Source organism: Phyllopteryx taeniolatus, chromosome 21 (genome assembly GCF_024500385.1).
Source record: "Phyllopteryx taeniolatus isolate TA_2022b chromosome 21, UOR_Ptae_1.2, whole genome shotgun sequence".
NCBI classification, from domain to species: domain Eukaryota; kingdom Metazoa; phylum Chordata; class Actinopteri; order Syngnathiformes; family Syngnathidae; genus Phyllopteryx; species Phyllopteryx taeniolatus.
In genome coordinates, this window is record NC_084522.1 from 16,559,276 (window position 1) to 16,837,222 (window position 277,947).

The 277,947-nt window shown below is 44.2% G+C and overlaps 6 protein-coding genes across 8 annotated transcripts; 5 read left to right on the top strand and 1 right to left on the bottom strand.

The window, feature by feature from the left end:
* The first annotated feature begins 9,397 nt into the window (after positions 1 to 9,397).
* Positions 9,398 to 26,588, top strand: ngly1 (N-glycanase 1). Its single transcript, XM_061760861.1, has 12 exons — positions 9,398 to 9,586; positions 10,105 to 10,219; positions 10,354 to 10,548; positions 13,175 to 13,337; positions 15,073 to 15,292; positions 15,367 to 15,488; positions 18,868 to 19,013; positions 21,315 to 21,425; positions 21,517 to 21,702; positions 22,135 to 22,320; positions 25,892 to 26,069; positions 26,150 to 26,588. Exons 1-12 carry the CDS (start codon positions 9,486 to 9,488, stop codon positions 26,323 to 26,325), a joined length of 1,899 nt encoding a protein of 632 aa, XP_061616845.1. The 5' UTR covers positions 9,398 to 9,485; the 3' UTR covers positions 26,326 to 26,588.
* A 268-nt stretch (positions 26,589 to 26,856) lies between these two features.
* Positions 26,857 to 142,813, top strand: top2b (DNA topoisomerase II beta). Of its 2 annotated transcripts, XM_061760859.1 has the most exons (36): positions 26,857 to 27,370; positions 28,406 to 28,570; positions 40,266 to 40,356; positions 51,415 to 51,478; positions 51,627 to 51,772; positions 60,084 to 60,181; positions 60,293 to 60,505; positions 60,636 to 60,809; positions 66,459 to 66,560; positions 66,662 to 66,799; positions 66,907 to 67,045; positions 70,186 to 70,343; positions 70,886 to 71,011; positions 71,107 to 71,217; positions 72,509 to 72,614; positions 72,685 to 72,794; positions 75,399 to 75,491; positions 78,547 to 78,661; positions 84,846 to 84,967; positions 85,671 to 85,819; positions 101,380 to 101,611; positions 109,816 to 109,950; positions 110,428 to 110,628; positions 110,731 to 110,926; positions 110,994 to 111,085; positions 116,311 to 116,466; positions 121,669 to 121,752; positions 123,223 to 123,417; positions 125,861 to 125,987; positions 126,171 to 126,329; positions 129,921 to 130,125; positions 130,324 to 130,406; positions 135,280 to 135,375; positions 137,374 to 137,505; positions 137,839 to 137,927; positions 142,410 to 142,813. In XM_061760859.1, exons 1-36 carry the CDS (start codon positions 27,326 to 27,328, stop codon positions 142,551 to 142,553), a joined length of 4,791 nt encoding a protein of 1,596 aa, XP_061616843.1. In that variant the 5' UTR covers positions 26,857 to 27,325; the 3' UTR covers positions 142,554 to 142,813. The 2 variants fall into 2 exon arrangements, with proteins under 2 accessions (XP_061616843.1, XP_061616844.1); XM_061760860.1 differs by lacking the exons at positions 26,857 to 27,370; positions 40,266 to 40,356 and having other exon boundaries at positions 28,452 to 28,570.
* A 9,638-nt stretch (positions 142,814 to 152,451) lies between these two features.
* Positions 152,452 to 174,989, top strand: sf3a3 (splicing factor 3a, subunit 3). Its single transcript, XM_061760162.1, has 17 exons — positions 152,452 to 152,676; positions 152,788 to 152,835; positions 157,657 to 157,709; positions 160,825 to 160,930; positions 161,010 to 161,082; positions 161,708 to 161,799; positions 161,884 to 161,966; positions 162,113 to 162,251; positions 162,344 to 162,412; positions 162,499 to 162,566; positions 164,375 to 164,482; positions 165,458 to 165,527; positions 165,634 to 165,798; positions 169,727 to 169,837; positions 171,543 to 171,633; positions 174,625 to 174,680; positions 174,757 to 174,989. The coding sequence occupies exons 1-17, from the start codon at positions 152,581 to 152,583 to the stop codon at positions 174,832 to 174,834; spliced, it is 1,506 nt and encodes a 501-aa protein (XP_061616146.1). The 5' UTR covers positions 152,452 to 152,580; the 3' UTR covers positions 174,835 to 174,989.
* A 3,062-nt stretch (positions 174,990 to 178,051) lies between these two features.
* On the top strand, positions 178,052 to 185,132 carry rpl15 (ribosomal protein L15). The gene is made up of 4 exons (XM_061760287.1): positions 178,052 to 178,166; positions 178,689 to 178,870; positions 180,091 to 180,227; positions 184,775 to 185,132. The coding sequence occupies exons 2-4, from the start codon at positions 178,699 to 178,701 to the stop codon at positions 185,078 to 185,080; spliced, it is 615 nt and encodes a 204-aa protein (XP_061616271.1). The 5' UTR covers positions 178,052 to 178,166; positions 178,689 to 178,698; the 3' UTR covers positions 185,081 to 185,132.
* A 9,719-nt stretch (positions 185,133 to 194,851) lies between these two features.
* Positions 194,852 to 197,170, top strand: LOC133471490 (uncharacterized). The gene is made up of 6 exons (XM_061761059.1): positions 194,852 to 195,346; positions 195,425 to 195,640; positions 195,728 to 195,999; positions 196,072 to 196,325; positions 196,404 to 196,649; positions 196,732 to 197,170. The coding sequence occupies exons 3-6, from the start codon at positions 195,832 to 195,834 to the stop codon at positions 197,168 to 197,170; spliced, it is 1,107 nt and encodes a 368-aa protein (XP_061617043.1). The 5' UTR covers positions 194,852 to 195,346; positions 195,425 to 195,640; positions 195,728 to 195,831.
* A 16,302-nt stretch (positions 197,171 to 213,472) lies between these two features.
* Positions 213,473 to 259,051, bottom strand: thrb (thyroid hormone receptor beta). Of its 2 annotated transcripts, none has more exons than XM_061760871.1 (9): positions 258,956 to 259,051; positions 258,434 to 258,782; positions 255,547 to 255,647; positions 255,300 to 255,447; positions 254,533 to 254,738; positions 247,555 to 247,641; positions 242,425 to 242,571; positions 233,971 to 234,229; positions 213,473 to 214,687 (listed from the first exon to the last, which is right to left on the bottom strand). In XM_061760871.1, exons 2-9 carry the CDS (start codon positions 258,768 to 258,770, stop codon positions 214,446 to 214,448), a joined length of 1,527 nt encoding a protein of 508 aa, XP_061616855.1. In that variant the 5' UTR covers positions 258,771 to 258,782; positions 258,956 to 259,051; the 3' UTR covers positions 213,473 to 214,445. The 2 variants fall into 2 exon arrangements, with proteins under 2 accessions (XP_061616855.1, XP_061616854.1); XM_061760870.1 differs by having other exon boundaries at positions 258,434 to 258,822; positions 258,956 to 259,042.
* Between the last annotated feature and the right edge of the window lie 18,896 nt (positions 259,052 to 277,947).

Here is a 277,947-nt window from a genome sequence, read left to right on the forward strand (position 1 = left end):
CGCGGGTGTACTGGAGCCTATCCCGGCTGACTCTGGGCGAGAGGCTGTAAACCATGAACTGGTCGCCAGTTGTGTTGTTTCGTTCGCGAACGTTTCGTTCAGAATGAATCCTTTTAGTGAACGAACTGAAGTGAATCCATTTATGAAATGATTCGTTCTTTTGGCTTGGCCGCCGCCCGCCGCTGTGAGGTAAGCAAGTCGGCTGGGGGCGGAAATGGAACTGCTCAAGCGTTCTGTCACTCACTTGTGAATCTTCGGCGAATGACCAAAAAGCAGCCAGCGTGCGGGTGGGGCCGGGACTTCATTCGACGTACTGCCATGTGATTTGCGATTCAATCAATTCGGCAAATGACCAATGAGCAGCCAGCATCAGGCTGCGCCATGCAGGCGGGGGAGGTAGTGATTCGTCTAGTGAACTGGTGTACTGAGGAACTGAAGAGTGATTCGTTCGTTGAACTTATCGTTCGCGATCCGTTAGACATGAGTGACTTGTTCGTTGAACGTCTTCGTTTGTGATCCGCTAAGGAGCGATGTACTCGTACGATGAGTGATTCGTTTGCGCAAGAAACGACGTACTACGCAGTGAACGTACTCATGAGTGATTTTAACCGCAAGTCCTGACGTCCTCGCGGGGATCGCTTTCACTAGCAGCCGTTTCTTCAAGCTAACGGCTAATGTTGAGTCAGTCAAGCACATGAAAACAAGCACACATTACATTTAAAATAAATGTAAATTAATAATAAATGTATATACGTACACATACATACCATTCCCTCTGTGTCTCTAATGCGATTAATAAAGCTTTTTATTTCATTGTAATAATAATAATAATAATAATAATACATTAAACTTATATAGCGCTTGTCAAGACACTCAAAGACGCTTTCCACTAATCAGATGATAGTAACAGTCAGGTGTGTGAGCAGGTAGCCCGGGTGGCGGGGGCTGGTGTCAGGGATGCTGTCCACCGCGGTGGAATGCAGAAAAGTCACGTCGGCAGGCGAGAGCCTCGCTGGACGTCAGGGGACACGGAAGGATGTTCGGTAGCTGAGCTCGCTGCACGCATGTTCACGAGTCACAAGCGAAGCCAGGTGTTCGAGAGCTTGCTGAGAGAGAGATCGGTAGGTGAGAACGTAGTTAGTTTGTTTAGTTTTTATCTCCCCGCCTTTCCTAGTTTACAATACGTGACAACAACAACGCATAGTCCTTCAGCGAACGTGACTGTCAGGGATGGATCATTAACTGTGAATGAGAAAGCACTTGAATGATTTTGTGAAAAAGAACTGAGCGATTCGGTGAACGAATCTTTTGAATGAATCTTTTTAAAGAACTGATTCGAATGATTCAGTACACTCAAAATAACTGCCGTGCCCATCAGTAGTCGCCAGCAACTGGAAGCAGCAGGGCGTGTTCTACCGGGATACAGCAGCCAATCATAGTAATATTGGAGCAGGGTGTGTCCTGCCAGGAAAATGCATGTGGGAATCGGTCACATGGTTTGAAAATGGTTTCAGCTTTTGTTCATTTGTTTTGTTCATTTGTTTTCTGAAATGTAAAAGTGTTTTGGTTTTTGCTAATTTGTTTTCTGTAATGTAAAAGTGTCTCGGGTTTTATGAATTTGTTTTCCAAAATGTAAATTTGATTGGTGTTTTGTTCATTTGTTTTCAGAAATGTAAAAGTATTTTGGTTTTTGTTCATTTGTTTTCTGAAATGGCGGCACGGTGTCCGACTGGTTATCGCATCTGCCTCACAGTTCTGAGGACCGGGGTTCAAATCCCCGGCCCCGCCTGTGTGGAGTTTGCATGTTCTCCCCGTGCCTGCGTGACTTTTCTGCGGGCACTCCGGTTTCCCCGCACATCCCAAAAACATGCATGGTAGGTTAATTGACAACTCTAAATTGTTCATAGGTGTGAATGTGAGTGCGAATGGTTGTTTGTTTCTACCTGCCCTGCAAATGGCTGGCAACCAGTTCAGGGTGTACCTCGTCTCCTGCCCGATGATAGCTGGGATAGGCTCCAGCACTACCGCGACCCGAGTGAGGATAAGCGGCTCAGAAAATGGATGGACGGATGGATGTTTTCTGAAATGTAAAAGTGTCTCACAATTTGTTATATTGCTTTGCACTTCCCAGCCCCCATAGAGTTGGGTAGAGTAGCCAAATAATGTACTCAAGTAAAAGTAAAAAGTCGAGACATGTAGTCTCTTCAGCGTGTCCAGGGTCGTCCCCGGCGTCTCCTCCTGGTGGGACGTGCCCGGAACACCTCACCAGGGAGGTGTCCATGAGGGATCCTAAACAGATGCCCGAGCCACCTTGATGAAACCAACAGAACCACATCATCTGCAAAAAGCAGAGATGCAGTACCGAGGCCACCAAACCAGACCCCCTCCACGCCTCGGCTGTGTCTAGAAATTCTGTCCATAAAAATAATGAACAGAATCGGTGATAAAGGGCAGCCTTGGTGGAGTCCAACCCTCACCGGAAACGAATCTGACTTACCTTGCGGCCACAGCTCCGGTCGGCCGCCTCGGCAATGGAGGCGCGGAACATGGTCCATTCTGACTCAATGTCCCCCGCCTCCACTGAGACGTGGGTGAAGTTCTGCCAGAGGTGGGAGTTGAAACTCCTTCTGACAGGGGATTCTGCCAGACGTTGCCAGCAGACCCTCCCCCTAACCCTAACCCTCACAATACGTTTGGGCCTGTCAGGTCGGACCAGCATCTTCCCTTCCCCCACCATCGGAGCCAACTCACCACCAGGTGATGATCAGTTGACTGCTCCGCCCCTCTCTTCACCCGAGTGTCCAAGACACGACCACAAAATCGATCATCGAACTGCGACCTAGGGTGTCCTAGTGCCAAGTGCATGTGTGGACACCCTTATGCTTGAACATGGTGTCCGTTATGAAGAATCCATGACGAGCACAGAAGTCCAATAACAGAACACCACTCGGGTTCTGATCGTGGGGGCCGTTCCCCCCAATCACGCCCTTCCAGGTCTCACTGTCATTGCCCACGGGAGCATTGAAGTCCCCAGCAGAATGATGGAGTCCCCAGCCGGAGCGCTCTCCAGCACCCCCTCTAAGCCTTGAAATTCTTAAAGACCACTGATATAAACCATAACTCCTCAAAATGGTGGGGCGTGCATACGCAGTGGTTGCTCTCTGTCCCAAACAAACTGTGTTTTCGTGTTTTTCGTCTAATACGTCAGAGTGATTTAGTTCGTCCTCGTCATGTCTACATGTTCCAAGACGCAGATACAGTCGTAAGCTTCTGCTCGACATCGGCAGAACTACAACTACTTTTAGTAGTTAAAGTAGGAGCTACAGAACTGCGGTCTGCGGGTGCCTACAACAGCTGCGGCCCCCACTCCTCCATCGCGCCCAGAGTGGCGGCCCCACAAATGGCAAAGGAGGAAGCAGAAACGGGACAAGCGCGGAGGTAGCCGAGCTCGGCTTGCAGCTAAGCCACACAAGCTTAGCTTAGCTTAGCTTCCCTCCATCGTGTTAGCCAACGTACGCTCTCTGGACAACAAGCTGGATTACATTCGAATACTCCACTCTACCTGTAAAACAGTGGGATAGTGCTGTGTTTATGTGTTTGTGGAAACATGTCTTAACAGCAGTGTTCCAGACGCCGCCATTCAGCTCGACCGGCTACCATGCTACCGAGTGGCAGAACTGTCGCGGGAGGTAAGACTCGCGGTGACGGACTCTGTGTTTACATCAATGTTACCTGGTGCCGGGACGCTATCTCGGTCAGCCGTTTTGTTTACCGGGAGAATTCACTGCCGTACTACTTGTGGCTGTCTATATTCCTCCAAACTCCAGCAATAACAGGAGTAAAGTGCTAAATGAGCTAAATATCTAAATATCAGTGAACAGCTTATAATTTTCTCACTAATCACATCTGGGCACATATACATATCAAAGGGTTCCTGGGGGACTGGTATGGGATCGGGAGGGTGTGGGTGTTGGACCGGGTTTCAGCATGTCTGTGCTCTTTCCCGGTCCGTGCACCCTGCCCCTCCACCCTGCCTGCCCCCTGGATTTTAATTGCATCACACACACTTCCCACGTTTTATTGCACCACATACGCCCATTTCTTGGGGGCCGTGGGTGGGGCAGGGGGTTGGATGCGGGGGTGGCATTGGGTCCCTACGTCCCTCACTGGGTAGTCAGTTGTCGGGGCGCCTAGGTGGGGCCGGCGGACCGCCCTGGGTCCCTCGGGTGGACCCTTGGGCCCGATCCCACCCCTCGATTGATATGGTGGGGTCCTCAGCCTCCACAGTGCGGGCAAAGCAATTACAGGACACTTCTGTCAGTCTTTGTGCATGTAAAACGGTGTCAATTCACTTGCATGTATACGCAGGCACACACCCCTGGGACTCTTTCACTGCGTGTGGGGCCACGCACTTATTGCGACAAATAACTCATGAATATGCAAATCGCTTGTGTATCCCCTCATTTATACTCTCGTCCTGTTGGCTTTTATAATTTACATATTTAATCCCACCACACTTGAGTTGTACAGCTGGGTTCACGACCCTTGTCCTGCATGCTTCTTCTCCTGACCTTGCCCTGTCCTTCCCTCACAGGGTGTAGCACTACAGCCCCATGCAAAACACATATTTAATGTTTCATTGTTGTAGATAATGTAATGATTTACTTCACTCATCCTGTTTCCAATTAGTGCTTTGTCTTTTGTCTTTGTTTCTCTCTCCCCTCTAGAAACTTTGTTCTGTTCGACTGATCGACTCTGATTCTCAATAAACCTCAATTATAATACTAAGAAACCACAGCGGAAGCTTAAAAACTCCACTGTGACACAGTTAAACTGTTCCGGCATAAAAGGGATACAGATTTTCCATTCTGCTTGACCTAACAGCCGAACAGGACAAAAAAAAAAAAGGGAACGGCTGACGGCCTACCCAGAGGCTTTCCTCATCCTAGCTGGGCACTTCAAAATTGCTGACCCCAAGGCTGTGTTTGCAAATCTCTACTCAAACACGGACTTTCCAACACAGGGAACTAACACTCTGGACAATGTCTTTACCCCGCTGAGAGGGGCCTACAAGGCCATTCCCCTCCCTCACCTCGGTGCCTCAGACAATCTCACTGTTATGCTAATGCCAGCTTTCAGACCACTGGTTAAAGTCTCCCAACCAGTTAGGATACAGGTACAAGTGTGGCCAGAAGGGTCCCTTGATACACTTCAAGACTGTTTCACCTCCACAGACTGGTGGACCATGGTCAAACAGGCTGCCATCTGCAACTCCATCACAAACCCTCAGGAGTACACAGAGACTGTTACTGCCAGCATCAGCAAGTGCATGGATGATGGCACCACCACTAAGTCCATCACTGTCTGTGCTAATCAGAAGCCACGGCTGTCGGGGGAGTTGTACAGACTACTGAAGGTCCGCAACATGGTTTTGAGATCTGGCGATGAGGAGGGCCTGAAGACAGCTAGGGCCAATTTGTCCCGTGGCATCTGGGAGGCCAAGAGGGAGTTCTCCAGGAAGATTGTCCACCGCTTCAGTGACAGCTGTGACACCAGGAGTCTGGCGTGGTATTCAGACTATTACAGACTAGAAACCCTCACCACAGACCTGCGACAGCTCCACCTCCCTGCAAAATGAGCTATATGACTTCTTTGCTCACTTTTTGGCACAGAACAACACCCCTGCACACAAGACTCCACCCCCTCCTGGTGACCAAGAGCTGGCACTGACCCGGGACAGCGTGAAAAGATCTCTCGACGGGATCAACACACAAAAAGCCCCGGGCGCAGATAACATACCTGGTCGTGTTCTGATGGACTGTGCAGCTGAACTCACAGATGTCTTCACAGACATCTTTAACACCTCCTTGAGTCAGGTCTCCCTCCTCCCCCAATGACTACCGTCCGGTAGTCCTCATTCCCATCCTGATGAAGTGCTTCAAGTGGGTGGTCATGCATCACATCAAGTCCTCCCACCCCCCTCCAGCTCCAACCTCTCCATCAAGTTTGCAGATGACACACCTGTGGTGGATCTCATCAGCAACGGGGATGAGACAGGAGTGAGGTGAGCCGCCTGGCCGGGTGGTGCACGGACAACAATCTCTCCCTAAATGTGGAGGAAAAAAAAGGAGATTGTTGTGGACTTCAGGAGAGCGCACTCCCAGCATGCTCCCCTCAACATTAACGGTGCTGCGGTGGAGAGAGTGTGCAGCAACAAGTGTACATCACCGAGGACCTCTCCTGAACCAGCAACAGATCATCACTGGCCAAGAAAGCTCACCAGCATCTCTACTTTCTGCGCAAGCTGAGAAGAACCAGAGACCTGACCCCCATTATGTGCTCGTTGTACAGAGGGACCATAGAGAGCATCTTGACCAACTGCATCACTGAGTCTTGTGGCATTCTGCGGCAAGACTCTCCACCACATAGTGAGGGGAGCTGAGAAGATCATCGGAACCTCTCGTCCCTCCCTGCAGGACATTTACAGCCCTCGCCTCGCCCGTAGAGCCCTTCGCGTAGCGGGGGATGCCACCCATCCATCACACAGCCTCTTCAGTCTGCTGCCATCAGGGAGGAAACTGCGGAGTCTGCGGGCAAGAATCTGAACTTTCTGCCCACTCTGCCCCCTCTATCTCTTCTGTCCTCTGCCCACCTGAACTCTGACGCCCCACACCACCAACGTGCACACACACACACACACACACACACACCAGACTCAGGGTTGCACTAGCCACTTTAGCAGCAATGGCGTTTTGTCATCTAATTTATATGTCTTATTTGCCTTGGTTCTCTGACCTTTCACCTGATCTTTGATATTTGCACATTCAATTAACCCTTTTTATACTGTATATACCACAGTTTTCTTTTCTTTTTATGTTGTTATTAGTACACTCGCCTGACTTTGGTGCGGGCAGCGTGGGTTCAGTTCCCACTCAGTAGGTCCCGCGACCCTAACCCGGAAAATGGATGGATGGATGTTGTTATTATTTGCACTATTTGTAGCACCGCGGGCCCTTGAGTACCGTAATTTCAATCCTCTGTTTGTATTACGCATATTGAAGAATTGACAATAAAAGTACCTTGTACCTTGTAACATGTGCACTTTTATTTCATCAACAATTAATTGATTTGTTCATGCATTTAACATTTTAGAAGGAAAATGTGAAATTTGTTGCCACAGCTGGTAAAGTGAACTTGTTTTTAAAATATACTGTATCGTGTGGGGTATAATGTTAAATGTTTCGACTTTATGGTGGGAAGTCACAGCCTTTCATTAATATTTGTATCAATAGGAAGATTTCTTTTGAAATAATACTGCAAGTGATAATTGGTCCAATACATAATTCCATAAATCAATCGAATTATCGATATCAATCAAGTAAAGCTTTATTTGTAAGCGCTTCTCGTACAAAGAAATGCAACCCAAAGCGCATTACATGGATTAAAATATGAAATCAAAACAAACCCGCCCACTGCTCGTCCACAGGACACACACGCACACGGGTGAGGAAACGCTATATCTCAGGGAGCCGTCCACAGGCCACCAAGATGGAGCCCCCGGTGTAGCCATGAAGCAAGAGCCTGCACCTATGACGACTAGCAGGGATGTACCGGGCCCAAAATGTGTTTTGCGACGAAGCCCCGAATACTAACCACTGAGCGGTGACTCTGATTTTAGGTCTCATCGTTTTACTGTATACACTATTTGCATAATACAATTGCCCGCCCAGTACGGCAGCCTTATACACGGCATCTCCACCGGTTTGGTTATTGGTGCTTCCTGTCCCCTTCTCTTTCTTCTCTCCATACCATCACATCTTCCTCCTCGTTCTCCAAGACCAGCACCACCTCCTCACTGCCACCATGCGCTCACCCAGTCCCTCAATAACCCCTCTTCTAGTGACTTTCAGCCACGACGCTGATGCTGCTAATAATCATGATAACAATAATAAGCATAACAATAGTCATGTTCTTAATACACAAAGGCAATCCATGTAAGAAAATGCCATAAATCACGCATGGTCTTCATCGGTTGCACTACCGCCATGAAATCTTGCCGTATCTCGGGCAATCAAACACTGTCGGAGAGGCGCAACCAGAAAACATGCCACCGGATACACCCGTTACTATGGCGACGATAACAACAATGGATTGTATTGTGTCGGGGGGAAAAAAGAGGTCACCAGTGCTGGGTAGTGGGCTGTCCATTCAAGAAGAGCTTGAGGTACGGTCACAAACTTTTAATACAATACGACTCGCAGGCAGGCAACATAATGTTACGTAGCCTAGCAAGCTAGTGCTAGTATTAACGGCTGTACGTAAACAAGCCGGCATTCTATCAACTCCTGCTCTAAAGCTTCGGTAAACATTGGTTCGTGCGCGTGAATAAAAGCCGACAATAGCGACCAAGTATGTTGACAACGGCAAGCATGTGAGGCGACGCGCCGGTCACAATACACAATCCCATTGGTCGACGTCAAGGTACCCTGTCGGAAAGTTGTTGTTGATATCGCACTACACGGAAGATCTAAAAAATAATTCAACATGCTTGACTTTTCATTTTGGCGGCGTAAGGGCTATTGTAGGGCCAAATCGTTGGTCGTGGATTATGTCACTCCAAGAAGTTTTGTCGTTCCTGACAAAATATGATAGCTCATTGGGCCAGTATCGGGGCTAAAATCCTGTAGTCTGATCTAGGCACAAAGTGTAAATCACAAAGTCATGTCACAGAGACTTGATCATTTTCTGATGGTGAGCAACAACAAGAAACAATGTTGCTTGCAATACATAAGGACTAAAGCACTGAAAGGATCAGGTCAGCTTTGGTTCACGTCTGGAATGTGGGTAGGGGGGCAGCGACACTTGGCCAGGTTGACCTGGAACGGACAGGCCGTTCTGCTACGGACCCCAAAGAGGCACGACAACGGCCCACCGCAACTCACAGTGCAGCAGTGCAAGGCAACCCCTGAGGAAACGCTGGAAACTAAATATTACTCAAAGAATGTGCCCTGCGATTGGCTGGCGACCAGTGCAGGGTGTAGCCGCCTCTCGCCCGAAGATAGCTGGGATAGGCTCCAGCGCCCTGCGACCCTAACCAGGATGGAAAAGTCCATCATTTTGAATTGGCTTTTTGGGATGGGGAAAACGAGTTTCGGTTGCCAAAGGATATTTTAAATAAAAGCAAAATATCTATTGATGAATAAAGATCCTGAGTACATCTTTTTTTTTTCATTCAGAAAAGGTAATCTCAATACATCATAAATTACAATGGACTTCGTGGGAATTCTTTGTACTGTATGTAGGCCAAAAGTTTCGAGGGGATCTGAGCTCGCAAATGGAAAAAAAAAGAGAAAAAAGAAAAGAAAACAATGTATTTTGTCCGAGTGGGCTTGCCGTATTGCGACGTCATCATCAAACGCGGAGGCCACCGAAGGACCGAATCCAATTGCAACGACAACGAAAACACAAAGCCAAACCAGCTATAAATGGCTTTGACACCAGCGGTGACAGTATTATGCGAGAATTCAAACGAAGTCTTCTTTGACGTGTGCAAGTTGTTACTTTCATACGCCGACAACATTTTAAGGTACGGCCGTGAATCATGGTTTACTGTTGGGATGTAACATGTCCCAATTCGATTAGCAAGAGTACGTACGCCTTATTTAAGCCTGGGTTTCAACTGCATGGTTCAAGTGATATAATTCCGGTTTTTTTTTAATTTAAATTTTAATTTTTTTTGCTGTCAAGTGGCACAATCGGCACCATATGCGTCATGGCGGTGTAAACAGAAACAAGCGTCCTCAGCTCGGAATCAGGCCTCTGCTGCCAAATGTGGATAGGGTGCAATAAAAACCGTCCTAATCCTGCGTCTGCTAAACAAAACTACCCCATTTAAAAAAAATAAAAAAATAAGAATAATAACACAAGCGAAAACATACCCAAATTTAACTCGGTTGGCAAGAGTCAGCCCAGGTTAGCTAAACAATCTTTAATCTTTATGGACAATTTAATACTCAAATATGTTTATGCTCATTGGAAGGGGTAGAATCAGAACTTGTGCCCAAAAGTGTGTATAAAAGTATCAAATCTAATCTTTCTCACCAGGGATCCAAATGTGGGAAAATACAGATCAATCCGTGTAGGCAATCCTACTTTTTCGAGCAAGCTGTTGCCAATCAACGGTGCTGTGGAATGCCTCTTCGAGATGGGCTTTGAAGAGGTAAAGCCCATAGCGTTTAATTCAATGCCACCATTAAATATTTGAAACGTTAAGTTGATTTGATTTGATTTTTTTTTTTTTTTTTAAATCATCGATTCTGTTAGAATGACTTTTCAGATATTTTCCAATTCTAGGCTGACACACACTTGGTGTTTCCAAAGTCTGCATCATTGGACCAACTGAAGGTAATCAGGGAGTCCATAGCTGCTCAAAGAGACCAAAGATTGAACGGAGGGCAGCAAATTCACCTTTTGGCTGAGGCTCTTGCAGAAAGTCCAGCTTCATCAAGCCAAGCAGTCTCATCGCTTCCTGTACAACCTTCATCACTGGTAATATGTTAACACCTTCTGAAAGTGACAAGAATTGAAATAAATCAAATGGAAATACACTATTATATACTAAACTACAGCTGGGTGAGCGAGGAGATGGTAGGATAGGAAAATGGCCTCCCAGCAATTTGAGTAAAAGTTGTCCACTAAAGCCCCAACGGGTTCGGGGATTGCCGCCACGACAGGCACTAAACTACCTTACGGCCACAGCTCCGGTCGGCCGCCTCGGCAATAGAGGCGCGGAACAAAATTCAGTCACCTGGCCCTTTGTAAACAACAAAAATAATTACCCTCCTTGTTAAATCATGAATTCATTAAATGAATAAAACTGAAAAGTTTATCGTAAATTTCACTGATCACACCTACGCCGAATTACCTCCGGACATGTTCAATCAAGAAATCATCGAAACACAATCTGTCCTGACAAAATCAAGTCACGCAAAAGATCTTAAAAAGCTGCAACAAAATGAAACTAACCAAAGAAATTCCAGAAAAGTTCAGAAATAAAGTAATTGACATCTATCAGTCTGGAAAGGGTTACAAAAGCCATTTCTAGAGTTTTATGATTCTATCAAATCATAAGAAGAGCTGTTATCCTCACTTGGAGAAAACATGGAACAGTGGTGAACCTTACCCTAAGAGAGCAGAAAAGACTCATCCAGGGGGGCCACAAAAGAACTTTTGAAGTTCTGCCGGCCTCAATAGCCTTAAATTAGGTCAATGTTCATGACGCAACAAAAAGGAAGAGAGAGGGCAAAAATGGCATCCATGGCAGAGTTCCAAAATGAAAACCACTGCTGACCAAAAAGAACATAAAGGCTTGTCTTACTTTTGCAAAAAAAAAAAAACATTATTCCCAAGACTTTTGGGAGAGTATTATATGGACTGATGAGATGAAAGTGGAGTTTTTTGGAAGGCGTAAATGGCACACAGTATTTCAGAAAAAGAAATATACGCACACTCACACACACACACAAAATACAATTATTGGTACCCCTCTGTTAAAACCCACAGCGGTCACAGAGTAACCTGAATCTGACAAAAGTAATCATATATTTTATGAAAATTAGCCAATGAAAATAAGACATAGCTTTTGAATTGTGGTTCCACAGAACAAACAAACTCATGAAACAGGCCTGGACAGAAATGATGGTAAAATTAATATTTTGTTGCGTAACGTTTTGAGCGAATCACTGCAATCAAACAGTTTTTGTAACAATGAGACTTCTCCACCCCTCAGCAGCATTTTGGCCCACTCTGAAGCGTACTGGAGAAAACTTTGAAGGGTGCTTTCTGTTTCAGCTCCTTCCACTGATGTTCAATTGGATTCAGATCAGGGCTCAGAGAAGGCATTTCAGAATAGTCAACATGTCTCTTAGCCGTTATTGGTGTTTTTAGGTGTATGTTTTGGGTATTTATCCTGTTGCCAGACCCATGACCTGTGACTGAGACCAAACTTTTTTGACACTGGGCAGCACATTTCTCACTAGAATAGCTTGATAGTCTTGAGATTTTATTGTACCCTGCTCAGATTCAAGACGATTTGTGTCAGATGTAGCAAAGCAGCCCCTGAACATAACAGTTTCCCCCATGTTTCAAAGTAGGGACAGTGTTCTCTTTCTTGGTGTGTATGTAAAAACCTGAAACAAAAAGGGGGTTCTTGAGAGAACAACAATGCGGAAGCCGTAGCTGTATGAGAAAAACAAAAAACAAAACATTGCTGCATGTTTGAGGTTTGCTAAAGAGCACTTTGATGTTGCACAGCACTACTGGCAAAATGTTCTGTGAACAGATGAAACCAAAGTTGAATTGTTGAGGAGGAACCCACAATGTCGTGTGGAGGAAAAATTGTACAGCACACCAACATCAAAACCTTATCCCAACTTTGAAGCACAGTGGCGGGAGCATCATAGTATGCACATGCTTTACTGCCTCGGGGCCTGTACAGCTTGCGATCGTCAATGGAAACATACGTTCACAGGTTTATCAAGATACTTTTCAGAAGAACTTGAGGCCATCTGTCCACCAGATGTAGCTCAAAAGATGACAGGTGTTGCAACAGGACAATATCAAAAACACCAAAACAAATCAACAAGAGAATGGCTTCAGAAGAAGAAAATACATGTTCTTGGAGTGGCCCAGTCCTGCCATCAACCCTACTTAGATGCTGTGGCATTACCTCAAGAGAGCTATTCACACCAGACATCTCAGGAATCTTGCTGAGCATTTTGTTCAGAGGAATGGTCCAAAATTCATCCGCGCGATTGTTGTGCGCGTGTCATCTGCAACTTCAAGAAACTTTTGGTTGAAGGTTATTGCTGCCAAAGGAGAGTCAACCAGTTATTAAATCCACGGGTTCACTTAGTTTTTCCTTCCTGTCCTGTGAACGATTGATTACATGTTTATACCCTATACATATATGAAAACATATACCGGCAATTGTTTGTGTGGTATTAATTTAAGCAGACTTTATTCTTGTGATTTTGACAGATCAGACTATATTTTATAAACCAATTTATGCAGAAAATTAAGAAATTCCAAAGGGTCCACATACAGTACTTGAAATATAATGCGTAATGTTCCCTCTCCCTTATTGGAGCAATCGTGTTATGATTTGTCTTGGCAGGTGAGCAGCATGAACTTCTTTGTGACTCTTCAGTCTAACTTCAAACATGTGCTGCTATACGAGAAGCCTGAGCTACAGCAGAAAGCCAGAAGCTACATTCCTTACAAGCAACTGTCCTCTGCCGCTGAGAAGAAGATGAAGTTCGCTAAAGAGGCTGAGACAGGTACAAGTCACAATCAAAACTAAATATTTATGCATGTCAAGATACAGTGTGTACGGAAAGTATTCAGACACCCTTAAACCTTTCGCTCTGGAATATTCCAGCTATTTGCTAAAATCATTTAAGTTCTTTTTTCCCCTCATTAATGTCCACACAGCACCCCATATTGACAGAACAAAACGGAATTGTTGACATTTTTGCAGATTTGTTAAAAAAGAAAAACTGAAATATCACAGAGCCATAAGTATTCAGACCCTTTGCTCGGTATTTAGTAGAAGCACCCTTTTGAGCTAATACAGCAATGATGCAACAGGTTTTTCACACCTAGATTTTGGGGATCATCTGCCATTCCTCCTTGAAGATCCTCTCCAATTCTGTCAGGTTGGATGGTGAACGTTGGTGGACAGCCATTTTTAGGTCTCTGCAGAGATGCTCAATTGGGTTTAAGTCAGGGCTATGGCTGGGCCATTCAAGAACAGTCACAGAGTTGTTCTTAAGCCACACCTATGTTATTTTAGCTGTGTGCTTAGGGTCATTGTCTTGTTGGAAGGTGAACCTTCGGCCCAGTCTGAGGTCCTGAGCACTCTGGAAAAGGTTTTTGTCCAGGATATCCCTGTACTTGGCCGCATTCATCTTTCCTTCGATTTCAACCAGTCTCCCTGTCCCTGCAGCTGAAAAACACCCCCGCAGCATGATGCTGCCACCACCATGCTTCACTGTTGGGACTGTATTGGACGGGTAATGAGCAGTGCATGGTTTTCTCTCCAAATACCGCTTAGAATTAAGGCCAAAAAGTTCCATCTTGGTCTCTTTCGACCAGAGAATCTTATTTCTCACCATCTTGGAGTCCTTCAGGTGTTTTTTAGCAAACTCTCTGCGGGCTTTCATGTGTCTTGCACTGAGGAGAGGCTTCCGTCGGGCCACCAGTCGGGCCATAAAGCCCCGACTGGTGGAGGGCTGCAGTGATGATGGTTGACTTTCGAGAACTTTCTCCCATCTCCCGACTGCATCTCTGGAGCTTGGCCACAGTGATCTTTGGGTTCTTCTTTACCTCTCTCACCAAGGCTCTTCTCCGGAAATTGCTAAGTTTGGCCGGACAGCCAGCTCGAGGAAGGGTTCTGGTTGCCCCAAATGTCTTCCATTTAAGGATTATGGGGGCCAGTGTGCTCTTTGGAACCTTAAGTGCAGCAGAATTTTTTTTAACCTTCGCCAGATCTGGGCCACAATTCTGTCTCTGAGCTCTTCAGGCAGTTCCCTTGACCTCATGATTCTCATTTGCTCTGACATGCACTGTGAGCTGTAAGGTCACAGGTGTGTGGCTTTCCTCATCAAGTCCAATCCGTATAATCAAACACAGCTGGACTCCAATGAAGGTGTAGAACCATTTCAAGGATGGTCAGAAGAAAAGGGCAGCACCTGAGTTAAATATATGAGTGTCACAGCAAAGGGTCTGAATAATTATGACTGTGTGATATTTAAATGTTTCTTTTTTAATAAATCTGCAAACATTTCAACAATTCCGTTTGTTCCCTGTCAATAAGGGGTGCTGTGTGTACATTAATGAGGAAATATATATATTTTTAAATTACTTTAGCAAATGGCTGCATTATAACAGTGTTATGAAGAGAGAGTGAGAGAAATGTCAGGGTGTCTGAATACTTTCCGTACCCACTGTACATATCGCATAAATCTTTCTGGAATAATAGAAATTAATGGCCACGTTATGGCATTTTTGTAGAATGTAAACTAGGAAAAGAGGACTTCCTGGTGCTGGAGTTGCTCAGGTGGTTCAAATATGACTTCTTCTCCTGGGTCGACTGTTTACCCTGCAGCCGCTGTGGAGGCCCGACCCAGAACACTGGCTCACTCAGTCCTACCATTGATGAGCTACACTGGGGAGCCCAGCGAGTAGAGAAGCACTACTGTCAAAGTTGCCAGTCTTGCACCAGATTCCCTCGGTTTGTTCGGCTTCTTACTATGTATTATCCGTTTGATGACGTTTAACTTGAATTTCCTCTGTGTATAACGCAAGGTACAACAATCCCGAGAAGCTTCTCGACACCAGGAGAGGGCGCTGTGGGGAGTGGGCCAACTGTTTTACCCTGTGTTGCAGAGCTCTCAGCCTCGAAGCCAGGTACATCTGGGACAGCACAGGTATGGTCATTCGACACATTTCGATTTATTTCAACAAAACATGAAAAGTTTTTTGCCCCAAAATTGTGTCCCTGCTTGGTGATTAATACATTTTACTCTTGACATTCTGCAGGCTAATAAGACTCTTTTGACCCCACACACCCTGAAAAGATTGTGACTGAAAATCTTCCTCCTAAGATTTTGATTATTATTATATATTTTTAAAATGATTATTAAACAATCTGAATTGAACATATACATAGATCATTTTACCCTTGAAACTGTGTGAGTCCCAGGATGCACATGTCTGGAAACAATGAGTCCCAGCAACTTAGCATCACGGAGTACAGATACAGGTCCGGTTCTATTGCAGATGTTTAGTTGTTCAATTTCTACAATATTTTGCGGTATACATTGCTCTTGCTCTCTCTCAATATATTTTGTTGGAGCCCGCCACGATAGCAAATGTTTTTTAGGACGATATATTTTCCCAAAAGCTATCGCGATAGTATCGTTGTTGTTTTTTTTAATGCCACAGATATAACGACATTGTAGAGCGTAAGAATTCAAGTGCATTGTCCGCCACGGACGGACACTTAACTTTCAATTCTAACGAACATTGAACATTGGCATTCTAATGTAGAACAATAAATAAAATATCTTCAATAAATAAAGAAATATAAATAAATCAGACTCAAGCTCAAATATTAAACATTTGGCACAAAGGTATAAAGCATACGCTAGCTTAAAACATACGGTAGCATGCATGCACGCTAAAACAATGGTTTTAAAAAGGCAGTGGGAGCAAAACTGAGTTCGGCTGTAATTTATTAAAGTATTTTTTGATCATTCCTCATCCACAAATCCATCAAAGTCCTCATGTTCTGTATCCGAAATGGATTCATTGATCTTGAATTCTCTCACGGCTGCTCGATTCCCATGTTCCTCCGCGTAACTGACAGCTTGCAGTTTAAACTGTGCTTCGTAAGCGTGTGTCTTCATAGGTGCCATTTTCGGGGGTCCTTAGCCAAACCGATGTTGTTTTGCACAATGCACACCCGGCGCGATATACCTACTGGGGGCGTGGCTTTAGCGTCCTCCTTCACGCACCCTTCCGCCTTTTACGTCCGCATGCTGTCCTCAGCCACGTCCGCTTTTCCTCTATAGAAGCAGCGTGTCGACAGGAAATGCTCCCAGTCTGTCAAGCGGTCAAAAAAAAAAAAAAAAAAAAAAGGCAAGAGGAGCGCTCATCACACAACAACATTTATAGATGTTGGAACTTGGTGCACACCGTCCATTATGGAGAAAATCTGGAGACTTATTCTAAAGCTGATTTGAGAACGTTTTCAACGTTGGCAGTGCATATCAGAGGATAAACCAAGCAACAAAGTCTAAGGAATTGTCTGCAGACCTCAAGGGACTGGATTATGTCAAGGCACAAACCTGGGGAAGGATACAAAACATTTCAGCAGCATTGACGGACTGACTGTAAGCAGTTGAACCTCCTTCCACTCACCAACGCTCCTCACTGACCAGGCTGACTTAGTGAAAGTGCTCCTGCGCCGAGGAATGAGACAGTCACCTCTGACACGAGCCTCGAGTGACACGCTCAGAGCTGTTTCTTTGGCTGATGAACTCAGCCAGAGGAGCTGGAGCCAAATCATGCAGTACTTTAGAAATCTAATTGAAATCTGCAAATATGTGAAGACTGTACTTTTTTTTATATTGCACAGTGATGATAGTGCCTTGTTTTTTTTTTTTATCCATCACTTTAATTACTTGTTTGTACAAAACCTCCAATGGTTTTTTTTTGCATTCTGACCAGCCTGGGACCAACTGGTTATGCAATAGTTAAAGTGACTAAGAATCACTGAATGCGAGTACATTTTTGCGGCTTCAGTTGACATTTCATTTCGAATTGCACGAAAATTTGCGAGGTTTAATTTGATGTTTTTACACAATTAGTCAATATGGGCTTTAAAGGAAAGCTGTGAATCTATTATTAACCCAAGATATTTGTATTGGCTGACAATTTGCATTTTTTTCTCCGTTAACAAGTATGTCGGGGTCAGGTGATACAGTATTTTTTTTGTTTTAGTGAAATACATGCCTACAGTTTTAGAAACGTTTAGCTGTAGACAGCACTCCTGCAACCAAGTTGTGACACAGGACATCGTATGAGTGAGTTTAGCAGCAACAGTATCTTTGGAGCGACCATGAACAAAGAAAACTGTGTCGTCTGCATACATTACGCACTCTGCTTCAGAACAAGCAGTGGGCAAATCGTTGATATAAAGAATAAAGACTAAAGAAAAGGGGGCCTAATATGGATCCCTGAGGGACTCCAGAGGTTAGCCTAAGAGACTCAGATCTGCAGTTGTTAACTGATACAGATTGTGTTCGGTCATGCAGATATGATTCAATCCAGCTCACAGCTTTGCGAGAGAAGTTCAATTTTGAGAGCTTGGTAAGAAGAACAGAGTGATTTACTGTATCCAAAGCCTTCCTGAGGTCCAAGAACACCGCCCCTACAACTCCGCCCTTGTCGAGAGAAGATTTTATTTTCTCAATGAAGAGGCACGTAGCCATTTCAGTGGAATGCTTGGATCTGAAACCAAACTGCATGGCGTGGAGAGAGGGGGAGCTGCTGATTAAATAATGGACATCCCAGTTTTCTTCTTGGAGAGACTCTTGGAAATGTAGTTGTTCATGTTTTGGTATCCTATAGGATTCAGTGGTGGCCAAGGGTTTGAAGCGCTTTTTCTTTAATTTTCTTGTGACCATTATAAGGGTATAAGCTTTTCATAAAAATCTGCATTTGATGAGGGAGGCCTACAAATAACTACAAGAGTAAAAGACATTTGCTGTGACAAAGAAACAGTCAGTCCAAGAAATTCTAATCCATTCTCATTGAGTCCCATATTAATTTCGAGTTAGTAACGGTTTGGAACACCCTGCATTTCCGGTGCTTTAGTATTGCGGGGTTTGGCAGCCCCCCGGGAAGCCCCATAGACTAGTAGCATACGAAACACACATGGTTTTTTGTTCTTGCTGACTCTTGTGATAAACCCTGTGAAAAAAATGTCTTTGTCTGGCCAGATTATTTTGTAGAAATCTGATGAGTATTCAACAATTATGAGTATAAGAGTAGTGAAATGAATGGGCGAATCAGAGCTGTCCTATTATTTATTGATGAATCAATTAAAAGCAGTGGCCTTTTTCGTCGTTGGAGCCCCTGCGCCCAAAATGTCTGCACGTCCCTGTGTATCAACATCGTCAGCCCGTCAAGCATTCCTCCAATCATGTGACAAGAGATCCTCTCTCAACGCATTCCCGGTCTTATCACTCTCAAGTATAAATCTGTGCATTGAGGCTAAGGGTAGTCTGTCTCTTTTTCCAGATCATGTATGGACAGAGATTTACTCTGTCTCTCAGCGCCGGTGGCTGCACTGTGACTCATGTGAGAACATCTGTGATCAACCTTTCCTCTATGAGGTTGGCTGGGGGAAGAAACTCTCCTACGTTCTGGCTTTCTCCCAGGATGAGGTATATTGCGCTGTTGGAAAGTCAAAAAGTGATTGAGCCCAATTTAATTTACCCGACTGATGTTTTTCCATGAAGTGTCACGGTTTGTGCTTGAAATATTTGGTTGGAAGGTTTATTTCAAAGAAAAGAAGGTTTTGTTTAAGCCCGTCCTCTTCCTGTCAAACATTTTGGAATTGTTGGTTGCCTGTCAGAAGCAGAGAGCTGTGATTGAGTTTCTTGCTTTTGGGGGGGGAATAAATAAATGAATAAAGGCTAAAGCACACTCCAAGAGTGAGCGTCCTCGATCATCGGCGGGGAACAAGAGCCTGCTTGGAGTGACCTCCGTGACAAGCAAAGGAGCAGCAGACGATCAGTTCAGTGGTTCTTAACCTGGGTTTGATCGAAACCGCAGGGGTTCAACAGAGGACTCGACGCACACCGTGTGTGCGTGCGTGCGTGCACGCACGTATCCGTAGAAGCCTTTTTAGAGTTCATGCGTTCGTGTTCATGCCATTCAAAACGCAACGCTGCGTCAAGGTGGGACGTTTACCATTGCGGCGCTGCGCCTTGAGTTGAGTTTTTTTTTTTTTGTAAACACTCCTTTAAAAACATTTCAACGGTACAGTTGAGGTGAGTTGCATTGCTGTGGCGTCACACAGCGTATCCGATAATAAAAAAGAGCCCAACAAAATGTACTCTTACCTATAAAACCTTTTTGAGCATTGTTGAAATAACAAAGAAAAGGAACAGATTTTGTTGTGAACGAAGTTCATTCCTCTGACGAGAGTGGCACTTACCAAGGGGAGTGGCAACAGGAAAATTCACATTCACGTACAGTAAATTCTCATTGAATTATTATAATTTTTTTTTTTGTGACATTCAAATTTTGTTGGTTTTGTTCTTTTAACACAATGATTTTTGTGTGCAACTGATGCGTGGTTCATTTTGCGCATGACCTAGATGACTGAGAATCTACACAGACAATACAATACGGAAAGTATTCAGTGGCCTCCATAATCCTGAAATGGAAGACGTTTGTGACGATCAGAACCCTTCCTAGAGCTGGCCGTTTGGCCTAACTGAGCAACTGGGGGAGAAGAGCCTTGGTGAGAGAGGTAAAGAAGAAGCCGAAGATCACTGTGGCTGAGCTCCAGAGATGCAGTCGGGAGATGGGAGAAAGTTCTCGAAAGTCAACCACCATCACTGCAGCCCTCCTCCAGTCGGGGCTTTATGGCAGAGTGGCCCGACGGAAGCCTCTCCTCAGTGCAAGACACGTGAAGCCCGCTTGGAGTTTGCTAAAAAAAAACACCTGAAGGATTCCAAGATGGTGAGCAATAAGATTCTCTGGTCTTCTGAGACCAAGATAGAACTTTTTGGCCTTAATTCTAAGCGGTATCTGTGGAGAAAACCAGACACTGCTCAATACAGTCCCAACAGTGAAGCATGGTGGTGGCAGCATCATGCTGTGGGGGTGTTTTTCAGCTGCAGGGACAGGACGACTGGTTTCAATCGAAGGAAAAGATTAATTCGGCCAAGTACAGGGATATCCTGGACGAAAACCTTCTCCAGAGTGCTCAGAACCTCAGACTGGGCCGAAGGTTCACCTTCCAACAAGACAGTGAACCTAAGCACACAGCTAAAATAACGAAGGAGTGGCTTCAGAACAACTCCGTGACTCTTCTTGAACTGCCCAGCCAGAGCCCTGACCTAAACCCTATTGAGCTTCACCATCCAACCTGACAGAACTGCAGAGGTTCTGCAAGGAGGAATGGCAGAGGTGTGAAAAGGTTGTTGCATCATTCCCCAAAAGACTCATGGCTGTATCAGCTGAAAAGGGTCTGAATACTTATTTCAGTTTTTCTTTTTTCATAAATCTGCAAAACTTTAAACAATAAAAAAAAATCTGTCAATATGGGGTGCTGTGTGTACATTAATGAGGAAAAAAAAAAAGAACTTAAATGATTTTAGCAAATGCAATATAACGAAGAGTGAAAAATTTAAGGGGGTCTGAATACTATCCGTACCCACTGTATAAAACTGTTTTGAATTTAAAATAAACGCCCTTATATTTTTCAAATTCAGAAGGGTTCCGTGAACTCCAGATGAAACTGACCGGGTTCTGTACCTCGGACAAGGTTAAGAACCACTGCTGTAGTTGTTTGTCTGAATGTGCCCTGCAGTTTACTACCAACTCGTCCAGGGTGTAGAAGTCAGAAGTCAGTTTGGCACAGGCTCCATTACCCACTGCTGCAATGAGGATAAGTGGAATAGAACATAAGCGGCACAGAAATACTCCAAAAACTCTTTGGGTGTGTGTTGCAGGTTGTTGATGTGACATGGAGGTATTCCTGCAAACATCCAGAGGTTTTGTCAAGAAGGACTAGCGTTCAGGAGACCTGGTTGCTGCACACCATTATTAGACTCAATGCCTTGGTAGGTGTTTCCCTTTTCAACTATTCCTACGAGACCTAGTACTGCATTGATAGTAATGTAAAACTCCTTGAATCTGAATTCCATACCGCAGAGACAACAATCCCTGAGCGTCGACAGGAAACTAGAACTGTCAGAAAGGCTGCTTGTTGAACTTGTAGAGTTCATTTCCCCCAGGGTCCCAAAACAAGGCGAGCTGGGAGGACGCATCTCTGGCTCTCTGGGTTGGAGGACGGCAAGAGGAGAGATGGGAGATGCCAATTCAGGGACTGCTAAGCAGGTACTGTATAATAAAGCCTTATGTTAAAAAAACATTTTCATTACTCCAAGGGATTTTAGCAGTTAAATAGGAGATAATGTTCCATTCCCTTATTAGTGCCCATAGGTGGCATTAATATGCATTGCAATTTCGTTGACAACTGCCAAAAACTGAGGCTAAAGAAATCATCGTCGCAGTCCTCCAGGGATCAGAAGTGGCAATAATAAATATTTGGAAATGGTGGATTTTTCCATCCATCAATATTGTGTCAGAGGCTGGGCACACCCTGGAATGGTTGCCAGTCAGTGACAGAGCACATACAACCATTCACACTATAGGCAAGTTAAAGTTTCCGATTAACCTGAACATGCATGTTTTTGGAATGTGTGAGAAAGCCCACATATCCATCGTGACCACGTAGAGAGAATTTGGTATTTGTCTTCGTGTCCTCAGGTTGCAGGCTATGTGTTCACGCCCACTGATAAAGAGAGGAGAGACAAGCTAATTCATGTGTTATACAACACTACAAAAGACCAATACTGTCGAGTCTCCAATGACTTTGAAGTCATCCACTGCTGGGATCGATGTGTGTGGACTAAGAAGTCGGTCTTTAGGAAGGTGGAAAATGACTGGGATATGGTAAGTTTACTGCGTCGGGATCACTAAAGTTGTTTTTTTCCCATGAGGTAATTATTTTCCTGTGTTCTATTAAGAGTTACAAATTATTCTATATTCATGAAATTGTAATCTATCATAAATCTTTTTTCATGTTATTGCAGTATGGTAACAAAAGCACATTTAGCAGGCACAAACCTTTATTATCCATCCATTCATGCTTTTTCCATGCAGCTTGTTGTTATTAGGGACATGGGTGGGCTGGAGCCAATCGCATCTGACTTTGTGCGAGAGGCTGGGTAGACCCTGGACTGGTCGCCAGCAATTGCAGACCTATGACAATTAGTCTATAATACTGTACATGGCTTTGTCAAAAGGTTTTTACACTAAGTACCACCAGCATGACCAACCTTGAAATGCAGTAGGCTTAAGTGTTTTTTTTTAAAATGAGGCAGAGGCATTAGTCTGAAAATAATTGTTAGCCACTGTAAGGTTATGCACCTGCCTGACTGAGATACGAATTTAAGCGACATCCCATTCTTAATCGATAGGGTTTAATATGACATCGGTCAGTCCTCTTCAGTTATAACATCTTAAACTCTTCTGGGAAGGTTTTCCACAAGATTTAGGAGTGTGTTTATTTCTTGCGTTTATTTATGACCATGTTTCCAGAGGTGCATTTGTGAGTTTACACACTGTTGTTGGACGTGAAGGCCTGGCGTTCAGTCTCCGCTCTAATTCATCCCAAATTGTTCTATAGGGTTGAGTTCAGGATTGTGCAGGCTAGTCAAGTTCATCCACAGCAAACTCTCTCATCCATGTCTTTATGAAGCTTGATTTGTGCACCGATGCACAGTCATGTTGGAACAGGAAGCGGCCATCTCCAAACTGTTCCCACAAAGTTGGATGTCCAAAATATTAGCCGGTGAGCTCCAGTGAAAGGAACTCTGAATGCTTCAGCATACCAAGAGATTTTGCTCAGTCAAACAATTTGGGGATTAGCCCTTCCTGTTCCAATATGTCTGTGTACCAGTGCACAAAGCAATGTCTATAAAGACATTGGATGAGAGAATTTGGTATTGATGAACTTCACTGGCCTGCCCTCAACGCGATAGAACACCTTTGTGTTGATTTCAAGTGGACAAGCGAGCCAGGCCTTCTCGTCCAACATCGGTGTGATCTCACAAATAGGATCCTGGAAGAATTTAGCAAAAATTCCATGGAACTCACTCCTAAACCTTGTTGAAAGCCTTCACACAGGAGTTGAAGCTGTTACAGCTGCAAAGGGTAGACCAACATCATATTAAAGATTATGGATTTAGAATGGGATATCACTTAAAATAAGGCAGCTGAGCAACTACCTTTGGCAATATAATGTATATATAAAAAGAAAAATCATGACAAATATTTCACTCTGTGTGGAGTGCATCGCTATAATATGAGTTTCACTTTTGAATTGTACTCCCTACCTAATTAAGCTTTTGACACTTTTAATTTATTGAGATGTACCTGTATTGCACTGGATTAAGAACACAAATGTTTAAGCCACAATAACGTTCTGTAAAGTGTAAACATTTAATTCTTAGTGTACCACTACAGGGATCCCGTACCACACTTTAATAAGAAAAGTTTTAGACTGGAAATGCGCTGTAGGCTTAGGCTAAATCTGTTTACAGTGGCGGGAAAAAGTATTGGCCCCCTTCTCAAATTCTTATATTTTTTGCATAATTTAAGATCATCATATAAATAAATATCACATACATGGAAATCGGGGGGGGGGGGGGGGGGGGGGGTCGCAGTCACTGTCGTCATAGGCTGTTTCGTATTCCTTGAACGCTGGCAGCTAGCGGCACTTTTACGATGTTACAATGATCTAAATGTCGCTCGCTACTTTTATTTATCAATTATTCCTTATTCATCAACTATTTCGTACACGAGACTTATTTAGTTCGAGTTCACCAGTCAAACGACAAGAGAAAGTCACGACCTCGCACAACATCTTCTATTGGGCCCGGCTGATCGTCGTGCCTAAATGGCCACCATATTGGGAAGGTCGGCGTTACCTCGAAGGCAACGGCGCGCTACTCTTGTTTACATTTAGACGAACAAAAACAACAGGTTTCATGTACTGTAGTATATGTCTGGCGCTGTCTGCCCAAATGTGGATATTTCAGCTCACTTATAACTTGAGAAAACACAGTGCAGTAAATTGCAAATGCTTTTCTTTCTTTGTGCTATTCACTGTGTACTTTTTACCCTTACTCAAGTATTTTTTGGGCGGACTGCTTTTTACTTTTATTTGAGTCACGTTATTGTCAAGTATCATAACTCTTTCTTGAGTACAATATTTGGCGACCCAACTCTGGAGCGGACATCCTCTATTGCTACTCTCAAGCAACATTTTTGTAAATATTATATATTATATACATTTTGAAAATATTGTACTTAATATTTTCCTGGAAGATGCATTTGGGATTAGCCTTTGAAATGAGTAATTGTGAAACACTGATTTTAGTCAATTCTTTTTTTAGAATGAGAGTGCTTAAAGAGGAGGATGCTATTCATGTGGCCCAGCTTGAAGCAGGCGTTTTTTCTGCGTGAAGAAAATGTGTTGATTTTGCCTGATTGTACTCTTCGGAGTCTTCCAGTTTGCTTAATCTATGTTAAAATGTCATTTTTAATCTATGTTAAAATGTCATTTTCTGCGAGGAGTTAAGTAATTGACATCTATCAGTCAGGGAAGTGTTACAAAAGCCGTTTCTACAGCTTTAGGATTCCAGCGAACCAAAGGGTGAGGATATGGACAACTCAATTCTGCTCTTTTAGCAGAAAGTCCTGAAGGAGAACGTTCAGCCATCAGTTTGTGACCTCAAGCGGAAGCGCAATTGGGTTCTGCAACAGGATTATGATTCAAAACACTTCTACACGGCTTAAAAAACCCAAAATGAAGGCTTTGGAGTGGCCTAGTCTAGGTCCAGACTTGAATCCAAATGAAATGCAGTGGCATGACCTGAAAAATACCATTCATGCTTGAAAAGCCTTCATTTTTGCTGAATTCAAACAATTCTGCAAGGAAGACTTGGCCAAAATATCTCCGCAGAGATGTGAAAGACTCATTGCCAGTTCTTGATTTCAGTTGTGGCTGCTGAGGATGGCCCAACCAGTTCTTAGGTCTAGGGGGCCATTACTTTTTCAGACAGGGCCAGCTTACTTTCGAATAGGTTTGTTTTTCTCCCGAATAAATGAAATCATTGAAAAACAGCATTTTAGGTTCACTTGGGTTATATTTGTGTGTTGACATTGGTTTGATTTGAAACAAAGTGGGGAAACTGCAAAAATCTTAAGAATTTGAGAAGGGGGCCAATACGTTTTCACGGCACTGTTATCTGGGAGCAATTCCAACTGTACGATAATGGCAGCATTGGTTTGAACACTTTGCATACTGCACATTTATGATTATTGTTAACCATGATCACTCACCTGGTTGCGCTACCATTAAATAATGACTTTTTTTTCAACAAACAACTGTAACTGTTTTCTAACATCTACATATTAATTAGCTTTTTCTCAGCATTTGCACTATTTCTTCCTGCAGGTATATATTGCTCGAACTGAAGGCGCCTCTATAGGACAAATCAGCTGGAAATTTGACTTTGCGCCCGCAAAATTAAGTGTAAAGTCCGTATCAATCAGGGCCAGTAGCCAAACTTTCAAGTCCGGGGATGTCAGCTGGATCTTACAATCGAGCTTAATGACAACTAAGTTTTCCGGAGGTATGTAAGATGGATTCTTTGTTATATATTCCACTTGTGTGACGTGACTTGCTGATTTTCTGTTATATTGCAACCTTCAGATGGGGGAATGCAGTCATTCCAGTGTCTCAACGGCTCCTCTGCGTTCACTGTCACTGCGCAGCTCAGTGGTGGGGAAGGGACCACGTCATGGCAGCACTCTCAGATTTTCAGACAGAGTCTGAAGGAGACAGGAGAATGTCCATTTGAAATTCTCATTCACCTCCAAAACACATGATTTATGATGTTACCTTATTCAGCGATTACTCTTCAGCGGTATGTCTGTCTCCGATTTATTTAGTTTTTGTCGTGGTTGGGTTCATCTTATGGAGACTGGCACAACTTTGTCACTGTCCATTGTCAAATTACCTAATTGCATTTAAGTGCCAGAGATTGTCGCATCATTATATATGACATGATAGCATGGACATTTAACCCAAGCTGTGGAAGTTACCGTTGCCATAATCTTACTATATTGTAATAAATGTTGATTGTATGAGATACCGGCAAATGTGTGTTTAATCTTCCCCTCGTCACGTGCATTTGTTTCATTTAACTCTACCGTTTCTGTTTTTTTTTTTTTTTTTTTTTTTTTATAAAATAACCTAATTGAAAGGTTCACCTTGCGCGTCACTCGGCATCTTATTCTCACCCTTATTGCCGTCTAGCGTTGAAACAAACTAAAGAAACCCTTTTCTATTGGGCGAAATGTCGAGTTGGGTGAAAAAGAGCACACCTGATTGGTTGCCGTCTCTTCACGCTGATTGGTGGTAGTTTGGCAGATGGCGGAACCGGGCGGTCAATGGTGTATTTAGCAAATAATCGTTTTCATGTTTCCGATTTGGGAAATCTTTTAACTGTATTGTTTGGGCATTTTCCTTCGTGTATCATCGTTTTATATTTGCGTGCTTAGTTTTATTATCCGAACGGTAATCATATTCAATGTGTTTCGTCTTGTATAGTATTTATTGTTAGAAGAGTATCCTGGTTAGCATCTTTGTTGGAAGTTTAGGCCTCGCAAGGCTTGTTACTGGTTTGTCACAATAGCCGGGACACAATTTAGCATGTTTTGGATATTTTTCACGGTGATTTTTAACCTGGGTGAAAACAAAAATTAACATGGTAGTCGAGTCCGTTCCGATGACTTGTAACTATTGAGACGTGCGTGTTGTAATAGCGCTGTAATTGAAGACGTCTTCACGGGGCGGCATCATTCAATTCGAGGCTCACAAAGGAAGATGTCCTACGGCGCAGCGGGAAGCGGCGAGATGGCTGCTTGGATGGTAAATAAGCCGCCAGAAAATCATTTCTTGCTGATGAGAAGGAGACAGACGCGTGTCGTGATAGCAGTCGTTCGGCTTTCAGTCTCGTTTATGTGCGAGACAATAGTAGTCGTTTCTGTGCTGCAATTTAGACGGCTTAGCAGTGAAATACAATTTAGCCCGTCTATCCAGCAGTTCCCAAAATGTACACATATATCACCAGTCTCGAATTGAGAGTGGATTATTATTATTATGTTTTTTTTTTTAAATGCATGAAGTCAAACCACCTTCAACATGCGTGTCTTAGTGTTGGGGAGATTACTTTGGAAATGGAGTTGCTGACAATTACAAGTTAAAATGTAATAGTGTAGCTAGTGCAATGGCTTTCTCAAAGTAATCTAGCTATTTACATTGGATTACATTTTCAGTACTTTATTGAATTTTGAATGAATGCATCAGCAGGACCATCGGATGCTTCTTCCAAAAAAGTGTAGCGTAAACATAGCCATATTTGTTCTTTACACTACACAGGTAATTACTGGAATGTAATTACGAAATACAAACGTTTGTTGCATTACGTGTACAGTGTTTGGGAAAGTACCATACCATACACACCATGTTGACCTAATTTGTTCCGTTTCGACCAGTGGTTCTCTAACCTTTGACACCAAGTGCCACCGAAAAAAATTCTTGGCTCTCCAACTACCACCATCATGACCAACATTAAAATACAGTATCATAGTCCGTAGTAGGCCTTAGTGTTCATTAAAAGTGATGCAGAGGATTTATTCTTAAGAAGCATATTTTATACTATTGTAAGCCACAATATTATCCAAAGTGCTGTGCTTGAACATAGTAAAATAAGAAATAAAACAAATTAAAGATGAGGTGAAATTGTACATACTGTACATACTATGTACATAAAACCGTTATTAAAGATGAAATGCAAATGTACTAAAAAGTTAAATACAACTGAACTCGACTGAGCCAGTGATCACATTCTCTCGTAGCATTTGGCAGTCACGTGGCTGTCAATAAAGTTGTCGATCTTTGCAGGAGGCAGCAAATGGCAGGGGTGTTACTGGTAAGATGGAAGGGGTCAAGAAAGATAAGATGGGATCCAAGCTGTCTGTAGAAAGAGTCTACCAAAAAAAAACTCAGCTCGAACACATTCTTCTTCGACCTGACACGTACATTGGATCTGTGGAGCCCATCACTCAGGTAAGTCAAATTGAGAATGTACATTCATGCGTGAATAAAATATCCTTGCAAATACCTGTACATTCACCGTAATTTTCCCAAAATTATTTGGGCCTTAGTGGAAACTAAAAGATAAAAATACCCATGTATCAGCACTAGGGCCCGTCCGATAGGAATTTTTTTGATTGAATGAATCAATTAATTAATTGGAATTAAACTAATTATTTGTTTACAATTAATTATTAATTTCAAAATTATATAATGAATACAACAATTATTTTGGTCCCCTATTTCCATGCATTGTTGGAGGTGTACAATTCCAATGGAATCGGTCAGTTGGAACCAGTTTTCGATTCCCACCCCTCGTCAAACAGTTTGGGAATGACCTCTTCAATTTGGTATGGATAAACTTGACTGGCCTGCACATAGTCCTGCTCTCAACTGGATAGAACACCTTTGGGTTGATTTCGAGAGGACAGTGAGCCAGGCCTTCTCGTCCGACATCAGTTTGTGACCCTAAAATATGCTCCTGGAAAAATGGGCAAAAATTCCCGAAACCTTGTTGAAAGCCTTTCCACAAGACTTGAAGCTGTTCCAGCTGCAAAGGGTAGATCAACATCATATGAAACCATACGGATTTAGAATGGGATGCCACTTAAAATCATAAGTGAGTCAAGGCACGTGAGCGATTACTTTTAGCAAAAAAAATATATACAGTGGGTACGGAAAGTATTCAGACCCCCTTAAATTTTTCACTCTTTTTTTTTTTATTTTTATTTTTTTTATGTTGCAGCCATTTGCTAAAATCATCTTCAGGCAGTTCCTTTGACCTCATGATTCTCATTTGCTCTGTCATGCACTGTGAGCTGTAAGGTCTTCTACAGACAGGTGTGTGGCTTTCCTAACCAAGTCCAATCCGTATAATCAAACACAGCTGGACTCCAATGAAGGTGTAGAACCATCTCAATGATGATCAGACAAAATGGACAGCACCCGAGTTAAATATATGAGTGTCAAAGCAAAGGGTCTAAATACTTATGGATGTGTGATATTTCAGTTTTTCTTTTTTAATAAATCCGCAAAAATTTCAACAATTACATTTTTTTGCTGTCAATATGGGGTGCTGCGTGTACATTAATGAGGAAAAAAATTAACTTCAATGATTTTAGCAAATGGCTGCAATATACAAAAGAGTGACAAATGTAAGGGGGTCTGAAAGCTTTCCGTAACCACTGTATGTTAGGGCTCCACAATTAATATAATTGTAATCATGATCCCGATTTTGGCTGCCACGATTAAATGAGCCTTATCGTCTGCGATTTTTTTTTTTACGTTTAAAATCTGGGCACTGCTTCATATGAAGCACTTTCTCAACCAAGTCAGCCAGCCACCAGGGGGCGAATGCACGGTTAAGGCTTCGTCAAGCTTGTGTAAAGAACAAGCGAGCAAGGACAGCACGATTTGGAGCAAGTCGAAGTTCAAGTCAAGTATAATACAAAACCGAACAAAATATTGGACACCAGTGCCTTGTTGGGGTGGCACGGTGACGATTGGTTAGCACATCTGCCTCACAGTTCTGAGGACCCAGGTTCAAATCTGGTCTCGCCTGTGTGGAGTTTGCATGTTCTCCCCGTGCCTGCGTGGGTTTTCTCCGGGCACTCCGGTTTCCCTCCACATTCCAAAAACATGCATGGTTGGTTAACTGAAGACTCTAATTGTGACTGGACTGGTTGTTTATACAGTCCTCTCCAAAAGTATTGGAACGGCAAGGTCTTTTTGTTGTATATTGAAGACATTTCGGTTTCACATCAAAAGAGAACAATGCGACAATGGTTCAGAATTCCATCTTTTATTTCATGGTATTTACATCGAGATGTGTTAAACAACTCAGGACAGAGCACATTTTGTTTGAAATCGCCCACTGTTCAAGTGATCAAAAGTATTGGAACAGACGTTAAATTAACTTCAAATGTGAAAGACTGAACAAATGAATGCTCTTCTACCAGATGGCAGGAAGTAAATACAGTCATTAATGTATCCTCTTTTTGTGACATTTTTGTTTGTTGGTGTGCCGTGAGATTTTTCAATTGTAAAATATGTTCCTTGGCTCCGTAAAGGTTGGAAATCCCTGCTTTAGTCAGATCGTGTATTCTAACCATCCATCCATCCATCCATCCATTTTCTCTACCGCTTTATCCTCACAAGGGTTGCGGGCGTGCTGGAGCCGATCCCAGCTATCTTCGGGCGAGAGGCAGGGTACACCCTGAACTGGTCGCAAGCCAATCGCAGGGCAGTATTCTAATCACTCGGGTGAAACCGACATTACATGACAGAAATAATGGGTGCTAACTTACTGTAATTAAATTACTTTATTTTTTATGAAATTACTTCACCCACACCGAAACGTTAGAGCATGATTCGACAGAATGGCGACATGTTTACGTCCAACCGTTCGTGGTACCACGAGGTTGCTAGGCTACATAACATCGTATTCAAAGTACGTGAACATTCCTCAAGCAAGCCTTAAACGAACGTCCTCTCCTGTCCTGAGCACCGGTGACCACCAACACACATTTTCCCCCCTTTTGTCCTTATAATACAAAGTCGACACGCTCCACTCTTGTCGTCGCCACGGTAATGAGTGTATCCGGTTGCATTTGAGTTGACAAGATAAAGCCCAATGATCATAAAAAATGGGATGCGGTGGTATCGGAACACAAGATTTTATTGCAGTAGTCTTGTAGTCTGATCTTGGCATTACGTGTTGTCTGTAGACTTTTAAAAATGTTTTTATTTTATTTTTTAAAATTAAAATAACTTCATTGGCCGTCAGATATTTACAGTACTACGTCAAAAGACACGTGACAGGGCTAAAAATAAACTAGCTTTTGGATTCAAATATACTGTGCACGCGGCGACGTAGAGTTAATGTCTTTTGCGGAGCCGATAAATGATGTCATTGATCAGATGGGCAAATTATGACATTAAAACTGATCAGCCGATCAGCATAAAATGCTAAATATCGTCTGATACCGATCAGCCCGATCAAATCGGTGTAAAGTCTACTCTCACTTCTTGTTTGTTTGTGGGGGTTTCTCCCTTCAGTTTCCTCTTCAGGAGGTAAAATGCATGCTCTATTGGATTAAGGTCCGGTGATCGACTTGGCCAGTCGAAGATGAAGCTTCTCCCGATTAGTTTGGATGCATTTTTCTGTAAATTGCCAGACAAAATCATTTGGTAGACTTCCGAATTCATTCTGCTGCGACCATCATGAGTTATCATCATCAATAAAGACTAGTGCGCCCTCTCCAGAGGCAGCCATGCAAATCCAATCCATGACATTTCTTCCACCATGCTTCACAGATTAGCTTGTGAGTTTTGGATCATAAGCATATCCTTTCTTTCTCCATACTTTGGCCTTTCCATCACTTTGGTAGAGGGTTAATCAGTCCATAAAACTTTGTTCCAAAACCTTTGTGGGAGAAGCTTTATCATGCAACAAGACAATGACCCAAAACACACTGCCAACCTAACAAAGGGCTTCATCAGGGGGAAAAAGTGGAAGCTCTTAGACTGGACAGGTCAATCACTGGACCTTAACCCAACAGAGCATGCATTTTACCTCCTGAAGAGGAGACTGAAGTGAGAACCGCTCAGAATCAAACAAGAATTGAAAGAGGCTGCAGTAAAGGCCTGGAAAAGCATTTCAAATGAAGAATGCAACGGTCTGGTGAAGTCAATGGGTCGCAGACTTGATGCAGTTATTGCAAGTAAAGGTTATGCCACCAATAATAATGTTATTCACTTTTAAGTTAAAACAATCATCTGTTCCAATACTTTTGCTCACTTGAAAAGTGGGTGGCTTCAAACGAAAGGTGCTCTGTCCTCAGTTGTTTAACACATCTAGATGTAAATACCATGAAATGAAAGCTGTTCTGTCTCATATTCATCTTTTGAGCTTAAACCCAAATCTCTTCAGGAAACAGGAAAAACAAAGGAATTGACCTTGACGTTCCAATACTTTTGGAGGGGACTGTGTGTGTGTGTGTGTGTGTGTGTGGGGGGGGGGGGGGGGGGGTACGGAAAGTATTCAGATCCCCTTAAATTTTTATATATTATTGTTATATTGAAGCCATTTGCTAAAATCATTTAATTACTTTTTTTCCCTCATTAATGTACACACAGCACCCCATATGGACAGGAAAAAACGGAATTGTTGAGATTTTTGCAGATTTATTGAAAAAGAAAAACTGAAATATCACACAGCTATAAGTATTCTGACCCTTTGCTGTGACACTCATATATATAACTCGGGTGCTGTCCATTTCTTCTGATCATCCTTGAGATGGTTCTACACCTTCATTGGAGTCCAGCTGTGTTTGATTATACTAATTGGGCTTGATTAGGAAAGCCACACACCTGTCTATATAAGACCTTACAGCTCACAGTGCATGTCAGAGCAAATGAGAATCATGAGGTCAAAGGAACTGCCTGAAGAGCTCAAAGACAGAATTGTGGCAAGGCACTGAACTGGCCAAGGTTACTAAAAAAATTCTGCTGCACTTAAGGATTCTAAGAGCACAGTGGCCTCCATAATCCTGAAATGGAAGACGTTTGGGACCACCAGAACTCTTCCTTGAGCTGGCCGTCCGGCCAAACTGAGCAACTGGGGGAGAAGAGCCTTGGTGAGAGAGGTAAAGAAGAACCCAAAGTTCTGTGGCTGAGCTCAAGAGATGCAGTCGGGAGATTGGAGAAAGTTCTAGAAAGTCAACCATCACTGCAGCCCTCCACCAGTCGGGGGTTTATGGCAGAGTGGCCCGACGGAAGCCTCTCCTCAGTGCAAGACACATAAAAGCCTGCATGGAGTTTGCTAAAAAAAAACACCTGAAGGACTCCAACAAGATGGTAAGAAATAAGATTCTCTGGTATGTTGAGAACAAGATATAACTTTTTGGCCTTAATTCTAAGCGGTATGTGTGGAGAAAACTGGGCACTGCTCATCACCTGTCCAATACAGTCCCAACAGTGAAGCATGGTGGTGGCAGCATCATGCTGCGAGGGTGTTTTTCAGCTGCAGGGACAGGACGACTGGTTGCAATCGAGGGAAAGATGAATGCGGCCAAGTACAGGGATATCCTGGACGAAAACCTTCTCCAGAGTACTCAGGACCTCCGGGTGGGCTGAAGGTTCACCTTCCAACAAGACATTGACCCAAAGCACACAGCTAAAATGACGAAGAAGTGGCTTCAGAAAAACTCCGTAACTGTTCTTGAATGGCCCAGCCTGAGCCCTGACTTAAATCCAATTGAGCATCTCTGGAGGGACCTGCAAATGGCTGTCCACCAACGTTCACCATCCAACCTGACAGAACTGGAGAGGATCTGCAAGGAGGAATGGCAGAGGATCCCCAAATCCAGGTGTGGAAAAAACTTGCTGCATCATTCCCAAACAGACTCATGGCTGTATTAGCTCATAAGGGTGCTTGTACTAAATACTGAGCAAAGGGTCTGAATACTTATGGCTGTGTAATATTTCAGTTTTTCTTTTTTAATAAATCTGCAAAAAATTCAGCAATTCCGTTTTTTTCATGTCAATATGGGGTGCTTTGTGTACATTGAGGGGGAAAAAAGAGCTTGAATGATTTTAGCAAATGGCTGCAATATAACAAAGAGTGAAAAATGTAAATTTAAAGGGGTCTGAATGCTTTCCTTAAGTGTGTGTGTGTCTTCTTTAAATTGGTGAAGTTTGGCAGTGAACCACGGATTATGCTTCTTGTTCTTGAACGTGCAAAATGTCTTTGTTGGTACACACACGTCTTCACATAAGCTGATCCAAGCGTCCAGTTGACGTTTCAGAGACACTCCAATATGTGCAGTCTAAACAGTCTTGAGTCTTTAGTTCCATCTTTGCTTCATTGGGCCATTTCTTCAATGTTTGCACCACAGGCTTCGCACATTTAAGTTTGTGCCTGTATGTTGGTATTAAGTGAATTAAACAGTGATCAGACGAGCCCAAAGCTGCATGGGGAACAGCAGTGCGAGTCCTTCAGCGTGGTATAGCAGTGGTCTGGAATGTTGTTTTCCCTGGTGGGACAGTCAATGTGCTGCTTGTATTTAGGGAGTTCTTGGTTGAGTTCTGCTTTGTTAAAGTCCCCAGGAATAATGAGGGGTGAATCTGGGTGCAAGGAAAGAGGTTAGCTCAGAAGAAGTGGGACACAGATGACTGAGGGGAGAAGAAATTATTACATAGAGATATGACGTAGGGCGAAGGTAGAGGTGGCAAAGGCTAAACAAGAAGCATATGATGACATGTATGCCAGGTTGGACACTAAAGAAGGAGAAAAAGATCTATATAGGTTGGCCAGATAGAGGGATAGAGATAGGAAGGATGTACAGCAGGTTAGGGTGATTTAAGATAGAGATGGAAATGTGTTGACTGGTGCCAGTAGTGTGCTGGATCGATGGAAAGAATACGTTGAGTTGTTGAATGATGAAAATGAGAGAGAAGGAAGAGTAGAATAGGCAAGTGTGGTGGACCAGGAAATAGCAATGATTAGTAAGGGAGAAGTTAGAAAGGCACTAAAGAGGATGGAAAGGCAGTTGGTCCTGATAACATACCCGTGGAGGTATGGAAGCATCTAGGAGAGGTGGCTGTGGAGTTTTTGATCAGCTTGTTCAACAGATTTCTAGCGGGTGAGAAGATGGCTGAGGATGACAGATGAGGTTAGACAGATGAGGTTAGACTGGAATCCCGATGGACCATGGTGTTCACTGATGACATTGTGAGCTGCAGTGAAATCAGGGAGCAGGTGGAGGAACAGTTAGAAAGGTGGAGGCGTGCACTGGAAAGGAGAGGAATGAAGAGTAGCTGAAGTAAGACAGAATATATGCATGAATGAGAGGGGTGGTGGGGGAAGAGTGAGGCTACAGGGAGAAGAGATAGCGAGGGTGGAGGACTTTAAATACTTTGAGTCAAGTCCAGAGCAATGGTGAATGTGGTAAGGAAGTGAAGAAACGGGTCCAAGGAGGTTGGAACGGGTGGGGGAAGGTGTCAGGTGTGTTATACGACAGAAGAGTCTCTGCTAGGATGAAGGGCAAAGTTTATAAAACAGTGGTGAGGCCACCCATGATGTACGGATTAGAGACAGTGGCACTGAAGAGACAACAGGAAGCAGAGCTGGAGGTGGCGGAAATGAAGATGTTAAGGTTCTCTCTAGGAGTGACCAGGTTGGATAGGATTAGAAATAAGATCATCAGAGGGACGGCCAAGGTTAGATGTTTTGGAGACAAAGTTAAAGAGAGCAGACTTCGATGGTTTGAGGATGGAGCTGCCAGGCAAGAGAGTTTGAGGAAGACCAAAGAGAAGTTTAATCAATGTAGTACGGGAAGACATGAGCGCAGTTGGTGTTAGAGAGGAGATTGCAGGAGATGGGCTTACATGGAAAAGGTGACATGACAAAAGGCTGTGGTGACTCCTAACGGGACAAGCCGAAAGGAAAAGAAGAAGAACAATGTGGGTGCTTTTCTTCAAGTTTGTTTACTTGGTCAGCCAGCATTTGCAGTGCGGCTTCTGTGTTAGCCTCGGGGCGTGGGGGATGTAAACACCGGCGAGTATGAATGTAGCAAAGTCACGCGGCGAGTAGATTGACTCCCAGTTCAAAAACAGCGACTCCAAGTCCGGGGTGCAGTCTGTGTTGAGCTCCGTGACATCAGTACATATTTTCCGTTGATAGAGAAGCATATTCCGCCACCTTTTGTTTTACCCGATAGCTCCGTGTCTGGTCCGCTCAGTGCATTAGGTAGCCAGGCATCAGTACGCCGCTGCCGGGGATGCGTTCAGGTTTCTGTGAAGCAGAGGACGGCAGAATGACCAAAGTCTTTACTGGTCTTTGTGAGTAGATGGAACTTGTCCATTTTGTTGGGTAGAGAGCGTACATTTGCAAGTTGAATCAACTGAAGCGGCGTTCAAAATCCTCGCTGTCGCAGCCTGACCAGGACGGCAACTCGCTTCCCCCTATTCCCAAAACATTGATTTGGGAATGTTGGCAGAAAAAGGATCTGGAGGGTACACCCCAGTGCTTGGCAAGTCTTCCCTCGTGTAAGTAAGTCGCGTATGATGAACAAAAATGACAAAAACAATACTAGAGAGCGCGTCACTGAGGCAAACACCTGTGTAGGTGTCATCGTTTGGGTTTACATACATGCAAATCAGTCGCGTTTCGGTGAAATTCGCTGTTTTGAACTCAAAATAGGCCATTTATGTGAATCGTATAGATCCGATGAGATTTTCCTTGGGGGCGGGGGGCTCGCTGTTGTCATAGGCTGTTTCATACTCCTTGAACGCTGGCAACTTCAACCCCAATTCAAATGAAGTTGGGACGTTGTGTTAAACATAAATAAAAACAGAATACAATGATTTGCTAATCATGTTCAACCTATATTTAATTGAATACACTACAAAGACAAGATATTTCATGTTCAAACGGATAAACTTGAGTGTTTTTAGCAAATAATCATTAATTTTGAATTTTATGGCTGCAAAAACGTTCCAAAAAAGCCGGGGCAGGGTCATGTTTACCACTGTGTTTCATCACCTTTTCTTTTAACAACATTCAATCTCCGTTGTCGTATTTTACGCTTCATAATGTGCCACACATTTTCAATGGGAGACAGGTCTGGACTGCAGGCAGGCCAGTCTAGTACCCGCACTCTTTTACTACGAAGCCACGCTGTTGTAACACGTGCAGAATGTGGTTTGGCATTGTCTTGCTGAAATAAGGAGGGGCGTCCATGAAAAAGACGTTGCTTGGATGGCAGCATTTTTCTCCAAAACCTGTATGTACCTTTCAGCATTAATGGTGCCTACACAGATGTGTAAGTTACCCATGCCATTGGTACTAACACAGCCCCATACCATCACAGATGCTGGCTTTTGAACTTTGGGTCCATAACAGTCCGGATGGTTCTTTTCCTCTTTGGCCCGCAGGTCACGACGAAAAACAATTTCGAAAAACAATTTGAAATGTGGACTCGTTGGACCACAGAACACTTTTCCACTTTGCATCAGTCCTTGAGCTAGATGAGCTCGAGCCTCGAGAAGCTGGCGGCATTTCTGGGTGTTGTTGATAAATGGCTTTTGCTTTGCACAGTAGAGTTTCAAGTTGCACTTCTGGATGTAGTGCTGAATTGCATTAACTGATATTGGTTTTGTGAAGTGTTCCTGAGCCCATACGGTGATATCCTTTACACATTGATGTCGGTTTTTGATGCAGTGCCGCCTGAGGGATCGAAGGTCACGGGCATTCAATTTTGGTTTTCGGCCTTGGCGCTTACATGCAGTGATTTCTCCAGATTCTCTGCACCTTTTGGTGATATTATGGACCATAGATGATGAAATCCCTAAATTCCTTGCAATTGTACGTTGGGGAACATTGTCCTTAAACTGTTCGAGTATTTTCTCACACACTTGTTCACAAAGAGGTGAACCTCGCCCCATCTTTGCTTATGACTGACTGAGCAATTCAGGGAAGCTCCTTTTCTACCCAATCATGGCACCCACCTGTTCCCAATGAGCCTGTTCACCTGTGGGATGTTCCAAACAGGTGTTGGATGAGCATTCCTCAACTTTCTCAGTCTTTTTTGCCACCTACCCCAGCTTTTTGGGAACATGTTGCAGCCATAAAATTCAAAGTTAATGAATATTTGCTAAAAACAATAAAGTTCATCAGTTTCAACATTAAATATCTTGTCTTTGTAGTGTGTTCAGTTAAATATAGGTTGAACATGATTTGCAAACCATTGTATTCTGTTTTTATTCATGTTGGACACAACGTCCCAACTTCATTGGAATTGGGGTTGTTGATCCATTCCACACATCCACACACAGATGTAATTTCTGAATATTACTCTGCGGCAGACTAATATGCGAGCGTATCGGCCCGAGGTTCCGCTTTGGATAAGTCACAGGACTTGACGAGATCAGAAAAAACACTTCCGCCGCTTCTGCTATAAAGAAGTAACAATATTTTTACTCCGTTACAGTGACCTAAATGTCGCTCGCTACTTTTATTTATCAATTATTGCTTATTATCTGCATTGGGCGCTGTTTGCTCCAATCCGATCTAAGCGCTAGTGATGTTTAAGTCAGGAGCATCATGTTAGTTCACCAATCAACCAACACAAGAACGTCACATGACCTCCCACAACATCTTCTATCGGGCTTCCCGGGCATAGGTATTAACACTAGATAAGCCAGCCAGTTTATCGTAATGCATACGTGGCCACCATGTTGGGAAGGTCGTCATTACCATGAAGGCAACGGCGCGCTACTCTTGTTTAAATTTAGGCGAACAAAAACAACAGCTTCCATGTCTTGTAGTATTTGTCTGGCACTGTCTGCCCAAACGTGGATAGGTGGTCAGCCCACTTATAACTTGAGAAAACACCTTGCACGAAATTGCAGATGTTTTGTTGTCGTTTTGGCTGTGCAGGGCACACACAGCAATATCAGAATTCGCACATTAACATTTGATTTTGTTATTTTTATTTTGTTTCTGTTCATGCTGTGGTTCAACAATTAGAAGTTACTCATGATTTACTCAGTACTTGAGTAATTATTTCACTGTGTACTTTTTACTTTTACGCAAGTCAATTTTTGGAGGACTACTTTTTACTTTTACTTGAGTTACATTATTGTCAAGTACAATGTTTGGCTACTCTACCCACGTCTGGAGCGGACATCCTCTATTGTTACTCTTACGTTTAAGCAAAATTTTTGCTCATCAGGTCAGACCGCGTTGTAATTGTTGGACTGGTCGTTTGTATTTTCGCGTTGAGGTGCTGCGGGTCGTGGCCCTGGTTGCGGTCCCAGCGGAACCCCGAAGCACACGTAACATCGGTGACAAGAGCTGATCCGCTAGTACATCTTGTATTAATTAGGAAACGCGCCGACAATTATCCAATTAGTTTAAGGATGTTAATGTTAAATGTATTAAGCGACGGAGCGATGTTAGGGATTATGTCAGAACACAGAATGAAGTAACTTCAAATTCAGAAATGGCCAATAAAAACAGAAAAATACTGTGCTTAAAATTTTCCTGGAAGATGCATTTGGGATTAGCCTTTGAAGTTGGTCATAGTGAAAAATGAAATGAAACAGACAATGATTTTACAGACAATTCTTTTCCGGAATGAGAGTGCTTAAAGAGGTGGATGGTATTCATGTGGCACAGCTTGAAGGAGGCAACAGGTGCAGGTGGAGATGGGACAAGAACAAAAAACCAAAGAACAGAGGCAAATTTAATTTTGTCCATCAACATGTACTTGAGCGGCATAAATCAATGTTTTTCTGCTTGAAGAAAATTGTGTATTTTGCCTGATTGTACTCTTCAGTCTTCCAGATTGCTTAATTCATGTTAAAATAAAGAATCCAAAATAATTCTCTGCGGGGGCCTGGGAGATACCCCCAGCCCCTCCTACAATGTTGTTGTTTTTTTGGTCAGCTTTTTCATACCTTTGGTGGCTTGCATGTCTGGGTTTAGGACTAATATCCACCAATAATATCAGTAAGGCCCCAATCAGCACCAACGGTGTCTTCCAATGACTGACAATCTTTTGCACACTTGACCATTTCAGTTTATTGTTGCAGATTTCAACAATGACCTACAGCTCTTTACAATGCATTTTATTCTTTTTTATACCCTTTCTTTCCCCCTCAGCTAATGTGGGTTTTTGATGAAGAGGTTGGAATGAACCAGAGGGAAATTACCTATGTACCCGGACTGTATAAAATTTTTGATGAGATTCTTGGTGAGTCAACAATTTCTTTTTATTATTATTATTGACATTATTTGGTTTAAAAATATTACATTTATTGCTCACCAGAGGGGAATTTCTCTATTTACTTTGCACTGTGATGTATTCTTTTTTTAACATGGATTTCACCAAAAATGAGCAGTTCACAAACAGGCATCCACAAAGTTCAGGAAGTAGACTAGTATCTCTTCAACAACCAAATCCCACATCTGTATTTTTATGCCAAGTCAAGTTTTACAGACTGAGCTACTGTCACTGTACAGTACTATTAACATTATGGCAAAAAAAAATGGATTACATATCTAAAGGGTTTTCTGTCACTGTATATAGTAGGGTTGCCAAGATTAGTCGACGAGTCACGACTACATCGACGATCGAAATCGTCAACAATTAATTTGCTAGTCGATGTTTATTTTTATGAAGCTTCAGTTTTCTCTCAAGTGGGTGAACCCTCCTGCTGCTCAGCGTCCTTTTGTCTCTATTATGGCCTGGACGCACATGCACAGTTAGAGGCTGACACGGGAGTGGATGTTCACTCCCGCTCCCTCCCACACCCACAGAGTTTGATCCCACTCTCTCCCAATTCCAAGTGTGGGTTTAAAAAAAAAAAAAAAAAAAAATCCCACTCACTCCCACAGAGATGGCTTCCTCTCCCTCCCAATCTCGAGTGTTCAAAAAAATCCCGGGTTTTTGAAAAAAAAAAAATCGATCCTGAGCCAAAATTTTCAAGAATCCCACTCCCTATACACCGCTCTGCCCTTTTTTCCCCTCCCCCAGTCATTCCTTTTCTTCCTCAGTATAAAATATGCAGTACATGTCTGCCTTAGTCACTGTATTAAATACATTACATTTCCGGAATGATGAAGAAACAAAACATATAAAGTTATTACAGAGTAGTGTTTCGTTCACGAACGTTTCGTTCAGAAGAACGAATCTTTTTAGTGAACGAACTGAATGAATCAGTTTCTGAACCGATTCGTTCTTTTAGCTTGGCTGCCGCCTGCCGCAGTGAGGCGAGCGAGTCGGCTGGGAGCGGAAACGGAACTGCTGAAGCGTTCTTTCACTCACTTCCGAATATTCGGCGAATGACCAACGAGCAGCCAGCGTGCAGACGGGGGCGGGACTTCATTAAACGTACTGCCATGTGATTTACGATTCGCCTGCATTGTCACTCACTTTGGCGAATCACCAATGAGCAGCCAGCGTTAGGCAGCCCCGTGCAGGCAGGGGAGGGACTTAATTGAACTGAATGTACTGGTGTACTGAAGTACTGAAGTGATTCGGTCAGTGAACTGGTGTACTGAAGAACTGAAGAGTGATTCGTTCAAGGGAGGAACTTGCGTGAACTGGTGTACTGCGATGTACTTGTACAATGAGTGGTTCGTTTGCACAAGGAACGCAGTGAACGTACTAATGAGTGATTTTCGTCCTCACGTCCTCGCGGGATAGCTTTCACCAGCAGCCGTTTCTTCAAGCTAACGGGTAATGTTGATTCAGTCAAGCACAAGCACACATTTAAAATAAATTCAAATTAATAATAAATGTACAGTATATACGAGACTTTACACCTATTTTATCGGGCTGATTAGTATCGGCCCATATTTAGCATTTTATGCTGATCGGCTGATCAGCATTAATGTCATAATTCGCCGATCCGATCAATGACGTCATTGATCGGCTCTGCAAAAGACATTTACTGCGCGTCGCCATCGTGCACAGTATATTTGAATCCAAAAGGTAGTTTGTTTTTAGCCTTGTCACGCGTCTTTTGACGAAGTATTGGAAATATCTGATGGCCAATAAAGTTATTAAAAAAAAAAAAACGGCGGCAGTGTGGAACAGACAACACGTAATGCCCGGTCAGACTACAAGACAAATTTGCTCTTTCACGATTGCACGATGTCAGACTAATGCAATAAAATCCTGTATTCCGATACCACCGCATCCGTTTTTTTTACGATCAATGGGCTTTATCTTGTCAACTCAAATGCGAACACGATACACTCGTTACCGTGGCGACGACGACAAGAGTGGAGCGTGTCGACTTTGTATTATAAGGACAAAAGGGGGGAAAATGTGTGTTGGTGGTCACCGGTGCTCAGGACAGGAGAGGACGTTCGTTTAAGGCTTGCTTGAGGAATGTTCACGTACTTTGAATACTTTCAACTCGCTGATCGGCCCCAAAAATCCTGGTCGTGTAAAGCCTAGTATAGACGTACACATACATATCATTCCCTTTGTCTCTAATGCGATTATTGAAGCTTTCAATTGAAGAATAATAATAATACATTCAACTTATATCGCGCTTCTCAAGACACTCAAAGACGCTTTCCGCTAATCAGATGACAATAACAGTATGGTGGAATGCAGAAAAGTCACGCCACCCGGCGAGAGCCTAGCTGGACGTCAGGGGACGCAGATGTACGCATGTTCACGAGTCACAACCGAAGCCAGGTGTTCGAGAGCTTTCCGAGAGAGAGATCGGTAGGTGATCATTTAGTTTCAGTTGTTTTTTTTGTTTTTTTTATAAATCTCCCCGCCTTTCCGAGTTTACAATATGTGACGACAACAACAACGCATAGTCCTTCGGTGAACGTGTTGAGTGAACGTGAACGTCAACGTCAGGGATGGATCATTAACTGAATGAGAAAGCACTTGAATGATTTTGTGAAAACGAACTAAACCATTCGTTGAACGAATCTTTTGAACAAATCTTTTTAAAGAACCGATTCGAATGTCATGGCACGGTGGTCGGTTAGCACATCTGCCTCACAGTTCTGAGGACTGGGGTTCAAAGCCCGGCCCCGGCTGTGTGGAGTTTGCATGTTCTTCCCGTGCCTGCGTGGGTTTTCTCCGGGCACTCCGGTTTCCCTCCCACATCCCAAAAACATGCGTGGTAGGTAGATTGAAGACTCTAAATTGCCCGTAGGTGTGAATGTGAGTGCGAATGGTTGTTTGCTGATATGTGCCCTGCGATTGTCTGGCAACCAGTTCAGGGTGTACCCCGCCTCCTGCCCGATGACAGCTGGGATAGGCTCCAGCATGCCCGCGACCCTAGTGAGGATCAGTGGTACAGAAAATGGATGGATGGATGATTTGAATGATTCAGTTCACTCAATAGAACTGCCGTGCTCCTCACTATTCCAGAGCTGCCAAATGTAACGGAAATTCCGTATTTTCCTCGGAAATCATGGAATCACTCTGATTCGGTACAGCCGTAACACCGAGCGTTCCTGTTATTCGGTGGGGATCCAGAGCCGGTATGGTGCTGTGTCCGGCCACCGTGACAAAAAGTCCATGAATGAACTGGATGGAAAAAAAGAGAGAGCAAAAAAGCTGCTTGAGGGGCATGGTATTTTATTACCCGCACATGGGCGGAAAGTTTTCTTTGCGTCCGGTCTCAAGGCATTACGTCACTAATCCTCGCTTCCGTGGTAGTGAATAAATAACAATTCTTACGATGCTTCTGATACGTATCGTTTCCGTTATCACGAAGGGAGGGCAAACAGTTGGTAGGAAAAGACGGAAGAGCATGATGCTAATTACTAAGCTATCGTGTCATGTCGTCTCAAAACACCAAAATAAATGGCCGGGTAATACAGTACACTGGCTGCAAGCGCGTTATAGCAGAGAGTAACCAAGTTTGCACAACAAAATAACAAGGCAGTTAATACGTGTCTGGAGATATACTGCCAATGTAAAATAATTCACGGCCTCACAAGACGCCCTCTGAAACGGAAATGAAGGAATACGTCACTGGAAACGGGCTCAGGTCAAAAGTATATTATTATTAAAATCAGTACTCATATATAATATAATATATTAGTAAATAAAATACAAGATTACCTTTATTAGTCCTACAATGTGGAAATTGCCATCATTTCAGTAGTAATACTGGACATAGGAAATATAAATATATATAATATAAATAGCGGCACGGTGGCCGACTGGTTAGAGCGTCAGCCTCACAGTTCTGAGGTGCGGGGTTCAATCCCCGTCCCCGCCTGTGTGGAGTTTGCATGTTCTCCCCGTGCCTGCGTGGGTTTTCTCCGGGCACTCCGGTTTCCTCCCACATCCCAAAAACATGCATTAATTGGAGACTCTAAATTGCCCGTAGGCATGACTGTGAGTGCGAATGGTTGTTAGTTTCTATGTGCCCTGCGATTGGCTGGCAACCAGTTCAGGGTGTACCCCGCCTCCTGCCCGATGACAGCTGGGATAGGCTCCAGCACGCCCGCGACCCTAGTGAGGAGAAGCGGCTCAGAAAATGGATGGATGGATAATATAAATAGCATGCAAGAAAAGACATGTACAGTACATTCACAAAATATAAATCTAAAATCTCAACGATAGTCCATGCATACTCTATTCAATTCAATCTATCAGCAATGTTGAGTGCGGAGTTTTAATTGCCTTTTGAGATCTGATTGAACTCATTCACTGCCATTGACGTAGACTTTCTTTTTATTTATTTAGTTATTTTTAATATAACCAAGATTGAAAACAGGATTGGGAAAGGCACATTATTTCAAAGACAGATATTTTTGATGATGGCACGTCGAAATCCCATATACTTTGATTCAGGCTGCAACTGCGTCCGCCATTACGAGGTTGATGCAATAAAAACATGAAAATAACAAATATTGAAGCCATCATTTTTTAACGATTACAAGTGTAAAGTCATGTTTATGTTGTACAATTGAACAGTATGCAGAATTATTTTTATCCTATTAGATAATATACTGCAATTACTGTCTCACTTCACGACAAGATTTTGTAAGTATGGAAATTCAGACAAATTGTTCCGCAAGTAAATTTCTGTGGGTTGGCAACTCTGTTATTAACAAAAGCTATATTAGTCCCTTAGTTTAGCAATGTAAAGATCAATGCTGAGAGGAAATCTTCAAATACTGATTTGATTAAAAATAAAATAATATGTAACTGCTTTATGGTTTCACACTGTCATGGTTCCCACTCCCGTCAACTCCCGCCATCATGGTTTCCACTCCATTCCCGGTGACTTTGTTTGAATTGTTCCTGCTCCCGCCCACTCCCAATGACCTTCACTCCCGCTCCTGCCCAATCTCGTGATTGATGTTGAAATTCACTCCCATCCCAGAGGAATCATGCGGGGGCCCGGTGGGAATCCCGCAAAATGTCAGCCTCTAATGCGCAGTAGTGGCTATCTGGGTCTTTCTGGTGACGCACATGCGCAGTAGTGGTCATCCGGATAAGCCGTGTAACGTACCCAGAAGAACTAACCGGTGTTAGCAACGGAGCTCGAAATTCGAGGTTATCATCATAGATACTGAAGAGCCTGACAGTGATGCGCGAGCATCTAAAATGGAAGCACAGGTGTCAAAATCAAGGCCTAGGGGCCAGATGTGGCCCGCCACATCATTTTAGGTGGCCTGCGAAAGCAAATCATATGCGTAGATTGAATGTTTTTTTTCCCAAAATACCAATATTGCAAATTGTCTTTACTTTTAATAGGCTCCCTTTTAAAATACATTAAATCATTGAACACATTTTTTTTTATTGGCTTCTGATTTCAAAACTCGTTTGTCTCATCAATTTGTTGTGTATATGTAATAATATGAGATGATTCTACTTTTATATAGCTTCACAGTCATAACAGCCGCCCGGAGGAAATCGTAACTATGATGTGATGACCCCTGCTGTAAACATTAACATTAGCTTCAGGTTAAGAATGATGAGAAGGATGATTTCATTAGCCTTAGCACACAGGTTACAGTCCCCTCCAAAATTTTGGAACGGCAAGGTCAATTGCTTTGTTTTTGTTGTACAGTGCCAGCAGAAAGTATTCACACTCCTTCACTTTTTCCACATTTTGATGTTACAGACTTATTCTAAAGCTGATTTCGGTACAGTTTTGTTTTTCCAAAAAATATACATAAAATATCCCATCATGACAAAAATATATTTTTAGACAGTGGTGCAAATGTATAAAAAATGTAAACATTTAAATATAATAGGTACATAAGAATTCACACCCTTGGCTTCATATTTTGTTGAAGCACCTTTGGCAGCAATTACAGTCTCAAGTGTTCTTGGGTATCTCTCTACGAGCTTGGCACACCTGTTTTGGGCCATTTTCTACCATTCTTCTCTGCAGATCATCTCAAGGTCAGTAAGGTTGGATGGGAAGCGTCGGCGCACCACCATTTTTAGGTCTTTCCAGAGATGTTCGATTGGATTCAAGTCCGGGCTGTGACTGGGCCACTCCAGGACATTCACGGGCTGCTCCTGAAGCCACTCCTTTGTTCTCTTGGCTGTGTGGTTTGGGTCATTGTCGTGTTGGAAGGTGAATCGACGCCCTAGTCTGAGTTCCAGAGCACTCTGGAGCACTCTGGCACCTGTGATCTTACCCTCTGGGAACACTGGAGCTCCGCTTTAATGATCATAGGGTTCTTGTTCACCTCTCTGACCAAGGCCGTTCTTCCCCGGTAACTCAGCTTGGTCGGATGGCCAAATTTAGGAAGGGTCCTGCTGGTTCCAAACTTCTTCCATTTCCAAATAATCGAGACCACAGTGCTTCTTGGGACCTTCAGTGCTGCTGAAATGATTTTGTATCCTTCCCCAGATTTCCGGTCTCGGAGGTCTGCAGACAATTCCTTAGACTTCATTGCTGTGTTTCTGCTCTGATATGCACTGCCAACTGTGGGACCTTATATAGACGTGTGTCTCATTCCAAATGATGTTCAATCAACTGAATTTGATTTGAGTCTGTAACGTGACAAAATGTGGAAAATATTTATATTATATTATATTTTATATATATATATATATATATATACACACACACGCACACACATACTGGCCGGCATGGTGGCTGCCTCACAGTTCTGGGGACCGGGGTTCAAAGCCCGGGCCCCGCCTGTGTGGAGTTTGCATGTTCTCCCCGTGCCTGGGTGGGTTTTCTCCGGGCACTCCGGTTTCCTCCCACATCCCAAAAACATGCATGGTAGGTTGATTGAGGACTCTAAATTGCCCGTAGGTGTGAATGTGAGTGTGAATGGTTGTTTGTTTTTATGTGCCCTGCGATCGGCTGGCGAACGGTTCTGGGTGTACCCCGCCTACCGCCCGAAGATAGCTGGGATAGGCTCCAGCAGCCTGTGGCCTTAGTGTGAATAAGCGGTAAATAAAATGGATGGATGGATGGTATATACAGTGCCCTCCAAAAGTATTGGAATTCCTCTGTTTTTGTTGTATACTGAATACATTTGGGTTTCAGAACAAAAGATGAATATCAGACAAAAGTTCAGAATTGCAGATTTTATTTCGTGGTATTTACATCTGGATGTGTTAAACAAGTCAGAAAAGAGCACCTTTTGTTTGAACCCACCCAGTTTTCAAGTGAGCAAAAATATTGGAACATGTGACTGCTGGGTGTTTCGAGTTGCTCAGGCCTTTTAGATTGATTGCGTAAACATTAGACAGTGCTTCTTTTTGGCTTTGGGTTTCACCTGTGAAAACTGCATTTGCTGGTTAGCGAACATGAATACCAAGCAAACCATTTGGAAGCTGAGAGAAGAGGGAAAATAGATCAGAGCTATTGCACAAACATTGGGCTATAGCCAATACAACAATTTGGAATGTCCTGAAAACGAAACTAATGGGGTACTGAGCAACACACACCGAACAGGTCGGCCAAGGGTATCAACAGCAGTTGATGACAGAAACATTGTGAGAGCTGTAAAGAAAACCCAAAGACAAGAGTCAGTGACATCACTCCCAACCTCCACAGGGTAGGGGTGAAGGTATCCCAATACACTGTTTGAAGAAGACTTTTAGAGAAGAAATATACAGGCCATACCACAAGATGCATACCACTCATCAGCAAAAAGAATCGGAAGGCCAGATTGCATATTGCAAAGAAGTACAGATATGAGCCACAAAAGATTTGGAACAAAGGTTTATGGACTGATGAGACCAAGATTAACCGCTACCAATGTGATGGAAAGGCCAAAGTATGGCGAAAGAAAGGATCTGCTTATCATCCAAAACACACAAGCTCATCTGTGAACCATGGTGGAGGTAATGTCATGGCATGGGCTTGCATGGATGCTTCTGGTCTAGTCTTTATTGATGATGTAACTCGTGATGGCAGCAGCAGAATTAATTCTGAAGTCTACAAAACGATTTTGTCTGGCAATTTACAGAAAAATACATCCGAACTAATCGGGAGAAACTTCATCATGCAACAAGACAATGACCCAAACCACACTGCCAACACGACAAAGGACTTCATCAGGGGGAAAAAGTGGAAGGTCTTAGACTGGCCAAGGCAGTCACCGGACCTTAACCCAACAGAGCATGCATTTTATGTGTTATTTACAACTAGATGTAAACACCATGAAATTAAAGCTGGAATTCTGAACTTTTGTCTTGCATTCATCTTTTGATCTGAAACCCAAATGTCTTCAGTATACAACAAAAACATAAGACTTGACCTTGCCGTTCCAATCCTTTTGTAAGAGACTGTGTTTGATATCACATTGTAACCCCACATATGAATAGAAGATCGATATGCTGCAGGAGGCAGTTCTCATCACTGGCAGTGTATGTATAATGAAAATAAATCAGAACTTGCTCATTTATCAACTGACTTTCGTGAGGTTTACTTTTTTGTCGAAGTCAAAGCATGTGCTATCAATACAGAATATTGAAAAAATAAATCCCCCAAAAATCTTGCCCGTGGAAGGTTATTCCCAGTTCCCTTGTTTTGATTTTATATGACTGTGCATTGTTCCATTTAAAAAAAAAAAGTGCACTAAACATTCACAGCTAAATATACTAAAGGCCAGCGTATCGCCTTTATTTCACCTTTTATTTAATTTATTATATACAGTGGCTGAAATATTTAACGTCACCATTTTTCTCACTAAATATATTTCCAAAGGTGCTGTTGACATTATATTTTCACCAGATGTTGGGAACAAACCAAGTAACACTTACATACAAAGAACGTAGAACAAATAAGTCAGAAATTAAGTTGTGAAATGACACAGGGAAAAAGTATTGAACAGATGAAAAAATAAAGGTGCAAAAAGGCATGGAAAGCCAAGACAACACCTAAAATCTATTAATAATCAAACAACAATCCAGAATATCCGCTGTTTCAGTCCTAATTGATGGCCTACATAAGGTCTCATTGCCAAGGTTTGAGTCAAGACACATCTCATGATGGGTAAGAGCAGAGAAGCTGTCTCAAGACCATCGCAAACTAATGGTTGCAAAACATAACGATGGCATTGGTTGCAGGCACATAGCTAAGGTTCTGAACGTTCCGGTGAGCCCGGTTGGGGCCATAATACGTAAGTGGAAAGCCAATCATACCACCATAAATTTGCCTCGATCAGGTGCTCCTCGACAGAGGAGTGCAAAGAATAATCAGAAGAGTTGTCGAAGAGCCAAGGACCGCCTCTGGAGTGCTTAAAAAAAACCTGGAATTTGCAGGTACCGTTGTCAGATAGAAAAAAGTGAGTAATGCACTCCGCCGCCATGGCCCTTATGCACGCAAGACCTTGTTGCTGGGAAAAAAAGCATGTCAAAGCTCTTTTAAAGTTTGCTGAACAATATTTGGACAAGCCAATTAAATACTGCGACAATATAGTCTGGTCTGATAAGAGCAAAATTGATCGCTTTGGATGCCATAATGCACACCACTTTTGGAGGAGAAATGGCACTGCACATTGATGTTCGGAGGTGGGAACATGACGGTGTGGGGCTGCTTTTCAACAAATGGTACTGGTAAACTTCACATTATTGAAGGAAGGATGAATGGGCAAATGTACATAGACATTCTTGACAAAAATCTGCTGCCGTCTACGAGGATGATGAAAATGAAATGAGGGTGGACATTCAGCAGGATATTAATCCAAAACATACTGCCAAGGAAACTCTCAATTGGTTTCAAAGAAAAAAAAATACAGCTGCTAGAATGGCCCAGCCAATCACTTGACTTGAATCCAATTGAAAATCTAAGGAAAGAACTGAAACTCAAGTTCCATAAAAGAAGCCCACGGAACCTGCAAGATTTGAAGATTGCTTGTGTGGAGGAATGGGCCAAAATCAGACCAGAGCCTATGCATGCAACTAGTTTCTCCATAAAGGAGGCGTCTTGAACCTGTCATTGCAAACAAAGGCTTTTGTACAAAGTATTAAATAAATACCAATTGGTGCGTTCAATACTTTTTCCCTGTGTCATTTCACATTATTGCATCCAACTTAATTTATGAGCGTATTTGTTCTACTTTCTTTGTATTTATGAGTTACTTGGGTTGTTCCCAACATCTGATAAAACTTACAAATGATCTTAATTGTCTTTTGCACATACCTTACACACTTCAAGCTGGTAGCTAGTGAAGGTTGTATAAGAGCAGCTGCTTGCTGATGTGATAAGATGCAATTTCCATATCGCTAGGGTCGGGCAGAATCCTTGTACCTCCCAAACTATCACCAAAAAATGGCATCATATGTTCAGCCAATAACATTGCGTCGTGAAAGAGACAAGCCATTTTCCAAACTTGAAAAAATATGGAATTGACCAAATTTGGACATAGGAGGTTTCGGCCTGATGCCAGTGATATGATCCGATTTGTGGACTAATCGCAAAAATAATCGGTGACTAATCGACTATCAAACTAATCATCATCACAGATTCTTGTAACCTGAATGATTGTTGAAAATGTATTTACAATTTGGTGTCTCTGGCAAAGCGACTGTCCATAGATATTTGCTCATAGCAAAGTGCGGTTAACAAGTCCGCATTTGTGATGCTCTGTATGTTTTTTTTATTTCAAATGATGCTACTCAAAATGATGCTCCATTAATGTGACTTATAATGCAGATTCATTTTGCAGATGTTGTCAGTCTAGGTAGCAGATCCAGTATTTCTTTTGAATTTGCTACTGTACTATGAGAACTCAGATCAAGAGGGTAGACATGTTTTCATCATATGTCAATCTGAGCAGAACCTGAATACTGAATACAATAAAATTGCATACCTTTTAAATTCTTCCAATACAGTCAATGCAGCAGATAACAAACAGAGGGACAAAAACATGAGTGCCATTAAGATCAACGTTGATCCGTAAGTACAGTGTTGCATACTGAATATGGATTTCTTTAAACGAATTGAGATGCTTGTTATGGAGAAGATTGTCTGAAAAGCATTTGCATATTTCATTATATTTTAACATGTTTTACTCATCAGTTTTCTTCGAATCCACTTCCACCAGGGAATCCAACACCATTTCTGTGTGGAACAATGGTAAAGGAATACCAGTGGTGGAGCACAAAGATGAGAAAATGTATGTCCCAGCTCTCATTTTTGGTCACTTGCTCACCTCCAGCAACTATGATGATGATGAAAAAAAGGTCACGGGTGAGTAGAGGCCATAGGTTACACTTGGCCAAGGGCACTCAATTCCATCCATCCATTTTCTACCGCTTATCCGAAGTCGGGTCGCGGGGGAAGTAGCTTTAGCAGAGACGCCCAGACTTCCCTCTCCCCAGCCCCTTCATCCAGCTCTTCCGGGGGGATCCCGAGGCGTTCCCAGGCCAGCCGAAGGTTGTAGTCTCTCAAGCGTGTCCTGGGTCGTCCCCGGGGTCTCCGCCCGATGGGACGTGCTCGGAACACCTCACCGGGGAGGCGTCAGGGAGGCGTCCGAATCAGATGCCCCAGCCACCTCATCTGGCTCCTCTCGATGTGGAGGAGCAGCGGCTCTACTCTGAGATCCTCCCAGATGACCGAGCTTCTCACCCTATCTCTCAGGGAGAGCCCGGACACCCTGCGGAGGAAACTCATTTCGGCCGCTCGTATCCGGGATCTTGTTCTTTCGGTCACGACCCACAGCTCGTGACCATAGGTGAGGGTAGGAACGTAGATCGACCGGTAAATCGAGAGCTTCGCCTTTCGGCTTAGCTCCTTCTTTACCACAACGGATTGATACAAAGTCCGCATCACTGCAGACGCTGCACCGATCCGCCTGTCGATCTCCCGTTCCATTCTTCCCTCGCTCGTGAACAAGACCCCAAGATACTTGAACTCCTCCACTTGCGGCAGGATCTCATCCCCGACCTGGAGAGGGCACGCCACCCTTTTCCGACTGAGGACTATGGTCTCAGATTTGGAGGTGCTGATTCTCATCCCAGCCGCTTCACACTCAGCTACGAACTGCTCCAGTGAGAGTTGGAGGTCACGGCATGATGAAGCCAACAGAACCACATCATCTGCAAAAAGCACAGATGCAATACTGAAACCACCAAACCGGACCCCTTCTACGCCTCGGCTGCGCTTAGAAATTCTGTCCATAAAAGTTATGAACAGAATCGGACTCTGCTCCCTCATGGGAAGGCGTGTTGGTGGAATTGAAGAATCGTATTCTCCCCACCGGCTCACAACGTCCCGAGTCGAGGTCAGCAGGGTCATGGTCCACTCGGGCTCTATGTCCCCAGCCTCCCTCGGAACATGAGCAAAGTCCTGTCGGAGGTGGGAGTTGAAACTCCTTCTGACAGGGGATTCCGCCAGACGTTCCCAGCAGACCCTCACAATACGTTTGGGCCTGCCACGTCGGACCGGCATCTTCCCCACCATCGGAGCCAACTCACCACCAGGTGGTGATCAGTTGACAGCTCCGCCCCTCTCTTCGCCAGAGTGTCCAAGACATGCGGCTGCAAGTCCAATGACACGACGACAAAGTCGATCATCGAACTGCGACCTAGGACTCTCTCTTATCTCTGGGGAGTGCACGTGTGGACACCCTTACGCTAGAACATGGTATTCGTTATGGACAAGCATGAGCACAGAAGTCCAATGACAGAACACCGCTCGGGTTCTGATCGGGGGGGGCGTTCCAGGTCTCACTGTCATTGCCCACGTGAGCATTGAAGTCCCCCAGCAGAACGATGGAGTCCCCAGCGGGAGCGCTCTCCAGCACCCCCTCTAAGGACTCAAAAAAGGGTGGGTACTCTGAACTGCTGTTTGGTGCATAGGCACAAACAACAGTCAGGACCCGTCCCCCCACCTTAAGGCGGAGGGAGGCTACACTCTCGTCCACCGGGGTGAACCCCAACGTACAGGCGCCGAGCCGGGGGGCAATAAGTATACCCACACCTGCTCGCCGCCTCGCACCGTGGGCATCTTCAGAGTGGAAGAGAGTCCAACCCCTCGAGAGAGGACTGGTACCAGAGCCCAAGCTGTGCGTGGAGGCGAGTCCGACTATATCTAGTCGGAACTTCTCGACCTCACACACCAGCTCAGGCTCCTTCCCTGCCAGAGAGGTGACGTTCCACGTCCCCAGAGCCAGCTTCTGTAGCCGGGGATCGGATCGCCAAGGTCCCCGCCTTCGGCCACCGCCCAGCTCGCACTTCACCCGACCCCTACGGCCCCACCCACAGGTGGTGAGCCCATGGGAAGGGGGACCCACCTTACCCTTTCGGGCTGTGCCCGCCCGGGCCCCATGGGTGCAGGCCTGGCCACCAGGCTTGCCCACCTCCAGGCCTGGCTCCAGAGTGTCACCCCGGTGACCCGCGTCCGTGCAAGGGAAACCTCAGTCCATTTTTTGTCGTCATCATAAGGGGTCTTTGAGCCGTGCTTTGTCTGGTCCCTCACCTCGGACCTGTTTGCCGTGGGTGACCCTGCCAGGGGCATAAAGCCCCAGACAACTTAGTTCCTAGGATCATTGGGACACACAACCACAACTCACATGCTGAGTGAGGCCGCGATGATGCGCAGCCAATCAGCTCACGGGATAAATCCACTCGTGCTCTCATTGGTCGATGTCGCGCCGGGAACCAATCACGCGCCTTGTATGAGTGCCCGTGGCATGTACAGTACAGTACAGGCATGTACAAAGCCTCTGAGTCAGCTCATCTCTTTGTTTGGCATGCAGGGAAACCTTCTCTCTCGTGCATCAACATGAAACAACGCGTCTTTCCGCAATATGGCTGCTGATATGGCTGTATTTTTTTCATTTTGATTTTTTGATGTTTTTTTTTTTTTTTTGCAATTGCAAATTAGTTGAATGGCCCGCAAAGGCAAATCACGCGTGTCAACTTCCATGATTCTTGTTAATATCCGCACCGAAATTTCAGTCATATATAATAAAGGATAATGTTGAGATACTGCAAGCATTTTTGTGTTACCAAACATGAGCAATAGTTGAAAAACCCATTACCCTTGATTTCGGATACCAAAACTAGTTCATAAATTTTGTGTGTCAATATGATGAGGCGATTCAAGATTTTTATTTTTTTCAAGATTTTTCACAGTCATGACGGCCCCCTGAGGGAAGCCATAACTACAATATGGCCCGCGACAAAAATGAGTTTGACACCCCCTGACTTAAAATAATACAACTCACAAGCACACACGTATGAATTGTAAGGATTAGCATGTTACACTCATTCCCACATTTTAATTTGATTTTTTGCGCGGTACTTAGATTTAAAGAAGTCTTGTTTGGGCTCTATCCTGAATCTGATCAGGCTTTTTGTTTCTTTTGGCGTCTCTGTGGAGAAAAAAACAACGTGTTCGATAGTCCTTGCTTATTACATTATGTAACATTATTTTGGCCTTCCAGTTGAATTGACTGGGAGGTCATTTTATTTCACACACCCTACACTCACGGTTTGATAATGACGTGCCTGCCATCAATCAACCAGAAATTTGAAATAAGCATAAATGTTTCAAAACACATGCATTCAACATGTAACATAAACACACATTGAGAGCAAAAATGAAGGTATTACTGCAAAAAGTAAAATTTGCAAGTCGTGATGAATTATGGAAACCATCATGATGCTAGTGAGTACTAAAAGTATTGGACCCTTCTCAAATTTGTATATTTTTGCAGTTTCCCCACTGGCAGCCGCAGCCGATGTCGTCGCTATGAGCGTCGTGGTGATGAGGAGGTCGGTGACCCTTGACCCGGACTTGGTAGCCTCGGGGGCGGGTCCGATGGCTTTGTAGATAGATGCAGTGGCATTCCCAGATGCATGGGTGTTACCCTCAGGGGTGGCTGCAGGTGGAAAGGAGGTGGAGGCATGAACCTCGGGCGCCCTTCCATCATAGGTGGGCCTGCAAACAGTGGCAGGCAGGGGTGCATCAGAGGTGGTAAATCCGCTGCTGTTTCTCGGTGCGTGAGCATCGGAGGTCGAGGAGGGAAGGTCCGTTCCCTTGCATCCGCGGGGTCGAACGTTGAACGACAGGCTGGGTGGTGAATCAACAGGAGAGGCAGGGGACCCTCACGCTGGGACCTCCACGGCTGGACCAGGGGCGCATGTAGTATTATTCTCGGGGTCGATGGCTGCGGCTCCTTGGCAGGTGCTCCCGCTGAGAGCGGGTTCCATATCTTTTGAGAGTCCTCCATTTGGCTCTAGGTGGAGGAAGACAAAGATCACCTAGCACATATATATATATTTTGTACACATACTGTCTTATGCCAAACAGGAAAAGTGGGCAGTAGGTTTTGAGGGCTAAATCAGCAATTGCTTTGTTTTCATTAGTGACTCACTTTTTGTGTCGAGAACAATACTGTATATTGGCCCCAAACCAGTCGGTCATGGAATACAAATGAGTTGTAGTGAGCAAGCATGCAGCTCCGTCATCATTCTCTATCCAATAATTGTATTGCATCGGGATGCGGTGTGTCTGTATTGTCAGGCCTTTATATATCTGATAACTTTGACGAGCCCGATGCAACCGGTTAGTTGCAACCCAAAAGACATGTACATGTAAAGGAAGTGATACCATAGGATATTCAGGGGAGTTGACTGAAACCCGCCCCCCTGGTAGGTATGTGGCTGATATGTCCAAGGAAGTGGGTCCAAATGGTAGTTCATTTAACGCTAACTGTAGTGTTTCGTTTTGCATTCTTTTATTTTTTCATTTTTTGGTTTTTCTTCTCGCTCGTCTAGGCCTATACCGACACTTGGCTGTTGGATTTCGGTCATTCATTAGGCGTTGCTACATCCACCTTTTCATACAGCTGACTCTCATCCAATTCGTACAGGCGGGTGGGTCGTCTTGTTGACAATATTACCGTATTTTCACGACCATAAGGACGCACTTAAAAGTCTTACATTTTCTCCAAAATGGATGGGCGCCTTATGTGTGCACCGAGTTCCAAAATCTGTAAATGTTGTTGTGTGACTTTAATGAGCGCTCTGCTGGACTGACTGGGAGCATTTCCTGCCGACACGCTGCTTATATCGAGGAAGGCGGATGTGACTGAGAACAGCATGCGGACGTCAAGGGGGAAGGGTTCGCGTCAAGGAGGACACTAAAGACACGCCCCCAGTACGTATATAGTTCCGGTATGTGCATCGGTTTGGCTAAGGACCCCCGAAAATGGCACCTACAAAGAGACATGTTTACGAAGCACAGTTTAAACTGCAAGCTATTATTAGTTACGCGGCAATCGAGCAGCCGCGAGAGAATTCAAGATCAACGAATCCATGGTTCGCAAGTGGAGGAAGCAGGAAAACGAGCTTCGCCAAGTCAAGAAGACGAAGCTGAGTTCCCGCGGAAACAAGGCGAGGTGGCCCGAGTTGGAAGATCGACTCGAGCAAAGAACAGCCCGGAGAAGCGTCTCTACAGTCACCATTCGACTGAGGGCAATAACGCAGAAGAAATGAAAATCGAACGTTTTCAAGGAGGTCCGTCTTGGTTTTATGAAACTGCGCCATTTATCCATCCGGGCAGGGAGTCTTTTGTTTTGTAGTGAGACTGGGGCCTCTTGCCCTGTAATTACAATCACCTGTCCGGTTATCATGACAGGTTCACACATTCCAGTCCAATTTAGTGCCAAATATGTTAGTATTTGATTATTACCTTCACATAACCCAAAAATGTCAGCTAAAGGTACACTTACAGACATCGTAGGAAGAAAAATGGTGTTTAATCAGAGTCAGCATTCCCCCGTCTGTCACTATATAGGCACATTGAATGGAAGATTCAGCTGTGGTATTGGTTACGACTACTGTCCTTTTTCTTTCGTCTCCAATGACGTCATATTCTGTAAATTGGACTCGTGGGTCTGCAAGTAAAGGGTTCCTTTTGTTCCAGGCCCAGCCTGGCTCTACCAATGGAGATCCTTTGGCCACACACATAGGGTGTATAGCTTGTCTGTCTGTCCCTGTTGAGTGGGGGTACAGTCACGCTCCATTTTCGGGAAGCTTGTATCTTTTGCTCCTGTTGAATCTGCTTCCGCTGGGTCGGGACCTGGAGTGTCTGCTCCAGCTGTGCCAGGCGTTGGAGCACCTGCTCCTGTTCCCTCTGCAGAGATGCTTGGAGGTTCATGGCCCGTTTCTCCTATGGGGATGGCAGGAGCTTCAGCTCCTCCCTGAGGAGTCTTTAGGGGAATCTTTTCCAACACTTCTCCCGTCTTGTTTCCCTTCTACGGCTTCATCTGAGTCACTTAGAGTCAGAGGGCTACCTGGACTAAACTGCGGGCCTAAGGAACCTCTGCTTGGTGAACTGTTTCTCACGTTCCTCTCCTCTCTTATCCTCTGGGATTTGCGCCTTGGCGGGACCTCACGCGTGGCGTTGCTAGTTCTTGGTTGACTGGTACTTCGAGACTTGGCTCTTCCCTGCGGGGTGGCGTCACCGCCCCTGGCCGCGTCTAATGCATGGCTGCAGTGGTTGAGGTGGAACCAAACAGCTTTACCTTTTACTTTAAGTAAATACCTCCCCCCGGCGCAATGGTCCGAACCGTGCGCATCAACAACAGGAATCCTGACAAGCGCTGTCACAATACTCCAAAACTAGAATGGGATTAATAGTTTGCCTGGAGGCGGCACATTTGGCGGCTTCATCAGCAACGTTGTTGCCACGAGCAACAAAAGAGTCCGTTTTCTGATGTCCTGGGCATTGAATGAAAAGCAAAAGCCGAGGGCAACTTGACAGCAACAAGTAACGAGCCCACGGCTTCCCCATGTACTACTGGGGTGCCGTCTGCCCTTTGTTGCCATATTTTGACCATGGATGTGACACACACTATAAGCATGAGCAGAGTCGGTATAGACATTCAATCTCTTGCCAACAGCCAATGCAATTATCTCAGCTAGCTGTGCTGAGCAAGGCTGAGGAATCTTTTCTGCTTGTACCTGAGGGTAAGTAGTATCATCCTTGAATTGCACCACAGCATATCCTGCATGATTTCCAGCTACAGTACGTCCCTGAAACAGGTGTCATCCCAAAAATATTTAAGGAGTGCAATAATTGGCTGCTTGTGTTGGTCATCTCTCAGTTTTAAAAAGATCGCTGTAGAGAGGATGCAAACCTGAGGCAAAACCATTCACGTAGCGGGATTAACTATATCGAAGCGCTGAATAGTTAATTCAGGTGCTGATAGGATTACCTCATAGCCTGTTTGAGTTAACACAAACCGCGGGCTTGTTAGTAGGGCATGAAGTTGGTGAGACCTGTACAGGATTACTGGCTTCCCCATTGCGACTGAAGAAGCTTTCTGAAATGCGTACACGGCAGCGGCTAGGCCCTGGTAGCAGGGTTAGGGTTAGTCCTGCATCGACATTGTCAAGCTTGGTGCGATAATAAGCCAGAGGTTACTTCCCTATTGGTGTATCCTGCATCAACACCGCACAAGCATGTCCTGATTTTTTTCTGCCACATACAACAAGAAAGGTTTCGACTAGTCCGGGTTGCCAAGCACTGGGGCTGTTGTAGGTCTCCTTTGAGAGCTAAAAGACTTTGTTTAGCATAGGCGTCCGACTGGAGAGGGTGGCTGAAGTGTCAGCTTGTCACGGCACGCGATGGGGCGACCTCGATCGCATAATCGCAAATCCAGGCCCTGCTAAATCCACCCATCCCCAGAAAGGTCAGCGTCTGGCTTCCAGACTGCAGTTGCGATATATTAGCAATTCCTTCTCGATGAGAGGATGCTATTTGACGCTTACGAGCACAGAGTCAATTTAGAGTCACCGATCAACCTACCGTGCATGTTTTTTGGGATGTGGGAGGAAACTGGAGTACCCAGAGAAAATATAAAATAAAAAAAAAATACATATATATATATAATACATATATAATTCATCGCAATATGCAAATTGGCCGACTGGTTAGCACATCTGCTTCACAGTTCTGAGGATCCGGAGTCAAATCCGACCTCGCCTGTGTGGAGTTTGCATGTTCTTCCCTTTGCCTGCATGGGTTTTCTCCGTGTACTCCCACATTCCAAAAACACGCATTGCAGGTTGATTGAAGACTCTAAATTGCCCGTGAGCGCAAATGTTTGTTTGTTTATGTGCCCTGTGATTGGCTGGCGACCAGTTCAGGGTGTACCCCGCCTATCGCCCAAAGATAGCTGGGATAGGCTCCAGCACGTCAGTGAGGATAAGCGGTTCGGAAAATGGATGGATGGACAGTAAAAAAGACGTTAATCTTTGTTATTAATGTGTGTTTATGTTACCAGTAGTATGTTGAATGTATGTTATGTTATGTATTTGTGCTTATTTGACATTTATGGTTGATTCGTGGCACTATGTCATTATCAAACGGTGAGTGTAGGGTGTGTGTAATGAAGCGACCTCCCATTCAATTCAGCCATTGCTTGATAATAGGAAATGATTCTTTCCTCTGATGTGAACACATTCAGCGCTCAATATTTGACATATTATGCATTTTATTTCATTTTAGTTATACATTTGATGTACTTTTCGCTGTCTGGTCCCAGGTGGGAGGAATGGCTATGGTGCCAAACTTTGCAATATTTTCAGTACCAAATTCTCTGTGGAAACTGCCTGCAAGGAGTACAGACACAGCTTCAAACAGGTGGGAAATTATCCCGCAAATACAAAAACGGTGATTTCAATGTTTCTGGATATTCAGCAAAACGTCTTATGTATAAGTGTTGTCTACATTGTTTCCATGTGCTGCACCCAGACTTGGCAGAACAACATGAGCAAGTCTTCAGAGCCCAAGATCAAGTTCTTCGATGGAGATGATTTCACCTGTGTGACTTTCCAGCCAGACCTGTCGAAGTTTAAGATGGAGAAACTGGATAAGGATACAGTTGCTCTTCTAACACGCAGAGCATATGATGTGGCCGGCTCTTGCAAAGGTGTCAAAGTCACGCTGAACGGGAAGAAATTACCTGTAAGTCATATTCAAATTGACCTGCACTTTCTATTTCTATTTCCTCTTCCTTTTTCCAGTTTATAGAAGCTGCGGATGTGTAGGTTACTCATGAACAAGTTCTAAATGTACCTGTCTTCACTCTTGCAAGGTTAATGGCTTCCGCAGCTATGTGGATCTGTATGTGAAAGACAAACTGGATGAGACTGGCGTAGCCCTGAAGGTGCTGCATGAGACCGTCAATGAACGATGGGAAGTGTGCCTCGCAATGAGCGAGAAAGGATTCCAACAAATCAGCTTTGTCAACAGCATCGCCACCACCAAGGTGTGTATAGCAATACTGTATTAGCATCGAAAACCGACGATGCAAACATACAACCCTCAACAAAGATTCACCAACGTAGCTGAGAAAAATCTACAACAAAAGATCTAATGCTTTGTAATTTAGCAGTCTTCCATAGCTAAAGTCAAAATTCAATTTTTGTCCTCATGAAACACATTGAAAAGCAAAACTGCGAATCACAGATTGCTCGCTGTGCTTGACGAATGCATGGGCGTGACGTGGCGACGACGTCATCGCCGAGAAGGTGGAAGTGAAGTGAAGGTTGCTTGCTGGCGCGGGAATGGCAAAGCCGGAATGATCAGAAAATTGCAAGAGCAAAAGACCGGAAATGTGACGTCACGTATGGTTGTAACTCGGCTTTACACGATCAGGATTTTTGGGGCCGATCACCGGTCAGCAAGTTTACAAAAAAAACGATAACCGATCACAAGATGGAGCGATGTGTCTATTTACATGACTTGTTCATTTGTTGTATATACTTGTGTACTGCATACTGTAGCCATCCATTTTCTGTGCAGCTTATCCTCACAAGGGTTGCGGGCGTGCTGGAGCCGTCCGTCCCAGCTCAAATTCTTCTCGAGCTATTTTAGACAAAAGTTAAAACGCCGATGACCCCTAGGGGCCATTCAAGGATTGGCCACTGACGTAAGTTTAGGTCAAATCAACATGACAGAAATAACTAACTTACTGTAATTAAATTACTTCATTGCAATTAAATTACTTTAATAAAATACTCTTAATGACATGCTTACTCTAACTTTCTCACTGCCGGCTATATGCACGGGTGTTGTCCAGAGTTTGAGTCCGTTTGACACTCCCCCGCATGTTCCTTCCTCCTCGTGTACATTCCTCACGTGCTCGATCAAATTTGTGTTGGAGCATTTAGATGATCGAGATAGCATTTGTTAAATTAAATTAGTTGTGCACAGACTGCAAATAACTTACGTGTTGTTTGTCTGAGACACCGCAAAATAGTCCCACACCGACGACGTGTTTTTTCACCCACAAGATTGAAAAAACCTTATTGGGCATCAGATAGTTACAGTACTGCGCAGCAAGACACGTGACAAGGCTAAAAATAAACTAGCGTTTGGATTCATACGCGACGAAGACGCGGAGTTAGATGTCTTGTGCGGACATCGATCGGATCGGCCACTTATGACATGAAAGCCGATCAGCATAAAATGCTAATTATCGGCTGATACCGATAACGCCGATCAGATCAATGTAAAGCCTAGTTGTAACACGAACCTTTCTCTCCGCCGAAGACGCCGATTATGACGGCTGAACCCCGGCTGAGCGCACTATATGTCGGGATATGCGCCCATATTACTCTACAGTGCAAAATGGTTGTTTTTTAGTTTTTTTTGTGGCCTAAAATTCCCAGTACAGTACAGAATTATTGTAAATAAATATAAAAAAGCTTCAAAATGATTGAAGGTTTTACATTTTATCCAAACTTACCATGCCGGTGTGCTTGGTCATGGTGACATTGTGGATGTTCAGTACTCATTTTAGATGACTTGCTTTCATGAGCCGCGAGGAATTAGTGTGCTTCCTAGTTCCAAACGGCTTGACGGGGGGAAAAAAAACTACCAAAAATAGCATGTTCCAGATTCCAAAGACTTGTTTTGTATTCGTCAGAGCCATGGCGCACTCTCTACAATAGACCAGTGATTCCCAACCAGTGTGCCGTGACACATTAGTGCGCCATGAGCGATCTTCAGGGGTGCCGTGGGAAATTTTAAAAATGTTTATTCAACTGCTCAAAAAATAATATATCTTTGTTCCTCTATTTATGCCAGTGAGGCATAGTGACAGACAGAACCAATGAATGGTCTTCTATTAGATGGCAGGAAGTAAATGCAGTCATTAATGTTTCCACTTTTGGTTTGTTGGTGTGCCGTGAGATTTTCCATTTGTAAAATATGTGCCTTCCCTCCATAAAGGTTGGAAAACACTGCAATAGACAATCGATAGAGCCATCATCACATGGCCGCCACATCAATGCCCCACATTCAACATGGCCGCCACGTAGGCACAGGACGATCGTCTTTTGGAATTGATTCTGGTCATATTGTATACTGTGTCTGTGACCCTGAACTCCATCAGTCCCATATTCTGCCTGCATTGGACCACAGCACCAGTAAACAACAGTGGCCAATTGTGGAACTAACAGACTTTGTCAACGGCATTTTAAGTGACGAATCGAAACTATTTTTGGACACATTGTTAAGTCACGACGGCCCGTTGTCATCCGATATCCGTTATATCGGGCTCGGTTTTATCGAGGTACCACTGTGTGCGTGTGTATATACAGACCCTTTAAAAAAAAAATTGGAATATCATGGAAAAGTTGATTTATTTCCATCATTCCATTCAGAAAGTATTATCGATTCAGGGCCCACAATTGAAACAATTTCCAGTATTTATTTGTTTATTTTTACATAATTTGGGCTTGCAGCTCATAAAACCCAGGAAAAAAAGAATTCAAAACATTTGAATACTGGGAAGAAATCACCATTTACTTCTCAGTTTTTGGAGAAAAAAATAAAGAAATGAGTCACATTAAATCAATCAAAATATGATACTTTCAAAACGACGCCTGTGGCATTGCCTGGGAGTTAGGGAAGCCCAGATTTGTTCCTGTCAGTTCTTTGTTTTTGGGACTGGTGCCCCTCATTTTCCTCTTTTTCCGCTGGCTAGTTTTCAGCTATTCTGGTTCCAATTCCGGTTCCTTATTTCGATTCCGGTTCCAAATGATTCCTGATTGTGATTGTTTTCGGGGGGCTGGGTGAAAAAAGTTTGCATAAGGGGTGTCCAAATTATGGCGGCTTCATTCTTTTTCTTAGCAGCCCACAGCATAGACCAAAATTAACATTTGACTCGAGGTTCTTTATAACCTTTCTCACTATCAAATGTATGAACTAAAAGGCAATGTGTGTGGCACTAACCCAATTGACTTAATATCCATTCATTCATGTTTCAGCTAAAACTTAAATATAGCATTGTTAAAATCCTTATTTGGGACTGTTTTATCACGTCAAATGGTTTATATGTGCAAACGTTGATTCCTTTCCTTACCCACCGATGAGACGCAAGGTTAGTGTTTGTGAGACTGTGAGACGTTTATGCGGATTTCATTGTGATGTAAAGTTGCTACGGTGACGTTTTAGCTCAATGTCGAACTTATTTTTCGGTCATCGGCTCTTACCTTGGTTTGAAGAATGTTGGCACAGACATTTTATTGTTTCACTCACCCAATTGACTGAGAGTTGACTTCACTGAAGCTTCGCGCGTAGTAGGCCGAAACTCGGAGTGAGTCCGACGCTACACATCGTGAAAGCCTCCTTTGCACAATATAATCTTATTGCAAATGTTGCACTGAGACGACTGGTCATTCATTTTAACAAAGTTAAGACGCACTTTTGTTCGACGCCGCCGTTGGGCACAAGCACGTCGTGCGCGTTCTCCTTCGTTGGTTTTTGTCCCTTCTTCGTCGGTTTGCGCCATTTCTTCTCGTCCGGAGGACTTGGCATCAAAAGTGGGAACCGAAATGTTCAAATTTTAACCATTACGGGAGAACCGGAACGTTAGCCCCGGTTCCAGTCGGTTCTCGAGTCTCGATGCCCAACCCTAACTATTATGGCATGGGCATCAACCCAGGTTTTGGTGCTTCTGGCAGTATGGGCAGGGGCCAGGTCCTGCTGGAAGATGAAATCTGCATCTCCAGACAGAGCCTCAGCAGAAGGACTCATGAAGTCCTCTAAAACATTCTGGTGGACTGTTGCTGTGACATTGGATTTGAGAAACCAGAGTATACCAACACCTTACTATGGAAACAAATAAACGTTTCCATTATATTACAATTTTGAGAAAAAAGGGTCTGTCGTGCAGAGGGAGGATGGCGAGACCAATGTAAAGAAGCTTGATAAGGATAACGGGATCAAGAATCTGTGCAATTGGCGCTGGCTGGAATTAAGTCGGAAATAAATACCTTCACGAAAAGTTCAACCTGGGAAGGCATGCTGAATCTTGTGGCATCCGAATGTGAAGTATGGATCCGGAGCAGCCGTGGCCCAATGGTTAAGATCATCACCTGCCACCGTGGGGACCTAGGTTCATCCCCCGGACTCACGGCTGTGGTGTCCTCGAGCAAGACACTGAGCAAGATACGCCGACATGCTCCCCGGGTGCTTCAGCTGCCCCCTGCTCCAGTGTGTTCCACTAACGTGTATGTGTTCACTGTGATGGTTAAATGCAGAGAACACATTTCGTGACAATCAAAGGTGATTCTTCTTCTTCTGGAGGGAGAACGCGCTTGGTCGATCACGTCAACGGAAAGAAGCACGCACATCTGGTTAAAACGAAGCAGTCCAATTATATTTCACAGCCCTGATAAAAACAATACACAACGTTTCTCTTACTGACTCAAAGGAATCGTGAAAGCCCATTGCGCTCTGTCCGGCCAGGTTAACAACAGTGTGCACGAAGTACACACTACACTACAGGTCTGACAGCAGTGTTAAAAGGCATGTTATGCAATGTGCGCAATAGTCGTTAATTGCAATAAAGTATCGTTGGCACACAGTCGCTGTACTCACATTATTGGACACAACATTGGGGACGAAGGTGGACTTTCACTGACTTTGTGCCGCTCGCTTCCCTCTTTCCTCTCCCTCCCCGGTGAGCAGATTAGACTAGCCGAGGCTAACGATGCACGGCTAACTGCTACGTTAATCCACAACTTGGCCAGCAGAACCGTCACTCAGGTCTGAAAATGAACACAAGCATGAAGGTCATGTTCAATCGTTACTGTCCACAAAAAGATATCAAAATGGAGGACTATGTCCTAGACGCTGTCCACAACTACATGGATTTAGGCCAATTTGTAACAATGGATGGAAATACAAGCACTGAAGTTGGCTTATCGACGGCTTAGTGTTATATTCAAGAACAATCTTCCCATTTGCTTGAGAAGAAAAGTTCTCGATCAATGTATTTTAGCAGTCCTCACTTACGGTAGTGAAACTTGGACTACAAATGCCAAAGTTATACAAAGACCAAAGGAACATAGAACGCCAAATGTTGGAAATAAGCATTCGCGACAAGAAAAGATGCAGTTGGATAAGACGGCAGACGCGTGTCCACCCCAGTCTGCCAATCCAGAGGTACTGTCCCCGATGTCCACGCGATGTTGCAGAGACGTGTGTCAACCCTGGACAGCCCCACAACATCCGGAGCCTCCGAGGCCTCTCCACCGAGGAGTTTTTTTTAACTACCTCAACCCCAGAGATAGGAGAGCCCCCCTCAGAGAACCCAGACTCTGCTTCCTCATGAGAAGGCGTGTCGGTGGAATTGAGGAAGTCTTCGAAGTATTCTCCCCACTGACTCACAACGTCCCGAGTCGAGGTCACTATACACAGTGTTGATGGTGCACTGCTTCCCCCTCCTGAGACGCCGGATGGTGGACCAGAATGTCCTCAAACTTAATACCTAACTGTAACGTTTACATACAATTTTGCATTCAAGCTGCCACTCACTTTTTGTCCTCCTGAACTTTTATGCCTCCTACCCCTTTATTATTTTGCAGATTGAAGGTTTTTGTAACTCTCAAGTGTTTTGTTCCAGGGAGGTAGACACGTTGACTACGTGGTGGATCAGATCGTGTCCAAACTTATTGAAGTGGTGAAGAAAAAAAACAAGGCAGGGGTGTCTGTCAAACCTTTTCAGGTGGAGTAATGCATGATTTGAACATAAGCATTTGAAAATTCGATTTCTCTCTCATGTTACTAACATGGAAAGGACATATCTTCGTCTCATTAACACTGCAGGTTAAGAACCACATTTGGGTTTTTGTGAATGCACTGATTGAGAATCCAAGCTTTGACTCCCAGACAAAAGAGAACATGACCCTACAGACAAAAAGCTTCGGTTCCAAATGCCTTCTGTCGGACAAGTTTATCAAGGCTGTAAGTGCAGTTATGAATTGCTTTCAGCTTCCTATGTAATTGCAGGTGCAAAAAAACCAAAAACCCAAAACACCGTTGAGTTGATATTGTGTCTTTGTCATCCGCAGGCAACAAATTGTGGGATTGTTGAGAGTATACTCAACTGGGTGAAGTTTAAAGCACAGACGCAGTTGAATAAAAAGTGCTCATCTGTGAAGCACAGCAAGATAAAGGGCATCCCCAAGTTAGATGATGCCAATGATGCTGGTGTGTTTTCACTGCAGAATTATTTCATGTGGTGGAATTGTTCCTTTTATAGGTGGAGCTTGCAGTTTTCAAACTATTAGGAAGATTTGAATGCAGCCTCATTCCACCTCGAGCCTTGTATAAAGAGAGTATGGCCAGCTGGGGTTGAGACTGTTTGCTTTGTGGTTGGTCAAAAGCCCCTCATGTGACCACAGGGCGCTTTGGAACCAACAACTGCGTGTCTCATTAGAAAGCAGTACACGATCGCTTGGTGAGCACGCACATGACGGGATGACGGGTGGGCCGGAAACCCAACAACTGCATTTTGTACCAGGTAAGATTTAGCAAGTTGGAGGTGACAAGACAAGGTGACAGGGGCGGCAAATTGGTGCATGTTTAGTTCAAAATTCTAGATCACGCCTATTTTGTAATTACTTTTTAAAATTGAACGTCAAGTGGTTCAAGTCCAATGAATAAACACGCCGTTATGGGAACTTCGACAACAGAGTTGGGGAAGAACTTTGAAGAATATTTGATATTCATTTTAGAGCTAATGCGCTGTTCAGCTGTTATATCCGCCCAAGATGGCTACTTTAGTCAGTCAGGGGGCTAATGAGAGTGCTTTTTTTTGTTTGTAGGTTGAGTCACTTGAATAGTTTAGTTGTTATGTGCTTTCATTAAGAGTAAAATGAGAAAGCGTACTTAGTCATTTTCAATTTGGAAAAAAAGCTGGAAAAATGTATTTGTTCCAAAACCCTTGACCAGTAGTGTACGATCTGTGAATAAGAGGGAATGTCAAAGGTTTGCTAGGAAACAAAAGAAAACGCACGACGAGGTGATAAGAATGGAATGTAAATGACAGCACATCTCGTAAAATTCCACTAACTCGCTCAGTAATTCATTCCTTATATGCAAAATAGAAACACAAATTTCACTCAACCCATTGACTCTTTAGAAAAAAGGCCCATCTTTTCATAAAAGTACACATATTGCAAATTCTTTTAATCTAAAGTATTGTACAAATAGTTTTTACTATTCTCGATGTACAAATACAATTTGACATTGTTTCAGATCCGGGGTGGGAAAACTACGGCCCGCGGGCCACATCAGGCCCATTGATCATTTCAATCCAGCCTGCCCAGAATTGCCCAAATCATATCAAAATAATGACTACATCCATTTGACCTTGTCTTGTAATGCCAAGTGGTTCCACCAGGGAGCGCACTAGGTACAGTGATACATTGACTTGACTTTAGCTGTTGTGTTTTTACTCTGCTACTGCTCTGAACCCTTCTTCAACCACGAGTGGGCCAAAGAAAAGAAAAGTCGACAGTGAGTGCAAAGTGTTTCATATAGAATGGACTACTAAATACATTTTCACTGAAGTCCAGTCAGGCTGTATGTCTAATTTGTTAGGAAACAGCGCCACGGGAGCTGCAGATGGAACTGATTGATCTCCAATGTGATACTGTCTTAAAAGAGAAGTTCAACTCTCAAACTGGATGAGTTTTATGCTTCATTAAGCGCAGACAGATTTCCAAAAATACTGGCAAAAAAAAGGCGATCAACAAAACAACACTCTTCCCATTCAAAGTAAATCTTCAGTACTAACACTGCAATTAATTTTTTATATGTAAGCATCTGGTCCTGGATTGGCCCGCCTGTCAAATATTAAAAGTCAATGTGGCCCCTGAGCCAACACGTTTGCCCACCCCTGTTCAATCCCTTATCCCTTCGGATTATGGGAAAGAATTATGCAGTAGCATGATACAAAGACATTTCTTTTCTATTACTTTTCATAATTTTGTTGTTGTTGTACATGAGTATTTGACGAGTTGTTTGTTTACGTAAGTGTATTTTTTCAAATTCAATTTTTTGTCATTTTGTGTGCAGACAGGAATGGTCCTCCCAACGTCATCAATCATTACCCTTCAATCTGAGCTTCTCACCACAGTGTCATGTGGATATCTTAACATCAAGGTTCACCCAAGACTGCCTGGAAAACCTCTTTGGATGTATCCGAATGAAGAATCCTGTCCCGGCAGCTCTTGATTTGAGACGGGCACTGAAGATTTGAGAAATGCCCCTCAAAAAGCAGGTACCAGGAGGAAGACCGCACTTTCCTTGCTGAATTTCTTCATCAGGATCCCATGTTCAGAGAGTCATCACAGCATTTCACCTGTTAGTCCCGTCATTGATGAGGATGCAGAGAACAACAGCCTACACAATGTCATAGTCGAGAAAATGAAGAATGTGTGTTCAAACTGTATCGGATGGTTGCAGGATCTACTGTTCGGAGGACTGCATGAAGCTGTTTGACAGGGCTCAGTTCCTCTCCAGGTCATCTCAAATGAAGTTGGGAAGCGAAAAATGCGTTACGAGCAAGCAGAAGCTCTCACGAAGGACATTAGCCTGCCTTGCTGTCACGGAATTAGGAACATTCTCCTTGCAAAATTCCTCACAGCAAGATTGCACTTGAGGTGAAGAAGCAAGCAAAGATACGCAAAGGACAAACTCACACAATCCAAGTCAACCGCTGAACTTGGCAGCAAGAGCATGTAAAAAAAAAATAAAATAAAAATAAATTGTATGTATTTTTGAAAACATGTCATAAATTGTTGTGAAGCAATACTTTTTTTTCGGGTGTTTGTGAGGGTTTGCTGTAAATGGTTGGAGAAAATGCATATTCTAAAATGTTCAAAACATCCCCAAAACATGCATGCTCTGTTGATTGAAGACTCTAAATTGCCCGTAGGTGCGAATGTGAGTGCGACTGGTCGTTTGTTTCCTGCGATTGGCTGGCGACCGGTTCAGCGTGTAGCCCACCTCTCGCAAAGAGTTAGCTGCGATAGGCTCTGGCAAAATAAGCGGTACGGAAATTGGAAGGCGGGATCACACCGCAAAATTCTTGTACACATGTGGCGCTTATCACTTAATAAAAAGTCTGTACGCTTGGACACCCGTCCAATGAAGACATTATTCTCAAATTTGTACACAAGGGGAAGCTATTTCAACCCAACATGGCACCTGTCGCTGAGTTGGCCATACTCTCTTCATATAGGAATCTGACTTCACGAACAACTTAACAACTAATCATAGTAAGCGCTAGTTCAGCAATGCATACATTGACAAGTCTTGTCTTTTTCCTACCCATGTTCAAGGGGGCAAACACTCCTCAGAGTGCACGCTCATCCTCACTGAGGGCGATTCAGCAAAATCTCTTGCTGTGTCTGGACTCGGAGTGATCGGGCGCGATCGCTATGGTGTGTTTCCGCTGAGAGGAAAGATCCTAAATGTACGCGAAGCAACCCACAAACAGGTATGCATTGGATTGAATCGAATTCACCTTCGATTCCTGTATGTTTGTACATGGAAAATGTGTGGAAGATAGCACTTAGTCCTGATGAGTGGAAAAAAGTGGAAACGTCGGAAGTGGAATTGCAAAACACTCCGATGGACATAAAATGAAAACAATTTCCCCCATTCCAAACAACTTCATGAGTTTACTACAGTGGACCCCCGCATATTCGCAAATTCACCTATTCACAGACTTGGTTTTATTTTAAGCTATCACCCATTATTTTCGGAAACCCCTGCTTTAAAACAAACATTTTTTTTTACCCAATTTCCTGCTTATTCGTTTGTAATCATAGGAGCGCGTCAATTGGAGATTTTCGTTTCGCCCCTTTTCCCCACAAATAGCGGGGGTCCACTGTATATACAAAATTCGAGAAAAAGTGGCACCGATATTGCATTTGTTATTTTCATGGACTAATGTGATGAGTCTGTTTTCATCATTTGCTCTTGCTTAATAAACATTTTGCATTTACAACGTATTGTTTGCCGCTGCTTTACCAACAGATCATGGAAAACGCTGAAATCAATAACATCATCAAAATTGTTGGGCTCCAATACAAGAAGAGTTATGAAGACCCGGAGTCCCTGAGGAGTCTGCGCTATGGCAAGATCATGATCATGACAGATCAGGTGGCCTACCGAATGGATGCGCTCTCTGCTGGTTCCGTTTCTAGTCTTCCATTCGCTTATATAGTTGGAGTTTTCCTGTTTCTTTTCTATCTTAGGATCAAGATGGCTCCCATATAAAAGGTCTGCTCATCAACTTCTTTCATCACAACTGGCCGTCCTTGTTGAAACACACATTCCTGGAGGAATTCATCACACCCATTGTCAAAGTAAGGCACATACTGGTAATATGTTCCATTGTTGTCTTAGGGACGCTGGAGAACTATGTAATTATATTCTACATTGGTACACGCTAATATTACAACGCTACTGTAGGACACTGTATTGAATAGATATTCGTATTCAGGACAAAGTAAGACCAAATCCCACACAAATGTTAAAATCACAGGCCGAAAGTCACAGGTAAACCAGGGGACTAAAATAATCATCCAACAAAATCAGTACAGTATAGAAACTTGACTCGAGACTTGACATTTCGAGACACTTTTCCTAGGACGTTAAGGGAAGACATTTTGGAGCTATTCAGTTGGACAAGTATCCTTTTTTTTTTTTTTTTTTTTTTTTCATACCACTTGTATGATCTGGCGGAGATGGGAGTAAGTATCGTATGTCTGTAAGTCTCAAGTCACTGCGGGGGAAAAAAATCAAGCCAATCAAGTCGAGTCGCCACTAAATTTCAAGCAAGTCATTTCTTGGAAGTCATACAATCTTGCTCCAGTCACAACATATATTGTGATCCTATTTAGTAGACCCACAAACCATCTGGCACCTTCTCGTCATGCCTGCAAACGTCACCGCACCTTTTGGAATGTTTTCTTTATTTTGGCGGTCTGGTTACTCTATCCGCCGCAAGGGCTACCGGAAGTGACGTTGCAATTGCCAAACACAGCGCGCTGCGCTCGATACGCAATGGCGAGCAACGTGTTGGAATACGTGGAGGAGGATTTCAGCATACAGGAGCGCCCAACTGAACTTGGCATCGTCAAAGCGTAACACGTTTGAGCCGATCGGACAGTGACGACGACGAGCAGCCAAGTCGAAAGCTGTACAACAGAAAAAGAAAGTATTATATGAGCGTGAGAGGCAGCTGTGGCGAAGAATGTTTCCTGAAGTCCACGATCATCTCTACAGCCTTGAGCGTGTTCAGCTCCAGATTGTGTGTCGGCCCCTCCGCTTCCTGTCGATATGCAGACTCGTCACCGTCTTTGATGAGGTTGATGACTGCGGTGTCGTCTGCCAACTTCAGAAGTTTGAGGTGCAGTCGTTCGTGTGGAGAGAGAAGAGCAGCGGAGAGAGGACACAACCTTGGGGCGCCCCAGCGCCTCGTTGTGTCGGTACATCCATCTCGCTTAACTCCTAAACGCACTACTATACCAACTGAGACGTCAGTTATCTTGAAAATCGAAAGATTCTGTTTCCCTTTGACAAAAAAGCTCTATTTTGCGATAATAAAATGGTCTATTGTTCCGTTTGCTGACGACTGGGTTGTATTTTCTCCAGGTCAGCAAGAACAAGCAAGAGCTGGCCTTTTACAGCATTCCAGAGTTTGGCGAGTGGAAGAAACAGACAGAAAACTATAAAACCTGGCATGTAAAGTACTACAAAGGTTTGTCATGGTTAAATTGATGGATTGATGATTATTATTTCCTTGGAAACATCATAAATGTATTTTCTAGGTTTGGGTACAAGTACAAGCAAAGAGGCAAAAGAATATTTTGCTGAAATGGAGAGGCATCGCATCATATTTAAATACAATGGTGCTGAGGATGACGCGGCCATCACTTTGGTGAGTTCAAGCTTTTCCCTTTTCTCGAGTAACTGGATTGAAAAAAAAAAATAGCTATGAGTGGCAGTTACTGTCGATGCCACGCAAGCAGAATGTGTTCACCCTCAGGTGGATAGGAGTTAGCGGTTAGCTCTCCTAGTCACTCTGTCACTCAAAAATCAATACACAAAACAGTGAAAGGTTGCCAGCCTTTTTCAAAATTATTATTTCATTTTCTTTGCACAAAATAGTTTTACAAAGCAGTTTAGAACTGGGATCCTTATCGTTATTACATGAACATGTCCTATTTAATTATTGAGAAGAAAACAATTTAAAATTTAGCAATGAATTATTGAAATAAACAAAACATTGTTCAGAATCAGAATCAGAATCATCTTTATTTGTCAAACTAATTTTTGTTGCGGGCCACATCATATTTACGGCTTCCCTCTGAGGGCCATTATGCCTGTGAACCTATATAAATATATAATCGACTCATATTATTACAACGCCAATTCCAATGAAGTTGGGACGTTGTGTTAAACAAATAAAACCAGAATACAATGATTTGCAAATCATGTTCAACCTAGATTTCATTGAATACACTACAAAGACAAGATATTTCATGTTCAAACGGATAAACTTGATTCTTTTTTTGGAAATAATCGTTAACTTAGAATTTTATGGCTGCAACACGTTCCCAAAAAGCTGGGACAGGTGGCATCAAAGACGGAGAAAGTTGAGGAACGCTCATCAAACACCTGTTTGGAACATCCCACAGGTGAACAGGTGGGTGCCATGATTGGGTAGAAAAGGAGCTTCCCTGAATCGCTCAGTCATTCACAAGCAAAGATGGGGCGAGGTTCACCTCTTTGTGAACAAGTGCGTGAGAAAATAGTCCAACAGTATAAGGACAATGTTCCTCAACGTACAATTGCAAGGAATTGAGGGATTTCATCATCTACGGTCCATAATATCATCAAAAGGTTCCGAGAATCTGGAGAAATCACTGCATGTAAGCGCCAAGGGCGAAAACCAACATTGAATGCCCGTGACCTTCGATCCCTCAGGCGGCACTGCATCAAAAACCGACATCAATGTGTAAAGGATATCACCGCATGGGCTCAGGAACACTTCAGAAAACCAATGTCAGTAAATACAGTTCGGCGCTCCGTAAGTGCAACTTGAAACTCTACTATGCAAAGCAAAAGCCATTTATACACAACACCCAGAAACACCGCCGGCTTCTCTGGGCCCGAGCTCATCTAAGATGGACCGATGCAAAGTGAAAAAGTGTTCTGTGGTCCACATTTCAAATTGTTTTTGTAAATTGTGGACGTCGTGACCTCCGGGCCAAAGTGGAAAAGAACCATCCAGACTGTTATTGACGCAAACTTCAAAAGCCAGCATCTGTGATGGTATGGGGCTGTGTTAGTGCCAATGGCATGGGTAACTTACACATATGTGAAGGCACAATTAATGCTGAAAGGACCATACAGGTTTTGGAGAAAAATGCTGCCATCCAAGCAACGTCTTTTTGATGGACGCCCCTGCTTATTTCAGCAAGACAATGCCAAACCACGTTCTGCATGTGTTACAGCAGCGTGTCTTCATAGTAAAAGAGTGCGAGTACTAGACTGGCCTGCCTGCAGTCCAGACCCGTCTCCCATTGAAAATGTGTGGCGCATTATGAAGTGTAAAATACGACAACGGAGACCCCGGACTGTTGAACGGCTGAAGCTGTACATCAAACAAGAATGGGAAAGAATTCCACCTACAAAGCTTCAACAATTAGTGTCCTCAGTTCCCAAACGTTTATTGAATGTTGTGAAGAGAAAAGGTGATGTAACACAGCGGTAAACATGACCCTGTCCCAGCTTTTTTGGAACGTGTTGCAGCCATAAAATTCTAAGTTCATGATTATTTGCTAAAAACAATCAAGTTGATCAGTTTCAATATGAAATATCTTGTCTTTGTCGTGTATTCAATTAAATATAGGTCGAACATGATTTGCAAATTATTGTATTCTGTTTGTATTTATGTTTAACACAACGTCCCAACTTCATTGGAATTGGGGTTGTACATATATACAACATATTGATGGAGAACTAGTCAGAAGCCAGTAAAAACTTCCTCGGCCAGGCTAGAGGGGACGAACACCGGCGTGAGGCTGGCTAGCGGGGATGGCCCAATCCAGTCAGTCATGGAAAAGTAAAAAAAAAAGGATTTGCTATGTACAGTCTTTTTTTTTTCTTTCCATCAATCCATTTTCTGAGCCGCTTCTCCTCACTAGGGTGGCGGGCGTGCTAGAGCCTATCCCAGCTATCATCGGGCAGGAGGCGGGGTACACCCTGAACTGGTAGCCAGCCAATCGCAGGGCACATAGAAACAAACAACCATTCGCTCTCACATTCACACCTACGGGCAATTTAGAGTCTCCAATTCATGCATGTTTTTGGGATGTGGGAGGAAACCGGAGTGCCCGGAGAAAACCCACGCAGGCACGGGGAGAACATGCAAACTCCACACAGGCGGGGCCGGGGATTGAACCCGGATCCTCAGAACTGTGAGGCTGACGCTCACATCCACAGAGAGAAAAAAAAGGATTTTTTTGTTTTGTTTCAGGCCTTCAGTAAGAAGAAAACAGATGATAGAAAGGAATGGTTGACCAACTTCATGGAGGACAGACGGCAAAGAAGAATGCATGGTCTCCCTGAGGTAGGCCACATTCAGATGAGCTGTGTGTTGCCTTTTTATAGTTCTATTTTAACCTGTCATTCAAGACTGAGCTGTGCAAGTGAGCGACAATGAGGCAAGTCATTGACCGCGATGCCACATTCACTCATGGTGCCAAATAGTTAAAAACAGTTAACAAACAACAAAGGCAAAAAGAGGGAAAATGAACACACACCAAGTCTATTGGTACTATTATAGGATAATTACCACTAACTACCAAGAACACAGCATTCTTACAACTATTTATAAAGCTGCTCGGCATACTGGGGATTCCGCCGATACTGCAGTATAATCATAATTCATTCATTCATTTTCCGTAGCGCTTATGCTCACTACGGTCGCGGGTGTGCTGGAGCCTATCCCAGCTGACTCTGGGCGAGAGGCAGGTTACACCCTGAACTGGTTGCCAGCCAATCGCTGGGCACATACAAACAAACAACCATTTGCACTGATATTCACACCTACGGACAACTTAAGAGTCTGTTTTGGGATGTGGGAGGAAACCGGAGAACCCGGAGAAAACCCGCACAGGCATGGGGAGAACATGCAAACTCCACATAGGCGAGGCCAGATTTGAACCCAGGTCCTCAGAACTGTGAGGCAGATGTGCTAACAGTGCCGCCTATAATAATAATGATAATCATTGTTATCCATCCATTTTCTTTCGCTTATCCGAAGTCCGGTTGCGGACAGCAAATTAAGCAGGGAAGCCCAGACTTCCCACTCTTCAGCCACTTCGTCCAGCTCTTCCAGGGGGATCCCGAGGTGTTCACATGCCATCTGGGAGAAATAGTCTCTTCAGCATGTCCTGGGTTATCCCCGGGGTCTCCTCCCAGCAATGCTCGAGCCACCTCATCTGACTGCTCTCAATGCGCAGGAGTAGCAGCTCTACTCTGAGCCCCTCCCGGATGACCGAGCTTCTCACCCTATGTCTCAGGGAGAGCCCAGACGCCCTGCGGAGGAAACTCATTTCGGCCGCTTGTATCCGGGATCTTGTTCACCCACAGCTCGTGACTATAAGTGAGGGTAGGAACGGAGATAGACTGGTAAATAGAGAGCTTTGCCTTTTGGCTTAGCGCCTTCTTCACCACAAGTCCGCATCACTGCAGACGCTGCACCTATCCGCCTCAGATTTGGAGGTGCTGATTTTCATCTCAACTGCTTCACACTTGGCTGCAAACCGCTCCAGTGAGAGTTGGAGATCACGGCTTGATAAAGCCAACAGAGCCACATCATCTGCAAAAAGCAGAGATGCAATACTGAGCCCACCAAACTGGACCCCCTGTATGCCTCGGCTGCACCTAGAAATTCTGTCCATAAAAGTTATGAACACAATTGGTAACAAGGGGCAGCCTTGGCGGAGTCCAACCCTCACTGGAAACTAATCCGACTCACTGTCTGCAATGCGGACAAAACTCTGACACCGGTCGTACAGGGACCGAACAGCCTGTATCAGGGCTTCGGTACCCCACATTCAGAATCAGAATGATCTTTATTTGCAAAGTATGTCCAAAAAACACACAAGGAATTTGTCTCCGGTAGTTGGAGCTGCTCTAGTACGACAACAGACAGTCAATTGACAGAGAACACTTTGGAGACAGAAAGACATTGACAAAAAACAGTCACTGAGCAATAAGGGGTTAATAGTTATCTGAAGCACCCCCCACAGGACTCCCTGAGGGACATGGTTGAATGCCTTCACATGTAGTCTTCAACACACATGTAGACTGGACTAGACAAGACTAGTGCACTGTTCCACGGCCAGGACGATAGAGAGAGAGCTAGATAGGAGAGCCCCCCTCAGAGATCCCTGACTCTTATTCCTCAAAGAGAAGGCATGTCGGTGGAATTGAGGAGGTCTTCGTAATATTGTCCCCACCAACCCACAACGAGTTCAGCAGCTCCCCCTCCCAACTATACACAGTGTTGACGGTGCACTGCTTCACCCTCCTGAGATGCCGGATGGTGCACCATAATTTCCTGGAAACCCCAGACAACTTAGCTCCTAGGATCATTGGCACACACGTACCCCTCTACCACGATAAGGTGATGGCTCAAGGAGGGGTAATTGTTGTTATTATTATTAATGTATTTTTGTATTGTTATTGTTGTAAATCGTAAGCATAGATTGAAGATACATTTCCTCATCAAGCTTCCTCCAACTGCATATCACGGGACAAATTTTTCCGGTGAGTGAGCAAACCTGTAGCTACTGGCTAGCGAGGCTACTAATGCTAGATTGACTAATAACTAAGCGAGGTAAGAAACACGGCTAAAGTAACGGAAAGGAAACTAAAGGCTGAATTAATCGCAGTCACAGCTGATGGATGGACGTTCTTTGGCGTTGTGTACAAGCGCCACACAGCCACTCGGATGTGTGGTAGAAATACTGGAGGCGGCTGTTGAAATCAATCAGAGTGGAAAATAAGCAAGTAAAACGTCCTCACCGTTGCTAATTCTATGCTATAGAAGTGGCTATACGTGAGATGCTTCGCGCACACTTTTAACCAGAGAGTGCTACGCGTACAGTGTAGCGACTCCTGGCCAGAGTAATAGAATTATAATTTTTTGTTTTTCTACTTTTGTAATTCATTTCTGGTTTACAGCACAGACTAGATGTCTCACAGACTTTTTACACGCAAAAAAAAATTGCAATCATGTAATTAAGTGTTCTTAATAAATAGTCCAGTTTTTGCCATCATCATCATCATCTCTTCCTTTGTTTTAAAAATAGACTCGTGTTACGTATTGAATCGTGATCTTGGTGTATCGTTACAGCCCAAGTTTTTATATAAAACTGTATTTTTTTTTTTTTTTTTTTTTTTAGTTTTACGAAACAGCAGTGTTTAGGAAAGGGGGAAAACTCAAAGCTCTTTAAAATGGCTCTTTTTAACATCCATTTATGGATGGGGAATATGGGGATGTTGCTCTGTGTTTAAAAAAACCCAAAACAATTATACTTTTGCCGTTTCGATCCGCATAACATTCAATATACTAGATTGTTTTGAGTGTTCAACTTGACACCTCTTCATTTCAGCAATACCTGTATGGAACGCAAGCCAGGCATCTATCCTACAATGACTTTATCAACAAGGAGCTGATTCTGTTCTCCAACTCTGATAATGAAAGATCCATCCCGTCGTTGGTTGATGGTTTGTATAATTTTATCTCTGTTTACTGGCCTTGGAAGTATGAATTAATTTCATCTTAATAATTTTATATTTCTCCATGTCAAGTTGATTAAAAAAAAAAGTGTTTTTTATCTTACACATGGGCAAGGGTAGGGGTGCATGGTATAAACAGTATACTCGGTAGGTGGTATAAATTTGATCAAAGGTAGAGATTTGGACTTTACTGAGACTTGTTGATGATGTCATCACATCTGTCTCAGTATAAAAATGGCTCAAGCCATTTATGATATGAATGTACTTTTTCAATTCTAGGTTCATTTTCTCAAGTGACGTAGCGGCAGTGACGTATTCATTCATTTCCGGTCCCTGTTATGGCTGTTTAGCGTCATATATTACAGTATTTTCCTCTATAAACGCGTACTAATTTGCCTGCTATGTTGCTCTTCAAAGGTGGCTAATCTCCACTATAATGCAGTTGCGGCCAGACCAATATGACAAGTGTACTGTACCACCCAGTCACTTATTTTGCGACTTCATCTGATAGCTTAGCGATTAGCATGGTTTCCCGTCTCTTTCCTCCTTCCTTTGTTATGACCATACTTGTCTACAAGTGTCGTTTATTCGCTGACATGGAGGCAATGACGAGCGACTTCGCGGCGCACGTTCCCCTCCACGGCGCAGCATCGTGCTGTATTTCGCCGCATTAGCTGTAAGCTCGTAGGTAGCTGGGGAGCATAATAGTATGCAACAAGCATTCCACAGCTAGTAGCCGCTAGCATGATGACGGAAAAGCCACGCGGTTTCCATAATTCATCGCAACACGCAAATTTGAATTATTACAGTAAAAAAATACGTTCTTTTTTAAATGTATGTTTATGTTACTAGTGGTTTATTGAAGGTATGCGTTATTTAACATTCATGCTTTTTTTTCACATTTATGGTTTATTTATGGCACTATGTCATTATCAAAACGTGAGTGGAGGCTGTGTGTAATAAAGTGACCTCCCAGTCAATTCAACTGGATGGTGCTTGTTAATAGTAAAAAATACGTTACTCTGATGTGTACACACTCGCACGCTGGCCTTCAGTGATCAATGTGAGATGTTATGCACGAGAACTGTTATTTTGTATTTTGTATGTTTTCGGTAGAAAAAGTCTTTTGGTCCGAAACTGAAAATGTACTTTCGGGCTATTTTCGACGGAAATTTCGGTGCATCGCCAATCGGTATACAGTACCAATCCGAAAGTATTCGCACTCCTTCACGTTTTCCACATTTTGCTGTTACAGACTTATTCAAGCTGATTTGAGTATAGTTTTCTCGAACAAAAATCTCCATAAAATATCCAATAATGACAAAGTAAAAACACATTTTCAGACATTTGTGTCAATTTATTAAAAAATGTAAACATTCCAACATAATAGGTATGTAAGTATTCACACCCTTCAAACTGAAGCTCAGGTGCATCTGATTTTCATTGATCATCCTTGAGCTGCTTCGACAACTTGAATGGGGTCCACCTGTGGTAAATTCAGTCGATTGAACATCATTTGGAATGGCACACACCTGTCTATACAAGGTCTCATAGTTGGCAGTGCATATCAGAGCAGAAACCAAGCAATGAAGTCTAAGGAATTGTCTGCAGACCTCCGAGACCAGATTGGGTCAAGGCACAAATCTGGGGAGAGATACAAAAGAATTTCAGCAGCATTGAAGGTCTCAAAAACCACTGTGGTCTCGAGTATTCGGAAATGGAAGAAGTTTGGAACCACCAGGACCCTTCCTCGATCTGGCTGTCCGATCAAGCTGAGTAACTGGGGAAGAAGGGCCTTGGTCAGAGAGGTGAACAAGAACCCTATGCTCACTAAGGCAGACCTCCAGTGTTTTCTTGCAGCGATAGGAGAACCATCCAGAAGGTCAACCATTGCTAACGCACTCCCGCCAAGCAAGCCTTTATGGTAGAGTGGCCAGATGGAAGCCACTTCTCACTAAGTGGCAGCATCATGCTGTGGGGCTGTTTTTCTGCTTCAGGAACTGGGCGACGAGTCCGCATAGATGGTAAGATGACAGCTGCCAAATATAGAGAAATTCTTCAAGAGAACCTGCTCCAGAGTGCTCTCGAACTCAGATTAGGGCGTCGATTCACCCTCCGACACGGCAATGACCCCAAGCACACAGCCAAGATAATAAAGAAGTGGCTTCAAGAGCAGCCTCTGAATGTCCTCGAGTGGCCCAGCCAGAGCCCGGACTTGAATCCAATCGAACATCTCTGGAACATCTCCATCCAACCTGACTGACCTTAAGAGGATCTGCAGAGATATTTGTCATTATGTCGATTTTTTAAAAAGAAAACTACACTCAAATCAGCTTTAGAAGAAGTCTGTAACAGCAAACTGTGGAAAAAGTGAAGGGGTGTGAATATTTTCTGGTGGCACTGTATAGTGTCATCAAATATATCAACGACACTGTTTTTGTTTGCGCCACAGAGTGCTGAATTTTAATGTAGAGTTTTGAGATCAGGACAATTAATTAAAATGACATGATATATTTGTTCTTTGTTGTTGTTCTTTTTATCAATTTAGATTTGCTCAACTATTATACAACCGTTATAATGAGGGATTCGATTCATACCGTGGTATGAATTTTACAGTTGGTCATATCGCCCAGCCCGAGGCCAGGGTCTGTGACATTAACGGTCGTCCGAGGCCACCACCTTCATATAGAAGCTGGACAAATTTCTAAGTCACCTAAAATTTTAGCCTGCCAAAAATGGCCCAAACTGGGTTTTTTTCAGTCGGTCTAAAATTATTTGATCACCAAAGCATCGTGTCCAAGACAGGATGTTGTGAAACCGCAACCGGCACTGCCTGACTGGATAAACGGGCATGAATTCGGGTTCGTCTCAAAACGAGACCCGGAGCTCACGCCGCTCGCCTCATGCATTAATCATTCACACGAGTGGCAGCGGCACCATGGAATGGCGGTGAGGAAAAAGGGCGACGACACAAAGTGAACTATATCGCCAGATTATTGCGTCCGAGAATGTGCAGAGAACAACTGTGTGCCAACGAGAACATTCGCCATCAAAAAAGTAACCGCACGACACCGTGATACTTTACGGCACAGATCCGGCCCACCACATCATTTTATGTGGCCCGCGAAAGCCAATCAGGATTACCCATTGTGTTCTAGTGTAATACCCATTGGGTTTTGTGCAAGCATTTTTTTTGTTACCAATTCCCCTTTGAAAAGAAATATAATAGTTGAAAAACATGTTTTTATAGGCTTCTGATTTCAAAACTGGCTATTCATCAATGTGTTGTGTATACTGTATGTAATTACAGTATATGAGGTAATCTTTCATTTATATGGGTTCACAGTAGTTGCGGCCCTGCGAGGGAAGTCATAACCACGGTGTGGCCCGTGACAAAAAGGAGTTTGACACCCCTGCTTTACGGCATTGCCAGAACACTTGGCACAATACTGTATACGGCAGGCGTGTGAGGCTGTTTGAATCATAGATATCGTAAGAATTATTGTGTATTATTTGTGTGTGGACCAGTATTTATATATTACAAGGATAGCCCCTCTGGATCCATCATCTCATTTTCAACACATTCGGATAATCACCGTTACACAAAATAATCATGAAAGGTAAATCAAAATCATAATGGACACATACATACACCTACGCACACAAACGCACACAATGCTGCCCTAATCTTAGCCTCCCACCAACCAGCCAATATTTAACAATATGCATGTACATATACAGCGGCTAAAAGAAGTATTTAACACGTCACCATTTTTCTCACTAAATATATTTCCAAAGGTGCTATTGACATGAATATTTCACCAGCTGTTGGGATCAACCCAAGTAATCCATACATACAAAGAAAGTAGAACAAATAAATTATGTGTAAAACTGTGAAATGACACAGGGAAAAAGTATTCAACACGTGAAGAAAGGAAGGTGCAAAAAGGCATGGAAAGCCAAGACAACGCCTAAAATCTATCAAAAATCAAACAGAAATCAAGCCCCTTGTCAGTGTAAATGAATATCAGCTGGTTTAGTCCTAACTGTTGGCCTACAAAAAGGTCTCATTGCCAAGGTGTGAGTCAAGACACAACTCATGATAGGTAAGAGCACAGAAGCTGTCTCAAGACCATCGCAAACTAATGGTTGCAAAACATAACAATGGCATTGGTTACAGGCGCATAGCTGAGCTTACAAACATTCCAGTGAGCGTGGCTGGGGCCATAATACGTAAGTGGAAAGCCAATCATACCACCATAAAAAAATAGCCTCGATTTGGTGGTACTCGCAAGATTTATGACAGAACAGTGCAAAGAAGAATCAGAAGAGTTCTCCAAGAGCCAAGGACCACCTGTGGAGAGAAACCCCAATTGCTGAAAAAAAGCATTTGTCAAAGCTTGTTTAAAGTTTGCTGAACAACAATTGGACAAGTCAGTTAAATACTGGGAGAATACAGTCTGGTCGGATGAGAACAAAATGGAACTTCTTTGGATGCCTGTCATGGTCTGTGTTTTGGTTTGGGTTGTGTTTAGTTTTCTTCCATGTTTTCCTGTGTTCAATGTTTGTCGTGTGCTCATTCGGTTGTCGTGTCCACCTGTTCTCGTCTACTTTGTGTCGACCAATCAGCTCTCTCCAGCCACTCGTGTCTTGTCCAGGTGTTCCTCGTTGTCTCGTCAATCTGTTTGGATTTAGTTCCCTGGTTTCTTTCAGTTCGTGTCGGTTCATTGTCGTTGTCACGTCTTTGCCATGTCCTTGTCGCCAGTTGTCTTTATCATGGTGGTATGTCATTGTCGGGTGTCTATTCCACGTCTTACTCACAGTTCATAGTTTGTTTCCAGTTTGAGATATTCAAGTGTTTCTTTGTTACTTTGGTTTGGTTGTTATCTGTTGTGGGACTTGGTTCAGTTTTGCTTTATCCAATATCCATGTTTTCCCTTTTTGAAGTTTAAATATGATTATTTTGAGACTCCCGCACTCCTGCCTTGCCTCCCTGCTTCCCTGCAATTGGGTCCACCATGTTCTTGCCTTGCGTTACTCTCCTTCGCCCTAACCACGTTCGTGACAGACGCCATAATCCACAGCACGTTTGGAGAAGAAATGGCACTGCGCATCACCCTAAAAACAACAATGAAGTTCGAAGGTGGGAACATGATTGTGTGGGGCTACTTTTTCAACAATCGGTACTGTTAAACTTCACATTATTGAAGGAAGGATGAATGGGCAAATGTACCGAGACATTCTTGACAAAAATCTGCTGCCATCTACGAGGATGATGAAAATGAAACGAGGGTGGACATTACAGCAGGATAATGATCCAAAACAGACTGCCAAGGAAAACTCTCAGTTGGTTTCAAAGAAAAAAAATAGAGCTGCTAGAATGGCCAAGCCAATCACCTGACTTGAATCCAATCAAAAATCTATGTAAAGAACTGAAACTCAAGGTCCATAAAATAAAATCAGAATCTTCAAGATTTGAAGACTGCTTGTGTGGAAGAATGGGCCCAAATCCCACCAGAGCAATGCATGCAACTAGTTTCTCCATAGAAGAGGCGTCTTGAAGCTGTCATTGCAAACAAAGGCTCTTGTACGAAGTATTAAATAAATACCAGTTGGTGTGTTCAGTACTTTTTCCCTGTGTCGTTTCACATTATTACATCCATCCATCCATCCATTTTAAGCCACCGCTTATCCTGGTTAGAGTCGCTGGAGCCTATCCCAGCTGACTTCGGGCGAAAGGCGGACTACAGCCTGAACTGGTCGCCAGTCAGTCGCAGGGCACGTACAGACACGGACAACCATTCGCACTCACATTCACACCGTCACTGAGTGGGAACTGAACCCACGCTGGCTGCACCAAAGTCAGCCGAGTGTACCACTACACCATCAGTGAGTGACCACATTATTACAAACAACTTCTTTTCTCATCTTATTTGTTCTACTTTCTTTGTATGTATGGGTTACTTGGGTTGTTCCCAACATCTGGTGAAATGTCAATACCACCTTTGGAAATATAGTGAATGAGAAAAATGGTGACGTGTTACATACTTATTTCAGCCGCTGTATATTAATAATTATCTTCATAATTTAGATTCACTATGTTGACACATTGACTCATTGTTTGTTTGTTGTCACTGACTAATCTGAATATATGCTGTTTGTGTTGTGGTAGGCTTGAAGCCTGGCCAGAGAAAAGTGCTTTTCACTTGCTTAAAGAGGAATGACAAGAGGGAGGTGAAAGTTGCACAGCTGGCTGGGTCAGTAGCAGAGATGTCTGCTTACCATCATGGAGAGGTACAGTTAATTTATGACCATAAATCATAAATAGCCATAGGAATCACAGGAATGAGAAAGGCATTGGGTCTCATTTGCTAATAAATGTGGAGAAATGTTATCATGCGAGTCACAAGAGATGGCTGATCCAAAACTTCTCATCGGAAAGCTTGCGAAGCAAAGAAGCCAACAGCATATAATAGTCATGTTCATCTTTTTTAATTCGTTCCCGAGGTAAATTTAAGAACGTGGCAGAAAACCGATACAAAAAAAAACAATGTAAAAGCTGGAAATGAGCAAACACTGTATTTTGTTGTCAATATACGTACATTGTAAGGAATAAATAAAGCACAGCCAAGAGGCATTTGTTGTTGATAAAATTCATTAAATTAGCGTTAGAAGCGAAATAAAAAATGCGCACGGTTAGTAAATGAGGCCCATTGTGAGCAAAGTTGTTTTCTTAATGCTATCCATTCTTTTGTCCAAATTAAAACCTATACCATAGTTTTTAATCTTTTTGTCATGCTCTTTGCGTGATACACGTCTCCCTTCTGTTTCAGTTACAGTGTCATAGAAGGAGGCTTTTTCTGTATTGTTGTAATGTAACCGGAAAGTGCTAATCAGAACAAATAAGGATAATAAATATATCGGATGTGATTGATTTGAGCTAAATTGTCATTTAGTTCTTGTACTAAGCATTCACCACACATTTTTTTCATTTTAGCAAGCGCTCATGATGACCATTGTCAACTTGGCTCAGAACTTTGTGGGAAGTAACAACGTCAACATCTTGCAGCCACTTGGTCAGTTTGGTACTCGCATCAATGGAGGCAAAGATGCTGCCAGCCCTCGTTATATCTTCACTATGCTTAGGTAAAGCTGTTAATTTAATTCATGCCAGTTGATGATATCGATGCTTATTCTTTGAAGCTGGGACAATATATATATATATATATATATATACACACACACACACACACACGCAGTGGTGCAAAAATGTGCCAGCCACCAATTGTGCCAGTTCTCCCACTTAAAAAGATGAGATAGGCCTGTAATTTTCATCATAGGCATGCCTCACCTGAGAGACGAAATGAGAACCAAAATCCAGAAAATCACATTGTTTGAGTTTGAAAGAATTTACTAGCAAATTATGGTGTAAAATAAGTATTTAGTCAATATAACAAAGTTCATGTTATTACTTTGTTATATACCCTTTGTTGGCAATGACACAGGTCAAACATTTTATGTCTGTCTTCACAAGGTTTTCACACACTGTTGCTGGTATTTTGGCCCATTCCTCCAAGCAGATCTCCTCGAGACAAGTGATGTTTTGGGGCTGTCACTGGGAAACACAGACTTTCAACTCCCTCCAAAGATTTTCTATGGGGTTGAGATCAGGAGACTGGATAGTTCCACTCCAGGACCTTGAAATGTTTCTTACAAAGCCACTCCTTCGTTGCCCGGGCAGTGTGTTTGGGATCATTGTCATGCTGAAAGACCCAGCCACGTTTCATCTTCAATGCCCTTGCTGATGGAAGGAGGTTTTCACTCAAAATCTCACGATACATGGCCCCAATCATTCTATCCTTTATACGGATCAGTCGTCCTGGTCCCTGTGCAGAAAAAGAGCCCCAAAGCATGATGGTTCCACCCCCATGCTTCACAGTAGGTATGGTGTTCTTTGGATGCAACTCAGCATTCTTTCTCCTCCAAACATGACAAGTTGAGTTTTTACCCAAAAGTTCTATTTTGGTTTCATCTGACCAGATGACATTCTCCCAATCCACTTCTGGTTCATCCAAATGGTCTCTAGCAAACTTCAGACGGGCCTGGACATGTACTGGCTTAAGCAGGGTGACACGTCTGACACTGCAGGATTTGAGTCCCTGGCGGCGTAGTGTGTTACTGATGGTAGCCTTTGTTACTTCCCAGCTCTCTCCAGGTCATTCACTAGGTCCCTCCGTGTGGTTCTGGGATTTTTGTTCTTGTGATCATTTTGACCCCACAAGGGGAGATCTTACATGGAGCCCCAGATCGAGGGAGATTATAAGTGTTATTGTATGTCTTCCATTTTCTAACAATTGCGCCCACAGTAGATTTCTTCACACCAAGCTGCTTACCTATTGCAAATTCAGTCTTCCCAGCCTGGTGCAGCTCTACAATTTTGTTTCTGGTGTCCTTTGACAGCTCTTTGGTCTTGGCCATAGAGGAATTCTGAGTGTAACTGTTTGAGGTTGTGGACAGATGTCTTTTATACTGATAACGAGTTTAAACAGGTGCCATTAATACAGGTAACAAGTGGAGGACAGAGGAGCCTCTTAAAGAATAAGTTACAGATCTGTGAGAGCCAGACATCTTGCTTGTTTGTAGGTGACCAAATACTTATTTTCCACCATAATTTGCTAATAAATTCTTTAAAAATCAGACAATGTGATTTTCTGGATTTTTTTTCTCATCTAGTCTCTCACAGGTGAGGTATACCTATGATGAAAATTACAGGCCTCTCATCTTTTTAAGTGGGAGAACTTCCACTATTGGTGGCTGATGAAATACTTTTTTTGCCCCACCGTGTGTGTATGTGTATGTATATATATATATATATATATATATATATATATATATATATACATACACACACACACACACATAGAGAGAGAGAGAGAGAGAGGCAGGCTTCATGTCCCTGGTGCGTCACCCATGGCGAACAGGACCTTGGTGAGGGACCAGACAAAGCACTGCTCCAAATAAATCCCTTTCCCGGACGCGGGTCAGCGGGGCCCCCCAATGGAGCCAGGCCTGGAGGTGGGGCTCAAAGGCGAGCCCCTGGTGGCCGGGGCTGCACCCACGGGGCTCGGCCGGGCACAGGCTGAGAGGGTAACATGGGTCCCCATTCCCGTGGGCTCACCACCTGTGGGAGGGCACATAGGGGTCGGTTGCAGTGTGAGCTGGGGGGTGGCCGAAGACGGGGACTTCGCGATCCAATCCCCGGCTACAGAAACTGGCTCTAGGGATGTTGAATGTCACCTCCCTGGCAGTGAAGGAGCCTGAACTGGGGTGAGGTCGAGAAGTTTCGACGAGATGTAGTCGGGCTCGCCTCCACACACGGCTTGGGCTCTGGTACCAGTTCTCTTGAGAGTGGTTGAACTCTCTTCCGCTGAGCAGGTGTGGGTATACTTATTGCCCCCCGGCTTGGCGCCTCTACATTGGGGTTCACCCCGGTGGACTAGTGGGTAGCCTCCCTCCGCCTTCGGGTGAGGGGACAGCTCCTGACTGTTGTTTGTGCCTATGCACCAAACAGCAGTTCAGAGTACCCACCCTTTTTGGAGTCCTTGGAAGCGGTGTTTGAGAGCGCTCCTGTTGGGGACTCCATCGTTCTGCGGGGGGACTTCAATGCTCACGTGGGCAATGACAGTGAGACCTGGAAGGGCGTGATTGGGAGGAACCCGAGTGGTGTTCTGTTATTGGACTTCTGTGCTCACCACGGATTGTCCATAACGAACACCATGTTCAAGCACAAGGTTGTCCACACGTGCACTTGGCACCAGGACACCCTAGGTCGCAGTTCGATGATCGACTTTGTGGTCGTGTCATCGGACTTGCAGCCGCATGTCTTGGACACTCGGGTGAAGAGAGGGTTGGAGCTGTCAACGCATCACCACCTGGTGGTGAGTTGTCTCCGATGGTGTAGGGAAGATGCCGGTCCGACCTGGCAGGCCCAAACGTATTGTAGGGTCTGCTGGGACCGTCTGGCAGAATGTTGTCAGATGTTTCAACTCCCACCTCCGGCAGAACTTCACCCACGTCTCGGGGGAGGCAGGGAACATTGAGTCCGAGTGGACAATGTTCCACGCGACCGCAGCTGTGGCTGTCAGGTAGTTGGTGCCTGTTGTGGCAGCAATCCCCGAACCCGTTGGTGGTGAGGGATGCTGTCAAGCTGAAGAAGGAGTCCTATCGGGCCTTTTTGGCCTGTGGGACTCCTGAGGCAGCTGATGGGTACCGGCTGGCCAAGCGGAATGCAGCTTTGGTGGTCGCTGAGACAAAAACTCTGATGCTGGAGGAGTTCGGTGAGGCCATGGAGAACGATTTCCGAACGGCTTCGAGAAAATTCTGGTCCACCAGCCGGCGTCTCAGGAGGGTGTAGTAGTGCACCATCAACACTCTGTATAGTGGGGATGGGGCGCTGCTGACCTCGACTCGGGACGTTGTGAGTCGGTGGGAAGAACACTTCGAAGACCTCCTCAATTCCACCGACACGCCTTCCCATGAGGGAGCAGAGTCTGGGTTCTCTGAGGCGGGCTCTCCTATCTCTGGGGTTGAGTTCACCAAGGTGGTTAAAAAGCTCCTCGGTGGCAAGGCCCAAGGGGTGGATGAGATTCGCCCGGAGTTCCTAAAGGCTCTGGATGTTGTGGGGCTGTCCTGTTTGACACAACTCTACAATATCGCGTGGACATCGGGGACAGTGCCCCTGGATTGGCAGACTGGGTTGGCTTTTTAAAAAGGGGGACCGGAGGGTCTGTTCCAACTACAGCGGGGATCACACCTCTCAGCCTCCCAGGTAAGGTCTATTCAGGGGTGCTGGAGAGGAGGGTTCGTCGGGGAGTCGAATCTCAGATTCAGGAGGAGCAGTGTGGTTTTCGTCCTGGCCATGGAACAGTGGACCAGCTCTACACCCTCAGCAGGGTCCTCGATGGTGCGTGGGAGTTTGTCCAACCACTCAACATGTGTTTTGTGGACTTGGAGAAGGCATTTGACCGTGTCCCTCGGGGAGTCCTGGGGTGCTTCAGGAGTATGGGATGCCGAACCCCCTGATTCGGGCTGTTAAGTCCCTGTACGACCAGTGTCAGAGTTTGGTCTGCATATCCGGCAGTAAGTCGGACTCGTTTCCGGTGAGGGTTGGACTCCGCCAAGGCTGCCATTTGTCACTGATTCTGTTCATAACTTTAATGGACAGAATTTCTAGGCGCAGCCGAGGCGTAGAGGGGGTCCGGTTTGGTGGCCTCAGTATTGCATCTTTGCTGTTTGCAGATGATGTGGTTCTGTTGGCTTCATCAAGCCGTGATCTCCAACTCTCACTGGAGCGTTTCGCAGCAGAGTGTGAAGCGGCTGGGATGAGATTAAGCAACTCCAAATCTGAGACCATGGTCCTCAGTCAGAAATTGGTGGAGTGCCCTCTTCGGGTCGGGGATGAGATCCTGACCCAGGTGGAGGAGTTCAAATAACTTGGTGTCTTGTTCACGAGTGAGAGAAGAATGGAACGGGAGATCGGCAGGCGGATCGGTGCAGCGTCTGCAGTGATGCGGACTTTGTATCGGTCCGTTGTGTTGAAGAAGGAGCTAAGCCGAAAGGCGAAGCTCTCTATTTACCGGTCGATCTACGTTCCTACCCTCACCTATGGTCACGAGCTGTGGGTCATGACCCAAAGAACAAGATCCCGGATACAAGCGGCCGAAATGAGTTTCTTCCGCAGGGTGTCCGGGCTCTCCCTTAGAGATAGGGTGAGAAGCTCGGTCATCTGGGAGGATCTCAGAGTAGAGCCGCTGCTCCTCCACATCGAGAGGAGCCAGTTGAGGTGGCTGGGGCATCTCTTTAGGATGCCTCCTGGACGCCTCCCTGGTGAGGTGTTCTGGTCACGTCCCACCGGAAGGAGACCCCGGGGATGACCCAGGACACGCTGGAGAGACTACGTCTCTCGGCTGACCTGGGAACGCCACGCCTCGGGATCCCCTCGGAAGAGCTGGATGAAGTGGGTGGTGAGAGCGAAGTCTGGGCGTCCCTGCTAAAGCTACTGTCCCCGCGACCCGACCTCGGATAAGCAGTAGAAAATGATGGATGGATTGATTATTTCAATAATTTTTTTGTGAATCAGAAAAATATATTTGCTGTTCTAGCTATACCAACGGCATATAGTGACAGGCAGAGCAATTAAATTAATGCTCTTCCATTGGATGTTAAAAGGAACAATAAAGCTTTGTCTGTGCCTGTTTCCATTCATACAACAGAATAGGTCATGGTTTCCTGCAAATATATCAGCTTTGTGGTCAATTAAACAACTTTGATATATTTTATGATATTTTTATTTGGTGTTTTACCATGAGGCACGGTGGACGACTGGTTAGCACATCTCCCTACCAGTTCTGAGGACCTGGCCTTGACTGTGGGGAGTTTACATGTTCTCCCCGTGCCTGCGTGGGTTTTCTCCACACACAAACTTGTATACCGTTACTGGTTTGTTTCAGCACTGTTAATTTTGTAGGAAATGTTCCCAAATGTATTTTTCCTACCGTACAATGTTGCTTGGGAGCCAAACTAATGCTAAAAACAAATGTTTATGGGACTAACTTAAGAGTTGTTGGGAAATCTAGTTTTGTATGTAAGATCACAACCAATCGAAAGCGCCTCAAAAGGTCATCGTGACTACATTACCCACAGTTCACCACAGGCTCAGGCACGTTGTGGGAGCCTTCGGAAATATCCTCCGAGCACCCCTTGCGACACCATTCCGAAACTCAGAGCACTGTTGGAATGTACACTGTCAGAGTAGCGTTGGGGCGCCCGCTTGAATTTCAGAACGCACCATATACGCACCGCTACAACCGTCTGCAGCACGTCTTGGCTTGCATTAGTGCTGTTAGCGTTACTGTTCGCTGCGTCGCCACATTCGTAAATGAGAAAAGAAATTAGTACCGAACAGAAACAGTCGAACCAAACCATTGTGACGGTTTTCAAAAACCGTTCCATCTGTTTTATATGTGTGTGTGTGCGCGTTAGTGTATACATAGTCGTGCTCAAAAAGGGGTGCCAATGTTTTTGAGCACGACCATAAAAATACATTGTGCTTTTTTTTTCTTGACTGTCTGACATGAAATCAGACGAAACTTTTCCTGTTTTAGTTCAATTAAGATCCATCCATCCATTTTCTGAGCCGCTTCTCCTCACTAGGGTCACGGGCGCGCTGGAGCCTATCCCAGCTGTCATCGGGCAGGAGGCGGGGCACACCCTGAACTGGTTGCCAGCCAATCGCAGGGCACATACAAACAAACAACCATTCACACTCACAGTCACACCTACGGGCAATTTAGAGTTGTCAATTAGCCTAGCATGCATGTTTTTGGGATGTGGGAGGAAACCGGAGTGCCCTGAGAAAACCCACGCAGGCACGGGGAGAACATGCAAACTCCACACAGGCGGGGCCGGGGATTGAACCCCGATCCTCAGAACTGTGCGGCAGACGCTCTAACCAGTCGGTCACCGTGCCGCCTCAATTAAGATTACTAAAATTATTTCTATTTAATAAATGACAGAATAGTGAGAGGATTTTTTTAGGCAAACGTTTATAATAAATAGTCATGTTAAAAAATTGTTTTTTACTGTATGTGTGCAGCTGAAATAAGCATTTAAAACGTAACCATTTTTCTCAAGTATTTTTCCAAAGGTGCTCTCGATATGAAAATTTCACCAGCTGTTGGGAACAACCCCAAGTAATCCATACATACAAAGAGAGTAGAACAAATAAGTTCACAAATGAAGTTCAGAATCAGAATTCAGATTCAGAATCATCTTTATTTACCAAGTATGTCAAAAACACAAGGAATTTGTCTCCGGTAGTTGGAGCCGCTCTAGTACGACAACAGACTGTCAATTGACAGAGAACACTTTTGACACATAAAGACATGGATAAAAACAGTGACTGAGCAATAAAGGGTCGCTAGTTATCTGGTAATGCCGCAACAATTATTATTATTATTTTTTTGACAATTGTGCAAAATGATGCTGAGTCCTCTAGCAATTAGACGAGTTTGAAATGACTAATAGAACAATAGTATCGTGCAGTGACTGTTGTGAAAATGGCGCAGAGACTTTATGCAATTTGAAGTGACTAGTAGTGTGATAATCTGGGACAATGTCAATTGTGCAAATGGTGCATATACTTCTCAAGCACGAGTGGCCAGTATTGGTCAAGTCCTCTAGGGTGGGTCGGGGGGTACCGACAACCTTTTCAGCAGTTTTGATTGTCTGTTTCAGTCAGAGTTTGTCCCTTTTTGTAGCAGCGTGTTCAGCTCCAGGTTGTGTTAGCCGCACCACAGCTTCAGCCGCTCCACTTCCTATCAATACGCAGACTCGTCACCGTCTTCGATGAGGCCGATGACTGTGGTGTCGTCTGCAAACTTCAGGAGTTTGACAGTCGGGTGCGTTGAGGTGCAGTCGTTTGTGTAGAGAGAGAAGAGCAGCTGAGAGAGGACACAACCTTGGGGCGCCCCAGTGCTGGTGGTGCGTGTAGATGAGGCATGTCCCCCGGCCTCACATGCTGTGTCCTGCCTGTCAGGAAGCGAGAAATCCCCTGGCAGATGGCAGGCGAGGCGCTGAGCTGTAGAAGCTTGGAGGAGAGGAGTTCGGGGATGATTGTGTCGAGCTGAAGTCCACGAACAGGATCCTCGCGCCGTCGAGGTGTTCTGGGATGAAGTGCAGTCCCATGTTGACTGTGTCATTCACAGACCTGTTTCCTTGGTAGGCAAACTGCAGGGGGTCCAGCAGGGGACCTGTGACGCTCTTGAGGTGGTCCAGCACGAGACCTTCAAAGGACTTCATGACCATAGATGTCAGGGTGACAGGGCTGGAGTCATTTATACCCAGGATTGCAGGTTTCTTGGGGACTGGGATGATGGTGGAGCGTTTGAAACAGGATGGTACTTCACACAGTTCCTGAGATCTATTGAAGATCTGTGTGAAGACTGAAGTGAGCTTGTCCGCGCAGACATTGAGGCAGGATGGGGACACAAGGTCTGGGCCTACCCGCTTTGTTGATCTTTTGCTGATTTAAGATGCGTCTCACCTCCTGTTCGTGGATGTTCAACGCAGGAGGGGGAGTCAGAGGTGTGATGGTGGTTGGTGGTGTGGCTGGGTGGGTGTGGGGTGTGAAAGTATCCTTTTCAAATCTGCAATAGGTGTTCAAGTCGTCAGCTAGTCCTTTATTGTTCTCAGCTTGGGGGGATGGTCACTTGTAATTTATTAGTGATTGTAATGCATGCCAGACTGATTTAGTCGTTAGTGGTAAACTGTTTTTCTAACTTTACTGCATAATTTCTCTTTGCCATGCTAATTGCTTTAGTCAATCTGTTTCTAGTGCAAATTTACAAGGCCCTATCCCCACTTCGATATGCGTCCTCTTTAGCCTGGCGAAGTTGCTTAAGTTTGGCAGTGACCCACGGCTTGTTGTTGTTGAACGTGCGAAATGACTTTGTTGGTACACAGGCCTCTTCACAGAAACTGAAATAGGATGTGACAGTGTTCGTATATTCATCCAGGCTGCCAGTTGAATTTTCAAAGTCTGTGCAGTCTAAACAGCTTTGAAGTTCCATCTTTGCTTCATTGGTCCGCTTCTTGACTATTTTCACCGTAGGTTTCGCGCATTTAAGTTTTTTCCTGTATGTTGGTATTCAGTGAATTAAGCAGTGATCAGACGAGCCCAGAGCTGCACCAGGTATAGCACGGTATGCATTATTTAGCGTAGTATAGCAGTGGTCTAAAATGTTATTTTCCTTGGTAGGACAGTCGATGTGCTGCTTGTATTTAGGAAGTTCGTGGTTGAGTTTAGCTTTGTTAAAGTCACCAAGAATAATGAGGCGTGAGTCTGGGTTCTTTGTTTCAATTTGGTTTACCTGGTCAGCGAGCGTTAGCAGTGTGGCGCACATGTTAGCTTGAGGAGGAATGTAAACACCGGCAAGGATGAAAGACGCAAACTCACGCGGCAAGCAAAATTACTTACAGTTCAAAAACAGCGACTCCAAGTGTGTGCTGACGTCGGTACACCATTTTTCGGTGATCAGAATCAGAATCAGAATCATCTTTATTTGCCAAGTATGTCCAAAACACACAAGGAATTTGTCTCCGGTAGTTGGAGCCGCTCTAGTACAACAGACATTCAATTTACAGAACACTTTGGAGACATAAAGACATTGACAAAAAACAATTGTGCAAAAAGACATAGATGCGTATCCCGCTGCCTTTTGTTTTTCCCCGATAACTCCGTGACGCGGTCTGCCCGGTGAAGTTGGAAGCCCAGAAGCATTACGGCGCCATCGGGGACGCGTTTACAAAGCCATGTCTCCGTTAAGCACAGGGCGGCGGAACGTCCAAAGTCTTTACTGGTCTTTGTCAGAAAATGACGCTTGTCCATTTTGTTGGGTAGGGAGCGTAGATTCGCGATGTGGATCGACGGGAGCACCATTCGAAATCCTCTCTTACTGAGCTTCACTTGGATGCCGGTGCGCTTCCCCCTTCGTCGCCATTGCCGCCATGCTCCGTACGCCGCGGCCGCCCCACCGGTGAGTAACTCGGAGAAAAAAAGTCCGGTGAAAGAAAGTCCGGGCTAGACTCCCTAATGTTTAGCCAATCATCCCTTGCGTAAATGAGTCGCGTAATGTCACCAAAGACAAAATAAAATCACAAAAACAGTCAATACTACAGAGCACGTACATGAGTCGACCGCACGGTTAGGCGCAATCTTGGATCTTGGAAGTTGTGTGTAAAAATGTGAAATGACACAGGGAAAAAGTATTGAACCCGGCAACTGGTATTTATTTAATACCTTGTACAATAGCCTTTGTTTGCAGTGACAGTTTCAAGACGCCTCCTGTATGGAGTAATTAGTCGCATGCTTTGCTCTGGTTTGATTTTGGCCCATTCCTCCACACAAGCAGTCTTCAAATCTTGAAGGTTCCGTGGGCTTCTCTTATGGACCTTGAGTTTCAGTTATTTCCGTAGATTTTCGATTGGATTCAAGTCATGGGATTGGCTGGGCCATTCTAGCAGCTGTATTTTTTTTCTTTGAATCCATTTGAGTTTCCTTGGCAGTATGTTCATGGATTATTATCCTGCTGAAATGTCCACCCTCGTTTCATTTTCATCATCCTCTTAGATGGCAGCAGATTTTTGTCAAGAATGTCTACTATGTACATTTGCCCATTCATCCTTCCTTCAATAATGTGAAGTTTACCAGTACCATTTGCTGAAAAGCAGCCCCACACCATCATGTTCCCACCTCTGAACTTCACTGTTGGTATGGTGTTTTTAGGGTGATGTGCAGTGCCATTTCTCCTCCAAAAGTGGTGTGGATTATGGCATCCAAACAGTTCAGTTTTGCTCTCATCCAACCAGACTATATTCTCCCAGTATTTAACTGGCTTGTCCAAATGTTGTTCAGCAAACTTTAAATGAGCTTTGACATGCATTTCTTTTTCAGCAATTGGGATCTTGCGTGGTGAGCGTGCATCCAGGCCATGGCGGCGGAGTGCTTTACTCTTATGTATTATGGCCCCAACTGTGCTTACTGGAACGTTCAGAAGCTTAGCTATGCGCCTGCAACCAATGCCATCATTATGTTTTGCAACAATTAGTTTGCGATGGTCTTGAGACAGCGCTCTGCTTTTACCCATCATGAGATGTGTCTTGACTCACACCTTGCAAACGAGACCTTTTTGTAGGCCATCAATTAGGACTGAACCAGCTGATATTCATTTGTACTGTCAAGGGGCTTGATTGCAGTTTGATTTTTGATCGATTTTAGTCGTTGTCTTGGCTTTCCATGCCTGTTTGCACACCCCTTTCTTCATGTGTTCAATACTTTTTCGCTGTGTCATTTCACATTTTTACACACAACTTAATTTCTGAGTTTATTTGTTCTACTTTCTTTGTATATATGGATTACTTGGGTTGTTCCCAACATCTGGTGAAAATTTCAGCTTAATACCACCTTTGGCGGTGTTAAGTACTTATTTCAGCCGCTGTGTGTGTCTGTGTATATATATATATATATATATATATATATATATATAAGGGAGATAACATTCAGAATGCCCGATATCGTAAAATTAAAAGTGCCTTGATATGGCCGGGCTATACGCAGCTGCGACTCGATCCCCAAATGCTGCCCGATTTCGGAAGCAAAGCAGGGTCGGTCCTGGTTTGTACTTGGATGGGAGACCGCCTCGGAATACCAGCTGCTCGGGTTGGACAGTGGGCCGATCACCTGCTGCTGTAAAAATTACTGAAACGGAAATTGTGGCCTGATGTGCCTCCTGGCATTGAGAGCTCTAACTAACTACCTGTACGCAGCCACACCACTTAGCCAGGCTGCTACAGCCAGACTACTGCACTCCACTTCCTCATTAAGACTATAAACGCACCCGATTGGACAGTGGGTACGTCCCAAAAAAATACACTGTTTCGCTGCCTGGCCCACATGTCCAAAAGGCTGCGTTGGAAGGGATGCAGAAACAACTCTGTGTGTTCATGTGTGTCTTTAGATCAGCTCATGAGGCTCCTGCCTCTTCTTCTGAGCTTTCTCTTCTCCAGCAGGAGCAAGCTCATTGCTAGCATTTTCCTCATCTGATAATTCCTGGCGGCACGGTGCCGACTGGTTAGAGCGTCTGCCTCACAGTTCTGAGGACCCGGGTTCAATCCCCGGCCCCGCCTGTGTGGAGTTTGCATGTTCTCCCCGTGCCTGCGTGGCTTTTCTCCGGGCACTCCGGTTTCCTCCCACATCCCAAAAACATGCATGCTAGGTTAATTGACAACTCTAAATTGCCCGTCGGTGTGAATGTGAGTGCGAATGGTTGTTTGTTTGTATGTGCCCTGCGATTGGCTGGCAACCAGTTCAGGGTGTGCCCCGCCTCCTGCCCGATGACAGCTGGGACAGGCTCCAGCGCGCCCGCGACCCTAGTGAGGAGAAGCGGAAAGTAAATGAATTGCTACTTTGAAAAGCTTCTCATGACACTTGAATTGATTCGCATTAAAGGATTTATTTGCCATTCATGTTATCAAAGGCAGAGTTTTATGGAAAGAAATAGAATATAGGTATTTTAATTTTGATGATACCTTTGCAATAAAAAAGGAATCGGCCTTTCTAAAAGTGACACTCTGATGAATATTGTTTACCTTTGTTCATATTTACAGATCTTTACAATTTGCATGATATCCAAAATAATTTGCATGATTTACATTTTTTGCATGATTACAATTTGCAGGATTTCCATGGTGAGTGGCAAATTGCAACAATTTTTTCCAAATGAAGAGATTTTGACCTCCTAGATTCAATATTTTTCTATTCCTAAAATGCTCAAGTGGCTTTCTTGTGTGTGTTTTGTTTGATTTAAGTGAAGAGAGAAACTTCTTTCACAAGAGGCACTAGTAACTGGAGTAACTAATGCAATTTTGGTAAGCCGCTTCATGAAAACCCAACATAGCTAGTTTTCGTGTCACATAAACAATGCAGAACTCCTTGACGGTTTTCTACCATCCAATTGGCGCGTTTCATTAGCTTCACAACCAATTGATTTTCAAAACATCAGCTTTTTGTCAACAAAATGCTCAATTATCATTGGTAAAAGAACCCTATCTGAATAATATTTGACTTCCATTTTCTCTTTTTCTAGCATTTGTGTTTTGCTGCAGTCTCCATTTAGAAAAGACAAGATAATGGGTAAAAGTTCAAACACCAGTAACTCGTTTGTGTTCAATTTACACCCGTTAATTTGCCTCCCAATCTCCGAGTGTCGTGGTATTGTGTCGTTTGAGAATGACTCGTTCAAATGAACAAATCGTTTGCGTGAACATATTCAATGGAATCTCTTCATGAACTTTTGTTACGGAAGGCAAACGCTTTTTTTAAAAAGCAAACGCAAAACGCTTGGTGCGCATATGCGCGGTGACGCAATTGAATTTATTCTGCATTTAATATGTGCACCTGTGCATGCAGACACATACACATACAACCCCAATTCCAATGAAGTTGCGACGTTGTGTTAAACATAAATAAAAACAGAATACAATGATTTGCAAATCATGTTCAACCGATATTTAATTGAATACACGACAAAGACAAGATATTTAATGTTCAACTTTATTGTTTTTAGCAAATAATCATGAACTTAGAATTTTATAGCTGCAACACGTTCCAAAAAAGCTGGGACAGGGTCATGTTTGCTACTGTGTTACATCACCTTTTCTTTTAACAACATTTAATAAATGTTTGGGAACTGAGGACACTAATTGTTGAAGCTTTGTAGGTGGAATTCTTTCCCATTCTTGCTTGATCTACAGCTTCAGCTGTCCAACAGTCCGGGGTCTCCGTTGTCATATTTTACGCCACACATTTTCAATGGGAGACAGGTCTGGACTGCAGGCAGGCCAGTCTAGTACCCGCACCCTTTTACTACGAAGCCACGCTGTTGTAACACGTGCAGAATGTGGTTTGGCGTTGTCTTGCTGAAATAAGCATGGGCGTCCATGAAAAAGACGTTGCTTGGATGGCAGCGTATGTTTCTCCAAAACCTGTATGTACAACATTAGTGGTGCCTTCACAAATGTGTAAGTTACCCATGCCATTGGCACCAACACAGCCTTTACTGACATTGGTTTTCTGAAGTGTTCCTGAGCCCATGCGGTGTTATCCTTTACACATTGATGTCGGTTTTTGATGCAGTGCCGCCTGAGGGATCGAAGGTCACGGGCATTCAATGTTTGTTTTCGGCCTTGCCACTTACATGCAGTGATTTTTCCAGATTCTCTGCACCTTTTGGTGATATTATGGACCGTAGATGATGAAATCCCTCAATTCCTTGCAATTGTTCGTTGAGGAACATTGTCCTTAAACTGTTGAACTATTTTCTCACACACTTGTTCACAAAGAGGTGAACCTCGCCCCATCTTTGCTTGTGAATGACTGAGCGATTCAGGGAAGCTCCTTTTCTACCCCATCATGGCAGCCACCTGTTCCCAATGAGCCTGTTCACCTGTGGGATGTTCCAAACAGGTGTTTGATGAGCATTCCTCAACTTTCTCAGTCTTTTTTGCCACCTGTCCCAGCTTTTTTGGAACCTGTTGCAGCCATACAATTCTAAGTTAATGATAATTTGCCATTATTTGTGTGTGTGTGTATACATATATATGTATATGTGTGTGTATATGACGACTGGTTAGAGCGTCTGCCTCACAGTTCTGAGGACCGGGGTTCAATCCCCGGCCCCGCCTGTGTGGAGTTTGCATGTTCTCCCCGTGCCTGCGTGGGTTTTTTTTCCCGGGCACTGCGGTTTCCTCCCACATCCCAAAAACATGCATGCTAGGTTAATGGATGACTCTAAATTGCCCATAGGTGTGACTGTGAGAGCGAATGGTTGTTTGTTTGTATGTGCCCTGCGATTGGCCGGCAACCAGTTCAGGGTGTACCCCGCCTCCTGCCCGATGACTGCTGGGACAGGCTCCAGCACCACCCGCGACCCCAGTGAGGAGAAGCGGCTCAGAAAATGGATGGATGGATAACTATTTCTGCTGCTACACGAGGAGCAGGCAGCTGCACATAAACACGTGCAAATGGCGGAAACACCCACAATAGGCAAGGAGAGAACGCGCGTCTTTCTGCAGCCGTGTTGATGAGACGTTCAGCTCTCTCCTGGCACATCACACTGGTGACCTGCTGGCCAGTAGCTGCATTGAGGGTGAGCTTCTTCTGTACCTCAAGGAGCCAGTGATCGACAGGCGGAAAGGGGACCCACTCCAGTGGTGGACGTGACAACTCTATCTTTGTTTTATTTGCTTTATAAAAATTTTCGGGAACTATTTATTTCAATTTGCAGTTAACTGTATAACAGATGCTGCTGACCCTGGGAACACTGGACTTTTTCTTTTTGAACTTTTAAACAAAATTACTATGATGATTATTATTATGAGTAGTAGTACTAGTATATCATTATTATGTAAATTGTTTTAATTGTATTGAGATTTTTGGAAAACTTTCGAGCACTATTTATTCGTTGAAAGTTTTCATTTAACTTTGTAAGACATTGCTGCTGAGCCGGGGCGCTCCCTGCACTTTTTGTTAGAATTTTAAAGCAAAGATGCCAACTATTTTGGAAGGTTAAAAAAAACCTGTTGCAAATTTGAAAAGCTGTTTCATAAATGTGCTTACAGTCATTGAAATGAAGTGTTGGAGATTTCAATATTTCAAATTTTGACGCCAATAGTTTTCTTTTTACCGCTGAATGAATATCGGCTCCAATCATCGGTTATCATCCCCCTTGATTACTAATAATTGGCATCAGTTTCGGCCCTGGAAGAAAATCAGTCTATCATTACAGAAAAGCAAAATTCATTTGCTCTTTTGTATCAAATACAAATATTGTTTCACATGATTCATTTTCTTCAGGAGATATTCCACAAACTTAAACTTAATGGGTGCCAATATTGGTGAGCACGACCGTATACATGTTTTAAGTGTACGTCAATAAAACAAAAACATTACAGTTATTGCTGTATGGAATGGAAAAGGTTACTATTTTGGGAACCCTAATCACAAAATGTGGTCTTCTACGATTTGTCTTTGTGTTAAGTAACTCCAAATGGATATTCAATGACTGATAACTTTGTCTCAATTCCAACAGTCCTCTTGCCAAGCTGTTATTTCCAGCAGTGGACTCCAACCTGCTGAAGTTCCTTTATGATGACAACCAAAAGGTGGAGCCGGAGTGGTACATTCCCATCATTCCGATGGTGCTTATAAACGGTGCAGAGGGCATTGGAACAGGTTGGGCATGTAAGATTCCCAACTACGACCCCCGAGAGATTGTCAACAACATCAGCCGGATGCTAAACCATCAAGACCCCCTAGCAATGGTAAACTGGTTAGAAAATTGAAATATTATTTGAATTGCACACTTTTAGGCGGCACGGTGACCAACTGGCTGGCGCATCTGCCTCACAGTTCTGAGGACCCAGGTTCAAATCTGGCCTCGCCTGTGTGGAGCTCGCATGTTCTCCCCGTGCCTGCGTGGGTTTTCTCCGGGGACTCTGGTTTCCTCCCACATCCCAAAAACCTGCATGCTAGGTTAATTGAAGACTCTAAATTGGCCGTAGGTGTGAATGTGAGTGCGAATGTTTGCTTGTTTAGATGTGCCCTGCGATTGGCTGGTGACCGGTTCAGGGTCTACCCCGCCTCTCGCCCAAAGATAGCCGGGATGGGCTCCGGCACACGGGTGACCCTAGTGAGGATAAGCGATATGGAAAATGGATGGCTGGACGGATTCACACTTTAAATTTCAAATACGTGATGAATTTGTGTCTGACAGTGAAGCATGTGGTTAGCATGTCAGCCTCACAACAAAGAGGTTCTTGGTTCGAATCCCAGCTCTGACCTTTATGTGTGGAGTTTCCTCTTATAGTCCAAAAGTGAAGTCAGGTTTATTTTTATAGCCCTCAATCAGAAGAGTTGACAAAGATCGATAACATCCCCTGATATGACCCCCAACCAGGCAAGGAAAAACTCAAACCCCCATTTAAGGAAAAAAGAAGAAACCTTGAGAAGGGACCACAGATGGAAGGATCCCCTCCGAAGATAACCAGGCTGCAATGGATGCTGACCAGGGTTTGAGCTGCTTATTTGCAACCTCACCAATGGCCGATTGAAAAACAGGATGTGGCGAAGCGAATATTTCCCACGTTAGCCACGCTGGCGAATCAAAATTGCCCACGTCAAAAGCCCTCCCTGATCAAAGTTCAAGTGAGCGCACTGTGTGCGAACGGCGTTATTGATTTAGTTTTTCCCCCGCTTCGTAAAATGCTTCTATCGTCTGTCCGGCCGCTGCTGGCAGTAACCAGCAGGCTCACACGAGAGGAGCAGCGCATCGGGGAAGACGACCCGAATTGAAGCATGCATATTACTGCGACGTATGTTTGAAGTGTGGTCAATGTGTCCTGCAATGCACGATAGTTCTCGGAGCTAGCTGCCTTCTTCATCAATGCACAAGCCGCTAATCACAGCGTGCTTGTCATGCTGAGCGGTGGCGGCACTGGCTTTAACCAGGGCTGTTACTATCATTTGGGGGCCCGCAGCAGACAGAGTCACCCCCCCCCCCCCCCCCCATTTGAAATCCGTTCCACACCCAAAATTAAATTATACCTATCTTTTTTTTATATCAGTGTCTGATTACAAATAAATATAGTGCAATATAGAAATACAGTGGGTACGGAAAGTATTCAGACCTCCAAGAATTTTTCACTCGTTATATTGCAGCCATTTGCTAAAATCATTTAAGTAATTTTTTTTCCCTCATTAATGTACACACAGCACCCCATATTGACAAAACAAAACGGAATTGTTAAACTTTTTGCAGATTTATTAAAAAAGAAACATTTAAATATCACACAGCCATAATTATTCAGACTCTTTGGTGTAACACTCATATATTTAACTCGGGTGCTGTCCATTTCTTCTGATCATCCTTGAGATGGATCTACACCGTCATTGGAGTCCAGTTGTGTTTGATAATACTGATTGGACTTGATGAGGAAAGCCACACACCTGTCTATATCAGACCTTACAGCTCACAGTGCATGTCAGAGCAAATGAGAATCATGAGGTCAAAGGAACTGCCTGAAGAGCTTAGAGACAGAATTGTGGCAAGGCACAGATCTGGCCAAGGTTACAAAAAAAATTGTGCTGCACTTAAGGTTCCTAAGAGCACAGTGGCCTCCATAATGCTGAAATGGAAGACGTTTGGGACGATCAGAACCCTTCCTCGAGCCGGCCGTCCGGCCAAACTGAGCAGTCGGGGGAGAAGAGCCTTGGTCAGAGAAGAACCCAAAGATCACTGTAGCTGAGCTCCAGAGATGCAGTCGGGAGATGGGAAAAAGTTCTAGAAAGTCAACCACCACTGCAGTCCTCCACCAGTCGGGGCTTTATGGCGGAGTGCGAGACACATGAAAGCCCACAGGGAGTTTGCTAAAAAACAAATAAATGCAGTGCATAATATTGCTTCTAAGGTTAGATTAGAGTGATTACAACGTACAGTAAAACCATTCATGAGACACTTGCTGTAGTTTGGCCTTTTTAAAAATGTGTTTTTATGTTTAATTTACAAAATTAATGAAGTCCTTATTTGCATATTTTGCTTCCCTTGTTGCTAAAATGCAAACTTCTCAAGTGGATTTAGAGATTTGTGAATGTTATTTCCCTTGAAGTAGTCCGCCGTGATGATGACGTCACTGTTAAAACATGGCGGCTCACGAGCAGAGGATTTCTCAGCGTGCATAGCGCCATTGTATAGTTGTGAACACATTCACTGCCATTGACGGCTTTAGAAGTCAAATATCCATGTTAACTCGGAAGGCTGGCAGTGAATGAGTTTTAAAATTCTCTTATGTCAGTTAGTCACCTGATCCCATAAATAGTTGTAATATGGTGAATTGGTTAGCTTTTATTTCATGGTATTTACATTGAGATGTGTTAAAAAGATGTCTGTCCCAATACCTTTGCTCGCTTGAAAAGTGGGTGGCTTCAAACAAAAGGTGCTCTGTCCTCGGTTGTTTAACACATCGAGCTGTAAATACAATGAAATATAAAAGCTGGAATTCTGAACTTTTGTCTCATATTCATCTTTTGATCTCAAACCCAAATGTCTTCTGTATACAACAAAAACAAATTGACCTTGCCGTTCCAATACTTTTGCTGTGAAAAATGATTGGCCTCCTTCTCAAATTCTTATATTGATGCATTGTTTCCCCACTTTAATGTTTAAGATCATCAAACAAATTTAAATATCAGACAAATATAACCCACGGGAACTTAAAATGCCATTTTTAAATGGTGATTTCATTTATTATGGGGAAAAATCCCTTTCCAAAAAGATTGAATATCATGGAAAAGTTTATTTACTGTATTTCCATAATTCCATTCAAAAACTTAAACTTTCATCGATGATAGATTCAGGCCCACAATTTAAACAATTTCAAGTACAACCCAATTCCAATGAAGTTGGGACGTTGTGTTAAAAATAAATAAAAACAGAATACAATGATTTGCAAATCATGTCCAACCTATATTAATTAAATACACTACAAAGACAACATATTGAACATTAAATATGTTGTCTTTGTAGTGATCAACTTTATTGTTTTTAGCAAATAATCATGAACTTGGAAATTTATGGCTGCATCACGTTCCAAAAAAGCTGGGACAGGGTCATGTTTACGACTGTGTTACATCACCTTTTCTTTGAGCAACATCCAATAAAAGTTTGGGAACTGAGGACACGAATTGTTGAAGCTTTGTAGGTGGAATTCTTTCCCATTCTTGCTTGATGTACAGCTTCAGCCGTTCAACAGTCCGGGGTCTCCGTTGCCGTATTTTACGCTTCATAATGCGCCACACATTTTCAATGGGAGACAGGTCTGGACTGCAGGCAGGCCAGTCTAGTACCCGCACTCTTTTACTACAAAGCCACGCTGTTGTAACACGTGCAGAATGTGGTTTGGCATTGTCTTGCTGAAATAAGCAGGGGGTTCCATGAAAAAGACGTTGCTTGGATGGCAGCATATGTTTCTTCAAAACCTGTCTGTACCTTTCAGCATTAATGGTGCCTTCACAGATGTGTAAGTTACCCATGCCATTGGCACTTAAACAGCCCCATACCATCACAGATGCTGGCTTTTGAACTTTGCGTCCACAACAGTCCGGATGGTTCTTTTCCTCCTTGGCCCAGAGGACACGACGTCCACAATTTCCAAAAACAATTTGAAATGTGGACTCGTCGGACCACAGAACACTTTTCCACTTTGCATCGGTCCATCTTAGATGAGCTCGGGCCCAGAGAAGCCGGCGGCGTTTCTGGGTGTTGTTGATAAATGGCTTTTGCTTTGCATAGTAGAGTTTCAAGTTGCACTTACGGATGTAGCGCTGAACTGTATTTACTGACATTGGTTTTCTGAAGTGTTCCTGAGCCCGTGTGGTGATATCCTTTACACATTGATGTCGTTTTTGATGCAGTGGGGATCAAAGGTTCAATGTTGGTTTTCGGCCTTGCCGCTTACATGCAGTGATTTCTCAGAATTCTCTGAACCTTTTGATGATATTATGGACCGTAGATGATGAAATCCATAAATTCCTTGCAATTGTACGTTGAGGAACATTGTCCTTAAATTGTTGGACTATTTTCTCACGCACTTGTTCACAAAGAGGTGAACCTCGCCCCATCTTTGCTTGTGAATGACTGAGCGATTCAGGGAAGCTCCTTTTCTACCCAATCATGGCACCCACCTGTTCACCTGTGGGATGTTCCAAACAGGTGTTTGATGAACATTCCTCAACTTTCTCACTTTTTTGCCACGTCCCAGCTTTTTTGGAACGTGTTGCAGCCATAAGTTCTCAGTTAATGATTATTTGCTAAAAACAATAAAGTTGATCAGTTTGAACATTAAATATCTTCTCTTTGTAGTGTATTCAATTAAATGTAGGTTGAACATGATTTGCAAATCATTGTAATCTGTTTTTATTTGTTTAACACAACGTCCCAACTTCATTGGAATTAGGGTTGTATTTATTTGTTCATTTTTACATAATTTGGGCTTCCAGCTCATAAAACCCACAAAATCAATAATTCAAAAAATTAGAATACTGTGGAGAAATCATTTACTTCTCAGTTTTTGGAGCAAAAAAAGAAAGAAATTATGGTCACATTAAATCAATGAAAATATCGCACTTTCCAAACGATATGTTAATCTTCAATACTACGTTGGGAATCCCTTTACTTTAATTACTGCCTCGATGCGCCGTGGCATTGCCTGGGAGTTATAGAAGCCCAGATTTCCTTGATGCTTGCTGTCAGTTCTTCCTTGTTTTGGGGTCTGGTGCCCCTCATTTTACTCTTGATATAATACCCCATCGATTCTCAATGGGGTTTAGAGCCGGTGAGTTGGCTGGCCAGTCAAGCACTGTGATGACATGGGCATCAAACCAGGTTTTGGTGCGTCTGGCAGTATGGGCAGAGGCCAGGTCCTGCTGGAAGATGAAATCTGCATCTCCATACAGATCCTCAGCAGAAGGAATCATGAAGTCCTCTAAAACATTCTGGAAGACTGTTGCGGTGACCTTGGATTTAAGAAAGCAGAGTTGACCAACACCTGCACTGGACATTGCACCCCAAATCGTGACTGACTATGGATATTTCACACTGGACCTCAAGCAGCCTGGGTTCTGTTCTTCACCCGTCTTCCTCCAAACCCTTGGACCTTGATTCCCGAGTTTAGGGCCACACTTTACTTTCATCGGAAAAGAAAGATGATATGATATCAGTCCTTCTTCTCCTTGGCCCAGTTGAGACGCTTCCTGCGTTGGCTCAGGATCAGAAGCGGCTTGACCCGAGGAAACCGACAGTTGTAGCCCATCTCCCGCATGGGTCTGAATATGGTGGTTTTTGAAGCTGTGACTCCCGCCACATTCCACTCTTTCTGGATCTCTGCTAGGTTCTTGAATCTTCTCTGTTCGATAATCCGCTGAAGCCCACCGTCATCTCTTTTGCCGGTGAATCTTCTCCTGCCACATTTTGTCCTTCCATTGCTCGGACACAGCACTCTGTGAACAGCCAGCCTCCTTAGCTACCAACGTTTGTGGCTTACCCGTCCTATGGAGGGTATCAACGATGGTCTTCTGGCCAGTTGTCAAGTCTGCAGTCTTCCCCATTTTGAACCCAACTGAGACAACTGAACCAAACTGAAGCAATTTCATGACATCTGGGGAAACCCGTGCAGGTGCTTTGAGTTTATTAGATGATTAGTGTGTGACACTCAGTTTAAAACATTTCTGGCCTGCAAAATCTGGGCTGATTTCTTCACAGTATTGTAATTTTTTGAATTCCTAATTTTGTGTGTTTTATGAGCTGGAAGCCTAAATTATGTAAAAATAAACAAATAAATACTTGAAATTGTTTAAATTGTGCGACCTGAATCTATAATCTATGGAAGTTTAACTTTTTGAACGGAATTATGGAAATAAATAAACTTTTCCATGATATTCAATTTTTTTGGAAAGGGTCTATATGTTTGTTTCATGAGCTTTAACATTGGGGTGGGGAAACTATGCAAAAATGTAAGAATTTGAGAAGGGGGCCAATACTTTTTCAGGGCACTGTATATTACCTGAAGAATATATAAGCTTTATTGTATTACTAAATATATTTTTGGTTATCAAGAAAACCATGAACATGGCTAGAGATCAGCTCTTAAACTGTCATGAGCTATTTTCCTTGTCATATTTATATTTGTCCAAACAAATGTACCTTTAGTTGTACCAGACATGAAAAATTAACATGAAACTGTAGAAACAAGATTGGTCAATAGCCCCCCCCCCCCTCTCCCCCATGACTATATTAATATGTTTATATTTATATATACTTATTTTACGCCGAGCTGATCGGTGTTATCGGTATCAGCCGATAATTAGCATTTTATGCTGATCGGCTTTCATGTCATAAGTCGCCGATCGATCGGCTCCGCACAAGACATTTAACTCCGCATCTTCGTCGCGTATGAATCCAAACGCTAGTTTATTTTTAGCCTTGTCACGTGTCTTGTTGCGCAGTACTGTAACTATCTGATGCCCAATAAAGTTTTTTCAATCTTGTGGGTGAAAAAACACGTCGTCGGTGTGGGACTATTTTGCGGTGTCTCAGACAAACAACACGCAAGTTATTTGCAGTCTGTGCACAACTGAAGTACGTCATGGGGAACGTCGTCTAAATTTGATCGTGCACCTGAGTAGCATGCAGCGTGGGGGGAAAAATAAAACATAAAAAGTCAAACGGACTCAAACACCCGTCCATATAGCTGGGACAGTGAGAAAGTTAGAGTACAGTATTTATTAAAGTAATTTATTTGCAATAAAGTAATTTAATTTCAGTAAGTTAGCACCCATTATTTCTGTCATGTTGTCATGTTGATTTGACCTAAACTTATGTGAGTGGCCAATCCTTGAATGGCCCCTAGGGGTCATCGGCGTTTTAACTTTTGTCTAAAATAGCTCGAGAAGAATTTGAGCTGGGACGGACGGCTCCAGCACGCTCGCAACCCTTGTGAGGATAAGCTGCACAGAAACTGGATGGCTACAGTATGCAGTACACAAGTATATACAACAAATGAACAAGTCATGTAAATAGACACATCGCTTCATGTTGTGATCGGATCGGTTATCGTTTTTTTTTTTTTTTAAGCCTAATACTTATACATGATATAAGCTTTCGTAAACAATACATTTGCACCCACTCAGTGGCTGATGTTGTTCATTGCGTACAGAGCCACGACACTCAAAACAGCGGACCTTTTTGCTCCACTTGGATATTAAGTGGTTTACCCTTTTGCAATCAGGGGGATTTGTATTTTTCTCCTTTTCCCAGATTTCCAGATTGGCCTGCTAATTGCGTGCTAAGAGGTCTATGAGCACCGCTAAGAGCGATTTGTAGCGAGTAGTTCAAAAGGATTCTTGCATCTTGTTTCTCCATGAGGAAACGTAATCTGGACTCTGCGGCACCTTGCCATTCGCTCGTCCCCGCCAGTCAGACATGCACGCATGCGCACACACACTTGAGACACAGAACCCTCCCTCCATATAAAGGCATTTCTCTAACTTGTCAGCAGACAGGCAGTCATTAGCTGACCGTCAGCTTTTTGTGTACTGCTTTTAAGACACAACTGGATCGCTGTCGCACGTTTGTTTGTTTTTTTGTTTTGTTTTACTTTACAAGACTTGAACCATGCTATTTTCTTTATGTCAAAATACCTTGGTTTGGTACTTGTATCGGTACTTGGTGCAATACTATGTTGCAATAATAAATAGATTTGTCCACTCACATGTTAAGAGTATTAAAAACTTGAAAAATGGCATTTTATTGTACATTTAGAACAGATACAAAATGTGTGATGAAATTGGGATTAATTGCCAGTTGACTATGAAAATGATGCAATTAATCATGATTAAAAAAATGTATTGTTTGACAGCCCTAATAATTCCACAACTTTCTTGGATTTATTAGCTTACCTTTGTTTCCTTATAGCTTCCCAGATATAAAAACTTTAAAGGGGTGATCCACGAACTGGGTCCGAACCAGTATCTGGTCAGCGGAGAGGTGTCAGTCCTTGACAAAAACACCATCGAGATCACAGAACTTCCCGTCCGAACATGGACACAGGTACACTTCAGCTACTTGTCCAATCCGTATAAGATACATTTCTAAAATGTCAGAAGAACTGTTGTATTGTATGACGTAGAAGAAGACTCTTCACTCTTAGAGGCAGCACTTGAACACCAAACGGACAAATGACACTTGTCAATGAATGTGCATGTGGCGCGTGCAGCTGACACTTTGTCAAACACCTCCTCGTCCCCAGTTGACCACGTTGCCTAACATGCATGTGCCGGTTATTAGAAGTCAAAGCTGATAAAAAGCATTACAGCTCATGCTATTATGCGCGATTCAAAGCACGAATCTTTAGGTATTATGTTTGGGAACTGGTGCAAGGACATTGGTCCTGTGAAGGTTCACATACTGCAGCAGTCACCATCACCACCCAACCACCACTCACAAACTTAAAACAAAATAAGTGGGATATAAAATGGAATGCGAACTGGTGCTGAGCATAATCACGGTCTCCGCGGTCATGTGCAGGCTTATAAGGAGTCTGTGCTGGAGCCGATGCTGCAGGGCACCGACAAAACACCATCACTCATCAGCGATTATAAGGAGTACCACACAGATTCGACCGTTAAGTTTGTGGTTCGCATGTCTGAGGAAAAACTAGCCCAGGCTGAGGCAGCTGGGCTCCACAAAGTCTTCAAACTTCAATCCAGCCTCACCTGCAACTCAATGGTAAACATTCATTCAACTTAAAATTGACTAGAGATCAGTTCTGATAGGAATTCAAGATGGTGTATAATCATAATTTTTTTTCCCCGTCTACTTTATTCTTAGGTTCTGTTTGACCACATGGGTTGTCTAAAGCGATATGATTCAGTCCAAGACATTCTAAGAGAATTCTTTGAGCTGCGCCTGCACTACTACAAACTTCGAAAGGACTGGTTAATTGGTAGCCTCGGAGCTGAAGCAGCTAAACTGTCCAATCAAGCGCGTTTTGTGCTGGAGAAGATCGAAGGAAAAATTTCAATTGGTAAGAGGTTTGAAAAGTTTTAAATCTTCAGTCTGAAGATTTTGTTCTTTATTTTGTGTCCAAACAGAGAACAAATCCAAGCGTGAGCTAATCCGCATGTTGGTCCAGAAAGGCTATGAGTCTGACCCTGTAGCTGCCTGGACTAAGGCTCAAGAAAAGGTACAGTTAACTGCATCAAAGCTGTGCTTTTATGAAACATTCATGTGGTGACATCAGGCTATGAGGCCAAATATCGATGTTTTGTGTCTCTGTAAATATACAGCAGCTGAAATATGTAACAACTCACCATTTTTCTCATTAAATATATTTCCAAAGGGGCTATTGACATGAAAATTTGACCAGATGTTGGGAACAACCCAAGTAATCCATACATACAAAGAAAGTAGAACAAATAAGATGAGAAATTAAGTTCTATGTAATAATGTGAAATGACACATCGAAAAAGTATTGAACACGCCCACTGGTATTTATTTAATACTTTGTTTGCAATAACAGCTTCAAGATGCCTCCTGTATGGAGAAACTAGTAGCATATATTGCTCTGGTGTGAATCAATGTCCCCCACCTCCCCTGGAACATGGGTGAAGTTCTGCCAGAGGTCCGAGTTGAAACTCCTTCTGACGGGGGATTCTGCCAGACGTTCCCAGCAGACCCTCACAATACGTTTGAGCCTGTCAGGTCAGACCAGCATCTTCCCCCACTGTCGGAGCCAACTCACCACCAAGTGGTGATCAGTTGACAGCTCCGCCCCTCTCTTCACCCGCCTGTCCAAGACATCCAGCCGCAAGTCCGATGACACGACCACAAAGTCCATCATCAAACATCGACCTCGGGTGTCCCACGTGTGGACACCCTTATGCTTGAACATGGTGTTCGTTATGGACAATCCGTGAGCACAGAAGTCCAATAACAGAACACCACTCGGGTTCTGATCGGAGGGCGGGGGCGTTCCTCCCAATCACGCCCTTCCAGGTCTAACTGTCATTGCCCACATGTGCATTGAAGTCCCCCAGCAGACCGATGGAGTCCCCAGCGGGAGCGCTCTCCAGCACCCCCTCCAAGGACTCCAAAAAGGGTGGGTACTCTGAACTGCTGTTTGGTACATAGGCACAAACAACAGTCGGGACCCGTCCCCTCACCCGAAGGACCCTCTCGTCCACCGAGGTGAACCCCAATAAACAGGCACAATAAATATACCTACACCTGCTCGGCGCCTCTCACCGTCGGCAACTCCAGAGTGGAAGAGGACTGGTAGCAGAGCCCAAGCCGTGTGTGGAGGCGAGCACGACTATATCTAGTCGGAACTTCTCAACCTCACACACCAACTCGGGCTCCTTCCCTGCCAGAGAGGTGACATTCCACGTCCCATGAGCCAGCTTCTGTAGCCGGGGATCGGATCGCCAAGGTCCCCGCCTTCGGTCACCGCCAAGCTCACACTGCACCCGACCCCTATGGCCCCTTCCACAGGTGGTGAGCCCATGGGAAGGGGGACCCACGTTCCCCTTTTGGGCTGTGCCTGGCCGGGCCCCATAGGTGCAGGTCCAGCCACCAGGCACTCGCTTTCCAGCCATACCTTCAGGGTCCAATTTTCAAGGAAATAAAATGTTATCTTCCGTAATTCTTTGTCGGGAGTACAACAGGTCTGTTTGGATTCTGAGCTGACAGCCGACATCCAGAGCTCCGGCAGCCAACCCCGTCCTAATTCTCGGGCTCGAGGCAGTACTCGTCCGTTGGTCCTGAATGCTCAATCACCCGGGGTCCCCCTGGCTATCAATCCGAGGATATAACATCTGACACCACTTTTGTGTTGGAAATCCTTCTTTTGAAGAATAATTAAGGAAACAATCTTGTCGTTATGATTTTTTTGAATACAAAAAGCTAATTACATGATACAAACAAAAAGACAGAGGGAGAAAGAACAAAAATTAAGAGGGAGAGGGGAGGAGATGGCTGGCTGTCCTCAAGATCTTTGCAAGCCCCCACACTCTCTCTGAACCCGAAACCCGAAAAGAAAAAAAAAGATTATAAGGAAAGTCCTTCAGTCAGATACAGTAAATTTCCATAATCAGGACATTTCCACCAGCTACCCAGCCAGCTGTTGTACCCCGCTTGGGAATGTCCTTGGATAAGAAAAACACAGGCTTGCTGCTTTTAGACATCTCAGAGAAGTTAAACCAGAGTTATGGAACAATAAATACATTTTCAAGGAAATGCCTTCAACCTTATAAATGTTAATATATGTAATCTTGCCAACTCAATAGGAATTTGGAATGACAGATGGTGGTAGACTTAGCAAAAAGGTTGGAAATGGCTGGAGTGAACACTTTATTTCCAGAAGAGACAGGAACATAGGGTGACCTACAAGAACGGCGGTAGAAGCACGCAGGTGGATTACATCTTGTTCAGACGATATAATCAGAAGGAGATTACTGACTGTAAATTAGTGGTAGGGGAGGGTGGCTAGACAGCTTAGGATGGTGGTGTGACAGATGACTGGTAGCGGGGAGGAAGATTAAGAAGACAAAGACAGAGCAGAGATCCATGTGGTGGAATCTGAGCAAGGAAGATTGTTGTTTGGCTTTTCGAGAAGAAGTGAGACAGGCTTTTGGTGGACAGGAGGAGCTTCCAGAAGACTGGGCCACTGCAGCCAAGGTGATTAGAGAGACAGGCAGGAGAGTACTTGTTCTATCTTCTGCTTGGAAGGAGACTTGGTGGTGGAACCTCAAAGTACAGGGAATAATACAAGAGGTTAGTTCAGAAGAAGTGGGACACTGAGAGACAAGAATACATGGAGATGCAACATAGGGTAAAGGTAGAGGTGGCAAAGGCCAAACAAGAGGCATGTAATGACATGTATGCCAGGTTGGACACTAAAGAAGGAGAAAAGGATCTATACAGGCTGGCCAGACAGAAGGATAGAGATGGGAAGGATGTGCAGCAGTTTAGAGATAGATATGTGTTGACTGGTGGCAGTAGTGTGCTGGATGGATGGAAAGAATACTTTGAGGAGTTGATGAATGAGGAAAATGAGAGAGAAGAGTAGTCGCGCCTTGCAATTGTGGTGGACCAGGAAGCAGCAATGATTAAGAAGGGGGAAGTTAGTAAGGCACGAAAGAGGATGAAAAATGGAAAGGCAGTTGGTCCTCATGACATACTTGCAGAGGAATGGAAGCATCTCGGAGAGGGGGCTGTGGGTGAGAGGATGCCTGAGGAATGGAGAAAAAGTGTGCTGGTGCCCATTTTTAAGAACAATTATGTGCATAGATGTGGGAACTATAGCGGAATGAAGTTGATGAGCCACATAATGAAATTATGGAAAAGAGTCGTGGAGGCTAGATTTAGGACAGTAGTGAGTATTTGCAAGCAACAGTATGGTTTCATGCCTACAAAGAGTACCAATATGCATTATTTGCCTTGAAGGTGTTGATGGAGAAGGACAAGGAACTTAAGAAGAAGCTACATTGTGTCTTTGTAGTTCTAGAGAAAGCCTTTGACAGAGTACCCAGAGAAGAACTGTGGTATTGCAGGCAGAAGTCTGGAGTGCCAGAGAAGTATGTTGGAATAGTACAGGACATGTACGAGCCGAAGTAAGACAGAATATATGTGCATAAATGAGAGCGGTGGAGGAGGACGAGTGAGGCTACAGGGAGAAGATATCGTAAATACTTGGGGTCAACAGTCCAGAGCAATGGTGAGTGTAGTAAGGAAGTGAAGAATCCGGTCTAAGCAGGTTGGAACGGTTGGAGGAAGGTGTCAGGTGTGTTATGTGACAGAAGAGTCTCTGCTAGAATGAAGCGCAAAGTTTATAAGACAGTGGTGAGGCCAGCCATGATGTACGGATTAGAGACAGTGGCACTGAAGAGACAACAGGAAGCAGAGTTGGAGGTGGCAGCAATGAAGATGTGAGATTCTCTCGGAAGAGTGAGCAGGTTGGATAAAATTAGAAATGAGCTCATCAGAGGGACAGCCGAGGTTCGATGTTTTGGAGACAAAGTTAGAGAGAGCAGACTTCGATGGTTTGGACACGTCCAGAGGAGAGAGAGTGAGTATATTGGTAGGATGATGAGGTTGGCGATGCCAGACTAGAGGAGGAGAGCTAGAGGAAGACCAAAGAGAAGGTTGATCGATGTCGTGAGGGAAGACATGAGGGTGTTCAAGAGGAGGTGTATGTATGTATGTATGTCTGTGTCTCCATTTTCTGAGCCGCTTCTCCTCACTAGGGTCTCGGCCGTGCTGGAGCCTATCCCAGCTGTCTTCGGGCGAGAGGAGGGGTACAACCTGAACTGGTCACCAACCAATCGCAGGGCATATATAAACAAACAACCAGCCGCACTCACATTGACACCTACGGGCAATTTAGAGTCTTCAATCAACCTATATATATATATATATAGATATATATATATATATATATATTTATTTTTTTCAAAGAGTACTAGGATTTCTTATAATTCATGTCAAGTCTGCTACCTTAACTTACCTTTGAAACACACCGTATATTTTGCAGCCTGGACCGTCTCCATTTGCTCAAACTTTCTCTTCTCTGTCACGTGTGTGTGATACTGAGAGCATTTTGGATTAAGGCCGATGCCGATATGCACCAAAATGCCAAATATCGGTCCCGATAATAATAATAATATACATCACTCAAAAATGAGCAACACTCCGTTTATTAATTTGAAGAAGTTCCACCATCATCCAAGTGATTATGTGCAAAGAATGAAAATGTGAGCACAGTCAGTACAGCGTATCACTCACTGCACACCACACGTAGCATTAGCAGTTAGCCACTGCTAGCGGTGAGGCCACCAGACCAAAGCAGCAGTCAATGGTGTCATCATTATTCAGGTGGGATAAAGTGGCAGAACTAGTTAATCTGTATTATTGTTAAAGAAGATGGACATTTGAAAATAGCAATAATAGAAGCAACCAACAATAGTATCATAGCTGGAGGATGATAGTGTTTACAATCCAAGGTGTCTTCATTATCCCAGATGGGGCAGTTTGTTTATTTTGTGTCTTGTCCCTCCAAAAATACTCAGGACTTCAAACTATATTTTTCTACTTTCATTGCGCTGTTGAGTGAAAATTGTTAACAAAAGGCGTTCATAAAATGTTGAACTACTCTCTAGCTTTTTTATTTTTCAGTGCAGATGGTTTAAAACCGGCCACTTAAAAAAAAAGTTCATTTAAAAAAAAAAATCGAGAACGGACGATATGAAAAAAAAATAGTTGTGATCTTTTCTTTTTTTTTTCCTTTTTGCCAGATCGCCCAGCTCTAGTTGAGAATCTTTTGCCTCCTCACGAGTTGATTCGATTACGATTTGAAAAGAAAAACTTTACATTGGATTTTTTTCTTCTAAGGATTTTTTTTGTCTCTCACAGGCTAAAGAAGAAGACGACGACGATGGAAATGAGAGCGACAGCTCATTGCTCTCTGGTACTTCGTCTGGCCCAAATTTTAATTACATCCTCAACATGTCTCTTTGGTGCTTGACGAAAGAGAAGGTGGAGGAGCTCCTGAAACAAAGAGACCAGAAGGTTTGGTGAAGCACATTTCTTTTTCTCTTCTGCACACTGATCATCATTATTAGTCTTAATTTTATGAATGCAGCCCTCCGGGAGGGCACAAGCCAGTGCAAACTATAGGCCGGTCCCAAGCCCAGATACTGTAAATGCATTGAGTTGCATCAAAGCAAGCAAGCGGCCAAACAAATACAGTATGAGCGTTCATCCAAAGGATTCATAGAGAACGGGATCACCGGACTGGATTAACAACAACCGTCATCGCTGCTGTTAACCTGTTAGCCTGTGGTAACTCAGCTAATGTGGGTCAAAGATGATGGAGCGGTGGAAAGCGATTCATCGGCCTGAAAAGAACAGAGAAGCACAGAGCCTAAAACTGAAAGTAGGGACTTTGAATGTTGGGACTATGACAGGGAAAACTAGGGAGTTGGTTAACATGATGATCAGGAGGAAGAGAGAGTAGCACAGCTGTCAAATGCTACGGAATGTCCGTATATAAGAAGCTGCTTGGGGGCACGAGTTTTTATGACGCCCCCTGAGAATATTTTGAAGAAAAAGAGTGACGTTCAGTGTTGTGGGATCAATCGAAGAATAAAGTTGGTGAGCCATACAAAGTTATGAGAAAGATTAGTGGAGGCTAGACTGAGGACAGAAGGGAGTATTGATGAGCAACAGTATGGGTTCATACGATGGGTGGGGGATATATCGAATATACTCGATAGATTGCGGGTTGTTGCACGTGAGATGTATAAAATGACTATATCGTGACTATCGAGTTCCAAATCCTCACATCATGTTTTCTGCTTTCACACTCTGCTGGTGCGCCTCTCATAGTAAGCAGCACACTCCAGAAAACCCACCCATCCAGAAAGCTCCTACGTGCGTGCATGTTTTTGTATCATCTTAATACCGAGAATATTTAATTTTCATGTTCCCATGGGCTCACCACCTGTAGGAGGGGCCATAGGGGTCGGGTGCAGTGTGAAGTGGGCGGTGGCCGAAGGCGGGGACCTTGGGAATCCAATCTCCGGCTACAGAATCTGGCTCTAGGGATGTGGAATGTCCCCTCTCTGGCAGGGAAGGATCCCGAGCTGGTGTGTGAGGTCAAGAAGTTCCGACTAGATATAGTCGGATTCGCCTCCACACACAGCTTGGGCTCTGGTCCCAGTCCTCTCGGGAGGGGTTGGACTCTCTTCCACTCTGGAGTTGCCCACGGTGAGAGGCAGGTGTCGGTATACTTATTGCCCCCCCCCCCCCCCCCCCCCCATCTGTACATTGGGGTTCACCCTGGTGGAAAGAGTGGGTAGCCTCCCTCTGCCTTCGGGTGGGGGGACAGGTCCTGAATGTTGTTTGTGATTTTGACTGTCCCACGGTAATGTTCTTGAAAACATTTTAAAAATTCAGACAAATTTGAACAAATTGGCAGCTCTGCAACAGGAAGTAAAGCTGGAGGTGGCGGAATTGACCATGTTTAGGTTGTTTTTATAAATGACCAAGTTGGATAGAGTTAGAAATGGGTTTTTTTTCACCCTTGCCTGGAATTGTTTTTTTTTTTTTCCTTTTTCAGAACGTTACCCCCCCTTTATCAGCTGAAAACCCCACCTACTCATGATTTTCTATGACATGGTAAAAAAGTACATCCATCCATCCATCTATTTTCTACCGCTTATCCGAGGTCGGGTCGCAGGGGCAGTAGCTTTAGCAGGGACGACCAGACTTCCCTCTCCCCAGCCACTTCATCCATCTCTTCCGGGGGGATCCCGAGACGTTCCCAGGCCAGCCAGAGGATGTAGTCTCTCCAGTGTGTCCTGGGTCGTCCCCGGGGTCTCCTCCCGGTGGGACGTGCCCGGAACACCTCACCAGGGAGGCGTCTGGGAGGCATTCGAATCAGATGCCCCAGCCACCTCATCTGGCTCCTCTCGATATGAAGGAGCAGCGGCTCTACTCTGAGATCCTCCCGGATGACCAAGCTTCTCACCCTATCTCTAAGGGAGAGCCCGGACACCCTGCGGAGGAAACTCATTCCGGCCGCTTGTATCCGGGATCTCGTTCTTTCGGTCACGACCCACAGCTCGTGACCATAGGTGAGGGTAGGAACCTAGATCGACCGGTAAATCGAGAGCTTCGCCTTTTGGCTAAGCTCCTTCTTTACCACAACGGATCGATACAAAGTCCGCATCACTGCAGACGCTGCACCGATCCGCCTGTCAATCTCCCGTTTCATTCTTCCCTCACTCGTGAACAAGACCCCAAGATACTTGAACTCCTCCATTTGGGGCAGGATCTCATCCCCGACCTGGAGAGGGCACGCCAGCCTTTTCCGACTGAGGACCACGGTCTCAGATTTGGAGGTGCTGATTCTCATCCCAGCCGCTTCACACTCAGCTGCAAACTGCTCCAGTGAGAGTTGGAGGTCACGGCTAGATGAAGCCAACAGAACCACATCATCTGCAAAAAGCAGAGATGCAATACTGAGTCCACCAAACCGGACCCCCTCTACGCCTTAGCTGCATGTAGAAATTCTGTCCATAAAAGTTATGAACAGAATCGGTGACAAAGGGCAGCCTTGGCAGAGTCCAACCCTCGCTGGAAACGTGTCCGACTTACTGCCAGATATGACCAAACTCTGACTCCGGTCATACAGGGACCGAACAGCCCGTATCAGGGGGTTCGGTACCCCATACTGCCGAAGCACCCCCCACAGGAGCCCCCGAGGGACACGGTCGAACGCCTTCTCCAAGTCCACAAAACACATGTAGACTGGTTGGGCGAACTCCCGTGCACCCTCGAGGACCCTGCCAAGGGTGTAGAGCTGGTCCGCTGTTCCACGGCCTGGACAAAAACCACACTGCTCCTCCTGAATCTGAGATTCAACTTCCCGACGGACGCTCCTCTCCAGCACCCCTGAATAGACCTTACCAGGGAGGCTGAGGAGTGTGATCCCCCTGTAGTTGGAACACACCCTCCGGTCCCCCTTCTTAAAAAGGGGGACCACCACCCCAGTCTGCCAATCCAGAGGCACTGTCCCCGATGTCCACGCGATGTTGCAGAGGCGTGTCAACCAGGACAGCCCTACAACATCCAGAGCCTTGAGGATCTCTTCCGAATCTCTTCCATCCCCGGGGCCTTGCCACCGAGGAGCTTTTTAAAAAGGCCCGATAGGACTCCTTCTTCAGCTTGGTGGCCTCCACCAACGGGTTCGGGGATTGCCACCTTACGGCCACAGCTCCGGTCGGCCGCCTCAGCAATGGAGGCGGGGAACATGGTCCACTCGGACCCCGCCTCCCCCGCAACATGAGCAAAGTTCTGTTGGAGGTGGGAGTTTAAACTCTTTCTGACAGGGGATTCTGCCAGACGTTCCCAGCAGACCCTCACAATACGTTTGGGCCTACCACGTCGGACCGGCATCTTCCCCCACCATCGGAGCCAACTCACCACCAGGTGGTGATCAGTTGACAGCTCCGCCCCTCTCTTTACCCGTGTGTCCAAGACATGCGGCCCCAAGTCCGATGACACGACCACAAAGTCGATCATCGAACTGCGACCTAGGGTGTCCTGGTGCCAAGTGCACGTGTGGACACCCTTATGCTTGAACATGGTGTTCGTTATGGACTATCCGTGATGAGCACAGAAGTCCAACAACAGAACACCGCTCGGATTCTGATCGGGGTGGAGGGGGGGCGTTCCTCCCAATCACGCCCTTCCAGGTCTCACTGTCATTGCCCACGTGAGCCATTGAAGTCCCCCAGCAGAACGATGGAGTCCCCAGCGGGAGCGCTCTCCAGCACCCCCTCCAAGGACTCCAAAAAGGGTGGGTACTCTGAACTGCTGTTTGATGCATAGGCACAAACAACATTCAGGATCCGTCCCCCCCAACCGAAGGCGGAGGGAGGCTACCCTCTCGTCCGCCGGGGTGAACCCCAACGTACAGGCGCCGAACCGGGGAGCAATAAGTCTACCCACACCTGCTCGGCGCCTCTCACCGTGGGCAACTCCAGAGTGGAAGAGAGTCCAACCCCTCTCGAGAGGACTGGTACATAAGGTGCACCGTATTATTGGGCGCAGGCATGGTAAAACATACGCTAGCTTAAAACATACGGTAGCAGGCATGGACGTGGAAAAACCATAAACGATATACAGTATTTTCCCAGAAACGATTACAACAAATGATAGTATCATTCATGTTTTTTTTTATTTGTAATGCCACTTACATAGAGTATATTAGAGCATAATTCAAGTAGGTACATACTTTTTAGAGCAATTCACTTTTAATTCTCAGGAATAGGAATATTGGCATTGAAGTAAAATCACTCACAAACTAAATTCCTCATGTAATTTGGTGCTGGCAACAGGCTAGTTAGCTCGATCGCGGCTTGTTGGATGCAGAGGGTGGAGGAATTTGCTCTGATTTTTGTAACACGCGACCGTGAGTACTAAAGTGGAGAGAGGAACTTGGCAACTTGACAACACAGCGCAAGCAAAGGGTACACAGGAAAGAGCTGTGGGATTTGCTGTTTTCTGTACTGTACAGTACTACATGGGGAAATTCACCAATCATTTACACTTCACTTCAAACTGACATTTTCCCAGGTGCGTTCAAAATCGCCGTTGTAAAAGTCTTACTCAAGAAAGCCAACTTATACAGTGATGCACTAACCAGCTCCAGACAAATAATCAAACGTCACATTCATTAGGAATGCTATCCTCCGCGAATAGCAGGGTTCAACTGTATATTGGTAGAAGGATGGTGAGGATGCAGGTGCCAGGCAAGAGAGTTAGAGGAAGACCTAAGAGAAGGTTGACAGATGGAGTCGGTCGGGCAAGACATGAGGGCAATTGGTGTTAGAGAGGAGGATGCGGAGGGTAGGCTTCGCCCCGGTACACACATAAACAGAAGTCGGCCTGTTTTTCTACCGATTTTGACCCTTGCTGACCAATCATGTCAAATGCCGGACAATCTTAAATTTTATAAGATTGTCCTTCGGGCTGATGTGTGTTAAGAGTGGACTCGTCTCGATTTTAGGGTCCCAAACAAGTTGGGGCCAACAATGACCAAAAGTCTTCATGTGTGTGGGGGGAGAGTCAACGTCCCCTGTCACGACGCGGTGTATTGTGACGTCGAACGGAATATTGCCAATCAAGAAGAACCCTGACTCAACAAAAGGGAAATAAAAACAATCAACAAACAATTATCAATCTATTCTTGCTCTTGTGCAGACAGGAGAGCTGCAGAATATCCAGGAGAAATCTTCAGAGGATCTGTGGAAGGAGGACTTGGCAGTTTTCATTGAGGAGTTAGATGTAAGTGTTTCTACAGAATCTATCTCGTTGTTTACCCCCGGCCAAATTACGGCTGCCTCCGAATGCAAGGTGCTGACAAAGCTCCTTTAAGCTCTTTTAGGTATGGATTTGTAAACAAGGAAAAGTTTGCTGCGGGAGGTTGGATGCAGTTGATACAAAAAAAAAAAAAATGAAGTGGTGAAAAAACTTGGTGCGTCCAGAAAATATTCACAGCGCCTCACTTTTTCACATTTTATGTTAAAGCCTTATTCCAAAATGTTCCCAATTCATTTTTTTCCCCTAAATATCCTACACATGACAGCACATAATGATGTGCAAAAATGTTTATTGAAATTTTTTGCAAGTAAAAATCAAAAACAAAACAAAGAAATCCCATGTACATCCAGTAAGTATTCACAGCCTTTGCCACGAAGCTCAAAATGGATCTCAGATGCATCATGTTTGCGCTGATCATCCTTGAGAGGTTCCTACAGCTTAACTGGAGTCCACCTGTAGTAAAGGATACAGAAAGATTTCTGCTGCTTTGAAGGTTCCTTTGAGCACATTAAGTTCCAAACCACCAGGACTCTTCCTAGAGCTGGCCGCCTGTCTAAACTGAGCAATCGGGGGAGAAGGGACTTAGTCAGGGAAGTGACTAAGAACTCGATGGTCACTCCGTCAGAGCTCCAACGGCCCTCTTTGGAGAGAGGAGAACCTTCCAGAAGGACAACCTTCTCTGCAGCACTCCAGCACAATCAGGCCAGTATGGTAGCGGAACCCACTCCTTAGTAAAAGGCACATGGCAGCCCGCCTGGAGTTTGCCAAAAGGCACCTGAAGGACTCTCAGACCATGAGAAAGAAAATTCTCCGGTCTGATGAGAATGTGAATTCCAGGCGTCGTGTTTGGAGGAAACGAGGCACCGCTCATCACCTGACCAATACCATCCCTGCAGTGAAGCATGGTGGTGGCAGCATCATGCTGTGGGGTTGTTTTTCAGCAGTAGGAACTGGGAGACAAGTCAGGATTGAGGGAAAGATGAATGCAGCAATATACAAAAAACCTGCTCCAGAGTGCTCAGGACTTCAGACTGGGGCGAAGGTTTACCTTCCAACATGACAACGACCCTAAGCACACAGCCAAGACAAACAACTCTGTGAATGTCCTTGAGTGGCCCAGCCAGAGCCTAGACTTGAATCCAATCGAACATCTCTGGAGAGATCTAAAAATGGCTGCGCACCGACGTTTTTTATTTTGAATACATCTGCAAAACAACACAACAACAAAAACTTGTTTCACGTTGTCATTATGGAGTGCTGTGTGTAGAATTTGGAGGGGGGGGGAAAAAAGGAATTTATTCCATTTTGGGGTGAAGCAAACCAAATTTAAAAAAATGTGGAAAACGTGAAACGCTGTGAATACTTTACGGATGCACTGTATGATAAAGAACACGATGCTGGTAAATAATGGCTGTTTTTGTTTTTTTCCATCAGAGTTTTGAGGCACTTGAGCGAGAAGAGCATAATTTAGGGAAAGTCATCAAACTCGTGAAAGGTAAAGTTGGTAAACCCAAAGCAAAGAAGCTGAATCTCGAGGAGACCATGCCGTCACCATTTGGCCGCAGGGTGGATCCTCCATCTCAGCCGCTGAAATCTGACGCATCCAAGAAATTGACTAAAAAGAAGAAGGTAAACGTGATTATTCAGAAGCCATATCACAGTTTTTTACGTATGAGAGGCTGTTGTCTATTATGTGAAAGATTGCACCCATGCCAGCTTAGAGTTTCATTCAAATAGGCCTACGGCAAATAAAAAGCCACCTTTCTCTCAAAAACACTCATTAACAGTATGCATCAAATAAATACAATAACACAAGCCTGTGTTTTTATCTTCAAATATTTCTCTGTTATATAAATATTCAAAATCCTTTTTTTTTTTTTTTTTTTTTTTTGCCAATTGTTGAAAGTAGCAAGTCTTAAGATATTTTATTTTTCCAAAACACGCAGCGCTGATAGATGTGGCTCCTTACGTGGTTATTGAAGAGTTACTTGACCTAGATGTTGTTTTTGTTATCTAGTTGTACTTAATAATGATACACTTCTTGATAAATGACTTAATCATTTCAGAATGTGAACATGTTCAAATTGTATGTTGATAACAGAACACATCATAAAGCTCATCATGTACAAAAGCTACGGAATCAACCATGATCACGAACCTCATCATCTACATACAGCTGTTCTTGATTACGTTTTGCAGATCTCTTGCACATCAAGAAGATGTGCAATGCTTTTACTCTTCCGTATGCAAAACGGTTCGGTTCCACTGCGTCGGTTCGGTCCGCATGTGTCCCTGTTCGGTTTGTAGTAGGGGTGGGCGCATTGATCTAAATATCGATACTATCGATACCAAGCTGAGTATTGGTATCGCATCGATACTAGCGTGATGTATTGTATTGTGCAATGGAAGGTACTTTTTTGTTGTGATGTTGACATTGCTATATTTATATTTTTGGTTACATTGCTGCTTTTTGGCTTACTGTGTTATTTTGACAAGTGACTTTTATTCTGAAACAATTGTGGTTGTAGAAGAATTATTTTATTATTCAATTGTTAACATTTTTTCTATTGTGGTTAAAAAAAAAACAATGAGTATTGCCTAAAAACCTAAAAACATTTTTGTCCAATGTTCTGTATTCATCGCACATGCTTTGACGTTGACCAAAAAGTAAACCTCATGAAATTCGGTTGAGACATGAACAAGTTCTAATTCAGTTCGAATGTACATGCATTGCCTTTGATAGGACACATTACCGTAGTTTTCCGGGTACGGCGCGGCTGACCAGGAAGACCGCTACTGTGCAAGCAGACAACAGGGCAATGGAGCGAGCATTGGCAGGTTTCAAGCACTTTTGAATGAAATGAAAATAAACGATCACGGCAACGAATAAATTAATTGTCAACAATTTGGAGCATCAACGTCGTTGTAACTAGGGTTGGGCATCGAGAATCAAGAACCGATTGGAACGTGGACTAAGATTCCGGTTCTCCCAGAATCGTTCAAATAAAAAAAAGTTCGGTTCCTAAAGTTTGCAGACCCCGAAGAAAAAAGTGGCGAAAACCAACAAAGAAGAATGCACACAAAGACATGCTTGTGCCCAACGGCCGCGGCAGACAAAAGTGTTTCTTAACTTTGTTAAAATAAATGACCAGTCACCTCAGTGCAACACTTGGATTAAGATTATTTTGCGCTTTTAGCGGTGGCGTGGGAAGTTATTTTTAGTGCCAAAATGCTGAGTTCTGCTGCGTATTCTTCAGAATTAAAGGCTACACACTTAAAATATCAAGTGAAGTTAAAACTTATATAAACCAAAATAACTATTTTAACAATGCTGATTTACCTTTTAGCTGAAGCAATAATTAATGAATATTAGGTCAATTGGGTTATTGCCTTTGAGTTCATTGGTTTGATATTGATACTGGTTGATAAAGAAGGCCGAGTCAAATGTTCATTTTAGTTTAAGCTGCAGGCTGCTAAGAAAATGGATGTTCGTAATTTGGACACCCGTTATTTCAACCATGCAATATTTTTTGACGCAGCCCCCTAAAAAGAATCGGGGGCGAGAATCGTTTGGAACCGGAATCGAAATGGAGAATCGGTACCGGAATCGCTCAAATTCAAACGATGCCCAACCCTAATTGTGACTCATCATGGCAGCCCTAGTTTTGACTAGTGCTTACATACGATATATTCTTGCTTTAACAATTTTGGGGTTGAATTCCTCTTTAAGAAGACAATGAATAAAACATGCACACATTCTGAATATTCCTGCAAAATAGCATAACAAAAAAAAACGACAGATATATTTAGACTTCTGTCGAGAAATCTGTAATCCTATGCGTTGCAGTGATGCTGTTTTTACAGAAGAGAGTCATGTGAAGTGCTTTGGTGTTATATAATGCGGTCTTTCCAACTATGTGTTTAGAGTTTACAACATTATTTCCCCCCACAGGCGTATTGATTGTTGAGTTCAACCAGGAATGTTTCATCTCTAATTGGGTTAACATGAGGTGAAAAACTGTGAGAGAAACAAGACCCTCAGCGGTGTTAAGACGCTGTGTTTTCGTGTCAGGTCGACTCAGACCCAGCTCTGAAGTTGGAGGGTGATGAGGATGGTTTGGGCCGAGATGCAGCAACAGGCGAAAGCCCTGTAGTCAAACCAAAGAATCCACGTGTAAAGAAGGACAAGAAAGAACCAGGTTAGAATTTGATACTGACTCTTGGTGCTTTGGCTGTGGCATCAAATAGATGTGCCCTGCGATGGCTGGAGACCAGTTCAAGGCCCGAAGATAGCCGGGATAGGCTCCAGCACGCCCACGACTCTAGCGAGGATACGCGATATGGGAAATGAATGAATGAATGACATTTGTTTGTTCATGCAGGCGTTCCCAGAGTGAGAAAAACACCAGGACCCAAAGGAACTCCTGTAAAGAAGGTGAAAAAAAGAAATCCCTGGTCTGAAGATGAGTCCAATTCAGACAGTGATCTGGAGAATAGTCAGCCTGTCATCCCTAGAGAGACCAAATCTCAAAGGGCATCAGGTATGGTTGACCATTCAAATGCCAGTCTGGTATGAATAACATAGCATTGTGTGTCTTGGGTGATCAGAGTGTGAGCATGAACAGGTTCCTACGCGAGCATGGGAGTATGGAATTTGATTTCATACATTTCCAGGTCAGGAAAAGTATGGAAAATGGAAACTATTGTATGGGAAAATATTCATGTTTCCAAGACTGTTACAACAGCCTAATCCATCTAAAAAGAAACGAATAGAAGCTTAAATTTTCACAAATATTTGTTTTTATTTATTACCAACCTTTTTTGCCATAAGGCGCACGGTGACCGACTGGTTAGCACATCTGCCACACAGTTCTGAGGACCCGGGTTCAAATCCGGCCTCGGCCGTGTGGACTTTGCATGTTCTCCCCTTGCCTGCGTGGGTTTTCTCCGGGTACTCCGGTTTCCTCCCACATCCCAAAAACATGCATGGTAGGTTAATTGAATACTTTCAATTGTCCATAGGTGTGAATGTGAGTTCACCAAGAGTTCTCCAGTCAGTCTTCGTCTTGTTCATTGTTGAGAAACACCTCTCAGCTATGGCATTGGAGAAGGGTATTACCCTGGGATAGTGCATGATAAGTTTCAGCTAGGGATAGGTTTCATCTTACATAACATGCAGTCGACTCTAAACGTCTTCAGGTTATTTGACAAAATGGCCCATCTCTTTCAAAATCTGTCTATTGATTTCACCCCATTCAGTCAATATCCCTGATAGCAAGATGTCCATGTCAGACTGAGACCTTCATTCATGGGCATTGTTTGAAGTTGTTGATGCGCCTCAGTAACTTCGGAATCGCAGTCTGGATCTAAAATAAAACCTTCAGTAGAACTGACTGGTGAAGAAGATCAGACTCAAATTCAAGTCTGGGAGCCAGATTGAACAGGCTTGCCATCAGGGCTGATATGCTTCATTATAGTTTCATGGAAATGTGTAGCTGCTTGCTTAATGGTACATGTCCAGCAACTTTGCACACTTCAAGACACCGGTATCTACAACCCCAATTCCAATGAAGTTGGGACGTTACATAAACATATGCTGCCATCCAAGCGACGTCTTTTTCATGGACGCACGCCCCTGCTTATTTCAGCAAGACGATGCCAAACCAAATTCTGCACGTCTTACAACAGCGTGGCTTCGTAGTAAAAGAGTGCGAGTACTAGACTGGCCAGCCTGCAGTCCAGACCTGTCTCCCATTGAAAATGTGTGGCGTATTATGAAGCGTAAAATACGACAACGGAGAAGCTGTACATCAAGCAAGAATGGGAAAGAATTCCACCTACAAAGCTTCAACAATTAGTGTCCTCGGTTCCCAAACGTTTATTGAATGTTGTTAAAAGAAAAGAAAAGGTGATGTAACACAGTGGTAAACATGACCCTGGGCCAGCATTTTAGGAACGTGTTGCAGCCATACAATTCTAAGTTGATGATTATTTGCTCAAAACAATAAAGATTATCAGTTTGAACGTGAAATATCTTGTCTTTGTAGTGTATTCAATGAAATATAGGTCGAACATGATTTGCAAATCATTGTTTTCTCTTTTTATTTATGTTTAACACAATGTCCCAACTTCATTGGAATTGGGGTTGTAAAATCTGACTGTCTTTTAACGTATCAGGCCAGGGGAGGTCCCTGTGTTTGCATCCCGTGCTCACTCACTGTCCTCAGAGACAGGGAGAGCAGCGGACTGCAGATGCGAGGAGTTGAATGGTTTCTTTGATACGTTAACTCTTCATTTTGACAATAAAGAGGTGTCATTGTAAGCTGAGGCTACTATATATTGTCCTTTTTCTGTGAAGAGGATGGCGTGTACCAGTGGTAAGGCTGCTCTTCAGCTAGCATTAGCACGCATTTCCTTGATCAGGATAGACATAATATCGATTGCTGTGGGCTAATTTCGAGGTCTGGACTTCCGAGTGACACAAGTTAAAATCAGAACATCGGGCAGTCCTACACCCGACCATATTCAAAAGTTCACAGGGGTGGATTGAAGCTGTCTGGCGGTAAGGTCGACGGGATATTCAGTTGTATGCGCTTTCAGATGCTGGTCGCTCGTTGCATGTTTCAGATCGCGTATTCGAATCTGTCAGTTCAAACCAACATGACAGAAATAATGGGTGCTAACTTACTGTAATTAAATGACTTTATTGTAATTCAATTACTTCACCCACACCGAAACTTTAGAGCATGATTCGACAGAGCGCCGGTGCACTCCGTCAGTGCTAGCAGTAGCTTGCTAGGCTACATAACGTTTTGTTGTCTGCTTGCGAGCCATATCCTATTCAAAGTACGTGAACATACCTCAAGCGAGCCTTAAACAAACGTCAGGAGTCGGCGCGATCCTCTCTTGTTGTCGTCGCCATGGTAACGAGTGTGTCCGGTCGCATTTGAGCTGACAAGACAAAGCCCAATGATCGTAAAAAACAGGATGCGGTGGCATATCGGAATACAAGATTTTATTGCAGTAGTCTGACATAGTGCCATTGTGAAAGAGCAAATTTGTCTTGTAGTCTGATCCGGGCATGACGTGCTGTCTGTCCCACACCGCCGACATGTTGTTTTTTAAAAATAACTTCATTGGCCGTCAGATATTTACAGTACTACGTCAAAAGACACGCGACAGGGCTAAAAAGAAACTTGCTTTTGGATTAAAATACACTGTGCACGACGCGGAGTAAATTGCGAATTATGACATTAAAGCCGATCACCATAAAACGCTAATTATCGGCCGATACCGATCAAGCCGATAAAACGGTGTGAAGTCTAATAATATGTCATGTTGAACCGTTGAATTGACGGGGAAGACACGATATTAGACACGACCTACAGTCACGGTTTGATAATGATATTGTGCCATAGTGCCATAAATTAACCATAAATGTGAAATAAGCATAAATATTCAATACCACATACGGTACATTCAACAAGATAGGTAATATTAAGGGGTAAAAAAGGGCTAATAATGATGATGCATTCAATGAACTGCATTCTACGATTTAGATGATTCGATGGCTACTGTCCACATATTTATGAATGAAATAAGTTTGATCCCAGCCCACATGTCGGCGGAGCTCGTGTATCGTCTGCTCGCTCTGTGAGGAGGCAGCAAGACCATGTTCTGGCATCGCAGTGGACACCGCGGTGTACGGACAGCGGATTTAAAATGGGACGTTTGCGCCGATGTGGGCGTCCACACAGTGGCTTCAATCCTCTCCAATCGAAGCAGGTCACAGCATACCATTTAAAAGCAGCTCAAATTGTCTCCCGTATGGCGAAAGAGGTTTCAGCCACTCGTGCGAGGCTGAAGCAACGAACCCTGGCGGAATTCCCGTATTCAATACAGAATGAGCTGGTGAAAAATGGCTGGCGATCGAAATGTGTCCGCAGACCTCATTGACTTAAAACCCCTCCCACACGGATTTCTCCGTGGCTTTCCGAGACTGATTTTGTTGGCTTCGTGGCTAAGAAACAGTCTGACGCAAACAAGGGTCATCAGCGTACAAACATATAAAACTTAAAAGAGTCCACAGCGATACTCATTTCTTTGACCCACACACTGCTTCTTTCTTTTAGCGTCCAAGCCAAAATACACGTTTGACTTCTCAGAGGAGGAAGATGAGAGGGATAACGAGGAAGAGGATAATGATGACGATGACGACCCTGTGGCCACGTTTAAAGACGAACCCAATGCATCCGAAATGAAGGGGCAAGACAGCGACCTCGATGATGACTTTGATTACGATGAAGACTCAAACTCTGCCCGCAACCAAAAGAGCATGTAATACGAACCATTTTTTGGACATTTACTAACCTAATTCTTAACTATTTGGTGTGCTTTGTAAGACCCCGATCATCTGCGGCCCCTTGTTGCTTATTTCCCTTCTTCCCCGTCACCTTACACGTCTGCAGTCAGAAACTACATATAAATCACAGACTTAATCATCATTTTGAATACATTTGTATTCTTCTTTTCTAGGTCTGGGCTTGTGGCGAAAAAGAAAGAGACAACCGCAATCTTCTCTGCTAAATCTGCCTTCTCAGAAAAGAGCAACGACAGCGGTGAGCGGCAACTTTGTACATCCAGTCGAAACCAGAAATTGACATACGCTATATTTTTTCCTCCTGAAAAGCCATATGAGTTATCAGAATTTAATGACATTCTACTAGTTAGCGTTCGTAGTGTCAGCTCGCGTTATTGTAGCTCTCGACGTAACACTATGAGGCTGATCAACTAGCTCGACCTTATTGAGTCGGTACACAACTCTGATGATGTCGTACTATATCCTTCCACCATAATATAGTGCCCAACAACACACCATCCTTTCTTTGTGTCAGGCCTGGTACACACAAGGACTTTTCAAATCTTAAAAAAGGTTTTTTTTTTAATCTGTGACAAACTCCACACATGAAGATAAACAATTTTTGAACACGTTCCTTATTTAAGATTGTCAGCCCCGAGCTGTTTCGGACCCTATGTCCTATTTCGCAATACCATTACCAATGATCTTTTTTTCCTAACTCGGCTAACAATCACTAAAATGAACATTTGACTCAGGGTTCTTTAGAACCTGTATCAATATCAAACCTATGAACTAAAAGGCATATTTGTGTGTAACTAACCCAATTGACAATATTCCTTAATTCACGTTTCAGCTAAAAGTTCAATATAGCATTGTTAAAATAGTTATTTGCGACTCTTTGGTTTTCGCCACTTTCTTCTTTAGGGTCGGTGGACTGTAGGCATCGAAACTGGGAACCCAGATTTTTTTTTTTATTTTAACGATTCCGGGAGAACCGGAATGTTAGTCCCAGTTCCAATCGATTCTCGATGCTTGATGCCCAACTCCAGTTTCGGGTGACGCCGTGAGAGAGAGAGGATTTGAATTAATAGCGACCCGCTGCAATATGATTGGCTGCCTGCTGCAACTTCATTGACTGCTTCTGCCAGATAGGACACGCTATTCTCAACAGCACCGTCGAATACATGAGCACCACATATGCACGACACAGGCTAGTACATCGTTGTGCCTGACCAATGGCCACCATGTACCTGTATTGACGCTGGCCCGCTTCTTATTCATTTTAAATGGCAAATGTCCACCTTCAAATCATCTGGACTACTAAATCACGTACAGCTTTTGTTTTTACAGACAACATTATCATTATCAATGTTTGCATCACGTGAACGACGAATTGGAGTATAAAGAAGCCTTAAGAACCTTCCATCCATCCATCCATTTTCTGGACCGCTTATCCTCACTAGGGTCACGGGCATGCTGGAGCCTATCCCAGCTATCTTCGGGCGAGAGGCGGGGTACACCCTGAACTGGTCACCAGCCAAAAACAAACAACCATTCGCACTCACATTCACACCTACGGGCAATTTAGAGTCATCCATTAACCTAGCATGCATGTTTTGGGGATGTGGGAGGAAACCGGAGTGCCCGGAGAAAACCCACGCAGGCACGGGGAGAACATGCAAACTCCACACAGGCGGGGCCGGGATTGGAACCCCGGTCCTCAGAACTGTGAGACGGATGTGCTAACCTGTGAGTTGTGAGTGACGCCACCCAGGACCCAGGGTGGTCCCCGCCCCAACCGAAGCGCCCCGACCGGTCCCCATACATGCAAATCACTCGCCTTTCGGCAAAATGTTGCGTTTTGAACTCCAAATAGGCAATTTACGTGAATCGTATAGATCCGATGAGTTTTTCCCGAGGGGGGTGGAGTTCGCCCTTGCCAGATAAGTCACAGGAGTTGACGAGACCAGAAAAAACACTTCCGCTGCTAACAAGTAACGGTGCTATTACTCCGTTACAATGATCTAAATGCCGCTCACTACTTTTATTTATCAATTATTGCTCATTTATCAACTATTTCGTGTGCGAGACTACGAGTTTGACTTCCGCATCGGGCGCTGTTTCTAATTAAGCGCTAGTGACGTTTAAGTCGAGTTCACCAATCAAACGACAAGAAAGTCACATGACCTCACACGTCGGCTTCTATTGGGCTTCCCTGGCCTACGTATTAAAACTAGATTAGCCAGCCCGGCTGATTGTCGTGCCTACGTGGCGGCCATTTTGGGAAGGTTGTCGTTCCCGTGAAGGCAACGGCGCACTACTCTTGTTTACATTTAGATAAACAAAAACAACAGCTTTCATGTATTGTACAACCCCAATTCCAATGAAGTTGGGACGTGTTAAACATAAATAAAAACAATACAATGCTTAAAATGAAAAAAATGATTTGCAAATCGTGTTCAACCTATATTGAATTGAATGCACTACAAAGACAAGATATTTACTGTTCAAACGGATAAACTTAATTGTTTTGAGCAAATAATCATTAACTTAGAATTTTATGGCTGCAACACGTTCCAAAAAAGGCTCAGTCAAGGATATCACCACATGGGCTCAGGAACATGACTGTTGAACAGCTGAAGCTGTACATCAAGCACGAATGGGAAAGAATTCCACCTACAAAGCTTCAACAATTGGTGTCCTCGGTTCCCCAACGTTTATTGGATGTTGCTAAAAGAAAAGGTGATGAAACACAGCGGTAAACATGACCCTGCACCGGCTTTTTGGGAACGTGTTGCAGCCATACAATTCTAAGTTCATGATTATTTGCTAATCAAGTTGATCAGTTTGAACATGAAATATCTTGTCTTTGTAGTGTATTCAATGAAATACAGGTTGAACACGATTTGCAAATCATTGTATTCTGTTTTTATTGATTTTTAACACAACGTCCCAACTTCATTGGAATTGGGGTTGTCGTATTTGTCTGCCACTGTCTGCCCAAACATGGATACTTCAGCCCATGTATAACTTGAGAGCTCGCCGTGCAGTAAATTACCAATGTTTTTGTTGTTTTTATTTTTGTATTGTTTGTGCTATTGGCTCAGTAATAGAGTAACTATTTCACTGTGTACTTTTTACTCTGACGAATTTTTTTGGAGGACTACTTTTTACCTACCCTAACCCTATTGTCAAGTAACAGTACTCTTACTAATGCACGACGACGGAGCGATGTTAGGGATTATGTCACAACGCAGAATGAACTAACTTCAAATTCGGAAATGGCCAATAAAAAATACAGAAAACTACCGTGCTTAAAGAGGAGGATGCTATTCATGTGGCACAGCTTGGAGGAGGCATCAGGTGCAGGTGGAGATGGGCCTTTGGTGTTTGCATGTCTTGAGTCCCAAAGGGAGGGGCACGGGTGCCGGACCCCCCCCCCCATTTTGAACAAGAAAATAACAGGTCAATTAAAATGCGTCTGGAGATATCAATGTGAAATCATCCACGGCCACACAAGGCGCCCTCTGAACCAGAAATGAATTAATACATCACTGGAGATGTCATCTGGGAAACGGGGTCAGGTTAAAAGTATATTTTTATTAATAATACATATTTGTAATATAACGTTTATTAGTCCCGCAATGGGGAAAATTTCATTTGAGTAGCAATAGTGGAGATAGGAAATATAAATGTATACTATAAATAGCATGCAAGAGAAGACATCTATACAAGTACATTCCCAAAATAGAAATCTATTGTTTTTTTCCATAAACTATGCAATTTAATCTATCAGAAATGTTTTTTGGTTTGTTTGCAAAATAGAGTGCTGAGTTTTAATTGACATTTGAGATCTGAATAATCTGATTTAACTCACTCACTGCCATTGATGTCGACTTTTTTTTTTTTTTTTTTTGAAATCAAAGTTGAAAACAGAATTGGTAAAGGCGAATTATTTCAAAGACATATTTTTATTTCAAAGATATGGCGCGTCAAAATCTCATACTTTGATTCAGGCTGCAACTGCGTCCACCGTTATAGGGTTGAGGCAATAAAACATTAAAATAACAAATATGGAAGCCATAATTTATGAATTATTACGATTATAGAGTAATGATGTGCAATTGAACAGTATGCAGAATTATTTTTATCCTGTAACATAATATACCATCATAACTGTCCCACCAAATTTTGAAAATATATTAATTTGGACAAACTGGTCTGGAAGTGAATTTCTGTAGGTTGGCAGCTCTGGCGAATTCATGAATAGAAAACTGAAAATAGGCACAGATTCGCACGAGTCATCATGTCAGAAAAAAGGGAAATGGGTGGCGCCAACTTTTATGAGAAAATGATTGTCCTAACTTCCAATTTCTCCTCTCAGTCGTGGCCAAAGAATTCAATAACCAAACTCAGATTCGGGTAAAACACACTGACATAAAGCATAAGTAGCCACATAAGGAAATGCCCAAGGGCAACATTGAGCACAAAAATGCAGTCAAATTAATTCTTGACACTATGATTATTGCATAAAAAAAGGAAAGGAAGTGAAAAGGTTTGGAATCATTTGATATTATTTAAAAAAAATAAAAAATAAATAAAGACAAAATCCTGACTTCAGCCTCGGAATTGAAAATACTTTCTGATTTCCATATCCCTCAGTGCCAGCAGACAAATCTTTTGTGTTTTTAGCAAAATTGCTAAATACATAATTGCTTAAACCCATGAGCTTGGGTTTAAGGGACATCGGGTAGCGTCCTGTTGTTCATGCGCGCCGACTGCTGACGGCGCGTTAAAAGGTAGCTCGGAAAATCGCGTCCCGGAAGATGCATGTCTGATGAGTGCTCTGTGTTGAACTGTCACCGGACTGCAATCACATTCTCAACAAGATTGCTGAGGCCTGGTACTTTATTTGGAGACTTTATATTGAATATAAAGACAGGACAGTAGCCCATATTATATTCCTAATATGTACATCAATTAGGACTCTTCAATCAAGCATATTTCGTCAAATGTCCTGATAAAAAGAGTAACAATATCTATTTTCCAGTACTAACCTAACATTCTCTCTTTGTCGAGGTTACAGTACGGAGACATGACACAATGGGTTAATGTCGTTTCTATGCTTTTAGACCGGTCGAAATCTGACAGTGACGATGACAACAACAGAGTTCTCTCCGCGTTTTCAAGCACCTCTGCGTTTGACAGCCCGCCACTAGCAAAGAAAGGTAATGCATTTATTTGTGGAAATAACTCTTGATTACAGTGTGAAAGCTAACGCAAAGCATCACTTTATTGTAGGAAATGTCGGGCGCACACAGTAAATTCAGTGCGACGCGGCTGAATGCAACTGAACTATTTGGTCGCACTGCAGCTCCTGTAGTTTTCCGCACATATGTTGATGGGCAATCCAAATGCCTGGTCATATCTCATGATTATGAAATGTATCACTCTTTGTCATTGGAGCCATTTGATAAAATCATTTAAGTTCAGTTTTTTTCCCCCCTCATGAATGTACACACAGCCGTATTTACAGTATAAAACAGAATTGTGGAAATGTTTGCAGTTTTGTTTTTTTTTCAATGAAATATCACATGGCCGTGAAGTATTTCGAATGAGAATCATGAGAAACTGCCCGGAGAGCTCAGAGACAGAGTTGTGGAAAGGCACAGATGTGGCCAAGTTTACAAAAGAATTTCTGTTGGACTCCATAATCCTGAAATGGAAGACATTTGGGGCAACCACGACTCACTTTCTCGAGCTGGCACTCCGGCCAAACTGAGCAGCAACCCGAGGGAAGAGCCTTGGTGAGAGTGGTAAAGACAAACCCAAACCCAGCCTGACATAACTGGAGAGGATCCTCAAATCCAGGTTTGAAAAACTCATTATTCCCAAGAAGACTCCATGGCTGTATTAGCTCAAAAAGGTGTTTCTCCTCAATACTGAGCAAAGGGTCTGAATATTTATAACCATGGGATATTTCAGTTTTTCTTTAATATGTAAAAAGATGCATAATTCTGTTTTTACTGTCAATATGCTGTGCTGTGTGTACGCTACTGAGGGGGGGGGGGGGGGGGAAGACAAATGTTGAAGCAAATGGCTGCAATATGAAAAACAAACAATTCAACCTTGTATCTTTTGAAGCCCCACATACAATATGGCTATGCGCAAATGGGTGGTGACTTGAGTCCGCTGGACAAACAATGACACCGAATCGGAATTTTCGGATTTGAACCACGATGAATCGAAGAATAACATACTACTTACTTTATGCTGCAATGCCACCACACAACATTTACTTCCAAAAATACTCAATATTTCACGATTTTTTCGCCTTTGTTTATCACCGACCCCATTTGGCATCGACCCTGTTGGAGCCCTCCACCGCTTCCACAGAAGTAGGCGTGTAGCAGCCCACATTGTAATAAAATGTCATAGGCCTGGAACGTATTAAATGGCCAATAACGTAATGAAAGTCCTGAACGTAATAACCTTTGGCCAATAACCTAATAATAAAATAAAAAGCCTATATTGGCTGGTTAGTATGTTATTTGCCTGGTAAAAATAATAAATCTTTGCAAATGTAAATAACTGAATTTATTTACATTCACTTTTTTTCATGTAACTTTTTATTTTTGGATATGAATGCGCCGTTATTACGTTAGGAGCCATTACACGTCTATCACCGTAATTTGCCCTTTTTAAAATGTAATAGGCCCATAACGTAGCAATGATAAAAGTCCTAAACCTGAGGCCTGAACATGGAGAGAGGGAGAGCGAGAGAGAAATCTCTTTGATGGGGTGGGTAAACCGGGTTGTCGTAATCCCGCAGACGCCCGCAGCGGCATATTTAACCTGGGTTGTCTGTGCCTGTGGGCGGAAACAAAGAATCATATTTACCATTTCAGTGTAAATTTATAGCTCTCTGAAATTTCTTTTTACTTGTTTTTGAAAATTGGAGTCGTCTGATTTTGCACTGAAATGACATGAAAGACCTTTGAAACACAAGTTTGATTCCCCCCCCCACATTAGCCTCTTACTTGCGTAATAGATGAATTCAAATGATTAGCTTTAACCTACAACCAGAATTTTCCACACAAAAAAAACTCATTTTACTCAATTCACAGAAAATTCCGATTTCTCCTGTTGCAATTTGAACTCTTCATGATTTTCATGAAATCAACTCTTCCTGAGAGTTCCTCCTCCATTCTTCCCTCTGTCCCTAGGGTCTAAGAAGCCATCTGATGCAGTTCCTAAACCAAGGAAGACACCCACACCAAAAGCAAAGAAACCGGATAAATCCATCTGGGACTCTGACTCCGACACTGGGTCCAAGAAAGTAGCTCTTAAAAGTACAGGTAAAGTCATTAATTGCAAATACAGGGGGTCCTCAGTTTATGACTGAGTTCAGTTTCTATGACACTACTGTAGCCTGATTTTTTTATTATTATTTTTTTTTATCTAAGTTGGAACATATCTTTTATCGGTAACTATGCTGTAGTAAAGTCCTAATTAGAGCATTTGTATGAAAAGAACTTCAAGGGCAGAAATATAAAATAGTTAACGAAAAAATCTGGAACACCGGAGGTAACGACAAAACGCCATCACCGACCAAGGACTCCCTGTATTATAATAAAAGTCACCATCGGAGCAACATTTTTGGGACTTGATTGTTCTTCAACTTTGTGCAGGTAAAGGCCGAGGAAGAAAGAGAATGGCATCTGGCTCTGAGGATGATGATTATAGTCCAATAAAGAAAATGGAAAAACTGGTAGGCAGGGTGAGTATCTGAATCGCTGATCAAATATGAGATTTAAATCATGTTTCTGAATCCCAGAATGGGGAAATTTGCATCGTTTCACAGCAGCAATAGCGGGTATAGGAAATCAAAATGTCGGGTCACGCTCCGGGACCCGTCGCAGTGTTAGCACGCAGCCCATCCTGACTGCAAGCCGAGGAGCCGTGGCTCTGAGCGAGTACAAATTGTGCGTCCAAGAAATATACTGAGGGTTAAAAGTAGAAACAAGGTAAAAAAGTGAAGGCTTCTTTATACTCGCCCGGACGTCACTGCGGCTGTCCCTCAGCGTAGTTTGCCTTGATACTCGAGCGCAACCCACGCGCGCTGTTTTGAAAGTGCGCTGCAGTTCTCCTCCAAGTCGGGGGTGTCGCCACGGCTGGTATTGGCGAGGACGCCACAGGGTGGAGTTTCCACTGCATTTTTTGGGCCATTTCCATTTCCGGCCATTTTTTGACTTTCCTTTCAGTAACAAGGAACAAAGCCACATCAACGGCGACCTTGACAGAACAAATCGACCGAGATGACCAGATGATACGTTGAATTATGCAAATAATAGAAAAGTAGGATGACTTTTCTATGAGACAGGGCTTTGCCACCATCGTGGAGCATTTCAGAAAGAGCACAAAAACAACAAATGCAACCCCAATTCCAATGAAGTTGGGACGTTGTGTTAAACATAAATAAAAACGAAATACAATGATTTGCAAATCATGTTCGACCTATATTTAATTGAATACACTACAAAGACAAGATATTTCATGTTCAAACTGATAAACTTTATTGTTTTTAGCAAATAATCATTCACCTTTTCTTTTAACAATATTCAATAACCCATCCTGGAAGCCGTCACCTAATTGTGGTGGAGGGGTTTGTGTGTCCCAATGATCCTAGCAGCTAAGTTGTCTGGGGCTTCACGCCCCTGGCAGGGTCACCCATGGCAAACGGGTCCGAGCTGAGGAACCAGACAAAGCACGGCTCAAACACTCCTGTGATGAAAAATATAAGTGGATCGAGGTTTCCCTTGCCAGGACGCGGGTGACCGGGGCCCCCCTCTGGATCCAGGCCTGGAGGTGGGGCTCGAAGGCGAGTGCTTGGTGGCCGGGCCTGCAACCATGGGGCCCGCCCGGGCACAGCCCGAAAGGGTAACATGGGTCCCCCTTCCCATGGGCTCACCAAGGCAGGGACCTTGGCGATCCGATTCCCGGCTACAGAAGCTGGATCTCGGGACGTGGAATGTCACCTCTCTGGCAGGGAAGGATCCCGAGCTGGTGTGCGAGGTCGAGAAATTCCGACGAGATATAGTCGGGCTCGCCTCCACACACACCTTGGGCTCTGGTACCAGTCCTCTCGAGAGGGGTTGGATTCTCTTCCACTCTGGAGTTGCCCACGATGAGAGGCGCCGAGCAGGTGTGGGTATACTTATTTCCCCCCGGCTCGGCGCCTGTACGTTGGGCTTCAACCCGGTGGAAGAGAGGGTAGCCTCGCTCCGCCTTCGGGTGGGGGGGACGGGTCCTGACTGTTGTTGGTGCCTATGGGCCAAACAGCAGTTCAGAGTACCCACCCTTTTTGGAATCCTTGGAGGGGGTGCCGGAGAGCGCTCCCGCTGGGGACTCCATCGGTCTGCTGGGGGACTTCAATGCACATGTGGGCAATGACCGTTAGACCTGGAAGGGTGTGATTGGGAGGAACGCCCCCGCCCTCCGATCAGAACCCGAGTGGTGTTCTGTTATTGGACTTCTGTGCTCACCACGGATTGTCCATAACGAACACCATGTTCAAGCATAAGGGTGTCCACATGGGACACCCGAGGTCGATGTTCGATGATGGCCTTTGTGGTCGTGTCATCGGACTTGAGGCTGCATGTCTTGGACAGGCGGGTGAAGCGAGGTGCGGAGCTGTCAAGCGATCACCACTTGGTGGTGCTTTGGCTCCGACAGTGGGGGAAGATGCTGGTCTGACCTGACAGGCCCAAACGGGGGACTTCAATGCTCACGTGGGCAATGACAGTGAGACCTGGAAGGGCGTGATTGGGAAGAATGGCCCCCCCGATCAGAACCCGAGCGGTGTTCTGTTATTTGACTTCTGTGCTTATCACGGATTGTCGCAGTTCGAGCAGACCATGTTCCGCGCCTCCATTGCTGACGCGGCCGACCGAAGCTGTGGCCGTAAGGTGGTCGGTGCCTGTCGTGGCGGCAATCCCCGAACCCGTTGGTGGACACCAACGGAATGCAGCTTTGGTGGTCGCTGAAGCAAAAACTCTGGTATGGGAGGAGTTTGTTGAGGCCATGGACAAAGACTTCCGGGCGGCTTCGAGGAAATTCTGGTCCACCATCCAGCATCTCAGGAGGGGGAAACAGTGCACCACCAACACTGTGTATAGTGGGGATGGGGCGCTGCTGACCTCAACTCGGGACGTTGTGAGTTGGTGGGGAGAATACTTCGAAGACCTCCTCAATTCCACCTACACGCCTTCCCGTGAGGAAGCAGAGACTGGGTTCTCTGAGGCGGGCTCTCCTATCTCTGGGTTTGAGGTCACCGAGGTGGTTAAAAAACTCCTGGGGGTGGATGAGATTCGCCAGGAGTTCCTCAAGGCTCTGGATGTTGTAGGGCTGTCCTGGTTGACACGCCTCTGCAACATCGCGTGGACATCGGGACAGTGCCTCTGGATTGGCAGACTGGGGTAGTGGTCCCCCTTTTTAAGAAGGGGTACCGGAGGGTCTGTTCCAACTACAGGGGGATCACAATCTTCAGCCTCCCTGGCAAGGTCTATTCAGGGGTGTTGGAGAGGAGGGTCCATCGGGAAATCAAATCTCAGATTCAGGAGGAGCAGTGAGGTTTTTGTCCTGGCCGTGGAACAGTGGACCAGCTCTACACCCTTGGCAGGGTCCTTGAGGGTGCATGGGAGTTCGCCCAACCAGTCTACATGTGTTTTGTGGACTTGGAGAAGGCGTTCGACCGTGTCCCTCGGGGAGTCCTGTGGGGGTGCTTCGGGAGTATGGGGTACCGAACCCCCTGATACGGGCTGTTCGGTCCCTGTACGACCGGGTTTAGAGTTTCGTCCGCATATCCGGCAGTAAGTCGGACTCGTTTCCAGTGAGGGTTGGACTCCGTCAAGGCTCCCCTTTGTTACCGATTCTGTTCATAACTTTTATGGACAGAATTTCCTAGCGCAGCCGAGGCGTAGAGGGGTGGCCTCAGTATTGCATCTTTGCTTTTTGCAGATGATGTGGTTCTGTTGGCTTCATCAAGCCGTGATCTCTCACTGGAGCGCTTCGCAGCCGAGTGTAAAGCGGCTGGGATGAGAATCAGCACCTCCAAATCTGAGACCATGGTCCTCAGTCGGAAAAGGGTGGTGTGCTCTCTGCAGGTCGGGGATGAGATCCTGCCCCAAGTGGAGGAGTTCAAGTATCTTGGGGTCTTGTTCACGAGTGAGGGAAGAATGGAACGGGAGATCGACAGGCGGATCGGTGCAGCGTCTGCAGTGATGTGGACTTTGTATCGGTCCATTGTGGTAAAGAAGGAGCTAAGCTGAAAGGTGAAGCTCTCAATTTACTGGTCGATCCACGTTCCTACCCTCACCTATGGTCACGAGCTGTGGTTCGTAATGAGTTTCCTCCGCAGGTTGTCCGGGCTCTCCCTTAGAGATAGGGTGAGAAGCTCGGTCATGCGGGAGGATCTCAGAGTAGAGCCGCTGCTCCTTCACATCCAGAGGAGCCAGATGAGGTGGCTGCAGCATCTGATTCGGATGCCTCCCGGACGCCTCCCTGGTGAGGTGTTCCGGGCACGTCCCAACGGGAGGAGACCCCGGGGACGACCCAGGACACGCTGGAGAGACTACATCTCTCGGCTGGCCTGGGAACGCCTCGGAAGAGCTGGATGAAGTGGCTGGGGAGAGGGAAGTCTGGGCGAGACAATGGGAGACAGGTCTGGACTGCAGGCAGGCCAGACCAGACTGTTGTAACACGTGCAGAATGTGGTTTGGCATTGTCTTGCTGAAATAAGCAGGGGCGTCCATGAAAAAGTATTCTGGTTTTACTTGTGTTTAAGACAACGTCCCAACTTCATTGGAATTGGGGTTGTAGGACTTTGGGCAATTTGCGCCTTTAAATAACCCAACATGCATGTTTTTCCAATGAGGAGTACCTCGAGAGAAAAAAAAGCACATGCAAACTGCACAGGAAGAATAGATACTATGTATTAGAATAAAGCTATTTATTGGATAGATCTTTATTAATAAAGGAAGCAAACTCATATTAGTAATGAATGTGACAAGGTTTCCCAAAAATGACATTGTGTCCAAATGCTGAATCTGGTTCGAAAGACCACTTCAACCTGTAACACAGACACAAACTGGTATTAAAAATGGTGATTCAAGTGCTTCCATGTGGGGTTCATAATTGCCAAATGTAAGTTTTGACAGATGAATGATTTCAGTTTTCTTTTCTTTCTTTTCTTTGGAAACAGAAGTCTCACAATCCTCCATCCGATGACGAGAATGACAGCAACAGCCACGGCGGCATGCAAGCTCAGTTCCGGCCGGGCCGTGCAAAGAAGGAGGTCAAGTACTTTTCGGAGTCAGACAACGATCAAGACGACATGTTCAACTAAATCCGCTTTTGACCATTTTCACTCCCCTTGTATGGAATTCTTTTACTCCCACAGACTTTATACATTAACTCTTTAAATTGTATTTTGTTAATTGTATTGTTTTCCATTTTTTTGATGTGTAGTTTGAAAATGTTTACAGGTTTCTTTATGTTCATTGATATGTTCCGTATTTGTCCAAGGCAGCTTTTAGAAGTTTAGAAAAGCTTTTAATTGTTAAAGGATAATGTAACTTTTTGAACAAGAGTAAACAATGAAATGTGTCACCTCTGCTACTTTTGAATTATTCAAGACTGAACAATGAAGTCATATATGAGCAGTATTTACTCATTCAAAATATATTATTACTTCTGGAGGTTTATTACCAGAAAATAGCTCAAGATAAAAAAAAATGTCACATATTTAACATTTGAACACCAACAAAACATATTGGCACTTGTTTCAAACAGTTTGAATGAATGTCAGCCTGACAAAAAAGTTGTAAAAGTGGGCTACGGGATGAATGTATCCGACACAACAGTAGTTCTTCATAACCTGGGTTAGGGCTTTCGACCCTTTTTCAGCTCACAGCAAATCTTAACTGTTGTGCTTACTGTTATGAACAGGGCCGGCAATAAGGGGGCACGGCTCCCCTGAAACAAACGCCGTGCCCCCCTCAAATCAAATCTGCACAATCGCGCATGCTTCCTCGAGTGTCCTCCGCTTTGTGCTGTGTGTCGGCTGTCTGATCCACTGTCTGCAGTGAGGCTGCAGATTTGGCCACAGACATTTTTTGTTGAAGGAACTATGTTCATCTTTAAAATTGAAGTGCATTCATCATTTTTGTGCGCATTTGTGTCATGATATTGTTTGAGGAGTCTAATGTAGGTGATTTGAGCCTGCTGTCGCTATGTGAAGTTCAGACTGAACGCGCTGCCGTTGGGCGATCATCAAGGTCGAGTCCGCCACCGGCTGTGGTGCAATTTGGAGTTTGAAAATAAGAGCAACAAACGGAGGTGCTCTGTTTGCTGCTTGAAAATTGCTGGCCTAACATCGTTTTGATAGAATAGAAAGCTTTTTTGTTTCACTATACAAAACTAGTGTACGTATTGGTCCTATTTTATGTGTGCTTTGCCTATTTGGACTTTTTTGTCCTTCTCTCTGAGAAAAACACACCCGCGCAGAGTATTTAACACGTCACCATTTTTCTCACTAAATATATTTCCAAAAGTGCTATTGACATGAACATTTCACCAGATGTTGGGAACAACCCAAGTAATCCATACAAACAAAGAAAGTAGAACAAATAAGTTATGTGTAAAACTGTGAAATGACACAGGGAAAAAGTATTCAACACATGAAGAAAGGAAGGTGCAAAAAGGCATGGAAAGCCAAGACAACGCCTAAAATCTATCAATAACAGCAATTCAGCCCCTTGTCAGTGTAAATGAATATCAGCTGGTTTAGTCCTAACTGTTGGCCTACAAAAAGGTCTCATTGCCGAGGTGTGAGTCAAGACACATCTCATGATGGGTAAGAGCAGAGTGCTGTCTCAAGACCATCGCAAACTAATGGTTGCAAAACATAACGATGGCATTGGTTACAGGCGCATAGCTAAGCTTACGAACGTTCCAGTGAGCATACATAAGTGGAACGGCAATCATACAACCATAAATTTGCCTCGATCAGATTTCTGACAGAGGAGCGCAAAGAATAATCAGAAGTCGTCCAAGAACCGAGGACCACCTGTGGGGAGCTGGAATTAACGGGTACTGTTGTCACAAGCAAAACGAGTAATGTAGTCCGCCGCCATGGCCTGTATGCACGCTCACCAAGCAAGACCCCATTGCTGAAAAAAAATTGCATGTCAAAGCTCGTTTAAACTTTGAACAACAACATATGGACAAGCCAGTTCAATACTAGGAGAATATAGTCTGGTCTGATGAGAGCAAAATGGAACTGTTTGGATGCCATAATGCACACCACGTTTTGAGGAGAGATGGCACTCCACCCTAAAAACACCATACCAACAGTGACATTCTGAGGAACATGATGGTGTAGGGCTGCTTTTCGGCATATAGTACTGGGAAACTTCACATTACTGAAGGAAGTATGAATGGGCAAATGTACTGAGACATTCTTGACAAGAATCTGCTGCCATCTACGAGGAGAATGCAAATGAAACAAGGGTGGACATTTCAGCAAGATAATGATCCAAAACATACTGCCAAGGAAAGTCTCAATTGGTTTCAAAGAAAAAAAAATAGACCTGCTAGAATGGCCCAGCCAATCACCTGACTTGAATCCAATCGAAAATCTATGGAAAGAACTGAAACTCAAGGTCCATAAAAGAAGCCCGTGGAACCTTCAAGATTGGAAGACTGCTTGTGTGGAGGAACGGGCCAAAATTACACCAGAGCAATGCATGCGACTAGTTTCTCCATGCAGGAGGCGAGTTGCAAACAAAGGCTTTAGTACAAAGTATTAACATACAATTAAATAACAGTGGCTGGAGGAGCAAAGCTTGTGATGCAGTGGCCGGAAGATCGTGTGTGTACACGGTACAAGATTGCAACTCTGTTTGGCTGTGTGCTTTCATGAAAAGTGAGGAGCTACACATGTATAAGTGCTCTTTTTACAATAACCAGTACCTATGTGTTAATATTAGTGCTTTACCAAACATTAACCCCCTCAAGCATAGGCGTAATTTACAGGGGGGAACACTGTAAATGACACTTGGCTGGCCCAATCAGGTTACTTAGAAACGTTTGGAACCACAGATTAAGATTAGCGGCGGCACCTTGGGTGACTGGTTAGCACATGTGCCTCACAGTTCTGAGGATCCGGGTTCAAATCCGGCTTCACAGTTATCCACTCACGATTACTCAATCACACGAGCTATTCACTCACACTCTCTCCGTCCACCTGACCGTTACCTGACTTGCTTCTCTTTAAAAAGAACTTATACATCTTGTCCCCCTGTCTTTTCCTTTCTCAACGGACCCTATGAAAATAAAAACGGGCCAGTTTTGTCACCCTCAGCATCACTTACAATTGCACAATGTTAACAAATCCCCACTACAAGCCTAACAAATGTCAGGGGATAAAGACCACTGTAGATGTACGTTCAATATTGAAACTTTCAGCTTCTCAGTGGTTCCCAACTGGTTTGGCCTCAGGACCCAAAATCTAACATAGTCATTAAGTCACAACTCAAATTTATTTCACAAAAATATAGCCCAGTAATACAGAAGCCTTTATGCACTATTGAGTTGTGATATATATATATATATATATATATATATATATATATATATATATATATATATGAAAACATGAATGTATGTACCTTTCAGTATTAATGGTTCCTTCACAGGTGTGTAATGAAGGAACCTTGTTTTTTATAATCATCTATTGCTTTCCAGGTTCCATGCGTGTTCGTTTTCGTGGAAGAACTACAATTATAACAACGTATTAAAAGTAAACCAATTTATTGCTGCTGCTGGGAATGTCTGGCAGAATCCCCTGTCAGAAGGAGTTTCAACTCCCACCTCAGGCAGAACTTCACCCACGTCTCGGGGGACATTGAGTCCGAGTGCGCCATTGCCGAAGGCGGCTGACCGGAGCTGTGGGCTCCATTGTCGTGGCGGCAATCCCACAACCCCTTGGGAGTGAGGTATACCGTCAAGCTGAAGAAGGAGTGCTATCGGGCCTTTTTGGTCTGTGGGACTCCTGAGCCAGCTAATGGGTACCGGCTGGCCAAGCGGAATGCAACTTTGATGGTTGCTGAGGCAAAAACTCGGATGTGGGAGGAGTTCGGTGAGGCCATGGAGAACGATTTTCGAATGGCTTCGAGGAAATTCTGGTCCACCATCAGGCGTCTCAGGAGGGGGAAGCAGTGCACCGTCAACACTGTATATTGTGAGGAAGGGGGACTGCTGACCTCGACTCGGGACGTTGTGAGGCGGTGGGGCGAATACTTCGAAGACCTCCTCAATTCCACCGACACTCCTTCCCATGAGGAAGTCGGGGTCTCTGAGGCGGGCTCCCCTATCTCTGGGGTTGAGGACACCGAGGTGGTTAAAAAGCTCCTCGGTGGCAAGGCCCCGGGGGTGGATGAGATTCCTAAGGGATCTGGATGTTGTGGGGCTGTCCTGGTTGACACGCCTCTGCAACATCGCGTTTCCATCGGGACACTGCCTCTGTATTGGCAGACTGGGCTGATGGTCCCCCTTTTTAAAAAAGGGGGACCAGAGGTTGTGTTCCAACTACAGGGGGATCACACTCCTCAGCCTCCCTTGTAAGGACTATTCAGGGGTGCTGGAGCGGAGGGTCTGTAAGGAACTCGAATCTCAGATTGGCTGTGGAACAGTGGACCAGTGCTACACCCTCGGCATGATCCTCGAGGGTGCATGGGAGTTCACCCAACCAGTCTACATAGGTTTTGTGGACTTGGAGAAGGCGTTCGACCATGTCTCTCGGGGAGTCCTGTGGGGGGTGCTTCGGGAGTATGGGGTACCGAACCCCCTGATACGGGCTGTTCGGTCCCTGTACGACCAGTTTTAGAGTTTGGTCCGCATTGCCGTCAGTAAGTCGGACTCGTTTCCGGTGAGAGTTGGACTCCGCCGAGGCTGCCCTTTGTCACCGATTCTGTTCATAACTTTTATGGACAGAAATTCTCGACGCAGCTGAGGCGTAGAGGGGGTCCGGTTTGGTGGCCTCAGTATTGCGTCTTTCCTTTTTGCAGATGATGTGGTTCTGTTGGCTTCATCAAGCCGTGATCTCCAACTCTCACTGGAGCAGTTCACAACAGAGTGTGAAGCGGCTGGCATGAGAATCAGCACCTCCAAATCTGAGACCATGGTCCTCAGTCAGAAAAGGGTGGACTGCCCTCTCCAGGTCGGGGATGGGATCCTGTCCCAAGTGGAGGAGTTCAAATATCTTGGGGTTTTGTTCATGAGTGAGGGAAGAATGTAACGGGAGATCGACAGGCGGATCGGTGCAGTGATGCGGACTTTGTATCGGTCCGTTGTGGTGAAGAAGGAGCTAAGCTGAAAGGTGAAGCTCTCTATTTACCAGTCGATTTATGTTCCTACTCTCACCTACGGTCACGAGCTGTGGGTCGTGACCGAGAGAACAAGATCCCGCATACAAGCGGCCGAAATGAGTTTCCTCCGCAGGGTGTCCGGGCTCTCCCTTAGAGATAGGGTGAGAAGCTCGGTCATCCGGGAGGGCCTCGGAGTAGAGCCGCTGCTCCTCCGCATTGAGAGGAGCCAGATGAGGTGGCTCGGGCATCTGTTTAGGATACCTCCTGGACGCCTCCCCGGTGAGGTGTTCCGGTTACGTCCCACCGGGAGGAGACCCCGGTGACGACCCAGGACACGCTGGAGAGACTACGTCTCTCGGCTTGCCTGGGAATACCTCGGGATCCCCTCGGAGGAGCTGGAGGAAATGGCAGGGGAGAAGCAAGGCTGGGCTTCCCTGCTAAAGCTACTGCCCCCGCGACCCGACCTTGGATAAGTGGAAGAAAATGGATGGATGACGTCGTTGAGAAATTTAAAAACAATTATTTACTCAATGTCATGAAGCATGGATGTTTATAATTACATTATACATATTTGTATTATTATTATTTTGTACGTCAGCCAATGAGTTTGCTGACTTGCTTTTATAAAACACCTATCCACTTGTGTATTTTTTTCAATGTCTATTGGCAAAAAAAAAAAAATAATGGTAGCTGCAAACAAATTTTCAATATGAACTCAATAATGTCAATAACATCATTGTGTTCATACTGAAATAGCATTTGACACAATCAAGTGTGGAAAACAACATTCATCATGTGGTGTCCGTTTTCCTAGATGCATTTGTGAAGGCGTTGATGGAAGTTGGCATGCATTCTCTCCAACATTGCTCTGTTGATTTGGGTGACTTCCTTTTTTTTCCAGTTACTCTGTAACAATTCTCCGGGCGAATCTCATCCACCCCCGGGGCCCTGCCACCGAGGAGCTTTTTAACTACCTCGGTGACCTCAAACCCAGAGAACCCACACTCTGCTTCTCCATGGGAAGGCGTGTCGGTGGAATTGAGGAGGTCTTCGAAGTATTCTCCCCATCGACTCACAACGTCCCGAGTCGAGGTCAGCAGCGCCCCATCCCCACTATACACAGTGTTGGTGGTGCACTGCTCCCCCCTCCTGAGACGCCGGATGGTGGACCAGAATTTCCTCGAAGCCATCCGGAAGTCTTTCTCCATGGCCTCACCGAACTCCTCCCATGCCCGGGTTTTCGCTTCAGCGACCACCAGAGCTGCATTCCGCTTGGCCACCCGGTACCCATCAGCTGCCTCAGGAGTCCCACAGGCCAAAAAGGCCCGATAGGACTCCTTCTTCAGCTTGACGGCATCCCTCACCGTTGGTGTCCACCAACGGGTTCGGGGATTGCCGCCACGACAGGCACCGACCACTATACGGCGACCGCTCCGGTCAGCCGCCTCAGCAATGGAGGCGCGGAACATGGTCCACTCGGACTCGATGTCCCCCGGCTCCCCCGGAACATGAGCAAAGTTCTGTCGGAGGTGGGAGTTGAAACTCCTTCTGACAGGGGATTCTGCCAGCAGACCCTCACAATACGTTTGGGCCTGCCACGTCGAACCGGCATCTTCCCCCACCATCGGAGCCAACTCACCACCAGGTGGTGATCAGTTGACCGCTCCACCCCTCTCTTCACCCGAGTGTCCAAGACATGCGGCCGCAAGTCCGATGACACGACCACAAAGTCGATCATTGAACTGCGACCTAGGGTGTCCTGGTGCCAAGTGCACGTGTGGACACCCTTATGCTTGAACATGGTGTTCGTTATGGACAATCCGTGACGAGCACAGAAGTCCAATAACAGAACACCGCTCAGGTTCTGATCGGGGGGGCCGTTCCTCCCAATCGCGTCCTTCCAGGTCTCACTGTCATTGCCCACGTGAGCATTGAAGTCCCCCAACAGAACAATGGAGTCCCCAGCGGGAGTGCTCTCCAGCACCCCCTCCAAGGACTCCAAAAAGGGTGGGTACTCCGAACTGCTGTTTGGTGCATAGGCACAAACAACAGTCAGGACCCGTCCCCCCACCCGAAGGCGGAGGGAGGCTACCCTCTCGTCCACCGGGGTGAACCCCAACGTACAGGCGCCGAGCCGGGGGGCAATAAGTATACCCACACCTGCTCGGCGCCTCTCACCATGGGCAACTCCAGAGTGGAAGAGAGTCCAACCCCTCTCGAGAGGACTGGTACCAGAGCCCAAGGTGTGTGTGGAGGCGAGTCCGACTATATCGAGTCGGAACTTCTCGACCTCACACACCAGCTCGGGCTCCTTCCCTGCCAGAGAGGTGACATTCCACGTCCCTAGAGCCAGCTTCTGTAGCCTGCTTGGCCAGCCGGTACCCAACAGCTGCCTCCCGAGTTCCACAGGCCAAAAAGGCCCGAAAAGAGTCCTTCAGCTTGACGGCATCTCTTACTGCTGGTGTCCACCAACGGGTTTGGGGACTGCCGCTACGACGGGCACAAACCACCTTACAGCCACAGCTCCGGTCGGCCACCTCAGCAATGGAGGTGTGGAACACGGTCCACTCAGACTAACTGTCCCCCGGTTAGGGTTAGGGTTACCAGGTTCTGATCGGGGTGTGGGTGGGCGTTCTTACCAATCACTCCCTTCCAGGTCTCACAGTCATTGCCACGTACAGACATCGAGCCATGGGGCAATCAGTATGCCCACACCTGCTTAGTGCCTTTCACCATGGGTCCAACCCCTCTAGAGAAGACTGGTACCATAGCCCAAGCTGTATGTTGAGGTCACCCCAATTATGTCCAGCTAACACAGCATCCGAACCCCTAGGCCCCTCCCACAGGTGGTGACCCCATGGGAAGTGGAACCCACGAGTCCTTTTCGGGCTATGCCCGGCCGGGTCCCATAGGTGCAGGCCTATTGAACCCCACCTCCAGGCCTGGCTCCAGAGGGGGACCCAGGTGACCCACATCCGAGTATGGGAAAACGTGGTTCAATAGTTTTTATTGTCATAGGGGGTCTTTTAGCTGTACTTTGTCTGGACCCTCACCTAGGACCTGTTTGCCATGGGTGACCCAGACAACTTAGCTCCTCGGATCATTGAGACACACACCTCTCTCCACCACGATAAGGTGACGCCTCGAGAAGGACTTCATCGTTCACGTGGGCAATTTTCAATTTTTATGAATAAATACAAAGTTTTGAAATAAATGAAATCGTGTTTATTCATCATGATTTCACTTCCAATCAAAATAATCATTTTTCCCATCATCACCTAGCTCTAGTGAAGCATTGTCTCCCCTTCACACTGCACAGGCGCACAAGAGCCGCGACGCAAACTCAAAGAAAAAAGGCAGATCATATAGCCAACAGCACTCACCAGTAATACATTTAAACATTTTCAGACAATCTGTATTCTCGACAGATCTCACTCATGGATTACTCATCCTGGAATCAGAAGCATAACACTGATCGGACCACCCCTAATTATACATAGTGTGCACAACATCAAGACACAAGATAAAGAATCGTTGGAATGGCAGTGCAAGGTAAATATTTGAATAATTTTGAAATTGATTATTCATTTGTGTAATTGCAATAACTTGATTTTAGTGAGGTTAGTACAGAGTCATTGCCAGGAATGCAACTGTACTAATCATTTCTTAAAGGGACTTAAGTCATACAGTATAAAGACACTAAATATGAAATAATCATGAAAACAACCCAAGCCAGTGACGCTGCTTCGTATAATGGCGTCTCGTCACAGCACACTCAGTGCTGTTTTTGTTTGTATTTGTGTGTATTGCCCCTTGGAAATGCTGCTCCATGTTGGGAAAACCCTCCATGAATTACGTAGGACTACCCTCCATCATGCATAGTCTAGTGCTATCAGTGGAGAAGTTAGTGTAGAGCCCTGTAAATGTTTCGTTTTATATTCATTCATTTGTATTCATTTATTTATTTCCTTAAGCGGTTGTATTTTATTCATTGAAATATTCTAATTTAGGTCCTGGGTTCAAATCCGGCCTACCTGTGTGGAGTTTGCATGGTCTCCCCGTGCCTGCGTGGCTTTTCTCCGGGTACTCCGGTTTCCTCCCACATTCCAAAAACATGCATTGTAGGTGGATTGAAGACTCTAAATTGTCCATTTAGTCTGTAAATGTAGGTCAGTGCATACTGGGTGTCTCTGACCACACACCACTGTGTGATAATAATATTAGTAATATCTGTAATGACCCTTTACGTTAAAGTAATTTGTGTTATTTCGGTACATATCAATTTGTAGTCTATTCTCTAACAAGGAGCTGAACAGCAAAATCCACAACATGTGTTTGATCCATGAATTGATCAATACATCTCGTGCTCTATTAGAATTGGCATTTGAACAGTCCTCTTCGTGATGCTGTGACCAACTCTGGGAGAGCTGAGTTTTTCATTATTATTATGATTCATCTGTTAAAGTAAATTAACAAAAGTTACCATTACCCAAAGTGTCTCGGGAGAATTGTACATATGCTCCTGCCTGGGCCCCAGCCCCTCTCCTCCTTCTTCTTCCAAAAACTGAACAGAGGTGTGTTGACTTTTTATATTCGCTGTTGCCTCCGTTCAGCTCATTTGTCAATAGTTGCATTATCGACTGTGTTAACAGAAACAAATCCAATAAATCCATCTGTTTTCTGAATTAATAATAATAATGTTTTTTTTGCAATGGGCACCTGATCATAATCATCCTTATCATCACAATCATTTTTACTCGGAGCTGCTAGTGGAAATCTTTATTCCTATTCTTAGTTGCCTTTGGCCCGATCACCCACCCCAGTCCGGTAGATGGCGATATTCCCCGTGAACGCTAGTTGCGTTTCAGCTCAAACAAAAACAAGAACAAGAACGCGGGGTCCGGACGTCGTGTGGCTGATGACCGCGTTTGTTGCCAAAACGTACCTAGTTTTGTGTGCCCTCTTGAACTTGTCTTGAGTGCGTTTTACGCGACTGTATGAAACATGGAGACTATTTTGGAGCAGCAACGTCGCTATCATGAAGAAAAGGAGAGGCTAATGGATGCTAAAACTAAAGAAGTATTACACAAGAAATCGACGGTGAGTTTGCCCTCGTTGTGCTACGATTAGCATTTTGGCTAACATGAAATCGGACACCCTAAAATTGACAATATGATGGTTGATTTTAATGCTACTGTATTCTCTCAACAGTTGCGGGAACAGATCAATTCTGATCACAGGACAAGATCTATGTTGGATGTAAGTTTATTTTCTTTGATTTAACCAGCTAAGACAATCGAGAATAGATTCTCTGTTGCAACGCCGCAACAAGGCAAAGTAGAAGCAAATACGAAAACATATTATACATATACAACAAACTGTACATGGGGATGTACACAAGCTTTTATTTCTTGGGTTTTAGTTTGTTTCTATAGCCATACAAATTTGCCGATGAACACCGTAAGAGTTACAATTTTATAACTTAACAAAATTAAAAGGTTCTGGTAGATGGCAAAAGATAAATGTTTTCAAATGCGTTATCGGTTTAACCATGCTATGAAAAGATGTATTTATGTCAGCATCCTTTATTTACAGTACATCATACAGCAACGTCCATTTCAGTTGACTTTTTTTCTAGCTTGCACGCGATGTCGTGCCATTAAACCTACAAAATGCATGTAAAACACTTATTTTATTTCTACTATTCAAAACAAAATTTCTAATATTGTGCTTTGTCTTCTTCGTCGTCGCCATCTTCTGCTATCTTGTCTATCCGTGGTTGGAAAATCAGCTTTTGATGCCATTAATGTTGCACTGCCGCCAGCTGGACAAAAGTGAGAATGAACAAAAAGAAGTCTGTGCAAGTTTGAACTCCATTAAAAAAAATTTAAAAAAAAATAAACATTTTTATAATAATAAAATAATACGGCAATCATAAATAATCAGACAAAATCTTTTCCACTCAAAATACACCACAGCGCCCTTCACATTAGCACTTCTCATACAGGAGGTGCAGGGTTCCATTCCCCACAGTTATTTAAAAGGTGAGCTGATTAGTAGATGAGAGAGATGCAAGGTTGAAGTCTGCAACTGCAGTTTTCTAACAGCTGGCAGCGCGTCCGTTGGCAAACAACATCATACAGAAAGATACCTGAAAGTTTTCTTGTGCCCCGGAGTAGTAGTCTATCTAAAACAACAAGCACGAATATTCTCCCCAATTAATGTCACGGCCAAAAACACTCCATAATGGGTCCACACTATGTACACTGAACATTGAAGGTCAGAGTACAGCCTGTCGGTGTTGTGTGCTGTTGTTCCGTCCTTGTGTATATGTTGTACGATTTAACGATGTGTGGCATTTGGTTGTACAAATGGTTCAGGCAGCGGCAAGAGGTATTTTTTTTGCTTTCCAAGTGAAAAAGGAATACTTGACCAGTGGATAGGCAAAGTCAATCGACAGGGGAAGAAACGTGGTCAGCTACGGGTGCCGAGCAAGCATTCCAAACTCTGTCCTGATCACTTCGAACCGCTGTGTTTTGAGAAAGACAACGCCGCGCACAATAATGACATCATCACTCGCAGTGTTCCCCCACAGGACCGGAATCTATTTGCGTTGGTGGGTATCTGGCGGCTGGCCGTGGTGTTAAAGTTAAACAAACACTTAACAAATATATTCTAATAAATGATTTCAATGAAAAAAATACAATTTGTTAAATAAATAAATAAATAGAAATTAATATAAAATATAAAATCAAACACTGACAGTGCTCTACACAAGGGCTGGGCGATTTAGATTAAATTTCATATAATGATATTCATGCCAGATGTCTCTAATGATACGATAACGATATTACAATGACTTAAATTAAAACTAAGATTTTTTGTTCTTTTTTTTTATTTTTTTTTTTAGAAAAGGCAAAATATCAATTCAAAAGAATGAGGAAAGTGCAATTTTTTAATTTGAACTAACTGACAGTCATCAACATTAACAAAGTCAGCAATAAATACGAAAGAATATGTGTAAAGTGCAGTTTTAAATTAGAACTTACTGACAGTCCTCAATATTGACAAAGTCAGCAGTAAATAAAAACAAAATAATTCAACTAACATTGTACTACAACTCTGCTTCAAAGATAATTTTATGCTATAACAGAAGTGTTGTGCGTGTGTGTTAACGGCATCAATGTGTGTGTGTTGTTCTGTACCAATTTACACATGCGTGTGTGGCTTGATGCATTTCGTAGCCTTACAGTGCTTCTAAAGATTCTTTGCCAGGAACACCAGTTTGTTTACCGTGTCTGGCTTTGGATAGGACCTCTCAGAACTAAAATTATTGTCTGATGTACTGGAAATTCTCTCTGATAGATATATTATATTATATATAGAGAGAGAGAGAGCGGATTTGCGAAAGTTGGTGAAAGAAGGTCCGGAGTCTCCCCTTCTGTAAGTGAGTCGTGTAATGTCTCCAAAGACGAACGGAAAAAAACAATACTAGAGAGCGCGTAACCGAGGCGACCACACTGGTAGGCGCCATCTTGGTATTATTTTGATGGTTGGGCAAAGGCTTACTTAATTGCAAGCTGGCGATAAACGGGAAATCTCCCAATGTGTCGTTCCCAGCTGAAGAAATTGGTGGGGTGGTTGCTTTGAATGGATTTTGTCACTTTGAGGTTTATGTTGTTGTCAATTTTTAATGCGAATTCATACACAATCAACATACCATCTCGTTGTTCATGTGATGGCCACGTTCATCTGGCTTGAATCCAAAATGTTCCCACATCGTCATGGTGGCATTAGGCTTCGGAACTAATTCCTTTATGCTTTCAACATTTGACGAAATTGTACAGCTACATGCTAGCCATCAGAAAACTTTGCTACAAGAACGCTAGCGCTCGTATTTTGTTTTGTACTTCCTCAAATGGCTGGGCGTACGGGTGCACCTTTTATTTATTTATTTTTAATGTTTATTTTTTTTGCTGTACCATAAAAAAATTACAGTGCATGTGGGATCAAATTAGTCGTACTCTAGAGCTCTGTGTACAAGTGCTACTCAATATATTGTTTGAGCATCGTCATCGTGATGTACATCTGCACAATAGTCACATCGCAGGTTCCGCTGCAATGTCGGTGTACTTAATATGCAGTGAATCAACTGCAATATTAAAAAAGACCAGGAGAGGGTCCTGTTTGGATATGCAAATCAGAATAGCGCTGATGTTACGGTAAATTATAACCCTTGAAACAACACTGGCAGCATATACTCATCTCCTTGTATGATAACTATGAATGAGGACGTGGGAAACAATGTACAGTGGGTACGGAAAGTATTCAGACCCCCTTAAATTTTTCACTCTTGTTATATTGCAGCCATTTGCTAAAATCATTTAAGTTAATTTTTGTCCCTCAATGTACACACAGCACCCCATATTGACAGAAAAAAACGGAATTGTTGAAATTTTGGCAGATTTATTAAAGAAAAACTGAAATATCACACAGTCATAAGTATTCAGTCCCTTTGCTCAGTATTTAGTAGAAACACCCTTTTGAGCTAATACAGCCATGAACCTTTTTCGGAATGATCCAACAAGTTTTTCCCACCTGGTTTTGGGGATCCTCCTTGCAGATCCTCTCCAGTTCTGTCAGTCTGGATGGTGAACATTGGTGGACAGCCATTTTCAGTAGGCTTTACGCAATCAGGATTTTGGGTTCGATCACCGATCAAGTTTAAAAAAACGATAACCGATATCCGATCCGATCGGAAGATGGAGCAATGTGTCTATTTACATGACTTGTTCATTTGTTGTATATACTTGTGTACTGTATACTGTATCCATCCATTTTCTGTACAGCTTATCCTCACAAGGGTTGAGGGCGTGCTGGAGCCGTCCCAGCTCAAATTATTCTCTAGCATTTTAGACAAAAGTTAAAACATCAATGACCTCTAGGGGGCATTCAAGGATTGACCCCTGACATAAGTTTAGGTCAAATCAACATTAGAACATACCAGAAATAACCAACTTTCTATAATTAAATTACTTTATTGTAATTAAATTACTTTTATAAATACTGTTAATGACATGCTTGCTCGAACTTTCTCACTGTCCCAGCTATATGGACGGGTGTTGTCCAGAGTTTGTCACACGACATGTTTTTTCACCCACAAGATTGAAAAAGCTCTTGGCCGTGAGATGGTTACAGTACTGCGCAGCAAGACACGTGACAAGGCTAAAAATAAACTAGCTTTTGGATTCATACACGACAAAGACGCGGAGTTAAGTCTTGTGCAAAGCCGATCGATTACATCATTGATCGGAGCGGCAAATTATGACAAGAAAGCCGATCGTAAAGTCTAATTTTCAGGTCTCTCAAGAGATGCTCAATTGGGTTTAAGTCAGGGCTCTGGCTGGGCCATTCCAGAACAGTCATGGAGTTGTTCTGAAGCTACTTATTCGTTATTTTAGCTGTGTGCTTAGGGTCATTGTCTTTTTTGAAGGTGAACCTTCGGCCCAGTCTGAGGTCCTTAGGAACCTTAAGTGCATCAAAAAAAAATTGTAACCTTGGCCAGATCTGTGCTTTGCCACAATTCTCTCAGCTCTTCAGGCAGTTCCTTTGACCTTGCTGCTCATTTGCTCTGACATACACTGTGAGCTGTAAGGTCTTATATAGACAGGTGTGTGGTTCTCTTAATCAAGTCCGATCAGTATAATCAATAATCAATAATCACAGCTGGACTCCAATGAAGGTGTAAAACTAGATAAGCCAGCCTGGCTGATTGTCGTGCCTACATGGCGGGCATTTTGGGAAGGTCGTCACTGTGAAGGCAATACATAAAAAAGATTCTCTGCGGGGCCCTGAGGGATCCCCCTCCAGTGTGTTTTTTTGTTTGTTTTTTTGGGGTTACCTTTTTCATGCCTTTGGTGTTTGCTTGTCTGGCTCAGATAAGAGAGGTGTTGTTTTTTACGTTAAAAGTATGATATGCTGTATTTTTCACGTCGCAGATTTGAAAAAAATCGCAATGTCATTTTTTCCCAATATTGTGCATCCCTACTGTGTACACTGACTGTTGTTTCTTTTTTGTAGAGATATATGGAAGTGAGTGCCAATCTCAGAGACTCCTATGAAGACAAAGATGGGTAAGGCCTTGTCTGTGGGCAGAAACTGGACTTAAATTATACATGATATAGGTCTGCACAATTAATTGAATTTTAATCGTGATCAATTTTGGCTGCCACGTTTAAATGAGTCTGATCGTCTGCGATGGTTTTATTTTTTTAATTTATTTAAAATGTGGGCACTGCTTGATTTGAAAAGTGCTTCATTTGCAGCAGTGCCTGCAACCTAGTCAGGCCGCCACCAGGGGGCGAATGCATGGTTAAAGCTTCATCAAGCTCCGGCACTGTCCTCCGGTGAGAACTTTAAAATAAAAGGTTACAATTGCATTAATGTCCAATGGCATGGATGTCCAGTATAGTAAATATATGAAGCTTTTATTTTGAAGTTGGCTCTCTCAGCACCTTGGCGGAGATGCGGTGTGTCACGGTAAGACACTATTAACGATCGTTGAAGCGCCTGCCTTGTGTGTCAAGTTTCGCTTACCCACGCACCTTTAGGGACTGTGGGAGTCCTGACTGGCTCTCCATTTAAAGGGTTATAGCTCCTCGTTGTGCCTGCGTATTACACAGTGGACCGTAAACGGCGACGGGAGCTTCCTTAAACCAGAGTCGGGGAAATTTTGCCGAGGTTCTCACAGCCATCTGTGAAGCGTCGGGCCCGCAACAGAGTAACCTTTTCAGATGTAGGATATATTGGTTTTGGATAAAAGCATAATTAATTTTGGACAAGAATACACCGGAAAGCGAGCCCCTGCGTTTACTTCTGGTTTATTTCGACGTACGTTTAACGTTACAATCAAACTATCTTTGTCTCGAATAGGGCACTACGTCTCTTTTTATGTGTGTAAATTTTAGGAAAAGCGAAGGCTGCTACATGACTGAAAATAAGAGTTCTCGAAAAAATGGAGGGATTTTACTACAAAATAAATTAATAATAATAATAATGGTAATAGAAATAAAAAAATAGGCATACATAAAGAAAAATAGGACAGAGTGTGTGGTTGGACTCAAAATGAGTGTGAAATGAGTTGAATCACAGTGAGGGGGAGTAAAGTTGGGACTCGTGTCAGCTCGCTAACTTTAACCCAGACTACTATGGACCAATTTGTACTTTCTAGTACTCACTGCGATGTTATACTCACGATCTTCAGATTGTTGGGTCTGGTCTTTCTCCGTTGTCTCAGGAGGAACAGAGGCAGGTTTAGTTGAGGGAGAAGATGCACAAAAAGTGAAAACAAAAGATGCAAAAAGAAAGTTGTTGTCCCGTTTTTTTACGGGGGGGTTTTAAACACCTCGGTGACCTCAACCCCAGAGATAGGAGAGCCCGCCTCAGAGAACACAGACTCTGCCACCTCATGGGAAGGCGTGTCGGTGGAATTGAGGAGGTCTTCGAAGTATTCTCCCCACTGACTCACAACGTCCTGAGTCGAGGTCAGCAGCGCCCCATCCCCACTACACATAGTGTTGATGGTGCACTGCTTCCCCCTCCTGAGACGCCGGATTGTGGACCAGAATTTCCTCGAAGCCGTCCGGAAGTCTTTCTCCATGGCCTCACTGAATTCCCCCATGCTTGAGTTTTTGCCTCAGTGACCACCAAAGCTACATTCTGCTTGGCCAGCCGGTACCCATCAGCTCCCTCGGGAGTCCCACAGGCCAAAAAGGCCCGATAGGACTCCTTCAGCTTGACGGCATCCTCACCGCTGTGTCCACCAACATTTTCAGATTGCCGCCACGACAGGCACCGCCAACCTTACATCCACAGCTCCAGTCGGCCGCCTCAGCAATGGAGGCGCGGACCATAGTCCACTCTGACTCAATGGCCCCCATGTCCCCTGGGACGTGGGTAAAGTTCTACCGGAGGTGGGAGTTGAAACTCCTTCTGACAGGGGATTCCGCCAGACGTTCCCAGCAGACCCTCACAATACGTTTGGGCCTGCCCCGTCAGACCGGCATCTTCCCCCACCCTCGGAGCCAACTCACCACCAGGTGGTGATCAGTTGACACACATCCGCCCCACTCTTTACCCGAGTGTCCAAGACATGCGGCCGCAAGTCCGATGACACGACCCCAAAGTCAATCGTCGAACTGCGACCTAGCGTGTCCTGGTGCCAAGTGCACGTGTGGACACGCTTATGCTTGAACATGGTGTTCGTTATGGACAATCCGTGACGAGCACAGAAGTCCAATAACAGAACACCGCTCGGGTTCTGATCGGGCCGTTCCTCCCAGTCACGCCCTTCCAGGTCTCACTGTCATTGCCCACGTGAGCATTGAATTCCCCCAGCAGAATGATGGAGTCCCCAGTGGGGGCGCTCTCCAACACCCCCTCCAAGGACTCCAAAAAGGGTGGGTACTCTGAACTGCTGTTTGGTGCATAGTAGGAACTTCTCGACCTCACACACCAGCTCGGGCTCCTTCCCTGCCAGAGATGTGACATTCCACGTCCCTAGAGCCAGCTTCTGTAGCCGGGGATCGGATTGCCAAGGTCCCTGCCTTCGGCCACCGCCCAGCTCGCACTGCACCTGACCCCTATGGCCCCTCCCACAGGTGGTGAGCCCATGGGAAGGGGGACCCACGTTACCCTTTCGGACTGTGCCTGGCCGGGCCCCATACATGTTTTAATATTGTATATAAATAAAGGGGCGGCACGGTGTTCAACTGGTTAGCACGTCTGCCTCACGGTTTTGAGGACACGGCTTCAAATCCGGCCTCGCCTGTGTGGAGTTTGCATGTTCTCCCCGTGCCTGCGTGGCTATTGTCCAGGTACTCCGGTTTCTTCCCACATCCCCAAAACATGCATGGTAGGGCAATTGAAGACTAAATTGCCCATCGGTGTGAATGTGAGTGGTTGTTTGTTTATATGTCCCCTGCGATTGGCTGGCGACCAGTTCAGGGTGTACCCAGCCTCTCGCCCAGAGTCAGCTGCGATAGGCTGCAGCACGGCCGCTACCCGAGTGAGAATAAGCGGTATGGAAAATGAAGGAATGAATGAATATAAATAAAGGGTAGTTACTGCTGCCTGGAAGCTGCTTATCACTGCAGCATTTTTGTTGTAATGTTCCGGTAAAATTACTACATATTATTTGAAATTGCTGAGTTCAATGTTCATGCCCCCTCTACCTCATATTTTTGACAGAATGAGGAGGGATGAGCTTGCTGCGATCTCAGGGCCCAATGAATTTACAGAGTTCTACAACAGACTTAAACAGATAAAGGAGTTTCACAGAAAGCACCCAAATGAAGTAAGTGATCACCAATTGGAGACTATCAATTTAATTTAAGGGCTTTTTCCACTATTTGCAATGGTTTGTATCTCTGTAGATTTCCATTCCAATGGCTTCCGAGTTTGAAGAGCTGATGAAAGCCAGAGACAACCCTAGTGACGAAGCTCAGAGTAAGTCTTGCCAATTGGATTGATTTAAAAGTGCATCCGAAATGTAATCGAACTTCTGTTAGTCATTGCAGTGGTTTAACAAACCTGAATTTCACAGACAAGCTGGGCGAGACTCTCCTCCACGCCCTACATGTTGAAAATCGTACTCGACTTATATACGTGGGTCGAAGTGTACGATTGAATTCCAGTTGATGAATAGAAATAAAAAATATGGGTTAACGGAGGGATACCAACAATTTTGTCCGTGTGTGTAATGTCCGGACACATTATGAGGGCTTGTGGGTTTCGAGGCTGGAAGACAACCTCATCTATGAAAGCTTGCGGTTGCAATTATTATTTTTTATTTGATATAATGATGAATATAGTAAATACAATTCCTGTGGCGCACAGGGGTTGCTGATTTTATATTTTTTTGTAACTGAGGGGGTGATAGCTTATCTGATGTAAAAGGAAATGTTTTGTAATGTTTTAAAGCGTTCACGTTTCTTTGAGTAATGTCATCCCACTATAATGCATACCAATAAATAGAATAATTTTGGTCATCATAATTGTAACTTAAAATGTTTGGGGAAAGCTGTTCTAGTTGAGTTTGTTTGTACACCTTAACAAAATTAAATTGCTACAGATCTCGTGGAATTCACGGATGAGGAAGGATATGGCCGCTACCTCGACCTCCATGACTGCTACCTGAAGTACATAAACCTGAAGGCAGCTGAGGTTCTTTCATTCAGCATAATTCACTATGCACTATTAAGCAAACTCATGGTTGTTATTAACTAGTATAGCCACCTCTCTCGACAGAAAACTGAGTACATCACTTACCTGTCATCATTCGACCAGCTGTTTGACATTCCCAAAGACAGAAAGAATGCAGAATACAAAAAGTAAGTATCATACTAAAACTCTGATCCTTAAAATGAAACTTATTTTCAATGCTTAATATATGTATCGGAAATGAACCCGTCGCTAAGCACCTAATTTTTTTAATTGGACATGCAAATGTGAAACATGTTTTGACGTCTCCATGCAGGTATTTGGAGATGCTGCTCGAGTACCTGCAGAACTACACAGACCGGGTCAAACCTCTACTTGACCAGAATGACCTCTATGATAAAGTACTGTCAGATTTTGAGAAAAAGTGGGAAAGCGGCGCATTTCCAGGCTGGCCTGTAGGTCCTCCTCGTTATTGGGTTAGCTTAGGTTCGGTTGTTTGTCGAATCTGACCAGTCATGGTTATTTTAATTGCATTTTTTGATCATAGAAAGAGACAAGTAGTGCATTAACACATGCTGGAGCTCACCTGGACCTTTCAGCCTTTTCATCTTGGGAGGTAAAAAAACAAAAACAAATACATTTAAACGTAATTTCAATGCAAGTCACATTTGATGGAAATGTAATTCTTTTTGTGTCACACAGGAGTTGGCTTCCTTAGGTCTGGACAGATTAAAGTCGGCTCTTCTGGCATTGGGACTTAAATGTGGAGGGTGAGCTTGCCTTTGACACATAACCCATTAATAACGTTTGCATTAATGTCTGCAAGGACCCGCTGCACTTTAGTTGACTACAGTGGAAACTCAGGTCACAGATCGTTCCGTGACCCTGTTTGTAACCCGGTGTGTTCACAAATAAAGGTAATATTTTCAATTGAAATAAATGGAAACGTTTTTTTTAAAACCTTTATTTAACCAAGAATAGGCATATTGATGTTCAGAATCTCTTGCTAGAGGTCGTGGCCAAGATTTGATATTTGTTGACAGAAACCCATTGAGTCATACATGCAAACCAGTCGTCTTTTGGCGAAATTCACCGTTTTGAACTCAAAATAGGCCATTTACGTGAATCGTATAGGTCCGATGAGTTTTTACTGGGGGGGGGGGGGGTCGCTGTCGTCATACGTTGTTTCGTACTCCTTGAACGCTGTCAGCTAACGGTACTTTTACTCCGTTACAATCATCTAAATGTCGCTCGCTACTTTTATTTATCAATTCTTGCTTATCAACTATTTCGTGTGCGAGACTGCGACTTCCGCATTGGGCACCGTTTGCGCCAATCTAATTTAAGCGCTGGTGACGTTTAAGTCTACTTCACCAATCAAACGACAAAAGAAAGTTGCATGACCTCACACGTCGTCTTCTATTGGGCTTCCCGGGCATAGGTATTAACACGAGATAAGCCAGCCCGGCTGATCGTCGTGCCTGAATGGCCACCATTTTGGGAAGGTCGTCGTTACCATGAAGGCAACGGCGCGCTACTCTTATTTACATTTTGACCAACAAAAACATGTATTGTAGTATTTGTCTGGCACTCTGCCCAAACGTGGATATTTCAGATCACTTATAACTGGAGAAAACACTGTGCAATAAGTTGTAAATGTTTTTTTTGTTTTGTTTGTGCAATTTACTCAGTACTTGAGTAATTATGTCACTATGTACTTTTTACTCTTAAGTATTTTTTGGAGGACTACTTTTTACTTGAGTCACATTATTGTCGAGTAACAATACTCCTACTTGAGTACGTTTGGCTACTCTTATCTACCTCTGGAGCGGACATCCTCTTACGTTTAAGCACCATTTTTGCTCATCAGATCAGGTAGTGTCGTATTTGTTGCACTGGTCTTTTGTATTTTCGCGTTGAGGTGCTGCGGGTCGTGGCTGTGGTTGTGGTCCCAGCGGAACCGCGCAGCACACATACTGTAACATCGGCGACAAGAGCTGATCCGCTAGTACATCTTGTATTAATGAGGAAACGCGGCTACAATTATCTAATTAGTTTACGGATGTTAATGTTAAATGTATTAAGCGATGGAGCGATGTTAGGGATTATGTCACAACACAGAATGAACTAACTTCCAATTCAGAAATGGCAAGTAATAACAGAAAAATATTGTACTTAATATTTTTCTGGAGGATGCATTTGGGATTAGCCGTTGAAGTTGGTAATTGTGAAAAGTGAAGTGAAAAAATGATTTTCGTCAATTCTTGTCCAGAATGAGAGTGCTTAAAGAGGAGGATGTTATTCATGTGGCAGGCATTAGGTGCAGGTGGAGAATTTTAGGAATTCTAATTGACCTAAAACAGGAGAAATTTAGTCTGACTTCATGTCAGACAGTCAAGAAAAAACGCGTAATGTCTATTTTTTACCATGTATGTATTGTAGTCCTGGGTAAAAATTCTTTTGATTACTACATTCAGTACTCCTCCTTGATAGCTACAACATAACTATGCGGTTATGTATTTCAAACTTTTGATCAACAAGTGTATGTATATTTTGTGTGTTTGTGTGTGTTGTACAGGACTCTTGAAGAGAGAGCTCAGAGACTCTTCAGCACCAAAGGCAAATCTTTGGAATTGCTGGATCCTTCTCTGTTTGCCAAAAATCCCAAAGCTAAAGGTCCTAAGAAGTATGTGTTGGTAAACTACAAATTGGGGGAGCTGGGATGGGGTGGCCTTTGCGCGTCAATGTTTACAGCACAGAAAAAAGCAGTTTAATTTGGATTTGAATAGAATATATATATTTTTTTTATATAATTATGCTAGTTAATACATTTAACAATCAATTAACATTAAATTAAAACAAACATCAAATAACATGGAATAAATGAAAACATTCCAATAAAATAACGGGGCCCTTCAGGGCTTAAGTCTGCGCTTGGCGGGGGACAAAGCAAAGGAGGCCTCTCGCCCAATCGATTGCAAAGCAAATCTTAGACAAGGCATAGGCTACGCCTTAGTCCCAGAAAGGACGCTGGGCCACGAGGTGCAATCAAAGTGTCTTTGCTCAATCTGTAAAGCAATTTTCATCAAGTTGCCTGTGTATATACATATATTGTTGTTGTTGTATTTTTTCCGGGCGATTAACATACTGTATGGCCCTTATTTAACCCAGTTCCATTCAGCGAAGCGGCATTTTGTGTGCATTTCTTCTGCATCCAAACTCGGCTTTTCTGTCACGTGGGCCAGGCAGCCAATCAGTGTATTTGTTTTGACACGCTCACATGGGTTACACGTCCAATCGCGTGTATGTCCTTGTGTGTATGTGTATGTCCTTTAATGAGGAAATGGAGTCCATTATCAGCCTAAGCGGCATGGCTATGTTTAGCTGACCCAAAACTACATTTTAAGGCACAATATTTTATACTGAGACAAGACTACAATGATATTAAGGCACTTTTAATACCGCAGTAGTGTGATATTGTCACATCGCTAATATGTACAGTCAGACATTATTAAATTAACTAAAAATGAATAACATTTACAATTTGTGGCATAAACCTTACTTTCTCTAACGGCATCAAGCCTACGACCCATTGACTTATACACACACAGTCAAATAATGAAAGTGCCTATAATTATGTTTTCATTCACCATACCTGCAGAGACACAGAGCGAAACAAGGAAATTGCCTTTCTGGAAGCTCAACTCTACGAGTATGTTGAAATCGTTGGTGTAAGTATTACAATGTTGCCAAATAATTCTTAGAATGAGTTTGACTTACCCAATTTTTGTGATAACTACGATAATAGTCAACAAGTTTGTTTATTTGCCTTTATAGGAGCAGAGACAGCTTACGCATGAGAATGTGCAGCGAAAGCAAGCCAGAACTGGGGAGGAACGTGAGGAAGAGGAGGAGGAGCAGCTGAGTGAGAGTGAAAGCGAAGATGAAGACAATGAGATAATCTACAACCCTAAGAATTTGCCGCTGGGCTGGGATGGCAAGGTAAAAATGTCACTCTCCGATACAAAAGGAAAGAAAATTGAAATTGTGAACAAACATAAGTGGGTTAAACTAAATTACATTAGAACAGTATTGTTGTTATTATTATATTATTAGAATAACAATTTCTCAAACTTTCCAACACCTGTCAAAAAAGGGATTTCAACGCTTGCTTAAATTTCCCAAGATAAATCCTATACCAATCCGCCTGCCGATCTCCCGTTCCATTCTTCCCTCACTCGTGAACAAGACCCCAAAATATTTGAACTCCTCCACTTGGGGCAGGATCTCATCCCCGACCTGGAGAGGACACACCACCCTTTTCCGACTGAGGACCGTGGTCTCAAATTTGGAGGGGCTGATTCTCATCCCAGCCGCTTCACACTCGGCAGCGAACTGCTCCAGGGAGAGTTCGAGATCATGGCTTGATGAAGCCAACAGAACCACATCATCTGCAAAAAGCAGAGATTGCAATACTGAGGCCACCAAACTCAATTGGTGGAATTGAGGAGGTCTTCGAAGTATTTTCCCCACTGACTCACAACGTCCCGAGTCGAGGTCAGCAGCGCCCCATCCCCACTATACACAGTGTTGATGGTGCACTGCTCCCCCCTCCTGAGACGCCGGATGGTGGACCAGAATTTCCTCGAAGCCATCCGGAAGTCTTTTTCCATGGCCTCACCGAACTCCTCCCATACCAGAGTTTTTGCTTCAGCGACCACCAAAGCTGCATTCCGCTTGGCCAGCCGGTACCCATCAGCTGCCTCAGGAGACTCCCAGGCCAAAAAGGCCCGATAGGACTCCTTCTTCAGCTTGACGGCATCAAACACCGTTGGTGTACAACAACTGGTTTGGGGATTGCCGCCACGACAGGCACCGACCACCTTACGGCCACAGCTCTGTTCGGCTGCCTCAGCAATGGAGGCGCGGAACATGGTCCACTCGGATTCTATGTTCCCCGCCTACCCCGGAACGTGAGCAAAGTTCTGTCGGAGGTGGTAGTTGAAACTCTTTCTGACAGGGGATTCTGCCAGACGTTCCCAGCAGACCCTCACAATACGTTTGGGCCTGCCACGTTGGACCGGCATCTTCCCCCACCATCGGAGCCAACTCACCACCAGGTAGTGATCGGTTGACAGCTCCGCCGGTCTCTTCACCCGAGTGTCCAAGACGTGGCCGCAAGTCCGATGACACAACCACAAAGTCAATCGTCGAACTGCGACCTAGGGTGTCCTGGTGCCAAGTGCATGTGTGGACACCCTTATGCTTGAACATGGTGTTCGTTATGAACAATCTGTGATGAGCACAGAAGTCCAATAACAGAACACTGCCCTGGGTTCTGATCGGGGTGGGGGGAGTGGCTTTCCTCCCAATCACGCCCTTTCAGGTCTCACTGTCATTGCCCACGTGAGCATTGAAGTCCCCAGCGGGAGCGCTCTCCAGCACCCCCTCCAAGGACTCCAAAAAGGGTGGGTACTCTGAACTGCTGTTTGGTGCATAGGCACAAACAACAGTCAGGCTACCCTCTCTTCCACCGGGTTGAACCCCAACGTACAGGCGCCGAGCCGGGGGGAAATAAGTATACCCACACCTGCTCGGCGCCTCTCACGGTGGGAAACTCCAGAGTGGAAAAGAGTCCAACCACTCTCGAGAGGACTGGTACCAGAGCCCAAGCCGTGTGTGGAGGCGAGTCCGACTATATCTCGTCGGAACTTCTCTACCTCACACACCACCTCGGGATCCTTCCCTGCCAGAGAGGTGACATTCCGCGTTCCTCGAGCTAGCTTCTGTAGCCGGTGATCGGATCGCCAAGGTCCCTGCCTTCGGCCACCGCCCAGTTCACACTGCACCCGACCCCTATGGCCCCTCCCACAGGTGGTGAGCCCATGGGAAAATGGTTATACATGTGCATGTCAATAAATTAGAATTAGAAAATGACATGTTTTTCTGTAGTTCAATTAAAAAACTCATACTAGATTCACGACACACAAACTATTTTATGATTTTATTTATTTTGATGATTTCATCTTACAGCTAACGAAAACCCACATTTCACCATCTCCAAGAAATTAGAATGTTACATTAGAAACAATCAAAAAGATTTTAATGTCGAAATGATGTTGGAATTGGCCTTCTGAAATGTATTTTCTTGTTGAATGCATTTGTATAATTTGAAATTATTTTTGTCTGCATAGATTGGTCATAAAATGTAGTCTGAGCTTCGTCTAATTCACAAGAATAAACAGTTTAACTTAGACTTTACACCGATCTGATCTGTATTGGCCGATAATTAGCATTTTATGCTGATCAACCGAACGGCCTTCATGTCATAATTCGCCGATCCGATCAATGACTTAATCGGTCGGCTCCGCAAAAGAGATTTACTCCTCGTCGCCATCGCGTATGAATCCAAAAGCAAATTTTTTTTCGTCGTTGGTGTGGCACTATATTGCGGTGTCTCAGACAAACAACACGTAAGTTATTTGCAGTCCGTGCACAACTGAAGTGCGTCGTGGGGAACGTCATCTAAATGCTGCAACACAACAAATTTGATCGGGCACCTGAAGAATGTACAGGAGGAGGAACCTGTCAAGTTCAAACAACGCAACACATTGCTCCATCTTGTGATCGGTTATCGTTTTTTTTAAATTTTAAAACAAACCAGGATGTTTGAGAAAAATGTTCTCTTAAATGTTAATCATGTTCTCTTAATGATTGCTCCAACATATTTACCAATAACAATCAAAGTAAACTGTGGGCATATAGAGAGAGGCAGTTTGTTTTTCCCGTAAGGAAGTGCAAGAAAGTGAGTCTGCCTTGTATTGAATTCCTTATTCCATATGTTGCAATAAAATTTTGGTTCAACAAAATACAGTGATGCCTCGAGATACGAGTTTAATTTGTTCCATGACCATGCTCTTATCTCAAAACACTCGTATCTCAAAAAAACATTTCTCTAAAATAAATGGAAATGCAATTAATCCCTTCCAGACCCCCAAAAGAAACATTTAAAAAAAAAAAAAAGACATCTAGCAGTAAATTGTAAAATAAAAAATATAAATAAATATATATTTTTTTAAAATACTAAAAAAAAATGGTTGAATGAGAGTGTAAAAATAAGCAAACACACACACTGAGGTTTTATATGCGTGCCTCTACCTTTAAATGCGTCGTCTCTCACGTGGCCTCTTCTCACAATTGTCTCAATCCCCGCCCTCTCTGTTCCTGTTCTGCAGGAAGCGTCTGTCATCAGCACTCCAAAAGCCTTTGTTTTGTCTTTTAATTTAAAAAAAAAAAAAAAAACAACTTGCACTCAATAGTACGGTATTGTGTACAAAAACATTAACATTTGCACCTCACATAACATTCATTCATTTTTTAATAATGTTATTCGTGGTGCCGATCGATCTGCTTTGAGTGACTCGTCCATATCAATGGCTTGTCTTCTCAAAGGACGTATCTCCGTAACTTCTTCCATGATCTTGTCCACAGCTTCAAATTGTTTTAAGTCCCTGGCTGGCGCTAATGTATTTTATTTTTGAGTAATGTTAACTGTTCCTGTGTGGCTGTGGTGTTTTCCATCATATCCTTGATGGAGGCTGTGCTTGTTTCAAATACATGTCAGTCTCTTTGTTTTATACAGTAGTTAGTTTTCAAGTAAACTCCAACTGATAGTGGCAATGTACATCTTGAAGCCTCTTTTTTAAAAATATTTACTAATTCAGCCAGAGTGCTGCTTGTTAAGTGAGTGGAGCATCCTGCTGCCACACACCACTCATTTCTCAAGTTTGGTCAAAGCAAAAACTGGGCCAATAGACGGCTCATATCTCGAAAACCACTGTATTATTTTACTTTCACATTACACTGAGAAATTTGTCAGATTTTGTGTGGTGAGTACATGAGTTTTGACTCTGCTTTCTTTTCCTTCCAGCCAATTCCATACTGGCTCTATAAACTCCATGGCCTGAATATCAACTACAACTGTGAAATCTGTGGAAACTACACCTACCGAGGACCCAAAGCCTTTCAGCGACACTTTGCGGTATTTTCTGTTCAAGCAAAGATTCATACATTTATACTTTCCAGTGGTTGTTGTACTTTAGGGAATTCCGCCCATGGTTTTCATCACAATCACTCCCAAATTTGTTCAATGTCTATCGTAAACAAATGGCAGGGCTCTACAGTAACTTTTGCACTAGTAGCACTGGTGCGACCAATTGGCACATGATTTGGTTGCATCATTTTTTGAGGAGGTAGAGCATGACCATGGGATACCATAGTTTGGTAGGAAGTAAAGATTGACAGTGACTTGAGATTAGGGCTGGGCGATGATATGATCGAGATCAAAGATCGTGATTAAAATTCTCGATTATCAGCTGTGGCCGTATTTCCTCGATCTAACGGGGCGGGAATGTGTGTAACAAAAGCCAATCAGTCGTTCTTGAAATTAGCAATAATGTTAACGGTATGTAGCTTCAATCGTACAATTGTAGCGGTGGTTTAAGCAAACGAGCGACAACGGGAACGTTTAATTGAATCGCGATTGTGGTGGGGGTGGATTTATTGGCTTTAAGCAGAGTTTAGCAAAACAATAGAAGAAAAAAACAAACCTTTAGATTAGTCCAAGCAATCGCGGCTGCCGGCGTTTTGAAAAATGAGCAAAAACAGAGGCGCGATGTTAAAACTAGCAGAAAGGCACTCTCAAACCAGCAAACACACTCTGTGGTGCGACAGACGCAAGTTGATTGTTTCCAAAGTAAAAATCATAGATTGGTCGACGTCTTAGCAAGCGCTCGTCAGTAGCTTGCTAGTGGTTAGGTGCCTAACGGCTAACTTCGAGAGGGGGTGGGAGGTTCTGTAATGACGCAGACGTCCATGAAGTGGCAGTCGAGCGCACAGACCATCCAAAGAAGAGTCACGTGGAATTTTCCCAGCAAAGATGGTTAACTACGGAAGTCTTTAAGTCTTAAGAAGGCGACCACATGGCGAGCCTCGTGGTACCACCCCCAAAGAATAAAAAAAAATGTTTGGGACCTGGGGTCCATAGTACTAGGGTGGTTGGTGGGTATTCACATTTCTTATTCCTTGACTCCGAGGGCCTGCTCCACCCCCACCCCCACCCCCACCCCCTTTCGGTTGTCGGACCACAGCCCCCCACTTGGGTCCCCGCCACCTTCCTCTCCCCTCTCCTTCGATAGGCTTGAATTGCTTGTGCAGGGACCACTAATAATACCACATGATGTATTAAGAAATTAACTCACAGGTTCTTACAGGTGTTCAGACACTATAAAAGCATCCCACCGTACCACTCGTCAGTAGCACTCCCTTGCTCATTTCCCACATCCTGTCCTTTTCTGTCCTCTCTTATCTTGTCCTATTGGTTAGTTGTTGCATGTCCTTGCCGGGTGTCCCCCTCATCCACAAATAAGAACACAATTTGACTTAGTAATGTTACTTGTTGTCAAATATCTAGACTGTCCAACTATTGTTCTGCTGTGGTTGCACCCCCTATTCCCCTTGTCCATTCTGTCCCTTGGTCTATCCCCTAAAACACCTTTTATGCCCAGCTGCATTTTCTGCATCTCCATTCTGCATGGCCATGCAGCTGAACAGGACAAGTTACAAAACAAAAAGAAAAAAACGTTTAGAATATTGTAAATAAGATGTGTAATTCATATACAATTTCTTTTTACTGTCTTAAAGAAGGCCTTCCCTCTTCAACAGATGTGTATTTCTGTTCTGGTTAGGAATGGAGGCATGCCCATGGTATGCGCTGTCTTGGAATCCCCAACACTGCCCACTTTGCCAATGTGACACAGATTGAGGATGCTGTCTCTTGTAAGTCTTATTTTCGAACATACTATGGATTTATTTTACACCTTTAACCCTTGTTACTTATTGTACTTGCACATTTTATTGTACATCAAATTTGTATATACAGTGCATCTAAAATTTATAGTGCTTCACTTTTCCCACATTTTATGCTGCAGCCTTATTTCACAATACTTTGTTCAATTAATTATAAATAACCCAAAATGACAGTGAAAGTTTTTTTCTACTTTTTGTTGAAAATCTATTAAAAAAGAAAAGAAAATTTATATATATATATACACACACACATACATGCATACACACACACACACATACATACATATACACATTTGGTCCCCCACGGTGGCAGGCGATGAGCTTAACCATTGGGCCACGGCTGCCAATTTCTTTAAGAGGCTCCTCTGTCCTCCACTCGTTACCTGTATTGGCAACTCTTGGATCTCATCCGTATAAAAGACACCTGTCCACAACCTCAAACAGTCACACTCCGAACTCCACTATGGCCGAGACCAAAGAGCTGTCAAATGACACCAGAAACAAAATTGTAGACCTGCACCAGGCTGGGAAGACTGAATCTGCAATAGGTAAGCAGCTTGGTGTAAAGAAATCAACTTCCATTATTAGAAAATGGAAGGTATACAATGATGGTCTCCCTCGAGCTGGGGCTCCATCAAGATCTCACCTCGTTCGGTCAAAAGGATCACAAGAACGGTGAGCAAAAATCCCTGAACCACATGGGGGGGACCTAGTAAATGACCTGCAGAGACCAAAGTAACAAAGGCTACCATCAGTAACACACTACACCGCCAGGGACTCAAATCCTGCTAGACGTGTCGCCTCTCTCAACCTTTTAAGGGGGAGAACTTCTACAATTGGTGGCTGACTAAATACTTTTTTGCCACACTGTACATAAATACACACACACAGTGGAACTTCGATAGAACAGACTAATAAGGGGCGCTGGGGTAGTCCGATATAGCCGATTGTCAGTTACATTTAAGCACTTTTTTTTGTTTTTTTGTTTTAGGCCATATGCACCCATATTACTGTACAGTACAAAATTGTTTTGTATTTTTTTTTTCCTGGCCTAAAACGCCCAATACAGTATCAGGTTTTTGGAAATGAACGTTAAATAACATATATATATTTTTTTTTGTTTGAAAGTTGTTTGATTGAGGACTCTAATTTGCCCGTAGGTGTCAATGTGAGTGCGAATGGTTGTTTGTTTCTATGTGCCCTGCGATTGGCTGGCGACCGGTTCAGGGTGTACCCTGCCTCCCGCCCGAAGATAGCTGGGATAGGCTCCAGCAGCCCGCGACCCGAGTGAGGATAAGCGGTAAAGAAAATGGATAGATGGATGGATGTTTGAAAGTTTCACATTCTATCCAAACTTACCATGGCGGTGTTTTTGGTCATGGTGACATTGTTGACATCCAGTCGTCATTATAGGCGAGTGGCTTTCATGAGGAATTCTGTGAGAAATTCGTGTGCGTCCTCGTTCTAAATTCATTGCCAAAGGCAAACGGCTTGTCGAGGGTAAAAAAAAAAAAAATTGGCATGTTCCAGACTCCAAAGACTTGTTTTGTAATCCTCATAGTTAACGCCGCAGCCTTGCCGCCCTCTCTCTGATTTATGTGCAATAGACAATAGATATAACCATCTTCACATGGCCGCCACGTCAATGGCCCACTTTCAACATGGCTGCCAGACAGGGACAGGAGGCACATCATTTGGAATTTGATCAAGTAATATTGTGTGTCTGTGACCCGGAAATACGTCAGTCCCATTCTCTGCCTGCATTGCGCCACAGCGCCAGTAAACAACGGCCAATTCTGGAACTAACAGACTTTGTCAGCGGCATTTTAAGTGACAAATGGAAACTGTTTTTGGAAACATTGTTTCGTCCTGGCGGTCCTCGTAAAATTGGGGTCCGTTTTATCGAGGTTCTGCTGTCTATGTTTGTGTGTGTGTGTGTGTGTATATAATAAAACTTTTGTAAAAGAGACTCATCATCTCAGAAGAAACATGCTTCTAATTTTCCTTACTGCAATCTTTTCACTCTTTTGGAAGTAACATCAACATCAGGGTTCGAAACAGTCTGTCTAGTACGACACACCGATATATGTACATCTCCACCATCTCAAAAACAGTCAAGTGACTGGCCATATGAAAAATAAAATAAGGAAATAAGATAAAAAATCTCCATGGGTATTGGCTGTTTTTAAAAAAATTATAATTAAGTGATACTAAAAATTATATAAGCAATTCCTAATGCCAAGACACCCATTCTGTACCCTACATGTGATTTCTTTTTTTTTTTTTTTATTGCAAAAATGTAACACAAACATTCATGTTGTCAGGAAACAAATTTGGTTTCAATTTTGTTATAAGGCTGTGACATAAAATGAAACACTGTGAATACTTTCTGGATAACCATGGTTAAAACGACTCCCGTAGTTTCTCGTGTATAATACGCTCTCAAGCATAATGAACACCCACAAAGTTGACCACCAAAATATAGGTAGGTAGTCTTGGTAGTCACGTGGGAGGCGGAAGATACCTCTGCAAAGCCGCAGTGTGAAAATTTATATTTTTAGTGTTTTTAGTATGTGTATAATACACACAATTGAGTTATAAAGATTTTCTTGGGAAATAATTGCGTATAAAACATGAGAAATTACAGTCGTACTTTATCACAAGACAATAGTTTGTGTAAAAAATCATTAGCTTAGCACAACCTCAGTTGACAGTTTGTAATGGCATATCATACCTCTTTTGGCATTTGTAGCTCATTTATTATGTCTGGTCATCATCCCTTTTCCTTTAAATTGAATTTTACCTTGTTTTTATTGATTTATTTATATTAACTACATATAGTACCAAGTTCTGAAATAAATGTCTACATAAAAAAAAAAAACTAAACATTTTAGTCACTGCAATTTTTTTGGATTGGTATCATCAGTAGGTTTGTGTTAACTTATTTTTGCCTAACACTAGTGTGGGCAAAACTGAAGTCCCAAAAGGCCTTAGAACGTTGGCAACCTGACACAGAGGTAAGAATGGAAAACATTTTGTAAAATATGTTGACTATCCAGCAGTGTTGAAATTTCCCAATTCTTTGTTTTTCAGGAAGAGTATGAGGACTCGAGTGGAAATGTAGTCAATAAAAAAACTTACGAGGATCTCAAGAGACAAGGGTTACTGTAGGTATCAAGGCTATTTTACCAAGGTATTAGTCAATTGTTGTTGTTTTTTTTTGTATCCTTTTGGATATGGACCCACTCTCCGTTCCCCATCTTTATTTTGTAATTTAGTAATTTTTGATCCTCAAAATAAAGATCATGTTTTGGCCACTCTAAAAAGTTATTTTTTTTTTCTCCAGTGTTTTGAGGTGATGTATTTCAATAGATGAATCTGCATGTCCTAAAATTCTGCTTTGTAAGTAGAATTCCACTCCGTTTGCTCAGGCCTATGTAAATAGCCAGTACAATATTCCAAGTATAATGGCAAGATTTGTTACTCGACACCATGCACGTCATTTCAAATGTGCATGTGCAGCACTGGGAGGCTGCGTAGCAGTAATCTACACATGCCTGTTCAAATGTCAGGTGTTTGTGATGTAAAAAATGAGATCAAGATAAATTATTTGAAAACTTTTTCCACCTCAATGTGACCCAGGAGCGATTCTAGGATTAGAAGTAGGGGTGCTAACAGTTTCTACACCGGAGCGCATCGATAGGGGGGGTATTTGGTCGGCGAGTAGGGGTGGGGTCGGTTGAGAGCCCTTTTTTTCGCACACACAAACACAATGTTAGGCTTTGTAAAACAGATATTGTATTTCAAGGCGGGCGCGCCCACACACACACACACACCATTAAGCGTTAAAAACAGAATGAAAGCATTTCATGTGGGCATTAATAATAAAAATGTAAAACACATGAAAAATACTTTTCACAATTCCGATATATAAAGTTCTGTCCCTGCTCATCTCTCTCGCTCTCTCTCTCTCTCTCTCTCTCTCTCTCATAAGAGAGATAAACCAATACATTGATCCAACTTACATCATTTTGGTCTCATTTTGTTTAACACCGTGTCCTAACTTCATTGGAATTGGGGTTGTAAATTATCAGACAAATATAACCAGTGACTTAAAATGTTTTAAAATGATTTCATTTATTAAGGAAAAAAAAACCTGTCCTGGTAATTACCCCTTTGTTAAATCATGAATTGTAGCTAATCACAATTTTTGGTTAATTTTCACTGATCACACCCAAACCTGATTACCTCCAGACTTGTTCAATTAAGAAATCACTGAAACAGAATTTGTCCTGACAAAATCAAGTCAGGCATAAGATCTAAAAAAGCTCCAACACAATGACATTATCCCCCCAAAAAATCCAGAGAGAAATACCCGGCGAGAAATAAAGTAATTGACATCTATCAGTCTGGAAAGGGTTACAAAAGCCATTTCTAGAGTTTTATGATTCTATCAAATCATAAGAAGAGCTGTTATCCTCACTTGGAGAAAACATGGAACAGTGGTGAACCTTCCCAGGAGTGGCCAGCCTACAAAGACGACCCCAAGAGAAAAGCAATGACTCATCCAGGAGGCCACAAAGGAACTCAGGACAACTTCGAAAGAACTGCAGGGTCTCCCTTGCCTCAGTTCAGGTCAGTGTTCATGACACAACAATAAGGAAGAGACAGGGGCAAAAATGGGACCCATAGCAGAGTTCCAAGGCAAAAACCACTGCTGACCCAAAAGAGCATAAAGGCTCGTCTTACTTTTGGGAAAAGAAAAAAAAACATCTGAATGATTCCCAAGACTTTTGGGAGAATATTATATTACCCCGCCTCCTGCTCGATGACAGCTGGGACAGGCTCCAGCACGCCCGCGACCCTAGTGAGGACAAGCGGCTCACAAAATGCATGCATAGTTCAAAGGGGAAAAGGATAGAACAAGGAGAAAAATAAATCTTTTGGGTGGGGGGGACTGAAAAGATGACAACAAAGGCCAATTTTAACCAAACAATTTATTCATAGATGTAGAGTCCTAAAATGTCAGCTATTGTTTTTAGTTTACAGGAAAGAAGCTGAGGATAAACTTTAGGATAAAGTTAAAACTGGTTAAAACCTAACAAGCCTAGATTGGAGATAATGATTATGAATGTTTTATTTTCTGATTAGAGCTGATTCTTTTTTTTCTTCTTCATAAAATATATAATATATGTGGGTGTTTATTTGATTTCGGGCAATTCTGATTTTCGTTTTTTTCAAAAATAAAATGTCATCTAAAACGATATATACCTACCTTACCTTAATTCTCATCTTTCGGTGACTCAGAATCTGTACATGTCCATATATAATTATTTAAGATTTTTTTATTTTATTTTGGTCTTTTTGTCACATACCCTCGAGAAATGTCATTACCGCCACAATGGCATATTGATTAAAAATTGATTAATCTTGTTTTTAGCTAACTGTGCTATGCTGGGAGAGTTATCTTAAATTGTTCTTTTAGCTAGCTAGTCCTGTACAACATTTTATAGGATTATCAGGTTTTTACACAAAAATCTTTAAACATATTATCACTACAAGTCGTTTGGTAATGACATGCAATAAATATATTATGTGACTTAAGGCTACAAATGAGGAAAAAGCTTACTCTTGCAGTTATCAAATTGTCTGACTTCTCTCTGCCCTAGCATGTGCTTTGAGTGACAACACAAAATGACACGGGGAAATAAAGAATCAGATTTTGAATAAACTTTATTGATATGAAAATAGTCAATGTGGCGGTAATGACAGCAACTTTAAGGGACGGACATATTTTAGTAAAAATAAAAAACCGAATTTGAAATGTTTTGTTTTTATGATGAGAAATCATTCTATTATATTTTAAGGAATTTATGGTTAAAAAGTTACACCATTTTAGCATTTTTTTCATAGAACGATATAGCTTAATATATATAAAACCTTGTGCTAGGGACAGGGTGAAAACTGTAAAATATCACCATAAAACCGCTCAAAAATGTCAAAATATACTAATATTAACATGAAATTTTAGACAACACTTAGAATTAGGCACACCCACTACTGGTTATTGAAAAAATAGATTTAAATATATTTTTCCTTCATATTTTACATCAAGGACACAAAAAGGCCCGTTAATGAAATGAACACCTATGTACTGTTCTGTACATATGCGGATGCTCAGTTCTTAAATTTCAAATATGGCAATGTTTATAGCATTTGTATGCGAGATTTTGATTAATAAAGATAAATAAAAAATACAAAACTGCTTTCCACATTGAGAATCTTAAAAAAAAACAAAAAAACTTTTGACAATCTTCTTGGGCTGCAGCAACAATCACAATTCAGAACGTTGATTACATTTTTATTTTATTTTTTGTACTGTCCACACTCCAGTTCGGTAGGTGGCGGTAATACACCAACAAAGGAAATGCGTCACTTCTCTCGCGTGTTGAAAATGCATGCTGGGTAATATTACACTCTCTTTCCGGCTGGTACGCCATCATGTAAGCCATGTTTCATGCCATTCTTAGGAATACCATCCATCTATATCTCATTTAATACGTGTGCATCCTTTTACTAATCGTGAGGCGTTGTGTATACAAAAGAATTGTGAGCCGGTGGTGCTGATTATTAGCCGACTTTATATGTGTTGATGCTATTTTTTTCGGCATATCAAGCGACGCTACGGGAAATAGCCGTTGGTCGTCCAATACTCAGTGGGTCAGATTCCATGTTCAATTGGATGTTGTAGAACTAAGAGCATTTAATTGGGCATTTTCCACTGCGCCGATCGGTCACGTGACCAACATCGCTACATATATACCGTTAAATCATTACGTGACGCGTCGGTCTGAAAATCGTGCCGGTCTCGGCTCCTGTGTACTACGTGAGAGGCTTCCATAGTTGAGGCAGTCATTTTGGGTGTAAAAAGTTCGGCAAATTGTGCGGGAAGGGAGAAAAGCTGTGGTTCCGCGCTTGACTGCATGGAGCTACTGTTCGTTATGAACTGGTTTTGTTGTTCACAGATAAAGCAACATGGGGGCATATCGGTATATGCAGGAGTTGTGGCGCAAGAAGCAGTCCGATGTGATGCGCTTTCTGCTTCGTGTGCGCTGCTGGCAGTACCGTCAACTGTCAAACCTTCACCGCGCACCAAGACCTACTAGACCTGATAAAGCCCGAAGGCTGGGATACAAGGCCAAACAAGGTGAATGAAATGATGTAACGTGTTCTCCGTGAAGTTCGGTTTGTGGTGCGATTACACTTAAGTAGGGCTGAACCATTGTAGGGGGAAAATTGAATTGCAATTTTCCTGGGAGATACGATTTCGAGCCACTGTTTTCTTCAAATCAGTGCGCTATTCATTATGTATAGTAACATTTACAAATTCATCAAAGCATCAAAAATGACTCTATCATGCAAGGATGCTAAAAAAGGCTGTTGAGGCAGCAAGCAAGAACGACCATATCAACTTGCAAATCATGCGAAATTCGCCGTTTAGTTCACCAATCAAACGACAAAAAGTCACGTGACCTCACAAAAACTGCTCCTCAAAGAAAAACAATTCGAGCCTTGTCAAAGATGTGTAATTTTGAGACCTATCATTATGTACATCTCAAAACTCAGCGCACTGTGGTGCAAAATAGTACAAATGAATGCAAAAAATATTGCGGCTATTGTAAATATTTAATTTTGACCTTAAAAGCTCCTCGTCCTGACTTACGTAGGCAGTAACCAATTCATTTCTAGTTTGCGGGCGTGTGCATTACCTGTTCTATTTTTTTGTCTAGGCACTTTTTCATTTATCTGACTGCTGTTCAGGTTGCTTTCTGCTGCAATGTGGTTAAAGCCACAGTCATGTTAAATATACTGTACACCTAAGCACTTTTTCTGGTGTTTCGCGACTGAACATTTCACATTAGCCTCCCGATTAGCATGCTATCGCTTCTTGCTCGTCGTGTCGCATGCTTGGCTGAATCTCGTCCACCTTTAGTGACAGCGGTGCATGTCACAAGTGTAACCTATTCGCCGCCACAGAAGCGAGGGTTGGTTCCTGAGAGTAGAGGATCCGCACCGCCACGCCAGCAAGTGCAGCTGTGGTGGACTTGCATGCAGCAAATTAGCTTAGCGCCACGCCTTGTAGCATTGCGAGCTCCCGGGTGGATGTATTATTATTTTTTTAACCAGCTCAGAGCTGATTGGTTTGCGTGACCTGTCCACGAGCAGCAGGCCATTTCTGATTGGCAAGCTTGGGGTATATAAGAGATACTATAGTTGACAAACGGGAGCGCTGAAGAAGAAAAAAACATGACTTCAAAGTATTTGTGGCTGTGGAATGGTGATTGCTTTAGTAACAATGTAACTGTTTAAACTTGCATATGATTTAGGCAATGCGCAATGTGACTTCTTTTTATTTGATTGAAACAGGTTATGTCATTTACCGTATCCGTGTGCGCCGTGGAGGTCGTAAACGCCCTGTGCCCAAGGGTGCCACCTATGGAAAACCAGTGCACCATGGTGTTAACCAGATCAAGTTTGCCCGCAGTTTGCAGTCAACCGCCGAGGTATGTCCCCGTAATTTTGCGCTGGCCCAGCTACCTACGACCGCCAGCTGAGGCAGCTAAATACTGTGCCGAGCTGTGGTATCAACACAGCGTAGGTTACTAATTGTCACCTCCATGGCAGTGAATAAGATGCACTTCTGAAAAGTATCTTAATCACAAAGGGAGGATGAGGAGTTAACAGGAGAAAGACGAAGATGCCATGCTAATTGCTAAGCTATAGTGATAGAAAGTCTCAAAACACAGCAATAAGCGATTGGGTGATACAGTAAACTTGACACATACGTCTGGCTGGAACCGTGTTATAGAATCAGAATCATCTTTATTTGCCAAGTATGTCCAAAAAACACACAAGGAATTTGTCTCCGGTAGTTGGAGCCGCTCCAGTACGACAACACATAAAGACATTGAGAAAAACACTGAGCAATAAAGGGTTACTAGTTATCTGGTAATGCCGGTACATTTTTTGTTTGTTTTTGACAATTGTGCAAAAAGATGTCGAGTCCTCTAGCACTTAGAGCAGTTCGAATGACTAATACTGCAATAGTCCGGTGCAATGACCATTGTGCAAAGGGCGCCGAGACTTCAGGAGAGTAGTACGATAGTCTGGAACAATGTTGATTGTGCAAATGTTACAGATACTCCTCAGTCAGTGTGCGAATGGCAGACAGTAACCAAGTTTGAAGAGCAAAAAAGCAGGCAAATTAATGTCTCGCTAGAGCAGAGGTGTCAAACACTTTGGTTGCAAGCCCCACACTGTAGTTATGGTTTCCTTCGGAGGGCCTCTATGAGACGGAATGCATATAAATGTATGATAACTAGGGTTGGGCACCGATTGGAACCGGGACTAACATTCTGGTACTCCCGGAATCGTTCAAATTAAAAACGTTTGGTACCCAGTTTTTAAGCCTACAGTCCACCGAGCCTGAAGTGGCAAAAACCAACGAAAAACGCGTAGAAGACGCGTAGAAGATTGTGGCCAATGGCGGCGGCGAACAAAAGGTTTTGAAAGAAATGACCAGTCGAGTCATTGCAACACTTGGAATAAGATTATATTGTGCAAGGGAGGCTTCCACGATGTGTAGAAGTCTGACATGCTCCCTCCTGCTCCAAGCACAGAACGTAAGTGAAGTCAAATTGAGCGAGTGAAACAATAAAATACGTCAATGCCAACATTGAAGCAGCTAACAGGTTAATCGGTTGCTTGGACTTTTGCACTGATGGTTTTAAGCGTTTATTTTAGTCTTCAAACCAACGTAAGGACCGATGACAAGAAAAAAAAGCTTCACATTGAGCTAAAACTTCACCAAATGTCAAACTGGCAACTTTCCATCACAATGAATTGCGACAAAATTCACATGAACACTAACCCTGTGCCTCATCGGTGGGCAGGTAAACGAATCAATTTCCATCCATTTTCTGAGCCCCCTTCTCCTCACAGGGGCCGCGGGGCGAATCAATTTCATTCCTTATTTTTCTTGTCGTCTCTGTTAACTTTTGTTTTAAAAATTCACCGGTGTTGTGTGACGTTAATTTTTGTGTCAAAATGCTTAGTTCTGGTGCGTACCCTTCAAAATAAAAGGCTACAAGTTTAAAACGGGAAGTCAAGTCAAACCTTGCACACACAAACCATTTGGCGTGATAACAGTCCGAAATAAGTATTTTAACAATGCTATATTTAACTTTTTGCTGAAACATAATATATTAAGTCAATTGAGTTATTTACACATGCATTGCCTTTTAGTTCTCAGGTTTAATACTGAAACTGGTTAGAAAGAACCCCGAAAAGAATGTTCATTTTAGTCTATGCTACGGACCGTTAAGAAAATTGATGTTCATAATTTGGACACCCTTTATTTAAACCATGCAAGCAATAATCGGAATCGACAATAGTTTTGAACCGGAATCGCTCAACTTCAAATGATGTCCAACCCTAATGATCGCCCTATATTATTACTATATCATTTCATGTACACAACAAATTGAGGCATACGTTTTGAAATCAGATGCCAGGAAAAAAAAACTATTCAATGCATTTTAAAAGGGGGCTTGGTGACAAAAAATGCTTCCAATATATCAGTTATTAAAAATGAAGACAATTTGCAATTTTGGTATTTTAGCAAAAAAGTGTTGCTCATGATTTGTTTTTGCAGGCCACAAAATAATGTGGTGGGTTGGATCTAGCCCCTGGGCTTTGAGTTTGACACCTATGGTCTGGAGAGAAAATCTTGTAATACATAACGCCAGACAGCCACACAAGGACCGGAACCCGGAAATTAATGATTACGTGAAGTGAAGTTTAAAAGTACATTTATTCAGCGCTGAAGACTGTGACCAAATTGGTCGCATGTGAGACATTTTGTCAGCTTGTGCGATTTAAATATTTCATCTTGTCGCACTTGCACAATGCATGTTTTAATGGTGGAAAGTCGCCCCCCCCCCCCCCCCCCCCCCCCCCCCCACACACACACACACACACACTGCAATTTCCTTAATAACTTCAGTAGAAAATAAACCAAGCTCAACAGAGCATAGAAGTATACTAGTGATGCACCGAAATGAAAAATTCTTGACCAAAACTGAAAACCAAACTGAGGGACCTAAAGCCAAAATTTGCATTGCAACACAAAGCGCTTTACATTAGAATATTCAAATAAATCAAACCCAGAATTATTCCTAAAACTATGCCAATTATTAGTAAAATTGCATTTATGGCTATGATTGCATCGCTGTCCACTTACAGAAATTCACTTCCAGAACAAGTCTGATTTTCCAAATGTTTAAAATTATGAACATTACTGCGGGACAGTCATTGCGGTGTATTACGTAATAGGATAAAAATAAATCTGCATACTGTTACATTTCATGACATAATCATTACTCTATAATTGTTAATTTTTGCTTCAATATTCTGAAGTATTTATTGCATGAACCTGGGATGTCTTATTTCCTGTATCACTATTGCTGCTGAAATGCTGCAACTGTTCCATTGTGGGATACTGCATTATTTTTGTACTAATTTGCGGTGCGATTGTCATTTTCAATCTCCACTATAACGCAGTTCCAGCAGACTGTGACAAGTGTACTATATTTGGTGTTTTGCGACTTGATGTGATAGCTGAGCAATTAGCATGGTGTTCCTGTCTCTCTCTCTCTCTCTCTCTCTCTCTCTCATCCTTATCCAAAATTCACGGTCCGGTTCGTATCTCGGTTTTGTGGTCATGGTTTTTGGTCTAGTTCAGTACACATTGACTCTTAAGAAAATCAATTATTCTTGTACACAGTGTTTAAAAAAAAAAAAAATAATAATAATTAAATGTACTGAAAGTATATTACCAGAATGATTAGTTTTTGTATTACATTATTTGATTATTCAGAACTATATATTTGCTGTTCTTTCTATGCCAGCGGCATATCGTGCCAGGCATAACTGCCCTTCCCTTGAATGGCAAAAGGTACAATAAAACTGTGTCCGCCTGTTGTTGCCATTCATATAACAGAATAGGCCATGGCTTCCTGCAAATATCTTATGTTCAATTAAACAACTTTGTTTTGATATTTTTGTCTGGTGGTTTACCGTGAGGTTTTCTCATGTAAAAGCTGCCTTAGCTTAACAAAGGTTGTAAAATCCTAGTATAAATCTCGTAAATAAAAGCTCTAGTTATTAAATAAGTCTTGTGTGACGGAGACGGACATATTTCATAATTCATATCAAATAGGGGAAGATGATGATCTTATCTAGCTAATGAAAATTATACGTGAATGAACTCTGCTCATGCATCAAGTTTATGAAGCTATGTCTCTTCATTCATGGGACATGGACACTATTCTCATCTTTTTGGCTCTGAACACCACCACAATGGATTTAAATTCAAATGAATATGTGCTTGAACTGCAGACTTTTAGCTTTAATTTGAGGGTATTTACATGACATTGTGTGATTAAAAACATTTGGCAAGATCCTTTGTACCTCAATTGTGTTGCCTCGTGACCACATGCAATCTATTTCAGCGGTTACCGTAAACTGAAATAATGATGGGCTCCGATTTCCAATGACGCGGTCAGATTGGGACAAGGCCACTAATAGCCAGTGTACTCTACTTTTCTGTCGGGGTGATCAGGTGACTTTTCACCATATCTGTACCAATTGTTGATTTGAAGAGTAAAGTGTTTTACAAAAATATTTATTATACAGGATATAGGCCACATTATTATTGATATATCTTGGTCTTGGTTTTTTAATCTCATAAAAACCTGGCAATCAAACAGACTTATATCCACTCTCACTGTGGTGTTTTCAGCTACGAGTGACTGGACTTGTTTCTCAAGATAGGAGCCGTTGTTTGGCCGATTAAAAAAAACAACTTTTTTTAATAATGTTCCTGTGATTAAGAAAACCAAAACTGTACCTAAAGATAATTAGTGCTGTTGTTCCCAAATCATGAGTGACATACAGATTTTGTCCGTCCAATAAATCATGGTCTGTGTATTTCTATTTGGTTTTTATTTGCGGTCCGAAAGGGTTTGTTAACCAACTTTTGCTTTTACAGGAGCGTGCTGGCCGTCACTGTGGCGGCCTTAGAGTGCTGAACTCCTACTGGGTTGGCGAGGACTCCACCTACAAGTTCTTTGAGGTGATTTTGATAGACCCCTTCCATAAGACTATCAGGCGCAACCCGGACACCCAATGGATCACAAAGGCTGTGCACAAGCACAGAGAGATGCGTGGCCTGACCTCTGCAGGAAAGAAGAGCCGTGGGCTGGGCAAGGGCCACAAGTTCCACCAGACCATTGGAGGTTCTCGTCGTGCAGCCTGGAAGAGGCGTAACACCCTGCAGCTGCACCGTTATCGTTAAGAGTTCATGTCTCTGAATCTTTCAAAAAAATAAAAAACACTTTCTATGGCAACATGCTCTCGCCTTTTTTTTTGTTCCTCAACAGGTGTTCGTATTATAAACACTGGCATTTTGCCTAAACCTGTTAAACATATTTGGCAAAATATGGAAAATTACTCCGGAATCTTGTCCAGAGTGATGGAATTAAACTGAACAGCCTATAAATGTAATGTATAACATCTGTAAGAGGGTTTGGATAAGCCGCATTGCATCATGTATTGGACATCTTTGGAACGGCTATTTCTATTTTTATTTTTTTTTTTAAACAACATTTGCAGTAAGTATGGTGAAAACCTGCGGGTAGCAGTTCCTCATAGTTGCAATGCAAAGGGGGGCAAAAATAGATATTTCTGCTTTCCTGGGGGGGTATTCCAGCAAGCAGGTTATGTGAAACTCGGACGTTGACCTTGAGATGAGGCAAAGCCTGATCATTCCGTTCTAAAGAGCTGGGCAAGAGCAATTCCGACTTGCTTACCGCGTTTGCCTGCTTGCTAGCAGGTTAGGTATGCTCTATTCTGAATTTCCTCCCACCTGACGCAAACAAGGCTTGTCTGTTTCTACGCAATCCCATCAATATTGAGGCAGATGTGCTGGTATTTGCAAACTAATTTCTGATCAAAAACTTGCTTTTCATACTCTGTCAACAAGATGGATTTGTGCTGACATCTTGAAATTTTGCACAACGAAGTTTGCCGGTGAGAAAAGCCGTCGCGGTGAAACCACTTGTGTAAGAAAAATTGTTGCACAGGATTATGAGGTCGAAATTTGTCTAAAAAAGAAATTACTACGAAGCCACGCTGTTGTAACCCGTGCAGAATGTGGTTTGGCATCGTCTTGCTGAAATAAGCAGGGGCATCCATGAAAAAGACGTTGCTTGGATGGCAGCATATGTTTCTCCAAAACCTGTATGGTCCTTTCAGCATTAATGGTGCCTAATTAAGTTACCCATGCCATTGGCACGAACACAGCCCCATCCCATTACAGATGTTGGCTTTTGAACTTTGCGTCAGTCCGGATGGTTCTTTTCCTCTTTGGCCCAGAGGACACGACGTCCACAATTTCCAAAAACAATTTGAAATGTGGACTCGTCGGACCACAGAACACTTTTCCACTTTGCATCAGTCCATCTTAGATGAGCTCGAGGCTAGAGAAGCCGGCGGCCTTTCTGGGTGTTGTTGATAAATGGCTTTTGCTTTGCATAGTAGAGTTTCAAGTTGCACTTACGGATGTAGCGCCGAACTGTATTTACTGACATTGGTTTGCTGAAGTGTTCCTGAGCCCATGCGGTGATATCCTTTACACATTGTCGGTTTTTAATGCAGTGCCGCCTGAGGGATCGGAGGTCACGGGCATTCAATGTTGGTTTTCGGCCTTGTCACTTAAATGCAGTGATTTCTCCAGATTCTCTGAACCTTTTGACGATATTATGGACCGTAGATGATGAAATCCCTAAATTCCTTGCAATTGTACGTTGAGGAACATTGTCCTTAAACCGTTTGACTATTTTCTCACGCAGTTGTTCACAAAGAGGTGAACCTCGCCCCATCTTTGCTTGTGAATGACTGAGCGATTCAGGGAAGCTCCTTTTCTACCCAATCATGGCACCCACCTGTTCACCTGTGGGATGTTCCAAACAGGTGTTCGATGAGCATTCCTCAACTTTCTCACTCTTTTTTGCCACCTGTCCCAGCTTTTTTGGAACGTGTTGCAGCCATAAAATTCCAAGTTAATGATTATTTGCTAAACACAATAAAGTTTATCAGTTTGAACGTTAAATATCTTGTCTTTGTAGTGTATTCAATTAAATATAGGTTCAAAGGTTTGTATACAAAAACGTGGCGTATGTTCTTTTTCATGGCAAAGCTCAGATGTATCAAGAGTGAAATAATCGTGGAAATGTGCGGTGCTTAATGGCTGGCGTATGCACGTTTCTGCAGCTGTCGGTGCTTTGGTGACAATTCGAGGTGATGCTGGGAAACTAAATCTGCACATCACACACACACAAACAATTAACCCAGATGAACAATTAATAGCTGGCAACATTTGATTGCAACAATGTAAAAGAGGTAAGGAATCGCTATTTGTGAGGACACCTATTAATTGCTCAAGGTGATCATTTATGCCGCGTGTTGCCCTCTCAATCTCTTGTGACTCCAGCACATGCACTGAAAAAAAGTCCTTTGAATTTACTTCATTTGAACATGTACATGATTAAAATATGTTAAAATTATCAAATTTGACTTCATTCCTCAAAATTTTTTTTATTTACAAGAAATAATGTTCTGCCGGAACAGAACATTATTTGGATCAGCAGATCCAAATCTGAGACCATGGTCCTCAGTCGGAAAAGGGTGGCTATCCCTCTCCAGGGTCGGGGATGAGATCCTGCCCCAAGTGGAGGAGTTCAAGTATCTTGGGGTCTTGTTCACGAGTGGCCTCGTGGAAATCCACGCAAGTCTTTGTACATGAGTGGCCTAGCCAGTCCCCAGATCTCAACCCCATAGAAAATCTTTGGAGGGAGTTGAAAGTCTGTGTTGCCCCAAAACAACACTGCTCTTGAGATCTGCCTGGAAGAGTGGGCCAAAATACCAGCAAAACAGTGTGTGAAAACCTTGTGAAGACCTAAGAGAAAATGTTTGACCTCTGTCATTGTCAACGAAGGGTATATATAACAAAGTATTGAGCTGAACTTTTGTTATTGACCAAATACTTATTTTCCACCATCATTTGCTAATACATTCTTTAAAAATCAGACTATGGTTTTCTGGATTAGTTTTTTTCTCATTTTGTCTCTCATAGGTGAAGTAATGCCCGTGATCAAAATTCCAGGCCTCTCTCATCTTTTTAAGTGGGACAACTTTCACAATTGGTGGCTGACTAAATACTTTTTTGCCCTACTGTAAATACAGAACTGATTTTATTTTGTAATCAATGATTTGATTTGGCTTAATTCTCAATTAGATTTTAAAATGAGAATATAGTCAAACTAACCATTTTACATTTGTATTCATTTCATTCATTCATCTAAATAATTGGTTAATGATATATTGTCCATAAAATGTCACATTACAATTTGTCACAAAATTTGACCTTTGAAATAATAATAAAATAATAATTTCATGAATTAAAATGAGAAATATTTAAAATGGGAGTCATTTTATTAAAAAGTGTTTATTCTTTTGTTTTTATTCATTTCTCTACAACCCCAATTCCAATGAAGTTGGGACGTTGTGTTAAACATAAGTAAAAACAGAATACAATGATTTGCAAATCATGTTCAACCTATATTTCATGGAATACACGACAAAGACAAGATATTTCATGTTCAAACTGATCAACTTTATTATTTTTTTTGCAAATAATCATTAACTTTGAATTTTATGGCTGCCACCAACCATACCAACTTGTTAATAAGCATTCGGTTAGGACAGGGATTCCCAACCAGTGTGCCGCGGGAAATATCCAGTTTTACATTTCAATGAAATATGAAATAATGTGTCTTTGTTCCTCCATTTATGCCAGTGAGGCATAGTGACAGACAGAACAAATAAATGCTCTTCTATCAGATGGCAGGAAGTACGTCCAGTCATCAATGTATCCACTTTTGGTGACATTTTTGTTTGTTGGTGTCCCGTGAGATTTTTCAATTGTAAAATATGTGCCTTGGTTCCATAAAGGTTGGAAATCACTGGGATAGGAGACATTTGTGGATCTGTAGAGGTTTATCAGCAGGTGTTGATGAAGCTGGCCTTTGTGCAGTTTCCTGAGAAAGTACGCTCCTTGATGTGCTTTCCCCACCTAATGGGAGAAATGAATGGACCAGGTGAGGTCTGCCAAGATGTGGAATCCAAGGAACTTGCTTTCCTCCCTCTCCATGTCCTCTGGGTTGATTGAGGGCAGTCTGCTCAGTGATTTTGGATTTTCTGAAGTCCATGATCATCTCCTTCATCTTGCCTGAATTCAGGTCCAGATTGGATGTTCCCAAGTTTCTCAAAAGAGTTGAGGCCAGCGGACGATGGGGCCACACTATCTCCTTTTAATGCCCATAGAAGCCAATGATGCAAATGTATTCTTTACAGTATGAGATGTCACACAACAACTATTGAAGTAATAAAAATCACACAAACTATGCGATAATATAATAAAACAATATAGACTATTTTGTCATAACAAATCCCCCAAATCTCCCAGCCTCCTTTTCTATTTGTTCTTTCCCCAATGGAATCTCTTATTAGTAGGCTACTCCTTTTGTCTCTAGGCCTCATTATTACTCCTTCATAAAACAAAACAAAACTCTTGTTCTACAATATCACAACGTCACACGAGTTAATCACCAATCCTCATAAAACATTTTCCCACAACTTATTTTTGCCCTGCAGCAACATCTCACAACGCATTACATATAGTATCCACAGCAAACGTATCTTTCTGTAATCAATCAAACAATGCACTTTCACCAAAGACTTGGCCAAGATTCCATTATTTGTCTCTTAAACACCACACACACACAAACACACCAGCAATCAGCAAACCGCACAGTCACTCACACCAAGTGGTTTTTCTCCATAGGTTGAACACACCTTGTCAGTCTTCAGCCTCAAATGCATTTAAAGCTTTTCAAGTCATTTTATTTTCTGTAAAGCATTTGGTGTTCCATTTATAATGTATAAAAGAGCTATATAAATGTGCTTTGATCACTTGACAGCACTGGGAAAAAAACTTTGTTTCAAAAACAAAACAAAACCTTGGTTTAAAATCTTCAATCATCAATTAATACATTTTGATTTTTTCACAGACCATTCGTCCACGAGCGAGAGTTTCTCGAAACCTTAAATTTTCAATTAACCGTCCTACATTTCAGGTGATTCCTCAATCTCCTTCCCTTAGGCCCCAGGCCAAGGTCACCATCAAGGACACCAAGGCCTGCTGTAGATTTCTTCAGGCAGTTCTAAATTGCTGCGCTTTAGGTCCCAGACCAAACATTTACACGGGGAATAGATCCTCAGACAATTACCGTAATTTCTTGTGTATAATGCGCACCCCCAAAGTTGACCTCAAAATTCTGGAAAACCCTTCAACCTATGTATAATGCATTTTTACAATGCATGATTTTGCTTCTACCCATGTGATCAAAACATGAAGTATTATCTGTATTTTGTTAGATTTTTCAAAGAATTATTCTGAAGTTAGTTTATTTGAACACATATTTTCTTTTTATTTACTTGCTCTTATTTCGAAATGCACAGACCTACTTTTCTTTAGTAAATGAGAAAACACAGTTGTGCTCATATTTTTAATTACCCAGGCAGAATTTGTAAGATGTGTAAAAATTTTATTGAAGAAAACACATTTTTATTTTAATAGGATTCAAATTAAACTGTCAAGCATTTCAGAAAAGCATTATCATTAAACAAAACATAACCATAAAGAAATTAATGATGGTTGTTGTTCAGTCATCAGTCGTATTTAAAAAAACAAAACAAAACATAACAAAAAAAACTATATTTCACAAATTCTGCCTGGGTATGTAAATTTATGAGCACAGTTGTACATATATGCAATCATATGTACCACTGTCATATTGGAATGAAAGTGTAGGCTACACCTTTTTCATAACCTCTAGGTGGCATACTAGAATGAAAGTGTACAACTTTTTCATAACCTCTAGGGGGCGGTGGAATAGTGGAATTAAAGAGTACAGCTTTTTCATAACTTCTAGATGGCGGCATTCATTTATAAAATGGGAAAGTCTTTTTCATTTTCTCCTATACCTATGTATAATGCGCACTATTGATAGTTTTTGGGGGAAAATTTTGCATTATACACGAGAAATTATGGTACAAGTAATGATTCTACATTTCAAGTAGTTCAATTTTCCCAGTATATCACCAGTTAAGCGTCCCTGTGTCTCTGGGGCCGCCGGGAGTCAGCCTGAGGTCAGACGAAATGGGTCCCCCACCATCGATCGCCACCATGAGTGTGAAAGTCTCGCCCTTTTTTTTTCTTCTTCTTCTTCGGACACACTGATCCAATGTCTATCCATTGTCCCTTCTTTCCACAGTGGAAGCATATTCTACCCCCTCCACGTCCCCTCCTATGTTCAGTATCTGGCCTCGACCTCCGCAAATCTGGTTTACTGATGCTTTGCTGTCCACATGAGGCTGCCGTTGAATGCATTCTACAAGGCCAGGTGGTGAGGGAGGGATGCGGCTGCTGATTTGCAGAAGGCTGTGTGAGGAGAGGAGGGGACCGCAGAAGTGCTGTGTGTGAAAGGGCCGTGCTGTGGGTTGCAGGAGGCGGTTGTGTTGTTGGTCTTCTTCCAGAATCAGAATCATCCTTATTTGCCAAGTATGTTAAAAACACACAAGGGATTTGTCTCTGGTAGTTGGAGCCGCTCTAGTACGACAACAGACAGTCAATTGACAGTCAAACAGTCAAAAAAAACAGTCACAGAGCAATAAAAGGTTACGGGTAATGCTGGTACAATTTTTTTTATTGATTTTTTTTTTTTTTTTTTTTTTTTTTACAATGTGCAAAAAGATGCAGAGTTCTCTAGCAATTAAAGCAGTTTGGTGAAATGACTAATAGAACAATAGTCCGGTGCAATGACTATTGTGCAAAAGGCACAGAGACTTCAGGAAATGTGTGCAGTTCAAAGTGACTAGTTGTGCGATAATCTGGGACAATGTCGATTGTGCAAATGTTGCAGATGCTACTCAGGCATGAGTGGCCAGTATTGGTCAACAACAGATATTGAAATAGTGCAGCGTGGCTAGACTACTACAGTGAGTGCACAAGTAATGTATAATTGGGCCAACAGAGATGTGACAACAAACTCAAGTAAAAAAATTGCCAGCATGTTGCAATGGAATTGTAAGTTAACTGTTTAAGAAGTTAATGGCAAGGGGGAAGAAGCTGTTGGAATGTCTGCTAGTTCTAGTTTGCATTGATCGGTAGCGCCTACCTGAGGGAAGGAGCCGGAAGAGCTGGTGACCGGGATGTGCAGGGTCCAATAGGATTTTGCATGTTCTTCTCTTAGTTCTGGCAGCGTGCAAGTCCTCAAGGGTGGGTAGAGGGGTACTGATAATCTTTTCAAAAGTTTTGATTCTCCGTTGCAGTCGGAGTTTGTCCTTTTTTGTAGCAGCACCAAACCAGACTGCGATGGAAGAACACAGGACTAATTCGATCACTGCTGTGTAGAACTGCCTCAACAGCTCCTGTGGCAGGCAGTGCTTCCTCAGAAACCGCAGGAAGTATATCCTCTGCTGGGCCTTTTTGAGGATTGAGTGGATGTTGAACTCCCACTTCAGGTCCTGAGAGACTGTAATTCCCAGAAACTTGAAGGGCTCGACGGTAGACACAGGGCAGTTGGACAGGGTGAGGGGCAGCTGTGGATGGAAGGATGCCTCCTGAAGTCCACGATCATCTCTCCAGCCTTGCGCATGTTCAGCTCCAGGTTGTGTTGGCTGCACCACAGCTCCAGCCGCTCCACTTCCTGTCGAAACGCAGACTCGTCACCGTCTATGATGAGGCCGATGACTGTGGTGTCATCTGCAAACTTCATGAGTTTGACAGCCGGGTACGTTGAGGGGCAGTCGTTCGTGTAACGAGAGAAGAGCAGCGGAGAGAGGACACAAGCTTGGGGCGCCCCGGTGCTGGTGGTACATGTCGTTGAGGTGGTGTCCCCCAGCCCCATCTGCTGTGTCCTACCCGTCAGGAAGCTGTGAATCAACTGGCAGATGGCAGGAGATACGATGAGCTGGAGAAGCTTGGAGGAGAGGAATTCGGGTGTGATGGTGTTGAACGCAGAGCTGAAGTCCACGAACAGGATCATCCCGTAGGTCCCCGCATCGTTGAGGTGTTCTAGGATGAAGTGCAGTCCCATGTTGAAAGCATCATCCTGTTTGCTCGGTAGGCAAACTGCAGGGGGTCTAGCAGGGGACATGTGACGCTCTTGAGGTGGTCCAGAGGCGTTCAAAGGAGTTCATGACCACAGATGTCAGAGCGACAGGCCTGTAGAGATTGCAGGTTTCTTGGGGACTGGGATGTGTGTCCTGAAAAGTGTCCTTTTCAAATCTGCAGGAGAAGGTTTTAAAGTCATTGCCTCATCTTTTATTGTTCTCAGCTTGGGGGGTTGGTCACTTGTAATTGGTTAGCAATTGTAATGTATGCTAGACTGATTGAGTCGTTAGCGGTAAACTGTTTTTCTAACTTTACTGCATAGTTTCTCTTTGCAATGTTAATTTCTTTCTTCAGCTGGTTCCTAGCGCGATTATACAGGGCCGTATCCCCACTTCGATATGCGTCCTTTTTAGCTTGCCAAAGTTGCTGAAGTTTGGCAGTGAACCACCTTTTTTTTTTCATTGAACGTGCGAAATGACTTTGTTGACAATGAAATGACACCTCTTCACAGAAACTGATGTAGGATGTGACAGTGTCCGTATATTCATCCAGGCTGCCAGCTGAATTTTCAAAGACACTCCAGTTTGTGCAGTCAAGACAGCTTTGAAGTTCTATCTTTTGCTTCGTTGGTCCACTTTTTTACTGTTACTGTTTACCATAGGCTTCGCGCAAGTTATTGCCTGTATGTTGGTATTAGGCGAATTAAGCAGTGATCAGACGAGCGCAGGGCTGCATGAGGTATGGCACGGTATGCGTTCAGCATAGTATAGCAGTGGTCTAAAATGTTATTTTCCCTGGTAGGACAGTCGATGTGCTGCTTGCTTTTAGGGAGTTTGTGGTTGACTTTAGCTTTGTTAAAGTCCCCAAGAATAATGAGGAGTGAGTCTGTGTGTTTTTTTTTCAATTTCGTTGACTTGTTCAGCGAGCGTTAGCAGGGCGGCATTTGCGTTAGCTTGAGGAGGAATGTAAACACTGGCGAGAATGAAAGATGAGAACTCACGAGGCGAGTAGAATGGCTTACAGTTAAAAAACCGCGACTCTAAATCTGGTTTCAAGCAGATACCTTTAATACTAGCATTCTGACGTATAGGGGTACCAAGAGGTTCAGTCTTCTTCTTTTCCTTTGGGTTTGTCCCGTTCGGGGTCGCCACAGCGTGTCATCCTTTTCCATGTAAGCCCATCTCCTGCATCCTCCTCTCTAACACCAACTGCCCTCATGTCTTCCCTCATGACATCCATCAACCTTCTCTTTGGTCTTCCTCTCGCTCTCTTGCCTGGCAGCTCCATCCTCATCATCCTTCTACCAATAGACTCACTATTTCTCCTCTGGACGTGTCCAAAGCATCGAAGTCTGCTCTCTCTAACTTTGTCTCCGAAACATCGAACCTTGGCTGTCCCTCTGATGAGCTCATTTCTAATTTTATCCAACCTGGTCACTCCGAGAGCGAACCTCAACATCTTCATTTCCGCCACCTCCAACTCTGCTTTCTGTTGTCTCTTCAGTGCCACTGTCTCTAATCCGTACATCATGGCTGGCCTCACCTCTGTTTTATAAACTTTGCCCTTCATCCTAGCAGATACTCGTCTGTCACATAACACACCTGACACCTTCCTCCACCCGTTCCAACCTGCTTGGACCCGTTTCTTCACTTCCTGACCACACTCACCATTGCTCTGGACGGTTGACCCCAAGTATTTAAAGTCCTCCACCCTTGCTATCTCTTCTCCCTGTAGCCTCACTCTTCCCCCACCACCCGTCTCATTCATGCGCACATATTCTGTCTTACTTCGGCTAATCTTCATTCCTCTGCTTTACAGTGCCTGCCTCCATCTTTCTAACTGTTCCTCCACCTGCTCCTTGCTTTCACTGCAGATCACAATGTCATCTGCAAACATCATGGTCCACGGGGATTCCAGTCTAACCTCATCTGTCAGCCTATCCATCACCACTGCAAACAGGAAGGTGCTCAGGGCTGATCCCTGATGCAGTCCCACCTCCACCTTAAACTCCTCTTTCAAAAAAACAGCACACCTCACCACTGTTCTGCTGCCTTCGTACATGTCCTGTATTATTCTAACATATTTCTGTGCCACTCCAGACCTCATCCAGGAGGACCACTTCTGGGAGGCCAAGGATACGACCAGGCCAGGACTCGGCACATCTGGGACACGCAGCGCCAGCACATGGACTGCATCCAGGACCCGCCCGCCGTCCAAGGTGGGGGATGTGACGAGAGGTGGCATCAAGCTTCCGATATTCAAGTGTGCGCGAGGCTCCACTTCCCTGGAGTGCTTCCACCTCCACCAGTGCCCGCTTCATTCCAGGTGAGGAGCACGAGCGTTTTGTGGTGGGGGTCGTTGGTGGGCGGGCAAGTGTAACTCTCCTTCTGTCCTCTTTGGCAGGCACCGTGGCCAACACCCTCCACTTCCAGGTCTACCTGCTGGAGGGCTTGACCCGGTGGAACGAGGACCGAGCCAGGGCAGCCGTGGTGGGGGGCCTGTCGACGACCTTGACCCGCTGCTACAACTCCCGCCTGCTCAGCGCTTTCCAAAAGCTGACGCAGAAGCTGCTGAAACGCGCTGTGGTGGAAAACTACACCCCGCCGGGGGAGTACATTGGTAAGTCGTAGGGGCGTGCCAGGCCAACCCTCTCCCTCTTTTTCCCACCGAGGTGACGCGTTCTGACATGAAATTGCTTGCGTTCAGGGGAGCTCATCGGCTTGGACTACCTGTACGCCCAGACCGGCGCCGCGCTCCATCCGGGCCCCGATCGTGACAAGGAGGGGGAGGAGGAGGACCCGACTGCTTGGATGGACAAGGTGGCGGAGGAAGAGGACGACGGGGCAGTCGACGTGGAAAAGCCGGACGAAGGAGATCCGGAGTTCATGGCCTTGTCTGAGTCCATGATGGAATGCCAGGACAGGGACAGAGACAGGACGGCTGCGCCCCCACCATGTCCAGATGCCCATGTAGAGGATGTAGGCCTCTCCATCCATTTGTCTTTTTTGCTGAAGTAGCCAGTTTGACCAAAAGCTGCCCGTTTGACGCAGGACGTCCTCGGAGCGGACGGACGCACAGGCTACCAGCACGTCTGCCGCCTGGCGTCGGCGCTGGTGGAGCTGCGTCTGTGTCCCTTTGTCACTCAGTCGCAGGTGCCCAACATCAGGGATCGGTGGCTGAAGCTGGACTCCAGGGACAAGGCCCCCCTTGCCCTTCCCACGCGGCACAAGGACAGGTTGTTCGAGGGCCACTTCAAGACCTCGGCCAGAAATCGCCACTCGACAGGTGTGGACAGTGCCAAACGGTACGTGTGGTTTGTCCTGTAAGGTATGTGAGAGGTTTCCAGGCTGGCAACTCACGTGGCAGCGTTTTCTGTGGATAGTCTCTCCATCGGAAAGGGCACAGAGGTGGCGCACTCCCCGAGTGTGAGCAGGTTTATGGAGGCCATTTTCATCGAGCTGTGCCACATCCACGCTCAAGGGCACAGCCTGGCCGGAATCCGGATGAGCCGATGGGGGCTAGTGATGCGTGACTTCGGGCGCATCAAACAGATCTGCAGGTCTGTGCAGCTGCTGGCCGCCGCTCCCATCCAGGTGGTGGAGGTCAACCACCGGACCCTTTCTCAGTGGTAAGACTCGCTCACTTGCACGCATCCGGGCGTGTATATTTTGTGCATTTTTATTTTGCCTTTTATTTATTTATTTTAATAGGTACAACCGGATAAGCATGGAGGAACTGGCCAGGGGCCTTTGCGTAGTGCTTCCGGCGCCCACCGCAGACCAGGTCGCAGCAGAGGCACTCCCACCGTCCAAGCCTTTACTGGACAAGGCGGGGCATCCCCGTAAAGGCCTGGAATACCACCACCCGAACGACACCTCTGGTCTGGCAGTCACTCACAGAGGGCCTGTCCTGCCAGAGCTTTTTGCAGCCCGTGTGTCTGCTTCATCCTCCTCCTCCTCCGCCGCTGCTGCTGCATCCGCTTCGCCCTCCTCTACCACTGTTGCTGCTGTGTCCGCTTCGGCTGCTGTGTCCGCGTCATCCTACTCCGCTGCTGCTTGCATACGGGAGCAGCAGATACGGGCGCATATGGGCTTCGCCACTCCAAGTGTCAGCACCCCCCCCCCCCCCCCCCCCCCCCGGCAGCAGTGATGGTCCCAAAAGGAGAAATGCAACTCAACATACATGCAAGCTCTGTGGAAACCCCAAGCCGTTACAGGAACGAGCACTTTTGCTCTCAGTCGGCAGGGCGTTCGGTGGAAGACTGGCTCGCTGAGAAGAAGAGGGAGGAGGCACAATCAAAGGTAATGCTGGAGACAACATCTGCGTATGTGTTATTTATGATGACAGCGTGTTTTTTGCTCTAAAAAAATTTTTTCCTGGCTTTTGCTTTTTCACAAATAAAAGTTGGGGTGTTTTACTATACTACTTTTGTGTCCTTCTCTTCAATATAAAACCAATATATATATATATATATATATATATTTTTTGTTGTTGTTGTTTTTTTTGTTTTTTTGTTTTTTTGTTTTGAAGTTGATTTCTCAGCCTATCTGTCGGATTAATGGCATATTCTTCTGTGAGATGTTTAATTTTTTCCTCAATTTCATTTTCTAATTTTAGTTCTTGTTTTTTTTCTTGTATGAAGAGTATGATATGATTCGACCTCTCATTACAGATTTCCCGGTTTCCCACAGCAGAGATAGGAATATGGTTTGGGTGTCACTGAATTTCCAAAAATCGTCCCATTCTTTCCTCACAAAAGAATCAAAGTCCGGGTCCTTCATCGTGTCGTGTTAAAGTGCCATGTTGGTGGGGGTCCCAGATTTGACTCAATTTTTAGGTTGAGAGAAATTGGTGCATGGTCACTGATGATGATTGGATGTATTTTGGAAGTAATTCTTTGAGCTGCCAAATTGTTTGAGAGAAAAAAATCTATTCTTGAGAAAGAGCGGTGAACCGACTGGAAAAATTTGTATTCTCTTTTCGTGCTTTTTTTTAGCCTCCATATGTCAACTAGTCCAAAGTCACCAATATACTGCTCTAATATATTGGCGCATTGTGGCTGATTGCTATTTTTGAGATTTGAGCGGTCTAAAAGTGGGTTTAGCGTAAGGTTAATGTCCCCCTCCATGATAATTGTAGAATTAGCTGACAAGTGAAGGAAGTGTGAAAAGAGCGTGTGAAAAAAGGCTGGATCATCTTTAATAGGAGCGTATACTTTGACAATTGTGTATAATTTCTTAAATTTAGTGATGTAATCCATAATCTTAATTCTCTTTGCCTGTGATCGAATGCCATGCCATGCTTTCCTTGATCTATTCCGCCTTAATTGTAAAAACCTGGAAGAGTTGCCAAAACTGGCAACTCTTCCTGCGTTTGTTTCCAATCACGGATGCCGCCGCTATTACGGGAATTTAAAGCTTTCAGAAATACTTCACCGATTATTTTTCGGCACTTAAACATTTTTCTAGGATTAATATGCTGATTAAATACTGGGCCTCTCACCCTGGTGGGTGAGTATTAAAATCAAGAAAAGTTGCTTCACCTCGACCCCAAAATAACCTTAAATTGGTCCGTTATACATATACTGATATCCCTTAAACATTTAACATATTTTGGGTGCACTAATTTAGTACAAACATTCAGAGGACCACGCCCTATCTGGTAGAAATTAGTAAAAGGTTTTCTGCTGACCTTTTTCTTTTGCGCAAACTGATGTGGCTTTTGCTCTTACTCCTGTTCAATCACCTTTAAACAATCCGGGTCCCAAAAAGTCCTTGATGGAGTTCATCCTGCCCGGTTCTTTTGTTTGGTGGTGATCTTGTTTCCAAATAAGAATCCTCATACATTAAACTTCCTTTTTAGATAACAGTCCATCCCTTCAGCTGCTTCTTATCAAACCAGTTCTTGCCTGTTCTTAACCTCATCCTTTTTCTGGACATGTTTTGATTCAAGGCAAGAGACTTTAAACAAGAAGCAATATGTTAAGAGTGCAACAGAGTTGTCTGCCCTGCAAGATAGGTAACGCAACTAATCTGTTCAGGCATCGGAAAAAACGGCAGAAAAATGGCAAAATACTGGACAAGGAACATGTGATCCCCTCGCACAATTATGTCTCCAAAATGGCATTAAATACACTGTGTCAACAATGACTGCGGGTAGGCCAGCCTGCATTTGAAAGGTTTAAGTTAAGCTAGTCCACACAACGATTGTCCATACTAAGCATTATGGTAACACGTGGGCAATGCGCCCCAGTGTCAACTTCAAAAGAAAAGCCTAAAATGGCATTGATGTCTAATGTATTATATATTATATATTAGGCTTTTATTTTGAAGTTGGCCCTCAAAGCACGTTGGAGGCGTGTTACCCTAATACATATTTGCAATCGTTGATTGCAGACATTCCTGGAAGCAAATAAAAAGATAAGGCGCACATTTGTCTGGCTGGGCATAAAACTCCCTCGTTCAAGATCAAGGTGTCCATGAGGTTTGCCATGTGTCTGCACTTACGGCAGACACCAATCCGTTGATCAGGGGCTGAAGAGTCAGAGGAGCTTCCACAAATGTCTCATGGCAGACGCCAAAACATGAAGCTGGGGTCACGTCACAGAAGTTTCTTTATCACACTATGTGATTACTCTAAACTCAGTCTTGTCAGCTCTCTCCTGGAAAGAGTGACATTATGGTGATTACATTTTGTGTTTGTGAAATTGGATATCCATGGTTACAAATATAGCATCTATTCATTCCAACCGTTTGAGAAATGAGCAAGTTAGGATTTGTCATAACTGACGCGTACCTGTTACCCTATATCTAGGTTACGCTGGATACGCTCTCTGCCGCCAAATGGTTCAGCACGTTGGATCTTACCTCAGGCTACTGGCGCTGATACCAAGAGCCCACAGAGTAAATGCCTTATGCATCCGGACGGGCCTCTTTAAGTGGAACGTCATGCCGTTTTTACATGGTTGGCATGCAGTGGGTGACCTGCCTGGTCTACTTGGACGACATCATCGTGCTGGCCAGGGACATGCTGCAGCGGTAGGGTCAGGTATTCTACTGACTCCAGCAAGCTAACTTAAACTGAAATCTGCCAAATGCTGCCTATTTCGCCGCCAAGTTTAATATCTGGGCCACATAATGTCCGAGCATGGTGTGTCCACTGACCCCAGCAAAGTGCAAAACGTCAATCCAGGAGGTCCGACGCTTCATCGGCCTGGCCTCATACTATCGCCGGTTCGTAAAAGACTTTGCCTCGATAGCCGAACTTCTACATAACTTTAAAATTTTAAATTAAATTACATTTAAATTAAAAATTTTTTTTTTTGCATTTCATAGCACCAAACAAACTTAAGTGTCAACTCACATCAGTATGGTGACAAGGTGCAGGACACTGATGCAAGTGACACAGCCATCGGTGCTGTACTGTCACAAATGCAGCAGGGCATGGAGCGGGTGCTGGCATATGACAGTCGTAGGTTGACAAAAACTGAACAGAACTACTGCACCACAAGATAAGAACTACTGGCCATTGTGGATTTCATGTGCCAATTTCTCCTTGGAAGACCTTTCAAAGTGCGCACTGACCACAGCAGCCTGCACTGGTTGACAAAAATGAAAGAGCCAGACGGACAGTTAGCTCGATGGCTCGAGAAGCTTGCTTTGTACAACTTGAGATTGTCCACCGTCCAGGTTGGGTGGACACCAATACTGATAGCCTCTCCAGAAGGCCCTGCCACCAGTCCTGCCCATGCAAAATGCATGATCCCTCCATACTTCCCGGGGGCATCGCTCATCAGGCGGTCACTATGAGTTGGACTCTGGCCCCAGCTCTTTGTTGCTGAGTCCAGTGGGGGTAGAGCATTTTGTCCAGTTTGGGTAAGTCAAAACGCCACCACACCTGACAAAAAGACTTTAAACCAAAACATTCAGATTAATGTACACACAGTAAATCTGACGGAGAAAATATCCATGACCAAAACTTCTGATACTGCTTCTTTGTTTTCTGGCTGGACCATGGGGGGAGCTGATTCAGGCCCAGGATGCGGATGCTGATATTGCACCCATATGCTGTGGAATAGCATTGTAAATAATTAATAGCATGATTTATTCATTATGTTTAATCTTCTAACTAAACACCGAAACATGTTGGCCTCTCACAGGATATTATTGAGAAGTCAAAAACCTTCTTTAAGCCTGCTTACTTGGTGACAGTCCTGCTGACTTAGGTGACAGGTGTGACATTCTAGAAGGTCAAGAAGCAACTGCAGAACTGTAAGTAAAAGACAAGGTGCCGGACAAAGCTTTGAGTAAACATCCAGTGATCAGCTCCAGCGCTTGTCTTTTGGTTTTCATTTGACCATTAAAGTCTTCATCTAATTTTGCTTCCTGAAGACTTTTAAGAGTTTAAATTCAAATCCAGTCCATCATCTTCCCACCATCTGCTGGAGAGAGAGACCCAGGGTACTGAAGGAGGGCGGAGGCCAGGACTGCGACCCACCAAGGGGCATCGCCCGATCCAGAGACGACAAATCAAGACACAACAATGCGCCTGGATGAAAACCAGAAATGAGCATCCCCCATGGACTACTGTTTCGCCATACAGTCCAGCTGTTAAGAAATACTGGTCTCAATGGACACATTGCCCTGGACATCATGTTACCACTGAATGAGAGTGAGAGCAGAAACCGATATGTACTTGTGATAAAAGATAATTTTACGAAGTGGATGGAGGCGTTTCTGATCCCCAATGGGCGAGGTGCAACTGTCGCTGAAGTGGTTGCGTCTAAGTGGGTGTGCCGGTATGGGATACCTCAAGCTCTGCACAGTGACCAGGGTCGCAACTTCGAATCTGAGTTATTCCAAGGTACGTACAGCCTGTTCGGCATCGCCAAAACCACCACGCCATTGAGACCTTAATCGGATGGTCAAGTTGAATGCTTCAACGCCACTCTCCAGAGGATCCTGGCCACCACTGCAGAATGTTGTCATTGGGACTGGGACATAATGGTCCCCTATGCTGTTTTGGCCTACAGGGCAACCAAGCACAATGTTACCGGATTAACTCCGAACTTCATGATGTTCAGTTGAGAACCGGCGGACCTTGTTGCAGGGCTACCTGCAGACCCGGACAACCAACCAAAAGGGTCCAGAGTACGTGAAACAGATGCGTGAGTGGCTGGAGCTGGCTCAACTCATCACCAGTGAAGCCCTGGGCGAGTCAGTTGCATGCGTTAAACGACAATATGACAAGAATTGTTGCCACACGCAGTACAAGATCGGAGATCCTGTGTGGTAGCTTGTGAAAGGAACCCGTAATGTCAAGAGTAAAGTGAGGAATTTCTTCCCATCATATGAAGGGCCATTCTTTGTCCTGGGACAATTCAGACAACCTTGTCTATTGAATGCAGAAGAACCCGAGAGCCAAGGTGAAAGTTGTCCATCATGATCAGCTGAAGCATTACTGCTGCCGTGAACCGCTGGACAACACCTGAGCTCTGGACCAAGCTCAGGAATGGACACCTACAGAGGTCCCACCACCAGCCTTGGAGGAGGACCCAGTAGCCATTTATATAGGACTGCAAGACCTGGTCTCCACTACAACGGATGCTGGCCCCAGTGCCGATCTTCCCACCTTCCCAGCTGCATCCGACCCCACTCCGGTTGTTCTTACCCCATCCTCACCTTCCCATGCAGACCATGAGAATGGTGGGGGTGGGGTTGTTGAGTGGGCCTGCAAGATGTCAGCACAGGGCACCCAAGCGGTATAGTGTGTGGGTCATGTAGTTGAATTGTCCTTCCACAGACTGTTCTGTGCAGGACTCTAAGCACAGGTAAAAATTCTATTTTTGTTGGTTTCCTACAGTGATAGCTGGAGTTGTTTACAGAGCTAAGTTTTTGATTGCTCTTCTGTTGTGAAAAAAACAAACCTGTTGGAATTGTGCTTTTGCTCTCATGTATTTATTTGTATTTGTTAATTCTGAATCTCAGGGATCAGTTAGTATGAGCCCCGGTTGCCACATAACTACTAAGGTGTACTTTAGTTTCTACCTCATAGAACTTTATTTGACTGTGTACATGTAAACGCCTTGTAAATGAGCCAATATTGTCATTGTTATCTTACCTACCTCGATTTGTTCATAACAATGGTTGACTCATTTATATTTTGTGTACCAGTTCAAACATTATTGTGCAAGAATGGAATTATTCAATTGCCATCTAGAGTGGGGTTAGTGTCACAGGTATAGTCTAATGTGATTGTGACAGCAAGCTCAGTGTGTGTGGGCGTGCGGCTTCCAGTGATGCCGGTAACGCGTTGGAAAGTAAAGATTACAAAGTAACGCATTACCAACATCACTGGACACCGTACGTCAAGTAAAGTAACGCGTTAAGGCTTCTTTATACTTGCGCTGACGGCACTACGGCTATCCGGCGCGTAGTTTGCCTTTATACTCGAGCGCAATCCACGCGCGCGGTTTTGAATGTACTGCAGTTCACCTCCTGTCGCTACGGCTGGTATTGGCTCGGACACGAGGGTGGAGTTTCCTTTGCATTTTTTTGGGCCATTTCCGGTAGCCGGTTTTACCTTCCTTTCCTTTCCAAGGAACAAAGCAACAACAATGGCGAGCGTGGTACAGTGTTTGCTAGAACAAATGGACCGAGATGACCAGATGATACGTTTTTTTTTTTTTTTTTTTTTTGTCCTGTTCGGCTGTTAGGTCAAGCAGAATGGAAAATCTGTATCCCTTTTATGCCGAAACAGTTTTATTGTGTCACAGTGGCGTTTTTAAGGTTCTGCTGTGGTATTATAATTGAGGTTTATTGAGAATCAGACTTGATCAGTCGAACAGAACAAAGTTTCTAGAAGGGAGAAAGAAACAAAGACAAAAGACAAAACACGAATTGTAAACAGGATGAGTGAAGTGAATTACATTATCTACAACAATGAAAATATGTCTGTCACTAAATATCAGTGTTGCATGGAGCTGTAGTGCTCCACTCTGTGAGGGAAGGACAGGACAAGATAGAACAGGACAAGGACAGGAGAAGCAGCATGCCGGACCAGGGTCGTGAACCCGGCTGTACAACTGAAGTGTGGTGGCATTAATTATGTAGATTATAAAAGTGTACAGGACGAGAGTATAAGTGAGGGGATACACAAGCGATTTGCATATTCATGAGTTATTTGTTGCAGTAAGGGGTGTGTGCCTCCGGATACATGCAAATGAATTGATACCGTTTTACATGCACAAAGACTGACAGAAGTGTAATTGCTGTGGCCGCACCGCGGTGGCTGAGGACTCCACCTAATCAATCGAGGGCCGGGACCAGGCTCAGGGGTCCACCCGAGAGCAGCCCGGCGGACGGGACACGTCGCACACCGAGGGACCCAAGGCGGTCCGCCGGCCCCACCGAGGCGCCCCCGACAACCGGCCACCTAGCGGGGCCGCAGGGACCCAATGCCACCCCCCCAGCCAACCACTCCCCAACCGCCCCACACGACCCGCCACACCCCCAACCCGCAGGGCCCCCGATGCAGCCAGTCCTTGCCCAGTCTGAGGGCGGGAGAGTGTTCCTTGTTTGTTAGATAGGAGGGAGGATTGGGGCACCCGACAAGGGAACGATAAAGGGGGGGGGGGGGGGGTCATTGGCCCTACCCCGTGTATCAGTGCCCCCCCCCCCCGAGTGGTGCGGTGCATTAAAATCTGAAGAGGTCAGTGAGCCGAGGGGATGGGGGCAGGGCTGCCAGGCACTACTGCCTAACAGCCATTCCCCCCCCCCCCCCAGAGATAGGTGTATGTGGTACGTGATGCATTAAAACATGGGGAGTGGTTGTGATGCATTTAAAATCCAGGGGGGCAAGCAGGGCGCACGGGTCGGGAAACAGCAGAGGCAACGCGATCCGACACCCACACCCTCCCGGTCCCATACCAGTCCCCCAGGAACCCTTTGATATGTATATGTGCCCAGATGTGATTAGTGAGAAATATATACAGTGAATGGTGTGAGTGTTTAAGAGGCATGGCTCCCGCAGGTCGGGCCCATTAGGCCGGACAACCACTGACAAAGAAGGCCATCCCACCCAGACAAACCCACATCACCAACCCCGCCCTTGAGTGTGGGAGGTGGACCCCCCCCAAACCAGGCAGGGAAAAGAACCCCACAGCAGGCCCCACAGCCCGCAGGGGATCGCCCGGCTCCCCCACGGCAAGAGGAAGAGGCGACCACAGCGGGACGCAAGGAACGGAGAGAAGAGGACGAAGCAGGCCCGAGGAGCGACAACGGGGCCCCACGACCCCCACCAGTCGCCAGAGCTGGGGACCCAGGCGGGTGCCAGCTGGCACCACCCCAGCATCCACGGAACATGGGCGAGTCACCATCATACCACCATTAGGAGGTCACCACAGTGGTTCCCCCCACCCCCGAGATCAGGAAGGAGTGAAAGAGTCCCGCCCCCACAGACTCCGGAACAACAAACACAGGGACAAGAGGAGAAGATCCCCACAGCATGAATGTGTCTTTTCACCATGCAAACTGATCTAAAATGTGGGAAAATAAATAAATAGAATAATAATAAAACAACAACAAATAATATAAAATTCCATTATTTACTTTCACACTTATGAAAATAGTCTTGGTATTGTCAAATGTCAGATGGCACCCTACTCAGGCAAAGGATTCAAGAGTCTAGATTTAGCATGTTGAGGAAAGGTGACCAGCTATCTACGTATATGTGTAATTCAAGACAAAACCCGGAACACACACACATATGACAAAAAGCATTGAATTTTTGGTGCATTGCGCGCATATATTAGATGGAGAGAAGCCCATTTTATGCATAGTGTACTGAGTAAAGTGTGTTCTATGGTGCACTTTATATTGTATAAGCTGTAGATTTGTGTTTTTTTGTCATTCTGAACGTATGGTTGCAAATCTGTATCCAGTAGCTACGGTCAGCAGACATGGAAAAAAAAAATCTTCAAAATTCCCCAAAAAGTAACGCGTTACTCTCCTCAGGAAAAGTAATTCTACTCCAGTTACTTTTTGTCACCAACAATAGTTACTTTTGCATCATCAATGTCTCTCACAAAGTACAACTCTGTAGCTGGTGATTCGAACGAAGAGCAGTTCAGATGTGCAGCAGCATTTATGCTCCGTTTTACAGCATATGGAAGAAAGCGTTTGGGAAGTGATTGTTTATTACACGGTGACGGTGCAGTACCATAAAAGTGCAAAGAAATGCGCGATTTCACTGTCGCCACACTATTTTTGACTGACTCATTGAAGGACTGACAATACTATGCTTATAATTAATATTTGCAATGAAAAGTGAGAACTTTAAACTTCGTCTGGAGTCTGGACTGTGAGGTGGTTTAATGCGCTAGACGTCAGTTTCCAGCACTTTAGGGAATAAGACTTGGTTTTATTAGTCTGTTTTTTTTCTTTCATTTAAACGCATGCTTAACTTACAGCACTAAAAGCTTCAAAAACTGATGGCAAGATTGCCAACTACAAAGATACGTGGCCAAAGCAGTTTTCATAACAGCGTTTGAATATTCCAAACCGTATTATTGATGAACAAATCTAAAAAAACAGAATTAAAATCGTTCGAATTTGAATTTATGATTATGTGTAACGAGCAATAGAATTGGAAAGATCACAATAAAACACAGTCAAATGTAAAGAGTGACCCTAAAGTCAAAGAAAATGAATTTGGGAAGTTGGTTATCCTCCAAATTGCTTACATTTATGAACCTTTTCTACCCATAACAAATAGTGGAAATGGAAAAAAAACAAAAAAAGCAATAATAAAAACATTTGAACATTTTGCAACAACCATACAAATGTATTTTTTTTAACTGCTAAATACACCAAAGCTGCATTCCGCTTGGCTACCCATCAGCTGCCTCAGGAGTCTCACCGGCCAAAAAAGCCAGGTAGGACTCCTTCTTCAGCTTGACGGCATCCCTCACCGTTGGTGTGCACCAACGGGTTCGGGGATTGCCGCCACGACAGGCACCGACCACCTTACGGCCACAGCTCGGGTCGGCCGCCTAAGCAATGGAGGCGCGGAACATGGTCCACTCGGACTCGATGTCCCCCGCTTCCCCCGGAACATGAGGAAAGTTCTGTCGGATCTGTGAGTTGAAACGTCTGCCAGACGTTCCCAGCAGACCCTCACAATACGTTTGGGCCTGCCGCGTCGGACCGGCATCTTCCCCCACCATCGGAGCCAACTCACCACCAGGTGGTGATTAGTTGACAGCTCCGCCCCTCTCTTCACCCGAGTGTCCAAGACATGCGGCCGCAAGTCTGATGACACGACCACAAAGTCGACCATCGAACTGCGACATAGGGTGTCCTGGTGCCAAGTGCTTGAACATGGTGTTTGTAATGGACAATCCGTGATGAACACAGAAGTCCAATAACAGAACACCGCTCGAGTTCTGATCGGGGGGGCCGTTCCTCCCAATCACGCCCTTCCCAGGTCTCACTGTCATTGCCCACGTGAGCATTGAAGCCCAGCACCCCCTCCAAGGACTCCAAAAAGGGTGGGTACTCTGAACTGCTGTTTGGTGCATAGGCACAAACAACAGTCAGGACCCGTCCCCCCACCCGAAGGCGGAGGGAGGCTACCCTCTCATCCACCAGGGTGGACGTACAGGCGCCGAGCCGGGGGGCAATAAGTATACCCACACCTGCTCGGCGCCTCTCACCGTGGGTAACTGCAGAGTGGAAGAGAGTCCAACTCCTCTCGAGAGGACTGGTACCAGAGCCCAAGCTGTGTGTGGAGGAGAGTCCGACTATATCTAGTCGGAACTTCTCGACCTCACACACCAGCTCGGGTTCCTTCCCTGCCAGAGAGGTGACATTCCACGTCCCTAGAGCCAGCTTCTGTAGCCGGGGATCGGATCGCCAAGGTCCCCGCCTTCGGCCACCGCCCAGCTCACACTCCACCCGACCCTAATGGCCCCTCCCACAGGTGGTGAGCCCATGGGAAGGGGGGACCCACGTTACCCTTTCAGGCTGTGCCCTTCCGGGCCCCTAGGGTGCAGGCACGGCCACCAGGCGCTCGCCTTCGAGCCCCACCACCAGGCCTGGCTCCTGTGGGGGGCCCCGGTGACCCGTGTCCGGGCAAGGGAAAACCAAGTCCATCGTTTGTCATCATCATAAGGGGTCTTTGAGCCACTTTGTAATTATTCTTGGGTTATTCATTATTGGTATCAAATTGAAAATTAGAGGAAAGACCTCGTCAAGACGCGGACGGACGTGGGCAGCCAATGGAATGATGATTTTACGAACATTTTATTTGGAACACTGATACAATGTACTAGACAGCTGTGGAAATGCCCAAAAAAATAAATCATAAGGTAAAATCTAAAAGGGGGCGTTTCCCTGTGGTGTCGTGTTTATTACCCTACCAATTCTCAACCTTTTTAAACCAATTACCACCTTTAAAAACACATAACCTACATTTCCAAGTACCAGTATATTAAAAACAGTAACTTAGCAGGCCTGAGTGTTCATTGAACATGACATCATATTGGTATAGTCTATTTTTAAGAATCTACAGCTACGTATTTAATGTCAGTTAAATGATTTATCCAGTTTCCTTAAAACCAGCAAAAATCTGTGAAATTGACTCAGGTAAAATTTATGAATATAGTTTAAATATGAGAAAGTGTTATTCATTTGTTTAAAATTTATGAAATTGCTTTTCATTACCTTATTTAAAGATTTCACTATGTCCAAGTGCCACATTTCCAGTGGATGGCACTAATGAAACTGGTTTGTCAACAGCATTTGAAATTGAAGAGAAGGACTTTCCCAGCATACCGAGCTGCATTTCTAAATAGTTATAGCTAATCTTTTATCGTTGATGTCAGTTCATCTTTGTGTTTCACCTTGTGCAACAGTAGTTGTGTTTGTGTTGTACTCACTTGTCGCGCATAATTTGATGGCACGCTAACTTAAGTTAGTGTTCGGTTTAGTGCGGCCTTCTCATTAGCATTCAACTATAAATAATTTTCTTGGCTCTGCTATTTGCTGCTGTTTGCTGAGTCAACGAGTTGCATCTGCAAGCATGTTGAAGTGTCTCCGACTGCTTCTTGTGACTCAACCTGATTTTCGGATACATCCATCCATTTTCTTTACCGCTTGTCCTCACTAGGGTCGCGGGTGTGCTGCAGCCTATCTCAGCTATCTTCAGCTATCAGCTCCACCCTGAACTGGTCGCCAGCCAATTGCAGGGCACATAGAAACTCAAATTCACACCGACGGGCAATTTTAGACTCCTCAATCAACCTACCACGCATGTTTTTGGGATGTGGGAAGAAACCGGAGTGCCCGGAGAAAACCCACCCAGGCACGGGGAGAACATGCAAACTCCACACAGGCGGGGCCGGGATTCGAACCCGGGTCCTCAGAACTGTGAGGCAGATGTGCTAACCAGTCTCCTAGCGTGCCGTGATTTTTGGATCATAAATGAACAATAGATTGTGCATACAGGCTAATGGGAAAAAATCTAAAGATCGAGTTGAACACACATTGGTTTTATTTATTTCAAATATGCAGATACTGTACATACATTTCAAACGATATGAAGCGTTTCGGTTTTGAATAAGGCTGTCAAGTGCACTTCCGTAATCCCACATTTTTGACATTAACCCATGGTTTGTGAAGTATCAGTAAACTAGCATTGTCGGGTCTGATGAGTGACAAGAGTTTATTGGAAACAGTAGTACCTAGCTACTTAGCCCTCCATCTAAACCGTCTTACGTTAAGGAATTTGTCGCATGGAAATTTCATCTTTTCCTGAGAGGTTTGGAAAGAAGCTAATGTACTGAAAGGGCTTCTCTAAATGCTTTTTAGAGGAATGTGGTCTGGTCCTCATCTGGATCGTGGGAGTGGACAGGCAGTCTGCTCAGAATGGTACCACACAAGCATTTGTGTTTTTGTTGAGGGTGATATATGGAAATTGAATAAACAACAAGCCAATGAAACAAAGCAGTCCAACAAAAGTACAAAGGAATGGCATCAGAGAAAGAGGATTCGTATTGTGAATTGGCAGAGTCAAAGTATGGACCTTGAGTCAATTAAAATATTGTGGCGGGACCTGAATAAGTTGGTGCATAGCAGATGTCATTCCAGCCTCTCGCAAGTGGCTGAGAACTCGTGGGCAAAAATCCCCATAAACAGATGGAGGTGCCACAAGCTACTAATAGAAGGGTTCACATACCTTTGCACGTGTACAATTATCAGTTTTTGTGAAAAAAGTTTGTTGGATTAAAAAATGAAAATATATCTCTGTGTGTGTGTCTGCTATTTGGAGGATATGATTTACAAATTGAGTCACTGATGGTGTAGTGGTACACTTGCCTGACTTTGGTGCAGGCAGCGTGGGTTCAGTTCCCACTCAGTGATGGTGTGAATGTGAGTGCGAATGGTTGTCCATGTCCATATGTGCCCTGCGACTGCACAAATCCGCTCAGCTTTTCCCCCCCGAGTTACTCATCGGAGCAGCGTCTGCGGTTTTCGCCGCATGGAGGCGGAGGCGACGACACAGAGGGAAGCGAGCCGGCATCCAGGTGAGAACTCCGCAAGAGAGGATACAGATTGCCGTTCCCGTCGATCCACCTCGCGAATGTACGCTCCCTATCCAGTTTGGCATGCAATTCTGGTGCAGAGGGCAATGTTTGCATACCCGCAGCCAAGTTTGAATTTAAGGGTTTTTGCTTATTTGTCATTACAGGAAACTGGGAGGTCCGATAAGTACATTTCCCTTCCTCCCTAAACCACCGCAACACTTCCCTTTCTCTCGCCCGTTTTCCCAACCAGGTTGTACTAACATCCCATGCTTTGTGATACTTAATGTTTGCTTCTATCTTGTTACAGCATGCTGTCCTGAAGGTCCCTTGTCTCGGCCATCTTAGCTGACCGGTAGTTCGCTTGTGGCATTTTTCACAACAGTTTTTGATTTCTTGTGTGTGAGCTGGGTGGCGCTTTATTACCAATACCAGTACCTCTGAGCGTGGGGCAAGAACTTCCTTCTTGTGTTTAGTCCCCTAGCTGTTTTTCCCTTTTTCATATTTTTCTTCAAATCAACCTGTCGGTGTCCTGTCGAGGTATCGGAAGAAAAGACCCGCTTGAATAGCTTGATCTGCCTAATGTGTGTGCAACTTGCTGTTTATATCCATCCATTTTCTTTTACCGCTGGTCACGTGCTGGAGCCTATCCCAGCTATCTTCGGGCGCGAGGCGTGGTACACCCTGAACTGGTCGCCAGCCAATCGCAGGGAACATTGAAACAAACAACCATTCACACCAACGGGCAATTTAGAGTCTTCAATCAACCTACCACGCATGTTTTTGGGATGTGGGAGGAAACCCAGAGAAAACCCACGCAGGTACGGGGAGAACATGCAAACTCCACACAAGCGGGGCCGGGATTTGAACAACGGTCCCCAGAATTGTGAGGCAGATGTGCTAACCAGTCGTCACCGTGCTGGCTTGTCCTATATCTCCTTCTTTATATACATTTACAAAAAACCTTCGTAGTCAAGTCCCTCTACATCTGTTCCCTAATTTCATGTAGTTTTCATAAAATGTTCTCTAAAGTAAAGCTCCTGTTGTGTATTGTGTTTTTGAGTGCAACATTTGACCGCTGAAATTGAGAACTATCATCCTATTGAATGTAACGAGCCTTCTAGAGAACAGACTTTGATCAAGAGGTTTTTCGTCACCTTCCCTAAAACTATAAATATAAAAAGAGATGTGATGCCCTATACGAGACAAAGATAGCTTTGATTGTAACATTCTAACGTTCGCTTGAATCACCTCGGAAGTAAACGCAGGTGTTTCCTCTCCAACCCCCCTTTCCAAATTAATTACGCTTTTATCCAAACCAATAAATAAATAATTACACATTATTTAAGGACTGATGTATGCTACAATAATAAAGAATGTGAGTCTCTCTCAAAGGTGACCGCCTGCACTGATGGGGCCTGGCTGGGCACAGCCTCAAGAGAAAATACAGGTCCCCCTTCCCCTTGGCTCACCACCTATGGGGAAGAGCTAACTTGGTTGGGTGCTTTGTGAGCTAAGCAGCAGCTGAAGGCAGGGATCTTGACTGTCCGATCTCTGCCTACAAAAGTTAGCTCTACCAATTTGGAATGTCACCACTTGGACAGGGAAGGAGCCTGAGCTGAATAAAGTGTTTAATAATAAGCCTGAGTTGAATAATGTGCATTCGTGATTGAGGAGAGCGGTCGTGAGGTTACAGCTAGATATAGTCAGGCTTCCCTCGAAGCACACCTTGGGCTCTGGAACCAGTCCTCTATTCAGTGGGTGGCACGGTGGCCGACTGGTTAGAGCGTCAGCCACACAGTTCTGAGGACCGGGGTTCAATCCCCGGCCCCTACTGCGTGGAGTTTTCATGTTCTCCCCGTGCCTGCATGGGTTTTCTCCGGGCACTCCGGTTTCCTCCCAGATCCCAAAAACATGAATAAATTGGAGACTCTAAATTGCCCGTAGGTGTGAATGTGAGTGCGAATGGTTGTTTGTTTGTATATGCCCTGCGATTGGCTGGCAACCTGTTCAGGGTGTACCCCGCCTCCTGCCTGATGATAGCTGGGATAGGCTCCAGCACGCCAGCGACCCTAGTGAGGAGAAGCGGCTCAGAAAATGGATGGATGGATGGGTGTCAGTGGGCGATGCCGCTAAGGACTCTCTGTTTGCTGGGGGACATCGATGCTCATGTGGGCAAGGACAGTGAGACCTGGAAGATGTAACTGGGAGTAGCGGACACCCTGATCTGAACCTGAGTGGTGCTTTGGACTTCTATGCTCATCACGGATTGTCCATAACAAACACCATGGTCAATCAAAAGGTTGTGCAGGAAATTCCTCTTTTTGTAGAATAATTAAGTTATTGTCTTTATGATTAAGAAGGAGAAAGAAGAGGGCGAGTGGGAGATGGCCGCCTGTCGTCATGCTCTTTGCAAGCCTCCACACTCTCTGACTTAATACATTTTCATAATCAGAAGATTCCCACCAGCTACCCAGCCAGCTGTTGTAGCCCGCTTGAGAATGTCCTTGGATAGGGCAAACAATGGCTTGCTGCTTTTAGCAAAGCTAGACATCTCAGAGAAGTTACACCAGAATTATGAAACAATAAAAGAATAGATTATGGAAGAAATGCATTAAACCTAATAAATGTTAATAAAAGTAGTCTTGTCAACTCATTGTCCAGATCTGCACTTGGCACCAAGACACCCCAGGCTGCAGTCCGATTATCGACTTTGTAGTTATGTCATCGGACCCGTGGTTGCATGTCTTGGACACTCGGGTGAAGAGAGGGGCGGAGATGTTAACCCATCATTCCTGAACCCGGTGGTAGACACCAACGGTGAGGGATAATGACAGGTGAAGGAGGAGTCCTATTTTTGGCCTGTGGGACTCCAGAGGCAGCTGACTGGTACTGGCAGGCAGCTTTGAGGCAAAAACCCAGGCGTGGGAGGAGTTCGCTCAGGCTATGCAGAATGACTTCAGGACAGCTTCGATGAAATTCTGGTCCACTATCCGGCGTCTCAGGAGGGGGAAGCAGTGCACCATCAACACTGTGTATAGTTGGGATGAGTTGACGGCCTTTGATTGAAATAGCTTTTAATTTCAGTAGATGACCTCCAAATTCAACATATGACTGTTTTCACTTCTTTGAAACCTATAAAATGTCTTGAAACTCTTTTGTGTGCAATCATTTGGAACAGTGCATTTTAAGCTTTTTATTTTTCCAAAAAACAAAACACTTATCATTGGGAGTTTTGGTCAAAAACATTCCAATTATGCTCAGACAGTTGATAATGTGAAAATTATGCTGATTGATTTTAGGAAAAAATGTAAAAAACTTAATTTGCATAATCATTTGGAACGTGGTGCATACCCTTCACAGCAAACGCAAGTCCTATATTACCTGTTGCTTTTAGTGGGTCAATATTAACTGATCCATTACAGTTAAGCAACTGTGGGAAGGGGTTTGTTTTACCTCACTTAAGGATTCCCATCATAAAATAATGTCATTTGTGTGTGTTCAAATGAATGAACAGATGCTTAAAAACAATTATAATTAATCCCACTTTACAATCAGCAAAGCAAACAGGCCCTTTAGTAGTATCAGAGATTTGAGGTAAAATCCCCAACAATGAACAAAACAATGTAAACAAAACAACAAACAAAAATGCTATTCACCTGTACCCGCATTGAAAGGAACGATTCCAATAAAAAAAATTGACCACATAACTACTCAAAAACTAAGGAATGAAGTGACACTCAATGGTGCATAATGTGAGAGACCTGCAATTCCCACCTATTAAAGGGCATCCAAGTGCTCACATATAGAGTACATGCACCCGCCCCCCTCAAAATCCTCTGTTCAGTCCTGAAATACCTCCAGGAAAAGAGGAGGGAATAATTCAGTTAGACACTCCACTTTCATGTGAAGGAATTGGCTTGCATGGCAGGCGCCGATCATTCGCAGGTCTGTCACCTTCATTAGCAGCTTTGGCCAGAAATGAGCTGCTTTATGCTTGCGGTAGTTGATGTAATGTTCCAAAGCCAGCAGGAACTCCTCTTGGCAGCGTTCAATCCGCTCCACGTTACACAAGCCTGGACGATCTGATGAAAGAAACCCAGACTTTTAACAGTTTGTAGGATTTTACTATAAGAGAGATAACAATGAAAAAGTTAAGAAAAGATTAAGAAAGGTTAAGAAAAGATTTGTTGGATTTGCGAGCCTGTGCGTTTCTCTATTGGTTTACAAAATGTAATGAACAAATGATATGGACAATAAAATTTGAGAAGACCCCTCCCTGAGTCGTCCCCTTTTGGTGGTGGATGAGTTTGTGTGCCATAATGATATTAGGATATTAGTTGTCTGGGGCTTTATGCCCCTTGTAACAGATATCGACTCTTAACACAAAAGACTGGCCTGTTCTGCTTTGCCAAGTCCGGTCAGCACTACCCCCCATTATTCCTCTCTGGAAATCTCTGGTATTTTACAAGTTACGCTCTCAATCAAGCATAAAAGCGTGACCCGCTCAACAAGTCCAAACGGCAGGAAAAGTTACAGGTGCAACTTTCCCGCATCTGCGTGACCATTAACTTTCCTTTTTGTAGTCCTTTTCCATTCTTGTTCCTTTTGTCCATCTTCTCCCCCAACATTTCATCTTCCTTATTTCCGTCTGAGACGACAGAGAAAAAGAGCTTCCTACTCTGCGACCACGTGATCAACAAATAGTGAGTAAAACTGCCAGAATAAGTGCAAATTGGTGCAGATCGTTAGTTTAACGATCTTATGAGTCAGCCATTCATCAGCCATTCATTCTATATTGTGTATTATGTATTTTTGTATTTTTAAGTCCCCAAGCTTCCCTGTGGTTTCAAATTAAATGTTCTCCAATTCAAGCATACTATTATGTACTGTGTGTGTTTAAGTCAAAGATATTGACCTCTGCAATCAAGAACAAAGTTTACATGACTGTGGCAACCCTTTCAGAAAAAAAAATTTCCACGAGGTTTTTCGCCGTTTTGTCCTGCTGTTACCTAATCAACGATGTGGTGCCTCATTTTTTTTTATGCTAACTAAACATCTTTAGTTACAACACCCTCCCGTTTCACTTGAAACGGACCCTAGGGAACGAAGGAGAACGGAAATGTTATCCTCTGACCCCTTTGCACATTAATTACATTTTTCTTTAACACCAATGTAACACCAGTCTGGTAGGATCACCCAGGGCAAACGGGTCCTAGGTGAGGGACTATACAAAGCACGGCTCAGAAAATCCACTATGATGGATAAAATTATTGGCCTTCGAGTTCACTCGCACCTGGCCAGGTACCCCTTCCTATGGGCTCACCACCTATGGGAGAGACCAAGGGTTTCAGGTGGTGTGTTGGCTCCGATGATGGGGAAAAATGCCTGACAGACCTAACTGTTAGGGTCACCTGGGAATGTCTGGCAGAGTCCCCTGTCAGATGGCATTTAAACTCTCACCTCCGGCAGCACTTCAACCATGTCCCGCGGGAGGCGGAGGACATTGGGTCTGGGAGGGCTATGTTCCCTGCCTCCATTGTTGAGGTGGTTGACCAGAGCTGTGTCCGCAAAGTGTTCGGTGCCTGTCATGGCACCAATACCCAAACCCGTTGCTGGACACCGGCGGTGAGGGATGCCGTCAAGCTAAAAATGGAGTCCTATAGGACCATTTTGGCCTGTGAGACTCCAGAGACAGCTGATAGATACTGGTAGACAAAATGACATTCAGCTTTGGTGGGTACTGAGGTCAAATGTTGGGCATGGGGTAGGCGTTCGACGAGGTGATGGAGGAGAATTTCTGGATGGCTTTGAGGAAATTCTGGCCCACCATCCGATGTCTCAGATGAGGGAAGCAGAGCACCAACAACATGGTGTTTCGCGGGTATGGGGTGCTGCTTACCTTGACTAGGAATATTGTGAGTCAGTGTGGAGAATACTTTAAAGACCTCCTCAATTCCACCGACATGCCTTTCTATGAGGAAACAGAGTCTGCGGACTCTGAGGTGGGCTCTGGGGTTGAGGTCACTGAGATGGTTAAAAATCTCCTCCGTGGCAGGGCCCTGGAGGTGGATGAGATCCGCCCAGAGTTCCTAAAGGCTCTGAATGTTGTGGGGCTGTTTTGGCTGAAATACCTCTGCAACATCGTTTGGACATCGGGAACAGTGCCTCTGGACTGATAAACTTGGATTGTAGCCCCCCTTTTTAAGAAGGGGGACTGGAAGGTGTGTTCCAACTATAGAAGGATTACAATCCTCAGCCACCATAGTAAGGTCTATTTAGGGGTTCTGGAGAGAAGGATCCACTGGTAAGTTCAATTTCAGATTCAGGAGGAGCAGTGTAGTTTTCGTCAAGGAAGTGGAACAGTGAACCAACTCTACACCCTCAGCAGTGTCTTTAAGGGTGCATGGGAGTCTGGGACAACCAGTCTACATGTGCTTTGTTGACTTGGAGAAGGCGTATGATCGTCTTCCTCGAGGAGTACTGTGGGGGGTGCTCAGGGAGTATGAGGTACTGGACTCCCTGATACAGGCTGTTTTGTCCCTGTACAACCAGAAGTAAGTCAGATTCATTTCAAGTGAGCATGGGATGCGTCAAAACTCCTTTTGTCACCAATTCTGTTCATAACCCTGATGGACGGAACAAATGCAACAACTTCAAAGGGAAATACAAGAAAATAGAGCCTTACGACATGAAGGAAATGAAGATATCTCAAAACAGGAATTAAAAGAGATGATCGAGGATAAAGAAAAACAGCTGAACTTCAACAACAAATGGATGATGCTGACAGCATAGCAGCACCACGCCCCAGTGTGCCCATAGAAAAATTACTCTCTTACCAAAAGGAGGAACTGTGTAAAAAAGAAAAAAAAGACTGACCAACAGACCAGAAACCGAGCGGTGTTCTGTTATTGGGCTTCTGCGCTCATCATGGATTGTCCATAACGCCCATGTTCAGACATAAGAGTGTCCACATGTGCACTTGGCGCCAGGACACTGTAGGCCGCAGTTCGAGGGATGCCGTCAAGCTGAAGAAGGAGTCCTATCAGGCCTTTTTGGCCTGTGGGATGTTAAATATATTCTAGAAGTTATCATTTATTTGCTTAGCTTGCATTAGTATGATGGACGATTTTAGATGTCTCGCCTTCGAAAAGATGACTCAGCATCATCCGATGGAAGGGCGCCTGGACCAAGGACGTGATCGGATGTGGTCGGGTCGGGACAAGTGTTGGTCCAATATTTTGTGTTGTGTCTTATTGCTTAGAATACTATGTCTGGGAAAACCCCTCTTATTATCAAATATTATGTGTCGTGTCTTATTGTTTAGAATACTATGTCTGGGAAAAACCCTCTTATTATCAAATATTTTGTGTTGTGTCTTATTGCTTAGAACATTATGATTTGTAAATCCCTCCTATTTCAAATAAATGCAGGAGCGAGGGGGGGGGATTGTTTAGAGCGTGTTGAGAGGCTGTGATCTGAACAATCTCCCATACGCGCTCCTCATGAGAAAAAGAAACCAGCGTCTTCATTCCTTTTGTGTCTATTTTTTATAATGTTGGGTAAGATAAATCCAACAGGGATTAAGGACGCAGCTGCTGGGCACAAGTTGGCCAAGGGAAATGCAGCTTTGGTGGTCGCTGAAGCAAAAACTCGGGCATGGGAGGAGTTCGGTGAGGCCATGGAGAACGACTTCCGGACGGCTTCGAGGAAATTGTGGTCCAATATCCGGCATCTTAGGAGGGGTAGCAGTGCACCGTCAACACTGTGTATAATGGGGACCGTGCGCTGCTGACCTCAACTCATGACGTTGTGAGTCGGTGGGCTGAATAGTTTGAAGACCTCAATTCCACCGACATGCCTTCCCATGAGGAAGCAGAGTCCGGGTACTCTGAGGTGGGTTCTTCTATCTCTGGGGTTGAGGTCATCTAGGTGGTTAAAAAGCCCCTCGGTGGCAGGGCCCCAGGGGTGGATGAACTCCGCCATGAGTTCCTAAAGTCTCTGGATGTTGTGGGGTTGTCCTGGTTGACATGCTTCTGCAACATCGCGTGGACATTGGGGACAGTGGATTGGCTGACAGAGGTGGTGATCCCCCTTTTTAAGTAGGGGGACCGGAGGGAGTGTTCCAACAACAGGGGCCTCTCCTCAGCCTCTCTGGTAAGGTATATTTAGGGATTCAAGATGGCGCCTACCAGTGTGGTCGCCTCAGTTACGCACTCTCTAGTATTGTTTTTGTTTTTGTGTTTTTTGTTCGTCCTTGGAGACATTACACGACTCACTTACACAAGGGGAGACTTGCTAACCATCAAGGAGGCTACTTCGGACTTTCTTTCACCAACTTTTGCAAATCCGCTCAGTTTTTTCCCCAAGTTACTCACCGGAGCGGCGTCCGCGGTCTTCGGAGCATGGAGGCGGAGGCGACGCCACAGAGTCGGCATCCAGGTGAAAACTCCGCAAGAGAGGATACAGATTGCCGTTCCCGTCGATCCACCTCGCGAATGTACGCTCCCTACCCAACAAAATGGATGACCTTCATCTCCTGATAAAGACCAGTAAAGACTTCGGACCTTCCGCCGCCATGTGCTTTACGGAGACCTGGCTTTGCGACGCTGTACCCGATGGCGCCATCATGCTTCCCGGCTTCCATATTCACCGAGCAGACATGGAATCATTGGGGAAAACAAAAGGCGGCGGGATATGCCTCTATATCAACGGAAAATGGTCTACGGACGTCACGGAGCTCAGCACACACTGCAGCCCGCATTTGGAGTCGCTGTTTTTGTAAGCCAATCTACTCCCCACGTGAGTTTGCATCATACATTCTCGCTGGCGCGTACATCCCGCCTCAAGCTAACACGAACACCGCACTGCTAACGCTCACCGAACAAGTCAACGAAATTGAAAAAAACCACCCGGACTCACCCCTCATTATTCTCGGGGACTTTAACAAAGCTAAACTCACCCATGAACTCCCTAAATACAAGCAGCACATCGACAACATTTTAGACCACTCCTATACTACGCTAAAAAACGCATACCGTGCTATACCTCGCGCAGCTCTGGGCTCGTCTGATCACTGCTTAATTCACTTAATACCGACATACAGGAAAGAACTTCAATGCGCGAGGTTTACAGTAAAAACAGTGAAAAAGTGGACCAAGGAAGCAAAGATGGAACTTCAAAGCTGTTTAGACTGCACAGACTGGAGTGTCTTTGAAAATTCAGCTGGCAGCCTGGATGAATATACGGACACTCTCACATCCTATATCAGTTTCTGTGAAGAACTTTGTGTACCAACAAAGTCATTTCGCACTTTTAACAACAACAAGCCGTGGTTCACTGCCAAACTTAAGCAGCTTCGCCAAGCTAAGGAGGATGCATATCAGAGCGGGGACAGGGCCCTGTGTAATCGCGCTAGAAACCAGCTGACAAAAGAAATTAACATTGCAAAGAGGAACTATGCAGCAAAGTTGGAAAAACAGTTTAGCACTAACGACTCTAAATCAGTCTGGCATACATTCCAATCGCTGACTAATTACAAGCGACGATCCCCCCAAGCTGAGAACAATAGCACACTAGCCAACGACATGAATACCTTCTACTGCAGATTTGAAAAGGACACTTTCGCACCCCACACCCACCCAGCCGCACCACCGACCACTATCACGCCACTGACTTTTGCGTTGACCAGCCGCGAACAGGATGCGAGACACATCTTCAAACAACAAAAGATTAACAAAGCGACTGGCCCAGACCATGTGTCCCCATTCTGCCTCAAAGACTGCGCGGACCAGCTCGCGCCAGTCTTCACTCAGATCTTTAATAGATCTGTGGAACTGTGTGAAGTACCATCCTGTTTCAAACGACGCAACCTGGAGCTGAACACGCTCAAGACTGTAGCGATGATCGTGGACTTCAGGAGGCATCCGTCGCCACAGCTGCCCCTCACGTTTTCCAGCTGCCTTGTGTCAACCGTCGAGACCTTCAAGTTCCTGGGAATTAGAGTCTCTCAGGACCTGAAGTGGGCGACCAACATCAACTGCATCCTCAAAAAGGCCCAGCAGAGGATGTACTTCCTGCGGCTTCTGAGAAAGCACGGCCTGCCACAGGAGCTGCTGAGGCAGTTCTACACAGCGGTCATCGAATCAGTCCTGTGTTCTTCCATCACAGTCTGGTTTGGTGCTGCTACAAAAAAGGACAAAAACTCCGACTGCAACGGACAATCAAAACTGCTGAAAGGATTCTCAGTACCCCCCTACCCACCCTTGAGGACTTGCACGCTGCCAGAACAAAGACAAGAGTGTGCAAAATCCTCTCGGACCCTCCACATCCCGGTCAGCTCTTCCAGCTCCTCCCCTCAGGTAGGCGCTACCGATCAATGCAAACTAGAACTAGGAGACATTCCAACAGCTTCTTCCCTCTTGTGATCAACTTCTTAAACACCTAACCTACAATTCCATTACAACATGCTGGCAATTTTTTGACTTGAGTTCGTTTTCACATTTCTGTGGGGTCAATTATATATTACTCGTGCACTCACTGTAGTAGTCTCGCCACGCTGCACTATTTGCATATCTGTTGTTGACCAATACTGGCCACTCATGCCAGAGTAGCATCTGCTCCATTTGCACACTGATTGAGGAGTATCTGCAACATTTGCACAATCAACATTGTCCCAGATTATCACTTTAAACTGCATACACTCCTTGAAGTCTCGGCGCCTTTTGCACAATGGTCATTGCACCAGACCATTGCAATTTTAGTCATTCGAACTGCTCTAAGTGCTAGAGGACTCTGCATCTTTTGCACAATTGTCAAAAAAAAAAAAAAAAAAAAAAATGTACCGGCATTACCAGACAACTACCAACCCTTTATTGCTCAGTGACTGTTTTTTTTTTTTGTCAATGTCTTTATGTCGCAAAAGTGTTCTCTGTCAATTGACTGTCTGTTGTCGTACTAGAACGGCTCCAACTACCGGAGACAAATTCCTTGTGTGTTTTTTTGGACATACTTGGCAAATAAAGATGATTCTGATTCTGATGATTCTGATTCTGATGCTGGAGAGGATGGTTCGTCATGAAGTTGAATCTCAGATTCAGGAAGAGCGGTGTGGTTTTTGTCCTGACCGTGGAACAGTGGACCAGCTCTACATCCTAGGCAAGGTCTTCGAGAGGTGCATGGGAGTTCGCCCAACCAGTCTGCATGTGTTTTGTGGACTTCGAGAAGGCACTTGACTGTGTCCCTCAGGGAGTCCTGTGGGGGTTGTTGCGGGAGTATGGTGTACCCAACCCCCTGATATGGGTTGTTCGGTCCCCGTATGACCAGTGTCAAAGTTTGGTCCACATTGCCAGCAGTAAGTCAGATTCTTTTCCGGTGAGGGTTGGACTCCGCCAAGGCTGCCCTTTGTCACCGATTCTGTTCATAAATTTTATGGACAGAATTTCTAGGCGTAGCTGAGGCATAGAGGGTATCCGTTTTGGTGGCCTCGGTATTGCATTTCTGCTTTTTGCAGATGATGTGGTTCTGTTGGCTTCATCAAGCTGTGGTCTCCAACTCTCACTGGAGTGCTTTGCAGCTGAATGTGAAGCAGTTGGGCTGAAAATCAGCACCTCCAAAGCTGAGACCATGATTCTCAGTCAGAAAAGGGTGGAGTGCCCTCTCCATTTCGGGGATGAGATCCTGCCCCAAGTGGCGGAGTTCAAGTATCTTGGGGTCTTGTTCACGAGTGAGGGAAGAATGGAACGGGAGATCGACAGCGGTGCAGCGTCTGCAGTGATCCGGACTTGGTATCGGTCTGTTGTGGTGAAGAAGAAGCTTCACCGAAAGGCGAAGCTCTCACTTTACCGGTCGATCTATTGAATGTTCCTACCCTCAGCTATCGTTACGAGCTGTGAGTCGTGACTGAAAGAACAAGATCCCGGCTACAAGTGGCCGAAACGAGTTTCCTCCGCAGGGTGTCCGGGCTCTCCCTTAGAGAAAATGTGTGAAACCCGGTCTCTGAGAGGAGCTCAGAGTAGAGCCACTACTTCTCCACATTGAGCGGTGCCAGGTGAGGTGCCTCTGGCATCTGATGCGTCCTGGATGCTTTGAGGTGTTCCGGGCATGTCCCACCGGGAACGACCTAGGATAGGCTGAACAGACTATGTCTTCAGGCTCGGGATCTTCCCGGAAGATCTGGATGAAGTGGCTGGGGAGAGGGAAGTCTGGGCTTTCCTGATGAATGGTTGTTTGTTTCTATGTGCCCTGCAATTAGCTAGTGACCAGTTCAGGGTGTACCCCAAAAATGGATGGATGGATATATATACCCCTAAAAACTTGTCAAGACCCCCCCCCCCCCCCTTCCCATATTTATTTGGTAGTTTGTGTCTCCCAAAAATGTCAATGTTTTGAAGTCCAGGTTAAAAACTATTATTTTTTCCTCATCCTTATGATTGAGAATTTTAGAGAATTTCCACTTTTAAATGATCTTTAAGTTTTTTTCTCTTTTTTAAAATACTTTTAAGCTGTCTTTTTTACTCTTTATTTTTAAATGCTTTTAACCATGTAAAGCACATTGAGTTACCTTGTGTACTGTATGAATGCGCTATATAAATAAATTTGCTTTGCTCAACATCGATGGGCCAGTTCTTCAGGTTAAGACTCAGACTCTGCACCTCCAATTGAAACAACACTTTTGAGGCTAACATATTCTGGACAGAGAAGACAGATGGTTTGAAAGGGGAGTGAGAGAGGCAATTTAAGTGAAGGTGGAAAGACCATCTCAAAACAGAGGAGGCTGATGACACCACCTTTCTTCTGCATACAATGCAGTCCCTTCGTCCTTTCCAAAGAGACTCAGTGACTCAGATATGCATATTCTGGACAGAGAAGACAGATGGTTTGAAAGAGTAGTGAGCGAGACCATTTACGTTAAAGTGAATTCTGATTACAATGACATGCTTGGTATATATGATCTCTTTTGACTTGAGGAACATAAGATATAACTTTCGATAATTTACAGATTTATGTACCGTAATTTCAAAGAAATTGTCAAAAGTCAATAGTGCGCATTATACATAGGTACAGGGGAAAATGAAAAAGCGTTCACATTTTATAAATGTATGCCGCCATCTATAGGTTATGAAAAAGCGGTACACTTTCGTTCCAATGTCAGCGCCACCTAGAGGTTATGAGAAAAGTGTACACTTTCATTCTAATATGCCACCACCTTGAGGTTACAAAAAAGGTGTAGCCTACACTTTCATTCCAATATGACAGGGGTACGTATGACTGGATATACTGTATGTACAGTTGTGCTCATAAGTTTACATACCCTGGCGGAATTTGTGAAATATTGTTTTTTTTTTAAATATGACTGAACAACCATCATTAATTTCTTAATGATTTTGTTTAATGATAATGCTTTTCTGAAATGCTTGACAGTTTAATTTGAATCCCACTAAAATAAAATTCAATCTGTTTCGCTAAGCCCTTCTTGTTTTCTTGAAAGAATCGTACCCATCTTGCAAATTCTGCCTGGGTAATCAAACATGAACACAACTCTGTGTTTTTTCATTTAGTAAATAAAAGTAAGGCTGTGAATTTCAAAATAAGAGCAAGAACATAAGTATTAATAAGTATTACATGTTCAAATAAAGTGCTTCAGAATAATTATTTGAAAAAATACTTCATGTTTTGATCATATGGGTAGAAGACACTCTGTCATCGCTGACAGAGTAGAGAACATCTGCCATGGAGCTGTAGTCCTTCCCAACCGCGACTTCTTTCGCTGTGTACTTCTTGTGCACTTTGGTCCATGAGATCTTGTATTTGGGGTCGAGCGATGTCATGTTCAACAGAATCGGTGTGGTCCGGGTTTGGCGATTGTAAATGAGCTTGCCATTCTACAGCTGCATCGAACATGCAGAGTTCTATCTGATTGCATGCGTCCGACATAAGTGGTGAACACTGTACACTAACAGATGTCTTTGTGTTGTGTGTGTCATCCACCGCTAACTCAGTGTCCATTGGCGATGGGTTGTTTACAACAGCTGCTGCTGCTAAAGTGGGCTGATCAAGGTACGCGGCCAGCGCCTTCTGTCTTTCACGTCGTTTTGCTCGGCTTTCGTTTGTCACAAGTGGCCGTTTAGGCTCCTTGTGAGGAAAGATAGTTGGCACTGCATTGGATTTCAGCCGTCGTTTATACTCAGCTCTCTCATGAGCTGGGGGCGATCAAAGGCTTCAAAGGAATCTGGGCTGAAGTGACGAAAACACAGTCGCGGATCTCTTCCGACCACATCCTCCCACCGTTTCCTCAATTTTCTCTTTTTGGGAAAGCTATGAATGCTTACCTCCTTTTTTGCGTTACGTCCATATTGGAAATTGCATCAAAAAGCGGCGCAGTATGGCATTTTAAATTCTTTTCACTGACAATAAAAGTTGTTCGGAAGTGGCTAGCTTAGCTCCGCAGAGAGCAGCAACGTAACAATTTTACAACAGCGATTCCCGGTCATCATTTCCAGAATACATTGCGCACGCTAAAACATGGTGGCGACAGTGTATCAAATTATGGTCTGAACAAATGTTTTATTTAACTTATAGGAATGATTTATAAATATATACCACTGAATTTCAGTAGTACGGGTCAGTAGTTGTAAAATTACCGGAAAATGTATTTGTCATTTCAATCGGAGCTCACTTTAAGGTGGAAAGATCATTTCTAAACAGAGGAGGCTTACGACAACACCTTTCTCCCACATGCAATGCAGGCCTTTCATCCTTTCCAAAGAGACTCATTGACTCAGGCTCTAACAATACTGTGAAAACAAAAAAAACAAACTACATGGCCTCAATTGTCCACAGGTGGCTCCAACATTTGAAAGGAATATTAATATTAATAAGAATCAGAGTCAGAATAATCTATATTTGCCATGTCCAAAAAACACTTAAGAAATTTGTCTCGGGTAGTTGGAGCCGCTCTAGTACGACAACAGACAGTCAATTGACAGAGAACACTTTTGAGACATAAAACAGTCACTGAGCAATAAAGGGTTGCTAGTTATCTGGTAATGCCGGTACATCCATGCATTCATCCATTTTCTGAGCCGCTTCTCCTCACTAGGGTCGCGGACGTGCTGGAGCCAATCCCAGCTGTCATCGGGGAGGAGGCGGGGTACACCCTGAACTGGTTGCCAGCCAATCGCAGGGCACTTACAAACAAACAACCATTCGCACTCACAGTCACACCTACGGGCAATTTAGAGTCTCCAATTAATGCATGTTTTTGGGATATGGGAGGAAACCGGAGTGCCCGGAGAAAACCCACGCAGGCACGGGGAGAACATGCAAACTCCACACAGGCGGGGCCGGGGATTGAACCCGGGTCCTCAGAACTGTGAGGCTGACGCTCTAACCAGTCGTCCACCGTGCCGCCAATGCCGGTACAAATCGTTTTAAAAATTCTTAAATTTTTTTTTTTTGACAATTGTGCAAAAAGATGCAGAGTCCTCTCGCACTTAGAGCAGTTTGAATGACTAATATAACAATAGTCCGCTGCAATGACCATTGTGCAAAGGGCGCTGAGGAATGTATGCAGTTTAAAGTGACTAGTAGTGCGATAATCTGGGACAATGTTGATTGTGCAAATGTTGGAGATACTCCTCAGTTAGTGTGCACGTGGTGCAGATGCTACTCTGGCATGAGTGGCCAGTATTGGTCAACAACAGATATGCAAATAGTGCAGCGTGCACGAGTAATATATAACTGGCCCGACAGAAATGTGACAACAAACTCAAGACAAAAAAATTGGCAGCATGTTGCAATGGAATTGTAGCTTAGCTGTTTCAGAAGTTGATTGCAAGAGGGAAGAAGCTGTTGGAATGTCTGCTAGTTCTAGTTTGCATTGATCGGTAGCGCCTACCTGAGGGGAGGAGCTGGAAGAGCCGGTGACCGGGTTGTGGAGGGTCCGAGAGGATTTTGCACGCTCTTGTCTTAGTTCTGGCAGCGTGCAAGTCCTCAAGGATGCGTAGGGGGGTACCAACAATCTTTTCAGCAGTTTTGATTGTCCGTTGCAGTCGGAGTTTGTCCTTTTTTGTAGCAGCACCAAACCAGACTGTGATGGAAGAACACAGGACTGATTCGATGACCGCTGTGTAGAGGTGCCTCAGCAGCTCCTGTGGCAGGCCGTGCTTTCTCAGAAGCCGCAGCTGGGCCTTTTGAGGACGGAGTTGTTGTTGATCGCCCACTTCAGGTCCTGAGAGACTGTAATTCCCAGGAACTTGAAGGTCTCAAGGTTGACGCAAGGCAGCTGGACAGCGTGAGGGGCAGCTGTGGCGAGGGATGCCTCCTGAAGTCCACGATCATCTCTACAGTCTTGAGCATGTTCAGCTCCAGGTTGTGTCGGCCGCACCACAGCTCCAGCCACTCCACTTCCTGTCGATATGCAGACTCGTCACCATGCTTGATGAGGCAGATGACAGTGGTGTCATCTGCAAACTTCTGGAGTTTGACAGCTGGGTGAGTTGAGGTGCAGTCGTTCGTGTAGAGAGAGAAGAGCAGCGGAGAGAGGACACAACCTTGGGGCGCCCCAGTGCTGATGCGTGTGGATGAGGTGGTCTCCCCCAGCCTCACCTGCTGTGTCCTGCCCATCAGGAAGCTGTAAATCCACTGGCAGATGGCAGGCGAGACACTGAGCTGGAGAAGCTTGAATGAAAGGAGTTCAGGGATGATGGTGTTGAACGCTGAGCTGAAGTCCACGAACAGGATCCTTGCGTAGGTCCCAGCACTGTCGAGGTGTTCTAGGATGAAGTGCAGTCCCATGTTGACTCCATCATCCGCAGACCTGTTCGCTCAGTAGAGAAACTGCAGGGGATCCAGCAGGGGACCTGTGACGCTCTTGAGGTGGTCCAGCACGAGACGTTCAAAGGACTTCATGACCACAGATGTCAAGGCGACATCATGTCATAATGAGGGAGTTTCCACCCAACAACTGCTATTGATGGGCAGAGGCCTCTCTGCAAGGCAAGGCATCTTAACGACCGTTGTTTTGCTACGTACAGTACGTACGCTTACCTCCGCCACGCCTCCGGTTGGTATACTGTTCTACCGGTACGCTGCAAATCATTTGTTTGGCTAAGAACCACCGAAAATGGCATCAGCGAAGAGACATGCTTACGAGGCACAATTCAAACTACAGGCTATCAATTACGTGGTTGTAAATGGGAATTGAGCAGCCACAAGAGAATTCAAAATCAATTATGCTTCGGAAGTGGAGGCAGCAGGAGAATGAACTGCGCCAAGTTAGGAAGACAAAACAGTTTCTGTGGGAGCAAGGCGAGGTGGCCAGAGTTGGAAGACCAACTTGAACACTGGATTCTTGAACAAAGAACAGCCGTGAGAAGCATCTCTACAGTCACCATTCGACTGAAAGGAATAATGATAGCACAAGACATGAAGATCGAACACTTTCAAGGAGGTCCGTCTTGGTGCTTTTGTTTTATGAAAAGGCACCATCTCGCCATCCGCGCAAGGACTACCGTGACACAGCAACTGCCAGCGGATTACAAAGAAAAGCTGACCATCTTCCTCACCTAGTGCAGCAACAAGATTACCGACAGAAAGATCCTGCTCAACCACATCACCAACATGGGCGAGGTCCTTCTCACTTTTGACATCACCGTGAACCATACTGTGGAGAAAAAGGGGACCTGCACGGTATCCATACGCACCACGGGGCATGGGAAGTTGGCTTTCACTGTTGTTCTCGGGTTGCCATGGTAATGGACAGAAACTACCACCTATGGTAGTTTTAAGAGGGAGACGCTGCCAGAAAGGTTTCCAGCTGGAGTCATCGTTAAGGCCAATCAAAAAAGATAATATAATGATTTGCAAATCATGTTCAACCTATATTTAATTGAATACACTACTAAGACAATACATTTAATGTTAAAATGAATAAACTTGATTGTTTTTAGCACATAACCTTTAACTTAGAATTTTATGGCTGCAACACGTTCCAAAAAAGCTGGGACAGGTGGCAAAAAAGACTGAGAAAGTTGAGGAATGCCCATCAAACACCTGTTTGGAACATCCCACAGGTGAACAGGCTAATTGGGAACAGGTGGGTGCCATGATTGGGTAGAAAAGGAGCTTCCCTGAATTGCTCAGTCATTCACAAGCAAAGATGGGGCGAGGTTCACCTCTGTGAACAAGTGTGTGAGAAAATAGTCGAACAGTTTAAGGACAATGTTCCTCAATGTACAATTGCAAGGAATTTAGGGATTTCATCATCTACGGTCCATAATATCATCAAAAAGTTCAGAGAATCTGGAGAAATCACTACATGTAAGCGGCAAGGCCAAAAACCAACATTGAATGCCCGTGACCTTCGATCCCTCAGGCGGCACTGCATCAAAAACCGACATCAATGTGTAAAAGGATATCACCACATGGGCTCAGAAACACTTCAGAAAACCATCCATTCATTTCAACACCGCTTATCCTGGTTAGGGTCGCGGGACGCTGGAGCCTATCCCAGCTGACTTCGGGCGAAAGGCGGACTAGACCCTGAACTGGTCGCCAGTCAGTCGCAGGGCACATATAGACACGGACAACCATTCGCACTCACATTCACACCGTCACTGAGTGGGAACTGAACCCACGCTGCCCGCACCAAAGTCAGGCGAGTGTACCACTACACCATCAGTGACACTTCAGAAAACCAATGTCAGTAAATACAGTTCGGCTCAACTATGCAAACGAAAAGCCAGTTATCAACAACACCCAGAAACGCCGCCTGCTTCTCTGGGTCAGAGCTCATCTAAGATGGACTGATGAAAAGTGGAAAAGTGTTCTGTGGTCCGACGAGTCCACATTTCAAATTGTTTTTGGAAATTGTGGACGTCATGTCCTCTGGGCCAGAGGAAAAGAACCATCCAGACTCTTGTGGACGCAAAGTTCAAAAGCCAGCATCTGTGATGGTATGGTGCTGTGTTAGTGCCAATGGCATGGGTAACTTACACATCTGTGAAGGCACCATTAATGCTGAAAGGTACATACAGGTTTTGGAGAAACATATGCTGCCATCCAAGCAACGTCTTTTTCATGGACGCCCCTGCTTATTTCAGTAAGACAATGCCAAACCATATTCTGCACGTGTTACAACAGCGTGGCTTCTTAGTAACAGTGTGCGGGTACTAGACTGGCCTGCATTCAGTCCAGACCTGTCTCCCATTGAAAATGTGTGGCGCATTATGAAGCGTAAAATACGTCAACGGAGACCCCGCAGTGTTCAACAGCTGAGGCTGTACATCAAGCACGAATGGGAAAGAATTCCACCTGCAAAGCTTCAACAATTAGTGTCCTCAGTTCCCAAACGTTTATTGAATGTTGTTCAAAGAAAAGGTGGTGTAACACAGTGGTAAACATGACACTGTCCCAGCTTTTTTGGAACGTGTTGCAGCCATAAAAAGTTAATGATTATTTGCTAAAAACAATCAAGTTTTAACATTAAATATCTGGTCTTTGTAGTGCATTCAATTAAATATAGGTTGAACATGATTTGCAAATCATTGTATTCTGTTTTTATTTGTTTAACACAACATCCCAACTTCATTGGAATTGGGTTTGTAGGTTGACTACTGATAGACAGAAATTCACTCATGCTGTTTGTTTGTATGCGCCCTGCGATTGGCTGGCAACCAGTTCAGGGTATACCCCGCCTCCTGCCCGATGATAGCTGGGATAGGCTCCAGAACGCCCGCGACCCTAGTAACAATTTTTCTATTGTTAAGTCGCAACCCACTATTACAGAAGTTAGGAACAATAAAGAACATGTTAAAAAAAATAGCATTTTAAAACCTGGATGATATTTTTAAATTTACCTACTCATGCTTACCTGTTTAAAGTGCCTTTCAGAGCACTTTATTAACAAACTGAGGATGAACATAACTGTACAAAATGTATATCTTGGCACTGATCGCTCCTTTTTAGGAAAGTGCAACATCTATACTTTGTCTTCTTTTTAGAATTTTTTTGTCAGTTTTAACTGTCTGAATCAGTGGTTCTCAACTGTTGTCATCCTGGGACCCGCATTTTCCTATTGTTGCAAAGTCGCAACCCACTTTCATAAGAGGTAACAACAATAAAACAAATTTGTTTAACAATAGCCTGTAAAAACACGAACAGTATATGATGTTTTTAAATGACGTTTCAAATGAGTTTGCTGTAGGGCCATAACGTCTGCCAACCGAAGGCTGAGCTGTCTCCAAATGCAATATTTTTTCGTGCCCCAATTTGGTCAGGGTTGGCCCTGCTATCTCACTGAGAGTACTGTTCCACTGTTTGCTCGTCAAACCCCTTGAACAGCTTTACAAAAAAGCCATCAAGGTGTTTGACAAGAAACCAGTCGTAACATCATTGTGCAATTTTAGAAAAATATCATCTCAGCTTTCCACCTTATCGTGGTGGAGGGGTTTGTGTGTCCCAATGATCCGAGGAGCTAAGTTGTCTGGGGCTTTATGCCCCTGGCAGGGTCACCCATGGCAAACAGGTGTTAGGTGAGGGACCAGAAAAAGCACGGCTCCAAAAATCCCTATGACGAGTACAATAAATGGATTCAGGTTTCCCTTGCCCGGACGTGGGAAACCGGGGCCCCGCTCTGGAGCCAGGACCGGAGGTGGGGCTCGAAGGCGAGCGCCTGGTGGCTGGGCCTGCACCAGTGGGGCCCGGCCGGGCACAGCCCGAAAGGGTAACGTGGGTCTCCCTTCCCATGGGCTCACCACCTGTAGGAGGGGCCATAGGGGTCGGTGCAGTGCGATCCGATCCCCGGCTACAGAAGCTGGCTCTAGGGACCTGGAATGTCACTGCTCTGGCAGGGAAGGAGCCCGAGCTGGTGTGTGAGGTTGAGAAGTTCCGACTAGATCTAGTCGAACTTGCCTCCATGCACAGCTTGGGCTCTGGTACCTGTCCTCTCGAGAGGGGTTGGACTCTCTTCCACTCTGGAGTTTCCCACGGTGAGAGGCGCCGAGCAGGTGTGGGTATACTTATTGCTCCCCGGCTCGGCGCCTGTACGTTGGGGTTCACCCCGGTGGACGAGAGGGTAGCCTCCCTCCGCCTTCGGGTGGGGGGACGGGTCCTGACTGTTGTTTGTGCCTATGCACCAAACAGCAGTTCAGAGTACCCACCCTTTTTGGAGTCCTTGGAGGGGGTGCTGGAGAGCGCTCCCGCTGGGGACTCCATCGTTCTGCTGGGGGACTTTAATGCTCACGTGGGCAATAACAGTGAGACCTGGAAGGGCGTGATTGGGAGGAACGGCTCCCCCGATCAGAACCCGAGCGGTGTTCTGTTATTGGACTTCTGTGCTCATCACGGATTGTCCATAATGAACACCATGTTCAAGCATAAGGGTGTCCACACGTGCACTTGGCACCAGGACACCCTAGGTCGCAGTTTGATGATCAACTTTGTGGTCATGTCAGCAGACATACGGCCGCATGTCTTGGACACTTGGGTGAAGAGAGGGGCGGAGCTGTCAACTGATCACCACCTGGTGGTGAGTTTGCTCCGATGGTGGGGGAAGATGCCGGTCCGATGTGGCCCGCCCAAACGTATTGTGAGGGTCTGCTGGGAACGTCTGGCAGAATCCCCTGTCAGAAGGAGTTTCAACTCCCACCTCCGACAGAATCTTGCTCATGTTCTGAGGGAGGCGGGGGACATCGAGTCCGAGTGGACCACGTTCCGCGCCTCCATTGCAGAGGCGGCCGACCGGAGCTGTGGCCGTAAGGTGGTCGGTGCCTGTCGTGGCGGAAATCCCCGAACCCGTTGGTGGACACCAACGGTGAGGGATGCTGTCAAGCTGAAGAAAGAGTCCAATTGGACCTTTTTGGCCTGTGGCACTCCTGAGGCAGCTGATGGTTACCGGCTGGCCAAGCGGAATGCAGCTTTGGTGGTCGCTGAAGCAAAAACTCGGGCATGGGAGGACTTCGGTGAGGCCATGGAGAAAGACTTCCGGACGGCTTCGAGGAAATTCTGGTCCACCATCCGGCGTCTCAGGAGGGGGAAGCAGTGCACCATCAACACTGTTTATAGTGGGGATGGGGCGCTGCTGACCTCGACTCGGGACGTTGTGAGCCGGTGCGGAGAATACTTCGAAGACCTCCTCAATTCCACCGACACGCCTTCCCATGAGGGAGCAGAGTCTGCGTTCTCTAAAGCGGGCTCTCCGATCTCTGGGGTTGAGGTCACGAGGTGGTTAAAAAGCTCCTCGGTGGCAGGGCCCCGGGGGTGGATGAGATTCGCCCGGAGTTCCTCAAGGCTCTGGATGTTGTAGGGCTGTCCTGGTTGACACGCCTCTGCAACATCGCATGGACATCGGGGACAGTGCCTCTGGATTGGCAGACTGGGGTGGTGGTCCTCCTTTTTAAGAAGGGGGATCAGATTCAGGAGGAGTAGTGTGGTTTTCGTTCTGGCCGTGGAACAGTGGACCAGCTCTACACCCTTGGCAAGGTCCTCGAGGGTGCATGGGAGTTTTGTGGACTTGGAGAAGGCGTTCGACCGTGTCCCTCGGGGTCCTGTGGAGGGTGCTTCGGGAGTATGGGGTACCGAACCCCCTGATACGGGCTGTTCGGTCCCTGTACGACCGGAGTCAGAGTTTGGTCCGCATATCCGGCAGTAAGTCGGACTCGTTTCCGGTGAGGGTTGGACTCCGCCAAGGCTGCCCTTTGTCACCGATTCTATTTAGAACTTTTATGGACAGAATTTCTAGGCGCAGCCAAGGCGTAGAGGGGGTCCGGTTTGGTGGCCTCAGTATTGCATCTCTGCTTTTTGCTGATGATGTGGTTCTGTTGGCTTCATCAAGCCGTGACCTCCAACTCTCACTGGAGCAGTTCGCAGCCGAGTGTGAAGCGGCTGGGATGAGAATCAGCACCTCCAAATCTCAGACCATGGTCCTCAGTCGGAAAAGGGTGGCGTGCCCTCTCAAGGTCGGGGATGAGATCCTGACCCAAGTGGAGGAGTTCAAGTATCTTGGGGTCTTTTTCACGAGTGAGGGAAGAATGGAACGGGAGATCAACAGGCGGATCTGTGCAGCGTCTCTTTGTATCGATCCGTTGTGGTAAAGAAGGAGCTAAGCCGAAAGGCGAAGCTCTCGATTTACCGATCGACCTACGTTCCTACGCTCACCTATGGTCACGAGCTGTGGGTCGGCCGAAATGAGTTTCCTCCGCAGGGTGCAAACAGCTCAAATAACAGCCTACAAAGATTCGTTCCACTTGACATTGTTTTAAGTTCTATTGAGTGTTTGAGCTATTGAATGTAAAATTACCAGTCATATATATTCTGGGGATTATTGGGAAAATCATGTTCTGCAGGTTTGCAGACATTCGGTGCTTACCAGATGAAAGCAGGATCACTGCCTGTAAAAGAGCCACCTCAGTGTCATCCAAGTTAAAGGAGGACAGTGAGACACCAAGGTCAAAAATGGCATCCGACACTACACCCAGGCCTCCGTTCTTGAGTTGACCTCGTGTGACTGCCATCTCCCCATTAAGTGTGAGGGTCTCACTCTCTGGATCATAGCGAACAGCAGCTCGCAATGACATGACTTCCATACAGCAACCTCTCAGCAATATGATCTGGTCTTCAGATGGCAGCTGTTAACAAGAAGAAAAATGAGCTTGAAGTAAGGTATTTCCATAATATAAATAATATTGTAAAATAAATATAAAATGGTTGCAAAAATGCACACACCCTAAAACTAATACACTGAGGAAGTAGTATCAAGCATTTTTTCTTGTCTTTTGTTTGCCTTATAAAATGTGATTTGATCTTGATCTAAGTTACAACAAAAGACAAGCACAGTCTGCTTAAACTAATGCCACGAAAATAATTGGATTAGTCAAATAGTTCTCATGTTTTAATGGGACACACCATGAAACTTTCACAGTGCAAGGGTGAAAAAAAGTATGTAAACCCCAATGATAATGACTATTCCATCCATCCATTTTCTTCTGCTTATCCGAGGTCAGGCTGTGGGGGCAGTAGCTTTAGCAGGGACGCCCAGACTTCCCTCTCCCCAGCCGCTTCCTCTAGCTCTTCTGAGGGGATCCTGAGGCGTTCCCAGGCAAGCCGAGAAACGTAGTCTCTCCAGCGTGTCCTTGGCCGTCCCCAGGGTCTCCTCCCGGTGGGACGTGCCTGGAACACCTCACCAGGGAGGTGCCCAGGAGGCATCCTAATCAGATGCCCGAGCCACCTCATCTGGCTCCTTTCGATTGCGGAGGAGCGGCTCTACTCTGAGCCCCTCCCGGATGACAGAGCTTCTCACCCTATCTCTAAGGGAGAGATAGGGTGAGACACCCTACGGAGGAAACTTATTTCGGCTGCTTGTATCCAGGATCTTGTTCTTTTGTCATGACCCACAGCTTGTGACCATAGATGAGGGTAGGAACGTAAATCGACCGATAAATTGAGAGCTTCGCCTTTCCGCTTAGCTCCTTCTTCACCACAACGGACCGATACAAAGTCCGGAATAATGACTATTCCAAGAGGTAATTGGAGTCAGGAGTTAGCCAACCTAGAGACCAATCAATGAGACAAGTTTGGAGGTGTTGGTTGAAGCTCACACCAGCTCTGAGTTTTCTGTTCTCAAGAAGCTTTGTAAAAAATGCCTCACACAAAAGAGCAGTCAGAATACCTACAATTAAAAATGGTTACCTTATATTAAACTGGATAAGATCACAAAAGTATCTCTAAAAGCCTACATGTTTATCATACCACGGTAAGACAGATTGCCCAAAAATGGAAAAAGTTCAGCACTGTTGGTACTCTTCCAAGTAGTGGCCATCATGTAAAGAGGATGTACTTCCTGTGGCTTCTGAGAAAGCACGGCCTGCCACCGGAGCTGCTGAGACAGTTCTACACAGCGGTCATCGAATCAGTCCTGTGTTCTTCCATCACAGTCTGGTTTGGTGCTGCTACAAAAAAGGACAAACTCCGACTGCAACGGACAATCAAAACTGCTGAAAGGATTGTCGGTACCCCCCTACCCATCCTTGAGGACTTGCACGCTGCCAGAACTAAGACAAGGGCGTGCAAAATCCTCTCGGACCCTCCCCACCCCGGTCACCAGCTCTTCCAGCTCCTTCCCTCAGGTAGGCGCTACCGATCAATGCAAACTAGAACTAGTAGACATTCCAACAGCTTCTTCCCTCTTGCAATCAACTTTTTAAACAGCTAAACTATAATTCCATTACAACAAGCTGGCAATTTTTTGACTTGAGTTCGTTGTCACATTTCTTTGGGGCCAATTATGTATTACTCGTGCACTCGCTGTAGTTGTCTCGCCATGCTGCACTATTTGCATATACTGGCCACTCATGCCAGAGTAGCATCTGCTCCATTTGCACACTGATTGAGGAGTATCCGTAACATTTGCACAACCATTGTCCCAGATTACCGCACTACTCGTCACTTTAAACCGCATACACTCCTTGAAGTCTCAGCGCCCTTTGCACAATGGTCATTGCACCGGACTATTGCGATATTAGTCATTCGAACTGCTCTAAGTGCTAGAGGACTCTGCATCTTTTTGCACAATTGTTTTTTGTCAATGTCTTTATGTCTCCAAAGTGTTCTGTAAATTGACTGTCTGTTGGACTAGAGCGGCTCCAACTACCGGAGACAAATTCCTTGTGTGTTTTGGACATACTTGGCAAATAAAGATGATTCTGATTCTGATTCTGAAGTTGACTGTAACAATACAGCGCAGAATGCTCAATGAGCACAGCACGACCCTTCAGACACGGCACTTCTGCGCACCCCTCCTCTCCTACCTCAAGAGCAGCTGCCTCCCTCCCACACCGCCTGGCCTCGCGGAATGTACTTGACAACTAATGGACAGTAAAGCATCACTGAACCAGATTTGAGTAGGTTGAGGCCGGATACTGGACAAGGAAGGGGATGCAGAGGGGGTGAAGATGCTTCCATTGTGGAAAGAAGGGACATTGGTTAGACACTGAATCTGAGACTGTCTGAAGAAGATAAATAAAAATAAAAGTGCAAGACATTTGCAAACATGGTGGCGATCGACCCAGTTCGTCCGGCCTCTGGCCCATAGACAGAGCTGCGCTTAACTGGCGATAGATATACAGACACATGCATTCAACATGGCTCTTTCTTTTTATTTTTCTGCAATAAAGACGCGCTTGCCACTGATAACACTGCTATGCTTAGATTAGTTATTTAACTTACAGTCACCACCAGACATTCATTTACGCATTTATGGAGTTAATGTATGCAACTATGAAGTATAATTGATAGATCCCTTTGAATTAGAAAGACGTCCTCCCATCACAACAACCATGACTAATGCAGGTAAGAATATTGACCTATCTGAAATGTAGAATCATTATTTGTAATTGTTTGAGGATCTATTCCCCACGCAGCTGTTTGGTCTGGGACCTAAAGTTTAGCAGTTTGGAACTGCTTGAACAAATCTACAGTGGGCCGGGGATGGTGTAACTTGGCCTGGGGCCTGAAGGAAGGTGATCAAGGAATCACCTGAAATGTAGGATGGTTATTGTAATTTTCACTCGTGGACATTCTGTCTTGGAAAAATACATTTTTTTTGGAGGGGGGGGGGGGGGGGGGGGTAATCATCAGATGAATCAAAATCCTGGTTAAACTCATGGTTAATTCCACTGATATAAATAAATCAGGAACACAAATGTGAAAAGCAAAATGTTGGTTTCTTACTGTGAGGGGTGAGAATATCAGTTTTGTGAAAATGCGCAATTCGCAACACTGAGTTCAAAACGCCGATTTGTTTGCACTCACAGAGTTAAGTTATGTGTGAAGGTCAGAAGGAGCTACTTTGTGTCTTTGTAGATCTAGAGAAAGCATATGACAGAGTACCCAGAGAGGAACTGTGGTACTGCATGCGGAAGTCTGGAGTGGCAGAAAAGTATGTTAGAATAATACAGGACAAGTACGAGGGCAGCAGAACAACGGTGAGGTGTGCTGTAGGTGTGACAGACAAATTTAAGGTGGACGTGGGACTGCATCAGGGATCAGCCCTGAGCCCCTTCCTTTTTGCAGTGGTGATGGATAGGCTGACAGATGAGGTTAGACTGGAATCCCCGTGGACCATGATGTTTGCAGATGACATTGTGATCTGCAGTGAAAGCAGGGAGCAGCTGGAGGAACAGTTAGAAAGATGGAGGCATGCACTGTAAAGAAGAGGAATGAAGATTAGCCGAAGTAAAACAGAATATATGTGCATGAATGAGAGGGGTGGTGGGGGAAGAATGAGGCTACAGGGAGAAGAGATAGCAAGGGTAGAGGACTTTTAAATACTTGGGGTCAACCGTCCAGAGCAATGGTGAGTGTGGTCAGGAAGTGAAGAAACGAGTCCAAGCAGGTTGGAACGGGTGGAGGAAGATGTCAGGTGTGTTATGTGACAGAAGAGTCTCTGCTAGGATGAAGGGCAAAGTTTATAAAACAGTGGTGAGGCCAGCCATGATGTACGGATTAGAGACAGTGGCACTGAAGAAACAACAGGAAGCAGAGCCGGAGGTGGCGGAAATGAAAATGTTGAGGTTCGCTCTCGGAGTGACCAGGTTGGATAAAATTAGAAATGAGCTCATCAGAGGGACAGCCAAGGTTCGATGTTTTGGAGACAAAGTTAGAGAGAGCAGACTTCAATGGTTTGGACACGTCCAGAGGAGAAATAGTGAGTGTATTGGTAGAAGGATGATGAGGTTGGAGCTGCCAGGCAAGAGAGCTAGAGGAAGACCAAAGAGAAGGTTGATGGATGTCGTGAGGGAAGACATGATGGCAGTTGGTGTTCGAGAGGAGGATGCAGGAGATAGGTTTACATGGAAAATGATGACACGCTGTGGCGACCCCTAACGGGACAAGCCGAGTCTTCGACTGTGGTTGTCCTACCCGATGGGCCCGACCTGAAGGAGCCATGCCTCTTAATCACTCACCTAGCAGTGATTAAGTGCAGGTGTCGGACCGGGTTTCAGCACGTCAGTGCTGTTTCCCGGTCCAACATTAAGCCTTTTTGAGTGGTGGCCCAAGCCAAGATGGGGTACCTGTACTGGCCCCGTATAGTCATGATATAATAAGTTTGAGTGATTACTTTTTATGTTGCGTCTTTCTGCTGTATTATTGTACTAAGCAGCAGGTCAGGCTGGGGGAGACCACGTCATCCACACGCAGCATCAGCACTGGGGCGCCCCAAGGTTGTGTCCTCTCTCCGATGCTCTTCACTCTCTACACGAACGACTGCACCTCAGCGAACCCGACTGTCAAACTCCTGAAGTTTGCAGATGACGCCACTGTCATCGGCCTCATCAAGGACGGTGACGAGTCTGCATATCGACAGGAAGTGGAGCGGTTGGAGCTGTGGTGCGGCCGACACAACCTGGAGCTCAACACGCTCAAGACTGTAGAGATGGTTTATTTGGTTTGTTCTCTGTCAATTGACTGTCTGTTGTCGTACTAGAGCGGCTCCAACTACCAGGGACAAATTCCTTGTGTGTTTTTTGGACATACTTGGCAAATAAAGATGATTCTGATTCTGATTCTGCGTTGGTTTTCGCCACTTTCTTCTTTGGGATTGGAACTGGGAACCTAAATGTTTTAATTTGAACGATTCCGGAATGGGCACGGTGCCCGACTGGTTAGAGCGTCTGTTTCACTGTTCTGAGGACCGGGGTTCAATCCCCGGCCCCGCCTGTGTGGAGTTTCTCCCCGTACTTGCGTGGGTATTCTCCGGGCACTCCGGTTTCCTCCCACATCCGAAAAACATGCATGCTAGGTTAATTGACAACACTAAATTGCCCGCAGGTGTGACTGTGAGTGCGAACGGTTGTTTGTTTGTATGTTCCCTGCGATTGGCTGGCAACCAGTTCAGGGTGTACCCCGCCTCCTGCCCGATGATTCCTGGGATAGGCTCCAGCCCGCCCGCGACCCTTGTGAGGAGAAGCAGCTCAGAAAATGGATGGATGGATGGATGGATTCCGGAATGTTAGTCCCAGTTCCAATCGTATTGTGAGGGTCTGCTGGGAACGTCTGGCAGAATCCCATGTCAGAAGGAGTTTCAACTCCCACCTCTGGGACCATCGGGGACAGTGCCTCTGGATTGGCAGACTGGGTGGTGGTCCCCCTGGTCTTAAAAAGGGGGACCGGAGGGTGTGTTCCAACTACAAGGGGATCACACTCCTTAGCCTCTCTGGTAAGGTCTATTCAGGGGTGCTGGAGAGGAGGGTCCGTCGGGAAGTCCAATCTCAGATTCAGAAGGAGCAGTGTGGTTTTCGTCCTGGCCGTGGAACATGGGACCAGCTCTTCAGCCTTGGCAGGGTCCTCGAGGATGCATGGGAGTTCGCCCAATCAATCTACATTTGTTTTTTGGACTTGGAGAAGGCGTTCGACCGTGTCCCTCTGGGAGTCCTGTAGGGGGTGCTTCTGGAGTATGGGGTACCGAACCCCCTTATACGGGCTGTTCGGTCCCTGTACGACCGGTGTCAGAGTTTGGTCCGGATTGCCGGCAATAAGTCGGACTCGTTTCCGGTGAGGGTTGGACTCCACCAAGGCTGCCCTTTGTCACCGATTCTGTTCATAACTTTTATGGACAGAATTTCTCGGCGCAGCCGAGGCGTAGAGGGGGTCCAGTTTGGTGGTCTCAGTATTGCATTTCTGCTTTTTGCAGATGATGTGGTTCTGTTGGCTTCATCAGGCCATAATCTCCATATCTCACTAGAGCGGTTCGCAGCCGAGTGTGAAGCGGCTGGGATGAGAATCAGCACCTCCGAATCTGAGACCATGGTCCTCAGTCGTAAAAGGGTGGAGTGCCCTCTCCAGGTCGGGGATGAGATCCTTCCCCAAGTGCAGGAATTCAAATATCATGGGGTCTTGTTCACAAGTGAGGGAAGAATGGAACTCGACTCGGGAAATCGACAGGCGAATCGGTGCAGTGTCTGCAGTAATGCGGACTTTGTATCGGTTCCAAGCCGAAAGGCGAAGCTCTCTATTTACCAGTTGATCTACGTTCGTACCCTCACCTATGGTCACGAGCAATAGAACACAATCCCAGATACAAGCGGCCGAAATGAGTTTCTTCCGCAGGGTGTCCGTCCGGGCTCGCCCTTAGAGATAGGGTGAGAAGCTCAAATGCCTCAGGATCCCCTCAGAAGAGCTGGAGGATGTGGTTGGGGAGAGGGAAGTCTGGGCTTCCCTCCTAAAGCTACTGCCCTGCGACCCGACTTCGCATAAGCGGAAGAAAATGGATGGATGGGTGGATATTTACACAATACCCCTCGGCAAGCTGGGAATTCCATCGTCAACTTCCTGTGACAATATATTTAATTTGAGTTTACTCAAACGGCATGTGAAATAATAAACAAGGCCTATTTAACTAGTGGCCCATTTGATCGTGTTGTGTTTTCAGTGATCAATAAAAAATGGCGATACAGAAACTCATAGGATGACAAGTTTTGTCCAAGTGGGCTTGCCGTAAATAGCTGCTCCTTCACAAAAGATCAACTGGGCAAATCGAAACATACATATATCCAAGCAACGAACAACAAACTCCCTCACTATTCGCTACAAACTTTGGAAAACAAGACGGGCTTCAAAATGTCTCTTTTAAAGCTGAAAAAACGCAAAGTGGATGTTGAAAAGTGACAATTCCTGATGGAACGGACTGAAACTGATTTATTTTCTCTGCCAAACGCAACGGGTATTAAATCGATGTGTTTACTGTGCAACAAGAGCATAACTGTGATGACGCAATATAATGTAAAGCGCCACCACAAAACAATGCACCACTCCTTTCAAACTTTTCCAGAGGGCGAAATAAAGTGCAAAGCGTTCTTTTCAATGGAGTAAGGTGGCAATCAGTCGCTTTACAGACCAAGAGAGAGCCAGGATAGCATCTCTGTGTGTAGCATGGACGCTAACTGTTTCCGACTCATTAAAGAAGAGACCTTTAATGAGTCGGAAACAGTAAACAACTGCACATTTGCTGTCATTGATGATGTGTTTTTTGACAACAAAAGGAGTTTTTCACTTCACCTATTAAAACACACAACATTGCTTTGCAGGGTGGAAGGAAGTTGCAGGAAAACCTTCTGGGAAACCTTGGAGAAACAGAATTTATGTCTTGCTGTGGACCAGTCAACTGATTGTACAGACATGGCCCTGTTCAAGTGTGATGCTAAAATGCAGGTAATTTATTTTTCTATCCTATTCCATCCATCCATCCATCCATCCATCCATCCATCAATTTTCAGAGCCGCTTCTCCTCACTAGGGTCGCGGGCGTGCTGGAGCCTATCCCAGCTATCATCGGGCAGGAGGCGGGGTACACCCTGGACTGGTTGCCAACCAATCGCACATTGGAACACATTTTAACAAGAAACATGAACTCCATGCACATGATTTGCTCTCGCGAGCCACATAAAATGATGTGGTGGGCCAGCTCTGGCCCCCGGGCCTTGAGTTTGACACAGTTAATTATCCAATTATCTCATGAATATGCTGATTGGCTGGTAAGTCTGGGAAACTACGAGCCACAGTGGCTGGTGAGCAAAACATTTCATGTCTAGCCCCGCATATAGTGTATATCCGTTCCCGATACAGCTTCTCCTCATTAGGATCAAGTGGAACTAGTCTGTCCCAGCTTACTTCAGGGGAAAGGAGAGTTACAAGAGTAGTCGCCACTCAATCGCAGTACACATATACTGTAGACAAGAAACTATTCACACTCACATTATTGGCACCTATAAGCAAATTAGTTAATGTTCATGGTCATAAAATGTTATTGATTCTGTGGCTGCACGTACCTCACAAAACATAGGTAGCTTTTTGGCAAAGTCTACCACTCGTGTTATAGCAGGGGTGATAATTTTTGTGAATTGGTTGAATGTCTCTAAATCCACTTTACTTCCTTCTGGGGTATTGACTGTGGATGAATGACCAATATTCGCAGGCTGAAAAGACAAGAAGGAAATTTTAGTGTATACAAACAGAATGAATGAAACACAAACAGCAGATTTAAACTTGTCTCACCAGTGGTGGGTTATTCAGTCAGTTAAAGATGGGGTTTAATAAATCCAGTTGAAGATTTGTTTTGGGAGCTGTACTAAACTACAGTGTTAAACTGTAACACCAAGTAACACAAAATATAGATACAGTTGAACCTTGTTTTAACAGACTGAAAGGGGCGGGGGTCGTCCATTACAGCCAATTGTCTTATATTGAAGCACTTTTTTTGTGTGTGGCCATATGCACCCATATTACCCATATTACCGTACCGTGCAAAATTATTGTTTTGTACTTTTTTCATGCCAGCCAGTACAGAACAAAGGTATTGTAAATAAATACATCAAAGCTTAAATGTCTGAAAAGTTTAAAATTTTATCCAAACGCTGTTGTTGTAGTGACTAGTGGCAAATCGTGGCGAGTCGCATTCATGAGCCTCGAGGAATTAGTGTGCTTCCTTTTTTCAAAATCGGTAAAGATTAGATGCCATAGATGAATGGCTTAAAAAACCTGTTACTGTGCCAAAAATATCAGGGTTTCCCACATATACATTTACTTGTGGCGCCCACCACAAAACAATTTTGGCCACAGCAAATAGATTTTGGCTTTTGCCCCACGCATAAACTAATTCAGTTGACTCATTTGTCCAAAATTATATCGTTTTTAAGTTGTGTAAATGATCTTTATGACGCCAATAAGGATATATATTCATTCAACCATTAAGTCTCATGTCCACCATTCAAATATGAGTGTCAGCAGCCCACTTTACTTCATATTGCCACAGGACTCATACTGTAAATCCACAAGTTAAATTCTTCAGTAAAATAATTTAGAAAAAGTTCCAAAAAAAGTATTTATTTGTAATTTTATGTAAAGTACTGCCTTGTTTTAAAAACAACTACATTGCTGCAAAAAATCAAGCTCATTTGCTAACAAATAAACATTTTAAACAAATTTAAATTACACTCATTGTTTTCTCCCTTAATCCAAACCCAATGTTCAATGAAAAAAAACCTGACTGTAAAAATGGCTTAAAAATAAAGATAAAATACAATAAATAATACTACATTCAAAACATGAAGAGTAAAAATAAAACAGTTCTAATGTACATTAAAAGGTAAATTAAATAGCTAAAAGCTAAGTTAAAAAGGTGGGTCTTGAGCCTGTTCTTCTACATAGAATATATGTGAACACACGCATGCCTGTTGATCTATATGCCACTGGTCTTTGCTCTTTTAAAATTATATAGAAAAGAAATGACCTGTTTAGTAAATCACTGCTTGTTGCAGACAAATTACAGCCATCCATCCATTTACCGTACAGCTTATCTTCACTAAGGTCGCGGGCGTGCTGGCGCCTATCTCAACTAACTCTGGGGTTCTAGAGTTCTCAAGAAAATTTTTAACATCTTTGTCTTCTGACCTTTAAGTCTTAATATCTTTGGTTCAGTCGTCAGGCAGAAAGCCTCGATGACTGCAGGTCTGTTAGAAGCTATCTTGAACAGCCAAAGGTTAGATGCAGCAATCATTTGCCAAGCTTGCTTGATGACACAGATGGCTCCTGCTTCCATAGAGAAGTACTTGAGACTGTCATCGTCGTTTTGCTCAACGTGCTGTCTGGTGATCACTGACAAACTTTGCCTCTTCTTGCTTGGCTGCTCTTTTGAAGCTCTAACTGTGGGAGATGGGCTGTTGCCAAAGACATGTACACGTATTCTGTAGTGCCTAATGTCATTGCTTGGATTGTTGTTGCGGTACCACAAGAAGCGGAGATAATCCCTATGGTCTTCTCGTACCACAAAGCAGTGAAACGTGGTGAATATCTGCGGTAACAGCCATAAGTTCTTTCCTGAAGCTTAACAGCGCACCCAGCGACCTGTTGTTAAGATCAGGCCTAGTAAGCAACATGTCGCTCAGAGAAATTATCTCAAAGGAAGCACTCAAATAGAAGACCATGCGAATTTGCTCTGGCTTCTTGGGATGATAGACCCCAAATGATGGGACGAACCAGCACTCTTGGCCATGGTGGAGTGACTTCAGCATCCTGGTTGATGAGCAGCTTCTCCATAAACTCAAGGTACTGTTCCTTCATCGTCGGCTGCTTTTGTAGAGTTCACCAAAGTCAAGAGAGGCGATGGTAGGCATATTCTCTGTTATTGGGTCGCTATAGTCTTGGGAACAGAAAGGCAGAGGCGAAAGCCAGCTGTTAGAGCTATAGTACTCATCTTTCATTAACTGAAGAAAACCCAAACATTTCATAGATGACACAAGTTGGTAGTCATTGGGTAACTGACAGAAGACAAACTGGCCCAGACTCTCTCCGGCATCTGTCAGTGTGTGTGACGTGTTGTGAGGTTCTTAATGAGGGGCTGACAGTTGAAGTTCTCCTTTACTTGAATCTTACTGGTGCATGGCTCCAAGTAAGTAGTACAGCCATTTTCCAAGGTAGAGGTCTTGAAGGCGTGCACTTGAGATGGCCTGTGTGTTTCCCCAAGACACACCTCACCAACATTGACCAACATTAAGTCAATTTTTGAGCAAAGGGTGCATCATGGAGACCGTTAATCTGATCCCGCACTTCATACACTCTCAAAATATCTCTCCCCAATAGTAGAAGGATGTTGGCCTCTGAATCAAAGGGAGGAATCTCTCCGGCGATGCATTTCATGTGGCTGTGATGAAGAGCTGCATTTAAAGTGGGAATCTCAGGGCAGTTATTTGCGATCTGGTTGCATTTCAAAAGTGTTGGAAGTGGGAGACAAATCTCATCTGCTGATTTGATTAAGAACCCACAGGCCCTTCTGCCGGCCGCCTGCTTGAGTCCTGCATTTCTTCAGCGTGTAAGGTTGTGCATCTCCACTGATTTTAAAGCGGTTAATGAATTCAGACCTTGCCAAGTACCGATTGCTTTGTTTGTCTAGTGTGGCATACACACGTTTTGACTCTTCATGTCGTCCTTTGGGACCACGTTGAAGAGGCATATCTTTAAGAATGCTCTCTCTCTCACTCCGTCTCCACAGGCTTCAGTGCACCTAGTGGTAACCTCATAGTCTTCAGGTTCATCAGGCTCCCCGCCATTCTCTGAGACAGGTGATTGGAACTTGACCTTTCGAAGGAGCCAGGCCTGGATGGAGTGCTGAAACGTGGTGAATGCTTTCACATTCCTTACATTGTATTTTCGCCGGACAATCCCTGGTGATGTGACTTGTGTGTAACATAGAATGGGCTTTCAGAAACTGTTTGTGGTCTTTGTAACTCTTCTCACTGATGACCTTGCAGTTCCTTAGTGACTGAGGCTTGTCATGAATAGGACAATATTTGGCAAGATTTATATTCCCTTTTGGAGCTCCTTTTTTTCTCTGCAGGTCAAACTTGGGTCTTGTGGACTGCTACGGGTGTCAGAAGAAATTTGACCAGTCTGTCTATTTCTGGAGATGTGGATGGTAAGGATGTGATGTTAAAGCTGGATCTGTTTGTGTTCTAGCCTCGATTCAGATAAATTCTGCAAATACACTGAAAGGGGGGAAAGGAACATTGTATTGTAACTTATACTTGGAGCCCACTGATTTCCACTATCCCTGTGTGCCAAATGCGCGCTTTTCCGCGATCGGGAGGTATCTAGATATGAAAGCCCAGTGAGGAATCCATCTAACTTTGCAGCTTCCACCTCCAACAACAGGTCTGCTAGCTCAGTGATTAATGTGGGAATCAATGTATGACCCCAGGCGGGGAATGTTAAGGACTCTTTGAACTGCTGAGTTTTTATTGATTCGTTGTTTAGAGCCCTATTGTGACCGTTCAACATTAAAAGCTTTGAACTCAGCTCATATCTTGTCTAAAGAGGAAGTTGCCATAAATCAGGAAGTAGAATGACATGCATGTCTGACATCAGTGGTTTTCTGATTGGATGTTCATCGTTCTCCATCCTCTTCTACTCTTATTATTATGCAATTGTCTGTAAGTATACACGTCATGCATGTCCTTACTTTATGTATTTGCCTTCTCTTTGTACATGTATGTTACTTTGTGTTACACTTGCACACTGTGGTTAGTAAAACCCAGTGTTTAGCTGACTGGGTAACCTATCGCTGGTGAGACCAGAACACAATAGTAAGGAGTGGGTCACAAAAATAGCAGATGACTGGTTTGATTTAATAAAGGTTTTACATTTTTAAACATGTTAACATAATTGAGTGTCTTGTCTATTCCTGCATTCCTTTCTCATGTGGCTGGTTTGAACTGAGTAATTCTTCACTTCTAATTGTATTAATTCATCCATTTCTTTACCATTTGTCCTGATTAAGGTTGCGGGTGAGCTGGAGCCTAACCCAATCCGACTTTGGACGTGAGTCGTACAACCTGAAAGGTCGCCATCCAATCAGTCTTGAATTTTATTCACCACAGATAATGTGTGTAATGCTGTCTTTTACCATATCTAATTATTTATTTGTTGTAGAGTATTACTAAGTGTTATCGCTATACATAATAATTATTCAATTAAAATTATCCATCCATCATCCATCCATCCATTCCCTGAATCGCTTATCCTCTAATTATATTAATTCATGACGACACTGAAATTTGGTGTAATAGGCAAGCTTGAGTAGTACAGCCTACAGTACTTTCTTTATGCTTTATAACGGGCCAACTGTAATTACAGTAATCAGAATTTTTTTTCATGCCTGAGGTAAATTGAGGGAATTTATTTTAAACTCGAACTTCATATCATCTGCTTTGTTGGTTTTTACAAGGTCATTGGTTTTGGGCTTTTATTCTACCGTCCCCTGCATTGTAAAATAAGTGTACTGCAGTTATTCCTGCAGTGTCAGCACCCTGATTTAACCTGTTTCGGGGACCTCTGCTATCATGGGCCCACATAAACCTTTTGGATGGAAAAGGGCCTAAAGAATATAAATGTATATTAAGTCATACCTTAGTTTCCTTCATCCCCGCCGCACTCTGATCAGAGGTATAGAATAAATTACATGTTATTTCATTAAGAACCATTGTTTCCTCGACCTGTTGGATAAGCAACAGGAATTGTGAAGTTTCAATGAAGAACCTAGAGCAAGCAAACTAAAAAGAAAAGTTAAAACTGAAGACAGACTAAAAAATCACGCAAGATGGCAAACAGGTAAGGAGAGAAGGTGAATATGTGTTTCTGCGGTAGGTGACGTTCGGAGAGCGGCTCACGTTGAAAATAGCAGCAACATTTTCTCACATTTAGCTTCAAACATTGTTTAAAAAAGTATGAATTTTCAAGTCACTTGTATGCACATTTTGAACAATATTCATCAACTTTATAGTTCAATCCAAATACTAAATGTTATACCTAAATCTTAAATCTAAATGTTAAATATGCATAGTGCTTATATATACACATAGTTCTTATATATATATATATATATATATATATATATTTATAAAATCTAAATGTTAAGTGCAAATTGAAATCTAAATATTAAAACTAAATGGTCAATGTATGTTTAAATGTTAAGCGCTGTAAATATCTAAATATTAAATGTATATCTAAATGTTTAAAAAAAAAAAATCTAATCTGTTAAATGTTAAATCCCATTGTTTTGGGTCAAACTAAATATTTACAGTAGCTAATATGCAAATCCAAATCCCCAAGAGGCAGAAGTATCAAAATATAAACTTTCTTGTGAATGGCGAGCCAGCAGTCTGTATTGTGCTGTACTTGAAACTAGTCTATATTTAGATTTAATATTGAAATTAAAATTTACATTTAACATTTAGATGTAACATTTAATATTTGGCATTAACTATTTACATTGACAAATATTTTTCTAAATCTGCAGAAAAGTGACTGTTGAAAATGTACACCCGGTGGTTCTCGCTTACTTGCATGGCGGTGCTCCCGAGGCCTGGACCCCGAGACTGCTTGGTGTTGGGGCTGACCTCTAATGGCCCACGGCTGCTCCTTGGGTTATCACCCCCCCCCCCCCCCCCCCCCCCCCTTATCGTTCACTTGTCGGGTGCACCTATCCGCCCTTCTTTCCAACAAAAAAGGGACACTCTCCTACCCTTGTACCCTGGTCGTGCATGCTTCTTCTCCTGTCCTTGTCCTGTTCTATCTTGTCCTGTCCTTCCCTCACAGGGTGTAGCACTACAGCCCCATGCAACACTCAAATTTAATGTTTCATTGTTGTAGATAATGTAATGATTTACTTCTCTCATCTCTCAGGTGTTTACAATTAGTGCTTTGTCTTTGTTTTCTCTCCCTTCTCGAAACTTTGTTCTGTTCGACTGATCAAGTCTGATTCTCATCCATCCATCCATCCACCATTTTCTGAGCCGCTTCTCCTCACTAGAGTCGCGGGCTCTAGCTATCAACTGGCAGGAGGCGGTGTACACCCTGAACTGGTTTCCAGCCAATCACAGGGCACACATAAACAAACAACCATTCGCACTCACATTCACACCTACGGTCAATTAATCTACCATGCATGTTTTTGGGATGTGGGAGAAAACCCACGCAGGCACGGGGAGAACATGCAAACTCCACACAGGCGGGGCCGGGGAGTGAAATCGGCCACCGTGCCGCCGTCTGATTCTCAATAAACCTCAATTATAATACCACAGCGGAAGCTTAAAAACTCCACTCTGACACAGTAAAACTGTTCCGGCATAAAAGGGATACAGATTTTCCATTATGCCGAACAGGACAAAAAAATAAAATAAAATAAAGAAATAAAATGTACACCCGTTTTTTAAACACTGTTGGAAGCTAAATGTGACAAAATGTTAGTTATTTTCAGCGTGAACCGCTTTCCAAACGGCACCCCAGAGAAAACAGGATAGGGACCATACTTTACAACGTGAGGTGAACACACTCAAGCATAGTCAAGAGAGAGTGAATTGCAATTCAGACACATTATACTTTCCAGAGACCAAAACATACAGTAGCTTGAAGAAATGTGTGAATTTCAGTTTTATAATTGGGGGTGGGGGTAATATGAGATGATATGTGTGTGAAACAAACCTGTTATTAGTATTTGCAAATAAAGTGTCCTTGCTTGGCAAGGGAATATAAAACAGATACAAAATTCACACATGCAAGTAGTTAATAGTGAAACTGTGGCTGTGGCGGAGGACATTCAGTACATTTACTGTACATGCACAAATTAATTGGGTTAGTGACATAGTTCATTCACTCCACTTTTTCACTCCTTTGCAATTCTTCAATTTTTAGCCAAACTATGTCTGCCTCTGCATAGCTCGGTGGCAGTGATGCTCCTTTTAGCTCATTTAGCTGTGGGGATTCAACAAGGAAGGTGTGGCTTGATATTTATTAACTGGTACAAGCCGAGTGATTAAAGGAACCATTTCGTAGCTCTGTACAACTTGTACGCGTGGTAAGCTTTTATTTTTTGTCTGAAAAAAACGTGGAGCCTTGGCTCTTGTACTTATGGTGGCACTCAAAGACAAAAAAAGAAATTCTGAATGTTCCTGCTGTGTGCCAGCACAAATGATGTACAAAGTACAAAGTACATCATTACAACGTTCCTTTTGTAATTGTTGGAGGGGGTTTCAAAGACTGGTATGATAGAGCAGCAATTTTTTTATAAGTGTTGTATGAGTACCACCAGTGGCACGCAAAATAATCACTGAATTAAATACAAATGAAAGTTATATTAACATATGAAATACAATCAAACAGAATGAAGCTTGTAGCTATGCACACAGCCTGTTTAATACTTTTAATCCAGCACAGTACAATTTTTACTTTTCAAGGAAAGTAAATTTTTAAAGTACAGTTAAGTTGTATTTAACTTTTAATCACATATAATTGCATTTAATCCTTGAAAACTGTTTGTTTTAATTTTTTTTATAGAAGCATCATTTTTATTTAACTTGTAAGTCATTTTAGTTTTTTTGTCATGAGCTGTGCCTTGCAGTTCCCTTGTTGGACGTTGGGTGTCGCTTTGCGCCCCTCCTGCCCTCTCTCGCTCTTCCCAGTAATCAGCACCACCTGTTGTCAATCAGCCTTCATCATCACCTGCATTTAAGCCTGCCAGATCCATGCCACGCCTTCCTAGTTTTCAATTAACAACTGTTAAGATACCCCAGCGAACAATCCAAGGTCGCATTCGTCACTAACCTCCTATGCGGAAAAGCAGCTAAATGGGCAACCGAGTTATGGCACAATTCTTCCCGTATCATTTAACTCCTTTTCCGGCGAACTAAAGAAAGATTTTCATCACCCCGTTCAGGACAGGGAAGCCACTCGCCGCCTCATTATGCTCACTTCCGTATGAGCGTTCCCGCGTGTATTCTTGGTCTCATTCACAACACACCCATAACTGCCCTTATTAATTCTGGTCATAATTTCTTTCACGTAGGATTGGCATGTCAGCTCCAACTCCCTCTCAAACCGCTCCATTCACCAAAAAACGTCACAGCCCTGGATTGGCGTCTCATCTCCCCTGTGACCCACCAAACAATTCCGTTTACCTTACTTATCTAAGGAAATCACAGTGAAGTCATCCTACTATTCGTTATCCCTTCCCCTGAGACCCCGTTAGTCCTCTGAATTCCCTGGCTCAAGAAGCATAACCCCGCCATAGACTGGACCCACCTATCTATCTCCAGGTGGAGTCCTTACAACCATTCGCACTGCCTGCTTTCTGCCATGCCGCCTTCCAGCAAACCTCAACCACCTGCTCCCGGGTTCCGGAAGAATATAATGAGCTCTCCCCACCATGAGCTCATCCCTGGACTTCGTCACCAGCCTACCCACATCTGAAGGTAACACTGTCATCCCCACCATTATTGACCGGTTCTCCAAGTGTCTCCAAGACATACCCTTCCCCAAGCTACCCTCTGCCTTTGAAACTGCTAACCTCCTTTTCAGTAAGGAGCTTGCCATTTCACAACCGTTTCCTCGAGAACCGCCTCTACGTCAAACCTGAAAAATGTGAATTCCACCTCTCCTCCGTACACTTCCTGGGCTACATCATTGCCAAAGGACAATTGCAACCAGACCCTGCAAAGATCGTTTACTGGCCCACTCCTACCACCCGCAGAGAACTACAATGATTCCTGGGATTCGCCAATTTCTACCGCCGCTTCATCTGCAACTACAGTAAAGTCGCAATTCCTCTCACAAGCCTTACCTCAACCAGCTCTCCTTTTCAGTGGACCCCGGCGGCTTCCCAAGCCTTCGACCAGTTTAAATCCCTGTTCAGTAGTGCTCCCATCCTACGACATCCCTCCAGTTTGTGGTGGAAGGTTGACGCCTCAGACACGGGGGCTGTTCTCTCCCAGCGGAACCCCACTTCCAAAAAACTTCATCCCTGTCCTTTTTTTCCCCGTCGTCTGTCCACTGCCGAACGGAATTATGACATTGGCAGCCGAGACTGCTGGCCATCATCTGGGCATTGGAGGAGTGGACGCATTGGTTGGAGGGGACTGATTCTCCGTTTGTCATCTGGACCGATCACAAAAACCTTGCCTACCTCCGTTCCACCAAACGTCTTAACCCCCGACAAGCTTGCTGGGCCCTCTTCCTGAGCCGATTCAACTTCAGCATCTCCTTCCACCCTGGTTCCTGCAACAGCAAAACTGACGCCCTGTCTCGCATGTACTCACCCCCCTGCAGCCCTGCAGAACCAGAACCCATCCTCCCTTCCTCGTGCTTCATTGGAGCAGCCACTCGGAAAACCGAACAGGTGGTTAAAGAGGCTCAGAAGACTCACCCAGATACCAAGACCGGACCTCCTAACAGGCTGTTCATACCCGATTACGCATGCTCTGACATCCTTCAATGGGTCCACAACTCCAAGCTCACCTGTCGTCCTGGCATCACCCGCACCATCCATTTCATCCAGCAACACCTCTGGTGGCCCAGCCTAGTCAAAGACGCCTGAGAGTTTGTCCTAGCCTGCTCCGTCTGTGCCCGAGGCAAGGTTTCTTATCAACCCCCAGCTGGTCTGCTGCCCCCCTTACCCATTCCGAGCCGCCCTTGGTCCCACATTTCCCTGGACTTCGTCACCAGCCTACCCACATCTGAAGGTAACACTGTCATCCCCACCATTATTGACCGGTTCTCCAAGTGTCTCCAAGACATACCCTTCCCCAAGCTACCCTCTGCCTTTGAAACTGCTAACCTCCTTGTCAATCACGTCTACAAACTCCATGGAATCCCCATCGACATGGTCTCGGATCGAGGTCCTCAGTTCCCCTCCCTAGTTTGGAAGGAGTTCTGTAAAGCAGTGGGCGCAGCAGCCAGCCTGTCTTCTGGATACCATCAACAGTCCAACGACCAGACGGAGCGGGCAAGTCAGTCCCTGGAGTCGGCCCTTCCCTGTGCTGCCGCATGCAATCCCACCTCCTGGAGCACATTCCTCCCCTGGATTGAATATGCCCACAACTCCCTCACCAGCTCCGCCACTGTTATGTCGCCGTTCATGGCCTGGTACGGTTTCCAACCTCCATTATTTAGGGAACTGGAGCATGCGGTGGCGTTTCCCGTGGTAAGGGATCACATGCGAAGGGTCCAGTTCATTTGGAAGGACGTCAGGGCGGCCTTGACCGCTGAGAGAGAAATAAACGGCTCGCAGACATTCGTCGCTCCCCTATGCCTGAGTACAAGGGGGGTCAGATGGTTTGGCTTTCCTCCTGTGACCTCCCACTCCAGACTGAATCCCGCAAACTCACTTCACGCTTTATTGGTCCCTTCCCGATCACGAAGATCATCAATCCCACTTCAGTTCAACTAAAACTTCCACAAGCTCTTAAGATTTATCTGACGTTCCATGTGTCACTACTCAAGCTTGTCTCCACCTGTACCCCGCCGTACCCCACGTGTTATCGACAACCATCTGGCCTTCACAGTTTCGTGCATCCTTGACGTGAGGCCCAGGGGCAGAGGTTACCAGTTCCTTGTGGACTGGGAGGGGTAGGGTCCGGAGGAATGCTCCTGGATCTTCCGCAAGCTTGTTCTCAATGACTCCCTGATTAGGGACTTTTACGCAGCTCACCCTGGTAAGCCGGGCAGGACGCCAGGAGGTGTCCGCTGAGAGGGGAGTACTGTCATGAGCTGTGCCCTGCAGTTCCTTTGTTGGCGCTTTGGCCCCTCTCGCCTTCTCTCTCTTCCCAGTAATCAGCACCACCTCAGCCGTGCACCTGTTGTCAATCAACCTTCATTATCACCTGCATTTAAGCCTGCCAGATCCAAGAATCCACTGCCAGTATTAACGTTCATCCGTGGTACACCGGCTCACAATTTACACGTAAGCTACGCCAGTCCTCACAATATGTCTTACCTTCATGTTCTTCCTTGTCCTCAGTGCTCGTTCCTTGTTTCCTGCCTTGCTGACCTCTTCCACCACGCCACCAAGCCATACACCTGCTCACGCCACCGCATGCCGCACGTTCCCTGTCTCAACGACCCACCAGTACACCTCAAGGATGCACCACCGAGTCTCTTCTCAATAAACAATTCTCCACGAACTTCTTCAGCCTCCGCCTGCTTCTGGGTCCAGTTAAAATTAACACCATCGTGTCGTGACATTTTTTAAAAACTCAAGAGCACTCTTAATGTCAAACTGAGCATGTTGCGTTGGATTACAATAAGGAATATACTTTTAAAGAATAAAACCTCTCTTTTTTAATGCACACTTAGGCCTACGAAGTTACTATATTTTAACATTTGTCATTTTGATAGGATTTGGAGAGCCAAGGTGGTACTTGGTGTAAAAAGGGTTAGAACCACTGTGAAAGTAGATCCAATAGATTCTGATGGCTTGTTTTTACTTAGCACAATGTACCCCTCATATTTGCAGTTTTATTAATATTATTACAATAATATTTACTTTTTGGGTGACCACCGCTATGCAGTGCAAACAACAAGGTGTTGGCAATGGAGGGAAGAGAATATCTCACCGAGAATTTTCGCTTCTGCTTCCAGTGATTTCCCCGGGCATTGGTGGCCATATGGGCCTCAGTAATCATGCGAATGAGGTCCCACTCCTCCTGCGTGGGCTCTTGTTGATCCAAAACTGTTTTCTGTAGTTCGCCCTTGCGGCGACGCTCCCGGTTTTCCTCAATCAGCTTGCGCTTGGCAAGCCTCTTTCTCTCATCCAACACCACTTGGGGGTTTGGGGGCAGCGGCGGTGAGGGGAAGAAAAAATGAGTAGACAGGATAGCTCAAGGGGGGGGGGGGGGGGGGGGGAAGACATCTTGTAATTCATTTGAAATAAACAAATCAAGTCAATGACTGGCCTATGTGGTCCTCTTCATGGAAGTATTTGGTCGTTTAACTATTCCACTTAAATGTTGATTAACATGAAAACTATTTAAAAAATTAATTAAAACACATATTACAAGGAATAAAATGTACATAGTGTACAGTACTACTGTGCATTAAATTATGATCAAGCGTTTAAAAGGTTTTGAAGAGTATCGAAAGTGTTTATAAGACTATTGTAGAGGTTACTAGGAATGTGTGGAAGTTTAATAAGAGTCTGGGAAGGTTCATAGAGCTTTAAAATATGGATAAATAATCCCCAAAATATGTGGTGGCTACTTTGCAGATATCACCTATTGCGGAGGCGGTCCGGAAGCTAACTCTTGTGATAAACGAGGGATTACTGTGCTTCAAAAAACAAGACCAACAATAGAAAAGTTGTCAAATTTGTGTCTTGACTTACAGTCTGTAGCCATTCCAACTGCAATACACTTCTTGAAACGACAATCCTGGCACTGGTTTCTGGTCACCTTGTCGATGACACATTTTCTCTCGTATTTACAAGAATAGGTTTGTCTGAGATTTTTCTGAATTGTCCGCCTGAAGAAGCCCTAGACAGCAGATGCAGCCACATACATTCAGAGATCCTTCCAAGTAATCACAAATTAATGTTTGCTTCCACAATGCATTCAGAGAGACTTGCTTGTTACCTTACAGCCTTCACAGGTAATACAGCGATAATGATAGCCCGTAGCTTTGTCCCCACACACAACACAAAGCTCATCTTTTTCCAGGTAACTTGGTATGTACCCTGGGGCAGAAAAAAAACGATACATACTTACACACACATTCCTGATTTAATTGGTATGAAATTGAATGCTGTACTTTGATTGACTGGTTAAGACAGCAGCAAAGGTTCCCAGGTTCAATTGCCCTATCTGTCTCAGCGATATGTGGGAAATGAATACAGTGGTGCCTTGAGATACTAGTTTAATTTGTTCCGTGACCACAATTGTAACTCAGAACACTTGTATCTTAAATCATTTATCATTTAATGCTGCAATCCACTTCATTGTGCTGCTCCTTCTGGTGTGCCCGTCTTAGCCACCCGGAGGCAGTATACTACTATAGTCATGCAGACACAAATAACGATGAATTGTACTTCTTCATCTGCTCCTACTCTAAGTGACTCAGTAAGATGTTGTATTAATAATTTTCCGTAGAGGCAAATAATACAGTATATGCCTGTGAGTATAGTTATACAACGGCAATTCCAATGAAGTTGGGATGTTGTGTTAAATAAAAACAGAATACAATGATTTGCAATTTATGTTCAACCTATATTTAATTGAATACATCAAACACCTGTTCGAAACATCTCACAGGTGAACAGGCTAATTGGGAACAGGTGGGTGCCATGAGTGGGTAGAAAAGAAGCGAGGTTCACCTCTTTGTGAAGTGTGTGAGAAAACAGTCGAACAGTTTAAGGACAATGTTCCTCAACGTACAATTGCAAGGAATTTAGGGATTTCGTCATCTACGGTCCATAATATCATCAAAAGATTCCCAGAATCTGGAGAAATCAGTGCATGTAACCGACAAGACCAAAAACCAACATTGAATGCCCGTGACCTTCGATCCCTCAGGCGGCACTGCATCAAAAACCGACATCAATGTGTAAAGGATATCACCACACGGGCTCAGGAACACTTCAGAAAACCAATGTCAGTAAATACAGTTCGGCGCTACATCCGTAAGTGCAACTTGAAACTCTACTACGCAAAGCAAAAGCCATTTATCAACAACACCCAGAAACGCCGCCGGCTTCTCTGGGCCCGAGCTCATCTAAGATGGACTGATGCAAAGTGGAAAAGTGTTCTCTGGGCATTAGCATGTCAATGGCGTTTTGCATTGTTTGTTAGCATTAAACAAATTTTCCTAAGACAAAGCTGCGGTTGTTTGAAATATACAAATTCTCTTTGTTTGATGTTAAGTTTGACACAAAACGTCAACTCAACTCTTCGATGAATTGTTCACTATTTGCCAAACTGCTGCTTATTGTGAAGTGGGTTCGCTGACACCATTGAGTGCTCTTATCTCAAGGTCATGCTCATAAGTCAAAGAAAAAAAATCTGCTGATTGACGGCTTAAATCTCGAAAAACCCGTATGTCGGATATCAAGGCACCACTGTAGCCCCGAGTGGATAAATCAGCTCGAGACAAGCCTAACTTTAGACTTGTACAATATTCAAATGTAACTGTACAATATATTAATGTATTATTAGCACTTACATCTATTTATTTTATTCTCCTTAATTCCTCTCAAGTTTCAATGTGCAATAGAACTCTTATGCATAGTTAATATTCTTTATATTGGGTGTAATATAGTTCAACAATACACCATGACATCAATAATGAATTTCCATTAGTTGTATGTATGGGATGAATGAATATTCCATCTCTCTCTCTTTCTCTCTCTCGCTCTCGCTATTTTGAATATTCCAAAATTTCACTCAAATGCTTAACTTCAAAAGAGGTTGGTGTGTTGCAACCTTTTACATACATTTACAAAGGATGCATAACTGAATGGTGCCCAGTCACTGATTCATAATAGTGTTGAAAGTGTTTTTTTTGTTTTTTTAATTAAATGTCAGATTTCTCATACGATTTGCAACAAGACAATAATGAACAAATGTGAATATTTTCCAGAAGTACTTTTAAAATTAAAATTTGGAATAGTTCATTGTTATTCATGGATTTGTAAGCTACAAATATTGTGGTCCGGCCCACTTGAGATCAAATTGGGGTGAATGTGGCCCCTGAACTAAAATGAGTTCGACACCCCTGGTTTAAATTAATCATGTAAGATTTCAACACATGTACAAAAAGTGACACAGGGAGAGTGTGACGTTCTTGAGCGGTTGAAATTAACATCAGATAAATATCTACACTTCCAAAAATACAGAAAGTGGGACTGATTGTTGGAGGGAGTTTGGCCCAAGTTCCTTTGAGCAAGACATCAAACCCTCAAAAGGCATATCAATGTTTGGGGATCCATTTATACACCTGTGTAGCTTGATTCCAATAAATGCATGTAACCGAAAATATATAAATATGAGTCCGTTTACAACAAGTGAAAAGCTTAAATAAAAATTCACATCATCACATGATCTGTCCAAAATTAGGATTCATCTTGGTATGTTCTGTTTTGTAGCACTCTTTGGGACATGAGGTAAAGATCAATATATACATATTTTTTTAGGGTGCGGGGGGGGATTGTGGGGAAAAAAGAGCAATGATTATCTTGCATGAGCCTTCTGTCGCCTCGCCATCCAATCAATAATAATCCAATCAATAAGGAATCCCGCTGCATGACGCCAAGACTTGGATTTATGCTGAGACTTAAATCGGAAATCCCAGACATCATTGATTCATTGATCAAAGAGTCATCCCGAATTAACCATATTAAAAACAACATTTGAAAAATATAAAGCAGAAATAACAAACGGAAAAATTACTTTTACGTGAAGCGACACTTTTGCATCAATCGTTTCTCCTCAACACAAAATACTAATGATCATGATCCAGTTATCCTACCTTTCTTGTGTGCTCCTTGCATCCATTGCAAGTGTGAGAGGTCTGATTTAATCTCAGGAAAATACTCAGGGTGATGATGGAAATTACTGAGCGGGATCTCCATGCTACAAAAGTCACTGCTTAAACCAGAAGGGACACCGCTATACAAACAATTGTAGTGCTGGCTACATGGCCAAACCTGCTCCAGGCAGGGGGGGTGGTGAAGTGGTTGCGGTTCGCAGTGTCCATACCGTGGTCCTTCACCCGCGTACAGACAATGTTCTCCACCACCCTGAATTGTGTATTCGCCAACCACAGATTGAGACACCTCATAAATATCTGGTATGCAGTAATTCATCGTGGAAATCAACTGCAGAGAAGTATCAAAATAGGAATAAATTCCAATTACTCTGTATTAAAAAGAAGAAAAAAAGATGATATTACCAGGTTCTAATCAATCAATCAATCAATCAACCAATCAACCAATCAAAATCTGCATCAAAACTAAAAAAAAAAAAAATCAATTAAAAAATTCCAACCTACCAACCAAACGAAGACAATTTTAGAACCTAAAGGAATACCAAATGCCCACGAATGACCCAGACCACAGAAAGCAATTGCCCACTCGCCACCACCCGACTGTATTGGGACGTAGAGATTTATGACGACGTAGAGCCCTAATCTCACACGCCACAAATCCTTGATGTGCCACAGACTGTGGCGATGTCACAGATTAAGACCTTTCGCATTGCACCTACGGCAAATACCCACTTGTGACATCAAGCAAATAGAACGCATTTCTAAATCAAACACTTTGATGAAAACATGTCTGGTACAACAAAAGGGACATTTGCTTGGACAAATAAAATGATGGCAACAAATATAGCTAATAAGAGTTTAATGGAAGACCTGATATCCACCATTTTCAATGGTTTTCTTGATAATAAGTGAAAATCACTCAGAATACAATCAAGTTTAAGCATGTTAAATAGGAAATAGGAAAGTATTATGGAGTCAGCTACACTTTGTCATGTTCATTGTATTTTTCAGATAATATAGCTTTAGCAGTACCAGGCATTAAAATTAACAAGGCTCCCTATTTTAAAATACTTATAATTTATTCATATGTTGTAATATTTTCCTCAAGGGTGATCTAACAATTTTTCCTGTGACTGGACTTCTGGAACATGGGTATCCGTAAGATGTGTTTGTTTGTTAACACAGTATGCGCCTTGCAATTGGCTGGCGACCAGTCCAGGCTGTACCTCGCTTTTTGCCCAGAGTCAGCTGGGACCACGCTCGTGACCCTAGTGAGGATAAGTGGTTGGGAAAATGGATGGATGGATGGATGGCCATTTAATAATCTTGCGACGTATGCTTCACTGTCATTGTTGTGTTTAAACTCAGGGGCACTTTTAATTAATGCATTTTCCCCGAAATGAGAATGGTTCGTTAAAATCAGTCGAGCTCAAGAGTCTTGGAAACGTATTGTTGAGATAATTATTTATTTTTGTACTACAGACGCTGCTTCAATGTCAAGTGTCTACAGGTTTACTCTGTGTAAAAATATGATCACAAAGTAGTTGAGGGCAGAGAAGCGATGCTATGCATATGTAGAAAGTGAGTGGGACCACCTCCTCATGTCAGGATTTTCACACACACACATACAGTGGGTACGGAGAGTATTCAGACCCCCTGAAAATTTTCACTCTTTTTTGATATTGCAGCCATTTGCTAAAGTCATTTAAGTTCATTTTCCCCCCTCATTAATGTACACACAGCACCCCATATTGACAGAAAAAAAAAAAAACGGAATTGTTGAAATTTCTGCATTTATTAAAAAAGAAAAACTGAAATATCACACAGGCATAAGTATTCAGACCCTTTTCTCAGTATTTAGTAGAAGCTAATAGAGCCATGAGTCTTTTTGGGAATGATGCAACAAGTTTTTCACACCTGGATTTGGGGATCCTCCTTGCAGATCCTCTGCAGTTCTGTCAGGTTGGATGGTGAATGTTGGTGGGCAGCCATTTTCAGGTCTTTCCAGAAATGCTCAATTGGGTTTAAGTCAGGGCTCTGGCTGGGCTATTCAAAAACAGTCACGGAGTGGTTTTGAAGCCACTCCTTCGGTATTTTAGTGTGTGCTTAGGGTCATTGCCTTTTTTGAAGATGAACCTTCGGCCGAGTCGAAGGTTCTGAGCACTCTGGAGAAGGTTTTCGTCCAGGATATCCCTGTACTTGGCTGCATTCATCTTTTCTTGGATTGCAACCTGTCTCCCTGTCCCTGCAGCTGAAAAACACCCCCACAGCAGGATGCTGCCAGAATCAGAATCAGAATCATAATCATCTTTATTTGCACACAAACACACACAAACACACAAGGAATTTGTCTCCGGTAGTTGGAGCCGCTCTAGTACGACAACAGACAGTCAATTGACAGAACACTTTGGAGACAGAAAGACATTGACAAAAAAAACAGTCACTGAGCAGTAAAGGGTTGCCGGCATTGCTGGTAATGCCGGTACATTATTATTTTTTTTTTTATTGACAATTGTGCAAAAAGATGCAGAGTCCTCTCGCACTAAGAGCAGTTCGAATGACTAATATTGCAATAGTCCGGTGCAATGACCATTGTGCAAAGGGCGCTGAGACTTCAAGGAGTGTATGCGGTTTAAAGTGACGAGTAGTGCGATAATCTGGGACAATGTTGGTTGTGCAAATGTTACAGATACTCCTCAGTCAGTGTGCAAGTGGTGCAGATGCTACTCCGGCATGAGTGGCCAGTATATGCAAATAGTGCAGCATGGCGAGACAACTACAGTGAGTGCACGAGTAATACATAATTGGCCCCACAGAAATGTGACAACGAACTCAAGTCAAAACATTGCCAGCATGTTGTAATGGAATTGTAGGTCAGGTGTTTAAGAAGTTGATCGCAAGAGGGAAGAAGCTGTTGGAATGTCTACTAGTTCTAGTTTGCATTGATCGGTAGCGCCTACCTGAGGGAAGGAGCTGGAAGAGCTGGTGACCGGGGTGCGGAGGGTCCGAGAGGATTTTGCACGCCCTTGTCTTAGTTCTGGCAGCGTGGATGTCCTCAATGGTGGGTAGGGGGGTACCGACAATCCTTTCAGCAGTTTTGATTGTCCGTTGCAGTCGGAGTTTGTCCTTTTTTGTAGCAGCACCAAACCAGACTGTGATGGAAGAACACAGGACTGATTCGATGACCGCTGTGTAGAACTGTCTCAGCAGCTCCAGTGGCAGGCCCTGCTTTCTCAGAAGCTGCAGGAAGTACATCCTCTGCTGGCCCTGTGAAACTGTCCTTTTCAAATCTGCAGTAGAAGGTATTCAAGTCGTTGGCTCGTGTGCTATTGTTCTCAGCTTGGGGGGGGTCGTCACTTGTAATTCGTCAGCGATTGGAATGCATGCCAGACTGATTTAGAGTCGTTTGCGCTAAACTGTTTTTCCAACTTTGCTGCATAGTTCCTCTTTGCAATGTTAATTTCTTTAGTCAGCTGGTTTCTCCTTAGCTTGGCGAAGCTGCTCAAGTGTGGCAGTGAACTACGGCTTGTTGTTGTTGAATGTGCGAAATGACTTTGTTGGTACACAGACCTCTTCACAGAAACTGATATAGGATGTGAGAGTGTCCGTATATTCATCCAGGCTGCCAGCTGAATTTTCAAAGACACTCCAGTCTGTGCAGTCTAAACAGCTTTGAAGTGCCATCTTGGCTTCATTGGTCCACTTTTTCACTGTTTTCACTGTAGGCTTCGTGCATTTAAGTTCTTGCCTGTACGTCGGTATTAAGTGAATTAAGCAGTGATCAGACGAGCCCAGGGCTGCACGAGGTATAGCACGGTATGCGTTTTTTACCGTAGTGTAGCAGTGGTCTAAAATGTTATTTTCCCTGGTAGGACAGTCGATGTGCTGCTTGTATTTAGGGAGGTCGTGGTTGAGTTTAGCTTTGTTAAAGTCCCCGAGAATAATGAGGGGTGAGTCCGGGTGTTTTTTTTCAATTTCGTTGACTTGTTCGGCGAGCGTTAGCAATGCGGTGCTCGTGTTAGCTTGAGGCGGGATGTACGCGCCAGCGAGAATGTATGATGCGAACTCACGTGGCGAGTAGAATGGCTTACAGTTCAAAAACAGTGACTCCAAATGCGGGCTGCAGTGTGTGCTGAGCTCCGTGACGTCCGTAGACCATTTTCCGTTGATATAGAGGCATATCCCGCCGCCCTTGGTTTTCCCCGATGATTCCATGTCGCGGTCCGCTCGATGAATGTGGAAGCCGGGAAGCATGACGGCGCCATCGGGTACAACGTCGCAAAGCCAGGTCCCCGTGAAGCACATGGCCGCGGAACGTCCGAAGTCTTTACTGGTCTTTAACACAAGATGAAGCTCGTTCAGAAATGAAAGAATTAAAGTTCAGAAACAAATTACAAGTACTTAAATATAGGGAGTTACTTTTCAATCACCCTGGACACACACACTATATATATACATACACAAACCGTATTCAAATGAAGTTGGGACGTTGTGTTAAACATCAATGAAATACAATGATTTGAAAATTATGTTCAACCTATATTTAATTGAATACACTACAAAGACAAGATATTTAATGTTCAAACTGATGAACTTTATTGTTTTTAGCAAATAATCATTAACTTAGAATTTTATGGCTTCAACACGTTGCAAAAAAGATGGGACAGGTGGCATAAAAAACTGAGAAAGTGGAGGAATGCTCATCAAACACCTGTTTGGAACATCCCACAGGTGAACAGGCTAACAGGTGGGTGCCATGATTGGGGATAAAAGGAGCTTCCCTGAATTGCTCAGTCATTCACAAGCAAAGATGGGGCGAGGTTCACCTCTTTGTGAACAAGTGCGGGAGAAAATAGTCCCAACAGTTTAAGGACAATGTTCCTCAACGTACAATTGCAAGGAATTTAGGGATTTCATCATCTACGGTCCATAATATCATTAAAAGGTTCAGAGAATCTGGAGAAAACACTGCCGACTGTAAGCGGCAAGGCCGAAAACCAACATTGAATGCCCATGACCTTCGATCCCTCAGGCGGCACTGCATCAAAAACTGACATCAATGTGTAAAGGATAACACCACATGGGCTCAGGAACACTTCAGAAAACCAATGTATGTAAATACAGTTCGGCGCTACATCCGTAAGTGCAACTTGAAACTCTACTATGCAAACCAAAAGCGATTTCGCAACAACACCCAGAAACACTGCCGACTTCTCTGGGCCCGAGATCATCTAAGATGGACTGATGCAAAGTGGAAAAGTGTTCTGTGGTCCGACGAGTCCACATATCAAATCGTTTTTGTAAATTGTGGACGTCGTGTCCTCCGGGCCAAAGAGGATAAGAACCATACTGACTGCTATGGACACAAAGTTCAAAAGCCATCATCTGTGATGGTATGGGGCTGTGTTAGTGCCAATGGCATGGATAACTTATGTGAAGGCACCATTAATGCTGAAAGGACCATACAGGTTTTGGAGAAACATATGCTGCCATCCAAGCAACGTCTTTTTCATGGACTCCCCTGCTTATTTCAACAAGACAATGCCAAACCACAATTTGCATGTGTTACAACAGCGTGGCTTCGTAGTAAAAGAGTGCGGGTACTAGACTGGCCTGCCTGCAGTCCAGACCTGTCTCCCATTGAAAATGTGTGACGCCTTATGAAGCGTAAAATACGAAAACGGAGACCCTGGACTGTTGAACAGCTGAAGCTGTACATCAACCAAGAATGGGAAAGAATTCCAACTACAAAACTACAAAACAAAACTACAAAATTTAACAATTAGTTTCCTCAGTTCCCAAACGTTTATTGAATGTTGTTAAAAGAAAAGGTGATGTAACACATTGGTAAACATGACCCTGTCCCAAAAGACAATGAAGTTACTCAGTTTGAACATTAAATAGCTTGTCTTTGTAGTGTATTCAATTAAATATAGGTTGAACATGATTTGCAAATAATTGTATTCTGTTTTTATTTAATTTTAACACAACGTGCCAACTGCATTGGAATTGGGCTTGTTTATATATATATAACCCTATCTCTAAGGGAGAGACCGGACACCCTGCGGAGGAAACTCATTTCAGCCGCTTGTTCTTGACCCATAGCTCGTGACCATAGGTGAGGGTAGGAACGTAGATAGACCGGTAAATAGAGAGCGTCGCCCTGTCGGCTTAGCTCCTTCTTCACCCCAACGGACTGATACAAAGTCTGCATCGCTGCAGACATTGCACCGATCCACCTGTCGATCTCCCGTTCTAATCTTCCCTCACTCATGAACAAGACCCCAAGATACTTGAACTCCTCCACTTGGGGTAGGCTCTCATCCCCGACCCGGAGAGGGCACTCCACCCTTTTCTGACTGAGGACCATGGCCTCAGATTTGGAGGTGCTGATTCTCATCCAAGGCGCTTCACACTCGGCTGTGAACCGTTCCAATGAGAGTTGGATATCATGGCTTGATGAAGCCAACAGAACCACATCATTTGCAAAAAGCAAAGATGCTATACTGAGGCCACTAAACCAGACCCCCTCTACGCCTCGGTTGCACCTAGAAATTCTGTTCATAAAAGTTATGAATCGGTGACAAAGGGCAGTCTTGGCGGAGTCCAACGTTCACCGGAAACGGGTCCGAATTACTGCCACCAATGCAGACCAAACTCTGACACTGGTCGTACAGTGACCGAACAGCCCGTATCAGGTGGTTCGGCACAACATACTCTCGAAGCAACCCCCACAAGACACGCCGAGGGACACGGTCGAACGCCTTCTCTAAGTCCACAAAACACATGTAGATTGGTTGGGGGCGAACTCCCATGCACCCTCAAGGACCCTGCCAAGGGTGTAGAGCCGGCCCACTGTTCCACGGCCAGGACGAAAACCACACTGCTCCTCCTGAATATGAGATTTGACTTCCCGATGGACCCTCCTCTCCAGCACACTTGAATAGACTTTACCGGGAGGGTAAGGACTATATACTATACTATACTATACTATACTATACTATACTATACTATATGTAGTTGAAACCTCTCAACCTCACACACCAACTTATTTACAGTATAATTAGTTAGTTATGTAAGGAAACGCTTATCCTCGCTTGTTTTGCTGTTTTTAACATGATTTACAATTCAGTTATACAATTGTAGAGAGCGGCACAGTGGACGACTGGTTAGAGCGTCAGCCTCACAGTTCTGAGGACCCGGGTTCAATCCCCGGCCCCGCCTGTGTGGAGTTTGCATGTTCTCCCCGTGCCTGCGTTGGTTTTCTCCAGGCACTCCGGTTTCCTCCCACATCCCAAAAACATGCATTAATTGGAGACTCTAAATTGCCCGTAGGTGTGACTGTGAGTGCGAATGGTTGTTTGTTTGTATGTGCCCTGCGATTGGCTGGCAACCAGTTCAGGGTGTACCCCGCCTCCTGCCCGATGATAGCTGGAATAGGCTCCAGCGCGCCTGCGACCCTAGTGAGGAGAAGCGGCTCAGAAAATGGATGGATGGATGGACAATTGTAGAGATCGTTAACCACCATCACCGACGCCAGGGTTCTCGCTGTTGGCCGTGTATTGCGTGGATATTGGTGAGTCTGTTTGAGGCTGTCATGTTTTGTTTGTTCTAAGCCGTATTACATTAGCATAGCTAGCTGCACCTTGCTCCCTGTCCAGTCATTTCGGTGCATTGTTCTGCTAATGCCGAATGAATGCCGAGCAGAAGGAGCTCTGAGTGGGCGTGTGAGAGCGATGCATGACCCCCGCCTGTCCCAGCCCTCCCGGATTGATACGACCGCAGACCGGAGTGAAGGCATTCTGAGGGGTGCATGAGAGCAACGCGTGACCCCCGCCGGATTGCTACAACCTCAGGCCGGAATGAATGCACTACGGGCGAGAGCGGCGTATCCCCAGTCCATATTGTCGTCCTGGCAAGGACTTTAAAGGGAGAGTGTGTGTGGTATTTGAGACACAAATAGTTGAATCATAGTTTTAAATATATTGTAGAAGTTATCATTTATTTGCTTAGCTTGCATTAGTATTATGGACGATTTTGAGAAAGGAAGCTGTCTCGCCTTCAAGAAGATGACTCAGCAGGAATCATCTGATGGAAGGGCGCCTTGACCAAGGACGTGGTCGGGGACGTGGCTGGTGTTGGTGCCATGTCTTCACCTTGATACCCTACCCTTAGTGTGTTGTGTCTTGTAGCTTAGTACGTTATGTCTTGTAAATCCTCCCTATTTCAAATAAATACAGGAGCGACGGGAGAGATTGTTTAGAGCGTGTTGAGAGGCTGTAATCTGAACAATCCCCCTTACGCCCTCCTCATGAGAAAAAGAAACCAGCGTCTTCATTCCTTTTGTGTCTATTTTTTATAATGTTGGGTAAGATAAATCCAACAAATTAAATTGGTCCTTCGAGTCGGATGTCAATACACCCGAGGATTCCAGTTGTGGAGCCGACATCCAGTTAAGAGACCGTGGCCACGCCAATTGAGACCCTTTCAGGGACTGGTCTTCGTTCTCCTCAACTGGGATCTGAAGGTTGACGACAATCCACAGGATTGAAGTTGACTTTGGTGAGTTAAATTTAAAAAAACTTTTAGGAAAAAGGATTAAAGAGTGAGTGAATTGCGCGACGAAGAAGTCTGCGGCAGAATAAACCTTGTGTAATACTAGTCACTGGCAAAGTAAAAGAGGGATGGCGGAGTCCGACAAATTCCGCGAGGACGGCGGAGTCCTGTACGTACTTAAATTCCGTGTTTAATAAACCTTGTGTAATACTAGTCACTGGCAAAGTAAAAGAGGGACGGCGGAGTCCGACAAATTCCGCGAGGACGGCGGAGTCCTGTACGTACTTAAATTCCGTGTTTCCGTGTTTTCGTGTGTTTGTAAAAGTTTTACTAGTATCGTGTGAATGTGTAAAAGTATGAATCTATAGACAGGATTGTAAGTGACAACTGGGTTTGGAAGCAGATGCAAGAATCCTCCGCCCCGTGTGGGTAGAAGATTGAGGGTTACCAAAACTCAGACATTCATTGTCACCCTGTCATTTTGAATAAAGTCAGCATTTAGGTCACTCTAGGTGCAAATAAACTGACTTCCAAATTCACAAAATGGGAAAAAATAACAGTAAAACGGATCCAAAAGAACGCCTATCGTGTAAAGATTGCAAATATGTTCAACTCCAAAACCCTTCCAAAATAAAACATTTAAACACGTGGATAACCAAATACGGTTTCGCTGGCCAGCTAAATTCGCAAAAATTAGTTCAACTTTGAAACGAAATAAAGTGTCGACATAAAAATAATATATCACAAATAGAAAAAGAGGGATATGACGACTTATTCTTCTGGCTAAACATGGCGTTGAAAAGAGAAAAAGGCAAATCCAAATGTACAAGAGGACCACAAAGAAACTATTTTGGTCTATAGGACCTGGACTCATGAGGATTTGAAAAAGGCCGTAGCCGGCAAACCAGCGTCTTCATTCCTTTTGTGTCTATTTTATATAATGTTGGGTAAGATAAATCCAACACATAGCCAAGTGCTTGGTAGAAAGTGTGAAGTGTGCTTTGTTTAATTAGTTGACATGATGATGCCCAGGCTCACGGCTGTGGTGTCCTTGAGCAAGACACTGATACCCCGAAATGCTCCCCGGGCGCTTCAGCTGCCCCCTGCTCCAGTGTGTTCCACGAACATGTGTATGTGTTCACTGTGATGGGTTAAATGCAGAGAACAAATTTTGTGTACATGCATGTTCATGACAATAAAAGATGATTCTTCTCTCTTCTTCTTATTCGGAAAAAGGTTGATATATCGTGTCTCGAGGGGTGAGGCATGACCCCCACTGGTCCGAGTCCACCCCCCCCTTCCCCCGGATTGATACAACCGCACGACTCTGAGCGGGTGCGTGAGAGCAAGGCGTGACCAGCAAGTGATCAGATTGATGCGACCACAGGCCAGGATGAATGCACTCTTGGCGGGTATGCGAGAGCAAGGCCTGAGAGCAGGTGGAAAGGCAGTAGGGCTAGAAGTTTAGGGGCAGGGTTAAAGTTATTTTACAATGGTGATGGAAGAGAAATGGAGTAGGGGTTATTTTAAAGAGTTAGCAAAGAATTTCTTGGGGGTGAAAAGAGTCTCAGCTCAAGTGATGAGGCTGAAACTTGAAATTGAGGGTGTTATGTATAATGTGATTAGTGGCTATGCCCCACAGGTAGGATGTGACTGAGAGGTGAAAGAGAAATTCTTGAAGGAGCTAGACGAAGTAGTTCTGAGCATCCCTGACAGAAAGAGAGTCGTGATTGGTGTAGATTGTAATGTACAAGTTGGTGAATGAACGGGGGTGATGAAGAAGTGATGGGTAAGTTCGGCATCCAGCAAAGGAACTTGGAACGACCGATGGTGGCAGACTTTGCAAAATAGATGGAAATGGCTGCAGTGAACATTTTCTTCCAAAAGATGCAGGAAGATAGGGTCACCTACAAGAGTGGAGGTAGAAGCACGCAGGTGGATTACATCTTGTGCAGGCGATGTAATGTGAAGGAGGTTACTGACTGTAAGGTAGTGGTTAGGGAGAATGTGGCTTGACAGCATACGATGGTGGTGTGTGGGATGACTCTGGTGGTGGTTGGGGGTTAATAAAACAAAAGCAGAGTAGGGAACCACGTGGTGGAAGCTGAGAAAGTAAGAGTGTTTTCGAGAATAGGTGAGACAGGCGGTGGACAGGAGCAGCTTCCAAATGACTGGCCCACAACAGCCAAGGTGATTAGAGAGATAGGCAGGAGAGTACTTGATGTATCTTCTGGTAGAAAGGGGTGAAGGAGACTTGGTGGTGGAACCTCAGAGTTCAACAAATCATACAAGGAAAGAGTTTAGCTAAGAAGAAATGGGACACTGGACTAAGGAGAGGAGGAAGGAATACATGGCTATGCGATGTAGGGCGAAGGTAAAGGTGGCAAAGGCCAAACAAGAGGCATATGATGACATATCTGGCAAGTTGGACACTAAAGAAGGAGAAAGGGATCTATACAGCTTGGCCGGACAGAGGGATGGACATGGGAAGGTTGTGCAACAGCTTAGATATAAAAGATAGAGATGGAAATTTTGTTTTTTTTTGTTTGTGTTTGTCCTGTTCGGCTGGTAGGTCAAGCAGAAAGGAGAATCTGTATCAGTTTTATTGCATCACAGTGGAGTTATTAAGCTGCCGCTGTGGTTTCTTAGTATTATAATTGATGTTTATTGAGAATCAGAGGGCGGCACGTTGGGCGACTGGTTAGAGCGTCTGCCTTACAGTTCAATCCCCGGCCCCGCCTGTGGAGTTTGCATGCTCTCCCCGTGCCTGCGTAGGTATTCTCCGGGCACTCCGGTTTCCTCCCACATCCCAAAAACATGCATGGTAGGTTATTTGACAACTCTAAATTGCCCGTAGGTGTGAATGTGAGTGTGAATGCTTCTTTGTTTGTATGTGCCCTGCGATTGGCTGGCAACCAGTTCAGGGTGTACCCCGCCTCCTTCCCGATGATAGCTGGGATAGGCTCCAGCACGCCTGCGACCCTATTGAGGAGAAGCGGCTCAGAAAATGGATGGGTGAATCAGAGTCGATCAGACGTACAGAACAAAGTTTCTAGAGGGGAGAGAGAAATGAAGACAAAAGACAAAACACTAATTGTAAACAGAATGAGAAAAGTAGGGGAGGGTGTCCCTTGTTTGTTGGAAAGGAGGGCGGATAGGTCCACCCGACAAGGGAACGATAAGGGAGCAGCCGCGGGCCATCAGAGGAGAGCCCCAATGCCAGGAAGTAGCTATGATTATTAAGGGGGTAGTTAGAAAGGCACTAAAGAGAATGAAAAATGGAAAGGCAGTTGGTCCTGATGACATACCTGTGGAGGTATGGAAACATCTAGGAGAGGTGGCTGTGGAGATTTTGACCATCTTGTTCATCAGAATTGCAGCAGGTGAGCAGATGCCTGAGGAATGGAGGAAAATTGTGTTGGTGCCCATTTTTAAGAACAAGGGTGATGTGCAGAGCTGTGGGAACAATAGAGGAATAAAGTTTATGAGCCACAAATGAAGTTAGGAGAAAGAGTACTGGAGACTAGACTTGGGAAAGAAGTATTTGCGTGCAACAGTATGGTTTCATGTCTAGAAAGAGTATCACAGATTCATTATTTGCCTTGAGGGTGTTGATGGAGAAGTACAGAGAGGGTTAGAATGAGCTACGTTGTGTCTTTGTAGATCTGGAGCAAGGGTGTCAAACTCATTTTTGTCATGGGCCACATCGTAGTTATGACTTCCCTCGGAGGGCCGCTACAACTGTGAACCCATATAAATGAAAGATTGCCTTATATACTGTAATTACATACAGTATACACAACACATTGATGAATAGCCAGTTTTGAAATCAGAAGCCTATAAAAACATGTTTTTCAACTATTACATTTCTTTTCAAAGGGGGATTGTTAACCAAAAAAATGCTTCCAAATATCTCAATGGTATTACATCAGAACACAATGAGCAATTTTGATTTGCTTTTGCAGGCCACATAAAATGATGTGGCGGGCCGGATCTGGCCCCTGGGCAACCTGTTTGACACCTGTGATCTAGAGAAAGCCTATGACATAGTACCCAGAGAGGAACTGTGGTACTGCATGCGGAAGTCTGGAGTGTTAGGGAAGTATGTTAAAATAGTACAGGACATGTATGAGGGCACCAGAACAGCGGTGAGGTGTGCTGCAGGTGTGACAGGAGTTTAAGGTGGAGGTGTACTACATCAGGGATCAGCCATGAGCCCCTTCCTATTTGCAGTAGTGGTGAATAGGCTGACAGACAAGTTTAGACTGGGATCCCCATGGATCATGATGTTCGCAGATGAATGGGATCTGCAGTGAACGCAGGGAGCAGGAAGAGGAACAGTGAGAAAGGTGGATGCATGCACTGGAAAGGAGAAGAATAAAGATTAGCCGAAGTAAGACAGAATATATGTGCATAAATGAGAGGGGTGGAGAGGGAAGAGTGAGGCTGCAGGGAGAAGAGATAGCAAGGGTGGAGGACTTTAAATACTTGGGCTCAACAGTCCAGACCAATGGTGAGTGTGGTCAGGAAGTGAAGAAACGGGTCCAAGCAGGTTGGAACGGGTGGAGGAAGCTGTCAGGTGTGTAATGTGACAGAAGAGTTTCTGCTAGGATGAAGGGCAAAGTTTATAAAACAGTGGTGAGGCCACCCATGATGTACGGATTAGAGACAGTGGCACTGAAGAGACAACAAAAAGCAGAGCTGGAGGTGACAGGAATGAAGATGTTGAGGTTCTCTCTAGGAGTGACATGGGTGGATAGGACTAAAAATGAGCTCATCAGAGAGACGGCCACGGTTAGATGTTTTGGAGACAAAGTTTGAGAGAGCTGATTACGAAGGTTTGAACAGATACAGAGGAGAGATAGGAGCAAATTGGTAGGATGGAGCTGCCAGGCAAGAGAGCTCAAGGAAGATCCAAGAGAAGTTTGATAGATGTAGTGAGGGAGTTGGGGTTTTGGTGTTAGAGAGGAAGATGCAGGAGATAGGCTTCCATGGAAAAGGATGACACTCTGTGGCGACCTCCTAACGGGACAAGCCGAAAGGAAAAGAAGAGCAGGAAGTGCAGGATGAGGCCTTCAGTCCTTCAACGGTGTACTGATAATGCATTTCATTTTGTAAAAAAAAGAAAAAAGGAGGCTGCTTGAAATCTCAGAATAGTGCTACTCAAAACTCACACAAAATAAGAATATTGATAGAATTACATTTATTAGATTGGAATAATTAACAGCCCCCCTGATAAGTGTGTTATAAGTGTCAAAGATTGGTCTGCATTGCTGGCAGTAAGTAAAACAAAACTTTCCAGTGCGAGGCTTCCCTTTGTCACCGATTCTGTTCATTACCTTCATGGACAGAATTTCTAGGGGCAGCCAAGGTGTTGAAGGGGGCACGGTTTTGGTCAATATTATATTGCTGCTTTTTTGCAGATGAAGTGGTTCAGATGGCTTCATCAAGTCGTAATCTTCAACTCTTGCTGGAGGAGTTCGCAGCCGAGTGTAAAGTGACTGGGATGAAAATCACCACCTCCAAATCTGAGGCCATGGTCCTCAGTCAGAAAAGGGTGGAGTGCCCTCTCAGAGTCGAAGAAGAGCTACTGCCCCAGGTGAGAGGAGTTCAAGTATCTCAGGGTCTTGCTAACAATTGAGGGAAGAATGGAGCGGGAGATTGACAGGCGGATCGGTGCAGCATCTGCAGTGCTGCAGATTCTGTATCTGTCTGTCTTGGTAAAGAAGGACCTGAGCCGAAAGGAAAAGCTCTCAATTTACCGATTGATCTACGTTCCTACCCTCACTTATGGTCACGAGGTGTGGGTCATGACCGAAAGAACAAGATCACAGGTAAAAGCAGCCGAAATATGATTCCTCCGCAGGGTGTCCGAAGCTCGGTCATCTGTGAGGGGCTCAGAGTCAAGGCGCTGCTCCTCCGCAGCTGCCAAAAGTCCTCAAAATCTAGCAAAGTGCCCTTGGAGGACCTCCGGAGATCACCCTGCAGTGCACTCCAAAGTCGCCCAATATGGAGCAAAGTACTGTCCCTCCGCAACCCTCCAGTGCCCAATGACAGCTGACAAAAGTGCCCCAAAATGTAGTCAGGTTCCCCAGTTGAGCCCTGGATGTGCCCCATTGGAGACCCGGAAGTGCCCGTAAAAGTCCCCCAAAGTCTGGCAAAGTCCCCCCTGGTGGGGTGGACCTCCAGGCGGTGGCCTCTGTGGGGCTGCTTGGTAGCATTACGGGAAACGGTGGAAGAATCGTGTAGCATGGCGGGCGTGTGGAGGTGGGGGGTCGTGGGGCACTTTGTCATGGAATGCGGACCACTGGAGGAATTGCAGGGCCCTGAGAAATTTTGCCGGAGGGGGCCGTCCCCTAAGCGATGGAAGAGGCCCCCATGGTCCCATAACCCTCACCAAAGTGCCCGCTCCCTTGCTCTACCTGGTAGCCGTTTCCTAGACTGCAAATTCTCAAAATTACCCAGAGTGCCCTGGGGTTCCCTAAAAAACTGACTCTAAGACCAACTGATGGAAAAATGTAAATAAGTTATCATGTGTTGTGCTTTTCTGCTTACTTCTAGTTAGAGAAATGTTTTATCACTGTGTGCAAAGTTTTTTTCCTATAGGATGAGTCATGTGCTTGCTGGTGCAAGGACATACTTGAGCCGAGGAGTTTCCTCTATCTTGATAAGTAGTCTATAACTCTTCTGCTATCTCGACCACAACAAAGAGTGTTATGTGCTGAACACATGAGTTGCAACAAACATGTATGCCCTCATCAAAAGATAGCGGCTGGAACATTTTGCGGTCAGAGGTCAAAGGTTGAAGCAATCAACCCTGAGGAAGAACACATCTCCACAAAGAGTCGTATATGTGATTGTTTTACGATGCTGCTATCTGTTCCTCCAACTTAATAGCAGCAACAGCTGTGTAACTAGGAACTGCCCAAAGGGCATAAAAAGAGTGGGTACGGCAGAGTGAACTTAGAAAGGGTTGGAGATTGTAACTAAGTACACTCTCGTCCGAGTCTGAAAACTGAACTGCCTCTGTGTCTGTCTTGTCAAAGTGTTTTAGGTGTCTTGAACCTGACACCAACCTCTCAGAGTACGAGAGGAGCCAGATGAGGTGGCTCAGGCATCTAGTTAGGATTCCCCTTGACGTCTTTTACGTATACATCCCTGCTTTGGTACAACTTCTCTGTCAAATATAAATGTAAAAAAGGAAAACTCCAACTAGGCGGCTCGGTAGACAAATGATTACCACATCTGCCTCACAGTTTTTAGGACCCGGGTTCAAATCCTGCCTCGCCTGTGCCTCGCCTCCTTATGCCTGCGTGAGTTTTTCTTCTCCCGTCCCCAAAACATGCATGGAAGGGTTCATTGAAGACTCTAAATTACCCATAGTTATGAATGGTTGTTTGTTTATATGTGCCCTGCGATTGGCTGGCGACCAGTTCAGGGTGTACCCCACCTCTCGCCCAGAGTCAGCTGGGGTAGGCTCCAGCACGCCAGCGACCCTAGTGAGGATAAGCGGTACAGAAAATGAATGAATGAATAAACTCCAAATAGCTTGGTCGGTAGATGACGCTCAATGCACATTGCAAGAAGCTCACCACCCCCCCCCCCCCCCTCCCCCCACCCCACCTCCCCCACACACACCACACACACACACCTCCTGCAGCACGGATGCAAGCATGCACGGGGCCGGGGTCCCGCTATACACTGAGAGGGGGCAAGAGGAGGCAAGGTTACCTGAAATAAACGCTGTGCCCCCTCAAATCAAATCTGCGCAATCGCGCATGCTTCCTCAAGCATTCTCCGCTTTCTGCTTTGTTTATTGTCTGTAGTTGGACTGTAGATTTGGCCAATAAGTCATTTATTGTTGAAGGAAATATGTTAATATTTATAATTTAAGTGCCTTAAATATTTATTGTATGCATTAGTAGCAGAACGTAAGTGGAGAAAAACCAAACTCCAAATTGACTATGACCTCTACAGACAAAGTCTTTGTAATTTTAACCAAGAGGTTAGTCAGAGCTAGACAGTATCACTTTTCTGAAATCATCAGTAAGCACTTCAACAATACTCGCACTCTGTTTGCTGTGGTTGATAAGCTCACAACACCCCGAATCAGATAGCTCCAAAATTCCTAACAGCAGGTAAATGGAATGAATTTGCTTGTTATTTTAGTGAAAAAATACAATCCATCAGGTTAAATATCAGCACAAATCAGCAAAATGATAAAATAATACTACATCTGAAGCCACCCAGGAAAAACTCTATTACCATGTCAGAATTTGATACAGTTGACCAAAAAAACTAGAGAAAACGGTTCAGCAGCTGAAACCATCAATGAGCTGTCTTGACTCAATACCATCTGACTTTTTCAAAGCTATTGCGAAGTCTATGCTAGCTGATTTTCAGCAAATAATCAATTGCTCACTTCAGTCAGACGAGTCAGGCGAGTTTCCTAAAGGTCTTAAAGTAGCTGCCATTAAGCCTCTTCGAAGAAAGAATGCTGGACGCTTCCATGTTAGCAAGCTATAGACCCATCTCAAAACTTCTTTTCATAGCCACGATTGTTGAGAAAGTTATTTTTAATCAACTCAGCAATTTCTTGAAATTAAATTGACTTTTTTACAAATTTCAATCAGGTTTCCGAGCTCATCACAGTACTGATTGTGCTCTTATCAAAGTGCTAAATGATATAAGGATCTCAGTGTTGGATCTCAGTGCGGCTTTTGATACCGTAGATCATAATATACTGCTGAACAGGTTGGATACGTGGGCAGGACGAAATGGAACAGTCCTTAAATGGTTCAGGTCCTACATAGCGGAAAGGAGTTATTTTGTAACCATTGGAAGTGTTCAATCTCTTCTAATGGCAATGACCTATGGGGTCCCTCAAGGGTCAGTTCTTGGAACCCTCCTGTTCAGACTGTATATGCTACCCTTGGGTCAAATTCTTCAGAACTTTAATTTTGACTATCATACCTATGCAGATGACACAGTTATATCTAGCAGTGTCTCCAGGTGACTACAGTTCAATTGAGGTGTTGTGTCACTGTCTAAAACAGATAAATAACTGGATGAGCCAAAGTTTTCTTCAATTCGACACTAGTCGAATAGTCGAATAGTCGGTTCGTAAAATGAATGAATGAATAAACCACAACAAAACAGACACAGTGTTCCCTCGCCACTTAGCGCTTCACGTTTTGCGGCTTCAGTGCTTCGTGGGTTTTTCCAAAATGTTCATAAAAAAAAAAAAGAAAAATTCATCAAAAAATAAAAATGAAAAAATACAGCTATATCAGCAGCCATATTGCAGCCATATGCAGTTTTCCCTGCATGCCAAACAAAGAGATGAGCTGACTCAGAGGCTTTGTACATGCCTGTACTGTACTGTACATGCCACGGGCACTCATACAAGGCGCGTGATTGGTTCCCGGCGCGACATCGACCAATGAGAGCACGAGTGGATTTATCCCGTGAGCTGATTGGCTGCGCATCATCGCGGCCTCACCCAGCATCTTCCCTTGTTGTGTCTCGCCAGTCTCGTCCACACTGTTGATGTGTCTCACAACACATCTTAGTGTTGTGTTAGTGATAACTTTTTTTGTTTAAGCGACAACGTTTTTTGATTAGTTAAGCCCTTACAATGCTGCCTAAGTGCTGTGCCCCTGCGAAAGCTTCCTCCGGGGCACCCAAGAGGAAGAAGAAGATGATGACCATCAGCGAAAAAGTGAAACTTTTAGATATGATCAAAGAGGGCAGAAGTTATGCATCTGTGGCACGCCATTATGGCGTGAATGAATCTACAGTGCGGCACATCAAGAAAGAGGAAGCAAACATCCCCAAAACTGCTTCAATAAGGAAGCGAAACGTGTGGTAACTCCGCGTAATAAGAGACGGTTTGCATTTTGGCTCAGCTCCTTCTTCACCACAACAGACCGAAACTGCAGACGCTGCACTGATCCTCCATCTGCAAAAAGCAGCGACGTGATACTGATGTTATCAAACCGGACGCCCTCAACACCCCGGCTGCGCCGAAAAATTCTGTCCATTAAATGTAATGAACAGAATCAGTGACAAAGGGTAGCCATGGCGGAGTCCAACTCTCACGAGAAACGAATCCGATTTGCTGCCGGCAATGCAGACCAAACTCTGACACTGGTCATACAGGGACCATATATCCCATATCAGGGAGTACGTACCCCATACTCTCGGAGCACCCCCCACAGGACTTTCTGAGGGACACGGTCAAACGCCTTGTCCAAGTCCACAAGCACATGTAGAAAGGTTGAGCGAACTCCCATGCACCCTTGAGGACCCTGCTGAGGGTGTAGAGCTGTTCCACGGCCAAGACAAAAACCACACTGCTCCTCCTGAATCTGACATTCGACTTCCTGATGGAACCCTCCTCTCTAGAACCCCTGAATGGACCTTATATGAGAGGCTGAGGAATGTGATCCCCCCCTGCCACCGAGGAGCTTTTTAACCACCTCGGTGACCTCAACCCCAGAGAAAGAAGAACCCACCTCAGAGTCCTCAGACTCTGCTTCCTCATGAGAAGGCGTGTTGGTGGAATTAAGGTCTTCGAAGTATTCGGCCCACTGACTCACAACTATTCTTATATTCATTCATTCATTTTCCATACAGCTTATCCTCACTAGGGTCGCGGGCGTGCTGGAGCCCATCCCAGCTATCTTTGGGCAAGATACACCCCGAACTGGTCGCCAGCCAATCGCTGGGCACATATAAACAAACAACCATTCGCACTCACATTCACACCTACGGACAGAGAGAGTCCTCAATTAACCCAGCATGCATGTTTTTGGGATGTGGGAGGAAACCGGAGTACCCGGAGAAAACCCACGCAGAAACAGGGAGAACATGCAAACTCCACACAGGCGTACATTCCATATTAACACAGTGTGATTGTACAGTGTTTTAAATAAAGC

What these genes read in the sequence shown, in the direction of transcription:
- ngly1 (XM_061760861.1), top strand. Translation starts at nt 9,486, where the DNA reads ATGGCTTTGACACCAGCGGTGACAGTATTATGCGAGAATTCAAACGAA. An exon ending in CTGTACAACCTTCATCACTG is followed by an intron (nt 10,549 to 13,174) that starts GTAATATGTTAA and finishes TTGTCTTGGCAG; the next exon opens with GTGAGCAGCATGAACTTCTT. An exon ending in TTATTAGACTCAATGCCTTG is followed by an intron (nt 21,426 to 21,516) that starts GTAGGTGTTTCC and finishes TCCATACCGCAG; the next exon opens with AGACAACAATCCCTGAGCGT.
- top2b (XM_061760859.1), top strand. Translation starts at nt 27,326, where the DNA reads ATGTCCTACGGCGCAGCGGGAAGCGGCGAGATGGCTGCTTGGATG. An exon ending in CCCGCCACTAGCAAAGAAAG is followed by an intron (nt 135,376 to 137,373) that starts GTAATGCATTTA and finishes CTCTGTCCCTAG; the next exon opens with GGTCTAAGAAGCCATCTGAT. An exon ending in TGGAAAAACTGGTAGGCAGG is followed by an intron (nt 137,928 to 142,409) that starts GTGAGTATCTGA and finishes CTTTGGAAACAG; the next exon opens with AAGTCTCACAATCCTCCATC.
- sf3a3 (XM_061760162.1), top strand. Translation starts at nt 152,581, where the DNA reads ATGGAGACTATTTTGGAGCAGCAACGTCGCTATCATGAAGAAAAGGAG. An exon ending in AAAGCTAAAGGTCCTAAGAA is followed by an intron (nt 164,483 to 165,457) that starts GTATGTGTTGGT and finishes CCATACCTGCAG; the next exon opens with AGACACAGAGCGAAACAAGG. An exon ending in CGCTGGGCTGGGATGGCAAG is followed by an intron (nt 165,799 to 169,726) that starts GTAAAAATGTCA and finishes TTTTCCTTCCAG; the next exon opens with CCAATTCCATACTGGCTCTA.
- rpl15 (XM_061760287.1), top strand. Translation starts at nt 178,699, where the DNA reads ATGGGGGCATATCGGTATATGCAGGAGTTGTGGCGCAAGAAGCAGTCC. An exon ending in GGGATACAAGGCCAAACAAG is followed by an intron (nt 178,871 to 180,090) that starts GTGAATGAAATG and finishes TGATTGAAACAG; the next exon opens with GTTATGTCATTTACCGTATC. An exon ending in GTTTGCAGTCAACCGCCGAG is followed by an intron (nt 180,228 to 184,774) that starts GTATGTCCCCGT and finishes TTGCTTTTACAG; the next exon opens with GAGCGTGCTGGCCGTCACTG.
- LOC133471490 (XM_061761059.1), top strand. Translation starts at nt 195,832, where the DNA reads ATGGACAAGGTGGCGGAGGAAGAGGACGACGGGGCAGTCGACGTGGAA. An exon ending in GGTGTGGACAGTGCCAAACG is followed by an intron (nt 196,326 to 196,403) that starts GTACGTGTGGTT and finishes TTCTGTGGATAG; the next exon opens with TCTCTCCATCGGAAAGGGCA. An exon ending in CACCGGACCCTTTCTCAGTG is followed by an intron (nt 196,650 to 196,731) that starts GTAAGACTCGCT and finishes TTATTTTAATAG; the next exon opens with GTACAACCGGATAAGCATGG.
- thrb (XM_061760871.1), bottom strand. Translation starts at nt 258,770, where the DNA reads ATGAATTACTGCATACCAGATATTTATGAGGTGTCTCAATCTGTGGTT. An exon ending in CGGGGATGAAGGAAACTAAG is followed by an intron (nt 242,572 to 247,554) that starts GTATGACTTAAT and finishes TTGTCTTTTCAG; the next exon opens with CCTGCGAATATTGGTCATTC. An exon ending in AGCTACCTATGTTTTGTGAG is followed by an intron (nt 234,230 to 242,424) that starts GTACGTGCAGCC and finishes TCTTGTTAACAG; the next exon opens with CTGCCATCTGAAGACCAGAT.